The following is a 267,788-nucleotide window of genomic DNA, read 5'->3' as shown; positions in this document are numbered from 1 at the left end:
CATTGCCAGATCTCTCAGTGGTTTCCTTTGCCCAGACTCCCAGGTCAGGGACAGAGTGCTTTGCTGCAGTGTTCCGTGCCTCTGGACCTGCTCCTTGCCCAGCTGGCAAAGGGCCTGCCTTGTCCTCCCGCTTGTTATTCTAGCTTGATTAGTAGCAAACCCCTGGCATCAATCTCAACTGTGAATGACCTAATCAATTTATATAATAGGGAAATGATCAGTTCCCTGAACATAGGCTCGGGTTCTTTGGGGAACCAGTGCCATGATGAATGCTGTTTTTTTGCCCACTGAATCCATATAAGTCACTGGCTTCCAGCTGGCTACCCTCAAAGCTTTTACCTCAGCCCTGAATTGCTGCAACAGCTTCCAAAGAATGGGGGCTTGCTATCACAGATGCGTCCGTGCTTCGGTCTATCCTGCCTGCACCTGCCCATCATTGCCCTGACCGTGTCCATTTGATCTGATCATGTGACTGGTGTCCATAGACGACAGTCTCCAATGGTTCCTTCAAAACTATAAAAATTTAGTCTCAAACACTTGTGGCTGCTATTCAAAGTCCTTGATGATGTGATTCCCAACAAATCATTCTAACCTCACCTTCTACTACTTGCTGCTTATCCCTCAAGTACTCTGTACTCAGCCCAATCACCAGCACTTTGCTTATGCTATGGCCCTGCTGGAGAGTCTTCTTCCTTCTCTTCTTCTCCAGCTCTTCATACATGCAGCTCAACTCAGGTCAGACCTTTTTTCTTCCAGAAAACTTTTTCTTTGTAGGATATTTTGACCCAATCACTTTGACTGCCATCATTTCAGCTGTAGATCATTTGATTCTGAAGGTCCTCAAGAACTTCAGACAAGACACCAGAGCAGGTACAGCCTCTCTGTGTCTCTGCCTGTCTCTGTCTCTCTCTCTGTCTTTCTGTATTTCGTAAAAGAAAACACAATGGCAGGAGTGTTAATCAGGAAAATTAGGTAAGGTCAAGTGCGATCAATTGACGATTCCACTCCTAGGTATATGTCCAAGATAAATGAAAACATACATTCATGCAAAAGCTTGTGTGTGTACGTTCATAGCAGCATTAATCGTAAAAGCCAAAAAGTGGAAACAACCCTTATGTCCATCAACTGATGAACAGTTCAGTACAATGTGGTATAACCGTACAATGAAATATTCAGCAATAAAAAGGAATGAAGTACTGATTCATGCTACAACATGAATGAATCTTGAAAGCATTATCCGAAGTGAAAGAGGCCAGTCACGAAAGATGACATAGTGTATGACTTCATTTGTATGAAATGTCCAGCATAGGAAAATCCATAAAGACATAGTAACTTAGTGGTTGCTTAGGGCTGGGGGGTTAAAGAGGAATGGGAGTGACTGCTAATGAGTGTGAGATTTCTTTTGAGAGTGATAAAAAATATTCTAAAATTGATTGTGATGATTGCACAGCTCTGTGAATATAGTAAAAAGCTTCAAGTTATACATATTAAATGTGTGACTTGTAAAAAAACAAATACAAATGCAACTAATCAAGCAAATCTTTATTGAAAAAAATGGAAACAGAACTTATCCCAAGAAAAATAATTTCTTTAAAATAAAAAAATAGGAAAAATGGGAAACAGTTTAGCACTATGTAATGTCTCTTTGTTTTTGTCTCTTGTACCAACTTCTTATTTAAAGTCTATTTTATCTGATATTAGAATAGCCACTCCATCTTTCGTTTGGTTACTGTTTGCATGGAATATCTTTTCCCATCCCTTCACTTTCAATGTATCTGTGTCTTTGGATGTTAAGTGAGTCTTTGGTAGACAAAACATAGTTGGATCATGAGACTCTGTCTTGCAACTGAACTTAAGAATGCCTGTGATTGTACGCCTGCCTCTTGATATATCTCCAAATAATCAATGAATAGATATATTTATTGAGGACCTACCAGCTACAAAACAGCGTGCTATGAACTCTGTGTGTGTGCGCGTGCGTGTGTGTGTGTGTGTGTGTGTGTGTGTGTGTGTGTGTGTGTGTGATGAGCTCTGCTGTTCCTGCAGAGCTTAATGCCTGGCTGGGGAGACAAGATATGCATATGGGAAGCAGTAAGGACTGTGCTACTGCAGGTAGAGTTAGGGGCTGACTGTGTGGTACTGATCATGGGAGGTCAGAGAAAGGGGTCTGTGATGAGGGCTGCAAGAGTCCAAAGTTTGGGGTAGCAGGCAGTATGCGGGCGGGTTCTGAGGATGGGTAAGGTTCACATGTACTGGAAGAAAGGGAACATCCCAGCCAGGAGAACTGAGCTGGGTGCAAGAAAGTGTAGCAGGAAAGAGCATATTTTGTTCAAGAACGGTGGCAAGCAGAGAGTAGATGTGGGTGAGAAGAAAGGGAAGAGTCTCTGTCTTTTATATTCCATGACCTCATTCTCTGGCCTCTCAGCCTCCCAATATGACGTCAATGCATGTAATAACTGCCACTGTGAAACTCAAAGATGAATGCTTTCCTTCTAGAGTGAGAATCAGGTATCTAATATAGATGGACTTGGGCTTAATGAAGACAATTTTATGGCAAACTTTTAGTTTCCCCATATATACCACCACATGGGGTTAGCTGTGGCTGCAGAGGAAAAGAGGGACAGATGTGGAACATATTGGGTATACTGTCAAGGGCTCTAGTGTTAAAACCTCCTTGGGCTCCAGTTTCCACAACTGTCTTTGCAAAGAATGCACTGTGTCATTTTTGTATCAACATGATTCTTGAGGATTAATGAAGTCGCTGACGCCTGTCTGTTCATAAGGAGCTTGGAAATGAAGCCCAGAATCTTAGGGTGGGGAGTTGTTATGAGGTCGCTGGAGACCACTCCTTGCCTCCTAATTTTCTTGTCCAGAAAGCTGTGGGTTTCTTGTCTAAATGGCTCCATGAGTTCTCTCTCACAATGCCAAATCACTTTTTATCAAGAAGTGATTTTTAAATGTCTATTTCAATTCTTTCTTATTTTAACCTCTGATTTTTTGTTCTGTAGGTAAGGCCATACATGTATTGATTTTGTCCCGAATAGATTTTGATATAGCTTTTTAAAGACTATGTAAGTAATGTGTAAATAACTTAGAATAATTGGAAGATTCAAAAAAGGAAAAAACAAAAATGACTCCAAATTCCATTCCATTATCCAGAGAGAGTTACTATTATCAGTCATTTTAATGACTCTCCTGCCTGCTTGGCTGGCTCTATCTATCTATCTACACATACATATTTAATTTTATTAAAATTATGGCATATGTTACATACCACTTGAAACTTACTCTTTAATTTAACATTATAGGTCATTCAAAAAACATTTCAATTCAAACATATCTGTGGAGCACCTACTATTACAGGTACCTGGATTGATTAATGATCATGGAGCTTACATTACTTTCATGTTTTTTAAAAATGTATATATATATATATATATATAGAGAGAGAGAGAGAGAGAGAGAGAGAGAGAGGGAGTCAATTGTTGGCATAGTGCCCTTCCAAATGAAGATGTAGCTAAATTTCACATTGGCAGGTATTCCTGGATTTTTAAGGTTCCCCCCTCATCCCTTTCCCCTATCTTTTTGCATCATTCTTTAGTTTCCTATTAAAATATCAATAGATGTTTGGATTTGGCTTCTCAGTGAGACTGCTAGTTCCCACTCAAATCCATTCTCCACCTCTTTTTCTGCAACAGAACACCCATTTTATTTGTGGTGTCAATGTGCCCACTTAAAAGACTATATTTTCAAGCCTTCTCTGTAGTTAGGGGAGACTGTGTTTCTAGCAAATATTCTAGTTCTAGCAAAATATTATATGGGACTTTCAGGAAGGCTGAATAAATGAAGATAATTCCATAGGAAAGGGTGCCCTTTTATCCTCCCACTATTTCTCCTTCCTCAGTCATGCATCCTACAATGTGGATGTGATAGCTGGGACTCCAGCTGCCATCTTGTATCACGAGGTGACCTTGAGGAAGGAAGACACATTGTTGTAGAGCAAGATGATGAAATGAGCTTGCATAACAGAGAAATGCCTATCTCTAGTCTTACATGGGAGAGAATTAGCCTTTAGGTATTTAACCCACTTCACTAATTAAATATTCTGAATATTCAAAAGTTCCTGACTGAAATCAGTCTGAGATGAGACTTTAGACCTTCAAATACCGTGAGACAATCAACAGGCCTGACTCCTTCTTCTGCTTCAAATTTTCCCTCTCATCCCCCAATTTCCCCTCTCTCAGGTATCTTATACCTTATGGTCTCATGATGGTTGACTTACCTCTATGTGTGTGTGCGTGTGTGTGTGTTTCCCCTTTATTCCTACGTATTCTTGCAATTGGGGGAGCTGAAATATCAGCAACTTTTCTAATTCAAAAACACTAGGTTACCAGACCCAAAAGCAAAGACAAAGCAGAGGAAGAGGGAACAAGGAGAAAGATGCTTTGGAGTTACCATAGCTAATATCCCATTGTTTGAATGAGTCATAGGTCTAAGAATATTGAACTGATCTTTAGCGATTCGAGCATTTGTTTTAGCTGGGCAACTCTTAAAAAAGAGCGTCGAGCCCAAGAAGAGAGAGGAATGGAAGGCAGCGTTGGAGAGCGGGCAGTTTTTGGAAGCAGTTGTTCTTATAACAAAACCATTGTTCAGATTGTCAACTGGGCTGTGGTTGTGAAACATGTGCAAAGACAAGATTTGTTCATTAGACATCAGTTAAAACTCTTGTGCTGAAGATGGATCAAAGCACAGAGCATCATGCTCACCTTAAACAATTGAGAGGGAAATATGCTGTTTCCCTTGCTAATAGCTCAGTAATGAGCCTTGGTGGGTAGAGATATTGGAGGACGGTGTGGGAGTGGGGGTGATGTCTGGAGGATTGATGGAGGTAGCTGTGTGGATGGGGTGGGAAGAAGAATCTTCGGGACCCCTTTCCAGTATTACATAAGTCAATAGGGCTTCTAGGGGCAGCAGTGCTCCTTGTGGATAGAAGATCTTCTCCACAGATAAACACATGAATGTGATCAGCCTGTCTTCATTCCTCCCTACCCCCTCTTTCCCTCCCTTCTTTCCTTCATTCCTTCCACCTATACAACAAATATTTCTGAACCTCTACTCTGTGCCAGGCACTGTGCTACTAAGGATTCTGACTCATTACAGATTATTTTAGGATGGAGTAGGAAGGAGGGTGGAGTGCCACTGAGGGTAGTTGGAATCATAGATAAGAAAGCTAAGGCCCAGAGGGACAGTCAGAGGCATTCACATCCCACAGTATGTCTGCAATCTCTGTCCACCCAAAACCCCACTGGACTGGCTGGGTGTGAAGTGGAGTGTATTCTGTCTCTGTGTGGTCCTGGAGCCTCCAGCATCGAAGTTCCCTGGAGCTCTTACTGTATATGCAGTGCCCAGGGTCCAACCCAGACCTGCAGAATCCCAAGATCTAGGAATTGGGCCTGGGAACTTGTGTGGGCCACAGACTTCCCAGGTGAGCCTCCTGGACCTTCGAGTTTGTGGAAGTTGGGCTTGGGCCATTGGATCAACTGAAATGGGCCTTACGGGGTCAGAGTCTGGAAATATACTTGGCCATAATTCCTGTGTCATGAGGAAAGGGAAAAGAAATGTAAAGCCTGCTCTAGGGCCAGCTTTGCCACTCACTGGCTAGGTGACCTTGGCTAGTCGCCCTCAGCCTACGGGTAATTATTTGAGGCAGACCCAGCAACAAACATCCCATTCCTTGACGCAGAATCATGACTGTGTCCAGGTAGCCTGGATGCTCAGCTCAGGCACGAAGAGGTGATGTCATTAAAAACCTTTCTTATGAGCAATTCTTGAGAGATACCTCTTCAGAGTTGGAAGACATTCCATTTCTATCCCAGACTTTCCTGCCTTGTTGTCAGGGAGGTTTCTGGAAGCCTAGGAACCCAGAGTCAGTCTTTCCCAGGAGCAGGGTCATGAAAATGTGTCTGTATCATCTCCAGGGCCCCCGAGGATGACGGCCTGAAGCCCCAGGTTTGCAGACCCTTCTGTTCAGCCTATTCAGCAGCTCACGCCCTTGTAGTAGCACAGCTGAGAATTGTCAGGAAGAGAGATGAGGGAGAATGAAAAGGGAGACAAAAGGGACCAGCTCCGGAAAAGTTTGCCAGAAAAGTCCCAGTCTCCCCAGTTTGCTGAGCAGGGAGGAGAGCGCTGAGTGAAAGCACTGTGGTAGATGGATTACAATCTGGGAGGTGCTTTCTCGTTATACGAGCCCTCATTATGTGACATGTAAAAAGCATAATATACTGTAACCTGGGGTAAAAAGCCAGCAATTCGCTGGATTCACTCTGGGAGCTATGGCTGCCCTCAGCATTCCTCATAAGCAGATTTTATGAGGAGAAAAGCCCAGGTTGGGGTGCGGGAAGGCCTACGTGAAAATGCTGGGATTCCAGTGACTCCCTCCTCTCTTCCCAATTCCCCAAAGCAAAACTACATCTCAAAGGGCCTCAGGTTCATGGGAGAGATCCCAGGCTCATTTGCTCCTTTCTTTTCCATTTTCCAGTAAGTATTATGGGGCATCAACTGCACGTCAGGTGTGCTGCCACGTGCCAGCTACAAGAGCCAAAACTGACGTTGTTCCGGCCTTCGCCCAGCTTCAGGCCACCGGGGAGTCACAAATCACAGAGGTAAATGAGAAATTAACAACGTAACAATACTGTGAGTGAAAGCTGCGTGGTTCTGCGAAAATGCGCACAGGGAGATTTGACCAAACAGGGCAGAGATGTGCAGGCCTTGACCAAGAGGAGGGCGTGCGAGTGCCAGGGAGCAGCCACTCAGAGGGAACAGCATGTGCAGAGGCCTCTGGGCAGCTGGGAGGAACTGAGGAAGGGCGCTGCGGGGGTGGGGGTGGGGGTGGGGGGGCGGGCCGGCAGGGCCCCGCCCCTGCAGGGCTCTGGAAGCCCTAGGAGAGTGCCTCAGAGGAAGGGGAAGCCGATGTCCCGTTCTAAGCAGAGGGTGCTGGATTCTTAGTTGGCCTCTGATTCTCCCAGGGTCTCATTGTGGGTCAGGGGAGCCTGGTTTGGAGCCCTTCCTCCCTCCCTCTCACCTGCCACATCTAGGCAGACACCCAACTCCTGTCCATTCCACCTTAGAAATTGCTCCCAAGTGGACCATCCTTCCTGAGTCCGCTGCCACCGCTGTGGTGGGAGTTCTAGCGTTCCTTCGCATGAACTGTTGCTGTCCTCCCAAGTCCTCCACTTGAGAGTCGTCCCTCTGCAATCCCCTCTCCCCAGCGGCTTCCTTCCTAAAACACACACTCGGCCTCTCCCTGGCTTGTGTGCTTCCCAGAGCCTAGAGGAGCAATCCCAGTCTCTTCAGAGCAGCCCTCAAGTCTCTGCTCTTTGTGACCTTACCAACCTGCTACCTTGTCTCCTTACTCTCTGGCGTCCCCCTCCCCTCCCTGTACCCCTGATGCTAGAGCTGCAGTTCAAGGAACTTCTCAGCCTTCCTCAAGCACCCACGTACCATCTCTACACTGTTGCCTCTTCCTGGAATGCCCTTCCTTCTTCTTTACTGGAAACTCCATTTCCTTTGTCAACACAGCAGTAGACATGTCACCTCCTCTGCCAGGACACCATCAACCACCACCCCCAACCCCAGCAGGAAAATTCTACTGCTACAGGTCTTCCTCCCTGGCTAGGGAGGGCACACCTCTCTTGAGGGCAAACACTCATACAGTACTGGCCCACAGTGGATGCTCAAGAAATGATGAAAGGAAGGACCATATATTATATGATTCCATTTATATGAAATGTCCAGAACAGACAAACCATAGGAGATAGAGAATAGGTTACTGATTGCCAGGGGATGGGGGGAGGAGGGAATTGGGAGATATGAGGTTTCTTTTTGGGGTAATGGAAATGTTCTGGAATTAGATAATGGTGATGATTGTACAATATTGTGAATATACTAAAAAAAACGCTGAATTATGCACTTTAAAATGGTTTAAATGGTGAATTTTATGGTCTCTGAATTTTCTCTCAACAAAAAAGTTTGGAAAGGAAGTGAAAAGATAAGTGAGTAATGAAACACTTTTTCTTATGTTCTAATTTCCTTTTATCTCGTATCCTTTCCCTATTCCCTATTCACTTCCCCAATGGCCAATATTTTAATTGACATGAAGAATTTATCCAATCACCAATCATATCTGAATTATAATAAAATACCAATTGGCAGTGTTGGATCAGTGGGGTTTGACTCTTTTGCGATGTGTCTTTTTCTCGTTCATGTAGAAACTTTAAAGGGGGAGAAGCTGCCTGGTCTGTGTCATCTTCAATACATCCATTGCCCACTTTGCTAAAGACCAAACTTGGACTGGTATCAGTGAAACAAGTTATCATCAGGACTGTTCGTAGTTAGACTGTAACCAAAATAACTTTTCAAAGCCCTTCATGCCCATGAGCTCATTGGTTCATCACGAAAATCTTCTGGGGAGGAGTGTCCTTTTGATGGAGAGGGAAATCATGTATCCTTCCTAGCTCGGGAGTGGCCAGAGGTGCTGAGCTGAGCTCTTCTGACCTGTTGGTCATTTCTGCTGCTGAGAGAACGAGAATGTGCTGAACATTTTTCTATGTGTGGGTTGTACTTGTTACTCTCGTACTTGTTATTTAAATTGTACTTGTTACTGTTGAGTAATAGCAGCCTCCCTGGGAACATCAGAAAACACTAGAAGGTATAAGATCAAAGACATCACTGCAGTCACTCCAGCTGAGAAAGACAGCAACAAACCCCAGTTAACGAAGTTGCTTATGTTGACTCCACTGCAAACAATTGAGTCAAATTCCCATCTCCAGCCCCAAGAGACCTGAGACACACCATTAAGTGGAAATTACAGCAAACCTCCTTCACCCCAAGATGTCCCAAACACTCTTGTGATTACAGAATTCTCAGCTGAGAAACTTAAGACCTTACTTAAGATTTACAAAAATGGATTGGGGACCAAGTTAATCTATGAAAACCTTTGTAAATATTTTCCCATGGATTAATAAGGAAATCCTCACTTACATTACAAAAGAGAATTTCAACCATATTGCAGACAAAATATGTGAGTAATTTGTTACAAGCTAACGTTTTCTTGGCACATACTATATATGCCAAGCACTATTCTAAATGGTTTAGATGTATTCATGCATTGAGTCCTCACAACGACCCTGTAAGATAGATGTTCCTGTTGTCCCTGTTTTACAGATGGGGAAATTGAGGCGCAGAGAAGTCAGGTAATTTGCCCACGGTTACACAACTAGCAGATGGCAGAGCTGGAATTTGAACCCAGGCCGCCTGGCTCCAAAGTCTATCCAACAAGTGGAGTCCACAGGGCTGTGTGGTTAGTGGGACAGGCAATAAAAAAACATTTTGGCTGAAACATTCTCAGTGGAGGACACAACACGCAGGAGTAAATCTGCATTTAATAGGATCTCACTGGAGATTAATTTGTGATCGTAAATGCTTTCTGTTGTGCAGTTTGCTTTTTTCCACAAAGAGGGAACAATCCGCCTAGACTATTTTCATGTTTATGAACTGGCAGGTGGGCCAGGTTAAGGGCTTGGGAGCTGATGGGGAACAGAGTGAAGCTAAGTGGGCTGGACAGTGAACGTGGTGAGGTCAGCCTCCTTATCCAGCTCCTAGCCCCTCCATCCTACTGGACACTCTCCTGACTGTATTCTTCATGTGCCTCCTGTCCTTGCCTCCAGGACACTGGATTCCCTCCCATTTCAGAAAGACTGAAAATCACCTCCCTTGTCCTCTAGAGAGAAGTGCCCTGTTTCTTAGGCAGAGATGGTTAATTAAATTTTCAAGTAAGTAGACAGTCGCTTCCTTAGTTCCCTGACGTGGGGTCAGCACTAATTCTTTAAAAAGAACACTGTAGAAACAGCAAATTCTGAATATAAGTTGGATGCTTGCCTGACTTGGGCCCAGACAAAGGGCCTGGTACCCACCTTCTCCTCGCCCCCTCCTTGCTTCCTGAAAAGCTCAGCAACTACAGCGTTCCTTCATCCAAGCACAGGACCTGAGGGCGGACGGGAAATGGGGTCCCTGAGGTGGGTTATTCCCTGCTCCAGAGGATGGAAGCTTTCCAGAGTGAATGCCTGCGGCTGGGTATATTCCTTGGTCAGTCGTCACCAAGTCTACAATGGGAGGTTCTAACAGTGTGTGCTAAACGAGTGCTGGAAAGGAAGATCCTGGCACGGGCCACAGTGGTTGCAGAAGCAGGTCTGTGAAAGGAGGACTTGGATCCTGTGTGAGAGAAATGGCAGCCCCCAGGGAGGGAAGGGTCAGGAAGAAGATAGAGAATTCCTATTAGCTTGTTCTGGTGTAGCTAAGATCGTTAGGTGGTTGAAGAGATGATTCTGGAAAGGTCCACAGGGTCAGTGTGGCTGGGAGAGATACCGGCCATGTTTTCTAATCTGGAATCAGGACACATGGTCTGATCTAAACGTGGCGTCGGGACAGATGACTGAAAATCAGGGCTGTGCCAGGGGACCTGAGGCCCGTAGTCAGGTCCACTTACACAGCAATTATTCCTCTTGTGCCGTGTCCTCCAAAAATGTCTCAGCAAGAGGAGAGAGGGATCAGGAATGAGAGAGACAGGAGAAGCCATGCTCTCTGTGGTCCTAGAGTAGACATCAGTGGTTTCACCACCCAGACTGCCGTTGGAGAACACCTCCTCCCCCTTCACAGTTCTCTGGTCGGGGGGGTGGTGCGTAGGCAGGTCCTGTGAAGCTCACCCCCACCCCTGCCACAGGGACGGGCTGAGACCCAGCCTGGCCAAGCAGCGCACTCCATCCACCTGCTACAACAAGTGAGCAGGCAGATGAGACTTAGACCTGGGACTTTTGGTGGATCCTTCGGGGAAAGCAAAGCTCGCATTCAGTGGGGAACCTTAGCTCTATGGATCACGTCTGAGTGGAGGGTCCGGAAGCCAACACGTGGCCAAGCCTGCCAAGGGGGAAGCCGACTGAGAGATGGAGAGAAAGAGAGACTAAGTCCTGATGAGGTTCTATGAGTGCCTGCCTGGATTTTCTGATTACTCAAGCCCACAAATTGCTTTTTTAAACTTCTTTATGTAACCACTTTAAAATGAACACATCGGTGGTGTTGAGGATGCTCACAATGTGTGCGACCACCGCCTCTGTCTAGTTTCACTTCCAACACCCCAAAATAAAACCCCATACTCATTAAGCAGTTACGCCTCATTCCTCCTCCCCTCAGCCCTAGCAAACACCAATCTACTTTCTGTTTCTGTGGATATACCTACTCATCTAAATGGAATCATACTGGGAGTTCCCTGGCAGTCCAGTGGTTAGGACACGGCGCTTTCACTGCCATGGCCCCGGGTTCAGTCCCTGGTCAGGGAACTAAGATCCCACGAGCCGCAATCTGTGCAGCATGGCAAAAAAAAAAAAAAAAAAAAAGGAATCACACTATGTGTGGCCTTCTGTGCCTGGCTTCTTTCATTTGGAATCGTGTGTTTGAGGTTCATCCACATTATAGCTTGACTCAGTGCTATTCCTTTGTAAGGCTGAACAGTGTTCTGTTGTTTGGATGGACCACATTTTGTTTATCCATTCACCTGTTGAGGGACAGTTGGGTTGTTTCCACCTTTTGGCTGCTGTGAGTAGCTCCACTACAAACATTCAGGTACAAGTATTTGTTTGAACACCTGTTTCTAATTCTTTTGGGTATATGCCTAGGAGTGGAATTGCTGGGTCATATGGTATTCTATGTCTAACTTTTTGAGGAACGGCCAGACTCTGTCTCCACAGCAGCTGAGCACAAATTCCTTTTTTTATTGTCCTGCGTGACTCAAGGAGACCAGCTGGATGCCAAGGCTGTGCCCTTACTGTCCCCAGGGCCTCCAGCAGGATGGTCCTCACTGGTTTGGAATTGTTCCTGGGCTGGTGACTGCAATGGTGCAGTCCAACACCCAGGAATGATCACAGCTAAGGAGCCCCATCCCATTGCCCCTAAGGGCCCTAAGGAGCCGTGTCTCAGAACAGCCTTCCTCTTCCGCTGCTGGGAGAAGCATATCTGGGCGATGTCCCTCAGTCCATCTGTCCATGCTTTCTGCCTGGGCAGCCTCCCCCAGAGCAGTGCTGAGAGGTGGCAAGCTGGTTTGGGCTGAATTTCAGGTTGGGTCAAGGCTATAGGATGGTCTCTCTCTTCACAGACCCAGACCTTTGGGGCTGAGTTGGGCGAGTTAACAGCTGCCCACCCATCATCATGGTGGGAATGCTGGCCTGGGTGACCGTGGAGAGAGCTGAACCCAGGGTGTCAGAGGAGGTCATTGAGAGGACATGACTGCTAGCTGGACCCAGGCATTCAGAGTCTCCTCACTCCCTCCTCTGTCCTTGGAATGTACATTCTGCCCACCGTTCCCACAGTGGGAACTTTTCCAAGGATGCAGCCTTGAGAGAACAATGTGCTATTGAGACTAACTGAACCCAGTTAAAGCCTCTATATAAACTTTTAAGATTTTGGTGGGCAAGTGCAGAGATCTGCTCGTCTTGTGTCTATTGTAAGACAAGCGTCGTATGTAAGTTCCCTTGCTCATTGAACCTGCCACCCACCAATCTGGAGTGGTCCGCCTTTTTCTTTGGTTTCTCCTTGCCCCCAGTTTCGATTTCACCCAGGAAGCTCCCAAGTTCGTGAACCAACACAGAGCCTGGACACTGAGCCTTATCTGCTACCCGCCCACTATGTGACCTTAAGCAAGTCCTTTTCTCTCTCTGGGTCTCAGCCTCTCAAGTGTCAAATGCGCGGGGGTCAATTAAATGATCACACTGACTGTCTTGGGTCTGGGTGACTCCCACCCCACCTTGTTCCCAAGTTTTCTCTCTCTCTCTGAATCTTCATAAAAGTCTAGGATTATTGCTAGGCAGCTGGCCGAAGTCACAGCAATAATCCAGACCTGCTGTTCCGGTGCCTTGTCCCTGCCCTCCATGGGTGCGTATTGGTTTCCTGGAGGACACTTGTTCTTAGCGCCGGTGTTTTCCTGCGGCTGTTACTCTGCAAGCAGCAGTCCCCCTGCAGATGGTTGGTGAGCTGTGCTTCATAACTAGCCCCTGGTGAGGCCGGAACTCCCTGGGGCTGCGTGAGAAGGCAGCTCCCTTCTTAAATGCTGAGCCCAGAGTAGCCAAGTCCAACCTCATCAGCAGTGGCATCTTAAGTGCCCCTTCCCATTCTCTGAGCAGTGTCTAGGGTGTCTCTCTGTCTCTCTCTCTTTCACACATAGACAAACAGCTGTCACGGATCCTGCCCTGCACATACCAAGTCTCCACTTGAGAATGCCTCTCTCTAATATTATTCTAGTTAAATGTTCACTCTGTTTTACAACATGGATAAGTGTACTTGGCACACCAAAAAAACCCAAAAAGCTATAATAGACCTAACTGTTTGTTTCTATTACTATCATAATAGTAATATTATTATTATTGCTTAAATCTTATAAATCCAATAGATACGAATGACAGCTTCCTAATTGTAGTTGCAAGACTATTTTCAACGCCTAAATATTTTTGAGTTTCCGTATAGGAAATCTAATGCTCTTAAACTGGTCTTTTAAATACGACAAGATAGAGGCTAATGCTTGGGCACCCTCTCTCTCTATGGGAGGGGGGCCAGAGTGTGGTCTGAGGGATGTTCTGTTCATATCATGAACCCCTGATTTTTCAAGAGCCAGTAAGTTGTTTTCTTGAAGGATGGGTTTTGTGTGATTCCCGAGGCTTCATTGCCCCATCCCTTGATGTCCTCTCAAGGAGTAGAGGTTACAGAGGCTGTAGATGGGATGAGGGTCCTTGACCACAGGCAGCAGCAAGGGGCCTTGGTAATGAAGGGAGGGGGAAGGTGGGCAAGGCCTTGGTAGAGGTGGCCAGCACTGGGGCTTCTGCTCAGTGCTACTGATGCTGGCAATGGGATGCAGGTGATGGGTGAGGGCTGGGGTTGGCCGGGGGCTGGGGGGGTGACTAAGTGACCCTTAGGCTGTTCCCCACCCTGAGATCCCAGGCTCTGTGAGAAAAGCTCTCTAGAACTGCAGCCCTTGAGGATTTGGTGCCACGTGGCTTCCTCCTGCTCTGGGAGGTGCTCTCAGGCTCCTGTCTCTCAAGCCATCTGCATCTCCCCAGGCAGAGCAGGCGATGTACTCTTCCCCACAGCAGGCAGCCCAGGACAGGCACACTGTTTAAAAATGGACTCGCTCTTGATTGGTTCATTGATTGTGGGTAGCAGTGCCAGGAGTGGACACGTGAGCTGGAGACCCCTTATCCTTTTCCCTCTGGTCCATGGCCCTCTGCCACACATCAGAGCAGGATAGAGGCACAGAGAGGGTGAGGCTGTGTGTGTGTGGTGATGGTGGGGGGATGTTTGGGGACATCCGTCCATCCATCAATCCAATCGGATCAGTGCAGGCTCCTCCCTGGGCCCCTCCCTGCTCTCTGTCCCTCAGGCCACGTATAATACGGACTGGCAGGGCCAGTTGGATCTGTACTAAGGGGAGAGGGCTGGCAGAGCCCATCAGCCCCTTTCTTCTCATTTCTCCAGCGAGCCAGGGGTCTCTGCCCAGTGGAGAGCCCTCCGATCATGCCAACCAGGAGTCTGTGTCGCCATTTTGCCTGGGTGATATAGACAGCTTCCTATGTGGTATGAATTAAGACGTGGAAAAGCCTCCAGTGCCACCTGAAATACATTTCTCTTCTGTGCCTGATCTCCTATCATTAGCAGTTCTCACCTTTGAGTTTTAATGGTTTAACTATTTATGGAAAGGGGAGAATGTTACACTTGAAGACCCCTCTCTTCTGCACTGTATTTCTCCTGTGAGAGAAGGGCCCTGGGGTGACACAAATCCCACTCCCCCACCAGGTCTGGGGCAGGCTGGGGGTGGAGGACCCTCAAGTCGGGTGGGTGTGTAGAAGACCAATGGTCTTAACTTCCCTATTTTACTGTGAGCGTCAGAGCAGTGTTCGAAGGAGTGGACAGGCGGGGGCAAGGGGGAGGCTTGATATGAGTGGCTGCTGTGAATTTCAGTTCAACTCAGTCTGGCTGGCTTACTGAATCAATGTTGGGAAAACACAGCGCTCTCCTGGGAGGAGAGGTGTTTGGTATAAATAGAAGGTATTATCATTGTGAGGCAACTGGGGGATGTCATGTCGCTCAGTGCAGCTCAAGGCAGCTGTGAGAACCCCAGCTGTGGGCCACAGGGCTGCCAGCCATCTGCTCTCATTTGCTTCTCCATAGAGAGAGGGCCCTTCCTCCATTCGGAGCTCACCCTCAGGGTGACCTCAGCAAATCCAGAGCCCTCTCTGAGCCCTTTGCCCCTTCTCTGCTGGGCACATTGAGCCACCTCCATTCTCAGGGGGCATTTGATGGGGTCCTAACCATGCCCATGAACGGACTATAACAAGGGATTACCACTCTCCACTCAAACTCTGAGCAAGCATCGTGCCCTTCCCCACACACCACCGTGCTCTTTATTTTTCTTATTTTTTTTAATCCTCAGGATTCTCTTTAATTTATTTAATTTTTAAATGTTTATATTTTTGGCCGCACCGCATGGCACGTGGGATCTTATTTCCCCAACCAGTGCCCACTGCAGCGGAAGCGCAGAGTCCTGACCATTGGACAGCTAAGGAATTCCCGTGCTCCTTTTTTTTTTTTTTTTAATTAATTTTATTTTTGGCTGCGTTGGGTCTTCATTGCTGCACGTGGGCTTTCTCTAGCTGTGGCGAGCAGGGGCTACTCTTCATTGCGGAGCACAGGTTCTAGGTGCACAGGCTTCAGTAGTTGTGGCTTGAGGGTTCTCGAGCACAGGCTCAGTAGTTGTGGCGCACGGGCTTAGTTGCTCCGCGGCATGTGGGGTGTTCCTGGGCCAAGGCTTGAACCCGTGTCCCCTGCTTTGGCAGGCGGATTCTTAACCACTGCTCCACCACAGAAGCCCCCCTGCTCTTTATTTTTAAGCAGTTTTATTGAGATATAATCTATACACCATACAACTCACCCATTTAAGTGTATAATTCAGTGATTTTCGTTTATTCACAGATATATACAGCCATCACCACAATTTTAGAACATTTTCATCACCCCAAAAAGAAACCCTGTATCCCTTAACTATCGCCCCCCCATCACCCTGTCAACACCCCAAGCAGCAACTCTCCTTCCTATGTCTATAGATTTGCCTAATCTGGACATTTCATATAAATGGAGTCATATAATATGTGGTCTTTTGTGACTGGCTTCTTTTACCTAGCATAATGTTTTCAGGGTTCATCCATGTTGTGGTATGTGGTTCCTTTTTATGGCCAAATAACGTTTCATTGTATGGATATATTATCTTTTGTTTATTAATTCATCAGTTGTTGGACATTTGGGTTGTTTCTACCTTTTGGTTACTAAGTACCTTTTTTGTGTGTGGACATATGTTTTCATTTCTCTTGAGAATATACCTAGAAGTGGAATCGTTAGATCATGTGGTACCTCTGTGTTTAATCGTTTGAGGAAACCCACCTTGTTCTTAACAACAATTGTAAAGCAATTAGTTGATTAGTTGGGGCCCTAGGCAATCATTCAACAAATACTTATTTAGCTCTTTCCATATTCCAAGCACTCTTCTGAAAGTTGGGGAAACAGCAGTATGAACAGAGGTCAGCCAGCTGTGTACCTTTACTGCTGTAAGGACTTTGGCTTTTATTTTAAATAGAATGCAAAGAACTTAAAGGTTTGTTTTTTTCCCTCAAAAGTTTATTGAAGTGTAATTTACAAACACGAAACTGCACACATATGACGTGTACAATTTCATGTCTAACATGTGTATATGTCCATGAAACTATCAACACAAGACTGAACATTGTCCCCCAAAGTTTCCTTGTGCCTCTTTATAATTTCTCCCTCCTGCCCCTCTCTCCCCACCTACTCCCAGGCTACCACTGATCAAACTACAAATTAGCTGCATTTTCTGGAATGAAACAGCTTGTGCTTTTTTAGTGTGGCTTCTTTCACTTGGCATGATTATTTTGAGGTTTATCTATATCGTTGCTTCTATTAGTAGTTCATTCATTTTTATTGCTGAGTAGTAGTCCATTATATGAATACAAAACAATTTGTTTCTCCATTCCCCAGTTAATGGACATTTGGGGTGTTTCCAGTTTGGAGCTATTACAAGTAAGCTGCTATGAACATTTGTGTACAAATCTTTGAATGGGCATATGCTTTGGTTTCTCCAGAGTAAATATCTACGAGTGGAATATTTAACTTACAAGAAACTAACAAACCGTTTTCTAAGTTGACTATAGCACTTTACATTCCCACCAGCACTGTATGAGAGTTCCAGTTGCTCCACATCTTTTCAAACATTTGGTAGGGTCAGTCTTTTTTTTTTTTTTTGCGGTACGCGGGACTCTCACTGCTGTGGCCTCTCCCGTGGCGGAGCACAGGCTCCGGACGCGCAGGCTTAGCGGCCATGGCCCACGGGCCCAGCTGCTCCACGGCATGTGGAATCTTCCCGGACTGGGGCACGAACCCCTGTCCCCTGCATCGGCAGGCGGACTCTCAACCACTGCGCCACCAGGGAAGCCCGGGTCAGTCTTTTTAATTTTAGCCATTCCAATAGGTGTGTACTGGTATCTCATTGTGATTTTGACTTGCATTTCAAAATGACTAGTGTTGTTTGGGCATCTTTTCATGTATTTGCCATCTGTAATCTCTTTGGAGAAGTGTCTGTTCAAATTTTTTGCCAAATTTTAAAAAATGGGTTGCTTATACTCTTATTGAATTTTGAGAGTTCATTATATATACTGGATACAAGTCCTTTATCAGATATACGATTTGCAAATATTTTCTCCCAACCTGTAGCTTATCTTTTCATTCTCTTAACAGTATCTTTCAAATAGCAGAAATTCTTAATTTATTTTTTAAAATAAATTTATTTATTTATTTATTTTTGGCTGCTTTGGGTCTTCATTGCTGCGTGTAGGCTTTCTCTAGTTGTGGCGAGCGGGGGCTACTCTTTGTTGTGGTGCGTGGGCTTCTCATTATGGTAGCTTCTCTTGTTGCAGAGCACGGACTCTGGGCCCATGGGCTTCAGTAGTTGTGGCACATGGGCTCAATAGTTGTGGCTCGCGGGCTCTAGAGCACAGGCTCAGTGTTGTGGCACACGGGCTTAGTTGCTCCGCGGCACATGGGATCTTCCCGGACCAGGGCTCGAACCCGTGTCCCCTGCATTGGCAGGCAGATTTTTAACCGCTGCGCCACCAGGGAAGCCCAGAAATTCTTAATTTTGATGCATCAATTTCTTTCTTTTTTGGTTCATACTTTTAGTGTTACATGAAGAAAACTTTGCCTAACCCAAGGCCACCAAGATTTTCTCCTATTTTCTTTTACAAGTTTTATAATTGGAGGCTTTACCTTTAAGTCTATGATTCACTTTGAATTAGTTTTTATATATGGTGAGAGGTATGAAGTTCATTCCTTTGCATTTGGCTCTCCAGTTGTTCCAGCACCATTTGTTGAAAAGACTTTTCTTTCTCCTCTGTATTACCTTTGCACCTTTGCTGAAAAAACACTTGTCCTTTATACCTGGGTCTATTTCTGGAAATTTCTATTCTGTGCCATGGATCTATTTGTCTATCTTTATGTTCCTCCAGCTTTATTCTTCTTTTTCAAAGTGGTTTTGGTTATTCCATGTAAATTTTAGAATCAGGTTGTTGATTCTACAAAAGAGCCTTTTAGGATTTTGACTGGGACTTCATTGACTTCAGGGAACAATTTGGGGAGAATTGACATCTTAACAATACTAAGTCATATGAGCTGTGACCACATTTGTTCATATCTTTGCTTTCAACAATGTTTTGTAGTATTCAGTGTCCAGTTTTCTGCAGGGTAACTGTTTAACTGTGTTCCCACATATCTTACCATGGATTGGTCACCTACTAGGTGAGCTGCAGGTCTGTAGCAATAGACCTGGGGCCACTTGCTGGGAATATGGAGGTGGTTATGAACATATGGTATCGGCAACTGCCCACTTTCCCTGCCAGGGAGTGCCATATGGCTGCTACTTGGGGATTGACAAGCCTTTCTGGCTACCATCCTGCAGACCTGCAAGACCAACCCAAGTGCCTTGCAGCTTCATGCCCAACCCAAGCCTGGCACCCAAACCCACAGAAGCAGGATTGAGCCTCTCTTGAAGAAAGCCAGCTCCTTCCTCACCCTCAGCTTTGTGCATATCCTTCCTGACCTGGGCTCATCACCTCGGATCTGCGTATGTCCCTTGAATCATTTTCTTGGACACTACTACTCTCTAAGTTTTTCAAGGAAAACACCCACAGATGAGAAATAGGCAGATTGGTGCTATTGATGCCAGAAGCCAAGAAGTAGTGGTGTCAGGTGAGTCTGGAGCCCAGAAGAACTTCTGTGGCTTCTTCCACTGGGCGTTTCCAAGATTGGTCAGTTCCCTCACGCATGCCCCATCCATTTAACCTCCTACTGAGTTAAAGCCAGGCTGGTCTCCTTGCTCATCTCCAAGTTATTTCTGCGTGGGGTGGGATAGATGTATCCTCTTATGTCACTGTAGTCATCATACTGCTTGAGCATCATACTGCTCAGATGTTCTAGAACTATCCATGACTCCTCAGTGCCTTCAGAATAAGGTCCAAACTTCCTAGCCTAGTATTCAAGGAAGCCCAACATCTGGTCTTTCTCCACATGCCCCAGATACTCTGTTCCAGTCACACTGGTCTTCTCACTGGCCTCAGATGCTCCCATCTATAAGCCTTTGCTTATTTATGCCCTGTCCTTGCCCTCCCCACTTACCTGTCCAAATCTCACCTCTCAAATCTCAAGTGGATTGATTCAGATCCCATTTTTCTATGAAATGCTACTAACAATTCCAGGTTTAATTAGGGGTTTTATTTTACAACTTGCTTTCACTTTGAGTAGTTTTATTTAAAATACTTAATTATTAACTAATAATAATTAATAAAAGCTTCCATTTAATGAGAGCCCTGGTATCTATGCCAGATACCACACACACGTCACACACACTTTTTTACATTTTTTGCTTGGTTTATAAATGTTTGTTTTCTTATAAAATTTTTTTCTGGCTTCCCTGGTGGCGCAGTGGTTAAGAATCCGCCTGCTAATGCAGGGGACACGGGTTTGAGCCCTGGTCTGGCAAGATCCCACATGCCGCAGAGCAACTAAGCTCGTGAGTCACAACTACCGAGCCTGTGCTCTAGAGCCCGTGTGCCACAACTACTGAAGCCCCCGCGCCTAGAGCCCATGCCCCGCAACAAGAGAAGCCACCGCATTGAGAAGCCTGTGCACTGCAACGAAGGGTAGCCCCCGCTCGCCGCAGCTAGAGAAAGCCCGAGCATAGCAGTGAAGACCCAACACAGCCAAAAATAAATAAATAGATTAAAAAAAAAATTTTTTTTTTTCAAACTCACACATCAGAAGTCCGGACTCCCAACAACTCTAGTTACAGATGGCGACATGGAGATTGAGAGAGCCTAAGTAATTTGCCCAAGTTCCACAGCAAGTGAGGGTTGTGGGAGAGATTAGAGCCCTGGCCTGTGTCCTTTCCACTCTTGCGCACAGACTCCTGTAGCCCTGGAGGACAGGCAGGCCTGAGAGCCTCATGTTACAGAGGAAGGGGATTGAAGGCCAAGAGTTTTTCCCCTTCAAGCCATGCAGGAAATCAGTGGGGCCTTCCATATTTTAAAAAATGGTGATAAAGTACACATAACATAAAATTTACTATTTTAACCATTTGACAGTGGGCAATTCAGTGGCATTGAGTACACTTCCAAAGTTGTGCAGCCCACATCACCCTTTAGTTGTGACACATTTCATCACCCCGAAGGAAATCCCGTACCTGCTGAGCAGTCACTCTCTCTTACCTCCTGCCCCCAGCCCCTCGTAACTGCTAATCTGCTTTCTGTCTATTTGCCTATTCTGAACATTACATAAAAGTGGAATCATATGATTTGCAGCCTTTCACATCTAGCTTCCTGTTGCTGGGCCCTTTCCTTTAAATGCTGCCATTTGAGACATATTATCTGTGTTGTAGTTTAAAATCATGTGTCGAACAGTTGTATCAAAATGGTATGAGCCCTGACTGGTGGCACACAGCCTGGGGCCCAGGTTTTCTGATCCCGAGTGGCCAGGAAGATGCACACCCCTGCCTGCCCTAGTGCTTTGAGTCTGGCCCACAACCTTTCACTTCCTCTAATTCAGGAAGCCCCGCCTTCTTGCTTTTCTCCCAGACCCCACTCCCACCCCAAACACACAGCGCCTGCCACAGAACTGGGCTGCCTGAGCACACCCAGTGCTAGCTGGGCTGCCTGCAGCTGGCAGAGCGTCTGACCTCCTCTGGCACAAAGGGCCCAGCAGGTGCGGCCAGGGACTGCCTCCACGACCCCAGTCGTGGTCTCTGCTCAGTCTTCTGAGGTCAAGCCATCAGCATTAAGCGTGAGTACCTTTCCCCATGCCCTGTCCTTGTACCCTCTCCGAGGCTGTCAGCCCTGGTCTGGGGTGTGCCCTGTGTATGCAGCTGAAAGCGGCCCCCGCCAGCAGCTTGGATTTTCCTCCTCCTCACTGGTGATTCCTCAACGTGCACACGACAGGCACCGACGACAGAGGCGAAGACTGATTGATTCCAAGTCTGGGGCTGGTGCTGGTACAGACATGGCTAGATGCCCAAGTAAATGACCGCCGAGGTCTTCTGCTGACTCAGCCCTTGGAGGAGCAGGTGATAAACCCTGGGGCCTTCTGGAGAGCTCTGCCTGCCCAGGCGTGATCTTCTCTTTCAGCTTTCCTACCTGGAAAGCAACTCCCAGCCACTCTTACCAATCTATCTGCTCACTAAGCCAGATGACATTTTGTTACAAGGGATTTTCTGCTCTCAAGGGACCTCCCTCATCAAGTCAATTTCCTGTCCCTACCTCTGGCGCCTGAATCCCACAGTAGAGGGTCTTTGGGATGGAGTAAAGTCTCTACCAGAGACTCGGTCTTTACTGCTGCTGGTCTCTGATAGAGGCGGTGCCTGCCAGGGGCCGGCTGCGACAGTGGTGAGATGTAATCTTCATTTACAAATAAAAACGCCGTACTTAATAGGCTGACACAGCTTCCGCCCAAGTTTGCCAGCTTCCTCTTCAACCAGATTGCCCTCCCTAAACCCTTCCTCCATAGACATTCCAGAGCCACCTCCAACCCTTGGTATGAATGAGTTTATTCGGCCTTTCCCTGGGAGGGAGACGGAGATTGCAGGCCTGTTCTAGTTGCTGGGTTTCTGCATCTCAGGCTCTGGGTGCAGGTATGAGGTAAGTTCTTCGCCTGTGTCCCACGTGCCTCCGTGTACCTGGAAGCAGGTATGCGGTGAACAGACGCACTGCTTTTCCCCTCTCTTGGGGAGCTGTAAGACTTTGCTTCGTGTAGTCAGCACTGGTTTGGGTTTAAGGTGGTGTGTGGGTTATGGACCCCAAGCGCTGTATGTGGCCGAGGTCTCCCGTGTCCCAGTCTGTTCTAAAGGTTTTCCTAGGCCTGGATGGACGGGCTGCTAGTGTATCTCCCCTCTTGCTGTCTTACCCCGAGTGTGACCTGACTGAGATTCAACAGTTTCTTTACCGGGCGTTGCATTTGTTTCCAATCGTTAGGCTGTCATAAATGGTGCTCCAGGGATCATCTTTGTGTCTGTTGTTGAAATGGCCTCAAAGGGAGCCCAGGACTTAAATACATTCAAGAGGCGTGGCCCTGCCAGACTGGAAGAGCATGAAAAGAATTCAGAATAGCGTTAGGCAGTCAAGTTCCAATGGAGTTGCAGAAGGAATGGGGGTGGGAGGGAGGCGAGGTGAGGTTTGCAAACTCAGACCAACCTTGATAATTAGGGAGGGTGTCATCCAGGGCGAGGCTGTGAGACCACCCCATCTGGAGGGAGTGGACTGGGAATCGCAAAGTTTAAGCAGAGCTACAATATAATTGGGCTCAAATTATCCCTGTTGTCATGAGAAAAATGTCCTTATGTGTCTATTGCTCCAGATCTCATGCCCCAAGCAAAAATGTGGTGTATGGGTAACTCTGGCCTAGCAAGAAAGTCACCCCAGTTTGCTTAGAATGGTAACCCTGATTCCCTTGAAATGATAAAATTATTGTTCCCTTAGTAAGTTAGAGTTTTTCACCCAGAGGAGGCTTAGAATTAAGTATGAACATGAAAAAGTAAATAAAAATCCTGGTATTGCTAGTTTTTTTATTATTAAATTTAGGAATAATCTATGTATATTTGGTTTTTAAAGTGTTTGTCTGGAGTAACTGATAGATTAGCCCCTTGAGTCCATCTTTCCCTGCCCCTCCCACACAGTGGATTAAAACAATGACAGTCATAATTTTGCTCTCTTCAGTCAGGCAGAATTGGGGACTGCCCAATTTCAAAGGGAAGAGAGATAAAGCGCCACTTCTTCGTGGGGAGTGGCATGATTCTGGAAGGGCCTGTGGGACCGGAAATATTGCTGTGGACCTCCACAGCTACCCAGCTTGTCCGGACAGGCCCTTTGAAGCCCTTTAGGTTTTCAGTGGTCGTTTCCTCAAGGTCCCTTTAGCCTCCACCTGGCACCCAGTCCCAGTGGCCCATTTGGGGGCTTTATTGTGGTAGCATCCTACTTCCAGGTCCCTCAGTCTGTATCAGGTATCTATTGCTGCACAGGAAACCATCCCCAAACGTGGTGCCTTAAAATAACGACAACACTCATTTTTCTCATGACTCTTCAATTTAGGGCAGGACTTGGTGGGAATAGCTCATCTCTTTTTCATTCCGTTCAGCTGAAGCAGCTGGAAGGCTGGGGCCTGGCATCTTCTGGAGGCTTACTCACCCAAATGTCTGGAGATTCAGTCCCAGCTGCAGTTAGGCTGAGACCAACAAATCCATCCATACCTTCCCCACGTGGCCTGGGCTCCTCAAAACATGGTGGCTGAGTTCCAAGGCCACGTGTCTAGAGAGGGAGAGGCAGATGGAAGCAATATTGCCTTTCATAGCCTAGCCTCATGAATCATACAGCGTCACTTTCACCACATTCTGTGTTGAGGTAGTCACAAAGGCCCACCCGATTTCAAAGGGAGGGGGAGTAGACTCCAGCTCTTGGTGGGGCAGCAATAAGGTTCTGGAAGAACATGTAGGACCAGAGATGTTGCTGTGGCCGTTTTGGGAAACTACAATCCGCCCTATTTCTGCAGGAGTCTGTCCTTGGCTATGGGCTATCCCAGGGCATACAAGCTCCCAGGTGCTTTCAGCTGGGAATAGTAGTGACCAAAGGACTGTCTTCTAAGGCAGCCGCTGGTGTAGGCCCATGGAAGTTGGGGAGGAGGTGCACAGGAACGATCAAGGGGAGGTCTAGGAGCTCTGAGAAGCATATCAACAGTGTCTGTTCCAGGAAAATAAAATACTGATAACTCAGCAGTCAAGGTGAATCATATTCCTATTCCTTGTCTCATGCGGTCACAGGCATCTCAGTTTTTCAGGAAACATTAAGTGACAAAGAAAAAAAAATGTGAAGCCAAGGTCAGCTAGAGGCTCATTTACAACCAAGATTGGCCTGACCTGGCATGTCCGTGTCTCAAATCCTTTTGATCTCTGACCACTCAAGGAATGGACCAGTGGCCCTTCCTTAAATCACACTTATTCATCCATGACTTGTTTCGATCCAACGGAGACTGGAAACTAACCGTTTTGCTTTTACACGTGGTCCTGTGTGTATGCAAAATGAAGAAGCCCTTATCCACTGAACATGTTCTTAAATAAGGTCTTGATAATAGCTACCAAAATATATTTATGTTTGTTTGTTTTTTATTTTATTGAAGAATAGTTGTTTTACAATGTTGTGTTAGTGTCTGGTGTACAGCAGAGTGATTCAGTTTTATATATATATGTACATATTCTTTTTCATATTCTTTTCCATTATGGTTTATTACAGGATATTGAATATAGTTCCCTATGCTATACAGCAGGACCTTGTTTTATCTATTTTATACATAGTAATTTGTATTTGCTAATCTCAATCTCCTAATTTATCCCGGCCCCACCCCCTTTCCCATTTGGTAACTATAAGTTTGTTTTCTATGTCTGTCTGTTTCTTTTCATAAATAAGTTCATTTGTGTCGTATTTTAGATTCCACATACAAGTGATATCATATGGTATTTGTCCTTCTCTTTCTGACTTACTTCACTTGGTATGATAATCCCTAGGTCCATCCATGTTGCTGCAAATGGCCTTATTTCAATCTTTTTGATGGTTGAGTAATATTCAATTGTGTATGTATACCACATCTTCTTTATCCTTTCATCTGTCAATGGACGTTTAGGTTGTTTCCATGTCTTGGCTATTGTGAAGAGTGCTGCTGTGGACATAGGGGTGCATGTGTCTTTTCGAATTATAATTTTGTCCGGATATATGCCCAGGAGTGGGATTGCTGGATCATATGGTAGTTTCTATTTTTAGTTTTTTAGGGAACCTCCATACTGTTCTCCATAGTGGCTGCACCAATTTACATTCCCACCAACAGTGTAGGAGGGCTCCCTTTTCTCCACACCCTCTCTAGCGTTTGTTATTTGTGGACTTTTTGGTGATGGCCATTCTGACCAGAGTGAGGTGGTACCTCACTGTAGTTTTGATTTGCATTTCTCTAATGGTTAGCGATGTTGAGCATCTTTTCATTACCAAAATATATTTAAAGATCTTTATCAGGCCGCTAAGACTGTAGTGTTTTGGGTATGGTGAAGTAGCTTCTCCGAGAAAACAACAAGAAAGATCTTTACTCTAAGGATGAGCAAACACGTTCATGGAAAGTGGGCATGAAATAGCTACAGAACATACTTGTCATCTGCTAATGCCAGGAAAACCGTCTAATGTATTTGTTAGGACGGTGTCATGGAGTAGCCTTTTCCTCTCTAAGATAAGGAGGGTTTTTTTGTGTGTTACATCAGACCTAGAAGTTTTTCTCTTACTGTCAAAACATCACAGGCGCTTAGACCCCTCTCACCACCACAGTGTAGCTCTGAGAATGCTCAGAGTAAAGGAGGAAGGTTCACTGAGGGTCCCAGGGGTCCCAGGGAAGCATGGGGCATGTGAGATGCCATTTCCAGACAGAGCAGACATCCTTTGCTCCGTAAAGCAGTCTCTGAAGGAGTCAGCCTGGCTCTAGTTCTGACATTGCGGGGAGAAGAGCCTGCCAAGCTACCTCAGTTGCCTCAAGGCGACTGACTAGACTGGTCTGAAGAGACACCAATTTTGGCAGAAACATTTAGGGATCAGCTGCACCGCTTGCGCTGGGCAGTCCACCAGGCGAGCCATGCCCGCACTCCCTTCCAGAAGGACTGTAGCAGGACAGTGGCACTCACATGACCTCATGTAAACATTCAGTCGTATCTCTAGAGACCATGAGGTCCCAGCTCTCTAAGGCCCCAGGCCTGTGGCTGTGATGTCCAAGGCTAGATTCCGTCTACTTTACTCTTCTAAATCAAGACTCTCTCATTCTGATCCATCTTGGAGTCTTTCATGGAGAAAAGTGTTTTTTTTTGTTTTGTTTTGTTTTGCGGTACACGGGCCTCTCACTGTTGTGGCCTCTCCCGTTGCGGAGCACAGGCTCTGGACGCGCAGGCTCAGCGGCCATGGCTTACGGGCCCAGCCGCTCCGCGGCATATGGGATCTTCCCGGACTGGGGCACGAGCCCGTGTCCCCTGCATCGGCAGGCGGACTCTCAACCCCTGCGCCACCAGGGAAGCCCCCGAGAAAAGTGTCTTCACTCATCTAATCCCAGGCCTCTGTCTCCTTGGAAAAGTAAGGTGCTATCCCCAACCACAAGAGAAAGCCATCGTAAGATCTCAAAACACATGTCTGGGCAGCACTGAAGGAGAAGGATAATTATCAGCTCTGGGGAAATAAATGCAGCAGGCTCTTCCCACGGATTCCGGGATGGTGTTCTGCCCAGACCTCCCTCTTTCCTCTTGCTCTTTGGTGGATGGCATGGGAATGAACAGAGCTGCTCTAGGCTTTGCTGCTGGGACTTTTCCTTCAGCAATGGGAAATGCACCAGATTTGGAGATGGGAGACTTGGAAACTAGCCCCAACTCACCCTTCACTAGCTGTGTACCTGGGGCAGATCCCTTAGCCTCTCTGAGCCTGCTTCCTGCCTAAGCCTGCCTTCCCTTCCTCACAGGGGTGAGGTGGAGGACAGGTGACATGTGTGGGGAAGAGCTTGGGGAGTTCCAGAACTCTCTGTCCTAATATCAACGGTCATAACTGGTACTGACTCAGCACAAGGTTCCCTGTTTCGGGACGTGGCACAAGATCTCTGCAGGACCTGGGAGACACAACAGAGTTGAGTGATCCCTCCTGACCACTGGGGTGCCCTGGAGACAGACATTGCAAGGCCTGACTCCCCCGATGCATCCTTTGAACCTCTCAAACATGCAGCCTCTCAGAGCAGGGCTGTGGAAGGGGACGGATGGTGGATACAGTGACAGGAATGGATTCCTCCTGTAACTGGCCACTGACACAGAACGCAGAAAGTTAGCTTGCAGAATTAATGAAGACCTCAGGGAAAAGCAAGAGTTGGGATGAAATGCCAGCCTCATGCTGAGTTGAGTGTGATCAGTGAACTGGAGTCTGTGGCTGGTTTGAACTGACCACACTCCCTCCTCAGCTGCCCAGAGCTTCCACCTACCATGACGAGCTCTCAGGAAAGGCTTGCTGTCAGTCGCTTCCTCTTTGATGCAAATGGCAGCCGCTTGGCCCTTCTTCAGGTGTCTGCTCTCCTACTGCAGAGTGGGCAGTCTTGGCCCCGGGTTAAGGGCTATCAGCTCCTGACTCGCAGGTTGGAGAGGTTTTTTAGGGGCAGGAGATCTCCCTGGTGTCCCTGAAATTCCTTACTTTCTCTATCTTGGGGTCAGGCTGACCTTGGAGAACCCTGAGATCTGGGCCACGAGATGTCTTGGGGATGATTTTCAACTTTCAAATGAAAGAAGCAGGTCTGGAGAGGATCTGCAGTCTGATCCAGATGGGACGCTTGGGGCTCCTTTGACAACTCCAAGCATCACCGCCCAGCTGGTTTGCTCCGCTGTCTGTAAAAACAGGCACTTTTATTAGAATGGAGCCTCCTCAAGGTCAAAGGCCTTTGGGGAAGGGATACCGGGAGTCCAGACATACCAGGGATGAGTCCAGGGATAGCAGGAGAGCCCCGAGGGAGCGTGATTTCAGGAGCTGGGAAGGAAGTCTCTCCTCCTCACCACCCATTATTAAAAAAAAAAAAAAAGTTGTAATTTGATCCTTGGACTGCAGCTAAAATGCAAAATCCCCTGGGAGGGTTACAGTACTTTAGTTACTGGTAATTTGTCTTCCCCTGTGAATGAGCTCTAGCCCTACTCTTGGAAATCTTTATTGGAGCAAAGCAGGTGGGCCCTGGAGGATACTGAAGGCCCGGAGCTAACAGCTATGGAGTGAGTGCCAGAAGCCAGGCACTGTTAGACACTGAGGTGGTTCTCTCTTGTTGGTCTCACAATAATTAGGCAGGATGGGTCTTATCCCCATTGTATAGATGAGGAAATGGAGGCCCAGCAAGCCATTTGTCTAAGGTCAGTCAGCCACTAGCTGACACAGCTGGCACTGGAAACCAGATCAGTCTGGCCCCGAAGCTGTGAGGGTCTCTCTGCCCCCCACTCCTTCCCCAGCTCAGAGCGGAAGGGTGGGGACCCAGACACCTTAATGCACAACCCCAGGACTTTAAGGAATTGAAGTCCTATTCCAGGCCACCGTGTGCTCTACATGGTGGTTGGTGCTCTGAGTCTAAAGGAAGAAATCCTAGAGCAGTGGTTCTCAAATCTGCACTGGGCGTTAGAGAGCTTGTTGAAACACAGATGGCTGGGCCCCGTCCCCAGAGTTCCTGACTCAGTAGGTCTGGAGTGAAACCTGAGATCTGCAGCTAAAACAATTTCTGGATGCTGGTGATGATGCTGGTCTGGGAACCACGCTTTGCAAACCACTGACCTAGTGTGTGTCTCAGGGAGTTCGTCTCTGGCTGAGGGCAGGATGTGCACTGGTAAACAAGCACAGAGCTTTATTAGATGGGGGTGAGGAGAGACTGCTGTGATAGAGACGCAACAATAAAGCTATGGCTTAAAGAACATAGACGTTTCTCCCTTGGTGACAATCTGCAGTGGATATTGTAGGGCAGCACCCAGATCCCGCCTTCAAGACTGAGGTACCACCTCCCCAGTGCTTGGGGGCTGGGGTGTGGAGTTGTTGAGCTCTCATAGCTGAGTCCATCTCTGAGAATTGCCCTTGGCGAAAGGAGCTGCCTCACCCAAGTTACGGCCCTTGCGCAGGCAGCCTGCGTCCCCAAAAGACTGGTAGATATGGAGAACGAAGGTCCCACCCTTTTGTCTCCATCTGCGACAACTCTGAAGGGCCATCCTAGACCCAGAGCTCCCCGCTGGATCAGCTGAGGACCCTCGTCCAACTTCACTGCAATTCAACTTCTGCTCTTGCGCCTGGCTGGTGCCGTTCCTGAGTGGTGTAGCCTAGTACACCTCTGGGACCGTCTGTTCCAAGTGAGCTGACCTAAGACACAGTCTAAAGAGAGCTTTCCTGGTTGGTGGGTAGCTTGGCCGTGCTCACAGGCCCAGGTTCTCTTCATCTCATTTCTTTGCCATCCCTTTGGCTTTGCCCTTGGCTGAAGCCAGGCTGCAGGTTCCTCTGTGCTCCGATTTGTGGAAATTGGAAACAGAATGTAGAGGAGGCCCAGTTTGCCAATGACACTGGCACGGATGTGGCACACATCACGCACACAAGTTTCTCAAACTCAGTCACGTGGCTGTGCACTCCCGCAGGGAGGCTGGCAAGCAGTGTGAGCTGGCCAACCACTCCAGGCTATAACTCCTACTCTGGAAGAAGAGGAAAAGAGAGGATGGTGGACGTCCAGGGGTCTCCATGGCAACCTCTGAATATGAATTTGTGCGGCCCCAGCTCCATGTGCCACAAAGGTCTGCAGCTGGAATAGCAAACGTGAGCCATTTACTGGGCACAGAGATCCGTAAAGCATTGCTGTTCACAAGGAGGAAAGCCCCCGTGGCTACCTGAGATGCTGCTCACCACGGGTCAGCATAAAAAGCTACACTGTTGATTTTGCCCACTAGCTACAGTGCAGGTGTAACTCTAGGCATTTCTCTGAAAAAGTTTAGCGGGTGTTAAGTGAGATAAAGTGACCTGATAGAGATAACCTTCAATAGGCTCGATAAAAAGACAATCATTCCCAAGCTTCACTTTGTCATTGTTAGCCACAGATAACTTGTAAAATACCTTCCTTTTGATCATGACACACGTGATTGCCTGCTTTTACCTGTCCCCTCCTCGTCCCAGGGTGGGGGACACGGAGGACGGGCTTGACTGTGCTCAGATGAGGAACTGGTTTATTGCCCCTGGATGGGGCACGCTGTCCTCAGTGGTCCCAAGAAGTCTTGTCAATAGACCTGGAGCCCAGGGTGGCATCATGCTGACCCTGCCATTCCCCCCACCGTCCCTTACCCAGCTTAGAGTCCCTGGTCCATCTTATCAAGGCTTTGTTGCAATTACCCTTAACTTCCTTGCCTCCTCCCCCACTCTGTTAAACCCCAGTTCCTCCCCGCTGTGCTGGAGAAGCTGAGAGCTGCTGTAGAAGAGCTTGTATCTGGGCTGCGTGGCCTCTTTCTCTTTATGACCCCAAACCTCACGTGTGCACTGGACACCAGCAGGCCATCGTCACACGGCTTCCTAGGGGAGCCCTGTCCAGCCTGCCCTCACACCCATGTTCCCTCTCTACCTCATCCTTCATGGAGAAAACAAAGCATTAGGGGGAAACTCCTTCACTGACCTGTCCCCAGTCCCCCCACTGCCCACCTGCCCCTCCCTCCTGTCACAACAGAAGACCCGTCCCTGTTCCTATCTGAGGCCAAACCTTAGATAGGAACTTCTTGGTCTGTAAATCCTACCCCCCAAACTCTGGTGTTTCTATCTTCAGCCCTGCCTTCTCCCCGAGATGCAGGGTCCATGTCAAGCGTCTCCACTTGGTGTCCAGTGGGCAGACGAGGGTCTGAAGCGGGAGACACAAAGCCAGAGCAGTCTGACGGCTGCTGGGGTCAGTCACAGAGGACAGTGCCCTCAGAGAAAGAAGACTCACCCTCCCCGCAAGCCTCTTAGAGAAGACATTGCTGAGTTGGGAAGATCAGTGAGGGGAAGAAGCCTTGAGAGGTCGTTGCCACCAGGAGGGAGATTCCGACCTGACCCTCCGGTGTCGGTCGCCGCAGGGTAGCCTGTAGCCTGGAGAGGTTGGGCAAGGGCCTCGTCCAGCTCTGCTCCCAGCAGGCTGTGTCAGCGCTGCCCTGTGGCCTCTGAGATGAGCCACCTCACTGGGGGGCTTTCAGGGCCGGCCTCTTCCTGGGCAGGTGAGGTGGGAGGCCAGGCTTGAGTCCTTGTACTGCTCCGTCTCAGGGCGTGTTGGGGGGATTTGCCGATAGCCTTTGTCCCGGTGCTGCTTCTGGAGAAGGGGACCAGAGTGGTGAGGTGGGAGGCCCCCCACTACCTGCCTGGGGGATCTGGGAGCTCTGGATTCCCAGACTGTCCACAGATGCACCTCATGAGGGAGCTGCCTGGCGTGGGGTGCGGGGACAGGCTGCTTGTTTACCCTGTGCACTGACCCAGCCCCTCTCCAACTCCCCACCCTTTCTAAGCAGCCTGTTCCTTGGCCAGCATCTGGGAGCCAGTTTATTCAGACCCTGAGGTTTGTTTTGTTAAGGATTTTTCAACGTATTAAGAAATGTGCAAAGAGCTTTGTCATCACTTTCCCCTTTCAAATTTGTGTGAGCGACTGGATCGGGAAGTCCCTGCCTGCCTCTTGCCCTAGCAGGCCCCCAGGGGTAGCTGGGTGTCCCAGGGGCAGGAAGTGGGGTCTGAGACCCCTTCAAGCCATTCCTCTGGCCACATATCCTGCCTGGGCTGTAATGAGCTGAGCCAGCAGGAGGGGACCGGGGTGGGGTGGGGGGACCGGGGGGGTGGGGGCGCGGGGACACTTCTCTCTGTTCTGTTTCATCACTCCCTGTTCTACAGGGACTGTTAAGTGTCCAGAAAGCAGAGCCCGGGATTTTGGGGCCCCCTGGCACCCTGGGTGCACTACAGGACACAAGGAGGACTTGAGTCATGACGATCACTGAGAAGGGAAGGCGACGCGTCCGTCTACACCATCTCAGCAGGTCTGTTTTCCACCCCCCGCCTCCAATGTGCCTCTGACACAGGTGCAGGGCACGAGCCAGAGTTCGCTAGGGCCTGTCCTGAGCACTCTTCTCCTGGCTGTGGACAGGATGTTTGACGTTGCTCTGAGCTGGGCTCAGGCACTGAAGAGAGACGCTCATCTCAAGATGGGTTTACAGGTTATGATGGGTTCACTTGTGTCCCCCCAAAATGATACGCTGAAGGCCTAACTCCCAGTACCTCAAAACGTGACCTTATTTGGAAACCTTATTTGCTGACGTGATGAGTTCAGATGAGGTCAGACTGGAGTAGGGTGGACCCCTGACCCAATATGACCTGTGTCCTTATAAGAAGAGGACAGAGCCGCTCGGGCAGAAGACCCTCACGTGACAATGGAGGCAGAGACTGGAGTGATGCACCTGCAAGCCAAGGAATGCCGAGGGCTGCCCGCAAACCCCAGGAGCTAGAAGAGGAAGGAAGCCTTCTCCCCGACAGGTTTCCGAGAGAGCAGGACCCAGGCAGTACCTTGGTTTCAGACTTCTGGACTCCACAGCTGTGAGACAGTGCACCTTGGTTGTTCTCTGCCGCCCAGTTTGTTACAGCAGCCCTAGGAAACAAAGACAGCGGTGAAAGCCACCTCAGTCCAGAGCACACATTTAAAGAGCAGTGACATCGTCTGTGCCCTGCCAGTCTATCGTGCCAGTATGACCCATCCATCAGTCATCCTCCCCAAATCTGTCCCACTCATTGCTCCACTCCCAGAGGCCCTAGATGTGGTGCGATCACAATCAGGGTGAGTGGGTCCTGTGTGACAAGCCCCACTGGGATCTCGGGCAGAGGTCAGGGCTGGGGTCAGGGGCTGGGGTCACGTCTGCTGCAAAGCCTCCTGAGGGGCCACTCCTGGGAAATCTACAAGACACGTTTTCTCCCTGAGTCCAGTGTGGTCCAAATGAATGCCTCAGCCAAACAGAAATTATCACACGTCACGAATCTTCAGAATCAACTGGAGGATGCTCGATGTCCTGAATGTTAAATTTGTGAGTGCTGTAGGTGTGGCAAAGAGTGAGGGGTCCCCGTGCCATTCCAGCACGTGTCCAGTGGCCCTGGGTGTGCAGCCCTGTCTCCTGGGCCGTGTACCATGCGTGGGGACTCTGCTGCGCTTCTCTCACGCTCACCACCAACTCTGAGAAAACTCAGCTCTCCTAAAATGGCACCTGGCCAATCTGAGAAAAAATTCAAGTCTTCAGTAATAACAATAAGCTGCATTTGTTTGCCTCCTAAACTCTGTTCCAGGTACCATCCCATTCCACCTTCACAACAGGCAGATGTGGCCTTTTATCCCCTTGTTGTAGACGAGGACACAGAGACTCAGAGAGGTTGAGGACTTGACCCAAGGTCACACAGCTGGTGATGGGCCAAACTGGAACTTGAGCCCCACTCTGTTTGACTCCAAAGCCCTGACTTTCTCCACTGGGTCCTGATGGGGACTCACTCCACCCTCCTCACAGAACAGCTGCCTACTTTCCAACAGGAGCCTTTTAGAAAACCATAACCCTTAGGAATTTCAGGCACCATGACACACAGCAGTTGGAAAATGTTGGTGCAGCAAGTCCTTCTGGGGCAGCCTTTATGCCTATGAATTCAGAAAAGTCTCGACGCTTAGTCCTGGGTCTATTTTTAGCTCCTTTCACCCTTGCCAGGCATGGCCTGAAGTTCTATTGGCCGCCCTGAGCAGAGCTGCCAGGAAGATTGAACTCTACTTATTAAAATGTTCGTGGCATTTGAGACGAGGAGCTTTTCCCAGTTAATTCTAATCTGTCAGTATTCATTTTTTCCTTTGAAGCCCAAATAGCAACGTATCACCTCCCTAAACAAGGGCCAGCATTGACTTTGAGCCCTTCTTTGGGTTAGAGTCATGGGACGTGTCAGAATCAGGAAGCTGGGGCTTGTGCTCATGTGTGTAGGGGAAAGATCATGGGGTTATATAAATTATATGGCATCTATTCCATGGAAAGCAGTGCAGCTATTAAAATGCCAATGTATTTATTTATCAATATGAAAAGTCATTTGTAATACATTGCAGAGTAAAAAGAAGGAGTTACAAAACTGTGTGTAGCATAACCCATTTTGTATCTAAAAATATATCTACACCCAAAAATTACCAGGAAGGCATATTCTGAAATAGTTATAATTGTTATTTCTGGGTGCTGAGATTATGGATAATTTTCTTTTCTTTTGTCCACTTATCTGTTTTTTCTTCTAATCTCCCCCCACCCCAGTTCAACATGTATATGTTTAAATGTAAACACAACAAATGTACTGATATATGTGGAACCTTAACAGCAAACCTTGTGCCTGAATTTCAGTGGATAATGGTCCCTCTCAAATCAGGTCACAGTAAACTTAGGTTTGAATGAATTTCTATTCAGGCCCATATTCCATTCATTTTTTAACCTAGTTTTCTATTTTGAAAAACTTAAAGCCCACAGAAAAGTTGCAAGAATGGTACAGTCAGCACCCCAAGTCCTTCACCTAGATGGACTGATTGATTGCATTTTCGCCACATTTGCTTTATCTCTGTATGTTGTTATATGCATTTCTAACACCCCAACATCTGACACTGTTTTCTGTGAATGAATGAATGGCTGCAGTAGCAGGAAGGTCAGTCCTCAGTGAGCAAGGTGGCTTGTGCAGCAGGTGCTACCTGAAGTGCAGCTGGTGGCAGAGGAGAACCAGAGGCAGAGTGGCCCCCCAGGCAGAGAGCAGCATGAACAAAGCCTTGGAGGGCGGCAGCATGGAGCTTCTGCAGAGCTGACCGACAGGGAGTGGGATGGCAAGTGGAGGTGAAGCTGAACACATGAGCACTGGTGGGGGAGGACCCAAAAGGTCTCAGCTACCACCCAAAAGTATCAACGTGTAAAGGGAAGGCTTCCCTGGTGGCGCAGTGGTTGAGAGTCCGCCTGCCGATGCAGGGGACGCGGGTTCGTGCCCCGGTCCGGGAGGATCCCACGTGCCCTGGAGCGGCTGGGCCCGTGAGCCATGGCTGCTGAGCCTGCGCGTCCCGAGCCTGTGCTCCGCTACGGGAGAGGCCGCAGCAGTGAGAGGCCCACGTACCGAAAAAAAAAAAAAAAGTGTAAGGGGAGCCCCTGAGGTTTTGTGTATTTTAAAGATTTCTCTGGGAACTTCTCTGGTGGTCCAGTGGTTAAGACTCTGTGCTTCCACTGCAGGTGCACGGGTTCAATCCCTGGTCAGGAAATTAAGATCCCGCATGCTGTGCAGTGTGGCCAAATATTTAAAAAAAGAAAGAAAAGATCTCTCTGCTGCCGTGATGAACATGGACTTGAGAGGTACAGGCAGAGGGAGAACCAATAGCTCTTGAGGTGACTGCCTGGGTTTGGTGAGGCAGGGAGCAATCCAGGACAACTCCAGGGTCTGGTTTGGAACATGTGAGTAGAGACCAGTACTGTCTCTCTAGGTGGGGAGCGCAGAAGGGGGAAAAGCCAGTGGTAAGGGGTAGGGGAGGAGGGGAACTGCTGACTTCAGTTTGGGTACATTGTGGGTGAGTAGCCTGTGGGATATCCAGCTGGAATTGCCCAGCAGGCAACTGACGATAGGTCTTGAGCTCAGGACCAAGGACAGGTCTGGAGATGGAAATTTTGGAATCCTAAGAATCAAATGTGTAGGATGACCACCATCATGGTTGGCCTGGGATGGTCCCTGCTCATGTCTATGCTGTAGCGTATTTATTAATAGCTCCCCCTTTTCCTTGCCTGGTCTGGACAGTAATTTATATGGTCTCCCTGAAATGTTGAGACTGGTTGCTTCCTGTCTTCACCCGATACTCACCACTCCCTGGCTTGGCCTGGCTCTGTGGGTGCTGTCTCCTGTATGTGATTAATTACTAGAGGTCTGTGTCCTCTATCCTTTGTTATTTCCCACCGTGTTTCACATGCTACGTTTCGAGTAGGCGGTGCCTAAGAAATATCTTAGCTCCGTGCTGCCGCCCTCCAAGCCTTTGTTCATGCTGCACTCTGCCTGGGGGGCCGTTCTGCCTCTGGGTCTCCTCTGCTACCAGCTGTGTCTTGTGGTTGAGAGATCCACAGGTCCCCATCTACTGAGGAGAGAGAGGGTGGGAGAGGTTCTGTGGGTTACCTTGCTGGAGGCTGGTGGATTGAGATGCCCCTTTGGTCCAAGCTCCTACTAGGTATGGAATTTAGGAAACATTGGAGAGGTGAGGAAACTCTTAAAACATTCCCACCTTGCTCCTTTCCCTCGCCCCCTGCTTGGGCTACGACAGCTGGAGTGCTGATAATACCTGTCCCCCAGATGCCTCCTCAGAAGCCCCGAGGGCAGCCAGCCCTGAATGAGTCCTTCTGGGGCCCACGTCATGGGCTGATGAGAGCCATGCCCTGGACAAGCCCTGTTCCCTCCATGTGGCCTTTGCTTTAGCCAGACAGCCCCCAAATGTATCCTGAATACTTTTGCCTTTGGGACCAGGAATGCCCTTTTCCCAGGCCCTCATGCCCCCCAGCCCATGTCTAACTGTTAAACTCTACCTACCCGGGACTTCCCTGGTTGTCCAGTGGGTAAGACTTCGTGCTCCCAATGCAGGGGCCCTGGGTTTGATCCCTGGTCAGGGAACTAGATCCTGCATGCATGCCGCAACTAAGAGCCTGCATGCCGCAACTAAGAGTCTGCATGCCGCAACTAAGACCCGGTGTGACAAAAATACATAAATATTTTAAAAATAAAATCAAATCTACCTACCCTTTGGGGCTGACTCACATGTGTCCTGATGCCCCAGGAGACCGTCTTGGATCCGTCCCTGCTGGATGCAATGCTCACTTCGTCTGGAATGTCCCAGTGGCATCCACTGCCTTCCTCGTTGTTTCATCTGGGCTCTTGTCTTACTCCTTGGAAGTCAGGGTGGAGACACTTTTGCATTTTTGTATTTCTCTACAATGCCAAACATGGGACTAATTACTTCATGATGTGTATGGAAAGTGTGTGAGTTCAATCGCTAGGAATTTAGTCTCCAGATAAGAGGGCACCGTTGAAGGTCATGAAGCAGGGAATAGAAGGATGAAAGCAGAATTTACATTTGTTCATTCATTCAACAAGTATTTCTTGACAACCTCTATGTACTAGACATTGTGGTACATAGTGGATTTAAAGAAATAACCCCTAGCTTCAAGGACCTCATTATTTAGATGTGAGAGGGAACAAGACAGATGTAAATAGTTACCAAACAATGCAATAAGTACCATAATAGTGACAAGACAGTGCATAGTGGAGTCGGGAAGTGCTTCACCAAAGAAGTAACATTTAAGCTGGGTCTTGAGGCATGCATAGGAGTTTGCCAGACATCAGGGGAAAGGGTACTGCTGATAGAGGGAATAATAAGGGCAAAGTCACTGAGCCCCAGAAATGATTGTATAGGGGACTGAAAGAAATTCAGTGCAAGGGGTGAGGGGGAAACAAGCATGTCAGGGGAGGCAGGGAGATGGAGCAGGGGAGAAGGAAAGGGGCCTGCACTGAGGCAAAGGGCAGGGTTTTAAAGAGAGGTAAGTTGTGCTAACTGTAGCAGTGAGGAGAGTGGAAGACAGGTAGTTGTGAACACGCAGCTGCTCCCCATTGTTCACCTGGGGCTGCCATGAACTCCTGGTCATGGCTGCTTTACTTTGGATTGTAGGTCCCTACAGGGAGCTGCCTGTCCCATACCCCCGAGTTGCCAGCAGCTGCTACAGATCCCGATCACCTACTCTCCTGGTGAGAGAGACCTCGGCAGGACTGGTGGGCTGAACCCTCCACCAGCAAGGAGGTACGTGTGCCCCTAGGGAGTGGGCAGATGGCAAGGACTGCCCTCCCAGCTGGGCAGCCTCGCTGGGCTGGCAGTGCCCTTTCTAGTGTGCAGGAGATGGCAGAGGCCGGCAGGCCAATGTCCGCCCTCCCGGTGTCCACACTTGGCAACCCCACCTGTCTCCAGCCAACCGTGTCCTTACAGATGAAACTGGCAGAAGGAAGAAGCTGGGCTCCGAACTGGATCCCTGAGTTTTTTTTTAAATCACAACTTTGATGTTTCCTGTTCTGTTGGCTGACGCCAGTAGTCCTTTTTTACTACCTCTTATATGCTTCCTACATACTCTTGGTCATCCTGGGTACAGGACGGTCCCCTCCCCTGACCCCCAGCACGTACCCAGTCCCTGTTCCTCTCTGGTCTGTTTGGAGAGCAGGCTGGCCTTTCTGTCTTGTTGTGAATGTTTACACAAATGGAAAATGTCAGTTTAATCTGTAAAGAAGCTCAGGTGGGAAAGTTCCCAAAGCAAACATCCGAAGGTGCAGTGTGTTTCCCCTGAGGGTGGTCCACGGGGAGAAGCTGTTGTGTCAACTCACAGCCTCACATTTATTCAGCATCCTCTGTGGGCAAGAGCCCCTGCCCTCCTGGAGATTCCAAAATAAATAGACAAATCACAGCCTGTTAAATCCCGAAGTCAATGTCACGGTGCCGTGCGAGCTCTCGGGCAGGCGCGACCGGCCCTGGGCGCAGGCAGAGAAGGTTTCACGGAGGAAGGGCTCACTGTAAACTAGGCTGGGAACCGGGGTGGGAAATGGAGATGCTTCCAAGAGGAGGAGACATGAAGAGTGGTGAGGGCATGTCAGGCTGGAGTAATGGTCTGACCAGAAAGCTGAAAGGAGAGCTCAGGGACATAGGTGGCAGGTCTGGAGGCTGTTGGACAGACTCAGAGAGCCTTGAATGTCTGTCCAGAGAGTTAGGCCCTTCTGTGTGCAGGAGAGGAAGTGAGGCATGTGAGTGGGCACTTACATCTAGTACTAGTCTTCCTGGTGGATATTTCTGCAGCCTGGACCCGTCTGAGTTTTAAAAGATGTTGATGCTTCTTATGTGTCTCACTGGATGAACTCATTTCTAAAATCCCATTAGCTGTAAAATAACCATGTTTCTGAGGTAGGGGAGGATGGTGATGTAGTGAAGGAAAAACTTTTCCTCTACCCTTATAGGTTCAGTGTCCAGAGCCTGTTCATTAAAATGACAACAGACATTAACAGGAAGAAAATGTTTTATTTATGTGCATCATGCGTGCATGTGGAAGTGCTCAGGGCTGAGTAACTCAAAAGGGTGGTTAGGGGGCTTCCCTGGTGGCGCAGTGGTTGAGAATCTGCCTGCCGATGCAGGGGACACGGGTTCGAGCCCTGATCTGGGAAGATCCCACATGCCGCGGAGCAACTGGGTCCGTGAGCCACAACTACTGAGCCTGCGCGGCTGGAGCCTGTGCTCCGCGACAAGAGAGGCCACCATAGTGAGAGGCCCGCGCGCCACGATGAAGAGTGGCCCCCGCTTGCCACAACTAGAGAAAGCCCTCGCACAGAAACGAAGACCCAACACAGCCAAAAATAAATAAATTAAATAATAATAATAATAAAAAAAGGGTGGTTAGAATTGGGGGTTTATATACCTAATTTAGTAGAAGAATGGAAGGGAGAGAAAAGGCTCTCATGGGGAGAACAAATGGGTTTCTTTAGGAAAGACAAATGGGCTTTTTAGGAGAATAAATGGGAGATGAGAGAATCTGTGATAATGTTTGTCTGTACAGGTACGAGTGGACTTTACCTCTTCTTCAGGGCCAGAACTGCCGCAGAGAGAGTTAATAGATTGACAAATTATGGTGAATTTGCTCTTGGTCTCTCTCTTAGAAGCAGACCCATCCCAAAGAGGGAATTCATGGCGGTCCTGATTTCTCAAAATTTCTGCTTTTAGTCAGATAGGGGAAGCTCTGGGAAGGCTTCTTTCTGCATCTGTTGAATCTCAGCTGTCTACAGCTGAAAATAATCGTTATACCAATTCTGGGGTTCTGAGTTACTCCCCATGGTGAAATGGGTAACATGCAGGAATTCCTGGCCAGTCAGAGCTAACTTTCACAACCAGAGGAAACCAGTGACTGAAGATTCATTCTCACTGTGTAGACCACTCGTCTGAATCACTGGGTTCAAAACAATCACAGTTTCAAAACAAAACTGATGCTGGGGAGTGGGGAGACTTTTTTGGGATTGAATGATCCAGATAATTGCAGCGGTGGTGATGCCCTCCCAGCATGCCCTGGGGCGGTGGGAGCACATTAGTCACGGGTTGGGGTGAGGAGAGGCGGTTGAGGAACAGGGAATAAATAAAAGCGGTGAGCAGTCTTGTCTCCAACAGGCCTGCAAGGGCGGGCTGTCGGTTGAGGGTGGCTGCCAGCCTCCCAGGCAGGGAGACATGAATCACACCCTGAGACGCTGACCTGCCAGCACCCGGCGTCTCTAGGAGGAGGAGGGGGGAGGCAGGTGCTGGTGGTTCCAGATGCCAGGCTTGGCCTCTTGCCGTAGCCTTGGGCTTGAGATCCTTGTCATCCCTCATCAGCGGCCTTTGCAAAGCTACGTGACTGACTGGCCTCTGTTCACAGTTCTTCTGCCGCTCTTCATCCTTAAACCATCAGAAGCTCTACTTCTGACCGTCAGAGCTAGAGCCGCCCAGTCATCGTTCTGGTCATAAACAGAGCATTCGTACCTTTGGAGCTGCCCCTTGGGACTATTCTCTCTTTGCGACGGTGGGGGCTGGTTTGTGAAGATGGGAGGGAGGAATGACTTGTGTTACTGTCTTCACAGCAGCTGCTCTTCCCCAAGGTTTCAGTCTGCTCTCATTCCCTTCCCCTGTGTGACCCTTAGCCCATACAGGAGGTCTTCTGGCCAGAGAGGTGGTCTTTTCTAATGTTCTGAGAAGAACATCCAGGCCCTCACCCTGGAAAGGTAGCACCTGAAAAGCTGCTCGTTGCCGGCTGGCATTTCCAGACACCATGTCCTGAAAGAAGGGCCAGGACCGCTCCAGCTGAGGACAGACACGTCCCTCTGGGACCCACTTTCGAGGAGCCGGAGGCCAGAATCAGAGTCTCCTCCTGCCCTTCCCCATCTTCCTGGTACTGAGTACTAGAGTACTAGAGTGCCCCTTTTTATCTCCACTCTGTGTTCTGCCGCCTCCTAGGTCACAACCTCACCCCCGCCCAGCCCCGCCCCCTCTCCCTCACGTAGGTCTGTGCCTACCGCCTGCTCTATGCCTGGCCTCAGGTGGGTCTAGAGCTTAGGGCCAGTGTCACAGGCTTTAGCCTTGCTGGGGGCAGCCCGGGTGGGAGCTGAAGTTGGGAGTCTCCTGGCAACCTCGGCAGAGAAGGGCTGAATCTGAAGTAGCTGAAGGCCAATATTCTGCCCGTGTGAGGGATTTTTATTCCCAGGGGTCCTGCTGGGCCACTAGGGCGGCCTTGTTAGGCGAGCTGAAAGTTCATCTTTTTTTTCACAACTGGATGTTTACAGTGTCTATGTACTTGCCTTTGAAAAATGTCATCATCTAGGTGAGTTTTATTTTATTTTATGTCCGGTCTTCCTTTTTATCTTTTAAGTGGGAAATGGAGAGCATGTGAGGGAGCAATTGAGGGGCTTGCTCCAAACAAGGGACACGAGATCCCTTCCCCCAGTTTGCCCCTGCACGTTCCTTCCACAGCTCCAGAGCAGAGCTTGTATTCCAGCCACAGATGGACCCCTTGACCTTGAACCAGGCAAGGCTGACAGCCCTGTGACAGGTGCGGCTACTGTGAACTAACATGGAGACATCTCAGAGCAGAGACCACCCTCCTTCTCAGAGCAGAGGAGAGCTGGAAGGAGACAGGATGCTTCACATCCACAGCTTCTGGTGTACTAAACACCCAGATCTCCCCTGGGATAGGAAAAAGCCACCGTTTCACTGAGGGTGGGCCACTTGGTGAGCTGCCTCCATTCCAGCCTTGAGATGATAATTGATAATTTGAGATTTTCGCCAGGGTTGGTTGGAGATTCTCGCTATGCAATATGGCAGTCATAGCCATGTGAAGTTATTTAAACCTACATTTACATAAATCAAAGTTTAAAAATCAGTTCCTGTTGCACTAGCCACATTTCAAGTTCTCCATAGCCACACGTAGCTAGTGGCTACCTCATTGCACAGCACAGATACAGAACATTTCCGTCATCACGGAACGCTCTCTTGGAGAGCACTGCAGGTGTCTGGGAGAGATGCTTGACAAAATCGATCAAATCCCTTTTACGTGGACCTGTCCATTCCATCGACGTTGCATCCATGCTTCTTTGACCTTTTGGTGGACCTCCAGAGGCTTCATTCCCACTGTTGACTCCCCTAAGCTTCTTTCTCAATCCAGAGACCTGGCTGCCCTGGCCTTGTGAGGCCTCCGTTCTAGAAAGAGCAGGTAGCATGCCTCTGATACAGGCTGGTGAGGCAACCCCCAGGCATTCCCAGGATCAACTAACGACCTGACGTGTACGGCCCAAATGAATACCACTCTGTGTCTGGCAGTGACAGTTCTCACTAGGCTGTCCTTCTGTCTCACTGCTAGTTAGTAACTGAATGGATGACGAAACCCATCAGACACTCCTACGTCCGAGGATATTATTCCTGGTTCCTCAATGTCACCCCTCCCTTCCCCCAAGCATTGCCATCTCCCCAAATAAAAATGTCTGTTACTATCCTAGGTACAGCCTGCCAAACTCCTGTATTAGAATTACTTGGTGGGAGGGGCTTGTTTAAAATGCAGATTTCTTGGCCCTGCACCAAGGCAATGGAATCAGGATCTCTGCAGGGAGGGGGCGTGGGTACTGAACCTGGGAACCACTGCCAGTGAGGAAGTAGCTCAGGAACCATCCTTGGAGTCCCTGGAAACTAGAAATCAACCCCCTTTGTATTCTGGGGTCTCTGGTACATTGCAGACCACACCACCCCAGGGGCTGAAAGCTGGGTGGTGGGAGCTGCTGGTGGTAGTGGGATGACCAATGTTTCCCACGCCCTCTTGTTTCTCCCCCTGCCCATCCCCCATGCACACACACAGGTGCACACACAGGTGAGTATGCACATGCACAGGCACACTACTCGCCCATAAGGTCTGCTGGGTAACTGACAGACCTTAAGAAAATCCTGTTCCAGGCCCTGCCTGTGAGGCAGGAAGGAGTTCTGGGCCTTCTCTCACAGGCCCTACTGCGTTGGACCCCCAGGAACTGAGCCTTCAGGGCCTGCCTTGGAGAGACCTTCTTTCTTTTCTCTAAATCAGGGTTTCATGACCTTAGCCCTGCCCCACTTTGGTGAACATAAAACTATCTCTGGGATTCTAATGTGCCATTGTGTCCCCTCTTCTTGTCCCTCCAAAATATCCTGTAGTTTGTGTTATAAAAATAAGGTTTCCCCCTTGCTTCCCAAACATAAAATTATATGTACATAACACCTAACAGCATGAAGATATAGCTCATTACTGGTAAGAAAGTCACACCGCTAGAGCAGTTGCTCTAGCATGAGCTTGCTCCAGAATCCCTGTGGGGCTTGTTAAACCCATCGCCAGGCCCCGCCCCCAGAGGCTCGATTCAGGAGGTCTGGGGTGGTGCCCAAGAATTTGCATTGCTAACAAGCTTCCAGGTGATACTGCTGCTGGGTGGTGGAACCACACTTTGAGAAGCGCCGCTCTAGAAAGACTGTCCTCATACTCCCTCCCTTGAGCCCAAGGAAAGGCCAAGCCTTTCTTTAAAACACTAAGATCATCATATGGTCTGGTCTTTCTCTGGTCTCCCTCCGTCTTCAGATTGGAGTGTCTAAAAGACAGATCAACCCTGGTCTCAATAACACTGATGGCCTTTCCCGGGGAGTCTTTGCAGTGTTATTAGACCAAGTCTCTGTCCCTGCAAAGACTCCATCCGCATGGGGTAGCTGTGAAGAAAGGAAAGGAAGTGAGGAATGAAGAACACTTTCTTGCCAAAGTTATACTGAGCACAGGTTTCCAAACACCACATCCAGGAGTCTGGGGTGTGTGTGGTATGGTGTGTGTGTGTGTGTGTGTGTGCGCGCGCGTGCGTGAGTGCACGCGTGCATGTGTGTACACATGTGTGCACACACGTTTATTGTTCCTTATCTATAAGTTGTCGTAACCACAGCAGAAAACTCACATGGTGAATCTAAACGGCACTGGTGGAGAATACAGGCCTCCTGTTCCAGCCAGGACTTGGAACAATTGCTCTGCTTGCGTATTTATTTGGGCCTTGGCATCTCAGCAGTGAAAAAGTTTGTGGAGTAAATGAGGAAAAGATGGAGAACTTTTCTGCTCTGTGTTTATAGGTTTTGGCTTTTCCCGAACAATCCATCTTGGGGTCTCGCTATCAAGCAGGCAAGCAGCCCGCTGATGGTCTTGTTAGGAGTTTTCCACTGTTTACTTTTTGTCCAGGGAAACAAGCTACTTCTCTGCCACTGAGGCTGTCAGGCAGTAACGGAGTGCCTGAGCTCACTCCGTTGTTTATGGGGTTTTCTCTGAATCTCCAGCCCTTTCCCACAGATGGGAAAATCAATGGAAAATCCCTCAGCAACAGCCCTGAGTGGCCCATCTGTCCTCGGCTGTCCCCTAGTCGCTCTTTGTTTAGTGTCTCTCACATTGATCAGCTAGTCTCTTTCCCCTCTGGGCTGCTCAGTCTCACCTGGACATTTACACCCGGTTGAAGGAACTTTGAGAGGAGGCCTTACATGCGTGCCTTCCCAGGAAGGACACAGGGAACTTGGAGGATGTCATCTAGAGGAGGGTCCTCGGGGGACACCACCCCGTCTTCAAATATCCAAGCAGCTACAAGGCAGAAACATCTTGATCTTGCTTCCTGCACTCCAAAGGGAAGTCCCAAGTTGTCAGTCAGGCTCTTTGCTGGGGTTTCCTGTCCCTTGGAGCTTTTCTCTCTCTCCCCCTCCCTCTCTAGGAAATCTCACTTCTTCTTAGAGCTTTAAATGTCATCTGTAGGCTGATGACTCCCCAAAGTATATCCCTGGCCCAGATCACTTTTCGAAAATGTAAACTTATATATTCAACAGCTGACACACATCTCCACTTGATATCTCCCTGACATTTCCAACGTAAAGTGTGCAAAAGCGAACTCTTGATCGGCACCCCTAACCCAAATCTCGTCCTCCCACGGTTCTCCCCGTCTCGGCAAATGGTACCAGCCTCCGCCTAGTTGTCAAGTCAGGGATCTGGGAGTCATTTTTGGCACTTCCTTCTCATTCATACGCCACATCCAGTCCATCACCGAGTTCTGTTTATCCTCCCTCCAAAATGTGCACTGAGCTCCTCTACTTCTCCCACCTTCATTCCTACCACCCTCAGTCAGGCCTCCACTGCCTCTCATAGGGACTGCTACAGGCGTTCCAACTGGTCTTTCCTGCTTTCCCATCGCCTGCCTCTAATCAATCCGCCCTCCCACACAACACCCAGGGAGACATCTGAAAAGTCCACATCAGATCATGGCGTCCCCCAGCTTAAAACACTTCTGTGGCATCCGAGGCAGTTAGAATAAAGCCCTGGCTCCTTCTAAGACCTGCAGGGCCCTGCGTGATCGGGCCCCACCTCCCCGTTCACCTCATCTGGTGCTACCCTCTCCATCACCAGGCACTTGAGCCACGCTGACCTCTTATAGCTCCTCGAATGCACCAGGCTCTTTCCTGATCCCTCTGCTTTGGCTGGCCTTCCCGCAGGGTCTCCCGCTGCACTCCCCTCAATCTTTCAGTTCTCATCTTACACACCACCTTTCCAAAGAAGCCATCTATTTTAGTTATCCATCGCTGCGTAACAAATCGTCCTCAAACCTAGTAGCTTGAAACAACCATCTTCTTATTTCTCACTGTGTGGTGAGGTGTCTCAGGCTTAGTGGGGTGGTCCCTGTGCTGGTCTTGCTTGGGGCTCTCTCTCTCTTTCTCTCTCTCTTTTTATTTTTTTTTTGCATGATGCAATCTTGTTTTTTTTTTGTTTGTTTGTTTTCTTGGTAAAGTCATAACACATTTATGTGCCAATGTGTATGCATATATACATATATATGCATTTATACATGCTTGTATATGATTACGTGTAAGTGGAGAAAAATACAGATGACACACTCTAGGTTGTTCACATATGTTAATGCAGAATAAGGCTAAGTGGGAAAAGACTGTTTTTTTGTTTTAAAGTGGCCACGGTCACACAGCAGCTGGGGCTGAAACATTCAACATGGTTTCATTCACATGTCTGGCGCCTTGGCAGGAACGTCTCAGCGGGCACACTGGGATGGCTGGGCCTCTCTGTATCATCCCAGGGGTTTGCGCTCTCCATATGGTCTTTCCAGGGGAACGACCAGGGTAATTTGGGCCTGGAATGATCCCCCTAAAAGCCTTTATAGAATAGAGAGTGGTGGATATGTATATTTGTTAGTGTGGCTAAATGGTTCCCAGGAATCATGGTGTCATATAGTAGAAAAGAGCAGGACTTTGGAGGCTAAAATTCAAATCCCCCCTCTGATTCTTGCGTATTAATTAAGGCTCTTTTTGTTGCAGCAATGGACACGGATTGTGGCTGGCTTAAGCCAAAAGGGGAATTTGTTGGAAGGATCACACGGCAGGGCTGACAACCACAGCTCAGCTGTAGAAGTCAGTGGCCTTTCTCCAGAGTGCAGCTACTAACTGTCTCGACCTCAGTGATTCCTTATCTTTGTGTCTCTCATTCTTTAATTTCAAGTCTCACGTCTCTCAAGATTCTGTTTGACCCACTGTGGTTTCAGTATCACATTCCTGGTCAATCAATCATCTAGGGCCAGAGGACAGTCACATGGTACAGACAAGGCTGCTGGGGCCCCCTGAGAATGGGGTGCATGTCCAGAGAAGGAAATCAGTGGGAGGCAGTTGGGGACCCTAAGAGGGGTCAGTGATGCTCGGTCAAGTTTCTGGGAAGCCTCGGTTTTCCTCACAAACAAGGTAGGGTAATCTGCTTCTCAAAACAATGTCCCGGAACTTCCTTGGCTGTCCAGTTTATTAAGACACTGTGCTCCCAATGCAGTGGTTGCGGGTTCAACCTCTGGTCAGGGAACTATGATCCCACATGCTGGGGATCATAAAAAAACAAAAAAGAAAAGAAAAAGAAAAAAATTAAAACAGAACAAAACAGGGACTTCCCTGGTGGTCCAGTGGTTAAGAATCCGCCTTCCAATGCAGGGGGCGCAGGTTCGATCCCTGGTTGGGGAACTAAGATCCCACATACCGCGGGACAACTAAGCCCACACCACAACTACTGAGCCCGTGCGCTCGAAAGCCAGTGCGCCACACTCGAGAGAAGTCCGCACGCCATAACGAAGAGTACCACCGTGAAAGACCCTGCATGCCGCAATGAAGATCCCACGTGGCACAACTAAGATCCTATGCAGCCAAAAAAAAGAAAGAAAGATAGAAAGAAAATAAATAATAAAATAAAATAAAGTAAATATTTTTTTAAACAGAGCCTATGCATTCCTAATTGTAATGAATATCGCCCGTATCCTACTCCACGTTGCCCTTACCGATTATAGACACTCCCACCACAGGGAATGGTGTCCCTAAGTCAGTGTTTTATCAAACTTTTTTTTTTTTTTAATAATTCATTTGATGAAAACTGTTCTCTTATGTAGTTTTTTTTTTTTTTAAATACATTTATTCATTTATTTTTGGCTACATTGGGTCCTCATTGCTGCGAACAGGCTTTCTCTGGTTGCAGCGAACCGGGGCTACTCTTCGTTGCGGCGCGCGGGCTTTTCATTGGGGTGGCTTCTCTTGTTGTGGAGCATGGGCTCTAGGCGCGCAGGCTTCAGTAGTTGTGGCATGTGGGCTCAGTAGTTGTGGCTCGTGAGCTCTAGAGCACAGGCTCAGTAGTTGTGGCGCACAGGCTTAGTTGCTCCACGGCATGTGGGATCTTTCCAGACCAGGGCTCTACCCTGTGTCCCCTGCATCGGTAGGCAGATTCTTAACCATTGCGCCACCAGGGAAGTCCCTCTTATGTAGTTTTTTTTGTTTTCGTTTTGTTTGTTTGTTTGTTTTGCGGTACACGGGCCTCTCACTGCTGTGGCCTCTCCCGTTGTGGAGCACAGGCTCTGGATGCGCAGGCCCAGCAGCCATGGCTCATGGGCCCAGCCGCTCCGCGGCATGTGGGATCTTCCCGGACCGGGGCACAAACCCGTGTCCCCTGCATCGGCAGACAGACTTCCAACCACTGCGCCACCAGGGAAACCCCCTCTTATGTAGTTTTAATTTGCATTTCTGTTATCGTGAGTGAGTCTGAACATCTTTCAGAGAGACTCAGAAGCCAGCTGTATTGTCCTTTCCTTGGGTGGTTGGTGCACAATCTTTACGCATGTTTTTATTGGTTACTGTTCTTTTATTATTGTTATTAATTTTTATTTAGGACCTCTACAATGATGGAAATTAGCCCTAAATGAGTAGTAAATATTTTTTCCAACTTGTCACTTGACTTTTTAAAGATGGTTTTCGTATAGTTTTTATTATTATGTAGGCCCATTTATGAGTCTTTTTTAGAGCTTTTTTGGTTTTGCCTTACACCGACAAAGGATTATTCAAAACTCTTTCCCTGTGGTTTCTTCTAGTATGTTTTTAACTTTTAGTTATTTGTACATTTCTATATTAGACACATTTGAAACTTATCCTGATCCAACTTCATTTTTTTCCCCAACTTCATTTATTGAATAATTCCTTTTCCCCCACTGGTTTGAAATGCTGCCTTTGCTGTACACTGAATTTCTCCAAGTACTGGTGTCTATGTGTGGGGTTTCTGTTCTGGCCCATGGGTCTGCTGCAAGCACTCTCTGGAGACACAGCTGGAGAGAGCCCTCTCTTGTTACTCACCTGTGTCTCTGGCCCCTCCTTCTCTGCCTGCTTTTCTGGCTCTTCCTTCTCTCCCCTCCTCTGTTTCATGGCACCCATCCTGTGCTATCCTAGTACATTTTCCCTTCTCTCTGCCAAACAGAACTCATCTAGCTTCACAGCTTTAAGTATCAGCTGTGCATTGATGGTATATGGCGTTATTTCTCTGGCCCGGATCTCTCCTCTAAACTCCAGACCCATGTAGCCAGCTGTCTCCTCAGTCTCCACTTGGAGGCTTCATCTGAATTTCAAACTTAACATTTCTGAATTCAAGGTCCTTATCTTTCCCAGAACCTGCTTCTCCCACAACGTTTCCCACTCAAGAAACAGCAGCTCCATTTTTTCTATAACTCAAGTCAAAAATCTTCAAGTCTTGACTTCTCTCTTCTCTACATCCACTCTATCAAGACCTGTCAACTCCAGAATCCAATCAGCTCCCACCACCTCCAGCACTGCCCATCATCCCTCACCTGAGTTATGGCAATGGCTTCCTCACCAATCTTTCTATGACAGCCCTGATTCCACCCTGCTCTCCAAGACTATTCTCCCTTCAGCAGCCAGAGTGATCCTTTTAAAATGTAGTCGTATCCTGTTCTCTGCTCATAACTTTCCAGTGGCTCCCAAAGTCCCACAGAAGTCTCCGAGATCCACCTAATCTGGCCCCCGGCTACCTCTCAGAACTTTATTCTCTTCTGTGCACCCACCTGCTTGCTGAACTCCAGCCACACTGGTCCCCCTTCTGTTCCTTGACTAAACCAAGAGGACTCCTGTCTCAGGGCCTTACTGTTTCCTCTACTTACAATGCTCTTTCTCCAGCTACACCTGAGGCTCTCTCCTTCACCTCCTCCATGTCTGTACTCAAATGCCACCTTCTTGGAAGGTCTTCCCTGACATCTTTATATAAAACAGAAATCCTACCCTGTACCCTGACTTTCTATTCTCTTACCCTGTACTTACCAACCTTGAAATATTATATACTTGTTTGTGCGTCCATTTATTGTCTATCTACTCTTGCCAACACGAAAGCCCCCGCAAGGGCGGAAACTTATTATTTTCTTTTCTGACCCTCTTTTGCATCTAGAAGGGGCATATACTAAGTACTCCATAGATACTTGTTGACTAAAAGAATGAATGAATGAATCTGTTACGCTCTAGTAGCACATTTTATTTATTGTTGCCTTATAATACCTATTTTTCATTTAATCCAAGATGCCATTGATTGTAAAGTCCACCACTAATTTACGTACGGCTGTCAAACCATAACACAATGCTTTCTTACCACTTAAAACTTTAATTTATACTTATGGAAAGAGCACTTTTAGACTTACATGGACACAGAAGTTTATCATATATCACACTTGGACATATATAAGAAAGAAAATTTATATGAGCGAAATAAACTGACTAAAGTGGTTCTAAAAGGTCTTCACATTCATATTTTGATTCTGACCATTGATGTCCTTGTTTTTCCAACCAATATTGTCCTCTGTGCCTCCAAGAGTCCCACTTTGATGTTGCAGCATTTCTTAAAAGAATACCCCACTACTGTCTCCAGGATTTTCTTCCAAGTCGCTGACAATCTTGGCCAGTGTTTTTGTGTATGGACAGGTGATGACAGTTACCTCCTGACTGTACCTCAATGAGACACCTCAATTTCAGAGATGTTAAATTGCAAAAACAACAACAAACAGAAAGCAGAATCAATGAATTATGGTACTTATCTAGTAGGACTAATTCCCCCACTTCCTCTTCTTGTCCAACTTTTTTTCTAAGTATTCTCATTTTTTCTTTATGAGTAAAGTTAGGAAATCTTATTTATACAAATAAATGACAATATATGACAAATAAATGATAATAGCACAAACAGAACCAGATCTAATAACTTGGTTGATTATTTTATGCATTGGTTGTAAGGGCCGTTTGTATTCGGGTGGAATCAACACATACTGGGTAGTCACTCCCACCCCATGTTCTTGGCAGACACGCCAATTCATCAAGGTTCTATTTTTCATGGATCCCAGAGGAGGCCTTAAAGTCCTTTTCAACAAAGCATTCCAGGCAGCCGTTAGCAGTTGATTAGAGTCTGTACATAGATTAAGTTCCTGTCAAGCCAACAGTCACCCAGGGCATGTGGAGGTGAAAGGGCAAAAAAGTCTAAATCTGTTATCATTTCTTCAACAAGACAAGATATGCATTCTAAATACCACTACCTCTCCTTTGGGAAAAAATGGTGTCCCTGGATGAGTTGAAGGCTATTTAAAGACTTCCGCATTGCACCTCCAGGCTAGCTGAGTTCAGAGCCCCAGATCGGACCACCCTGGAATGGAGTTTTATAAGACTGCCTTGGGCAAATCTGACAGGCCTGCAGCTACGTTTAGTTTTGAAGGGTTCTCTTTTCCCACCCTCAGGTATTGGGCAGTTTCCACCTAGGATCCCTAATTCATACTCAGGAGTCAATCACTGCTAGCCCCGGGGGACCAACACCTTGGTCTAAGTTGTGTTTTTGAATCACCTGGGCATCCTGCTACACTACAGGCTCTGGCTGGGTGGGCCTGGGGTTGGGCTGGGAGGTGCTGGTTAGCTCAGGCTGCCGTAACAGAACACCACAGACTGAGCGGCTCAAACAACAGAAATTTATTTCTTACGGTTCTGGGGGCTGAGGAGTCCAAGTTCAAGGTGCCAGCAGGGTAGGTTTCATTCTGAGGCCCCTTCTCTGTGCTTGTATGCTGCCACCATCTCGCCGTGGTGTGCTCACATGACCCCGTCCTGTGAGCGCAGAGAGGCAGCGCTCTGGTGTCCCTTCTGATAAGGACAATAGTCCTACTGAATCAGGCTCCACCCTTATGTCCTCATTTAACCTTTTGTTTTTGGCCTCACTGCGCTTGGTATGCTAGATCTTAGTTCCCCGACCAGGGTTCGAACCCACGCCCCCTGCAGTGGAAGTGCAGAGTCTTAACCACTGGACCACCAGGGAAGTCCCTGTCCTCGTTTAACCTTAATCACTTCCTTAGAGGTCCCACCTTCAAAGAAAGCCTGAGGATTAGGGCTTCAGCATATGAATTTTAGGGGGACACACTCACTGGGTCCATAGCACTAAGGATCAGAACAGTCAGGGGGAAACGTCCTGCTTTGTCGGCTCACCACGGAAAGCAAGTATGCCCCTGACACCTACACAGGCCTGACCTCAACACCTGAGATCATCAAGCTGAAGGATTTATCAGTGACTAAATCCAGCAATACTGTGTTGCTGGCAGGAAAAAATCCATTGTCTAATTATGAACCTCCACATCCCAGAATTGTGGGGCGAAGCCTTTTTTCAACTCCTTTTAACAGAGCTTCTCTCTGTGGCAATTCCAGCCAATTAAGCCTACTCTGCAGGTCCCAGGCAGAGAGGGCTCTGTGTATGGGCTATATTTAGTGCCCAGGTGGCAGATGGACATCTGCCACGCTGAGCCCAGCAGCGTCAGGATGGCTCCCGGGGCTTGTGTGGCAACACAGAGGCTCCCCATGCCTGTGTTAACCCAGGCCTCCCGCCCAGCCCCGAATGGCTTCAGAAAAGCTGACTTAGGTGGCGCAGTACCTCTTTATGGGCACCATGCCCTGGACCTGCTGGCTTTTTTTTTTTTTTTTTTGGCTGCGTTGGGTCTTTGTTGCTGCGCACGGGCTTTCTCTAGTGGCAGCGAGCGGGGGCTACTCTTTGTTGCGGTGCGTGGGCTTCTCATTGCGGTGGCTTCTCTTGTTGCGGAGCACGGGCTTAGTTGCTCCACTGCATGTGGGATCTTCGAGGACCAGGACTACGAACCCGTGTCCCCTGCATTGGCAGGTGGATTCTTAGCCACTGAGCCACCAGGGAAGTCCCAGGCCTGCTGGCTTTTTAAGGGCCCCTAGAAAATATTTGAAACCTGAGTTTAAAATGCATTGGTTCCAAGACACAGAAGTTTCTAATTTGAAATCAGTAAATGTTAATTAAACACCCAGAAAATGTCAGTGGTTACCTACAGTTCAACACTACTGTCATATAAATGGCTAATAAATAAGTAGCTATATTATTGTATAATGTATTTATATTTGATAATAAGAACAATAAGGATAATTTATTTTAAAAAGCTGAAAAGTATAAAAGTCCTTTCAAATTTTCTAGAGCAAAGAGATATTTAGAATGGGGTATGGGTGCCTTTTAATGTTTGCTATGATGTGGGAGGTCCCCTAAGGTCAGCGGGCCCAGGGCCTGGCCCAGGTGTGTCCTCTAATGACCAAGAGGACCCTGACATTTGGGCAAAGCTGGATTCCCAGCCCACCTGCTGCCATGTTTCTGAGGTTGCTTAGCTTGGCCCAGTTTGATCTGGGCATCACCCAGGCCCCAACACTCTACAGCGAGTTTCTCATGGTGTCATCCAGGAACCACCTGCAACATTTGGGGCACTTGTTAAAATTGCAGTTTCCTGGGCCTCAGGACCTATTGGATCAGATTATCTGAGCAAGGGCCCCAGGAAGCTGTACTTTGAACCAGCTCCCAGGTGATTCTGATATATGGTAAACTATAAGAACCAGAGCTCGATAAGGCCTGCTTCCTGTTTGACAGAGAGCTGAGCAGAGCTGGTGAGAAGCAGGTCTCAGGATATGAGCCAGGACTCTCTGAGGTTCATGGCAGACAACTGGGGCCAGAGCCAGGACCCAGGGAAGAGGTCTAGGACTGGAAGGGACTTCAGGTAAGACCAATAGACTGGGACTTGTGCCCCTTCTGGCTCCTGAATTCTCCCACTTGCCCCAAGCCAGCCTGCAAGGCTCAGGGCTCAGAGCTCAGGCCCTGGCAGGAGCTCTTTGGGGCTGGATCAAAGGGAAAGCTGGGAGGAGGACCGACATGTACTCATTTATTCATTTATTCAGTGTACGTTCATTCATCCAATATTTATGGAGCGCCTGTTCTGTACCAGACACTGGACTAGGCCCTGGCCATACAGCAATGAACAAAACTGGATATTGTTATCCGCCTTGTGGGGCACAGAGATCTGGCCCAGCTGCTGGGCAGATCTAACAGGGCTACTTGGGCCTGGCAAGAGCTGCTGGGAAGTGAAAATGAGATCATGTGCCAGAGGAAGGTGTCCCATTTTATTCCAGGTAGGAAGGGGCTCCAGCCAAGGCAGCCTCTGTGGAATGTCAGCTGAGGGATATTAACCACTCAACCTGTAAGTCTTAACACCTGCCTTTCCCCTTCTTCCATCCACCTCCAGTTCCTATCCATTCTACTTTCAAAATGTCTCTTGCAACTGTCCACTTCTCTTCATTCCCTCTGCCACTGTCCCACCCCAAGCCACTGTCCTCTCCCTCCAGGGTGATGGCAGGGGCCACTGACCATTGTCATTACTCTATTCTTTTTTTTTTAATTTTATTTTTTGATTGATTGATTTTTGGCTGCATTGGGTCTTCGTTGCTGTGTGCGGGCTTTCTCTAGTCGCGGAGAGCGGGGGCTACACTTCGCTGCAGCGCATGGGCTTCTTATTGCTGTAGCTTCTCTTGTTGCGGAGCACGGGTGCACGGACTTCATTAGTTGCAGCACGCAGGCTCAGTAGCTGTGGCTCGCGGGCTCTAGAGCGCAGGCTCAGTAGTTGTGGCGCACGGGCTTAGTTGCTCTGCAGCATGTGGGCTCTTCCCTGACCAGGGATCGAAGCCATGTCCCCTGCATTGGCAGGCGGATTCTTAACCACTGCGCCACCAGGGAAGTCCCGTCATTACACTACTCTTAACCATTTCCAAAACATTATCCTCATAACTTCCTCCCAATGATGTGGATCCCCTGCTTGTAGGCCCTCCGGTGACTGCCCAGTGCACTTAGAATAAAATCCAGGCTACCTAACATGATTCATAGAACTCCCGATGGCTGGCCCCAGGCTTCCTCATCAGCCTTGTCACATGCCGATGTCCCCCTGGCTGTCTCTGCTTCCCACCAAAGTCTTTCGGCTCCGAGGACACTCATACACCTGGAATGCCTTTCCCTGCTTCCTTTCCTGTGGCCTGAGTGATTGCTATTCATCCTTTAAGCTTCTACTTAAACATCACTTCCACAGAGAAGCCTTCCTTGACTACTCCCCACCCTCAGTGTAAATGTGGTCCCCCTGTCCATTTTACCTTTATTTTGTATTCATACCATGTTCATAGTAATTACATATTTTCTTGTGATTATTTAATGACTGAGTCATAAGCTCCTCTAGGTAGAAAGCTGATCTATTTTGCCCCTTTTGGTACACACAGTACCTAGCACATTGGTGCTCAATAAATATTTGTTGAATGAGCGAATGAATGAACAAGTACATCCTCATGCTGTGCTTGTTCCAAAGTGTCCATCTTTGTGGCAAGAGTCATGGGAAATGCAAGGAGGAGGAACAAATCACAGTCCCTGCATTTTAATAGATTTGAGAAGATAGTTCATGAACAAGACATTTATATTCATTATCAGTTACTGAATAACAAATTACCCTAAAACTTAGCAACTTAAAACAATAAACATTTATAATCTCACACCGTTTCAGTAGGTCAGGTATTTGGAAGCAGTTCACTTGGGCGGTTCTGGCTCTGGGTCTCTCATGAGGTTTCAGTCAATGTGTCGGCCAAGGCCACAGTCATCTGAAGGCTTGACTGGGACAGGAAGATCCACTTCCAAGGTGGCTCACTCACGTGCCTGCCATTAGTACTGGTTGTCGCCTAGTAACCTCAGCTCATCACCACATGAACCTTTTCACAGGGCTGCTTAAGCATCCTCCTGACCTTGACATGGCGGTTGAATTCCTCCAGAGTAGGTGATCTAAGAGAGCACAAGCCAGAACACTGTCATTTCTGCCACGTCCTATTGGCTACACAGGTCAGCTCTACTCATGGAAGGAGAAGACTGCACAGGAGTTGAGGATCACTGGGGGCCATTGGAGAGGCCAGCTACCAAGTGCTGAAGTGTGGTCCCCTGCATATAAGTGTGAATTCAGAGAAGGGAACAATCTCTGTGATAATTAGATTTGGTTTGATGAAAGAGGTTGATTCACTCTGTATCCTGAAGAATGATTAGCCACTGGAGAGCCCTCCATGAGTGGAGGGAAGGCAGGCCAGGTGGGAGCACAGCACGAGCAAAGGCACTGAGGCAGGGAATGGGCATCATTGTTAGAGAGTGCTCTGGCTGGAGCAGAGTGTGTGTGTAGTGAAGTAGAGGTAATAAGACAAAGTAGCTGGGTGACATTGAGTTAAAGAGCCTTTGGATGGTTGTAAATAGGGAACACTGTGGAGTGCTGTGATGACTGACTATGCTGACCCAGAGCTTTAGGAAGCATTGCTGAAGGTCAGCATGTAGGACAGCTTGGTCTGGGGAGAGACTAAAGCAGACACAGCCTTGGCCCGGTGAGAACCTGAATTAAGTTATTGGCATTAGGAAAAAAAAAGGAGGCAGAATTTTAAGTATTATTACAAAGAAAGAATCAACGCTACCCAGAAAGCCCAGGAAATGGAGGATGAGGTAAGGAGATGGGTCTGGACCTCAATTTCTCCTTGTACACAATGGGGCTGGGGGTGTGTGTTAGCACTTGCTCCACCCATCTGCCAGGGCTGAGATGAGCATCATGTGATATGATGGATATGAAACTACTTTGATAGGAGAGAGGTTGTAGACACTGAAGGGATTACGATTGTAGGAAAAATTTGCATGGTGAGCAGTGTTTATTTTAGGTCAGAGGGAGGTAAGGTTGGGAAAAGAATAGGGACTATTTGGGGCCATGTCTGTCCAGCAAGCCATCCCTCTATCCTTTCCAGCCTGATGGATCTAAAACCCAACACATCTCTCTTCTCCTCTCTTTGTGCCCCACTGTTCTCCCAGTTACCCATCTGTAGTCTGAGCACTTGACTCCATGGGTCCTGGGGAACCTGCAATCTTCCCCTTTTCCTCTGCCGCACTACAAGCACACAGTAGTGAGGCTCCTGTGCCAGGGGAGTAGCCACTGCTAGTGGCTGAGCAACGTGAGAGGCTGGGTCTTCTGGAGCTGGAAGCTATACCCAAAGTGGTCGGATCAGAGGAGACGCTGACCCAGCCAGCGGACTCTGACCTGCAGTGTCCTAACCTCTGTGTCTAATCTCTCCTGGTCCACTTAGTTCCTTGCCCCCAAAGCAATTTGTGGAGAAAACAAAGCTGTTTCCTCTTTGCTGTGCTTATTGTACACACAGCCCTGTAGTTACTGATCCTTGTTGTATTAGTAATAATGAGTTTCTAGATTTGTATTGCCATTTCCAAGTACTTTCACAAACATCATCACTAAGGGGCATATAACGAAAGATAGAGCTATTGTGTATTAAGTATCCAGCCTCACAAATTATCACCTGGTTACTTTCATTCCGTAGGCCTCAGTCTCCTCATCTGTTAAATGGGATAGCAATAGAACCTATCTCCTCCAGTGACTGGGAGGATTGAATGAGGCTCAGCGCGGTGGCTGGCAGGTCGTGGTGATAGGGCAGAAACCTCACAGGGTGCCTGCAGGCTGGTTGGAGAGACATGTGGGGGAAAAAAAGTCTGCTTTTTTTGGGCTGCCTGGGCTTTTGTTAATAAATTTCCAGCGGGACGTTTCCGCCACTTGCCTTTTTTTAGAGACATGAAGAGAGGAGAATTGAAAACATTTCCTATGTTGAAATGAAAGGCACTATTTAATCTTGTCACCATCTGCCTGCGCTCCAGGCTGGGAGCCCACAGGCCCGGCTCCCTGTTTCCTAGCGACAGGCAGGCACACCTTCCCCATTAGAGAAAAACGCCCACTGCAAGGAATGCTTCTGCCCCAGGGAACTGGGAAAGAGGTGCCCCAGACCAGAAGGGGGCCCAGCCTTCCCTGGACGTTTGTCTTCAAACAGGCCACCCTGTTCTTCTTTCCCAGGGTCACACAGCAGCAGGGCCAGCCCTTAATTTGCAAAGTCCTTGAGGGACCCTTGGTGCCCTGAGCCCCCTCGTCGTCCTCAGCAAAGCTCTAAGGCTGTCTTCATTTCCAAGGGCTGCCGTAACAAAATACCACAAATTGGGTGGCTTACAACAACAGAAATTTACTTCCTCACCGTTCTGGAGGTCAGAAGTCCAAAATGAAGGTGTGGTTAGGGTTGGTCCCTTCCAGAGGCTTCCATGCCTGCCTCTAGGTTCCAGTGGCTCCCGCAAGCCATGACATTTCTTGGCTTGTAGACTCATCACTCTCCTCACGTGGCTTTCCCCCTCTGTCTCTCTGTGTCCTCTCTCTGTCTCTTATAAGGACACTTACCATTGGGTTTAGGGCCCATCCTAATCCAGGATGACCACATCTTTCTATTTTTACCTTAATTACATCTGCAGAGACCCTCTTTTGAAATACGATCACCTCAGAAGATCTGAGGCTCCAGGTGGGCATATCTTTTGGGGGGAACCACTATTCAACCCACTGCAGAAACTGTCAGGTCACCTGGGCTCCTCCTGTCCAGGTGAAAAAGTTTGATAAACTACTGTTAGAACAGTGTGTCGGATGCCCCTTGATCCCACAGCGAAGGGGTGTATATTTTGAAAATGGAGCTTGGGACAAGGCAACACCTAAACCAAAGAGGATGTAGCCCTCTTGGTGACATAACAGGTGTAGGGATTCCCCCAGGGAAATGCCTTCCGAGAAGGTGTCTTCCTGGTGACCCTGCTCAGCACAGGGCAGCAGCCATGCCTGTTCAGCTGTGCACACGGGAGAGGCACACCTGCCCTGTCCTCCAGTTCTCCAAATATCCCCCTCTGATGTTGAAACTGATGGCTGAAAACTGTCCATCTGAAATCCATCCTTTTAGTTCTTTTCCTTTTTAAAAAAACACATGCAACAACAAAAAACTATCACGTGCACTTTTTTTTAAATAGGTAATGCGTTCTCCTAGTTTTAGCTTCCAAAGGAACAAAAGGATATTCTGTGAAGATTCTCCCTCCCACTCCTGTCTCCCAACCACCCGGTTCACCTCTCCAGAAACCACTGATATTTCAGTCTCATGTATTCTCCAGAGATGCATAAATAGAGATTTTCTTTTTCCCTTTACTGCATAAGTGGTAGCTACTACACCCACTTTTGTAACTTGCTCTTTTCACCTTGCAGTACATTCTGGGGATCTCTCCGTAGCAGTCATACAGAGTCATATTTTTTTTTAAGTGGCAGAAGTAGCCACTGTGTGGAAATACCGCAGGGCGCTACCCAGTGCCCTACTGATGGACACAGGGGCTGTTGCCTATGTTTCCTGCTGCTACAAACAGCTGCCGTGAATAACTTTGCATGTGCTTCGTGTCCTACACGGGTGAGAATAAATCTCTAGGGTAAAGCGCTAGGAGTTGCCAGGCTCCCCCTCCCTCTATCACAAACCTTCTGGACTCGCAGGCCCTCCCGAGGGCCTGGCTGGTTTATTTTAAGACGGCAAGTGCTCTGCAGGTGGAAATGTGCCATGAGCTGAAGCTTCGCCTCCAGGCACAGTCCGTGTCGAGGTCCATGGACCCAGGGTGGACGGGAGACGGCAGGCCTGGTCCCGGCTCCAGTGCTGCTCTGTGTGACTTTGGCGAATCATTCACCCTCTCTGGGACAGTGGGTACCTTAATCCCTGTCGCTCCTTCTTTCCCAGTTTTGAGGATGAGATGGGCACATGTGTTCCAGGGCTCACAGCGAGCTGCTCCAACAGCAATCACATCCTATTTATTACTGATAACAGTGGCTGTGAAATAGAGCGAACCCCATTTCACCCCTCCTGCTCGTATATTTCTTTCCAATCTTATGTCCTTGGCTCTCTGGAAAGAAGGATAAAGTTCAGGGAACGTCTTCCATTTTTGAATTACCTGGCCTGCCGGGGCAGTGTGGACCACAGACAGGCGGATCTGGGGGGTCTGGCCCCGCAGACCCCAGGGGCAGAGGAGTGTCGTGTGGGAGTTGCTATGGCCAGGTGAGGGGTGGGTGTCTGGGAGGACTTTCTGCCTCTTGAATACTGACAGCTAACATCTTCCTGGTACTTTACACTTTACAAAGTGCTTTCTCATATGCTTTCTCAGTTAATGTGTGATTCAGCCAAATTCTTAGTAACAGCGGATTTAAGCAGAAAAAGAATCTAGTGAATATTTTGGGTGGGAGCTCACAGAATTGCCTTCAATTTGAAGTATGCAGCTCAGAAGTCAGGTGGGAACCAGGAAAGAGGAGGTGAGGCCCCCATGGCCTCAGACACTAGATGTCACCCAGGCTGGACACAGGCCACCAGAGGCTGAGGTGACCTGTTAGCACACATTGTCACCCCTGTTGCCCAGCTCAGACAGTGTCGTGGGCCCACTGGGAGTGACCTCTGTGCTGCCCTTTCAAGTCACTGCAGGATGAGCGCCCCTTCTGCCCTGGATGCCTGTTGAGTGAACCCCGGGGCAGAGCCTACACCCCGACTACCCTGGAGGTGGAAGTGGGTGGCGTTTGCAACTTCTCCAGTGGAAAGCCAGACGGTCCCATAAAGAGTTACAGAGGGGGATCCTCAGTCCTAAGAGGGGTGGGTCAGATGTAGGGCAGCAGAAGGGCAAGTGTTTATGACTATTTGCACAAAAATCTTGGGGTTTGGGTTACTCTATGCATATCTTACTTATAGAGGGATGCTGGGGGCGGGGTCTTTACCTGAATCGGGGCTACTGGGATCTTTATATCAAAATCTCTGCAGATCTGTCCTGACATCGTAGCTTACTGCTCACAATCAACATCCCGTTAGGGATGCGATCCAGAGAGCCCTTCTAGAACCTTCCTCCCCTAGAGAATTCAGAGGGATCATGGCCCAACCATCACCTTGAGTTTGGACTTCCAGCTTTCAGAACTGTGAGGTATATTTCTGTTGTTTTAAGCTGTGTTTGTAGTGATTTGTTGACAGCCTTAGGAATCTAGATGACGGTTATTTGGTCACCCTAAAAGGTTTCCTGGCCACCGCCTATCTGGGCTCATAGCGTCCCCCCATCCCCCTGCCACTTATGATACCTCTGCCCTCAAGGGCCTGGATCATGCAGCCCTCTCAGGGGCCCCCTCCTGGTTGGGAGGCCCAGACTTCCCCTCTCCCAGCAGAATCTCCTCACTAAGCTGCCACCTCAGGTAGGGGGGCCAGCAGCTGGTCCAGGCGAGACCACCTGGGTCCCTTCCTTTCCCTCTGGGCCCCTGGGTCCCTAGCACCCATGCTAAGAGCGATGTCTGTGGCTGGCACTGCTGCTGGAGAACATAGATCTTGGAAAAAAGGGCCCTTTGTGACTCCTGGGGCACTGCTGTGGCTTCTACGAGCTATGGAAAAAATCGAAGAGCCTGCAAGCCTAGCCTAGAAATGGTCTTCACAGGCTATGGGGCAGGGATCTCCTCCATCCGCTGGCTACTGGAGTTCTGCAGGCTGCGGTGCCCCAGGGGGTCTGCCTGGATGTGGTGCTTGGGGGTTGGCTAGGGAAGGAGGCTCTGAGTGAATCCCGGGGCTCCAGGAGCCAGGACACCTGTGTGACCACTAGCGCATCGCCGAACTTTTCTATGCCTCAGTTGAGCCCTGCAAAATGAGAGCTTTGCCTTTGGTCACCCCTAAGTTCTCTTCCGGCACCAAAGGTCTGTAAGACCAAACCAGGTGCTGGGCTTTGGGGGTGGGGATGGTGTTTGTAGGGGAACAAAATTTGTCACCCCAAAATGTTTCTCTTTGGCATGAGGATCGATTTAGGCTGATTACTTCAAGGCCCAAAAGACCCAGGAAGAACCTTCGACCTTCCCCCTAACTGCCTAAAGAATGCACCTGTTGCAGGAAGGGAGCTGTCCCCATGGATGACTAGGGTATGAACTCGGTGTGTAGACAGGGAGGAACCCAGCAAATCTGTCTGTTAGAATTCCTCTCTGTGTCCTGTTGTCTCTGCAGGGCCCAGCAAACATTTGTTTACCAAACACTTGCTTTTCCTCTTTATGTCAGTTGCCTTCCTCCCCTTTGAGGTTTCAAATCACTACCCCCAACATCCTCTTTTGTCTTTAGCTGAAGATGGTATTTGAGGTGAGGTTTTCAGCAAGTTACTTAGTTCTCCTGGGTCTCTCCCATGTATGCGTCTTATTAAACTTTTGTTGATTTTTCTCCTGTTAATCTGTCTCGTATCAAGTTAATTCTTAGACCAGCCAGAACTTCTAAGGGTAGAGGAAACTGTCTTCCTCCCCAACAGTTTCAAAGGTAAATGAAAATCAGACCTGCCTGGAAGTACGTGCAGTCTAGTGAGGAAAGACAGACAGACAGACACTCGGCAGCAAAAGACGTCCTCACAAGATGACAGGGAGAATAGGGACCCTCTCCAGCATCGGCTGTGCAGCCTAGACCCCAGCCTAGATCAGCAGCCTAGACCCCAGACAAATCACTAGGGACCCTGGAGTAGAGCCCGGGGGGGTCCCAGCGTGCAGCCAGGGTGGAGTACCTCTCCTGGGGAGCAGGGCACTGGAGGACAGGAGACAGACCTCCCAGAGGGTGGGGAAATGGTACCTAAGGGAAGACAGACTTAGCTCCACCTCCTACCTAGGTGTCTGGGCTTTTATGGTATAAATTGGAATAAAGAAGAAGTGAACACTTGAAGAGTGGCTGGATGTGGTTTATGTTGGAAAGGGCAGGAAGTAAGCTGGTTGAGAGCGTGAAGGAGCAGGGCTGAGCCACGGTGGACAGTGTCATCAAGCCATCCTCTCTGGTATTATTATAATCTGCCTTTGGTATCTTATCAGATGACTGTAGTAAAGATTTATACTGTCTTTCAGTTACATTGGATGCCAGACTGAGGATTCCTTCAGTGCTGAGACTGATGTCAAGGTGAGCAGAAGCCAGCTGATCCCGGAGGTTGCAGGTGGGTGGAGCCTGCGTACACGGCAATGTGGGGGGGGGGGCAGGTGGGGAACTGTGGAGTAAAGGCAAAGCGGTGGGCAAGCACTTTGTGTTCAGGGCTGCGAAAGAGCAATGTGGCCCAAGGTGCCAGTTTGTGGTGGTGAGGAGGGGGAGGGGAGGGTGGAGGTTACCTTCTGGAGCTGTTTCAGTGCCAGGCTAAGGGATGTCTACTTGGCTTTTAAGCATGAGGCGACACTGCACGTGGAGGCACATGATGTCATCAGTGTGGCAGAAGGTTCTTCAGGTCTGTGTGCCTCCTTCCCTCTCTCCTTTCATTGCTTCTTTCCACCAAGAATGAAACCGCCCTTCTCCTCAGATGAAACTCAAGCCCAGCCACATCTCAGACTGGGACTTGAACCCAGGGGATGGGACCCAAACCTGCTGTCTCTTTAATTAAAACCGCTCACCTGGTCGGAAACTGCAGAACTCATCTCAGCACTTAATAAAGCTCAGGTTCTTTTGTCTCAGCACAGAAAGTATTCAGCGAGAGGCAAAGCCACAGGCAAGACGCGATTTATTAGTACAGGATGCTTTTGAGAGATCCAAGTGGGCAGGCAAGGGAGTGCCACCCTGAGAACTTAGTGGGCTACAGCTTCATAATCAGAGGAACGTGGGGAGGGGGAGAAGACCACCTTCTTCCTCGTTCTTTTACTCTTCCATCATTAACTCCTCCTACACATCGGGAGGGGGAGTTTTTGACCCTATATGGCCCTGTCATGGTACTATGGAAATGAACGAAAAGGTGGTAACATATATTAAAATATGGTAAATCATCTCAGGTTTCAGTATAATGTTATCTTTTCCTTATATTTTTGTTTTTAGTGCATGCAGAGAAGCATGTCCTAGGAATCATTAACTTACTGACCTCATTGGGCAGGATGTGGGTCTCATTCCACCATTGTTTTGTTTTGGGGCATGTCTCACGCTTCTATTGGCGGTTTTGTTGCTAAGCAAGCCCGCTCGGTTTAGCTGTTGAGCAAGCCTGCTTTCTGGAGTGATCGTTAACTTCCAGGGGACTCCCATACTTTTTTCTCTACTTACAGTCCCTTCGTGGGATTAACTATTTAATCACCTACTTCGTCTCTTTACCCTGTCCCTGTCAGGAACACCTGTGGGAAATCAGTCTTGATGGAGGTTGCAGGAATCACAGTGAGATCCAGCCCCACCTTCTAGGAGCTCGCCTCTGGCTGGGGAGACCAATAGACAAGAAACATCCTTTAATGTGGTGTAGTGGGTGCACAGAACAAGTTGCCTGGGAGCACAGAGGAGCGATCCCCAAACTCAGCCTGGCTTCTCAGAGCTGGGGTCACTTGAACTGAGTCTTAAAGAATGAGTCATTATTCCAGGCAAAGAAAGGAACAGAAAACACATCTGATGTGGGGAATGGTCATTGTTTGGGGTTGGAACTCTGGAGTATGTGTGTGTATGTGGGGAAGAGGAGGGGGGAGGTGAGCCTAGAAATACAGTGCATGACCAGATGGTAAAGGGCCTTGAATGCCCCACAAAGGACTCTACCCTTACCTTAGAGCCCTGGTAAAGGTTAAACACAGACAGACCTTTTCCCTTTTGCCCCTCACCAACTTCCAAGCTCTTTATCTCCGAATAATCAGCTAAGATTAAAACTGTCCCCCTGAAACTAGCTAGACACAGATGAGCATTACCTGTTCAGCTAATTGATACTTCTACTGATTACAAACACAAATCTAACCGTAAATCACCCCACCTTTAACTCATAGTTACAGCTTGTAATCACCTCACTTGTAACGCCTCCCTATCAAAGTCTAAGGCAAACCACTGAGACACTCTGATCTTCGCATCTGGGGAGCGCTAACTTATTGCAATATCCTGGATAAGCTAATCTCCTTACAGGTCCAGTTTTTGTCTTTGACACCATGATACGCTTGCTTTTTCCAACTTCCTATCCCCTAGAAGTGTCTTCTAGGGGATAGGTGAGAAAACTATTCTTTATTCCTATTTTATGCTTGGGGAAAAAAAAGACACTCTAGGATGTTAAAAGCAACTTTCACAAGATCACAAAACAGGAGTGGACCCGAGTCTAGAGTCTGGGTTTCCTGATTCCTGCGACTTCTAAGGCTGATGTCTGCTTCCAGCTCTGAAATCAGAGCCAGCCCAAGCCAGACTGGTGGCTTCTGCTCTTGAGATCAGGGTCTGTCACGCTGTGGCAGGGTCCTCTCCTCATTTGCCATAATCCCAGGACTGGACCATGTGTGGTGATCCTAAAGCCCTGGAGCTAAAAGGGCTCTTGAGAGGTGATGTGGTCCAGGCTCCAGTTTTCAGAATTGGCAACAGACTCGTGAGGTTTAGTGACTTGTCCAAGGTCACACAGCAAAACGGGTCCTCCATAGAGCAGGGGTGAGTGGTGAGAGTGGGGAAGACACTTCAGGAGGAGATGTGACCTCTGACCTTGCAAGTTACCTCCCGGCACCTGCATCAGCAGCTGGGATACACCCTCCTTTGGGCCATGCCTCAACCCATTCCTCCCAACCAGTTGTCAGGGTTTGGAGGGAAGCTTTCCCTCCAGTTTGATAGTTCAGCCCATTCAAATAAGCTGCCTAGCATCTCCCAGCCCCACAACTGCAAAGTGGAGTCTGTACATACACTGACCCCTAAACTAGTTGTTGAGATTTTGAAGGGCCAGAAATGGGTTGTTTCTAGGAAGGGGATCTGTGGTCAGCTGATAAATGGCCCCCAAAGATATCCAAAGATGTCCTCATTCCTGAAATCTGTGAATGTATGACGTTAAGTGGCAGAGGGACCTTGCAGGTGTGATTTAAAGATTTTGAGATGGGGAGATTGTCCTGGATTATCTGAGTGTGCCCTGAACACAATCACAAGTGTGCGTGTAAGAGGAAGGCAGAGGGGGATATGATGATGGAAGAGGTGGAAGAGATGTGATGACAGAACCAAGAGGCCAGAGTAATGCAAGGAAGGGGTCATGAGCCAAGGAGTACAAGTAGCTTCCAGAAGCTGGAAGATGCCAGGAAGCAGATTCTCCCCTTGAGCCTCCAGAAGGAAGCAAACCTGCTGACACCTTCATTTTAGCCCTAAAAGGATCATCTTGGACTTTCAGCCTCCAGGACTGTAAGAGGCTAACCCACCTCCGCCACTGCCTCGCGATTGTAAACTCTGCCCCTCCCCCAAGAATGCAGAGAAAGCCTGGGCAGGGTGACCCCAGTTCACACTTGGGCTCACGCTGTCTTTTCTGTGTCCTGAGACCTCTCCCCAACCAGGCTGGGACTCCTGGAGTGTGGAGTGGCGCAATATATGCTTTGCTAAATAATACTATACCCCACATTTGTAGAGGACGCTACTTTCTCTGTGTACTTTCCCAGGTACAATCTAATTTCTTTTTTTTTTTTTTTGGTTGCATTGGGTCTTGATTGCCGTGCCTGGGCTTTCTCTAGTTGTGGCGAGCGGGGGCTACTCTTTGTTGCGGTGCGCGGGCTTCTCATTGCGGTGGCTTCTCTTGTTGCAGGGCACGGGCTCTAGGCACGCGGGATTCAGTAGTTGTGGCTCGCAGGCTCTAGAGTGCTGGCTCGGTAGTTGTGGCACACGGGCTTAGCTGCTCTGTGGCATGTGAGATCTTCCCGGACCAGGCCTCGAACCCGTGTCCCCTGCATTGGCAGGTGGATTCTAAACCACTGTGCCACCAGGGAAGTCTCCAGTCTAATTTGATTGACACCATTGTCCCAGAAGGTAGGCAGACATCATTGCCACCATTTAGAGACAAGGAAATTGAGATTCACAGAAGCCACGTGGCTTGCGTGGGTCACACGGCCCATAAGGGGCAGGATTCTGCACTGGAACATGAGATTTTTTCTTTCTATCCCACTGTGCTCCCTCATCGGGTTAACAGCTTTTAAAAACAGTATCACCACCCCTTCCAAAAAGAGCCCACTCTCTAATTTTCTTTCCATTTTGAAAGCGCAGGCCCCATTTGCGGACAACCTTGAGCTGGAAATAGCACAGTATCAGAATGATGTATTGGGATGATTTCCTCAGGCTTCAGGGTGGGTTCCTGGGATTCAGGATTCGCATTAACCACTAATCTTGAGCTCGTCCTTCCTGAAAAGGACTCTGGTAAGGATAATTGGTGCACATTCATCACCAAGGCCACTTTTATATAAATGCAGAGCCTGAAGGCCCAGCTCTCACTATTCTGATGAACACTGCTCCTCGCAAAGAAAGAAAAACGGCCTTTGATTAGCTTCTGCCCCAGCTCGGAGAGAGGCCAGTCCAATCAAAAACCACTTCGGCTAAGGGAGAAATGGATGTCACAGAGCAGTGGTCTCTCGATCCCAATTGACTTTTCCTTTTCAATTTCTCTTTCATTTAATAACCTCTTCTTCTGAAATGACTGATGTCACTGTCCTGCATCCAGGGGCTTTCTCAGCTCAAGTATCCAAGGCGTAGAGCAAAGAGCAACTGTCCATCTATCACAAGGCGTGCCGTACCTTCCCACAAAACCTGAATTGAGCACTTCCTGGGTACCCACGGCATGCTTCAAGCCTATCTTGATGCCCAGGGAAGCCAAGACAAGGTCCCTGCCCTCGAGGAACTCACAGGCCTGGGGAAGAAGGGGGAGCGAACACACAAGAAGAAATACAAGAAAAACAAATGTCTGGGCCTCCAGTGCGCTCCATGTGTCAGGCCCCAGGGAAATAGCAGTAAATGGACAGATAAAAATTCTTGCATCCTGGACAGAAGAGAGACATAAGTAAACTATAGAGTCAGTTAGAAGGCAGTGAGCGTCATTGTGGGGGGCTAGGGGGCAGATCAAGCAGTGGGCAGGGTAAGGAAGGGTTGTAATTTTAAAGGGGATGCTTGAGTCAAGGTCAAAGGGAGGTGAGGGAGCAAGCCCTGAAGATACCTGGGGAAGATGTTCTGGGAAAAGGGAATGGAGGAATGGAAGGATCTGAGCCAAGGGCAGGTGTGGAATTTCTGAGAAACAGCAAGTTTAGAAAGTGGGCACTTTCTTGGCCAGGGGTTGTGAGACGGGAAGGGCCCTTTTTAAAAGGAGTTACTCTAGGCAGTATAGGTAAGCCTCTCTGAGCCTCCATTTCAGTTCTCTGTTCAGTTCCAGTGAGGCTGGAAGTTTGCTGGGGGAGGAGCGTGGGAGGTGGTAGGTCACAGAGGTGAGGAGGAGGGGCAAATCACCTGGGGGTCTTAGCAGCCGTTTTGCTCTTCAAGGGACACCAGTGAAAGGTTAGGCGCAGGGGAGAAATGTGATCACATGTTGGTTCTAAAGGGATTACTCTGTATTAAGAATAGTCTGGACTATTCTAAGGGTAGAAGCAGGGGGAGAAGTTAGTATTGATACAATAGAGTTGATAAGTAGATGCGTAATGTTTCTAGTTTCCAAAGTGGCTGTGCATTTTGCATTCCCACCAGCAATGTATGAGAGTTCACTTGTCAACACTTGGTGTTATCAGTCTTTAGTTTTAGCCATTTGAGTGTGTGTATAGTAGTTATCTCGTGATTTTAATTATTTTTCCTGGATGACTAATGACGTTGAGCATCTTTTCATGTGTTTGCAGTAGAGAGTTGCTGGGGGTTTGGAGCAGGGTGGTGGCTGCAGAGATGACGAGAAGGGTCTGAGTCTGGATATAAGAGATCTGGAAAGAGGAGTGGGGTGATGTACTTCAGATGGGAGAGCCAAGCGGCTCTAGAGCTGGCATCCTTCCTGAGTCCTGTAGGAGAAGGAACCACATCCAGACAAATTATATCTCTGCTAGAATTTTTGTCCCCAATATCCCTCTTCCCCTTCTTCTGAAGTGACAGAGCCCTGATTTTGGCTGGGCACATGGCTATCCAGAATGTACTTCCCAGCCTCCCTTGCAGCTAGGAGAGGCCAGGTGACTAAGTTTTGGTCAATAAGATGTGAACAAAGGAGTTGAGGGCAGCTTCCAGAGCCTTCTTTAAAGGACAGCTGGCACGTACTCTTCCCTTAATGTCCTCTCCCTCCGGCCTTTTGCCTTGAACATGAAAAACACTATAGGCGCTACCTTCAAGATGGTAGATTCCAGAACTAAAAGGACCCTGAGCCCTGGGCACCATGGAGTGCTCTGTCAACCCTAGGCCACCACCTACTGACTTCTTGAATGAGAGAGAGGGGAAAATACATTTCTAGTTGGTTTCAACCATCTTTATTTTATTGTTGGTGATGCTCTCCGAGAACCTAATCTAAACTAATATGACAGGCAACCAACAGTGCCTGTTGTCAAGAGCTTCTTGGAGGAAGGGGTACATACACTTAGCCTCCAGATGGGTAGGATTTAGAGAATCAGTGGCCAAGGTGGTGAGCACTCTAGCCTGAGGCAGGATGAGAAGTGAGCCTGGCTTGGGGGTGAGACTACAGAGGAGAATTTGCGCTGTGTTAAATGGCCCCTGCAGAAAGGCTACCCCTGTGTTTAACTTAAATGTATCACGTTGCAGTTTAAACCCCCTTCCCTTATTCACAGGGAATAAGCCTGGCTTCACTGTTGGAAAGCTGAGCCTCTGTGTACCCTTAGACGTGATTAAATGCCACCCTACCTCTCCACGCAGCCAGCCAGCCAGGCTGAGCTCAGTCCTAACCATTTGGTTCTCTAAATACGTTATTTTCATCCCCAAAGTCCAGCTCCCAGACCAGACAGAGTGAGCTGGCCAGGGCAGGAAGCCCATCTCCTCCCTCAGCATCCTCCCGGGCCTGGCCTGCTGGGCTCTCGCTGGTAGAATAGCTCTGTCCTTCTCCAGGCCACCTCCCGGACTCTCCCTGTTACTCTGCACTGGAGGAGCCGGGCACCAAGCACGGGACCCTCTGGCAGCTGAGCCAGGCTGAGTGTGTGGCAGAGCTGCCCGGCGGGGGCCTCCTGTCTTCTCGTTCCTGCCTCCCAGAAGCCTCCCTGATGTCAATTATCTGAGATGCAGGACCACCCACCACCAGAACGCCCAATCCCAGAGCCCAGAGAACATCTTTGTTTCTCAGACACCCAGCTCCTGAGGCCAGATGCTGAGGGTTTTCTGCACCCAGACATGCAAAACAAAAAAGTGTTCTTATTTGCGTGTGGACTCCGTCAGAGCGCTGTGCCGGCATTGCACCGGGAAGAGCGGGACAGCTTTTCTCTCGAGGTCGATCGAGGTGCCTTGGACCCTGGTCAAGGACGCCTGGGTGCTGGTTCTGTTCACTGTGGAGACAGTGGGAGGCAGACAGGGAGGAAGGAAGGAGGCGGAAACGAGAGGCACTGCCCTCCGCCCGGGATCCGTGGGTTCCTGTGATGAGTGTGGTTCCTTTCTTCCACCAAGGATGCCTCTAGAAGGCAAATTGGATTCTTTTCTAATAATCAAAGTTTGATTACTCAGAAGTCAGTCTAGCCTCCTCTCCAAGCTTCTGGTGAGTATGAGATGAGCGAGAGAGTTACACAGATGATACGAGTCCAGCTGAAAATGAAGAAACTGGGGCTTTAGGTAGCAGTACAGCCTCGTCTCAGAGACTTTGAAGCTTTTGCTTGGGCTTTTTGAAATACTGTCAGTAACCCATAACACCCCCTACCCCCATTCCCTCCCTGACTCGTGCTCAGGGTCCAGCTTGAGAACCGTCGCCAAGTCCAAGAAATGCCTCTGGGACGGCAGCTCTTCGAGCAGGTGTTTCAGGGCCTCACTTGGGGGTATCCTAGGGTCCCCCAACCATCTGCAGTGCATCAGGGTGAGTCCTGATCTGGGGCTTCCCATTCCTAGAAATTCCAGCAAAGTTCTTCGTATGCCCAGAGATGCTGATTGCGGGAAAAGTATGTGTATGTGCAGTGGAGGGGGGGGGGAGGAGCTTGGGTTTCTTGAGGAAGCTAATTTTATGACTAATTAAATCTGAGACGATGTGGAGAATCCTAGCACTGATTTGCAACACTCCTCACGATGCTCTTCACACCTTCAGTTTACCCAAAGGGCAGGTTTTTTTTTTTTGCGGTACGCGGGCCTCTCACTGTTGTGGCCTCTCCCGTTGCGGAGCACAGGCTCCGGACGCGCAGGCTCAGTGGCCATGGCTCACGGGCCCAGCCGCTCCGCAGCATGTGGGATCCTCCCGGACCGGGGCACGATCCCATGTCCCCTGCATCAGCAGGTGGACTCTCAACCACTGCGCCACCAGGGAAGCCCCTAAAGGGCTGTTTTTATAGGAGGAGGAGCAAGACAGGCATCTCAAGATTTTCTCCTCCAGTGAGAGGGACTAAGCATGCTTGGGTTTCAAGTCCCTGCCTCTCCCTTACTTACTGTGTGACCTTGGGCACATTACTCAACCTCTCAGAGGCTCATTTCCTTACCTGAAAAACAGTGTTGTTGTGAAAATCAAACGAAAAATTCACATCATGCATTTAATGTCTCTGACGTATAGTAAATGCTCAAGCCACGGTGGCTGTTGCTGCCTTGTTCATTACACATAATATTCTTTGCCTTTATTGCATCCTCCCACCCGCATCTCCTCCTGAGAGGTTGACTTGTGACTCCTGGGTCTGGACAGGAACTTCCTCAACGTGGAGACAGCACCTTCCCCACTGGAGCGGGGGCTCCTGGAGGGCCAAGGGGATGTCCTCTCCTTCCTCTGGGCCACCCATCCCCCTTCCTCCCACTCCAGGCCCAGTGCCAGTCTCAGCTTGATGATGAAAGGTCCAGGAGATGCCACCATTAGAGAAGAAAGAAAATTTGTCTCTTTACCCTTCTGAGTTCTTGGCTAAGACCCTTGTAATAAAAGACAGATTAACCAGAGAGAAACAAACAGAAGTTTATGAACATGTATGCCTCGTGTGTACATGGACGGTACCTAGACCCCCCAAGATGGCTTAGTATTCAGGATTAAATACCACCTTACTAGGGAAAGGGGAGAGGGGATGTAGGCCTCTTAGAGAGAGTAAATTTTTAGGGAAGATGAATGGGCCCCCGGAAGAGTAAATGGGAGGTATGATAATCTGCGACAAAGTTTGTCTGGGTGTGTTGTTAACGTCTAGTTTCCTCTCCTGGGATGGTTGATGAAATTCCCTGGACGGGGATTTATGACAATTGAGTTCTTTCTGGAGGATCTGTCTTTAGGTAGATAAGGGGAGTTCAGAGAAAACCTCTCCCTGCCTTTGCTGGTTTTCAAGCGCCTACAGCTCAAAAATAACCAATATACCAAAACAGCATATTTAAGGTAGCACATTCTGCTGCCCTTCACCACAGTGTCATAAGGATTATTTTGAGCTGAAGACATTTGAGAATTAACTGCTTCTGGAAGAAGCTTTTTTCTGAACTTCCTTTATCTCCCTAAAAGTATAGTCTCCCCAAAGAATCCCACCGTCCTAAATTCCCTCCCCAGGAGTTTCCCAATAGGGAAGACCGACTTATGACTCAAGAAGTCAGCACAGGTCAGCACCTAGATAAGAAGTCACGTAAATAGACGTTGTCATAAAACTATCATATCTCCCATCTATTCTCCTGAGGGCCCATTTACTTTTCATAGAAGTTCGTTTGTTCTCCCAGAAGTGCCCCTATGCCCCTCCCCATCCCCTATTAAGATGGTATGTTAAGCTCCAGATTCTACCTACCTCTTGAGTCACACTTTTCTATGAACTCCCTTAGACCGGTGAGTAAAAATCTGTTTCCTTTTGCTAATCTATCTTTTGTCCATTTAACTTACAGGACCCCAATACTGAACTTAAGAGGGTAGAGGAAGATTTTTTCCTCTCTAACCATGAGGACTCACTGACCTACTGCCCAGTATCTTATCTAAAGGGCATTGTAGCTGTGAGGTTTTCCTCTAGGAATCTTAAGACAGTTGGCGAGTTGAGGAAGGCCAATGCAGTTCCAACTGAGAGAAGTCCCCCGGGGACAGGGCAATGGGTGGCAAGACCTTAGTGAGGGCATCACTTTCCCATTTGGTGCTTGATTTCCTAGACTCAGAAATTCATTGCTTGTTCACACAGAAGTGATCAGTTTCCACAGAAGTTTCACAGTAGCCAAGCCCACAAAGATCAATGGATAAGAGGAGCACAGGGAAAACCCAGTGGTCCCCAGAGGTTCCTTGGTTAGTGTTGGACCATGTTTGATGATCCTAATGGCTGGGATCAGCTGATAGCCCAATAAAAGGCCATGACATTACACAGCCCCAGGGGACGCCATTCCCATAGAGTACGCAAAGGGAGCCCTCCTCCTCCCAAGTTGTGCAATGCCTCCATTCCTGGACCAGTCTAGGAGATGTGTCTGTTACAATTGTGAATTTCTGGGCACCAATTCAGATCTAAGAATTGACCATCTCTGGCATTGGGCCCAGGTTATCTACAGGTTTAATTAAGTCCCCAGGTGATTCTTGTAAGGCTCAGGGAAGTCTAAGGACCTCAGCTGCAGGGACACACTTGCAGGAAACATGCAGCCAGTGATTGCTTTTGCAGTTCACTCTTTACACACAGCCCTTCCGACCTGTGGATTCCTTCTTTTGATACGTTAATTCTTTCAATTAGGGCATTTGGGGGAAACAGGGAGCTATTTGATCTCTATAATACTTTGTATAACTGTTCTGATAAATATTTTATAGTTTAGCTTCAGAGGTCAATTTGATTTAGCTATATCTGGTGAAGACATTCAATTTTTTTTAATCCTTTTAGCTAGAAAGGCTGCCATCGTAAAGTTGCCCTGTGCTCCTCTGTCGGTCACCTCCTGCAGACCCCCACTGCGCCCTGTGCTCAAGCAGACTTAGTGTGGTTGGTGCCCTTTGTTCTGGGTGAAAGGTGTATGCCGGTGTGTTTTGGTTTTTGTCTTTCTTGTTTTGCAAGACAAGAGTTTGTGCCGCCCTGTGCTTAGAGCTCTAAATCTGACTGCTGGTGAGGATGGAGCGAGAGCATATTTGCATAGAGAGTCTGGGGAGGGTAGCTGTATGTCTGGGTTTGGGTTGGACCATTCCGTGTGTGCCCACTATGCTGATGATACATAACAGCGCCCCCTTCCGACTCATTTGCCAGTTTGGACAACAAATTATAAGGACGCCATTGCAGGAGCCTCTTGGGAAGCAAAGGATCAATATTCTGACCCCTTTCTTTTTGAGGATAAGTTTTCCTTAAAAAGTTCTGTGGCCTGGGGTACCCTGACTGAGATCATAAGATGACACGGGAGGTGGGGGGGGGGGGCTTCCCTGGTGGCGCAGTGGTTAAGAATCCGCCTGCCAATGCAGGGGACACAGGTTCGAGCCCTAGTCTGGGAAGATCCCACATGCCGCGGAGCAACTAAGCCCGTGCGCCACAACTACGGAGGCTGTGTCCTAGAGCCTGAGAACCACAACTACTGAGCCCATGTGCCACAACTGCTGAAGCCCGCGCACCTAGAGCCTGTGCTCCACAACAAGAGAAGCCACTGAAATGAGAAGCCTGCACACCTCAACAAAGAGTAGCCCCCGCTCGCCACAACTAGAGAAAGCCTGGGCACAGCAACGAAGACCCAACGCAGCCAAAAATATATATATAAATAGATAGATAGATAGATAAATAAATATTTTAAAAAAGGAAGATGACACGGGGGACCCCAGGGAACTCCTTGGAAGGGAATGGGAAGGCTGCATGCAGGTCCAACGCCGGCGTGGAGCGGACCAGTCTGGGTATTACGTGGCCCTGGGGCTGCAAACCTCTCCCAGTACCCCAGCCCCACTGGCTCTGTGTGCCTGTGTGTCCACCCTACGTGCTTCCACTCATTCGTTCATTCGTTCAGGCATGTTTACTGCACCTGTCCTGTGCCAGGCTCTGATCCCGCTGAGGGACACAGCAATGAAAAATAAATACCTTACCTTATTGGAGACTGTTTTCTAGTGAGAGTCGTAGGACATTTTTTAAAGGAGCAAGTAAAATACTGTGTCATACGGTATTAAGTGTGATCGAGGAAAACGAGTCAGAGTAAAGGGGGGCGAGCAGTTATTTTACATTAAGTGGTCAGGGGAGGCCTAAGGGAAGGGAAGCTGCTGGGAGAGTTCCAGGCAGAAGGCGCAGCAGTGCAGGGGCAGGACAGGCTTCTCCGGTCACAGCGTAGCTGGAGACGGGGGATGCGGGGCGGGGCGGGGCGGGCCTTGTAAGCAGTCGGAGAGGAAGGCAGGAAGGTAATGAAATGCTCCTTTTTATACTGTCAGGGAGGAAAAATATGTTTTTCCTCTATCCTTTGAAGTTTTTGGCTGGAGCCCCTGTAATAAAAGACAGATTGAGAAAAGCATACACATTTATCTAATGTAAGTTCTGCATGACTCAGGAGCCCTTCTTAAGGAAATGAGAAACTGAAGAAGCAGTTAAGCCTGAGTGTTTTAATGCTGGGTTTGGTGAAGAGTACAAAGTCGTGAGAAAACATCATGGGACTGATGGGGTTTAGGACACACTCCCCCGAAATGCGGCACCTTGGCATATTACGTATCTTAACCTCAAGGAGTTTGAGAAATAGCAGAAGCAAGAAGGTCACTCTGACACCCACCCCTTCACCCTTCCTCCCTGAGAACAGCAAAAGGTACATGTGAAAGGTACCCTCCCCGTACCAGCAGGAAGGGAGGCATCCTTATCACCAGAGTCAGGGAATTTAGGGCTTAGAAGGCGATATAAATGAACCTTGTTTCTTCTTCACCATTAACTGCCTCCAATCCAAGCCCTTTGGTCAATTCTTTACAAATGTATTGTTTCCTGTCTAAAAGGTATAAACGCTGTCTGCTCTGGTCACTTCTTTGAGTCTCATATCTTTGTGGGGCTCTCCTACGTACACACCTAATTAACTTTGTTTTTCTCCTGTTAATCTGTCTTTTTGTTATAAGAGGGTCTCAGCCGAGAGCTTAGAAAAGTAGAGGGGAAATTACTGCTCCTCCCTCACAGGACAAAGCAGGTATAAGCTCAGGGTAGTAACTGGGGGAAACTCAACAGGGCTTGTTCATTAGGATTCTTCTGGGTGTCCGTCTGTCTTGGAGATGAAGCTGCTCTTTCCTCTGGGTACAGGGAGGGTACCTCGCAGGAGGGTCTTATGACCTGCTTCAGGAGAGAAGAGTGGGGGAAGGTCAGAGTGAACTTCCTGCATCTGCGATTTTCTCAAATTCCTTCAGCTTAAAATCTTCAATACATATACCAACATGCTGTATTTTGGGGTAGCATGTTCTAAACCCTGTCAGTACTTAGCAGAAGTTTGAAGACAGAAGTAACATAATCTAACATGTTAAGATGTCAAAGTACTTCAAAAGTAGAGAAAAATAGTAAAATAAATTCCCATATGCTATTACCCAGATTCAACAGTAAACAAGATTTTGTCAGTTTCTTTGTCTCTTTCTTTTATTTGCTGAAGTATTTTAAAGGAAATTTCAGACCTCTCATTGTTTTACTCCTACTTACTTCGATGTGCATCTCCAAAAACAAAAAGCTCATTTTCTTATAAAACCACAATGCCATTATTTCACCTGTATCAAAAGTAACGGTGGGGCTTCCCTGGTGGCGCAGTGGTTGAGAGTCCGCCTGCTGATGCAGGGGACACGGGTTCGTGCCCCGGTCCGGGAAGATCCCACGTGCCGCGGAGCGGCTGGGCCCGTGAGCCATGGCCGCGGAGCCTGCGCGTCCAGAGCCTGTTGCTCCGCAACGGGAGAGGCCGCGGCGGTGAGAGGCCCGCGTACCGCAAAAAAACAAACAAAAAACAAACAAACCAAAAAAAAAATAGTTATCACCAAATGCCGGCAAGAATGAGGAGAAAGCAAATTACTGATACATCGCTGGCAGGAATGCAAAATGGTACCAGCACTCTGGGAAACCAGTTCAGCAGTTTCTTATAAAATTAAATATGCAATTACCATACATTGCAGTGTTTGTACTTTATTTCAGAGAAACGAAAACTGACATTCACACTAAAACCTGTACAAACTTTAAAAAATTTATTTCTTTAGTTATTTTATTTTTGGCTGCGTTGGCTCTTTGTTGCTGCGCGCGGGCTTTCTCTAGTTGCGGCGAGCAGGGGCTGCTCTTCGTTGTGGTGTGCAAGCTTCTCATTGCGGTGGCTTCTCTTGTTGCGGAGCACGGGCTCTAGGCGTGTGGCCTCGGTAGTTGTGGCTCGTGGGCTCTAGAGCGCAGGCTCAGTAGTTGTAGCGCATGGGCTTAGTTGCTCCGTGGCATGTAGGATCTTCCTGGACCAGGGATCGAACCCGTGTCCCCTACATTGGCAGGCGGATTCTTAACCACTGCGCCACCAGGGAAACCCTGGTACAAACTTTTATAGCAGCTTTATTTGTAGTAGCGAAAAGCTATAAGCAACTCAGATAACCTTTAAAATGTGAATGTTTAGGGCTTCCCTGGTGGCGCAGTGGTTGAGAGTCCGCCTGCCGATGCAGGGGACACGGGTTCGTGCCCCGGTCCGGGAAGATCCCACATGCCGCGGAGTGGCTGGGCCCGTGAGCCATGGCCGCTGAGCCTGCACGTCCGGAGCCTGTGCTCCACAATGGGAGAGGCCACAAAAGTGAGAGGCCTGCGTACCGCAAAAAAAAAAAAAAAGTGAATGTTTAAACAAACTGATACATCCACAACCGTGGACTAATACTTTGTGATAAAAAGGAACAGACTGGGGCTTCCCTGGTGGCGCAGTGGTTGAGAGTCCGCCTGCCGATGCGGGGGACTACGGGTTCGTGCCCCAGTTCGGGAGGATCCCACGTGCCGTGGAGCGACTGGGCCCATGAGCCATGGCCGCTGGGCCTGCACGGCCGGAGCCTGTGCTCCGCAGCAGTGGGAGGCCTGTGTACCGCAAAAAAAAAAAAGGAACAGACTGTTAATACACATAACAGCTTGGACGAATCTCCAGGGAATGATGCTGGTTGAAAAAAGCCAATCCCTAAGAGCTATATACTATAATTCAGATAACATTCAAAAATGACAAAATTATATAGACAGAGAAGAGATTATTGGTTGCCAGAAGACCAGGGTGTGGATGAGTGTGGGCGTGGCTATAGAAGGGCAACAAGTGAGATCCTTGTGGTGATGGATAGAACTATTCTGCCTCTTGACTGTACCAGTATCAGTATCCTGGGTGTGATATTGTATCAGAGCTTGGCAAGTGTTACCATTGGTGGAAACTGGATAAAGTACACGTGGATATCTCATGGGATCTCTCCATATTACTTATGACTATACATAAAACGATCTCAAGGGCTTCCCTGGTGGCGCAGTGGTTAAGAATCTGCCTGCCAATGCAGGGAACACGGGTTCGTAGGCCTGGTCGGGAAGATCCCACATGCTACGGAGCACCTAACCCCTTGCGCCTAGAGCGTGTGCTCTGCAACAAGAGAAGCCACTGCAGTGAGAAGCCTGCGCACCACAACAAAGAGTAGCCTCCGCTCCCCGCAACTAGAGAAAGCCTGTGTGCAGCAACGAAGACCCAATGCAGCCAAAAATAAATAAATTTATTTAAAATTTTTTTAATGATTTTACAAAAATTATTTTTTAAAAATTACAACCTCTTCTCTGTGTAGGGTCATCAAGACCACCTTGGAACTGTTCTGTGAAGCCACTCCATCGACTCCCTTTGTTATATAAATGTGAAACTTCTGGGCCTCTCAGGCCCTCTTGATTGGCTCCTCTCACCTTTTGTATGCAGAGAAATAGGAGATAATTTGCATAAGGAGCCCCAGGGCATTCTGGTAGGGAAGGTGGTAGTACCCTAACTCCTACTGTCTGATGTGACCATAGACAAAAGTCTACAGACTGCAAGGAACCCCAAGGTCTCCATGAGGGTCAACAGGACCCACAGAGACTGAGGCTTGAAGGCCCTCTGGACCCAGCACACCAGTGCAGTGATGCACTCCAGGAACCATGAAGAGATTCGTTAGGGAGATTCTGTAATGGAGAGAGCCTGACCCGGGAGGCCAGGTGTGGTCCCCTGCAAAGGCCAGCAGAGGTGTGGGCCTGAGTCAGTGGACAAGTTTAGTTCTCTGTTGGTATGGGCAGGCCTGCCTTCAACAGCAATCCCCAAGTAGCATTTGTAATAATTTGAGAGAGAGAGAAGCCTCTAGAGGAAGATAATGGACTTTCCACTGATAAGGGCCAGTGAGAGCTGGGAAGACTAATTCGAAAATCAAAGAGGTATCATTGTATTTGCACCTCGTGCTCATAGAACACATCATGTTTGTTTCAAAAGAGACTGAAATTGGACCTATGAGGGACAGTCTCCGTTTACCACACCCCTGAGTTCAGTATTTCTTGACAAATTGTGATTAATTTTAAACAATCCCAACACAGAAGCCTCTCTTTCCCTCCCTGACCTTCTTCAGGGTGTTGCCTCTGTCCATTATTCTCTCTCCAACTTGCTCAGAACTCCAGGTGGAGTCGATTCAGGAGCAGTCAAGGTTGCAAGCAGGCACGGAATGATCATTCTGGACCAGAATCTGCCATGCCCACCACCCCAAACCATCTAGTTACCTTAGGTCTGTGAGTTCGGGACAGTTAGGGAAGCTCTCATAGACACCAGACAGCTGTGTTCTAGATGAGCGAGGCATATCAGACATGTTTACTCTTTAGGAGACAGAAGCCTACTCCGAATGGTAAGTGCATGGTGGTTCCCTATAAGGAGAGAGCTGTCAATCTCAGGCATCATGGGACTAGAAAGCGTGCAGCCAGGAAATCCTCATGGGGCCCGGAACAGGGAAGGTAGGAACCGTCAGGGAGGGGGAAATATCCCCCTCTGCCCCTCATGAGTTCCTGTGGCTGGACTAATAATAAAATCAACACAAGACAGATTAACAGGAGAAAAAGAAACACATTTTAGTTCATGTGCACAGAGGTCTCATAGAAATAGGACCTAAGAAGTGGCCGAAGCAGGCAGCTTTTATACTTTTTAGACAAAAAAGACAATAACTTTGTAAGGAGTTGACAGGACAAAGAAACGTAGGTTTTGGTGCTTAATTGGTGAAGAATCTAAACAGTTGGGGCTTGGGGTAGTAAATTAAAGTTACAAGGTTTGTTTATCCACGTTGTTGGAAGACAGAGGAAATGAAAGGTGCCCACCGAAATAAGAAGACATCTTGAGACCAAAAAAACGAGGCAGGCAGCACCACATCCTCAGTGGATCAATTTATTATAGGGTAACTTAGAGGGTGGGGTCGGGTGGATGACAGTACAGACACATTCGCAGCTGCACTCCGCACTGCCGAGGGGCCATGGGGACAATTTTATAGTTAAATTAGGGTATGGGGGTACAGGCTTGGAAACAGGACGTGCATTCCTAAGTCAGGATTTATGAATGGGTAACCAACCTCATGAGTACCGGCAATACATCAGCAAAGGTCTTCATTATTGTTTGGGGACAAAAAGAGCATAGAGGCCACATGGTCCTAATCGTTAAACAATATCTATTAACTACAAAGCCCTTGGCACAGATAAGTGATTTACTGTACGGTCCTGAGCAGAGTCAGCAGAAGGACAGGACGAGCCATCCAGGCCCCAGACAGCGTCAGTTGTGCTAACAGACACACAAGGGCTTCTTGGCCCAATATGTCCTTCTACCTTCAGGTGCAGGGACTGCACCTTTCATATGAGAGAGGTATTTCCTACTTCCAGGGAGACAGAGAGGAGGGTTAGTGTTTTTTGTTTTTCCTGCTTTTTTTGGCTGTGTTGGGTCTTCATTGCTGTGTATGGGCTTTCCCTAGTTGTGGCGAGCAGGGGCTACTCCTCATTGTGGTGCGCAGGCTTCTCATTGCAGTGGCTTCTCTTTGTTGCAGAGCACAGGCTCTAGGTGCACGGGCTTCAGTAGTTGTGGCACGTGGGCTCAATAGTTGTGGCTTGTGGGCTCTAGAGCGCAGGCTCAGTAGTTGTAGCACACGGGCTTAGTTGCTACAGTTACAAGTTACAAGTTACAACAGTTACAAGTTCTTCTTGTATCGGCTGTTTCTCAGACAACTTTAATGCAGAATAATCAATATGCCACTGAGGCATATTTTGGGGTGGCCTGCCCTGGGCCCCAACAGAACCAAAGCTTTCCCTGTCATCTCCCAGGGAGCCACGCGGACTGGAAGAGCCTGCACCATCCTCCTGCTCTCAGCTTCCCCATGGTTTCTCGGCCCCTCAGTGACCTCACACTGTACGTGACTTTGACTTAACCATAGACTGTGAAGGGGAAGATTCCAAGGAAGAGGCATGTGCTGGGTGATCACCTTGAACTCTTCCTTCTGCAGTGGGAGCCCTTTATCCACAGGCAGATTCTCTCTCTAGGGCAGGTAATCTGGATCAGGTCCTATGCCTGCTCCAGGCTGGCCATCTCTGATGTGTATTTTGAGGGCATTGGGAAACTCACAGATTTTCCACCTCCCTGCTCCAGAAATACTACTATCAGAGCCTCTTTTGTGTTAAGCCGTCTCCAGGCAAGGCCTCGGTGCTGGGGAGGAGCAGGGATAGAAGACAGGACTCAGGCCCAGCTCCCTAGGTACATATTCCCTGAAGAACTGTAATAAAAGGCAGTTTGTGATAAGTCACAGAAGAGAATCTCACGCTACAAATGTGTTTGTGTAGGGAGGTGAGTTGACAGATGTTCAGGCTGGGGTGAGCGCCATCTGAACTGTAGACTAAGAGCTGTGACCACTGGGCTGGGAAGGTCAGATAAGTCGAGTTCCTGAAAGAAGTTGAACTAGAGCTCGCAGGTCCATGATGGGGCAGACTTGAGTATGCTTAGGAAGAAAGGGGGCCACTGAAGAGGGGAAATAATCCCAAAGGTGTTTGTTTTTGTTTTTGCGGTACGCGGGCCTCCCACTGCTGTGGCCTCTCCCGTTGCGGAGCACAGGCTCCGGACGCGCAGGCTCAGCGGCCATGGCTCATGGGCCCAGCCGCTCCGCGGCATGTGGGATCTTCCCGGACCAGGGCACAAACCCATGTCCTCTGCATTGGCAGGCGGACTCTCAACCACTGCGCCACCAGGGAAGCCCCCCAAAGGTGTTTAAGACCCAGCTTCAAAACTTCGAGTCTTCCCAGGGACTCAAAATAAGATTTAAAGAATTAAAAACAAGATACATTCAAATATAAAATGGACATGTACCAAAGATTTTATTCTTTAATTAATGAGGGAAGAACTAAGATGGTAAGGCTGATTAAAAGAACATTGTAGGGGTCTGGGTGAGTGAGTTAGAGAGAGGAGAGGGAAATAGGTGTAAAAGGGCAAGGTGAGGGATTCTTATGGTGATGGAATTGTTCTGCATCTTGACCATGTCAGCATCAGTATCCTGATTTGTGACAGGGTACTATAGTTTTGCAAGAAGAAGAGAGAAAATTTTTCCTCTCTCCCTCTTAGGTTCAATCCTTGGGGCGTGTGAGTTAAACTCACAAACGACAGATTAGGAAGAAAAAAGACATGTTTATTCATGTATGTATGTGGGAGTTCACAGAAAAATGTGACTCAAAGTGGCAGTTAGAATTTGGGGCTTATGTACCATCTTAATAGGCAAGAGTATGGGGAGAAAGGGTACTGATGGGAAAATAGATGACTTTTAGGAAAGATAAATAGGTCCTCAAGAGAATAGATGGGAGATACGATAGTTTTGTGACAATGTGTGTTTAGGTGATTTCTTATCCTGGTGATATCTGGTGATAGGAACCAATCTTCCCTGGTCATAAAACTTACAGAGGAGGGGATTTATGACCATTGAATTCTTTTGAGGGACTCGGCTTTTAGGCGAATAAGGGGAGTTCAGAGGGAAAAAAAACCTCTTCACAGTGATATTTTCTGGATCCCTTCACAGACATCCTCTTGAACCTGTTTACAGTTAAATATAGTCAGCCCTCTGTATCTGAGTGTTCCACATCCACAGATTCAACAAACCACAGACCAAAATATTTGGAAAAAAAATTCCAGAAAGTTCCAAAAGGCAAGACTCGAATTTGCCACTCACTGGCAGCTATTTCCATAGCATTTACATTGTACTAGGTATTATAAGTAATCTGGAGATGATTTAAAGAATATGGGAGGATATGCGTAAGTTATATGCAAATACTACACCATTTTATATAAAGAAATTGAGCATCTGAGGATTTTCGTATCCTTGGGGGTCCTGGAACCAGTCTCCCACCAATACAGAGGGACGACTGTATCTACACCCAGTATATACACACACACTTGGATTCCCTGTAATTCCAGCCTCCAGGACTGCCCACCTCCTCTCTTTGCCTAGTTATTATACGGCTACCCCTGGCCACCAAGATGTCCAACACTCCCCTCCCACCTCCATTCACCCAACCCCTGGGTTCTCACCCTATTATCTTCACTCACAGGTAACCCTCCTCATTTGAGGTATATCTGGAGGGGGGGGCTGGAGACCAGTAGTCCTTCTCACCAAAGACACCTTGGGTGCTCAAGAAAGAAAAACAAACATTTTCGTCTTCACTTTGTCTCTCAAAAAGAAGGTAACACCAAGCCAGCAAGATATCATGCATTGCTCAGCTTCCACAGGGAAGATTATCTACGCAAAAATCATTCCCTCATTCTGCCCCCTCCCTCCCACCCTCCCCCCTCCACGTTGTTTTCAGGAAAACCCAATGAGCTCTCTGTCTTGCCCCACAGGACCCTGGCATCCTCTTCCCTTCTTCCCAGACTTGCCCATGCACGGTTGACTCTACCAGACATCCATGTCCATGCCGGCCCCTTAGCCTCTGGGGCAGAGCAACAAAGGGCTAGTCTTGAAATCGAAGAGAATCTGTTAGAGATATAATGTGTGCAGTAACCACTGCCTCTATTTTCATTAGAACACTCTTAATCCGGAGTGAGGACGCTATCCCTGTGGACAGCTTTTCTGAATAAGCATACCGTCTCCATCTTGTTTCTGAGATTAAAACTGCCTTTTTATTGGAAAAAGGGTGATTCCAGGAGAGGTTTCTTCCTCCAGCACCACTGATACCCAAAAGGTCCCAGTTACCCCTCATCTGACTCCCTTAGACTTTGGAAGGAGGAGAGGGCTCAAGGGCTGGCCTCCTGCTCGTGAGTCCTGAGCCATGGGACCGGGTTTTGCATACGCAGGGGTACAGCATCCTCCCTAGATTTTGCTCAGGGCCTGGTAAACAGTAGGTACTCACTAAAGAATGAATATTTACATTTAACTGACTTGTGCCCAATCCATTTCTGGATTCTCTTCCCCACTCAAGTCTCTCAGCATCTACCTTCTATGTGGTTCCCCCCAAAATAAACGACCACTGTCTTGTGGAGGGTCTATTACTGGTACAGGGAAACAAGACTATGTTCATTATCTTGATTATGAGGATGGCGAAGGAGAGGAAGAGTTTTCCTCAACCGTTTTAGGGTCCCGGGCAGGGTCTAAACTTTTAACTGACAAAGACCGGAGAAAAGCATACAAATTTATTTAATGTAAGTTTTATGTCACATGCGAGCCTTCCTAAGGAAATGAAGACCTGAAGAAACAGTTCCATCCAAGTGTTTTTATGCTGTCCACTCTTCACCCCTTAGACTTTGGAAGGAGGAGAGGGCTCAAGGGAAGGAAAAGTGGACAGTTGGGGGGGGCGGAATATGATAGGTCACATGGTATGAACTAAGTATAGTAACTGCGGGAAACTTAGCGAGGCCTGTGTGTTAGGATTCTTCTCAGCAACACTTTGTCTTTGGTGATAAGGATGCTCCTTTACTGCAGTATAGGGAGTGCACCCTCACCTGAGTGTTTATGATCTGTTTCAGGGCAGAAGGGTGCTTGCGCTATTTTCTTCAACTCCTTCAGCTTAAAATATCCAACGTGCCAGGGTGTCCTATTTTAGGATAGCATGTCCTGTTCTGTTTTTGTTTTTGTTTTCTCATTCAACTTTGTTTTGATGGGCCTCAAAATTCTGTGACAGATTTTTGGTCAAGTTATTTCCATTAAAAAGTACTGATATTAAAACTAATAACTTAAAACTGCAACACACACCCCCCAGAAAAATGACCCACAAAACATTCTCCTTTCCTTCTGAAGTTTCTAGAAAACACTGTTATCATAACCAGTCTTTTACTATTAAACTTTAATGGCAATTGAGACAAACACTTTTGAGACCTTTCTTCCACCGCTGATTAAGCCTGGGACAGCAGGTTTGGGGATAATATTAATTTAGCCTTCTGAGCTTTCTGGGCAGGCTTGGGGATAGGTTCAGAGGGGGATACATATGAAACTTATCAATTTGAACACTTTAAACAGATGCAGATTATTGTATGTCAGTTTTACCTGAGGAAAGCTCAGGTAAAAAAGGGAGGTTTGTTTTTTTTTTTTTATAAAAAGAAGGGTGTTTGTGGGGGAATTCCCCGGCAGTCCAGTCGTTAGGACTCTGTGCTTCCAGGGGAGCTAAGATCCTGCATGCTGCGTGGGCACAGCCAAAACAAAAGGGCGGGCAGGTTGCGTTCATTAGCCACCCTCACAGGAGCCAACCACTTTGATTATACCCTTTTAAATATTGTTCCTCAACCGCCATTATAGCTTTCTTACCTTTTGGTATTAAATATTTTTACTTTTATGAATATAGTAGACGTTATACATTTTCTCTTTCCATTTTTATTTGACATAATAAAATTTGCCAAATTTACTGAGAAAGTGTAATTTTCTTTTTTTTTTAAATAAATTTATATATTTTTGGCTGCATTGGGTCTTTGTTGCTGCACGCAGGCTTGTTGCGGCGTGCAGGCTTCTCATTGCGGTGGCTTCTCTTGTTGCGGAGCACAGGCTCTAGGTGCGCGGGCTTCAGTAGTTGTGGTGCTCGGGCTCAGTAGTTGTGGCTTATGGGCTCTAGAGCACAGGCTCAGTAGTTGTGGCACACGGGCTTAGTTGCTCCGCAGCATGTGGGATCTTCCCAGACCAGGGATCGAACCCGTGTCCCCTGCATTGGCAGGCAGATTCTTTTATTATTATTATTATTTTTTTTTTTTGCGATACGCGGGCCTCTCACTGTTGTGGCCTCTCCCGTTGCGGAGCACAGGCTCCGGACGCGCAGGCTCAGCGGCCATGGCCCACGGGCCCAGCCGCTCCGCGGCATGTGGGATCTTCCCGGACCGGGGCACGAACCCGCGTCCCCTGCATCAGCAGGCGGACTCTCAACCACTGTGCCACCAGGAAAGCCCCAGCTGAGTGTTTTCAAGAAGCTGCTTTCTAGTCTTCATCTTGAGCTGAAATCTCCAGCCCGACTTTATCCTTCTAAGCTCATACTGGCTTGGACCCCAGTTTAAGGGATTTACTGGCAAAATTCTAGAGAAATGGGATCCCAGAGGCTGGGAATGGGATAAGATTTTGGGAGTTAGTGGGGAAAAGGGTCCAGAAAGGAAGGTGGGATTTGGGGCATTGTAATTCTGTAGAGGTCCAGGCTAAAAGTCCAAGGCTGCTTAATCAAGATCCTTAGGAGGTCAGGGGAAATGTTTTACTGAAGCAGAAGCATGGAGCTTTCAAAGCAACCAGTTGGGCTTAGGGAATTTAAAAGTAAAGCATTTCATTTGTCCTTCCTAGATAACTGAGGCTAGGGAATAAAAAGTCATAGCAGCCCTTCCTCTGCCTTCAAGATTTTGTGGATCCAGGTGGGTGGTACTAATGGTGTAGTCTCCTGGATCAATATTTTATCCCTCTCAGATGGCACAGCTGCAGGTACCTGGGGCCTTCTGAAGACAATGCTTCCATCCATAAGAGTGGCTCACAGTGGGATTTCAGACACTACATCAGGCCAGTGGTACTGATATTACTGGATAGGACAGCGAATAGCCTACCGCTTTTTTTACGCTGTCCAATATTTCAGCCGCTCACCACGTGTCTACTGAGCACGGCTAGTGCTAGCGGCTAGTCCAGAATGAGTGGTGCCCTACATGTAAAACACACCTCAGATTTTAAAGACTTACTGAGAAAAAAAAGCGTGTTAAATAGCTCATCAATGTTTTTATATTGATCACATGTTGAAATGATATTTTAGATATATTGAGTTTAAAATGTTATTAAGAATAAACTCCCTTGCTTCTTTTTACTTTTTAAAAAGTGTCTACCAGGAAATTTAAAAATATACCTGTGGCTTGTGTCACATGTCTACTGGACAGTGCTGACCTACTCTGTCATTCGCCTTCCCACACAATTCCAGAGAGGCGGCAACTCCCTAGGCTGTCATCACTCCCACCTCTCTTGACAGGAGTTTGCTTTTGAATGGCAACTCCTTTCTTCTGGTGCTCATTCATGGGATAGATGTCTCTTATCCCCAGGTAGTAGTTACTCTATTCACGGTCCCTGAAATCAATGAAGTGGGGCCACCGTACAGGACTGGGGAATTAGGAGACTTGCAATTTAGTCCCAGTGTTGCCACTGTTGGGTAGCAGAGTATGCCACCCCAAAATATGCTACTTCGGCATAAAGATTGTTTGAGCTCAAGGCAATTGAGAAGAAGCAGATACAAGAAAAACTCTGCCCTCCCACTGTTTGCCTAAAACCAGGACATAAATCTGTAGAGATGTCCTCCTCTCTTCTCTACTAGGAAGAATGGAAGTTAATCACGGGGGATGACTCTAGACCTTTATCATCCCAGAGGTGGCACCAGAGGAACTGACATGATAAATTTCACTAACTAGCCCTTATCTTCTATTAGTTCCCACATATATTTACCTTCCCCAATTTTGCCATGCCTAGAAATTCAAGAAGTCTTTTTTTCTCTGTCTTGTCACGCCTCTGTAAATTTATTATTCTTTGGTTAAGATGCAACATAAGCCCGGTTCTAGCCACCCCTTTGAGTTACTCATCACTGAGGTTTCTCTCGAGTGATGTGTTAATAAACTGCTCATTTCCTCTTGTGAATCTATCTTTTGTCAGTCTAATTTACAAAGCCACAGCCAATGAACCTACTAAGATGGGTAGAGGAAGAGGAGAATATTTCCTCCCTGACATCACTGACTTCCTGTGGGACCAGGGCAACTCCCTTAACCTCCCTGGACCCTCCCTTCCTCACTTTCTGAATGACACAGCCTGAGTGAGATCAACACAAAAATCCCTTCCAGGGCTTCCCTGGTGGCGCAGTGGTTGAGAGTCCGCCTGCCGATGCAGGGGACGCGGGTTCGTGCCCCGGTCCGGGAAGATCCCACGTGCCGCGGAGCGGCTGGGCCCGTGAGCCATGGCCGCTGAACCTGGGCGTCCGGAGCCTGTGCTCTGCAACGGGAGAGGCCGCAGCAGTGAGAGGCCCGCGTACCGCAAAAATAGAAAAAAAAAAAAAAAATCCCTTCCAGCTCTATCTGCTTGAGGATGTACGAAGATAAAGGGGCTTTTATTATATTGTTATTGTTATTTGGTGACCTTGTAGCTTTTGTTTAGAAAAGCAACCACAGCAGGTGCACCAGGCCTGACTCTCTCGCCCTGGTCCAGAATTGTGACTTCTAAGCTTGCTGCATTTCATCCAGGAGAAGTATTGATAGTTCCTGCCACCGTGTCTTTGTCTACATTATTCCTTCTCTATCAACATTAATTCACCCAGCTTATATTGAGTGCCTCATACGTGCCAGGTACTGGGATACAAAGATGAGGACACTCGGGTCTGCTTGAGCACTCATCTTTCCGTGGGATGTGACCCATCCATCCACAGACAACTGTAATCCAAAGTGGATAATTTAGTGAGTGATCTGCACTTGGGTAATAGGGCAGAGAAACAAAGCATGGGCTCGGGGGTGGGAAAGTTTCCTGGAGGAAGGACCGCCTGTGCTGGGTCTTGTGGGGTAGGTGGGAATCTGCCAGCTGAAGAGATGTGGGAGAAAGAAGGCATTCCAGGCGGTGGTAACAGCTTGAGCAAACACAGAGAAGCAAGGCGCAGCTTGGCGTGGGATGGAATTACAAATCGGCTAGTCGTTGGAGCTTAAAACTCAGTAGTGGGAGAGGAAGCTGGAGAGGTGGGTGGGAGGCTGCACCCCAGGGCTGCACTAAGAATTCCTTAGGGCATCTAGGTCCCTTTCCTCTTCATTTTCTTGGCTTCCTCCCTTCCGTTTTCCTGGTTTAGGAAAGGTGCTAATTCCTCTTTGGAGCCTCTTTTGGACTCCAGCTTCTGTCCTCCTGCCAAATCCCACCCATGCCCCCCTAATGTCATCAGGGGTGATTCACCTGTAGGTTCTGGAATGCTGGCCGCTTCCAAAATGAGCCAGGAAAGGAGTTCTGAGTGGCTGGGAACAGTCCCCTGCTTTGAGATTTGGAGCAGGGGGCATCCTTGCTGTTCTGGTAGCTCCATTCACCGTTGCTTCCTTTGGACTTGTAAGTTATTCTAGCAAACCCCAGCTGCTCTGCAGTGAAATGTTCCAAATAATTAGTATTTTTGCAGGAATTACCTTTTTAAAGTATATGTGCCTTAAAAGATTGGTTACCGTGCAAGTGTTTTTGACTGCCTTTTGTAGCCCACTTTCTCCCCCAGTAGGACCCATGTATAATTTTAGGTAAAAGTAGAAAGGAAGGTATGATTCTATAATCATAGTCTAGTTTTAGCAATACAGCTCCTTCAGAGAATCTCAACCTCTCTGAAGCCCTCCTGGGCGCAAAGAGCTCAGACATTGAATTCCGGCAGGATTTGGGCAGGATCCTCACAGAATCTGGCAGGTGACTGTCTCAGGCCTGAGTCATGTTCCACTGCTTGGAAAAGTGGAGCTGTGGACAGATCTGCTGATGTTGAAAGTGTAAGACAGGTGGGGTGCAACTACCATAATCACTCAGACGTTATTAGTCCACGATTATTCCATTTTCTGTAGCAATTCACCTCCCTTCTGTTTCCTCTCACCTGAGATACTGCTGTGCCGGCTGCCAAGGCCTCAATATGTCCAGAAACCACAAAACCATCAATATTCACAGAAACAGGCTGGTGGTCCCCACCCCCCTTGGTGGTTTCCCATGATGGCAAAGGAAATGACCTGACAGTCATTCTCAATGACCATAGATTGACCTTCAGTTTCCTTGTTATATTATCATTATTATTTCCTTTGCTTAAGAGAAGGGAAAAGGACCTATTATGTACAGTGGGTCCTCAGTATTTGTGGGTTCCACATCCATGGAGTCAACCAACTGGGGACCAAAAATATTCAAGGAAAAAAAATTCCAGAAAGCTCCAAAAAGCAAAACTTGAATTTGCTGTGTGCCAGCAGCCTATTCACTTAACATTTATATTGTATTAGGTATTCTAAGTAATCAAGAGATGATTTAAAGTATAAGGGAGGGTCTGGGTTAAGTCCTGTAGGGGAGGAAAATAACTTTTTCTCTACCCTCCTAGGTTCTGTAGCTAAAGCCCTGGAAATCAAACTGACAAAAGACAATTTAACAAGAGAAAAACAGAGTTTAGTAATGCATGCAGCATGAATATACATGGGAGAAACTCAGTGATGAGTAACTCAAAGGGATGGTTAGAACTTGGTTAGAACTTTGAATTCCCTGGCGGTCCAGTGGTTAGGACTCAGTGCTTTCACTGCTAGGGCCTGGGTTCGATCCCTGGTCAGGGAACTAAGATCCTACAAGCTCCATGGCAGGACCAAAAAGAAAGGAAAAAACAAAAAAGAACTTGGAGCTTATCTGGCATCTTAACAAAGAACAACAAATCTGTAGAGAAGGGATAAGACGAAAGAAAAGGCGTTTAGGCTTTTCAGGGTGGCAAACTGTGGGAAGGTAAATATATCAGAGGAAACTAACAGAAGACGAGTGTATTTTATTTAGTAAGGTTTGGTTTCGTAGATTCCTCTTGATGCCGTGTCTGGCCTGAGTCTAGAGTTGTCTCTGGTGATTGAGTCCAATATGGGTCCTCCTCTTCCTGGCATGGAAGAGGGAGACAACTTTACAAATGAAAATTAATATCCTGCTTTTAGCCCGGTGGGGGAAGGCAGATGGCTTTTTTTTCTGCATCTGCTGCTTTGTAATTGCCTCCAGCACAAAATGATCCTTATGCCAAAGTGGCATGTTTTGGGTGGCGTATTCTGGTCCCCTTCATTGCTGACTCCACCAGCTAAGTGACCTTCATCAGTTTACCCAGCCTCTTGAAGCCTCGGAGAGGCTTATAAAATGTGTTCAATAAGAGAGTATTTTCTTCTTCACAGAGCTGTGATGAGGATTAAATGGAATATAGCACATAAACTCTTTTTTTAATGTGCAAGTATTTATTTTAAGTAGTCCTAATTGAAGGTTCTTATTTTGGGAGAACAGCAAGGCATTTTATTCACTTTTTCCATTCTTTTTTTTTCTTTTTTTATGAAGTATACAGCAAAGTATTCAGTTATGTGTGTGTGTGTGTGTGTGTGTGTGTGTGTATATTCTTTTTCAGATTCTTTTCCATTATAGCTTATCACAAGAACACTCTTTCCATTCTTTAAAGGCTTCCACTGGTTTTGGCAAATTCACAATTTTTTTTGGCTGCGTTGCTCGGCTTAGAGGCTCTTAGTTCCCTGACGAGGGACTGAACCCTGGGCCCTCAGCTGTGGAGTCCTAACCACTGGACCGCCAGGGAATTCCCAGCAAATTCCCATTATCCTCATGACTAAGTTTCAGAGTAATTCCTGGCATGTCAGCAGATTCATCATCAATCCACTTTGTATCTTTCTGTATTATTGAAGCAAATAGCACTCTGCAACTTGCATAAACAGGGCAAAGGTTGAGGAGGCTCTGGCCAGCTTCTTCCAAGTGGTTGGAGCCTTGCATTAGGCCGGTCAAAGTCCAAATATGTGTCCAGTCTCATGGGTTAAAGTCTTATAGGACTGAAGCCACAAAATGCCACTTCAGAAGTGTAATAGTTATCAAAAACCGAAAAGCCACTTGGAAGATATTTTCTGTAGCGCTTCTTCACTTTGCCTTCGCAGAGTGAGATATAAAATCACTGCCATACCTGGCAAAGCTGCATATCCCCACACCATCTGTCAGAGAGGCCTGTCCAGGGGCTTCCCTGGTGGCGCAGTGGTTAAGAATCCGCCTGCCAAGGCAGGAGACACGAGTCCGAGCCCTGGTCTGGAAAGTTCCCACATGCTGCGAAGCAGCTAGGCCTGCGAGCCACAACTACTGAGCCCACGCACCACAACTACTGAAGCCCGCGTGCCTAGAGCGCATGCTTCACAACAAGAGAAGCCACCGCAATGAGAAACCCGCGCACCTCAATGAAGAGTAGCCCCCGCTGGCCACAACTAGAGAAAGCCCATGCACAGCAACAAAGACCCAGCACAACCAAAAATAAAATAAAATAAATACATTTAAAAGAAAAAAAAGCAGCCTGTCCAAAGACAAAATTCCAGCAGTCTCTTGGGTAAAAATCAATCAATTGTTACCTCCACAGCACAGAAGGCATCTTCAGGTCCCTTCTCTTTTAAGAACTTCAGGATGTGTCCTGCATGACTTGTAGGTTTTGTGTGTTCTTATTGACTCTAAAGGAACACCTCATTTCAGAGATAGGAACTGGTTCTAGGAGCTTTACTGTCAAGCCGTAGAAAAATGCTTTACTGGGCTTCCCTGGTGGCACAGTGGTTGAAAGTCCGCCTGCTGATGCAGGGGACGCAGGTTCGTGCCCCGGTCCGGGAAGATCCCACATGCCGCGGAGCGGCTGGGCACGTGAGCCATGGCCGCTGAGCCTGTGCGTCCGGAGCCTGTGCTCCTCAGCGGGAGAGGCCACAGCAGTGAGAGGCCCATGTACCACAAAAAAAAAAAAAGAAAAATGCTTTACAGTAGCCCTTGAGCTATTTAATATATTCTTCAGTGATAATTCCGGTGTTTCCTAGAGATCCAATGCACTGTAAATAAATACTGCATATCTCAGGAGATGGTATCTTTCTGTAAGGGTCACTGGAAAAACTCTTGAAAGTCTTGGGGAGCCTCAGGATGGGAGGTGATCCAATCTGATTGCAAATGCAAAGTAATAGGTCCAAAGAGATCACTGTCTGGCGAGAAGTCTTCTTGCATCAAATGCTGTTACACCAGCATCTAACTTCTACTACTGTGACACAAATGCTGGGCTCTTTGAGATGAGAGCTGTTTTTAGTGTCTGTTCAGAGTGCTGTACTGTTTGCCTCTTTAGGGAGGAAGGCTCACACTGAAGTTTTTACCTTTCAAGGACAGGCATGTCTGGGCCTGGTTGGAAAACAATTGTGTGGGGTGTCTTCACCTCTCACCCTCGGCATCAACCACAGCCTGTCTCCCGTGGCAGCCCCCGAGCCTGTGAACATAAACTCTTAGAACAGAGCCTAACATAGTTTGTTATTCTGAGGGGAAGGATGGTGCAGAAGGTAAGAGCATGGACTTTGGAGCCATGTTGCCTGGCCTTGAATCTCAGCTCTGTCACTGTGTGATGTTGGGTATATTACTTAACCTCTCTGGTCCTCAGTTTCTTCACCTATAAAGTAGAAAGTATACTTCATAGGGTGTTAAGTTATTTTTAAAAATGAATGTATGTAAAGCACTTCAAACGGGACCAGGAGTACAGGACACATTGTGTAAGTTTTAGCCACTCGCGTTATCCTAGGCTCAGGGAAGGGAAAGTAAGCCAGCAGCAGTGACAGGCTGACAGATCTTCTCTGGCTGAAATCAGTGGTTAGGATGAAGCCCCCTGCTGTGAGTCAGGATCCCTAAATGTATTCCCACCCACTGTGCAGGATGACCTTGAGCCGTCCCTCTATCTCCCTGGTCTCGTTTCCCCTTCTGTAAAGTGTGACGGCTGGATGTGGAGGTCTCAGAGGTGCGGCCCTCGCATTCAGCGAGTGAGACAGTAGCAGAGGCATGGACTAAAATGACAAAGCAGACATCCAGGGTGATCTCTTGGAGCACCTGAAAGGTGGACCAGTAAGCAGGAATACTGCTGGCCTGGGGGCAGCCACCCATTCACACTGCAGGGGAAGGTTGGGTGCTCAGGTGTGGGACCTAATTTCTGCTTGGATTGGAAGAAATGAGAAACCGCCTCCTCTCCCATCACCTGCCCACCCCAAACTCCTTGCCAGCATGCAGCAGTGTGGCACCGACCACTTCTTCTTGATCTAACACTCTAGTTTACTGCAGAAGTATAAAATATTCATGCTGAGAAAGGCCTGGGAAGCTTCAGGAAATGCTTCCCAAGGTTTATCTGTGCCAGGGGCTGGAATTCAGGGAGAAAATGAACTGCCTCTCCCTCCTGGGAGCAATGCTGCGAGGAGCAGGACACGGCTCTCGAGAGGACATGATGCCTCCAGAGGGCAGTGATCAGTGGTTCTCCAAAGGAGGGGCTTGGGGAAACCCGACGGAGGGTCACAGAGAGGGGCTGTGGCCCCTGGGAGAGGGGTCTTCTGAGCCCACATATCCATGCTGACCCCGAGGATCCAGGAGATGAGAGGGAGGTCTCGGCTGCCTCCGAAGGGATTAACCTGCCAGCTGACCGAGGAGGAGGCGAGGATTAAGGGTCAGGGCTCACCAGCTTTCTTTGCTGGTGACCCCTTTGGGGACGGGTCTTGAGCCAGGCCTTCCTAGGAGCAACCCTGTGGAATGGAATCTAGTTCATGACTTTTACAACATGCCAAGGACAGGGCCAGGAGCTGGATATAAAACGCAAACGAAAATGCAGCCCCTGCCCTTTCCTCCGTTGAAAACATGGACCCAGACTATTGAAATACAGATTAGCTCAGTGGTGAAAGACAACAAACCACACCAAACTAAAACATGCAGCTAGGGAGGAACATCCACATGGAGGAACGCCAAGCAACTGTTGGAAAACGAGGCACTCCCTCATGTACTCATCTGCAGAGATGTACAAGGACCATGAAGTGGAAAAAGCACTGGACACAACAGTTTGTAGAGCAGTGTCCCATCACGTAAAACCAAAAAAATATGCATGTGGTGTGTGTGTGTGTGTGCGCACATGCACGTACTTGCCTATGCATACAATATTTCTTGGAAAAATACTCAAGAAAATTCAAATGTCTATCTCTGGGATGGCATTAGGCTGGTGAGGGAAGAGGAGAAGTATTACTTTTCACTTGTACCCTTTTTCATTGCTTGGATATTTTAATTATATACATATTATCTTAGTCTGTTTGAGCTGCTATAAGAGAACACCCTAGACTGGATGGCTTATAAACAACAGAAATTTATTTCCCACCATCCTGGAGGCCGGGAAGTCCAAGACAAAGGCACCAGCAGATTTGGCGTCTGCTGAAAGCCTGCTTCCTGGTTCATAAATGACTGTCTTCTCGGTGTGCCTTCACATGGCAGAAGGGGGAAGGCAGCCCCCTGTGATCTCTTTTATTAAGGGCACTAATCCCATTCATGAAGGCTCCACCCTCATGACATAATTACCTCCTAAAGACCTCACCTCCTAATGCCATCACACTGGAGGTTAGGATTTCTACATGGGAATTTTGAGGGGACACATTCAGTCTATAACACATGTATTACTTTAATAATTTAAAAATAGTTTAAAAAGTTAAAGGAATGTAAAATACAATCATAGAAATATACAGAGAGCACATTTTGGGGGTGCAGAAGTGGGATGTAGAGGAAGTACGAAGCTTTAGAAGAATTTTTCTATGAAATTGAAGGGGTTGGGTGAGAGCTTAAGGTGATGTTGAAGAGGTCGGGCAGGCAATGAAGTTTTAAGAAGTCAGGGGAGGGGAGATGGAATAGGTAACCAACCCCATCAAGTAAAAGAATTCTTGAAGGCCCCTAAAGCCACAACTGAATGAGGGCAGCAGATATTTGTAGAAGCATCAATATGCTGGGTTACAGTTAGAGTCATAGGTAAGGACCTGGAATGCTAGGGCTTTTCCCTTTAATCCTTACAACAGCCCTTAGAGATAGGTAGCACTTTTTTTTTTTTTTTTTTTTAACAGATGAGAAAACTGAGGCACAGATAAGTAATTTGCCAGTGGGTGGTAAAACTGAGTACCCCACTCAAATATGACTTCAAAACACGTTGTTAAAAAAAAAAAAAAAAACACGTGCTTTTCCCAAAAAGCTCTACAGAGATGCATTGGAACCCTTCCTCTGGCCATGTATATGCACAAATCCCCAATAAACAGTGACCTAGCCTCTGCTTCACCACCAGCACTACATGTTCAGGCAGAAGTTCTGATGCACAGAGAATTCTTCCTAATATCTCTTCTGACACCTGTGCTGCTGTCCTTTCCTTTCTTGCCTTAATTCTACCTTCCGAAGCAGCTGCCCTTCAGTATGAAAGATACCCATTGTAACCTGCCTGTATCTTCTCCAGAAAAATATCTCTACTTCTTTAAAATTTTGATAATTATTTTATATATTATATATTATTTTAATTTTCAAATGCTTCATCATCCTGGTCTCTCATACACAGTGTTCAACATACAACAAGATACTATTAGACATTCAAAGAAGGAAAATGTGAACCATAATTCAGAGAAAAATCAGTCAATAGAAATAAACCTCGAGGTGACAGAGATGATGGAATTATTAAATGTACAAACCAAGGGTCCAATCAGGAGACAGAAAGCACAGAGTCATTTGAACAGAAAATGTTTCATGTAAAGAATTATTAACTATAACAGGAGAGTAACTATAAAGGAAAAGACGTTGGGTAGCACTCTAAAGAATACCCTGAGGCCGAGGGAGAAGGACCAAGGAAGAAACAACTTAGGAGGGAGATCTCTTCCCAAGAGAGAGATCCAGACCTAATTTCAACCCACTCAACGGTAGAAAAGTTCTCTGGGTTGCCCAGGTCAGAGCTGGTCTACAGTTGGTGGGAAAGTAGAAAACACTTGCTTCTAGGGTAGAAGTGGGCCAAAGTTTGACGGGTGGGGATGCAGAGGGAGTCAAGGCATCAGGAGCCAACTTAGCAGCAGGGCAGTGTGAGGCCTGGGTTGTATGGTGTCCATGTCAAGAGGGCCATGGGAAGCAACCACCTGGGGTACAGGGCTGAGGCTAGTAGGTGGGTGCACAAGGGAGTTGGGGTGCTGGGAGCCAGTTGCCGGTAGGGTGGCCTCAGGCCTGGGATTCATGTTGTCCACATCAGGAAGACTGTAGTGAGGAGTTACTTGGCTGGGGCCAGTCCTGCAAGCTTGCCGAGGAACTGTGTGCTTTGGACATGAGGTTGGCAGACATGCAACAAGAGCAAACAAACAAAAACAGAAGCACTGGAACCAGGAGAAAACTCCCTCCTCCTGCAAAGTCCCTCCAGCTTCCTCTACTGGAGGAATTGATTTTTGACAAAGGATCCAAAGAAATTCAATAAGGAAAGGAAACTTTTTCAACATATTGTACTGAAACAACTTGATAAATATATGGGGGAGAATAAATTTACCACCACACACAAAAATTAATTTGAGCTGGTTTATGGTCCTAAAAAGAAAAGGTTAAAATACGAAGCTTCGGGCTTCCCTGGTGGCGCAGTGGTTGAGAGTCCGCCTGCCGATGCAGGGGACACGGGTTCGTGCCCCGGTCTGGGAAGATCACACATGCCGCGGAGCAGCTGGGCCCGTGAGCCATGGCCGCTGAGCCTGCGCGTCCAGAGCCTGTGCTTCGCAACGGGAGAGGCCACAACAGTGAGAGGCCCGCGTAATGCAAAAAAAAAAAAAAAAAAAAAAAAAAAAAAAATACGAAGCTTCAAGAAGAAAGCATAGGAGGACTTCCCTGGTGGAGCAGTGGTTAAGAATCCACCTGCCAATGCAGGGAACACAGCTTCGAGCCCTGGTCCGGGAAGATCCCACATGCCGCGGAGCAACTAAGCCCGTGCGCCACAACTACTGAGCCCGCATGCCACAACTACTGAAGCCCACGCCCTAGAGCCCATGCTGTGCAACAAGAGAAGCCACTGCAATGGGAAGCCCGCGCACTGCAGCGAAGAGTAACCCCCGCTCGCCCCAACTAGAGAAAGCCCGCGCGCAGCAACAAAGACCCAATGCAGCCAATAAATAAATAAATAAACAAATAAATTTATAAAAGAAAGAAGAAAGCACAGCAGAAACTCTTCATGATCTTGAGCTAGGCAAAGATTTTTTAGACTGGACTCAGAAAGCAATAACCATAAAGATTGATAAATTGGACTTCATCAAAATTTAAAACACCTGTTTATCAGAAGACACCATTAAGAAAATGAAAAGGCGGAACTTCCCTGGTGGTCCAGTGGTTAGTACTCTGAGCTCCCAATGCAGGGAGTGCGGGTTCAATTAATGGTCGAGGAATTAGGACTCCGCGTGCCACACAGCACAGCCAGAAAACAAAAAAAGAAAAGAAAATGAAAAGGCAAGCCATGGGCTAGGATATGTCTAGATCCTACTCTATGTTTGTAACTCATATTCCGCAAAGGATTTGTATCCAGATTATATAAAAATGTACACATCAATTAAAAAACAATAAACAAAAAAAAAAAAAAAAAAAAACAATAAACAGTGAAAGAACTTGAACTAACACTTCACAAAGAGAGATATACAAATGGCCATAAGCACATGAAAAGCTACGTTGCATCACTAATCATCAGAGAAATGCAAATTAAAACCAAATGATGTCTATCATTTCACCACTAGAATGACTAAAACTTAAAAGACTGACAGTAACACTTGTTAGCAAAGATGTAGAGCAACTGGAATTCTCATAACTGCTCATGGGAATGTAAAATGGTATAACCACTTTGGAAAACAGCTTGGAAGTTTCTCATACAGTTAAACATATACCTACTCTATGATCCAACAATTCCACTCCTAGGGATTTACCCAAGATAAATGAAATTTATTTATTTGTTTATTTATTTATTTAGCTGCGCCAGGTCTTAGTTGCGGCACGTGGGATCTTCATTGCCGCATGTGGGATCTTCATTGTGACATGTGGGATCTTTAGTTGCAGCATGTGGGCTCTTAGTTGCAGCATACAGGATCTAGTTCCCTGACCAGGGATTGAACCCAGGCCCCCTGCTTTGGGAGCACGGAGTCTTAACTACTGAACCACCAGGGAAGTCCTTATTTATCCAGATTTGTGACCAAATGTTCATAGCTACTTTATTCCTATGAGCTAAAATCTGGAAACAACCAGCTGTCCTCCAACAGATAAACATTAAAAAAAACAACAACTGTGGCATGTCCATAAAATGGAATATTATTTAACATTAAAAAGGAATAAAATGTTAATTCAAGCGACAACATGGATAAATCTCAAATATTATGTTGAGTAAAAGAAGTTAGAGACAAAAGAGAACATATTGCATGATTCCATTTCTATGAAAGTCTAAAAGAGGCAAAACTAAGCCAGATGATTGAAATCATATCAGTAATTACCTGGAGGGAGTGGTCATAGATTGACCACAAAGAGGCAGGGAATAACTTTCCAGGGTGATAAAGTTCTCTACCTTGATTGGGGTAGTGATGACATGGGACTATGCATTTATCAAAATTCAATGAGTTATATACTTTAAATGCCCATTTCATTTGTAAATTATACCAGAATAAATTTGATTTTATAAAGAGATTTATTGAGCATCTACTAGATGCCAGGTTTGTGGACTGTGAAGAAAGAGTGAACATAAAATAAGTTTTATAGAAAAAAAAAGAATGAACAAAGGGGAAGTAGTTGAAGATATACAAGAAAAGGAATAACAGAGAGGGTCCTTAAGGAGAAAGAGGGAAACTTAGAGCCCAGCTGGCTGTGGTCAGCATGGTGGACACTGAGACACAAGAAGGAGGACAATGGAAGGAAGAACTGGTGAGAAACAAGTGGAAGGACTGTGAGGCCATGCCATTGTCCCAGCTGAGCCTGGGAATCTCAAATCTCTGATCTCCCCAAGGGTAGGATTTCTCCAGCATTGCTGGGTAACCTAGTGGAAGGGGCAGGGAGACGGTACAAATTTGGGGGTGTTTAAGAGCACGTGGCATGGAAGGGGAAAATGATAAGAGTTGGAGGCATTAAGTAGTTGAAATGATACCCAGGGGCTAAGCTGGGAGGGGAAGGAAGTGAAGCCAGGAGGGGAGCAGTTGGAGAAAATTGAAGACTTGAGGGGCAGGTGGAACAGGTAAGAGGGCTAGAGGCAGTAGGTCAGGGTCAGGCTGGGACTGGAGCTGACGATTTCTGGTCTGCTCCTTTCCTACAGAAAAAACACTTAGGATTTCTTTGGCACTCATCATTTCAGTGAATTCCGCACTTTTATTGAAAACCTATTGTATAGTAGTCCAAACTGTCATGAAAAGGAAGGTGTGTGTAGGTTGTCTCCACCTAGTAGAAGACACATTCTCCTGAGGCTGTGTTCCTACAGAGCTCTCTGTCTGCCCACCTCGGTAGCAGCCGCACACTGTATTTTTAAATGGAGAGCGTAAATATCTGTCCAACAGTAAATTCCTCATACCCTTTAGCTAGCAATTTCACTTCTAAGAATTTATTCTTACTGGTGTGCCTGTACACGCAAAGGCTATTTGTTTTAATGCCATTTGTAACGCCATTTGCAACTGTAGGAGGAATAAGGTCACCAGGAGGCTGGTTAGATGAACAAGAGTACTTCCATGTAATGAAATACCATTGCATCCATTACAAGAAAAAGAAAGTTCTTTCAGTATCAATATGAACTGGTTTCAAATATGTATTGTTTAAAGTGAAAAGGAAAATAAGGTACTGAACAGTGCGTATGATGTTTTATCATTTGTGTAAAAATAAAAGCACATGTACATCTAGAAACTGGACACAAGTCACTCCTGGAATAATTCTGCAGCTTAAGGATGGGAGGAGGACTTACTTTTTACTGTACACCCTTTGTTCCTTTATGATTTTGTGGTATTTTACCTTTAGAATTTTGAGCATAAGAGAGAAAGAGAGATTGAGAAATGGAGAGAGAGAGAGAGGGAGAGAGAGGGGGGACAGGGAGAGAAATGAGAATATGAATGAATTACTTGTTAGTGTCTGGAGGACAGAGGGAAAGCTCAACATAAAAATGAAGCCCTAATGATGGACTTTTAGGACTTGACGGCCCAGGGCCCCTCAGTAGTCACTGTGCTGCCGACCTTTCAAGCACCCCCCCAGCTCCAAACAACTGCACTTCAGAGGGCCAGCCTCCGGAAATGGGATCCACCGCTTACCTCTGTACAGACACCTCTCCATTACTAAGCTACCTGGCAACCTCACCTGCCCAGAGCACAGCTAAGAAACAGAACATTTTTTTAAATGTCTCTGAAGTGTCACCATAGATGTCACTAAAGCTCATACATTTTGTTGATCCTCACTTAGAGCCCATTTCCCTTTGTAGGGACCCACTCAGCCCCCCAGAGTTGGCTGAGGGGAAGGCAGAAACATCTGTGTGTATATATATATCTCTCCTCAAAGAAGTGCAGGTCATTTGCCACTTCACATGACTGGATGTCATGAGGGCATCTGGAGTTATCCCACAGCTCAGCCACTGGTGTCTGTAATCAAGGCCCTTGTTTTAGCACAAAGAGATAAATTCTTGTTGGGGTTCTCCGATGGAGAAGACAGACAAGAGCAGTGCATGTCAGGAAGATTTCTACATAAACCTTTTAAAACTCTCTGAGGGTTAAAGGGATAGACTCCATCACCTAGACATCTTGGCTTTTACAGAATGACTCATTCCCCCAAGGTTTCACTTCAGAGCAATGGGAGGGGCAGGGGGAAGGTATGTTCAATGTTTAGAAGATTATAAAATCACAGAATTCAAATAGACAAAGGAAAAGCAGCAGCAGCTTGTCTCCGTGGGGCTCTTGAATGAGCTCATTAGGGGAGGAGTCTGTCCTGCCCAAGAGGCAGAGGGGCTCAAAAACAGGGTCCAAATTCTTGCTCTGCAAAAACCTCTAGATAAACACAGTCACTTAACTCTCTGAGCCTCTGTTTTATCTTCTGTACAATGGGAATAACAATCTCTAAGCTCCCAGTATTACCAAATCATTGTGATGATTTAATTCAACTCAACTCATTTCAACAAGCATCTGTTGAGAATCTACTACATGCTCTGGCTGCTGCTAGGTAAGCCCTGTAGGGAACAGAAAAATGAATAAAACATAGTCTTTAACTTCAAAGAGCTTGTGATCTGGCAGGTCCAAATTAACTAACATATGGTGTGAGATAACAGAAAATATATGTTGGTCTCTGTTCCCCATTTTTGACACAGAGCTCCCGAAACTCTTGTAATTTCCTGAGTGATAGCAGTGAACTGTGTTCTAATGAGGAGACCCTGCTGGGTGGACTCCTACATGGCTCCTGGATGGAAGGACCAAACCATTATTAGAAGCTTGGAATTTTCAGCCCTGCCTCCCATTCTCTTCAGAAGGGGGAAGGGCTGAAAATGGAGTTATTGGTGGATCATTCGGGTGTGATGAAACCTCCATAAAGATCCCAACTGTATGGTATTTGGATCACTTCCGGGTTGGTGAACCCATGCAGATTGGGGAAGAGAGATGAACCTGGAGAGGGCATGGAAGCTCCACATCTTTTCCCTGTATCTTGCATTATTCATCTCTTCCATGTGTCTGTTCCTGAGTTATATTCTTTCATAATAAACCAGTAATCTAGTAAGTAAAATGCTTCTCTGAGTTCTGTAAGCCTCTCTAGCAAATTATTAAACCCAAGGAGAGGGTCGTGGAACCTCTGATTTATAGCCAGTCAGTCAGATGTACAGGTAACAACTGATGTCCGAAGTCCAAGGAGGTGGTCATTGGAACCTCCAATCTATAGCCAGTCGGTCAGTAACACTGGTGATGATCTGGGCATGGGGGTGGGGAGTGAGGGGGGGCAGTCTTGTGGGCCTGTGGGATCTGATGCCATCTCTAGGTAGATAGTGTCAGAATTGAAGTTGAATTGTAGGACATGCAGGTGGTGTCTCAAGAACTGCTTGTTGGTGTGGAAAGACACCCCTCTCCACACATCGAAAATTGGGTCCCGGAACATAATTTACATAGGAAAGTGCTTCAGAAAGGAAACCCTCGTTCACAAAAGAGAAGTGTCAATACTTTTTCTGGAAGCTTGGAGTTTGTGGTGACACTCTTAGTAAAGGAGCAGCATAGCATAAAACCAAGTTTAGCAAACAGAGGCCTGGGGGCAGCACCCTGTCCAAGCTCCACCACCCAAGAATCCATCTTTCTTGTAAACCTTTCCAGGGAAGAGATGCAAGTCCACCCTCCAAACCAAGAGACCACTTGGTCCTGCTGATCTATCCTCTTAAAGCCTCCGGAATCAGCCCCCTGGCAAAACTGGTGTCCTGCTCACAAGTTGTTCCTATGGATAAGGTCTTAGTGGAACACAGCTATGCCCATTCATATTGTCTGTGGCGGCTGCTTCACACTTTTAACAGCAGGACTGAGTAGTTGGTAAGAGACTGTATGGCGCAAAGAGCCAAAACCATTTTCTCTCTGGCCCTTTACAGTGTGGAAATAAACAAGAGTTAGCCACTATCACCTGTGGTTGGCAGAGACATAAAGGCAGGATGGGAAAAGTTTATGGCGGAAAAGGTACAGGCTTCAGGTGTGTCCTGACTGGAGGCTGCTGGCCTGGGGAAGCTGAAGATGAGAGGCTAGAAGCCGGGGGACCTATGTGACTACTTAGAGGCCCATATTGGCTTCCTCTGCTTGGTCCTAAGTTGGAAGCAGGGACAAAAATTAGGGAAACTGTCAGTTATTAATCAAATCCTAGTTGTTTGGGGCCAGTTGTTGCCAGGGTTATTTTTTGGCTCCCTGAGCTGGTGGCTATGACAGATGATGGTCTGACGTCCTGCAAGGCTTAAAGATAGCAAGCTGGCTTCCAGGGCTGGTTACTGTAGATAATGGATTGGTTTCCTGGACTGAATGCTGTAAATTATGTGTCTGGGTCCTATTTTTATACAGGGTCTGTCCATTTGCCATTTGTATATTCAGTCTCTCAACAGAAGTTTGCTTATTCCAGTGGTGATCATTTTGTAATGTACAAAGATATCAAATCACTATGTTGTATACCTGAAACTAATATAATTTTGTAAGTCAATTATGCTTCAATAAAAATAAATATATATTTATATATCTTAAAGTTTGCCTATTCCACTATTTACGGTGAAGTGTTTTTTTATTTTATTTTATTTTTTCATTTTAACATCTTTATTGGCGTATAATTGCTTTACAATGGTATGTTAGTTTCAGCTTCACAACAAAATGAATCAGTTATATATATACATATGTTCCCATATCTCTTCCTGCTTGCGTCTCCCTCCCTCCCACCCTCCCTATCCCACCCCTCCAGGCGGTCACAAAGCACCTAGCTGATCTCCCTGTGCTATGCGGCTGCTTCCCACTAGCTATCTACCTTATGTTTGGTAGTGTATATACGTCCATGCCTCTCTCTCGCTTTTGCTGCCCTTTGTCTCGCTTTGCTGCATTCCATAGGTTTTGGGTCGTTGTGTCTCCATTGTCATTTGTTTGTAGGTATTTTTTGATTTCCTCTTTGATTTCTTCAGTGATCACTTCGTTATAAGTAGTGTATTGTTTAGCCTCCATGTGTTTGTATTTTTTACAGATCTTTTTCTGTAATTGATATCTAGTCTCATAGCGTTGTGATCGGAAAAGATACTGATACAATTTCAGTTTTCTTAAATTTACCAAGGCTTGATTTGTGACCCAAGATATGATCTATCTTTGAGAATGTTCCATGAGCACTTGAGAAAAATATGTATTCTGTTGTTTTTGGATGGAATGTCCTATAAATATCAATTAAGTCCATCTTGTTTAATGTATCATTTAAAGCTTGTGTTTCCTTATTTATTTTCATTTTGGATGATCTGTCCATTGGTGAAAGTGGGGTGTTAAAGTCCCCTATTATCAATGTGTTACTGTCGATTTCCCTTTTTATGGCTGTTAGTATTTGCCTTATGTGTTGAGGTGCTTCTATGTTGGGTGCATAAATATTTACAATTGTTATATCTTCTGCTTGGATCGATCCCTTGATCATTATGTAGTGTCCTTCTTTGTCTCTTCTAATAGTCTTTATTTTAAAGTCTATTTTGTCTGATATGAGAATTGCTACTCCAGCCTTCTTTTGGTTTCCATTTGCATGAAATACCTTTTTCCATCCCCTTACTTTCAGTCTGTATGTGTCTCTAGGTCTGAAGTGGGTCTCTTGTATACAGCAAATATATGCGTCTTGTTTTTGTATCCATTCAGCCAATCTGTGTCTTTTGGTGGGAGCATTTAGTCCATTTACATTTACATTTAAGGTAATTATCGATATGTATGTTCCCATTCCCATTTTCTTAACTGTTTTGGGTTCGTTATTGTAGGTCTTTTCCTTCTTTTGTGTTTCTTGCCTAGAGAAGTTCCTTTAGCAGTTGTTGTAGAGCTGGTTTGGTGGTGCTGAACTCTCTCAGCTTTTGCTTGTCTGTAAAGGTTTTAATTTCTCCATCAAATCTGAATGAGATCCTTGCTGGGTAGAGTAATCTTGGTTGCAGGTTTTTCTCCTTCATCACTTTCAATATGTCCTGCCACTCCCTTCTGGCTTGCAGAGTTTCTGCTGAAAGATCAGCTGTTAACCTTATGGGGATTCCCTTGTGTGTTATTTGTTGTTTCTCCCTTGCTGCTTTTAATATGCTTTCTTTGTATTTTATTTTTGACAGTTTGATTAATATGTGTCTTGGCGTATTTCTCCTTGGGTTTATCCTGTATGGGACTCTCTGTGCTTCCTGGACTTGATTAACTATTTCCTTTCCCATATTAGGGAAGTTTTCAACTATAATCTCTTCAAATATTTTCTCAGTCCCTTTCTTTTTCTCTTCTTCTTCTGGAACCCCTATAATTCGAATGTTGGTGCATTTAATGTTGTCTCAGAGGTCTCTGAGACGGTCCTCAGTTCTTTTCATTCTTTTTTCTTTATTCTGCTCTGCATTAGTTATTTCCACTATTTTATCTTCCAGGTCACTTATCTGTTCTTCTGCCTCAGTTATTCTGCTATTGATCCCATCTAGAGTATTTTTCATTTCATTTATTGTGTTGTTCATCATTGTTTGTTTCATCTTTAGTTCTTCTAGGTCCTTGTTAAATGTTTTTTGCATTTTGTCTATTCGATTTCCAAGATTTTGGATCATCTTTACTATCATTATTCTGAATTCTTTTTCAGGTAGACTGCCTATTTCCTCTTCATTTGTTAGGTCTGGTGGGTTTTTATCTTGCTCCTTCATCTGCTGTGTGTTTTTCTGTCTTTTCATTTTGCTTATCCTACTGTGTTTGGGGTCTCCTTTGTGCAGGCTGAAGGTTCGTAGTTCCTGTTGTTTTTAGTGTCTGTCCCCAGTGGCTAAGGTTGGTTCAGTGGGTTGTGTAGGCTTCCTGGTGGAGGGTACTAGTGCCTGTGTTCTGGTGGATGAGGCTGGATCTTGTCTTTCTGGTGGGCAGGTCCACGTCTGGTGGTGTGTTTTGGGGTGTCTGTAGACTTATTATGATTTTGGGCAGCCTCTCTGCTAATGGGTGGGGTTGTGTTCCTCTCTTGCTAGTTGTTTGGCATAGGGTGTCCAGCACTGTAGCTTGCTGGTCGTTGAGTGAAGCTGGCTGCTGGTGTTGAGATGGAGATCTCTGGGAGATTTTTGCCGTTTGATATTATGTGCAGCTGGGAGGCCTCTTGTGGACCAGTGTCCTGAAGTTGGCTCTCCCACCTCAGAGGCACAGCACTGACTCCTGGCTGCAGCACCAAGAGCCTTTCATCCACAGGGCTCCTTAATTTGGGATGATTCGTTGTCTATTCATGTATTCCACAGATGCAGGGTACATCAAGTTGATTGTGGAGCTTTAATCCGCTGCTTCTGAGGCTGCTGGGAGAGATTTCCCTTTCTCTTCTTTGTTCTCACAGCTCCCAGGGGCTCAGCTTTGGATTTGGCCCCGCCTGTGCGTGTAGGTCGCCGGAGGGCGTCTGTTCTTCGCTCAGACAGGACGGGGTTAAAGGAGCCGCTGATTCGGAGGCTCTGGCTCACTCAGGCTGGGGGTAGGGAGGGTCACGGAGTGTGGGGCGGGCCTGCGCGGCAGAGGCCGGCGTGACGTTGCCAGCCTGAGGCGCGCCGTGCATCCTCCTGGGTGAGTTGTCCCTGGGTCCCGGGACCCTGGCAGTGGCGGGCTGCACAGGCTCCCCGGAAGGGGGGTGTGGATAGTGACCTGTGCTTGCACACAGGCTTCTTGCTGGCGGCAGCAGCGGCCTTAGCGTCTCATGTCTGTCTCTGGGGTCCGCGCTTTTAGCCGCGGCTCGTGCCTGTCTCTGGAGCTCCTTTAAGCAGCGCTCTTAATCCCCTCTCCTCGCGCACCAAGAAATAAAGAGGGAAGAAAAAGTCTCTTGCCTCTTCGGCAGGTCCAGACTTTTCCCGGACTCCCTCCTGGCTAGCTGTGGCGCACTAACCCCCATCAGGCTGTGTTCACGCCGCCAACCCCAGTCCTCTCCCGTCGCTCCGACTGAAGCCGGAGCCTCAGCTCCCAGCCCCGCCCGCCCCGGCGGGTGAGCAGACAAGCCTCTCGGGCTGGTGAGTACCGGTCGGCCCTGATCCTCTGCGCTGGAATCTCCCTGCTTTGCCCTCCGCACCCCGGTGGCTGCGCTCTCCTCCGCGGCTTCGAAGCTCCCCCCCTCCGCCACCCGCAGTCTCCGCCCGCGAAGGGCCTTCGTAGTGTGTGGACACTTTTCCTCCTTCACAGCTCCCTCCCGCTGGTGCTGGACCCGTCCCTATCCTTTTGTCTCTGTTTATTTTTTTCTTTTGCCCTAACCAGGTACGTGGGGGGTTTCTTGCCTTTTGGGAGGTCTTCTGCCAGCGTTCAGTAGGTGTTCTGTAGGAGTTGTTCCACGTGTAGATGTATTTCTGGTGTATCTGTGGGGAGGAAGGTGATCTCCGCGTCTTACTCTTCCGCCATCTTCCCGGAAGTCCCCTAAGGTGAAGTGTTTTAAATGAGTGGGTCCTAGATACTTGGGTAAGTTACTTTAGGTCTCTGTGCCTCAGTTTCCTCATCTATAAATTGGGGATCATGACAGTTCCTGCCTCATAGGGTTTTGGAAAAATTAAGTCCACATAAAATACATCCAGCAGAGTGCCCGATACACAATGCATCTCAATGAATATTATTCACTGTATTATAATCATCCCACGCAACTCCTTTAAGGCAAGGTCTGTGCCTTTTGTCTCAATAGTCCCAGCTTCTATCAGAGGGTTTGACACATAGTAGTTATTCGATAAATATATGATAAGTAAATGAGTGAATCATAAGAAACCAGGGATGGAGGGAATCTTGGCCGCCTGTCTCAGAGAGAGGATAAACTCTTTGATTACTTTATATTTAAAAAGGCCTAAGCTTGGGGACCCCCATTCTCACCCTGAAGCTAAGGGAAACCTGCCCTCTACCCACTCTACCCAGGGAGGCCCAGTGAGGGGGCAGTCTCTAACTCTCGATGGTACTTTGACTTTACTAAATAATTCAGGTGTTTTCTGAATTACCAAAGGCTTTAAACTGCCTCTCTGTCTTTTGGGGAGCCTTCCCACTCCTGCAGTTGGTACTGTGGAAGTGGTATCAGTATTTACAGTCTGACTCAGTAGTTTTCAAGGCTGCCCTGATCCTTCAATTTACTAAGAAACAACAGCCAGGCAAGGTATCTCTTCCCCCTACATCTCTAACCTTGACAGAGCCTGCCCTGCAAGGAAGTGGGGCCTTGGAATCCAGCAGCTGCTGCAGGATCCTCTCCCAACCTCCAGTCCCTCTGCCTGGGAGGAGCACCCTGTCCAAGCTCCACCACCCAAGAATTCATCTTTCTTGTAAACGTTTCCAAGAAAGAGATGCAACTCCACCCTCCAAAACCAAGAGACCACTTGGTCCTGCTGATCTATCCTCCTAAAGCCTCTGGAATCAGTCCCCTCCCCACCAGCCCTTCTGTATTTGCCATGCTTCAGACTCTCATGACTCCTCCCTTGAGCTACAGCAATGTCCTTCTGACTCCAGTCTTCCTCTGCTCCATCCCAGCCCCTCGTCTAGTGAGATGACCCATGTCACATTTCAGTTTGCAGCCCTCCAAAGACTTCCCATCACCTACAGGTTAAAGTCAATACCCTTCAAATGGCATCCATGGCTCTTCCCTGTGCTCTCCTGGCCTGCCTTGTCTCCTACCACTTCCGCCTTGCACTTAACTGCCTAGAGCCGCCGAGCTGTCCAAGGTGGTAGTCACCAGCTTCATGCAGCTCTTTAAATTTTAATTAAAATGGAATCAAATTAAAAATTGAGCTTCTTAGTTGCACTAGCCACATTTCAAGCGTTTAATCACTGGAGGCTGCGAAATGGACAACATAGAGATAGAACGTTTCCATCAACACAGAAAGTTTTACTGGATTCCTCTAGAAAAAGGATCTGTGTTCCTCTGCACACATCATGAGGTTTCACCCTGCCGGGTCTTTGCTCACGCCTCTGCCCAAACACCCACCCTCCCCCCTTTCCACCTGGGTGATTCTTCAAGGCTCCGTTCAGGGGTCATTTCCAAGAAGGCTTATTTGAAGCCCTAAGCTAGGGTGAGTGCTGGGCTTCTGAGTTCTTCATGTTAGCTAATGCTTATCTGACCACTTACCATTTGCTGACACATCTGTCTCCTCCACGAAACTGTGAGTTCCTCCAGGGCAAAAAGCCGTGTCTTCATGGGCCCAGTGTCCCCAGTGCCCGGCATGAAGCAGGTGTCCGTTACTTTTGGCTGAACTCGTATGAACGGAACTCTCAGCAGTGCGTGACCACAGGACAGGATTCAGCTGTGTGTCAGTGAAGACCCTCAGGTAGAAGGAAGTTAGTCAAGAGGAAAGGGGACTTAATGGTTCAGTAATTGGGAAGTTTAGGGGCAGTTCTCACTCCCCACATGACTGGATCCAGGGGCTCAGAGCATGTTATCAGAGCCCTGGCCCCCTTCCCAGCTCTCAGCTCTATTGATTACCCTCTCTAGGCAAGATGACCACCTTGGTTCTAAATATTCCCAATTTTGTAATCTCCAGGAAGAAAGAAGTTCTGTCTCCCAACATCTATCTAGTGGTCTCCAGTAAGATGCTCTTTGGCCTTGCTTGGGTCGTGTGTCTTCCCTGAATGAATCCCAGTGGCCTGGAGTAGTTGCCTGACTATATCACCCTGACTCATGTGTTTGTCCTAGGGTAGGGGTGGGATGGGATACAAGGTCATCATGATTGACAGCTCCCCAGGCCACTTGGAAAAGGAGGAAGTCACCCAAAGGAGCCAGAAGAGTGGGGTTGAGAAATGCTGGGAGACAGGAGGGTCAGATGGCTGGGCCGCTCACTCTGGGAGCTGGACTCCCACTTGCTTTCTGCTTCCTTTTGCACTTTCCCCATGTAGACCAGAGCCTTAGGGGAGTCCAGCCACGCTCAGGTTTCAAGCCACCTAGTAGCAGCCAGCAAAGGGTCTTGAGTTGAGGTTTCTCTGGCCTGGAAATACATAGTTGATGGAGCTTCTAAGGGCACTGGCCATATTCTGGGAAGATCCCTTTGTAGAATTCACCAGCTCTGGTCAGTGCCCCACAAGCTGCTGAAACCTTCCTTTTTTCTCCCCATTAAAACTATTAAGGGATAATTTACATACAGTAAAATTCAGCCTTTGTAGTGTATAGTATTGTGGGTTTTGACTACAGTCATCTACCACAATCAAGATATGGAATAGTTCCATCAGCCACAAAAAAGTCCCTGGGTCCACTTTGTAGTCAACCTTTCCCCCATCCCAGTCCCTGGCAATCACTGATCTGTTTTTCTGTCCCTATAGTTCTGCCTTTTCCCAAATGTCATATAAATGAAAGCATGTAGTATGTAGCCTTGAATCTGGCTTCCTTCACTTAGCATAAGGCAATTGATATTCATCCGTGCTGTTCTGTATATCAGTAGTTCATTCCTTTTTATTGCTGAATTTCATTGTACGAATGCACCACATTTTATTTACCTATGCTCTACTTGAGGGCCATTTGGGTTGTTTCCAGTTTGGGGCAATTATGAATAAAGCTGCTATAAACAGATTTTCATTTCTCTTGGGTAAACACCTAGGAGTGGATTTTCTGGGTTGAATGGTAAATGTTTAATTTTGTACAAAACTGCCAAATTGTTTTCCAAAGAGACTGTATCATTTTGCATTCCTGCTAGCAGTATATGAGCACTCCAGTTGCTTTGCATTTTCACCGGAACTTGGGTTGGTTGGGTTTTTAATTTTAGCCGTTCTAATAGATGTATTCTGTATCTCATTGTGGTTTAAGTATGCATTTCCCTGATCACTAATTAGTTTGAACATTTTTGTATGTGCTTTTTTGCAATCTATGTATCATCTTGGGGAAAGTGTTCAAATATTTCACCCATTTAGTTGAGTTGACTATTTTTATTATTATTGAGTTTTGTGAGTTCTTTATATATTGTAGATTCAGGTCCTTTATGAGATATACGTTTTGCAAACATTCTCTCCCAGTTTGTGGCTTGTCTTTTCATTTTTTCAAGTGTCTTTTGAATAGCAGTTCTTAATTTTGAAGAAACACCAGTTATTACTTTTTTCTTTTATAGGTTATGCTTTTAGTGTCATATCTAAGAAATCTCAGCCTAACCGAAAGCCATAATGTTTTCTCCTAGAAGTTTTATGGTTTAAGTTTTACATTTATGTCTATGATCCATTTGGAGTTCATTTTTTATAAGGTATGGAGTATGGATTGAGGTTCTTTTTTTTGCATATTTAATTATTCCAACACCATTCCTTGAAAAGCCCTTCTCCATTGAATTATCTCTGCATCTTTGCCAAAAATCAACTGACCAAATATGTGAGGATCTATCTCTGGACTCTATTCTTTTCCACTGAAGTCTCTCCTTCCTTCTCCACCACACTGTCTTGACTACTGCAGCTTATAGTAAATCTGGAAATCAGGTAGTGTGAGTTCTCCAACACTGTTCTTTTTCAGAATTGTTTTGGCTAGTCTAGCGCTTTTGCCTGTCCATAAGATTTTAGAATCAGCTTGCTGGCTCCACGTTTCTCTGAGGGGTCCATAGGCTCACAGGGGCTGCCTGGTCAGAATCGATACCACTGTTCATGATTTATCACGAGATGGTTCTAGGACAGGATGATGGTTAGTGGGACCAGACTGCCCGGACACAAATCCTAGCTCCAATTCTTTCTAGAACTTGGGGAAGGTACTTGATATTCCTGTGGTTCAATCTCCTCTTCTGTAGAATGAAGAAAATGGCCATACTTTATTTTATGGGATTTTTGTGAGGATGGCAATAACAGGTGGAAAACAAAACAATACCTGGCACTTAGTAACCCCCTGGTAAGTGTTAGCTATTATTTATCTTATCTGTACTCCTCTCAGTCTTTCCCCTTCTCTCCACACTCCCGCTAACTTCCCACAGCTGCTGAACTACTGATTTTTCTTTCAAGGACGTTTCTCAGGCTTTTAAACCACTTAATAGTCAGCTTATCACATTGCCATTGCCCTCCGAGAAGTTCAATATATCAATGTTTGCTGTTTCACCTTAGCTGTTCGTTCTCATTATGGCATTTATAGAAAATCCGCTTTGTGGACCACATGATTTGGCTGGTAGTGAAAGGCCAGGCTGAGCTCTGCCTACTGTGTCCCTAAGGCTGAAGGCCAAGCACAGTTATGACTCCCACACCTGCCAGCAAGCAAGGCCTGTGCCTCTCCTACTGAACTGGTCCATTCTTCCTCCATCAGCCTGGCATATCCCAGGGGCAGGGACTTGATCTCTCTGGTTCTAGCAGGCTCTCCTCAACAGTGGAATCTAATTCCCCTGTAGGACCGGGAGCTGTGCAAGAGTAAAGTCCCAGGGTCTCTGATCTACCAGGGATCCCCAGAAGTAAGCTTACCTTTCCCAGTGGAAAGGCTGGGGGCTATATCTACTCCAGTGCTGAATAACTTTTTTCTAAATATTCTAATAATTTTTACAGTTATAGTTCTAAAATGGATTGCTTTTTCACTGTCTCTTTAAAGGAAGTCACTGAGTATCAGTTAACTTTTCCTTGATAATTCAAGGCCATAATCACATGCATCAATGGCTACACTGGAACTGTAGCCAAAATTCGGCCTCTGTACGCTGGTATGGAATTGAATTTCAGAGACAGAGTTATGGGTGAAGCGGAAAAGAATAGCTTTATTGCTTTGCCAGCCAAAGGGGTCACAGCAGGCTAATGCCCTCAAAACTCACTTGAAGGGGTAGTGAGAAGTTTTATAGTAATGATTCAAACAGGAGGGTATGATCAGCTCGTGGACATTCTTTTGATTGGTTGGTGGTGAGGTAATTGGGAGTCAGCATCATCAACCTTCTGGTTCAACCGTCTGGGGTCTAGTGCTTGTGAGAAGCGTGCAGTTAACTTCTTCCACCTGGTGGGGGTTTCAGTATCTGCAAAACAGCTCAAAGATACAGTTGTGTATATCCTTTGAGGGGGAACCAGCACCCTGCCCCGAGGCTGCCCTGTTGTTTCTTGACCGCTCCTCCCTTGTCTCTGCATCACCTCCCTTCCCTGATTAGCAAACTGTTCGAACCTGCCCTTTGGAGCTCAGAAGGTCATAGAGGCTGAATGCAGCACATTTCCTACAAACAAGAAAGGGGAGGGAGGGGACACAGAAAGGTTTTGTGGGCTTCCCTGGTGACGCAGTGGTTAAGAATCCACCTGCCAATGCAGGGGATGCGGGTTCAAGCCCTGGTCCAGGAAGATCCCACATGAGGCAGAGCAGCTAAGCCCATGTGCCACAACTACTGAAGCCCGTGCACCTGGAGCCCGTGCTCCACAACAAAAGAAGCCACTGCAACGAGAAACCCGCGCACCGCAACGAAGAGTAGGCCCCTCTCACCACAACTAGAAAAAGCCCGTGCACAGCAACGAAGACCCAATGCAGCCAAAAGTGAAGGAAGGAAGGAAGGAAAGGCTTTTGTGCCCGGGAGCCCCACAGGGTCCTGCTCAGTTTCAGGATGTCATGACTTAGGCCATTTGAGGCGCATAGGCTGTTTCCACCCAGTTCTAATGTCTCTCAGACCTTCCCACAGATTAAGTGCATGGGCTCCCGCCTCGGATGGTGCTTGGCTATTTCAGGGCCCATCCCTTTGGTTGTCTAAACTGAGAAATGAACCTGAACACTAGCAATGTTCCATTAGTAATGACAAAAACAATGAGAAAGAGAAAAGCAGCCGCTGGGAGCTGGGAGCTAGCGGGGCACCTGGAGCTGGGCTGTAGTGTCCTGCTGTTGAATGTGACGGCCCCCACGTGGCATCAACACCCAACAAGACCACTGTGGGAGCCGAGTCAGAACAAGACGATGTTGGGGCCCAGGGCAGGCTGCCCCAAAATGTGCCTCAATGGCATAGTGATTATTTTGAATTAAAGTTACCTAAGAAACAGCTAATGCAACAGAGACACCCTGACCCTCCTCTCTGTCTCCCTGGAAGCAGGACATAAACCTTTCATGTGAAAGGTGCACTCCCTGCATCTGGAGGTAGGAGGACACCCTTATCGCCAGAAACGGGGATTACAAGAAGCCTTATGTAAACACCTTGTTACTTCTTCAGCTCACTACCCCAAGTCCAAATTCTGTTTAGTTCTTCACTAATGAAGCCCAAGTTTCTTTGTCCTGTCAATTCCTCACAAATTTATTTTTTGTCTAAAAAGTATAAAAGCTGCCTTCTTCTGCCACTTCTTAGGTCTCATTTCTTTTTTTTTTTTTTAATAAATTTATTTATTTATTTAATTTATTTTTGGCTGCATTGGGTCTTCGTTGCTGTGAGCAGACTTTCTCTAGTTGCGGCGAGCGGGCTTCTCATTGCAGTGGCTTCTCTTGTTGCAGAGCACGGGCTCTAGGCGCCCGGGCTTCAGTAGTTGTGGCACACAGGCTCAATAGTTGTAGCTCGCAGGCTCTAGAGCACAGGCTCTGTAGTTGTGGCACACGGGCTTCGTTGCTCTGCAGCATGTGGGCTCTTCCTGGACTAGGGCTCGAACCTGTGTCCTCTGCATTGGCAGGCAGATTCTTAACCACTGTGCCACCAGGGAAGCCCTTAGGTCTCATTTCTATGAGACCTCCATGCATGTGAATTAAAATTTGTTTCTTTTCCTCCTGTTAGTCTGTCTTGCATCAATTTTATTATTAGTCCAGAACTCAAGATGGGGAGAAGGGGGAAATTTCCCCTTCCCTGACAACATCATGGACTACTCACCCGTCATCATGACTGAACACAGAACAAACGAGAACATTGTCCAAACCACAAAAGCGACCAAACATCCCTCTTATTTATTTGTCTAATAGGAGTGACGGCTGCTTTCCTACCATTTACAGCTTTAACCTCACTTCATTCCCCTGTCTTCTAGAGAAGAAATATTAAGATTCCCAGCGATAGAATCACCTCCACTTTGTGATACTGCTCAATTCAGAGCAACGCCCTCCTTCTTTGACCTCTCCTCAAAATCACCTGTCACAAGCCCAAATCCTTAATAAGTCCTTAATTCAAAGAGGAGGCTCTCAGTGGAATTAAGGAAGGACAGTAGGGCCGTTGGGAAGTTTTGTGTGTCCCTCAGATCCCAAACCTTTGTAGAAACCTGGTTATGCTTCAAATGTGGGTGAAGAGTTATCCATGAATCTGTTATACGTTTTGGACCAACACAAAAATCCAATTAGGAAAGTGATGTCCCCCTCTTGCCCACCCACCCCTGCCCCACTCCTGACTATCCTGAGAGGGACGGTCTCAGTTCTATTGAATTAAAGAGAAGAAAAAAATTTAACCGCTCAAAAAATTATTGGTAGAACAATGTTTGCCAACAGAGATTGCTTCAATAATGGAGCCCAAAATAGAGTGAACAAATAAAGCTGTCGAGACGTCTGTGGGTTTAGTTTCAGTGAGCATTCCCCACTATTTAGAAGATATAAAAATGATCTTTGCAATGAGCAAGTAGCTTTTTATTTCCGTAGGGAAAGTATTTCTCATCTAAACCATTTCATTTCCTTTATGAAACAGGAAACAAACGTCTCAGTCTTTTGGAAGGTGGTAGCATATTAAAATGCATCTGAGTAGTAATGTGAGGCTATTCGGTCCATCGCAGTTAAAAGTTTGAAATCTGGGCTAATGTTTTAAATGTGAGAAGAGAGAATACATAGTCCAGATAATGTGCTTCATTTCAGTCTTCTGCTCCCAGGGTTAAGAAGGAATTTAGGGCCCTAATTTAATCAGAAGGGAAGCTGGCGTTTCATCTCAAGTTGGAGACGGGAGCGAGTCAGGACCCACGGCAGGGGGCACTGCCCCCCTTCTCCTTCTCTTACGTTCTAAGGAACTCAGTGGATCAGGAAGAAGCCCCAGACCAGAAGCGAAGGGTAATTTTCCATTCGCCTGCAGACTGTATTCCTAGCCGCTGTGCCTCTAGAGTGCCCCGTATCTGCCTACGAGCAGGAGGAAATAATTGTTTTCTCCAACGTGACAGTGTTTTCTTTTTCATTCCTTATTGAGCCGTCATTAAGTTGTGGAATTCTCTGGGGAAATCACTTTAATCTCTTTGGGGGTGGCTTACAAGACCCTGAAGGTGATTCAAGTACATCCAGGCAATATTTCATGACTGAATCAGGGAATGAGCTGTTAGAAAATCTCATTTGGTATTTCACGCAGATGGCCCTCTCTCCAGAGGTGGCCCTCCGCTGAACGGCCTCCTGCCACAGGCTGTTCCCCTCTGGCTGCCTTCTCAACAGCTGCATTCCCCACTTTTGTTCTCCACTGGCTGACCCCTAGCCCCCCCTACTGTCTCAACTGCTGACTGCCTAAGGCTCTGAAAGACCACAGTGGGAGCCGGAGACCCCTTTCAGGAGGTTCTGCAATTAAAGACACAAGAAAAACCTTCAAGAATCAAAGTTACTGGGGCTTCCTTGGTGGCTCAATGGTTAAGAACCTGCCTGCCAACGCAGGCGATGTGGGTTCGAGCCCTCATCCGGGAAGATCCCACGTGCTGCGGAGCAACTATGCCCGTGCGCCACAACTACTGAGCCTGCGCTCTGGAGCCCATGTGCCACAACTACTGAGCCCACGTGCCCCAACTACTGAAGTCCACGTGCCTAGAGCCCGTGCTCCCAACAAGAGAAGCCACCACAATGAGAAGCCTGTGCACCACAACGAAGAGTAGCCCCTGCTCGCCACAACTAGAGAAAGCCCACGTGCAGCAATGAAGACCCAACGCAGCCAAAAATAAAATAAAATACACAAGTTTATTTAAAAAAAGAAAAAAGAATCAAAGTTATAGTGTTGGGATCGTAGGGGAAAAAAAATATCTTTTACTTTCTACCCTTCTTGGTTCTCTGCTGGAGCTCTTGTAACAAAAGACAGATTAACAGGAGAAAGGCATACACATTTATTTAATATAAGTTTTACACGGTGCGGGAGCCCTGGAGCCCTCATAAGGAAATGACCCAAAAAAGCAGAGAGCGTTTTGTTGCTAGGTTTCATGAGGAGTGGGAAATCGTGGAAATATGTGATAGGGTATGAGCTAATGTGTTAAGCTGGGGGAAACTTAGCAAGGCCTGTTCAGATTCCTCCCAGTCATCCCCCCATCTCTGGAGATAAGGATGCTCCTTTCCTCCCAGTACAGTGAGGGCACCTCTCACATGAGGGTTTTATGACCTGCTTCAGGGGAAGGTCAGAGAGTCCTTCCCACAATTGCTCTTTCTCAAATTCCTTCAGCTTAAAATAGTCAATAGGCCAACGCGCCACATTTTGGAGTAGCTTGACCTGAACCGCGTCAGGATTACTGGCAGTGGGGCTGACATTCTGTAGCAGGGGACACTGCTCCAGACATTGGGGCAGTCTTTCTCTCTCTGTCTCTGTCTCTTTGGTTTCTTTTCTCTGCTTCCAATCCTGATGAGCTCACCGTTAACTTCCTGGATACACAAGGCTACCAAACACTTCTTTTAAACTTGCAGGTTTCCCACCCAATCTCCACCTTCCAGAAATTTCTTCTACACAGAAGACATTTACTGAACAGAATTGTTAAAAACGCTAGGCTCCCTGCTACAGATTCTGCCAACAGCCAGACTTGACTGTCTTCAGGACTTTTCCTCCTCTCATCTGTGAAATGGGATAATCATGGACTAGCCTGTGGTCCTTTTAGGACCATTAATTGGAGGGGGTAATGGGAGCCAGGATATTTCCAGAAGGTGGAGAAAAGCTCTTTATAATTTTTTTCTTTGAGGTCCGAGAGTTTAACTGTATACTCCTGGAAATAATTATTATATACTCTGTTTTCTCAAAGCAATATAATGGCATCTCTACCTCATTAACTTGACCCAATCAAGGCTCACAGATCAGGAGAACTGAAAGGGACCTCAAGGACTTTTTAATTCAGGGGTTCTCAACTGTGGCTGCTCTTATAATCACTGAACTTTTTAACAAGTACTGAGCCTCGGCCTCACCCCCAGATCTATTATATCAGACTCTCCGGAGGCAGGGCCAGCGCCGCCTTCTCTTAAAACTCCCAAGGTGACTTCAGCGTCCAGCCAGAATCAAGCAACAATGATTTGGTCCAACAGTCTGTACACAAGGAAAAGACAACGTGGGGAGGTGATGTGAGTCAAACCAAAGTCTCACAGGAATGGGATCATGTGGCTTGTGGGTGCTAAATGGAGGCAAAGGTCACCCAAGGACAAGGAGGATAGAGGATTGCAGGAGAGCATTGCCACCATCGCCATTCAGTCACCCAGTTTTGAACCTGCTGTGTGCCAAACTCTGGACCAAGTACTGGGGTAAAAGGGTATAAGAATGAATCACTCACAGTGCTCTCAAGGAGCAATCTATTTTCTGATGGATTTCCTCCAATAACTGAAGGAAGGGGAGAGTGGGCATTGTGCTCAAAGATATTCATTGCACTGTTATTTACAATAGTAAAAACAGGTGTCCAGTCATAGGAGAATTCTTAAGTAAACACTAGGTTATATCTACCTGGTGCGATATTTTGATGCCTTTAAGCTCAGTTTTCCAAGGAGACTTTAAGATCACAAGGAAGTGTCCTCATTATAAGTGGAAAAAATAAGATATAACCTCATACGTAGGCTATATGCCTATGATTATAGGTTATATGCATAAGTGAAAGGCTAAGAGGAAATGCACCAAAAGTTAACAGGTGCTGGTAACAGGGTGCTTCCTCTTTTTCACTTCTTCCTTTCTTTTCTCTATTTTTTCAATTATTATTATTTTTAAATTTATTTATTTTGGGCTGCGTTGGGTCTTCGTTGCTGCATGCGGGCTTTCTCTAGCTGCGGCGAGCCGGGGGGGGGGATACTCTTCGTTGCGGTACGCGGCTTCTCATTGCATTGGCTTTTCTTGTTGCGGAGCACGGGCTCTAGGCGTGCGGGCTTTGGTTGTTGCGGCTCATGGGCTCTAGAGTGCAGGCTCAGTAGTTGTGGCGCACGGGCTTAGTTGCTCCGCGGCATGTGGGATCTTCCCGGACCAGGGATCGAACCTGTGTCCCCTGCACTGGCAGGCAGATTCTTACCCACTGAGCCACCAGGGAAGCCCTATTTTTCAATTATTTTTAAATGAGCTGGACCAGGGAGTTGGAACTCACTGGGTGAATGGTAGGGGCCATTCCTTGCCTCTGTAATCTTCAGAGTGCCCTGCAGTTTGTATCTCATCCATGCAGGGATCCTCATCTGTGGGCATGGGCTCAGAGAGACCTGCCAGGGGTCTCCCAGTGGGCTAACTGGAAAGTCAGAGATAGAACGCAAGTCTCCTGCTCTGTAGTCTGGACCTCGGTGGAACTGCACAGTCTGAACACGTGGGCAGGCCTGAGGGGTAGAAGAGAGGCTGTGACGAAGGGAGTGCCCATTCTGAGGGGATGGGCCTGTTCCTGGAGTTTCCTGGGGCTCGCTCCCCATTCCCCTCACTCTCCCACACAGGAACGAAGGCCTGTGGGCAGCAGACCCTACAACCAGATCATGCAGGAAAGGCACCTGTGGGACACTGGCTCCTTGGAATGATCAACAAAACGGTCCTTCAGACCAGTTGTTCTCATCATGGTGAGGCAAACCAGTCCTAGGAGCATCTTGGAGGAGGAACAGCAAAGGCTGGTTGAAGGTGGGTATTTTAATGCCGAGACTTGATTAGAATTGAGTGAGGGGACTTCCCTGGTGGCTCAGTGGTTAAGGATCTGCCTGCCAGTGCGGGGCACACGGGTTTGAGCCCTGGTCTGGGAAGATCCCACATGCCGTGGAGCAACCAAGCCCGTGCGCCGCAACTACTGAGCCTGCGCTCTAGAGCCCGTGAGCCACAACTACTGAAGCCCATGCACCATAACTACTGAAGCCCACCCGCCTAGAGCCTGTGCTCCGCAACAACAGAAGCCACTGCAATGAGAAGCCCGTGCACCGCAATGAAGAGCAGCCCCCGCTCGCCGCAACTAGAGAAAGCCTGCGTGCAGCAACGAAAACCCAACACAGCCAAAAATAAATAAATTTAATAAATTAAAAAAAAAAGAATTGAGTGAGGATTGTACTATAATAGTTTAGGATTGACGGATGTATGACCAGGCCACCCAAGATGGCTGTTCTCTTGCTCTCTGCACATCCCTTGTTCGACCAGTGCCTGCTTCAACTACATCCTACTCACCTGACAGACCTTCCCTCTTAATCACAGAGCCTAATCAGTAAATGCCCATGTACTGGTCCCTGGCCCCAGCTAGTGATTGTTCTAATCTTTAGCTCAGAACTCTCTCCACTATGATAGTGTATCAAAGGAGCCTTGAGTGGCAGGGCCCTCTGCTGGTTTCCCTGGCAACCGATGAGCTAACCTGATGTCATCAATTCCCCCTATAACTGGTAACCTCCCTCTCCCCCCGGGGAGCAGAGACTGCCACCATGTCCTGCCCGCCTACACGGTGGGGTGTGGCTCTAGGACCTTGCTTCGGACGTGTAAGCTCCCCCATCCATGAAACCACTGAATCGGGGTCACTGACTCCAGGCTCTTTCTTCAGTCTCCAGGCTGCGCAAGTACAGAGCTTGCAGGCCTGCGGGGTGCAGCCCAACAATGGACGCAGCAAGGCAAAGGTTTGGAGACAAAGATTTTTAAGACTCTTGGCGAGTAAACTGTCTTTTGATGTTTTTGAACTGTTAAAAGATAAAGTAAGGCCTATTAAAAATTTAAGAACTTATTTGAGCAAAATTGATTCCAATTACGCAGCACCAAGGCAGAGTGGTTAGAAGCAAGCACTCCGTGGATGGGAGCTGGAGGTGAACTTTTTTTTAAAAATTTTTTAACATCTTTATTGGAGTATAATTGCTTTACAATGGTGTGTTAGTTTCTGCTTTATAACAAAGTGAATCAGTTATACATATACATATGTTCCCATATCTCTTCCCTCTGGCGTCTCCCTCCCTCCCACCCTCCCTATCCCACCCCTCCAGGCGGTCACAAAGCACCGAGCTGATCTTCCTGTGCTATGCGGCTGCTTCCCACTAGCTATCTACCTTACGTTGGGTAGTGTATATATGTCCATGCCTCTCTCTCGTTTTGTCACAGCTTACCCTTCCCCCTCCCCATATCCTCAAGTCCATTCTCTAGTAGGTCTGTGTCTTTACTCCTGTCTTACCCCTAGGTTCTTCATGACATTTTTTTCCCTTAAATTCCATATATATGTGTTAGCATACGGTATTTGTCTCTCTCTTTCTGACTTACTTCACTTCGTATGACAGACTCTAGGTCTATCCACCTCACTACAAATAACTCAGTTTCGTTTCTTTTTATGGCTGAGTAATATTCCATTGTATATATGTGCCACATCTTCTTTATCCATTCATCCGATGATGGACACTTAGGTTGTTTCCATCTCCGGGCTATTGTAAATAGAGCTGCAGTGAACATTGTGGTACGTGACTCTTTTTGAATTTTGGTTTTCTCAGGGTATATGCCCAGTAGTGGGATTGCTGGGTCATATGGTAGTTCTATTTGTAGTTTTTTAAGGAACCTCCATACTGTTCTCCATAGTGGCTGTACCAATTCACATTCCCACCAGCAGTGCAAGAGTGTTCCCTTTTCTCCACACCCTCTCCAGCATTTATTGTTTCTAGATTTTTTGATGATGGCCATTCTGACTGGTGTGAGATGATATCTCATTGTAGTTTTGATTTGCATTTCTCTAATGATTAGTGATGTTGAGCATTCTTTCATGTGTTTGTTGGCAGTCTGTATATCTTCTTTGGAGAAATGTCTATTTAGGTCTTCTGCCCATTTTTGGATTGGGTTGTTTGTTTTTTTGTTATTGAGCTGCATGACCTGCTTGTATATTTTGGAGATTAATCCTTTGTCAGTTGCTTCATTTGCAAATATCTTCTCCCATTCTGAGGGTTGTCTTTTGGTGTTGTTTATGGTTTCCTTTGCTGTGCAGAAGTTTTTAAGTTCCATTAGGTCCCATTTGTTTATTTTTGTTTTTATTTCCATTTCTCTAGGAGGTGGGTCAGAAAGGATCTTGCTGTGATTTATGTCATAGAATGTCCTGCCTATGTTTTCCTCTAAGAGTTTGATAGTTTCTGGCCTTACATTTAGGTCTTTAATCCATTTTGAGCTTATTTTTGTGTATGGTGTCAGGGAGTGATCTAATCTCATACTTTTACATGTACCTGTCCAGGAGGTGAACTTTTACAGAGAAAAAAAAAGGAAGCAAAGTAAGGAGTTTACTTATTGGCTTAAAGCCTAGTTAGCTGTGATTGGTTGTCCTTAGGTTTCGGTTTGTAACCGTGAGGCATTTGCAGGCTTAGATTTTGGTTTGCTTGTGTAGAACACCCCCAGCATTAGAGCCGCTTCAGCCTAAGGGTCTCCTTGTCTAATTAATTTAACAGTATTGAAGAACTGAACAGTTTGATGTTCATTTAAGTCAAAGATTCTCAACCTTGGCACTTTGGACATTTGGGGCTGAATCATTCTTTGTGGTTGTCCTGTGCGTTGCAGGATATTTAACAGTATCCCTGCCTCTACCCACTAGATGCCAGTAGCCTTCCCTACACAGTTGTGAAAACCAAAAATGTCTCCATGCATTGCCAAATGTATGGGGGGGGGGGCGTTTAAATGTAAACAGGTCTTTCAGGAAGTTCCTGGAATGAACAACAGAGTTATCTGTGACTTGTGTATCTTTGGCAAGTTTCCTATAGTGGTGTTGTAGGGTTGATAAAGACAGTGGAAGAGCTCATGGAGTTAATGTAGTAGACTGTAAGGGGTGGGAGGGTAGATGGTCTCCATTCTCACCCTTAGCCTCCAGCCTCGCCTCTCCTGCCTCTTGCAGTCTCCTGTTGATAGTCAACTTTTAGCTAGAAGATATGACATCTCTGAAGTAAAAAATCAGTAGCTTCTGAGGAATGAAAAGAAAACCTGCTAAGGTTTATTGAGCTCTTACCTGAACACGATAGACTTCATGTAACCCCATGAAGTATCGTTACCCATTTTATAGATAAGGAAATCGAGGCTCAGAAAAGCAGAGAATTGCTCCTATCACTCAGTGAACGATGAGGTTGGAATCTGAATGCAAGGGTCTGTCTCCATGCTAGGATGCCAAATCTAGCAATACTATTGTGTGGGACATATTTTTACTCAAAAAGTATTCGTTGTTTATCTGAAATTCAAATTTAATTACGCATCGGTAACTCTACTTCAGTAACGCTTCTCTGACCCCATGGGACCAATGCAAGGGGTGTTGGGTGCTGACCACTAAACTGTCGCAGGGGGGACAGACCCAGGAACCCTGGGAGCATTGGCGAGAGAGGAGGTGGGGTGTAAAGCCCGGCCCGCCGGTCTCTGCTTTGAGAGCCTAGTGAGGAGTGACCCCTGGTGGCCACGCGGCGCCCTGCAGCCACAGGCAGTCCGGCCCCTGCGCGGAGCATAGGGCTTCGGGGGCAGACATCAGTTCTTAGTTCTGACCTGCCCCGAGAGCTGACATCCACCCAGGGACTGTGGGGAAGGAAGCCAGGCCCAGAGCCACCTAGGAGCTTTTTCAAACCATTCAGCTGGACTGGAAGTTCATTCCCACGCTGGGTCAACCACTCTGTCGCCCCCAGGTGGCTGATCTGCAAAAAGCAGGTCCTTAAGCACCTGATACTTCAAGGACCAAAGGAAGTGGTACCGAACCAAAGTTGGGTCTGCTTCCCGACGCGCAGCAAAGCCAAGCTCCTGACAGCGGGCTGCGGGGAAGAAAAGTGCAGCACTTACTGTAAAGCTATACGATAGTGCGGGACAGCTAGCGCTCAAAAAGCCTGAACTCCCGGAAGGGTTTCAGGAAAGCATTTTTAAAGGCCAGGTGAGGGAGGCGGGGCTCTCAGGGTGTGTGCAGCTCCTGCACGATTCTCTGATTGGTTGATGGTGAGGTGACTGGGCGGTGTCGTAGGGGTTAATCCTGTGTTATCAATCCTTAGGCTCCAGTAGGCCTGGGGACTATGTGCTCGTGGTCATCAGGTAGTTACCGTCTTCCATTTGATGAGGGTTTTCACATTATAAAACAACTCAGGAAATGTGCATCGGATACAATTAACTAGGCACTTCTGAGAGGAGCTAAAGCAGAGAACAGGGGGGAGGGGTCTGTCCCGGGAAGGCCCCCTAGGGTCCTGCTCAGCTTCCGGACTGCTGAGATTTGTGTCCCCCTACCCACTGCTGCCCACAGGGCCTCCTGGGCCCTCTGCCCACTCCAACGTCTGGGGGGGTCACATGCAAACTGAGGGCGGCACTGGAAGGGAGGTCATTATTTAAACTAACTTCAGGAGTCCATTTCTAGAGTGGAGTCCCACAAATTGCCTTTGTGTAAATCTGCTCGTGAGTAGAAGCCTTTGTTGTTTAAAGGCTCCACGTGGCCGCCTGGGGACTCTTTCCTTCCCCAGATGTTTGCTGTGCCCTAACCTGTGCCAGGATATATCAAGTGCTGAAGGTTAAAAACATGATCCACGTGGGGCCCTGCTTTCTCTGGCTGTTGAGGCAACAGGCCTGGACTTAGTCACATAGCTCAGAGAGCGCCACCTGCCCGAGGCCCTAAGGAAATCCCCCTGCTGCCCTTTCCTCTGAGAATCCTTGGGGAGGTGGAGGGGATGTCTCCCCAGGGCCCCTCCTCCGTATAGACCCAACTGACCTTTCACACTCTTTTTATGTGTCTTTGGCCCCTAGTGTTACCCAATGAATAGGGTGATTCGGTCCCGCTGCTCGCCACTTTCAAAATCAATTACAAACTCACAAACGGTAGAAGAAAATGTGCCTTTAATCAGAATGCCGGCAACCTGGGGAGACAGTGGACTCAGCGTCCCCTAAAAACCACCTCCAAAGACTCTGCTCGGCCCTGAAAGTTTTAAAAGGAAGGATAGGAGTCATCTCAGTCGATCACTGAGACAGGGTCAGAGTCGGCGGCGTCCACCACTGTGTGCAGGCTTGTCGACTCCTCGTGAGCACCCTCCGGATGTAATCTTGTTCATAGTTCGGTCACACAGTTTGTTCGGAAGATTACTGAACAAGAAGCTAGGGAACAGATCTGGTCATCTGTTAATTACTTATTCTTCATTTCTACTTCTGTGATCTACGGAAAGAACTGACAAATTAGGCAAAGTATTGTGTGATTAAAAGATCTGAAAGACGTGGTTGGGCCAGAGATGAGTAGAGCATGGGGATGCCTGGGTTAAAAGTTAGTTACAATATAGCTTTGCTAAAGTGACAGGAAAAGGGGCTTCTCGCTGAGAGCAGTTTCCTGTAAAGAGTTGCTTACACTGAGGCCTCACTGAGTTTGGAAGAGGACTCAGAAGGGCACAGGTGAGATTGCAGCCCTGGTTGACACCTTGACTTCCGACGGGTGAGATCCTGCCCAGGGGACACAGCTATCCTGTACCCAGACTCCTCACAAAAACCGTGAGATAATACATTGGTATTATTTTGACCTGCTAAGGGTGCGGTAATGTTACACAGCAACAGGAAACTAATATACGCAGTATCTACAGGCTTCATCCTAGCCCTGGGTGCCTCCATTCTGGAACATTCCCACTAACCCCCGGCTTCCTTCATAACCAGGAAGCACAGCTAACTGAACCCACAGAAAGGCCCCCACATTGGATGTGCTGAAAGGGAGGTCCCTTTGAAACTGTACTTCTCCTCGGATGGAACTTGAACCCAGCCACACCGCAGACAGGGACTTGAACCCACGGGATGGGATGTGAACTCATTGTCTTTTTTTTTTTATCAATTTATTTATTGTTTTATTTTTGGCTGCGTTAGGTCTTCGTTGCTGCGCGCGGGCTTTCTCTAGTTGCGGCGAGCGGGTGCTACTCTTCGTTGTGGTGCACAGGCTTCTCATTGCAGTGGCTTCTCGTTGCGGAGCACGGGCTCTAGGCGCATAGGCTTCAGTAGTTGTGGCTTGCGGGCTCTAGGGCGCAGGCTCAGTAGTTGTGGAGCCCAGGCTTAGTTGCTCTGTGGCATGTGGGATCTTCCCGGACCAGGACTCGAACCCGTGTCCCCTGCACTGGCAGGCGGATTCTTAACCACTGCGCCCCCAGGGAAGCGCCCATCGTCTTGTCAATTAAAATCACTCACCTGGTCTGAAACCATAGAACTCATCTCAGAACTTAGTGAAGCTCAGGTTCTTTTGTCTTGGTGCAGAAAGAATTCAGTGAGAGGCAGAGCGTCGGGCAAGAAGTGATTTATTAGTATAGGACGCTTGTGCGAGATACAGGTGGGCAGGCAAGGGAGTGCTGCCCTGAAAGCTAGGTAGGCCACATTTTTATAGTCAAAGGAAAAGTGGGGAGGGGAGAAGACCACCTTCTTCCTCATTCTTGAGTAGACATCAAACTTCCATCATGGGCTTCCCTGGTGGTGGCAGACATCAAACTTCCATCATCAGTTCCTCCTCCACATCAGGCGGGAGAGGTTTTTTGTCCCTACATGGTCAAACTGGGACTTTCATAGCGCTATGGAAATGGGCAAAACGCAGGAACATATACTAACGTATGGTAAATCATCTCAGGTTTCAGTATAACGTCACCTTTCCCTATGTTTTTATTTTTAGTGTGCACAGAGGAGCATGTCCTGGGAATCATTAACTTACAGACCTCACTGGGCAGGATGCAGGTCTCATTCCACCATCATTTTATTGTTTTGGGGCGTGTCTCATGCTTCTGCTGCACAGTTTTGTTGCTAGGCAAGCCAACTGGGTTTTGTTGTTAAGCAAGCCTGCTTTCTTGAGTGATCATTAACTTACAGGGGTCCCCCATACCTTTTTTTACTATTATGATCCCCTAGTAGGATTAACTATTTAATCACCTACTTTGTTCCTTCACTCTGTCCCTATCACCTTAAGTCCAAAGAAATCTGCCGTATCTCCTGCCCTGCTCTAGTGTCTAAACTTCACTAATACTCATCTAGCCAACAAATATTTGAGTGCTATATCAGTTACATTGTCACAATAATGCTGCATTACACAAAAACATAGTGAGCTAAAATAATCATTGTTGCTCATGAGTCTGTAGGTTGGCTTTTTGGTTTTTGGGGTCTCAGGTGGCTTGATTAAGAGTCTACAGTCAGCTGTGGGTCAGGTAGGTGGCTCTCCTGATCTCAGCTGGCTCCGTGGCACATCTGAGGGTCAGCTGGCTATGAATGGCCTCAGCTAGGCTGACGCAGATCTTCTCTACTTCTTCTCACATCCCTTCAGCAGAATAGCAGGGAGTGTTCTCTTGGCAATGGCAGGACCCAAAAAAGAACAAGCCCAGTTGTGCAGGAGGGCAAGTGGAACTGCACGTGTGCTTTTCAGGCCTCTGCTTACAGTCACGTTTGCTAACATCTCATCGGCCAAAGCCACACAGTGAGCCCAGAGACAAAGTGGGAGGGGCCTACAAAAATACAGGAAGAAAGAAGGACGTTAATGCAATCAGCTTGCCACAAGGGCCAAATATAAACACACATTGTTCTGGGTGTTCACTGTACAGTGGTGAACAAGCTTTTAGAGCTTGGGGTACAGTGGAGAAGAAAAGCAATAAATAAATAGAAAGTGTGACTTGTGCTTTGGATGAGAATAGTCAGTAGGACCTACTTTATATTACTGAAGATCTGAAGGGTGAGAAGGAGCCAGCGATGGAAAGGCCAGCCAATGTAGAAGCTCCGAGATGGGTGGCTGAAGTATAGTGAGCAAGGAAAGTGATGGCATAGAATAAGATCGGAGGGAGTTCCCTGGTGGCACAGTGGTTAAGAATCCACCTGCCAATGCAGGGGACACGGGTTCGAGCCCTGGTCCGGGAAGATCCCACATGCCGCGGAGCAACTAAGCCCGTGCACCACAACTACTGAGCCTGCACTCTGGAGCCTGCAAGCCACAATTAATGAGCCCGTGTGCCACAACTACTGAAGCCCACCCGCCTAGAGCCCATGCTCCGCAATAAGAGAAGCCATCACAACAAGAAGCCCGCGCACCACAACGAAGAGTAGCCCCTGCTTGCAGCAACTAGAAAAAGCCCGCGTGCGGCAATGAGGACCCAACACAGCCATAAATTAATTAATTAATTAAAAAAAAGATTGGAGAAGTGACAGGACCAGGGATATGGAGTTTGGATTGTAATCTAAGGGTGATGGGAACTCACTGGAAAGTTCTAATGGGGGAAGGTGACATGATGTGATTTGTGCTTTTTTTTTTTCTGGCCACACCGCGCAGCATGCGGAATCTTTTTTTTTTTTTTTTTTTACTATTTATTTATTTGTTTATTTGGCTGCGGCGGATCTCAGTTGTGGCATGCAGGATCTTTAGTTGCAGCATGAAAACTCTTACTTGAGGCATGTGGGATCTAGCTCCTTGACCAGGGATCGAACCTGGGCCCCCTGCATTGGGAGCGTGGAGTCTTAGCCACTGGGCCACCAGGGAAGTCCCAGCATGCGGAATCTTAGTTTCCAACTAGGGATCGAACCCTCACCCACTGAGGTGGAAGTGCAGAGTCTTAACCACTGGACCGCCAGGGAAGTCCTGACTTGTGTTTTTAAAAGGTCTCTCTGGCTATTGCATGGAGAATGAACGAATGTTAGGGAGATAAGAGCAAAAGCAGGAAGACAAGTTAGCAGGAGGTGTAGGGGTTCAGAATGAACCCCGCCACCCCCAACATGTGTCAGTTTTGCATGAGGATTATTTTGAGCTAAAGGCAATTGAGACCCTGCGGGTTCAAGAGAAAATACTGCCCCTCCCTTAACTACCTAGAAGCATTTAAATTTGGGATTTTTCCCAGAAAATGAGTTATTCCCAGAGATAAATTTTATCTAAGTGGCCCCATCTATATGGCAAGACAAACGTCTAATTACCAAACACTTACTCTGTTTATCATCCTGTGAATGACCCTTCTGTCCTTGGAAGCCCGTATCCCATTCCTTAGCTCAGGATGGAATACAGACCTCATTTTACGTTTCTTGTATGTGGGGTTCCCGTACATATAAAATTAAGTCTGATTTTTTCCTTTTAATCTGTCTCATGTCGATTTAATTCTTAGACAAGCCAGAAGAACGTAGAAGGGTAGGGGAAAGTTTTCTTCGTTCTTGACAGAGGATACTAAGAGTAGTAGAGAGATGGGAGGGGACGGTTTGTGCTGTGTTTGGAGTAGAGCTGGCAGAAGTTGCTGAGGCTTTTGGATGTGGAGAGGAGGAGGTATCAGGGTTTCTTTTTTTTAATTAATTTATTTTTGGCTGCGTTGGGTCTTTGTTGCTGCACGCGGGTTTTCTCTAGTTGTGGCGAGCGGGGGCTACTCTTTGTTGAGGTGTGCGGGCTTCTCATTGCGGTAGCTCCTCTTGTTGCGGAGCATGGGCTCTAGGAGCGCAGGCTTCAGTAGTTGAGGCACGCGGGCTCAGTAGTTGTGGCTCGTGGGCTCTAGAGCGCAGGCTCAGTAGTTGTGGTGCACCGGCTTAGTTGCTCCGTGGCATGTGGGATCTTCCCGGACCAGGGCTTGAACCCGTGTCCCCTACATTGGCAGGTGGATTCTTAACCACTGTGCCACCAGGGAAGCCCCTATCAGGGTTTCCGACTTGAGCAACTGAGTGAACAGAGAGGCGCCACTTGCTAAGATGGAGAATAGGCAGAGAACAGGTTGGAAGGAGGGATCAGGAGTTCAGCTTTCAATATGTTAATTATGAGATGCCCGTGAGACAACCAGGCAGTTGGATATATGGGGCTAGATCTCCAGAAGGAAGTCTTTTGAGGTTGGGTCCTGCAAAGGAGGAAACTGATTGGTTGGGCAGAATTCACGACTTAATGGATTGGTGGGTCCTAGACGCAGGGGTGCTGAAAGAGTCTTAATGAGCCAGCTGTTAGTCTCGATAAGTCATCTACTTTGTTTACAATCTTATCTTTCAGGAGCAGATATTTCCTGGAACAAGCAGCAAAATTATTTTTGCTTGGTCCTAGTATTGTTTAACACAGGGACAGGAAAATATGTTCATTTCAGTTTTAATCAGAAAATTGTCCTCAGGCAAGTGCCTTAAAATAATAATAAAAATAATAATAATAACTACTGGGACTTCCCTGGTGGCACAGTGGTTAAGAATCCTCCTGCCAATGCAGGGGACACGGGTTTGAGCCCTGGTTTGGGAAGATCCCACATGCCACGGAGCAACTAAGCCCGTGCGCCACAACTACTGAGCCTGCACTCTAGAGCCCATGAGACACAACTACTGAGCCCGCATGCCACAACTACTGAAGCCCCCATGCCTAGAGCCCGTGCTCCACAACAAGAGAAGCCACCGCAATGAGAAGACCACGCGCCACAATGAAGAGTAGCCCCCCCGCTCGCCGCAGCTAGAGAAAGCCCGCGCGTAGCAACGAAGACCCAACACAGCCAAAAATAAAAATTAATTAATTAAAATAATAATAATAACTACTATACAGTGCTTACTCTGCTGGCGAGTTCTGAGCACTTTATGGGTATTAATTCATTTAATTCTGACAACAACACAGTAAGAGTACTGTTATTTGCCCCATGTTATAGATGTGCCTATTTTAAACAAAGGTTTATTAACCTGTCTGATGTCACATGGCTGATAAGTGGTAAATCTGGATCCCAGGGTCCAAACTCTTATGAGTTTGGCTGATTAACTTCAGTTTCTCCATATAAACAGTGAGAGGTCAGCCTAGATAAGAGCTCGGTGGGGAGGGGTGGGGAGATGTTAAAAGAAGAATCATTCACGACACTTGTTAAAGATGATAAGGCAGGGACTTCCCTGGTGGTCCAGTGGGTAAGACTCCGTGCTCCCAATGCAGGCGGCCTGGGTTCGATCCCTGGTTGGGGCACTAGATTCCACACGCATGCTGCAACTAAGAAGTCAGCATGCCTCAACTGAAAGATCCCACATGCCACAATGGAAGAGCCTGCGTGCCGCAGCTAAGACCCAGTGCAGACAAAATAAATGAATTAAAAAAAGAAAAGATGATAAGGCAGACTTCACTCAAGAGGGACCTTTACAATGGGGTTTTGTAGTAGGGAAGAGAGATAGTGTTCAGCTCAGAGTATAATAAGGAAAAGTGACAATTTATAGCCAAGGAGCAAGACAGCAGGTCAGGTGATAGAAAAATACTAAGAGGTAGGGTAATTCTTTGTTAAACTGACCTAACAGCATTTTTACTGAAGGCAGGCCAGGGTGAAAAGATATCAAAGGTCAGACCAACAGTGAGGGATTTTCAGTAAACTGACTCAGCAGGAATCTTGCTAAAACTGGACAATGCAGAGATGAACACGAAGCCCAAAAATCAGGGCCTAGTTGAGAAGAGAGTTCAGAGGAACCTGACTTCAGGGTTTGGTCAAGCAGAGAATCAGAAGGAAACACTTGTCCTCTACCATCTTACATTAAGTAAATGGGGCCTGAAAATTAAACTGCCTGAAGACTGAGTAGCAAGAGAAAAACAGAGTTTATTTATGCATGCACTCCCATACACCATGGGAGTGTTCAGTGAGTAAAAGGGGTGGTTAGGATTTGAGGCTTATATATTGTTGAAAAACAAAATTCAACTGAATAAATTGAAAGATCTTATTGGCTTTACTCAATGATTCATGAATCGGGCAGCACCCCATCGTGGGGACTCAGAGCACGCTGCCCTCAAATATGCCAAAGTGATTATTTTGAATTACAGTTACTTTAAAAATAGCCTGTACAAGAAGGACACTCTGACTTTCCCCTCTGTCTCCCTGAAAACAGGAAATAAATCTCCCATGTAAAAGGTACCCTCCCTGTACCAGGAGGTAGAGAGACATCCTGATCACCAGAGATAGGGAATTTAGGGCCAAGAAGCCTGTGTATGTCTGTTAGCATAATTGATGCTATTTTGGGCCCATAAAACAAAGACAGTTGCTTTTAATTATCCAAATAACTGGTCTGCCACCTAAGAGATATCAAATTTTGATTTACCCAACTACATTTTCTTTAATTTTCTTTTTTATATCAGTGAGAAGGTTTCCAAATAAACTGGAAATCGAGCTGTATGTTCTAGAACTCTAGAGTTCAATTTATCATGCCTTCAAAATTTGTGCAAGGCATTCAACAAAAGTCTTCTTTCTGAATGCGCGAGTCAAACCTAGACCACCCTAGGGGCAGAAAAACCCCTCCATTATTGCTTTTATTAGCCCCTGAGTATTAGCCCCCAGTTTTTATTTCATATTGTGTAGAGGCTCAGGTAAACTTATTGGTTTCCTTTAATATTAATTTAATTAATATGGCCTTAGGGGCAGATTTCTATGCCCTGTCTTATAATACCAGGCAGGGGAAGCACTCCCTAGTGAGACATAATGTCTGTCTCACAATATAATCAAGCAAAAGAGATGTAACCGTCTTACACAAAGCCCATTCAAATACACTAATTTTTTTAAATAAACTTTTGTCTCAATTCTATCAACTATGATACCTTTAAGTTCAGCTTCCATTAGGATCCCATCACCAAATCTTGGTCTTACAAAGAGTCCCAGAAACTTTCCTTTTATCCCCCGACCACTTTATCTATTTTTGTATTAAAGGCTTTGGGGTCCCCAGTGAGGGGTAGAACCAAGGGACTCGGGTCCTTTTCTCAATCTTTTTTTTTTTTTTTTTTTTTTTTTCCTTTTCTCAATCTTTAACTCGATTAATTAACCTAACTGTAGCCCCAAGCACTTGCTTGCTAGGTATCTCACTGTAATTTTCTTTCAGCCTTTAACTTATTTTTCCAAACTGGGGTAAATAGAGCAGACTCATTTGGGACCCTTTAACGCTGGGGGGAGAGTAGAGGGTCCCTTTGGCCCTACCAACCTTAGGTAGTTTTGTATCAAAATTTTTTTAAATCCTATCAACATCCATTTTATTTATCCCATTTTTCTTTTGAATTTTATTTTATTTTTTTATACAGCAGGTTCTCATTAGTTATCCATTTTATACATATTAGTGTACATATGTCAATCCCAATCTCCCAGTTCGTCCCACCACCACCTCCACCCCTCCACCACTTTTCCCCCTTGGTGTCCATACGTTTGTTCTCTACATCTGTGTCTCTATTTCTGCCCTGCAAACCGGTTCTTCTGTACCATTTTTTTGTTTTTTAATTCTAGTTTTATTGTATTGTGAGATGTTTGTTTGTTTTTGGCTGTGTTGGGTCTTTGTTGCTGTGCGTGGGCTTTCTCTAGTTGCGGCGAGTGGGGGCTACTCTTCGTTGCGGTGTGTGGGCTTTTCATCGGAGTGGCTTCTCTTGTTGCGGAGCACAGGCTCTGGGCGTGCGGGCTTCAGTAGTTGTGGCTCGTGAGTTCTAGAGCCCGGGCTCAGTTGTGGCACACGGGCTTAGTTGCTCCGCGGCATGTGGGATTTTCCCGGACCAAGGCTTGAACCCGTGTCCCCTGCATTGGAGGCGGATTCTTATCCACTGCACCACCAGGGAAGCCCTGCAAGTTTTAAATTAATGAGTGGGTTTCCCAATGGGACTGCTGCACCGTGTGCAGAATCTGTCTCCACCACTCCCATAAGTTTCTGAGCTGCTTAAGAAAGCCATAACCAGCTAAGAGGAGCCTTGTCTCTTTTCTTCACAACAAAGCTGTCATGTGGTAGCTTCACTTTATCCTGACAAATTCTGTGAAGGTGCTGAATTAAGGAAAGACATCAGGTCAGCCTCCTACCTAATCAGCCAGTCCAAGCCTCCTCAGTATCTTTCAGCTGAGCAAAATCATTCCAGTGTTTTACAGCTGGGGGTAACTGCAGTGTCTTTCAACTAAGCAAATAATAGGTAACTCTTCTATTTAAAAAAATTTTTTTAAACATTTTTAATTGAAGTATAGTTGATTTACAATCTTGTGTTAATTTCAGCTATACAGCAAAGTGATTCAGATTATATATATATATATATATATATTCTTTTTCATTATGGTTTCTCATAGGATACTGAATATAGTTCTCTGTGTTATACAGTAGGACCTTGTTGTTGATCCATTCCATATATAATATATAATAGCTTACAACTGCTAACCCCAAACTCCCATTCCATCCCTCCCCCAATCCCCCCAACTCTGGCAACCACAAGTCTACTGTCTTTGTTTCTGAGTCTGTTTCTGTTCCGTAGGTAGGTTCATTTGTGTCATATTTTAGATTCCACATATAAGTGATATCATATGGTATTTGTCTTTCTCTTTCTGACTTACTTCACTTGGTATGATAATCTCTAGTTGCATCCATGTTGCTGCAAGTGGCATTATTCCATCCTTTTTATGACTGAGTAGTATTCCACTGTATATATGTACCACATCTTCTTTATCCATTCATCTGTTGATGGACGTTTAGGTTGTTTCCATGTCTTGGTTATGGTGAATAGTGCTGCTATGAACACAGGGGTACATATATCTTTTCGGATTAGAGTTTTGTCTGGAGTGGGATTGCTGGATCATATGGTAATTCTATTTTTAGTTTTCCGAGGAGCTTCCATACTGTTTTCCACAGTGGCTGCACCAACTTACATTCCCAACAACAGTGTAGAAGGATTCCCTTTTCTCCACATCCTCTCCAGCCTTTGTTATTTGTAGACTTTTTAATGATGGCCATTCTGACTGGTGTGAGGTAGTACCTCATTGTAGTTTTGATTTGCATTTCTCTAATAATTAGTGATGTTGAGCATCTTTTTGTGTGCCTAATGGCCATTTGTATTTCTTCTTTGGAGGAATGTCTATTTAGGTCTTCTGCCCATTTTTCGATTGGGTTGTTTGATTTTTGTTGTTGAGTTGTATGAGCTGTTTGTATATTTTGGAAATGAAGCCTTTGTGGGTTGCCTCGTTTGCAAACATGTTCTCCCATTCTGTAGGTTGTCTTTTAGTTTTGTTTATGGTTTCCTTTGCTGTGCAAAAGCTTATAAGTTTGATTAGGTCCCATTTGTTTATTTTTGTTTTCATTTCTATCGCCTTGGGAGACTGACCTAAGAAAACATTGGTACAATTTATGTATAGGTACCTCTTGAACCTAAGTTCAAGAATGACCTACTCCTCATAGTGAGGAGTTTAACAACCTCTGAATAAACTCAGGATCTTCAACCAGGAGTGGGAGATCAGGTATCAGGGGAGATTCACCCAAATTAATCTGGACTCACTGAGGAGGTGAACAGGCCCAAGGGGTCCTGCTGGTACCAAGGCTCCAAAGTTGAGGCAAAGGAGAGAAGTCTGCTCTGGGTCCCTGAATTGTTGCCAACACTGTCAACTTGAAAAAAGCGTACAACATTAAGGGCTCTGAGTTGAGTTTATCCAGCATCTTACTAAGGACTATAGCCCAGGAGAAAGCCGCTCAGATAGCTCTGAGAAACTGTTCTGAAGAGGTAACGGTGGAGCCAGGACATATATAAACGTTTTTTTCTTTTTTGGGGGCTGGGAAAAAGTGTAGTCAAGCATAAAAAGATTACTGCTAATCACAAAGAACAGACATCTCAAGTTAATGGTTTTAGTGCTTTCCTATGTATGGGAAGATGCAAGAATCTGGGGTAACTGACATTTTTCCTTAGATATGTATATTAACTATCTAGGGGCTTGTATATCTAAAGCACAGAATGCTTCTTGTTTTCTCCATCCTGGATTCCCTCAGGCACATGGTTGGTGGGCAACGGCAGTGGCTAATGGCTTCATCCTTGTAGAACTGGAATGGCAGGAAACATCTTTTTCTTTACAGTATTAAGTCTTGGTTTGCTGACGTCAGGGAGGAAGAATTTTTCCTTCTAGGTTCTCTGGCTATCTAAGAACTCAACTGACATGAGACAGATTAACAGGAGAAAATCAAACAAGTTTAATAACATGTATGCATGGGACAGACCCAGGAAAACTGAGTAACTTACAATGGCTGAAACCACCATGTTCAGCTAATGCCAAAAGAGGATGTTGGGGTAGTGGTTTGGGACTTCAGAGGGGAGGAAGGCAATTCACATGGAGATGGAAAGGCAAATGTTTGGTAAATAAATGTTTGCTGGGCCCTGCAGAGAAAACAGGACACAGAGTGGACTCTAATCTCTAGGCCCTGCGGATTTTCCCCGACCAAACCTAGCCCATAGTCTTTGCAGATATCTCTGGTGACAGCTCTATTCCAGGGACAGGCCCTCTATCTAAAAAATTTTTAGGCAGTTAGGGGGAAGGTCAAATTTTCTTCCTGAGTCTTTTGGACCTTGATTGTTTTCAGCTTGAAATAATCCACATGCCAAAGAGACATTTGGGGGTGGTAAGTTTTGTCCCCTACACTGATGTGGGGCTTAGCACAAGTGACTCCATTTTTTTTTTTTTTTTTTTTTTTGGCCACACCTCATGGCTTGTGGGATCCTAGTTCCCCAACCAGGGATTGAACACGGACCTTCGGCAGTGAAAGCGATGAGTCCCAACCACTGAAGTACCAGGGAATTCCTGTGACTCCATTTTGAGCTGGTTGTTTCTTTTTTAACAATATCTAACTTAGTAGGTGAAGGGAAGAAAAGTATACCACCCTAAAATGTATCTCTCTGGCATATTGATTATTTTAGGCTGATTATTTATAAGAAACAGCAGACAGAGGAAAAGCTCTGAAAACTGAGTAGAAGTTATCATTTTGTAAGAAACATTTACATTTATAAGGGAAATCTATATTTGTGATGGTGTCTCCCTCCCTCTACCATGAAGAGGAGGATGACCAAACCTCTAGAAACTGTTAACAATGAAGAAGGCATATACTTAAACCTGCATAACAACCTTACCCTGTTTACTGTGCTTTGCCTGATAACCTTCCATAATTGATCTCCCTGCCCGCCACCATCTTCTTTTGTATTTAGCCGAAGATGTATTTAAGGTGATGGCTTTGTCCCTTTCAGAGACTTAGTTTAAACGAAGTATACATGTTATTAAAGGAAGTATACAGGATATATAGTATAAAGTATACTTTATATAAAGTATATAGTATATATACTTTATACTTTATATATAAAGATATAAAGTATAAAGGAAGTATACATGTTATTAAACTTTTGTTTTTCTCTTCTTAATCTGTTTTATATCAATTTAGTTACTAGACCAGCCAAAGAACGTAGAAGAGTAGAAGGGAAACCCACCCCTACATAGGGAAAAGGCAGGGATAGGAAAGGCTCCTATGAGAAAACCAGATTTCTTTTGGAAAGACAAATGGGTTTTTAGGAGAGCAAAAGAGAGATAAGAAAGTCTGTGATAATGTTCGTTTATGTAGATACTCCTGGTCTGTCTTCAGGGCCATAAAATTTCCCAGGAGAGGGGATTTATGGTAGTCCTCGTTTCTCAGAAGTTCCTGCTTTTAGTAGATGAGAGACACTCTGAGATGGCTTTTGTCTGCATTTATTGAATCTCAAATGTCTTCAGCTTAAAATAATCTTTACACCACGTTTCGGGGTCTGGGTGGGTCCCAACAGGGCTTAGCCAGTTCAATCACTGTTTGGCTCACCATGAAATGGCAAATGACAACCTGAGATGTGTCTCAGGACCAAATACATGCCACAGCTGTTGGGGCCAAGACCGTGTATCTCAGATTGGGACTTGAACCCAGGTGGCCGGGACTCAAACCCAGCCAAAACCCAGTCTTCCAACTGAGATCACACACCTGATTTTAGGACTTAATGAAGCTCAGGTTCTTAATGTCTCATCAAAGAAAGAATTCAGTGAGAGACCAAGTGATAGGCAAGAAGTGGATTTATTTAGAGAGAAACACACTCCACAGACTGAGTGTAGGGCCATCTCAGAAGGTGAGAAAGGCACCAGGGTCTGGGGGTTGTCAGTTTTTATAGTGGTGGGTAATTTCATAGGCTAATGAGAGGGAGGGGTGTTCCAGCTATTTCGAAAGAAGGGGCGGGGATCTCCAGGAATTGGGCTACTACCTGCTTTCTGACCCTTACTCGCCTTAGAATTGTCATGGAGCCTGTGGGTGTGTCATTTAGCTTGCTGATGTGATACAATTAGTGTATACTGAGGCTCTAAGTTCTAGTGGAAGTCGACTTGTCCACCATTTTGGACCTATTTGGTTCTAATCCGTTTATGTCATGACCTCGGGCTATGTAATCCTTTCAAAGGTTGTGCCCTGCCCCCTCCCCTCCTGTTTCAGGGCCACAGCTCTCAAATCACAGCTTTATATCTGGGAACTTAAGAGGCCATTCTTTGAAACTAAAGCTACCTGATTAGGGGATGGTGTGTTCAGAGGAGGGACTTGGCTGGGCAGGTACTTCAACTGAGCTGGCAAAGGCTTTTTGTGTTACCGAACTCAGGTCCACCTGCTCACCACCTGAAAATCAACACTCAAGAGGCAAGTATTGGTAGAAACTGAAAGTGTTGCTTTTAATCAGAAAGCTGACATTCTGGAGAGAAGGTGGACTTGCATCCCAAATCCAGCTCCAAAGATTCTGCTCAGCCCTGAAAGTTTTTAAAGGGAAAAGGGGAAGTAATCTCAGTTAATCAGGGAAATAGGGGCTCAGACTCATTTCCATCTTCCACTGCAAGCAGGCTTGTCGACTCCTAGTCATCTTTCTTTAGATGCTATCTCGTTTACACAGTTTGTGAGATTACTGAAGGGGAACTTAAGGAAGAGATCTGGTCATTGGTTAATTACTTATTCCTCATTTCTATTTCTTCGATCTATGGAAAGAACCAACAGTTTAGGCAAGGTATTGTGTGATCAAAAGATTTGAAAGGTGTGCTTGGGCCAGAGGTGAGTAGAGCATGGGGATGCCTGGTTTAAGGTTAGTTATAATACAGCTCTGCTAAAGTGACAGGACAAAAGAGGTCTCCTGTAAAGAGCTCTCTCCTGCCAAGAGCTGCTTACAAATCCCCACTTGTCAGAACATCATTCCACTTCTATGGGATTAGGGGTGAAGATCCATCTTCCATAATTTCTTCATGCTGACGTAGGGTACTGTATTCTCAGGATGGAAGATGTCAACTTGGGACGGTAGCGTCTCTTTGCTGACAATTTCAGTTGCCCGCTTACATATACGGGCAGAGCAAGCTATAATTATTTTGATGTCCACCACAAAGATATAGATTATTATGAGCAATAGTGTTAATTCCATTCTCTTAAGGCCAGTTCTTGGAATTGTGCGTGCCATAGATTCAGTACTGCTCCAGACGGAGCAGCTTATGTCATGGCTATAGTCTGGTCATCATGCAGTTAGCTTTTCCCTCTGGTGGCAGTTACAGTATTTGTAAAACAACTCAGGAATGTGCATCAGACACTGAACGATGCTGTGACTTTAATGTCCTGATCATTAGCTGCTTGAGCCTGCTCCTTGGTGACTCAGGGAGGCCTGGGAGACTTCAGCTTCTCTACGAACAAGAGGCAGGGGACACGGAGGGGCTTTGTACGTGGCGGGGCAGGGGGCACAGGGCTCTGCTCGGCTCCGTTTGTGTTGGGATTAGCGAAGGAAAAGTGAGCAAGAGCTTTGCAGGGGGCAGAGACAGCATGTGAAAAGGAAGGGACTTATAGGGCACAGATTACATTCTTGGTAACTGTCTTCATCTCATTCCATTCTCCCAATACCCCTGTGAGGTAGATATTAGTCCACCCCATTTATCCGATTGGGAGATCAAGGCTCCAGTGCAAATAATTTACCCAGGCTGCCACCGTTTGTGTGTGAGGTCTCTGGGATTGAGAGCAGGTCTGTATGGCTTCAGGGGAGAAGATGAGGCCAGCACAGAGAAGGCAGAGGGTAGGAATGGCAGTCAGCTGGGAAGGGAGGCTGGGGCCAGACTTGAGAGATCAGAAGCTGAAACCACATTCAGTGCAAAAGGGTTGCTCTAGTCATTAGAAAAGTATCTGGCAATTCTACCTAGGACGGCTCTGGGAATCAGAGAAATGCCTGGGCTAGTCCTCCCCCTTGGTGGTCTGAGATAACAGGGAAGCTTCCAAGAAAGAGGAATGGTGGGATGGGGGCGGGGAGAGTGCTCCAGGCTGTGTGCAAGGCCTCTGGCCTGTCGCCCCCTCTCTCCAGGTGGTCTAGGCCCCATCCTCCCCAAGCCAGTCACTCAGCCTCCACCATACCTCAGGGCCGTAGGCAATGCACTGACACCTTTGATTTCAGTCCCCTTGCTGCCCGAAAGGCAGGATGCAGCTATTGTCTCCTTCTACCTGGCCACCACCAAGTTCCCCTCCTCCTCATTTCCAAGACTGAGAAAGCAAAAATTAGCAATGAGAAGGAATGAGAAGTTAAAAATGTGCCCTGCCATTCATCCAGCTGGGATAACAAAGATAAAGCCAGTTGCAAAGTTGAACAGGAAACACTATTTCTCTCAAGGACAAGCTGCAGTGGCAGAAGGACTCCTGCTTTCTTACTCACTGAGAAGTCTTTGTCCTCTAAAATCAGAGACCGTCAGAAACTCTGCTGTTTGAAATTTTGTCAGCAGGAATGAAACACCCCATTCTCGCCTGCACGTTCTAACTCACTCTGACACAGAAAAGCGGCTTCTATTTACAACCCAGGTGCACCGCATTAGATAAGGGATTTTTTTTTTGGACACACCATGCCACATCTGTCTTAACTTTGTAGTTTCCACCTTTTAGTCTAGGTTTGACTTTACACCCTGCTTTGCTTTGAGCCTATCCAAACATGGCTTCAGGTAAATTTCTCCTAAACTCCACCCTCCCCCAAAGCACATAATTGTAGGTTTTCTTTTGTTTCCTTTGTTTGGTCCCTCCTATGCTACGGAGTCTCCTTCTGTGCAGCTGGCCAAAAAAACCTGACTTTGTCAGACTATAGGCTTGTCCCTGGTGATCAAGGGCTGATTGGGCTAGGACAGGACCTCACAAAACACTCCCTTCCTTTTCCAGATTTGACTTTATCTCCCAAGGCCTAAGACAAAGGCAAGGGCTGTTTGGTCAGCCTGATCCTGAGATGGGCGGAGCGGGAACACAGAGCACTGCATTCTTCTGGAAAATGTTCAGAGCTTTCTTTATGTAACTGTGTCCCATTAATTGGTGTGCAGGCACTGGACTGAGGGCTTTACAAAGCCATTCCACTCAATCCTCACCACAACCCGACGAAGTAGGTCCTGTTATCATCATTCCCAATTTACAGGTGAAGAAACTGAAGCAAGGAGAGAAGTTAAGTAAATTGCCCAACAAAGTCATACAGTCAGTAAGCAGTTCAGCTGGGATTTGAACACAGGAAGTTTGAATGCAGAACCCTTAACCACTAGGCCGGAGGTTCATAAAACTAAACCCTGGTGCTTTTAATATCTCATTACCTTCTGAACCAAGCCTCCTAGGCCAAAGGAAATACTTAACAGTTCCATGTATTAAGTTTTATGCCCATACAACTTTTTTTCTTTCTTTCTTTCTTTCTTTCTTTTTGGCTGCATTGGGTCTTCGTTGCTGCGCGCAGCTTTCTCTAGTTGCGGCGAGCGGGGGCTGCTCTTCGTTGCGGTGTGCAGGTTCCTCAATGCAGTGTATGCCTATACAAATTAATAAGCATTTATGTCCTAATAATTTAGTAGCTGTTTGGGGAAAAAATACAGATAAATTAAAAGGAAAAATTATATATATATATATATATATATTTTTTTTTTTTTTTGCGGTGCGCGACCCTCTCACTGTTGTGGCCTCTCCCGTTGCGGAGCACAGGCTCCGGACGCGCAGGCTCAGCGGCCATGGCTCACGGGCCCAGCGGCTCCGGGACATGTGGGATCTTCCCGGACCGGGGCACGAACCCGTGTCCCCTGCGTCGGCAGGCGGACTCTCAACCACTGCGCCACCAGGGAAGCCCCCTATTTCATTCTTAAATAACCTATACATAGTATTGAAATGTGTGTGCTGGTTGGGCACTGTACAACTTCTCAAACTTTAAAATCAGATTTGGATACCACCACACTCATTCTACATGGTACTCGCTTTTTACCACAGAAAACACCAAAAACTCAGTGTCACAAAGATATGTTGTGGGGACCTACTCAGAATACCAGAGTTTGTATAAAGATTATTTTAAGCTGAAGACATTTGAGATTCACCAGATGCAGAAAGAAGACTTCTTGGAGTTTACTTTGACTAAAAGAAGCAACTTCTGAGAAATGAGTCTGCCATTAATCCTCTCTCCAGGGGGAATTCCCTGGTGGTACAGTGGTTAGGACTCTGCATCCACTGCAGGGGGCATAGGTTTGATTCCTGGTCGATCCCACATGCTGTGGGGTGGGGTGGGGTGGGGTGGGGTGGGGTGGGGCGGGACGGGGCGGGGGTGGGGTGGGGGGGTGGGACGGGAGAGAAAATCCTCTCTCCAGGGGAGTTTCACGGCCGTGAAGAAGACAGAAAAAGAACTGGTACCTGCAAAATCTATTACCACAAACTTTCTTGTCTTCTAAAAACCCATTTGTCTTTCCTAAATAAACCGATTTGTCCTCACTATAGAAGTCGTTTCTTCCCCCACTCTTTCCCCCAGTAAGTTAGATGTATAAGCTCCCAGTTCTAACCCACCCCTTTGAGTTACTCATGGAGCATGTCTGCATGTATTCGCATTGCATGCAAAAGTAAACTCTTTCTTTTGCTAATCTCTTTTGTCAGCTTAATTTGCAGACACCCAAAACTGAACCTAAGAGGGTAGAGGAAATGCTGTTTTTTTCTTCCCCAACGATATCATTAAAAGAAATGTAGCATGAGTTCGTGTTGAAACTGCGAACTAACTGCAGTTAGCAGTACAATGCCTGACAGGTGTTGTTGAATTTCCCTTGAAACTTAAAAATACCTCATGGTGCCCCTGTGAATTTGCTCTCATTCCCTGGGGTGCCTTGGTGTCCAGTTTGGGAACCATGGTACTAGCCTAAATTCCTATCAAAGTGATCTAACATAATCTATGAGCCCACTGGGACTGGCATATAGTAACTGCTTGTGTTTTCAGCAGTGTCAGGGAGGAAGATATTTTCCTCTACCCTTCTAAATTCTGGCTGGTCTAAGAATTAAGTTGATGTGAGTAAGATTAACAGGAGATAATCCAATAAAAGTAACATGTATACATGGAAGAGGCCCAGGAAAACTGAGTAACTCATCAAAATGGCAGAAATTCTCACCTTAAATACCATGTTCAGCTAAAGACAAAAGAGGATGTTGGGGGGTAGTGTTTTGGGACCTCAAAGGGGAGGAAGGCAATGCAAGTGGAGATGGAAAAGCAAATGTTTGGTAAATAAATGTTTGCTAGTCCATGCAGAGGGTGGGACAGAGTGGACTCTGATCTCTAGGCCCTGCTGAGTTTCCCCCACTACACCTAGCCTATATTCTTTGCAGACATCTATGGTAATAGCTCTATTCCAGGAATAGGCCCTTTATCTAAATTCTTTTAGGCAGTTAAGGGGGAGGTAACAAGGAAAATTTTCCAAGTCTTCTGTTTCTTAAAAGTAATCAGGCTAAATTAATCCTCATGTCAAAGAGACACATTTTGGGGTGGAAATTTAGCTCCCCTACAGCAATCTCCATACATCTCTGGATGTATCGGTCTGGTCCACAGCTATATCTATTGTACCAACATCAGTGCCTGGCACAAAGTAAAAATGCAGTTGAAGGAAGTGTCACATGAGTGGGGAGCACAGGTGCAGAGCACACATGGTTAACTCTTGAGGGGTATTTCACCCTCCCCTATTCATGAGTCATCGCAGGGTGAATGTGTCCAGAATTTTGGATATAAATACCACGGATTCCTGCTCTTCTGGTTCTTTTTCCCCCTAGACTTTATGCTTCCTATTTCCACACTCTTGCTTCTGTAGAGAACAATATAGCTCAATTAGGTTGCTGTTTATTAAATACAGTTTATTCTCAATCTAGCAGTCCGTGTCAGATCAGGTCATTTGTCTACTCAAGACCTGCAGTGGCTCCCCAGCTCACTCAGAGTCAAAGCCAAAAGTCCCATAAGGCCTTGGATCATCTGCCCTTGCCTTTCTTCCCTGACCACACATCCTACCGCTCTCCCACCCCACCCCAGTTCATCCTCCTCCAACCATTCGGGCCACCTTGCTATTCCCAAACTCAAGGTGTTTGCTTTTCACTTAGAGGCTGTTGACCTCTGCCTGGAAGGCTCTGCTCTCAGACATGTGGAAATAGTTAAGACCACCCAAATGAGAACAAGCAAAGGCTGTTTACTCAGAGCTTGCTACAGCAAGGGAATCAGCCATCATTATTTGCATTTGGCAGTGAGTTGACAGGCATTGCTACAAGGGCTGTTGTTTGGCTCCCTGGACTGGTTGCTGCAGCTACAGTTGACTTCCTGAGCTCGTTGCTGCAGATTGAAGCCAAATCACAACTTCTGCAGCAACCAGTCCAGAAGACAAAGACCTCTGCAGCAACTGCCCCAGAACTGTCAGGACTTGGTTGATAGCTGGTCAGCTTCTCTCTTTTTTAAAAATTTTTTGGCTGTGTTGCTCTTCGTTGCTGTGTGCGGGCTTTCGCTAGTTGTGGCGAGCGGGGGCTACTCTGTTGTGGTGCATGGGCTTCTCACTGCGGTGGCTTCTCTTGTTGTGGAGCACGGGCTCTAGGCGTGCGGGCTTCAGTAGTTGTGGCATATGGACTCAGTAGTTGTGGCACCCGGGCTTAGTTGCTCCGTGGCATGTGGGATCTTCCTGGACAAGGGCTCGAACCCGTGTCCCCTGCATTGGCAGGCAGATTCTTAACTACTGTGCCATCAGGGAAGTCCCCAGCTTCTCTCTTTTTTTAATCCCCACTTCCAACTCAGGACCAATCAGAGGAAGCTAAGTATGCTTCCCCAAACCAATCACAGAGGATGCTCTACTTCTAGTTAGCCCACCTCCAGCTACCCCACGGCCAATCACAGCACACCTGATGCCTCTGCTTTTTCACTTTGAAGCTTTCCTACTCCTCTGTCTGCCTTTAAGTCTCTGCCAGACACAAGTGGTGGTAGCAAACTCTGAACAAGTATCTTGTTCTGTTTGTTCCGAGTTGGGTGTTCTTCACACACAGTATGTGCCTTCTGCATGGAGAAGGTTGGGTGACTTTACCTACCGAGGGATTGTGTGTTTGATGATTCTCAGATGTGTGACTTCTTACTCGTTTTACCTGTTTGTGGGAAGCATCTAACGGGCCTCCAAAATTTGGCCCAAAGTTATTATTGTTCTCATTAATGATGAGGAAACAAGTTGAGAGAAGTAAAATTGCTGTTACCTGCCTGGTGAGTTAGGTCAGAGGCCAGGTCTTGAGTTACCCCAAGCACTGGCTCTTAACCTCTGTCTTATAACTGGCTCATTCCCCCTGAGCCTACATTTCCTCTCTGTAAAACAAGAATAATAACATCATATTAAGTTGAATCAAATGAAACAGAATTTTTGTACTTTGAAAAAGTTTGAATACGGAATTCCCTGGTGGTCCAGTGGTTAGGACTCCACGCTCTTACTGTTGAGGGCTCTGGTTCAATCCCTGGTGGGGGAACTAAGATCCCACAAGCCGTGTGGCATGACCAAAAAAAAAAAAAAGAGGTTGAATATCGGCAATTTTATACAGTTCAACCTAATATAATGTTGTGAGGATGAAATAAAACGATGTTAAACTGAAGGCAATATAACATTTCTATTAGTAACACAGGACTCCAGAAACACTTCCCAGGATTTAAATTCCTACTCCACCCTTTTCTGGCTGTTCGGTCATGGGCCATCTGACCCATCTGTGCCTCAGTTTCTTCAGCCATAAAAAGGAGATATAAGACAGGTCAACAATGCCTTACTTGCAATTCTGAAATCCAAAAAGCTTTGAAAAACAAGTTTTGTGCAAACTCATTTGGTAGCAAATTTTGACCTGAGCTGACCCGAGGCTATTTATAGTCTATATTTATCCCACTTAGTGTGAAAAAGCATATGTTCTGCTGAAGGAATATTACGTTTGATTTTAGGGTGTTGCCCCAGACTCTCTGAGGGTGTCATGTATTATACTCATGTAGGGAAGGGTATTATTTCAAATACTGCTTCTGAAACAAAGCTGATTTTATTACATGCCTAGCACAGGAGAACGGTGTGGCAGAACACAGCCTCCTGAACAAAGCAAAGAGCTGATCTTTATATGTTCGCACCAAAGCACAGCTGTTGCTGATTGGGGCTGGTTTCTGGGATTCTGGATTCCATACTTACTTATTCACAGTTTGGGATTAGGGCCAAAGAGCTGTCAGTCTTCCAACGTCTTTCTTCAATTTGGAGAATAGGAACTTTTTATTCACACCTTGTGACTTTTCTAAAATATAAAAAATCCTGCATTCTGAGACACACCTGGCCCAAGAAGTTCAGATAAGGAACAGTGGACCTGAAGTACTGATACTTACCTCACAGGTGATTGCGAGGATTTAATGAGTTAATCTATGTGAAATGACTGGATTGCTTCCCGGCAGAGGAAAGCTGTGTGGCTGGCAATTTGTTTTTTAAATCATAAACTCATACTGGGCCAAAAACTTAGCGTTCAGTTGTAAAGTATTTATCAAGTGCCTACTATGTGCAACGCTTTGAGAATACAAAGCGAACAGAAGACTTGATCTGCTGCTGATTTAAGTCTGGATCCTTTTTTTCTTTTCCGGTTCCTTGGGGTAAGCGTTCTAACAGCGGGATTGTTCATGCAGGCTCTGGAAGGCGTTTCTCCGCCAGGGCTTCTTTCTGTGGCCGTTCGGTTTACCCCTTGCACTGCGGCCACTCAGGCTTACGCGGTGCACGCACTCGGCACACACCTGCCCCTGTGTGATCGCACCCCCGCGACCGCCAGATTCCCTTCCAAAGAGGAACGCCTTCCCGAGGGGGTCAGCCCCGCAGCAGCGCCCAGCTTCGCTCGGGCCGAGGTGTTCCAGTCCTAAGCAGCCCCGGGCCATTCATGCCGCGGGTAGAGGAGGCTGGAGGCGCCACGGGCAGCTACCCCGCGCGGCGTGCTGGCCCCTCCCCTCCCCACGTCTCCTGGCGCCCGAGGGGGCGGGGCCGGACGCGCGCCGCCCGGGACTCCGCCCGCGAACGGCCTGCCGATTGGCCGATGGGGCCAGTGTTCCTCCGGCAGAGCGCGCCTCCCCCCCGATTTCCCGCCAGCAGGCCCCTCGCGGTACTTGCCGTGCCTCTAGTGGCTCGGTCCGACACAGCGGCTGGGCCTCGGCGACCGTGGCCATGTCGCGACAAAGCACGCTGTACAGCTTCTTCCCCAAGTCTCCAGCCCTGAATAATGCCAGCAAAGACCCGGTCAGGGCCTCAAGTGAAAGCGCCGCCGCCGCTGCCACCGGGGCCTCTCCCCCTTCCCCAGGCGGGGATGCGGCCTGGAGCGACGCCGGGCCTGGGCCGGGGCCCCTGGCGGGCTCCACTTCGCGGGCCGAGGCGAGGAACCTCAACGGAGGCCTGCGGAAGTCGGCAGCCCCTGCGGTCCCCGCCAGGTAGCGGGGTGTCGGGACGCAGGGAGGTCGCCTCAGGGGCCTGGGGGGGTGCGCGGCCAGGCCCTGGGCTCGGAGGAGGTGGTGCAGTGGGGGGAGGCGCAGGGAGCCCAGGGAAGGGAGGCTCGCCTCGGGGGGGTGGCGCTGGGGTGCTCGGCCAGCGCCTGGGCTCGGAGGAGGTGGGGTTGCATATTTGGCTTGAAAGAGCGCAGGGAGCCTTGAGGGTGTAGCTTGTAAACAGGGTAGGAGGAAATCGGCTGTGTACGAAGGGTTGGAGGGGAAGGGAGGACGCGCTTAGTTCGGGGGTAGAGGCGGTCCGTCAGGTGGGGGAGGAGGAGTGGAAGGTGCTCGGGGCAGGGAGGAGAAATGAGAGACGGGAGCGCTAAGGGTGCGGCGGGAAGAGAAAAGAGCTTGCCTGCTCGGCGTGGGGTGCGCTCCCTGGGCGAGGGAGGGGCTGGTGCCTACCCGGGGCGGGGGAGGGGTGGCGGGAAGGAGGAATGCCCGCCGGGGGAATGCCCGCCGGCCACCTGCAGGTTGTGGGGCGCGGCGTACTGCGAGTGGGACTCCCGGAGGACGTTTCTCCTTCACAGCTGGGACGGTGAATTACCGGTCCAGTAGTCGTTGGAGGAATACGCTCGATGTTTGGCTGAGCGCCTCGGACTCGAAGCCTCTGGCGGGGTGGGTGGGCGGGCCCTCGGCCTGGGTATGGGGGTTGGGGGTGGACGACGAGTTTAGAGCGCGAGGGGTGTGTCCACTCGTAGACGGAGGCGTCTGATTGGTGATAGTAAGGATTGCAGGGGCGGGGGAGCAGCAAGTGCAGGGATCCAGTTGGCTCATCCTGTAGGTAGACAGCATATGCCCCCAAACAGATCAAAGTTTAGGAACAGTGTTGATTTTGACACCTGGAAGTATTGTGCCAGTTGAAAATAATGTTAGTTTAAGGAACAGTGCATCTTTTTTTTGGCCGCCCCCCTCCCCCAGGCTTTTGGGATCTCAGTCCCCGACCAGGGATTGAACCCCGGCCCCAGCAGTGACAGCCAGGAATCCTAACCACTAGACCACCAGGGAACTCCCTGATATAGTGCATCTTTTGCTGGCGATTTCAGGGCAGGTTGGGGCTGTGTAATTTTTCCGGAATTGAGAGTGAGCCTCCAAAGGCCTTGCTCTGACTCTGGGCGGGGACGTAGGGACGCGATTATAGGGAAGCCTGCCCAGAGGTGTCTTCCTCGCCTTCTCGGCAGTTCAGCGCTGTTCCAGGGCTTGGCTGGCCTTTGTTGGAGCAGCGGGCGACATTTTGAAAAGCTCACATTTACTGTATCCCAGGTATTGTATTAGGCATAGTGTGTAATGGTAGCCATTTGAAAGGATGAAGAAATAGTGGTACAGAAAAATAAAGAACGCATTCAGGATAAGAAACTTGAGTAGTTGATTTACAATGTCCTGCGTTTTAGGTGTTATACAGATTTTTCAAAGTCTACGTGGAATTACAGTGTTATTCTCCTTTAAGCGACCCTCTCAAGCAGTTTATGTAGTTGTGTGAAGAGTAGCAGGATATGCCACCCCAGAATGTGCCTCTGGCATAGAGGTTATTTTGAACTGATAATTTTTGAGAAACTGGGGGACACTGGAGAAGCTCTGAGAGCTATAGAAGTTACTCTTCTGTAAGGGAAATTTACATTTAAAAAGGAAATCTCCATTTGTAAGGATGTCTCCCTCTCTGTACTAGGAAGAGAAGAGTGACTCTAAATCATCCGAAACTTATTAAATGGAGAAGGCACTGACTGAAATCTGCATAACAACCATACCCTTGTTTTTTGTTCTTTTCCTGGTAACCTCCCTTATCTGTCCCCGTCACCCCACCTTTCTTTTGTCTTTATAAAGCTGCAGATGATGTTTTAAGATGGTGACTCGGGCCATCTCTAGGAGTTAGTCAGTTTTCCTTAGTATCTCCCACGTTTATGGGGAGGTATACATGTTAATAAACTTTTGTCTGTCTTTTTCTTGTTAATCTTTTTTTTTTTTTTTTTTTTTTTTTTTTTTTGCGGTATGCGGGCCTCTCACCGCCGCGGCCTCTCGCGTTGCACGGGCCCAGCCGCTCAGCGGCATGTGGGATCCTCCCGGACCGGGGCACGAACCCGCGTCCCCTGCATCGGCAGGCGGACTCTTAACCAGTGCGCCACCAGGGAAGCCTCTTGTTAATCTTTTATTACAGGGGCTCTTAGCCAAGAACTCAGAAGGGTAAAGGGGAAAATATTTTTCCTTCCCTACATGTGCATCCTCTGTAACAGACTATTTTTCATGGTGAGAGATGCACAATGTGTTAATAATGTTTACTTAAACATGAATTTGATTCTTCCTGCATCCATTCTAAACGGATGGAAGTATTTATTGTATGGTTGTGCTTTATGTGTTGTATAGCATATGCTCTTTGTTTTTTTGAGGTCTGAATTTAGGAGACTTGTAAAAGCATAACATTGTTTACACTTGACCACCTACTATGGGGACTACTTCCAAAGTATTCAGGAAAGATGGGCATTTGATACTAGGCTTCTAAAGAAACTCTCCATTCAGTATATAGATTTGGCTTTCTTTTTTTTCTTAATTTTTGAATTTTACCTTATTTTTGTATACATAGATTTGGCTTTTATTCAACAAATGTTAACGTATCTACTCTGGCAGGCACAGTATTGGGCATTGTAGATCCTGGATATAACAGTGAATGGGACAAGCAAAAAGGCAATTCTAGAGCAGGAGCAGAGTTGGTGAGCTCCGTGTGCTTTGGGGGGAGGATGGGGTATGTGTGGGTCCGGGTAGGCTTTCAGCTCTCTAGGCTGAGACCAGAGGACAAGACAAGAAGAAGTTAGCCAGGTTACTGTGGAGGTGAGGGAGTTTTAGAAGCTGGTGCAGGAAGAGGAAGGTCCTGCAAATTGAGAATGAAGAGGAGGCAGGAGCCTTAGGTATGCAGAGATCCAGTCACCAACAGGCTAATGGGCTACAAAGACATTTGGACTTTTTATGAGGGTCATTGAACTCTTTAAAAGAAGTTGAGCATCTTTTAATGGTTATTTGTCATTTAGTTTTCTCTTGTGCTCCAGTGTTAAAGTGTTTTGCCTGGTTTTTTTTTCCCCTTAGTTACTTTGTCAGTCAGGTGTGATGCAAAAGTATTTTTCCACTTTTGTTGATGAGAGAAATGAAGGAGTGGAGGTGACATCAGTTTCAATAAATGGCTACAGGATGTATGTTTATGCACTCTAGGCCTGCTTCTCAATACTTTATTTCTTCTGTAGTTTATTAAGACCATAATTGAAAGAGCTGTGAGCAAGGCTTCTGACAACTAAATCTGGGTTTTTTAAGCAAGTCTTAGCTAGTTTATTTTTCACAGTCTCATTTCAGTGATAATTATCTGTTGATTATGAGAAATGAGGGCAGTAAAAAATTTTAAGTGTATGCCTTGTACTCATTTATAGGAGTGGTGTGTCAGACATTGACAAGTTTTTTTTTCCCTAAGAGCCTTTAGTTAAAGGTAACTATCTGCCCTAGTTGTAGGTGCCTTTCCTGAGAATTTTCATACAATTAAATCTATAGTAATACATTTTCCAAATAATATCACACCTAATATAATATTATTGTAAGAAAAGTATTCAAGCTTTTAAAAAAGTATCATTGTGGACTCAGTTTCACAGACCTAATTTGATTTAATCGATACAATTAAAACTGGTATTTAAAAAGATGCTGAACTTATACTTTGGTCAGTGGGAGCCTCTTTTAAGCTGAATTTTATGATTTTTTTAAATTATTATTATTTTATTATTATTTTTTGCGGTATGCGGGCCTCTCACTGTTGTGGCCTCTCCCGTTGCGGAGCACAGGCTCCGGACGCGCAGGCTGAGCGGCCATGGCTCACGGGCCCAGCCGCTCCGCGGTATGTGGGATCTTCCCCGACCGGGGCACGAACCCGTGTCCCCTGCATTGGCAGGCAGACTCTCAACCACTGTGCCACCAGGGAAGCCCTTTTATGACTTTTTAACATTGCCCTCAGAACTTTTAAAAAATTTTTGGTTGTGTTGGGTCTTGTTGCTGCACGCGGGCTTTCTCTAGTTGCGGAGAGCAGGGGCTACTCTTTGTTCTGTTGCGCGGGCTTCTTATTGCGGTGGCTTCTCTTGTTGCAGAGCACGGGCTCTAGGCGGGTGGGCTTCAGTAGTTGTGGCGCACGGGCTCAGTGGTTGTGTCTCATGGGCTCTAGAGTGCAGGCTCAGTAGTTGCGGCGCATGGGCTTAGGTGCTCCGTGGCATGTGGGATTCCTCCCGGACCAGGGCTCAAACCCGTGTCCCCAGCATCGGCAGGCGGATTCTTAACCACTGCGCCACCAGGGAAGTCCCTGCCCTCAGAACTTTTGAAAACATCTTTTCATTCTGATGAGGATGGTCAATGTCCCTGCTTCTTAAGCTGCTCTCCGAAGAACTCTGGTTTCTTTTAGTATTTTATGTAGACTTCCTTTCTAATAATATTTAGGAAACAGTTTCCGAGGCCAGTTTGGATGATAATTTATTTAGGAAATAGTTTCAGAGGCCAGTTTGGATGATAATTTATATGGTCACTGTAGACCTAATGCGTAAGTGATGGGTGCCATAGTTATGCAAGCTGAAAGAAAGCAAGCCAGGTATGTGGGCAGAGGTACAGGTGGGCAGGTATGATGGGAGCCTTTGTTATTAATTGCTCTGATTACTTCTCTTTTCTCATTAGCTGTTTGAGGGTAGGGGAATTCTGCTCTAATGGTCCACCTTAAGAGGTAGATACAGACACTGATCGTTTGATTTCTAAAGTTGGCTTGAGAGCATGTTTCATGTTTGTGAAACTTGTATTTACATACACAAGTTTTTGTTAGACATACCCAGTCTATCTTTTATTGTTTATAGGAGCAAATTCTAGCAGTACATTGCTATCTACTGATTCTTTTTTAAAAAGTAGATAGCCAAAAATTTTGCCTACAAATTTGGGGCACAACTAGTAATCGACACCAAGGTGTAATGGGCTGAAGAGGGAGCAAAAATAATGTGATTTTTAAAGCAAAAGCTTAAAGATCTGTTCACTGTATATTTAGCTTAAGTCATTTCTTATTTTTAATTGTATGAAGGCTTTTACACTTGTTTTTCTGAGCTGTCACCTTTTCCTCTTACTTTTTTTTGGTTTTTTTGCGGTATGCGGACCTCTTACTGCTGTGGCCTCTCCCGTTGCGGGGCACAGGCTCCGGACGCGCAGGCCCAGCGGCCATGGCTCACGGGCCCAGCCGCTTCGCGGCCTGTGGGATCTTCCCAGACCGGGGCACGAACCCACATCCCCTGCATCGGCAGGCAGACGCTCAACCACTGCGCCACCAGGGAAGCCCTCCTCTTACCTTTTTAAAACTGTCTTTAAAATCCCAAGAATATCAAACATTTGAGATATATTATCATTTTAATTTTTAAATTTATTTTTAATAACTTTATTTTTGGCTGCGTTGGGTCTTTGTTGCTGCATGCAGGCTTTCTCTAGTTCCAGAGAGCGGTGGCTTCTCTTGTTGTGGAGCACAGGCTCTAGGTGTGCGGCTCAGTAGTTGTGGTGCACGGGCTTAATTGCTCCGCCGCAGGTGGGATCTTCCTGGACCAGGGCTTGAACCCGTGTCCCGTGCATTGACAGGCGGATTCTTAAACCGCTGCGCCGCCAGGGAAGTCCCAGCTTGTGGTTTTCTGATACCAGTGTGTGATAGACTTTGTGGTTAAGTGGCTACCTGCCTAAGTTAAGGGAAAGCCTGCTTGACAGTTCCACACGGAGATAAGGGTCTTTGTATCCTGTTAATTAATGGATATGTTAGGAAGGATGAAGCACTTAAGGTAAGAAGTCTGAATGGTGCAGACACAGCTCCCTGTTTGAAGATGAGCCTTGTGGTGTTTGACAGCAATAATTATAAAGTTGTGCTGGTTGCTATAGATTTCTAAGTTGAAAGAAGAATGTACCTTAAAGGCCCTTGATATAAGCACCAGCTGAAGCCATGCTCCTGTTCTGGTTTCTTTTCTAACTGTCCAGCATAGGGATTTCCATATTCACATTTTTTTGAAGAAAGAAATACTTTAATTTTATGATTGGGCCTGATTTTATAAGGTGGCCTCAATTGATGATTCAAAAATGTCTAAAATATTCTTTTTGTAATGTGCTTATTTTACATTTGTAGTTATTCAGCGAAAACCTGTAAGCGGTCTTAGAAAATCTTGGTATATAGTACTTGAGCAGGGTTTATCAGTTGTTGTCCCTCTCCATCACTGAGGGACTCTTGTAGTCTGTCACTGGACACTGCTACCCTTCTCCCTCTCCTTTCCCCTCCTCTCCCTTTCTCAGGAAACCTTTAGGGCTAAATCAGCTTTTGTGAAGATTGAATCTCCTGTTGATTCTGTAGGCATTATGTACTCAACTATTTTGGGTACATTAGGCACTTATCTCTTAAGTTTTTCCATAAAGCTAGATTTTTAGGGTGAGGGTGGGGGTAGTAGTGAGTGTGCTATAGGCAGCTTTTGGAGTATTTGGAATACATTGGAGCAAAGTCGATAATATTGAATATAAGCAGCAAATTTACACAGTCGGTATGTTTGGTATTAATACTTTGGGTCAGATCCTGTTCCTATGTAGACCATATTTGTAGTACAGGTGTTACTCATTATAATTTGGATCACAAGTACAATGAGTTTATGTCTTTTTCCTGCTATCAGTAGTCTATCAGAATTCTGCCACAGTTTTTAAACCTTGAATAATTCTGAGATAGTCTCTAACCTTGTTTCTCTTTTTTTTTTAACCTTGTTTCTCTTAATAAACATTGTGATATTTGCTTATGTTTTTAAAAATAACTTGAAAATGTTTTTTAAAAAATCATTAATTCTAGAATTTCTGTTCCTGTATATTAATGCCAGAAAATTTCAAAGGAGTCTTAAAGATACCTTCCTTAAAATTGCTTCTTTGTAGGTAATTGCCTTTAATGTAGCTTAACAAAATATTAACCAAATTATGTATTTTCTTTTGGCAACAGTTCTTGTGACTTCTCACCAGGTGATTTGGTTTGGGCCAAGATGGAGGGTTACCCTTGGTGGCCTTGCCTGGTTTACAACCACCCTTTTGATGGAACATTCATCCGTGAGAAAGGAAAGTCTGCCCGAGTTCATGTACAGTTTTTTGATGACAGCCCAACGAGGGGCTGGGTTAGCAGAAGGCTATTAAAGCCATATACAGGTAAAAGATTCACTCTGCAGATTGTGTATGTTTGTGAGAGAGAGAGCATGCACGCACACATGAGTCTGAGTGTTAGTGTCTCCCATACAGTGGAATTAAGCATATTTTACTCGAATAAATTGCAGGAGTGGTGTGGTGAAAGCTTCTAGCATGGGAAAAGGATAAGATGCAGCTGGTCTTAAGCTGCATTTCCGTCCTTCTGAGTGAGTTATAGCAATATCATATCATTAAAGGAAAAATGATTTCATGATTGGATCTCGTGATTTGGACCAAAATGCCATACTCAGACATGAAAAGAGTAAATTAAAGTGTTCCCATCTTAAAGGTTCCAAAAGAAAATAAATGCAGCCAAGATGCACAGAATATAGATCAGTGACATTCTTTAGGACAGATGGAGATGCATGCTACCTGGCCTTCAAAATCCTCACCTTATGAGCACATCTGCATTGAGGTTCACATCAGAAATCAGATTTCTGGAACCTTAACTTTCTCTTCCTAGGCCCGGCCTTATTTATCACAGACATCAGCAGTCCTGCATTTATAGCTTCACTTGGGCTGGGTGCACCCTATCAGTCTCTTGGATTGTACAGTGCATGTACAGTATGACTGCAGGATGCAGTGCCTGAACAGTCCAGCATGTACAGGTTTTTCTCCACTATCTTCAGACTCTCCTGGCTAGGACATTGTTGAACTCAGTGTTTTGGAATCAGAACAATGTTCATTTTCCCAGAAACCTCTGGGAATCATGCCTTTTGGTCATAGTACTCTTCATCCTGCAGGGCAGGGACGGCACACTGAAGAAAGTTAAGTCCACACAGAAATCTGACATGCAGGATGGAAAGAAAATAAGGGAATTTGGTTCAGTCTTCTCCACTAATTTGCTGTATAATCTTATTTTCTGATTCTGTTTGCATATATATAAAATGAGAGAGAGTTGGACCAGATGATAAGTGAGGTCTTTTTCCAGGACTAATTTTGAGATTCTAAACAAAGCTTTGGCAAAAAAGGACTTTAAAAAGAGATCAAAAAAGTTTACATTTATGTTGTAATTATTTTATAAGACAACCCATGTGCATACTGCCCTCTGCCCTTTAAATATCCAGATCATTGCAATACATGCATGTGAATAAATCAGCAAAGAGGCATGCGTGAAAAAAAGTAGGCCTTCTTTGGGGGGCATGGTCTTAGAGCTGTAGTTTGCATCAGAGGTTTCGGGGAATGACGATGACACCAGATAGGTGTGTGGGTGGGGTAAGTACAGCTGCAGCAGGTACTTTGGGAAAAGTTCAGAGCTGCTCTTAATGATTTTGATTGTTGCAGTTTGTAGTTTTGGTGCAGCTCTTTAGAGAATTGAGAAATTGCAGCTTTGTTTTAGTCAGCTTATGAACGTTGCTAATTCCATGGAAATTTAGGATGTCCCATCAGTTTTAGTATATAGAAAGAAGGGTGTAATATAACGTTTGGATCTGTTAGACAAATTCAGGTTCATTTTCCAACTATAGGTATATTCAGGTAGAAGAAGAGAAAAAGACATTCCTAGTTATGCCTCTTGGAAAAGAACTAAAACAATTCTGTATTATTGGTCTTGTGGATAGAAATTTTGCTCAGTGGATGGAAATGTCATTTAATACTATAGCTCTTTGAAATGAAATGAATAAAGGAAAAGTTTTACTTTAAAGTACAGCAAGACATTTTGATGCTACTGTTTTGAAAAAATTTAACATTACAAGTCTGAACTGGGTTACTGTCCCAAAATGTAGGATTTTTTTTTTTTTTAAACATCTTATCTAACTGCCTTGGGAACAAACTTATTTTTAATATCATTGCTTCATTTAAGTGACAGTGTAGTTTTTGCCTTCCTTAAGTAATGTTTTTTTAAAAAGGGTCTCAAACCCCCTTTAGATCTCATGCCTCACCTGAAGAGGAGGTGTGCCTAGGTGTTTCGGGTCACAGTCCCAGGTCATTATAGAAGAGAGACTAAGTGGTCCTGGGTGACCAACAGTTAAGGCAGCTTAAATGAGGTAAAATAGGTAATTTCAGTTTCACTGGTAGTTTTTCCCTGAAAATTCCTTCCTTGTAGGCTTTATTGATCTATCTGTATCAATCAGAAATAATGGGAGATTAAAAATTATACTTGATTGTTGTCACTCTTGTTCCTTAGGGCAAGTGCTATACATTGAGCCAAATATCCAGCCAACAGTTCCTATTTGTAAATAAATATATATATGTTTTTTAGGTTCGAAGTCAAAGGAAGCCCAGAAAGGGGGTCATTTCTACAGTTCAAAGCCTGAAATTCTCAGAGCAATGCAACGTGCAGATGAAGCCTTGAATAAAGACAAGATTAAGAGGCTTGAATTGGCAGTGTGTGATGAGCCCTCAGAACCAGAGGAGGAAGAAGAGACGGAGGTGGGACAGTGCTAACAGGCGGTTGTTACTTCTGTTAGGAGAGTGATGAAAAAGGGTCAGGGGCATATTAGAGTGGTATTTTCCATGTATCTATTTAGTACTCAAACATGCATACTTCTATACATTCCTGGACTGTAGGTCATGTTATATTATTTAGAATCTCAGCAGCCTAGCACCTCTTTTTACTTAAGTTCTCAAGCCTGCTAGAAAGACACATGCTGTAAAAGGCAGGACCATTTTGGTAACCAGTATAGAGAGCTTAGGGACAGTAAGGACATGGTGATAAAATTGGTCCTGGTGTCTGGTAATAAGCTGCTGTATGAGGGTGTGGAAATTAATATCCAGTTTTATGCTCTAATACTTTTTGTTGTATTTTGGATTGGTAAGAATAGAGGTTGAGTAACCTTGAAATACAACCTTGGTTTCAAATATTAATGGTCACTATTTGAGTGAATTAAATCTTGTTAAGGAAACGAACAAATAATTGGTATATTTAAAACAAACACAGTCATCATTCTCTAATTTAGTAAATTAATGCCGTGTGCTTAAAAAGATTCATCTATAAGTTTGATTTTGTTTTATTCTATTCTAGATGAGATAGGCAATAAGTAAGTTAATATAATGAGTATTTTAAGAGAAATGAAAGAAGAGTTTCTAATCTTATTTTTGAGGTTGAAACCAGAGATCATAACGTTACTCAGATGTTTAGACCTGGATGGTGACTACAGAAATCATTTAGCCTCATACTGCTTTACGTATGAGGGAGGCCCATGATAATATGTGAATGTGCCTTGCCCAAGAAGGTACAGCTGGTTTGTGGAAAGCAAGGACTAGAACTAGGTTGATTTACTGCTTTTTTATACTAAAGAATTTATAAAATGGTAAACTTCATAACATGTCCAAATATAAGAGGAGAGGTGACCCTGGAAGAAAGATAACAGAAGAAGCCTGAAAGTTTTTTCCACAGCTATGACTGTTAATGAGGACATCGTCTAGGGTATTTGTGCTGTGTGGTCATCCTAAGGACTTCATCAGTATTGAATAGGATAGAACTCTCATGACAGAATCACTTAATCCTGTATTGTGATACTTGTTTTAATGTTAGGTGAAACTGAAATTGATATCCCTTGAGAAAGAAAATAGTTTATTTCTGGAGGTGGGTTCTTCTCTTGATAGATGAAGTTGCAGCATATTGAGAGATTCCACAGCAATATTGTCATTTTCCAAATTTTACTTTGTTTTAAAATACTCTTCTTTGCCTTCCAGGCAGGTGCCACTTACGCATCAGATAAGAGTGAAGAAGAAAATGAAATTGAGAGTGAAGAGGAAGTGAGGCCAAAGGTGCAAGGATCTAGGCGAAGTAGCCGCCAGATAAAAAAGCGAAGGGTCATATCAGACTCTGAGAGTGACATTGGTGGCTCTGATGTGGAATTTAAGCCAGATGCTAAGGAGGAAGGAAGCAGTGATGAAATAAGCAGTGGAGTAGGGGATAGTGACAGTGAAGGCCTGGACAGCCCTGTTAAAGTTGCTCCAAAGAGGAAGAGAATGATAACTGGTAATGGCTCCCTCAAAAGGAAAAGTTCAAGGAAGGAAATGCCCTCGGCCACCAAACGAGCAACTGGCATTTCATCAGAAACCAAGAATACTTTGAGTGCTTTCTCTGCCCCTCAAAATTCGGAATCCCAAGCCCACGTTAGTGGAGGATGTGATGACAGTAGTCGCCCTACCATCTGGTATCATGAAACTTTAGAGTGGCTTAAGGAGGAGAAGAGAAGAGATAAGCACAGGAGGCGACCTGATCACCCTGATTTTGATGCATCCACACTCTATGTGCCTGAGGATTTCCTTAATTCCTGTACTCCTGGGATGAGAAAGTGGTGGCAGATTAAGTCTCAGAACTTTGATCTTGTCATATTTTATAAGGTGGGGAAGTTTTATGAGCTATACCACATGGATGCTCTTACTGGAGTCAGTGAACTAGGGCTGGTATTCATGAAAGGCAACTGGGCCCATTCTGGTTTCCCTGAAATTGCATTTGGCCGATATTCAGATTCCCTGGTCCAGAAGGGCTATAAAGTAGCACGGGTGGAACAGACCGAGACCCCGGAAATGATGGAGGCACGATGCCGAAAGATGGCACATATATCTAAGTATGACAGAGTGGTGAGGAGGGAGATCTGTAGGGTCATTACCAAGGGTACACAGACCTACAGTGTGCTGGAAGGTGACCCCTCAGAGAACTACAGTAAATACCTTCTTAGCCTCAAAGAAAAAGAAGAAGATTCTTCTGGCCACGCTCGAGTGTATGGAGTATGTTTTGTTGATACCTCGCTAGGGAAGTTCTTCATAGGTCAGTTTTCAGATGATCGCCATTGTTCCAGGTTTAGGACGTTAGTGGCACACTATCCTCCAGTACAAGTCTTGTTTGAGAAAGGAAATCTCTCAGTGGAAACTAAGATGATTCTCAAGGGTTCATTGTCCTCTTCTCTCCAGGAAGGTCTGATACCAGGTTCCCAGTTTTGGGATGCAGCCAAAACTTTGAGAACTCTCCTTGAAGAAGGATATTTTACGGACAAGTTAAATGAGGACAGTGGGGTGATGTTACCCCAGGTGCTTAAAGGTATGACCTCAGAGTCTGATTCTGTTGGGTTGACACCGGGAGAGAAGAGTGAATTGGCCCTCTCTGCTCTTGGTGGTTGTGTCTTCTACCTCAAAAAATGCCTTATTGATCAGGAGCTTCTATCAATGGCTAATTTTGAAGAATATATTCCCTTGGATTCTGACACGGTCCGTGCTACCGGACCTGGTGCTGTCTTTGCTAAAGCCAGTCAACGAATGGTGCTAGATGCTGTGACATTAAACAACTTGGAGATTTTTCTGAATGGAACAAATGGTTCTACTGAAGGGACCCTGTTAGACAAGATTGATACTTGCTATACTCCCTTCGGTAAGCGGCTCCTAAAGCAATGGCTTTGTGCCCCACTCTGTAACCCTTATGTTATCAGTGATCGTCTAGATGCCATAGAAGACCTAATGGTTGTGCCTGACAAAATCTCTGAGGTTGTAGACCTTCTAAAGAAGCTTCCAGACCTTGAGAGGCTCCTGAGTAAAATTCATAATGTTGGCTCTCCCCTGAAGAGCCAGAACCACCCAGATAGCAGGGCTATAATGTATGAAGAAACCACATACAGCAAAAAAAAGATTATTGATTTTCTTTCTGCTCTGGAAGGATTCAAAGTACTATGTAAAATTATAGGGGTTATGGAGGAAGTCATTGATGACTTTAAGTCTAAAATCCTTAAGCAGGTCCTTACTCTGCAGGCAAAAAATCCTGAAGGCCGCTTTCCTGATTTGACTTTAGAACTAAACCGATGGGATACAGCCTTTGACCATGAAAAGGCTCGAAAGACTGGACTGATTACTCCCAAGGCAGGATTTGACTCTGATTATGATCAAGCTCTTGCTGACATAAGAGAAAATGAACAGAGCCTCCTGGAATACTTGGAGAAACAGCGTAGTAGAATTGGCTGTAGGACCATAGTCTACTGGGGAATTGGTAGGAATCGTTACCAGTTGGAAATTCCCGAGAATTTCATCACCCGTAATTTGCCAGAAGAATATGAGTTGAAATCTACCAAGAAGGGCTGTAAACGATACTGGACCAAAACAATTGAGAAAAAGTTGGCTAATCTGATAAATGCTGAAGAACGGAGAGATGTATCATTAAAGGACTGCATGCGGCGACTGTTCTATAACTTTGATAAAAATTACAAGGACTGGCAGGCTGCTGTGGAGTGCATCGCAGTGTTGGGTAAGGTTTTCAAGAGGCTTGTTCCTAAAGCTTTGGTTAGTAACGTCCTGTGTTCCAACTGTATATTAAGATTGGAAAGTCCATTGCAAAGTCCTCATTGACTCGTATCCCTAAACTCAAGGGACACGTATATATTTTAATCAAATTTCAGTTGAATTTGTAGTATTCGATAAATGCTGTTCTTTAAGCTATTTTTTGTCACACTAATTTAAAGCTATCCCTTGACCTATCACTCAGTTTTTGTTTTTATATATATATATATATATATATATATACAGATATAGATATATATATATATACACCCTTGCATTCTTTTTTGTATTTCAGTGAATCTCTTTACATGAACGTTTCAAAAGATTTTAATCCTCCCTTTTTCTTTTAGCCCAAGTTGTCACACTTGCTTTTCTACAGTTGATTTCTAAGAGCCCTGATTTATGTATTTGTAATTTGGTAACCTTTTCAGCTTCATAAGTAATTTCCTTTTTCTTTAAATTTCATGGCCAAGTCATTTGGAGCCTTTGCTTGTTTTACAGTTTTGGGTTTTTTTCTGTTGTAAAAATGCAGCAACCATAGTTTACCCAAATTCGTACAAAATTATTTTAGTCTGAAAACAACTGTCCAGAATAAAATGGCATCCTATTCTGTTTTTGAGTGTGTATATCCATCATGGTTTTTGAGTGTGCCACATTACTTAAGCCAATACAGTTTTAAACAATTTGGTAGGTAATGTAAAATCATCCCTCAGCTCAGGTGTTCAAAATTGGTCAATATATTTTCCTCTTAAGATTTTGCTTATTGTCAGAATATTCTGCTTCTAAGAAGTGTTATAGCTCCATGGTTATATCAAGGAGCGACCACTACAGCATCTCTCTGTTGTATCTTAGCTTTCCTTTGGCATACCTCTGGTTTAGATATTAGAGGACTTAAAATCTACTTTGAGGGGATATTTTCTTGGGCTTGAAATTGGAAGTTAATTCTCATTTCAGTACAAGTGCTATAAGACATGTAAAACATTTAGGCTGATGACTTATTTTTGTGCAGTTAAAACAATGTCACTAGAGTGCTTACTTTTAGAAAAAAAGCTGCCATGTCTAAAGGGCAAGTAGAGCATGCCACCTTCACTAAAAACACATTTCTGGAAGACTTATAGAAGTTGGGCCTTTGTGCTTATCAAGAAACCTCAAAAATAATGACGCTTCACTTTTGACCTCTCTTTAACAGATGTCTTACTGTGCCTGGCTAACTACAGTCGAGGGGGTGATGGTCCTATGTGTCGTCCAGTAATTCTGTTGCCAGGAGAAGATACTCCTCCCTTTCTAGACCTTAAAGGATCACGCCACCCCTGCATTACGAAGACTTTTTTTGGTGATGACTTTATTCCAAATGACATTCTAATAGGCTGTGAGGAAGAGGAAGAAAATGGCAAAGCTTACTGTGTGCTTGTTACTGGACCGAATATGGGGGGCAAGTCTACGCTCATGAGACAGGTAAACTTGAAGTTTTGTTACACCAAATTATTTGTAACACTTAAAGAGTGAATATGGTACATATTTAGGCCACCGTTTCCCAAGGAGCATATGATAGAATTCAGTCATTGACTTATTAGGAAGCAAAGGGAAACTCCTTGAGTCATGAAACTAAGAACTGTATTCTTATTGGTCAAATATTTGCCTGATGTTAAGGGAAGTATATTAAGAAGGTGAAGGTGGTTTCAGGCCATGAGTTTTTTTATGAACTCTTTGATTGAATCCATTTCCTGTGAAGGCAGAGGTATTCATAATGAATGAAAATTATACAAATGTTTTATGTTTGTTCTTAAATTAGGTTCATTTCTAGGAACCCTTATACAAGAACCATTGCACTTGTTCATACAGGAAAGTGATTCATGACCTCTAGTTAACTGTTGGGAACTGCTTTTAGGGAAAACAATAAATATATTTTTCTGACCTTCTGCCAGGGGTTAGCTAGCTACTGAGCTAAATATGATTTAGATTTTAAAGGGTTGTAGAAAAAGAACGATGTGTAACAGACATTGGGCCCTTGACAGAAAATGTTTGCTGACCCCCTAACTCTACTGCACTGTATTATATTTCTGTACAAATTTGCTAACTAGAGAGGAGCAATAGTGTAGTAAGGTGGTTTTCAACCTCCTTTTCATTTTTAAATCAAAAATCATCTAGAGAGCACAACAAAAAAGTACCTGGGAGTTGGGGTGTGTTCATCCTCTGAAACTGATTGTTTGGTCTGGAATTGGTTCTGGGCATCAGTAGTTTTAGGTTGAGAATCACCAGTGTAGTTGGTTAGCATATAGGTGCTGAGGTTTCAAATAAAGCCAGTTAGACCCTAAGCCTCATGCCTTCCTAAGCCTCACTTTTCCTACTTAGGTTTGTGAAGAATTTTTTTAGAGTGCCTGACTACTCCTAGTTAATAAAGATTTATTAGGGCTTATTATCTCTGTCTTCTGGATATACATAGAGATATCTCTATCTGTTCTCTAACACCAGTCATAAAAGACCTTTTTCTCCCTCATTCACAGGCCGGCCTACTGGTTGTAATGGCCCAGATGGGTTGTTATGTACCAGCTGAAGTGTGTAGGCTCACACCAATCGATAGAGTGTTTACTAGACTTGGTGCCTCAGACAGAATAATGTCAGGTGAGTTTTTTTCCCTACCTAAGGCGCTGTTATTTGACAGTTCATTTCTATATTTTAGGTGTTAAACACATCTACCTTTAAATAGGATGCTTTATTTAGTTTTTTCTGGTGTTACGCAAGGCAGAATGCTTTCAGACATTTGAAAGCATTATGCAATTTTTAACATACTAGAAGTAATCTCTTAGTATCATGGTAGTTCATAATAGATTCAAAGGATATGAACCTAAAAGATGAATCTACTGTTACAACAGGATTCTTAAAATGATCACCTATTTGTGATTTTTTTTTTTAGGTGAAAGTACATTTTTTGTTGAATTGAGTGAAACTGCCAGTATACTTAAACATGCAACAGCACATTCTCTGGTGCTTGTGGATGAATTAGGTAAGATACTAAAATTTCCAAAACATTAGTACAAAGAATTATTTTTCTGGAAAATGGTCTGAAGGACACATCTCTTAAAGACTATGAATACACTCACCTTCGTCCATAGACCCCACAGTTGGCCCTAAGGTGGCAATTTTACAGGGATAATGAGAATATTTATTGGATAATGAGGCTATTTAAAGAGAACTAAAAGGAAGTTTCTGAAGCGCAGTGGTACTCGAGTAGTATTCCTGAACTCCAAGCAGACCTACTTAGCTAGAGAGGGCCTGTTTACAGAATGCTTTTGGATATACTAAACTGATCTTTAGTACATTTTTTTCTATTCCTTTGTGAGGCATGTCCCTTCGAATATAATATGGCAGATTGTGTAACACATAGTTCATGTATATTTTATTTTCATAGGAAGAGGTACTGCAACATTTGATGGGACAGCAATAGCAAATGCAGTTGTTAAAGAACTTGCTGAGAATATAAAGTGTCGTACATTGTTTTCTACCCACTACCATTCACTGGTTGAAGACTATTCTCAAAATGTTGCAGTGCGCCTAGGACACATGGTATGTACAAGTTGTTTATTCAAAAGTTATGTTTTTGAATGGGTACTTCCATTGCCAGCATGTAATTTTTCTTTTTTAGGCATGCATGGTAGAAAATGAATGTGAAGATCCCAGCCAGGAGACTATTACCTTCCTGTATAAATTCATTAAAGGAGCCTGTCCTAAAAGCTATGGCTTTAATGCAGCAAGGCTTGCTAATCTTCCAGAGGAGGTTATTCAAAAGGGACATAGAAAAGCAAGAGAATTTGAGAAGATGACTCAGTCACTGCGATTATTTCGGTAATTATAACTGGGTATAATTTTACCATGTAGTTGATTAACAAAACAGTAAAAGGAATGGATGATGCACTGTGAAAAAATGTAAACTAAAACTTTTTTTTAAATTTATTTTAAGGGAAGTTTGTCTGGCTAGTGAAAGCTCGACTGTAGATGCTGAAGCTGTCCGTAAGTTGCTGACTTTGATTGAGGAATTATAGACTACATTGGAAGCTTTGAGTTCACTTTTGACAAAGGTGGTAAATTCAGACAACATTATGATCTAATAAACTTTATTTTTTAAAAATGACCATTTTTCCATTTTCTTTCTAGGAAATTAAACCCTTTTAATTCTTACCTACCTTCTACATAATGGTTATTGAATACTCCACAATATATTAAGTCTAGATGTTATGGTACATGCATACACTTTCAGGCTGTTTATACCCACTGTCACCAATACACATAAATGGGGTGGGGGGGAGCTATGAAACTGTATAGGGCTGTATATATACTTGTCTCAGCTTAATGCGGGAAATTCTTTTAATTTCCAGCAATTTGTCTAAACTGTTCAAAAAAAACTATGAACAGAGTTCAAATACAGGACTGTTTTGAAGAGACTTTCTAAAGTGTACTTTTAAAACATAGTAGTTTTTACCTTTCACAAAACTGAGTTACAAGAATACTTTTGTTTTACAGTGCATCCCTTCCTAGGAAGTCTCATTAAAACACTCACTTTGTCTAGGGGTGATTTTGAATGCTGCACAGGGAAGGGAAGGAAATATAGTCTTAACTTTTCTTAAAGGATACCAGAAACATTGCTGGATATAATTTAAGATTAGTGTTTTCTCTTTCATAGAAAGAACGTACATACTGGGACATGAGTACAGTTACAGCAAGTCTAGGTGTGCTAACAAAACAGGGCACATTCAAGTACAATAAGATTTTGCTTGAAATTAAAAACAAACTACATGAGATTAAAGCATTAAAATCATATTTCTCAATCTGAATACATGTTAAAAAAAAAATCAAAAGAAATGCAGAAGTGCTAGCTCACATTTTTACCATATTACAAAAGCAATTGGTACCCACGTCCGTAAAGGCAGCAACAAAGCTGCTTGTCTATTGAAGAGTACTACTGCAAATTGGACTGCATTCAATGCTAGTTGTAAAAACACCAGCTTTTTTCAGAAGTTGGTATCTGTACAAAATTGCAGCTTATTTTCTTCACTTCTGTCCCTTCAAAAGTCTTTACACAGTAATGCTAAAACACCCAGCTTTGAGATCCTGAGTCAATATATTGCCACTTTCTTTTTGGTAGCTTGAGCTTCATAGTGTCAACTGACCTTGTGTATCCATTTTTAATACAGTCTCTTCCTGTAGCATGGGCAAATATTTTAAATCTTCTTCCAAAAAAAAAATGTTTTAAGTTATGATGTTAGAATGGCAGGACTTTTTCTTTAGGGAAGGAATTCAGTTGTGCTGCAATGTATTAGATTCTATAGGTGGAGCAGAGTCATATAGTGTATCTGTATCATGTGTAGGCTCACCAGCTAATGTACAAGGATTAGACAGTGTTCCAGCACCACAGTCACAGAAAAACCTAAAGCAAAATGAAAACCCAAAGATTAGGAAAGTGAGGGGAGGAAAATAATCGGGTAATACAGCAAGCAAGTGTGCTACATACATACCTATCATGTCTAATAAATTCTACATCATGTCCCTGATGGCACTTCTTAATGCAGTTCACACATATGGCATTTCGATCTGTGGTGTTACAAGTGTGACATCTAAAAAGCAAAAGCTTACATTATTTTCCTTGATCATGTTATTCAAAATACTGCAATTTGTTTGTCTATTACCCTATGGCCTTTGGCTTATAAAAGAGGCCCCCAATTTTTGTGGCTCTTATCTAGGGACTTTAATGGAATAAGTGAATTTCCTATTTTGTGTCTTCTGAGGAAAACAATTAAGTTCCTATCAAGTCTTCACTGAATCAGTATGGGGGAGGGGAAGTCAAAACCCACTCATGGTGGCTGGGATATAAGGAACACTTAATGACAGCTTTACCTTGAAACTCCTAGGAAAGCAGTATGTTTCACATTTTCAGTGGTATCAGTAGTTACTGCAGTATTACATTTTCCCATATTTTACGGTCTCAAACAGGATCCTCAAAGTAGATTGATCACATAACTCAATGTGGACAATTAATAAAATTTTCAGTTATATTTTTCCATTAGCAAAAACCCAATTTACTTTCTTAGCTCATACATTTAAGGGAAAGCTAAACATGTGAGTTCTTGTCAGTTTAGAAAAGTACATCTTACTCTCCCATTTCAAGACTCACAAATAATTTAGAAATATACCTGTAGAAATCATGCATGGGGTAGCTGGTGTAACTTGATATTTTATATAAACATTGGCCTCTACTAACAGCCTTTTCTATGGCGTCTTGATTGTTCATTATTTTGTTATCTGTAATAAAAAAAATAAATTCTAGAGTATAAAGGCTTAAGATAACAAATTACAGGATTATTTTAATAGTTTTTAAGAACTTTAAAAGAGGCTAACCAATGAAGTAAAAAAGTCAGCTAAGAATAGAAATGAATTTTCCTTGTACAAGATACTCCAACTATTTAGGACAAGGTGAAACAAAACTCTTTCAAAATAGTTCTCTTGAATTGCTGGTTAACTACTATACAGTGACAGAAGGTATTAAGTTACTGAATAACAATGGCTTCTATCATCTTTTCATGGCATATTTAGTGCATTATAGGCAGAACACAGACTCCAACATACCTTTCATTGTCACATTAACACCAGATGCTAAAAATAAGCCTCCAAACCGGTTGTTAAAAATCTGATTGCCTTCTAGTGTTGCAGTTGCATGATTTGTAATTTCAATACCTGAAGCAAAATTTACAAACAGCATATGCATCACTTTATATATAGTTTCTTAAAAGAAACCTGAAATATAGCAAATATAGTGAACTACTTCTTTTACATAAAAAGTATATTAACTGTTAACATCGAAAGAAATAAATGCAAATGTTTATTTGAATTGTTTATAGTAACATTCAATTCACTTTCCACTGTTGATAATCCTCTGTCCCTGCTAAAGGAATGATAGAGATGGTTTGTAATTTACTTTTATTAATAATGACATTTTAAAATTTCTTTGCAAACTAAGAAGAAGATAGGGCCCAGAAATATGTGTAGGTAGGAGCTAGATGGTTATTTGGAATTATTAAGAGAAATCCTCTTCAGTGGCAAAAAGTTGAAATATATGCATGATACTTGGACTTCACTTACCAAGATCTTTAAAAAAACATTCTGTTTGGCCATTTGTGAGGCCAGAGGGCTTGCATTTATCTGAATTTATTTCTAATGGTAGTACTAGCCTGTTATTTACTCTATGCAATTGATGATTCATAACTACTACTGAACTACAAGAGCAATATTATAAAGTTGGCTTAGAGTGGAAGAATCCAAAACTTGGATTAGGTGCTCTTATAAGCAATTGTTAACAGGCATTCAGCCAACTTCTGCAGCATACTTTTGCACACCTTAGTTATTAAGCAAAAGAGATAATATACCAAGAATCAATTTTATGTACAGAAAACAAGCTACAGGTAACAAAGGAAAATACAAACCTGCAGCAAATCCATCAAATATTCTGTTTTTCCTCAAGACTGGATGACTATTAGTGCTGATGAGAACACCTGCTTGAGCATTCCTGAAAATATCATTTTCTTCAAGGAGACCTATAATAAAATATTTCCCCAGATTAAGGCTAATGCGTATAGCAAATTTTACTAGCCTTTTTGGTGGTATTTAGGTTTTCTTTTAGTTTCTTATTAACTGGATTGTGAAATTCATAGGACTAATTTTTCAACTGAAAAGAAATTTTATTAGTAATTCATAGATATTTAAAGTAGAATTTAACCAAAAATTGCTAAAATTGGCTGGTAACCATTCTAACCAAGAAACTGAAGTTCCATGGTTGCAAGGACCATTTCTAGCTTATGAATCAATCCCTAGTGCCCTGGCACAAAGCTGATTCTTACTGAACACTGCTGAATTAAAATTAATTCCTTTGAAAAATTTTAGAACCTTTGCACTCTCCATGTTTTAGTTCAAGCCCTGATTCTTTCTGGCCCCTATCAGCATTCCTTGATCCATTTCTTTCACTCCAACCTCTCTTCTGCTGTTGTGTTTCCCACCACTCTATCATATCCCTTATCTGTATAAACTATCAGAATAAAGTTTAAAATTAATTTGCTATTTACAAAAAACTCGGGGACTTCCCTGGTGGCACAGTGGTTAAGAATCTGCCTGCCAACGCAGGGGACACAGGTTCCATCCCTGGTCCAGGAAGATCCCACATGCCACAGAGCAACTAAGCCAGAGGGCCACAACTACAGAGCCTGCGCTCTAGAGCCTGTGCGCCACAACTACTGAGCCCGTGTGCTGCAACTACTGAAGCCCGCACGCCTAAAGCCGGCGCTCCACAACGAGAGAAGCCACTGCGATAAGAAGCCCATGCACCGCAACAAAGAGTAGCCCCCGCTCGCCGCAACCAGAGAAAGCCCCGCGCGCAGCAATGGAAGACCCAACACAGCCTGCATGCATGTATGCATGCATAAATAAATTTATAAAAAAAAAAAAATTCCCCCAACCTGCTCCTCTGTCTCACTATATTACCTACACTCTGAATATGCTATACATTTTTATCCCTAATGCCTTTGGTTTATATTATTTCCTCTTTCTGCAATGTCCTGTACTCTTTCTTAATGATACTTCCTCTGGGAGGTTTTCAGTTTTCCTCCATCAAATTAATTATTAATTCTCTGCTGGCAGGATAACATAATGATTAAGAGGGCTGAGGAATGAGACTTCATGCCTTCAAATACTGACTTCACCACTTCCAAACTCTGAATGGGAAAATTACTTACCTTCTCTTTGTCTCAATTTCCTTATCTGTAAAATGGGCATAATAGCACCTACCACATAGGGATGTTGAGGGTTAAATTAGTTAACACATGTAAAAGTACACAGTACTAAATAAGTATTAGTTAATATTACTCCTATAAAATCTACTTATGTATAGTGAATCATATTTAGTTGTGTTCCAGTGTTTCTCTGCTCCCTGAAGACATGAAATATGTTTTTATTTCTGTACATATTTGATCCATCTGTAGTAGTTCACAGTATTGACCTCTAAATTCCCTTTCCCCTAGAAAACACTATTCCAAGACCCTGCCTCTAATCTTTTTTTTTTTTTAATATTTATTTACTTATTTGGCTGCACCAGGTCTTGGTTGCGGCAGGCAGGGTCCTTAGTTATGGCATGTGAACTCTTAGTTGCGTCATGCATGTGGGATCTAGTTCCCTGACCAGGGAGCGAACCCAGGCCCCCTGCGTTGGGAGCACAGAGTCTTAACCACTGCGCCACCAGGGAAGTCCCCCTGCCTCTAATCTTGCATATGTCCACTATAACCTCCTCAAATGCTATTGCCAAGATGTAGTCCAAACTGTACCGCATATATACAAAGCCTTTTCATTATACTGTATACATAAACAAAGCTTTTTGCGATTTGGGCGTTGCCCCCTTTTCCGGCCTCGACTTTCAGTATCTCTTGCCTTACTAAACCACTTTGTTTCCTTTAGACTTTTGCTTACAATGTGCCACTCTATTAGACTATAAACTTTCTGGATGTAGTACTGTTTTATTCACCATTTTATTTTTAGCATCTGTATCACAGTGTTTGCTACAGTGATGTTCAATTAGTAAGTATGTACATAACAAATGAAAGAATGAAGTAACTATACTTTCTACACTTGGAATGGTCTTCAACCCCCTACCCCCCAACTTACCAGTAAATACTCATTTTTCAAGACACAGCTCAAGATTTTACTCCAGAACCCTTCCCAACACCTTACAAATAAAACCAACCATTCTGTACTGTGTTTCCTCATTATATCTTACAAAGAATCCTATCAGAGATAATGTCACTTACTGAATTGCTAGATTATAAACTCCTTGAGAGTCTATGTCATTAATGGAATCATCATTGTTTGGTGGTAGTAGTAAATTCTGTTGATTAAATCTTGGTATATTAGAGTAATGACTAGCTAACCTTCTATACAAGATATGTATAATGCTAGGTTACTGATGTTTCAGGAATGGTGATAATTTGCATTTGACAGTCTCTCCCAGTCTCTCTTTATGAACAAATTATGCCTTTGCAAGGGGCAGGGACTGTGAACTTTTGCCTCAATGTAAAGTGATTTGACCTTTATGGATACCAAACTGAGCACATATTGGCTTAATTCCATTCTCCAACGAAGACAGTTGTGAACAGGTACAAAGCAATCCTTATTTACTACAGACATTTATATATATTCGCAGACCAATTAATATTCCACACCTAGTTCTATAACTTGACTTTGAAGTTTATTATAATCATATCACTATTCTGAATAATAAAAGGTCCAGAGAGAGGGTGTAAACAAATTCTGCTACCTTAAAAAAACCTCGCTAACAAGTGGCACACTCAAGGTGGCTTGAAGGAAAAGGAAAATTCTGTAAACATCTCTCTCCTTTAACTCTAGGCACTAACCCCCTAAACCATCTTGAGACTTGATAAGGAAAAAGACTGTGATTCCCTCATTTATAACACATTAAATGGCAATGTCATTGATCATTAAAGATATGGAAGAATAATGGAAAACTGGGTTTTTTACTAATGCAAAATTAACAACAATACCTCGACCCCCATTAAATATACAGATGCCACCATCTCTTCCATCATGGATTTTATTTCTTCTTAGTGTAGGATTACTATCTGTCTTAATCCAGACTCCAGCCATTGCATTGTCAAATATTTCATTGTCTTCTATACAACCTAGACCTATAAATGCAAAAATTTAGGTTTTGTTATTTAGAAAGTATATTTCTAAAGACTAATAGCACCAAGAAAAAAACATTAAAAGATTAAACATACCAGAATTATAAACTAGAATTCCACCATTTTGTCCTCCCCAGATTTTGTTGCGTCTAATTTTGGGGTTGCTTCCAGTCCTATGGATAGAATAGAAAATAATGCCATTTCAATTGCTTCTACTCCCACATACCATGTTAGATAACAGTAGGAAAACCCACATTAAACATAGTAAGAATTAGCTAAATAATTAAGCATCACCTTCAAGATGCTCTGAGAAGTCTGTCAGTAAAGAAACTGGTTTAATTTTGCTTAATTCTATTTACCACAGAACACACTTAGCTATAGATTATGTTATTACTACAGAGTCTCCTAATATGTAAACTAAACTGAGGAGGTTAGATTAAGTAACTTTTATTATTATATGCTCCCCTCATATATAAAATAAAGGACTGAATTATATGATCAGGAGTACGACAGTTCCAAACCAAAAACTGTTAATATACAAGAAAGAGGGGTGTAAGAACTATTACTTTTGCGGAAATAGCATAAAAATAGAAGCTCCCATTTAATAAGCCAGGTACAGCATGTCAGGTGCCATTGGCTGCTGTCCTCAGCCAGTCTAAGAAAAGTTATATTCTGACAATTTAAGCCATGCTTAATTGCTTAGCTTTAACTCTTACTGTTTTTCCTAGACACCTGACTACTATACTGGGGTACGCCATGCCTACCTCACATACAACTCCCTCCCCAAAGAAAGCCAAATATGAAAACATTTACCTTATCTGAACCCCTGAATACATATGATTATAGATATCATTGTCCTCTAGTACTCCATGTCCATTGTCATAAAAATAAACACCAACCTAAAATTAAAAAAATAATTTTTCAAATTAAAAAAAGTGTTTACAAAACAATATATTTCCCGAGAGTCTAACATAATCTTACCTGCTTGCCACTGTGTATCCTGTTTCTTCTCAGTACTGGAGTGCTGCCAGTTGTCACCCAGACCCCAGCCAGAGTATTACTGTAGACTTCATTCTCTTCTATTACGCCTTGTCCTTTCTCATGCTAAATAAAAGTTACATTGATTTACAATATGTATCTTGTGTAAACCAAGTAGTTTATAGTGTATTCCCTCTTTTAAGACGGTTGTGACCAAAAAAATCTCAATTTTTGTTTTTTAATCTGAATAAGGAGATAAATGGATAACATTCTTTCACATAGCCTCTACCTAAGTTTAAGCTCTCAGAGTTTTTATACTGTTCTTTATGTGGTTTTGCACTTTTAAATCTTAGAGTAGTAGCATTCAATTTTGTTTAACAAAAGAACTTATTTTATTCTAAGATATATAACAAACTGAAGATCCCTCACTAGGAAGTTAATAGTTATTTTAACTTATCACTGGCGAAATCACTCCAAAACAAGGTTCAAGTTACTAAAAATTTTTTTTAGAAGATTTAAGACATGAATATTTCTAGAACTGTGAATAAAAATTAGTCACACCTGGCATTACACAAGGACCTTTCTGAAACTCCTTTACGTTTTCTTACTTGAGTGACAGTTTCAGATACCATGATGACAGGAGACATAGGACTAATACATAGGTTTTTAAACTTTGCAAGATGCTTACATTATGTTTCAATATAAATTCAAATGTTTGGCTTTTTCAGAAGATAAAAATATTCAACTCTAGTATTATTAATACTCAGTGATATTATGATTTTACTTAATACTTCTGGAAAATTTCAGAGACTCTTATGGTAGTCACATTGGCAAAATCCCAGTGTAACAAATATAACTCAGACTGCCAAGCAGTTGTTGTTATGAGTTCAGCCCATATTGCCAATTATAATTAGAAGCTTTTAAGTCATTCACACACTGGCAGACAGAAAAAGTTGAATATGGCCTACCTAAAGGTAGACATAATTCTGCCCTCACCCCCTTTTCTACCCTGATTTTGATGAATGAGATTCTAGAACTGTATTCATTAACTTACCACATAAATTCCACCATGCTGGCCGTCATGAATTTTGTTATGTCGAACAATTGGACAACTGTTTGTCCTAATCTGAATTCCTGCTAATGCATTGCCTATTTAAAAATAAAAGTTACAATATCAACATATGGAGCCTAATGGAACACAGTAAGAGCACAGTTCTGTGAAATATGTCATATTCAGAAAGATACTTATGATCCATGAGCATTCCAAGACAAAACTAAAGGAACTAGGAGTGTAAAGAAGATGCAGAAGGACTGTAGGCAGTATAGGTATAGTGGTTAAGACCAAAGACTCTAGAGCCAGGCTGTTAAGTAACTTTGAATAAGCTGCTTAACCTCTTGGTGCCTTTGTTTTCCTGATCAGTAAGTGGGGATATTTAATAGTGTCTACTTCACAGGGTTGATGTAAATATTACATGACTTAATTCAGGAAAGGTGCTCAAAAAAGTGCCTGGCACTGATTAAGCTTTATGTAAGTATTATCCAGTAAGTGTTAGCAGAAGAGGAAGCCCAGGAACATTTCAGTGTCTAGCACATAGATACCTAATAATTGTTTCCTGAATTAATACCTCAGAAGTTTTAATGAGGAATAAGGGTTTTCCCTTTCTAATTAGTACCGAAGTGTATTAAACTGTCACAGAAATAATTTATTAACTGTTAAACAATGGAGTGAATGTAAGAGAATTATAGATACTCTGTGAGACTAGGGTCTTAAGTTTTATTTTTATCCCTGTTATGTAGAATACTGCTTAGTACTTAGAAGGTACTCAGTAAATGTTTGTTAAGTGAATAAATGTCACAGAATAATCTTTATTGAGAATTTAAAGAAACCGGATCAGTTCTCCTACTCAGAACATTTCCAAGCGGTCCTTTTGCTAATGTCAGGAACACAGGCCAAGCTCTAAAATTTTATAGAAAACGACATGCTTACCATAAATGTCATTTCCTTCAATAAGGCCTCGTCCATCACCAAAGATGTAAACTCCACCTTGATTTCCATTAAATATAGAATTGCCCCTATAATTATGTGGAAAAAAACCCAAAACACAAAAAAGCATCTATTCAGAAAACTTGCTTGTTTTATACAATAATCGTAAGGCCACTGATGTTTATGTGACCTTAGAAAATTATTTAACTTCTATGGGCCTCAGTTTCTTAATCTATGAAATGAGGGAGTAGGTGATTTCCCTTCCAGTTCTTTCTAAGACTTAAATCTTTGGAAAAGCCACCTAGTATTTGAGACGAAATAGCATTCTTAAAAATTCACCTCGGGCTTCCCTGATGGTGCAGTGGTTGAGAATCTGCCTGCCAATGCAGGGGACACAGGTTTGAGCCCTGGTCTGGGAAGATCCCACATGCCGCGGAGCAACTAGGCCTGTGAGCCACAACTACTGAGCCTGCACGTCTGGAGCCTGTGCTCCGCAACAAGAGAGGCCGCGATAGTGAGAGGCCCGCGCACCGCGATGAAGAGTGGCCCCGGCTTGCTGCAACTAGAGAAAGCCCTCGCACAGAAACGAAGACCCAACACAGCCAAAAATAAAAATAAATTTAAAAAAAGATTCCACATCTTCCCCCAATGTTGGCAAAAAAAAAAAAAAAAAAAAAAACAACTCGAAAGAGCTAATCCAGGGAGTTCCCTGGTGGTCCAGTGGTTAGGACTCCACGCTTCCACTGCAGGGGGTCTGGATCCGATCCCTGGTCAGGGAACTAGGATCCCACAAGCTGCGCGGTCAAAAAAACAAAACAAAAACAACAACAAAAAACCCCAAACCTATTAAGATTAAAAAAAAAAAGCTAATCCATTTAAAAGAACTTTTCTTAGCTCATCTATAAACATTTGCTGAATAGTAATTAAGATGGCAATCACATAATCAACTTTTATAAAGCTAGTGGAAAAAAATGTGACAAAAATAATTCATGGTCTTTGATTAAATTATAATAGCTCTGTTCTACAGTCTTAGCCAATGCCTTCAAGACTGGATCTGTTTGTTTCCTTACTGTGGCCAGAGGAAGTGGTAGGAACTATTAAAGAAAGGTGACAGCTTGAAGTTTTGACTCTCTGTTATTCTTGGTCTAAGTATCTTTGAGATAATTAATTTCCTGGGTTATTCTATCTGCTGACTCTCAGGGGGAAAAAAAAAAGGTCATTCAGATTTCAAGGGAAGATCACAGCCCTATTTACTCATCTATAATGCAGTCTGATGAATTTAAAATAAAAATCACAGCATTTTCAATTTTTCATAAGAAGTATCTTACATGGCTTACATCATGAATAAAAAACAAACAGAACACCTCAAAATAAATGCAATAGCTATGCTCATTCAGATGCACAGACTTTTACTAGGAAAATCTATTTTATAGTAGTCAGGTGTCTAGGAAAAACAGAGTTAAAGCTAAGTACCTTAACTTTTCTTATAGCATGAAACATAAAGTGAAAACATAATTTCCATCCATAATTATATATAAATACCTTATTGTTGGGTCACTATTTGAGGTAATCCATACACCTGCAAAGTTGTTTGCATAGATTTTATTTTCAATGAACTGTCCTCTTCCTTTTTCATGAACATATATTCCTCCAGTCTGCCCATGATGAATTTCACATCGAACCACTGTGGGGTTAGCATAAGCTTTTACTTCAAAGCCTGCTATCCTGTTTCTGTGTATGTTGCAACTTTCAAAGTAACCCTGGAAAATAGAGAAATTAAACCTGTAGGTAAAGCTACTTTCCAAAAAGAAATGACATTAAAAAGTCTTTTTAATGTATACCTCAAAATTATCAGAAATGTTCAAGAGTTAAGAATGAAACAGATAGATATATACTAAATTTCAAATGATACATATTTTAAATGTTTTAGTAAAACAGAGAACTATAAATTCTCTAATTAATGTGAGTATATTCAAACCCAGGAAAGAAAAATAGGGGAAGATTTATTCGATAAATGGACGTAAATACCATTACCAGTAAGAATATATATCCTTCAACAAAAAGTTTATTTAAGTACTAAAGAAAATAAACTCTCATAGCCTTAAAAATGCCCCAAGAAATCAACTTCTAAAAAGTTGACCCAAGGACATAATCAGAGACTACAGAAAAAGACACACAAAATAATGTTCATCTTAGCCCAATAGGGAACTAGCTCAATAAAATGTTGTGAAGGCTTATGTTCATGTTACACATACTATCATGTTAAATGAAAAGAACAGTATATACTTCAAGATAGACTACATTCAGTATGATGTCAATTGTATTTGAAGAAAAACAACTTGAAGGATGAAACAAGAATATGAGCGTGATTAAATGAGTAGTGGTATTATGGATGCTTATGGTATCCTTTATACTTCTCTAAACTTCTTAAATTTTCTATAACAGATAAATTTACTTATTTTCTAGTGAGGATAAACGTTACTGTAATACTGATATCCTAAATTCTAAGACTCAATCAGACTGAAGGTTAGAGGAAAAAATGAGATAGTTATAAGATGGCACTTCTAAAAGCCATTTCATCCTCCTCGTCTATCTCCCTTCAAAAAGTGAATGTGTTCTCTCTTTAAATTCCCTTTAGCAGTAAGTATTTTCTTATGCTACTTCCAGGTACTGCCTTATACTGTATTTGCCATATCCATTTTTACCTGATCATAAGCTCCTGAAGAGAAAGGACTACACTAACTTCTGGAGCATCTATATAAAACTTTACACATTGTAAGCACTCAAAGTAGGGCTTTTTGCCAAATTCAGTATTAAAACAGGATGTAATTCTGAGTATTCTAATACACTACATAATTAACTCTTTAAGAAAATGGTCCTCTGAGAATAACATTTAGAAGTAGTTTTCAGGTTTCATTTTCCACAAATAAAGTACAAATCACTTATAACTTACCTGTTAACATATAGGTTATAATCTTATTCTTTTAAAAAAAATTGGGGGATTGCATCAAAAATGGCTTCTTAAAATATAAAAGAAGTTTTTTCTTCTTTGATTTTATACCACATAAAAATGGATGGACACCACGTGTATGTATATAGACTACTATGGCAAAACTGAGCATCAAAGAAAGAAAAACAAATTCTAAAAGAGGCTAGGTTGAAAGCGCTTAATGTCAGACTGGAACAATTCAACATTTCTGGTATTTTCATCATTGAGAAGAGAGTGCAACTTGTCTCTCTCTGCCAGGAGTTGCATGACATGTCTGAATGGTAAACTTGGGAAAGAATAAACTGAGTATGCTCAATTCAGCTTCACCCTTTTCCTCATGGAAATGAGCTGCCCTTAGGGAACATGCCTTCTGTTACTACCCCATGAATACCGCCTGTGAAATAAGCCTATTTCATTTTGGGATTCAGTTAAACAGGCTTATTTGGTTCTCATTCTATGTTGTATCTTCCGATTTAACCTCTAAGAGTAATGAAGTTGATATTTCAGCCTCTTCATGCTACTTCATGGCTTTGATTTTTTTTTAAGAAATCCAGTTGGGATTTTTTTTTTTAATTACTTTATTTTATTTATTTATTTTTGGCTGTGTTCGATCTTCACTGCTACACACGGGCTTTCTCTAGTTGTGGCGAGCAGGGGCTACTCTTCATTGCGGTGTGCGGGCTTCTCACTGTCATGGCTTCTCTTGTTGCAGAGCACAGGCTCTAGGCTCATGGGCTTCAGCAGTTGTGGTACACAGGCTCAGTAGTTGTGGCTCGTGGGCTCTAGAGCACAGGCTCAGTAGTTGTGGCACACAGGCTTAGTTGCTCCACGGCGTGTGGGATCTTCCTGGCCCAGGGCTCGAACCCGTGTCCCCTGCATTGGCAGGCCGATTCTTAACCACTGCGCCACAGGGAAGTCCCTTTGATTTCTTAATTTGTTCAGAATGCGGCAGGAAAAGGTATGCTATTTACTGAGCTTCCATGAAGACTGCAGTAACAGGTAGTGTCATGTCCTGGCTATACTAGTTCAACATATAGTACTGCAAGTATACTTTGCTACAGTATACGTACTAAAAAATTTTCAAATGCATGGATGCTCTTTCTCTGTTTTCTTTCTTTTTTTTCTTTTTTGGCCACACTGCACGGCTTGCAGGATCTTAGTTCCCTGACCAGGGACTGAACCCTCGCCCTCAGCAGTGAAAGCGCAGAGTCCTTACCACTGGACCACCAGGGAATGCCCTCTCTGTTTTCTTTAGGTTTCAATTTTGCACACCTAGGAGAGTCAAATAGATCCACAAGTTTACTAAGGCAAACAGCAGTCCCCCTCTCTTCATTTTCCCTTGTCCAGAGGCCCCCATTATAAAATCTGCTCTAATCTGAACTGGTTGCTATGGTCATAGTCACATGGTCATTTTACCATACTGTAATTTAGATTAGAGGTTAAAAATATCCCCTAGTTCCATCAGAGATGGGAGTTTTAATCTGTAGTTTTTGTTTTAAGGTAATTTTCAAGAAAAGAAAGTAGCCAAATTTTTTCGAAAAGAAAAAAAATTTTTTCCTTCATGCTCTTAAAACCAGAAGCCTCTTACATTGCTACAATGGTGATTTTATTACATTCAGAAAGGGAACAACTGATTGACTTATAGTTTTATAATATCAGAAGAAAACCTATCTATTATGGATTAAAGGATTCAGTTAATGTAATTTTGCTTTAAAGCACATTTAATGAAGTGCACCTGTTTTGTTAAGAAATGCCTTTAGTGCAAAATGGTCTAATAATACAGGACTGTTAACTAGAAAACAGAACTCTACTTTGCCTCTTAAGATGCAAACCACAAAAGCTCCAACACAAATATAGAACTCCAAAGGCACAGACATTCTACCGGACTACCCCATATTATAAAATGATTTATTTCCCTACCAGAAGATACCAGATTGCTAAGAGCTTCTTCTATATTTTAAAATAAGAGGTTGTTAACTTTTCAGCCCAAGCATTTCTAAATCTCTGCCATATACATTACAATAAGTCCTTGAAAATTATCATTCTCTCAAGTTACAAACTTAACACTGATATAAAAATAAAAGGTGAGATTAAGTATTTTTTCATTAAAATTTTTTGAAGAGAAATAATCTTTATTAAATAAATATTAAAAATATTTATTAAATATAAATAGGGTGAAAGGCATTCAAGAGTTTCTCTTAAAACTCTCCAAATAAAACAAAAAAAAGAATGAAAAGTAAAGAGAAAAAAATATGCTACCTTCATTGAAATAAATGTCTACAACTCCAAACTATAATCAATCAAACACTTGCCAAATACTGTGATATCTGGATAAGGAAGAATAAGGTGCTGAGAGCAAATGTTACCGTACACCTTTAAGCAACGTGTTTCCCCAAGTAACTGTTCTTTTTTCTTTTTTAAATAAATTTATTTTATTTATTTATTTTTGGCTGCATTGGATCTTCGTTGCTACGCATGGGCTTTTCTCTAGCTGTGGAGAGCAGGGGCTACACTTCGTTGCGGTGCACAAGCTCTAGGCGCACGCGCTTCAGTAGTTGTGGCTCGTGGGCTCTAGAGCGCAGGCTCAGTAGTTGTGGCACACGGGCTTAGTTGCTCTGCGGCATGTGGGATCTTCCTAGACCAGGACTCGAACCCGTGTCCCTTGCATTGGCAGGCAGATTCCTTTTTTTTTTTAACATCTTTATTGGAGTATAATTGCTTTACAATGGTGTGTTAGTTTCTGCTTTATAACAAAGTGAATCAGTTATACATATACATATGTCCCCATATCTCTTCCCTCTTACGTCTCCCTCCCTCCTTGGCAGGCAGATTCTTAACGGCTGCGTCACCAGGGAAGCCCGCAAGTAACTGTTCTAATAAGCAAGCCTAGCCAATGATCTTTTACTAAAGTAGTGAGATCTAGTGTTCCGAACAGAACACAGGAGAGGAAGGAAATACTCTCATAGTAATATTTTCATAAAAATAATTTAGGCACACGAAGTAAATCTGAAGAAGAAACACACTAATGTGAAATTTCTATCACCTAAAACTTGTATTTCCTATCTAAGGGGGACTATCCGAAGTGAAATGAAAGGAGAGGAAAACCATATTTCTACAGAGTCTGTCAACTGTCAATCTATCATGAGTTAAACTCATAAACTTAGAATAAATGTCTCAAAAATTTTATAGCAATTTGGCACTGCTATGATATTTTAATTTTACTTTATGAAAATAACACTCTGTAATAGATTGAACATTAAACAACAAAAAACAAAGAATTGGGGAACTGTAAACACTGATAGAAAAATTACTTTTAGCAGTGAGACTGGCATTGTTATGTAAAAGAAAAAGAAGGAATCCCATCTTTTAAAGAAAGCCATATATGCTGAAATATTTACAGATGAAATGATGATGTCTGGGATTTGCTTCAAGATAATTCAGAGTAAAGAAGAAAATAAGCAATGTATGAGGAGGTACAGATGAAACAAAACTGACCATGAGCTGAAAGTTTTTGAACGTGGAGGACGGATATACATGGGAATTCATTATACTATTGTCTCTAATTTTATATATGCTAGAAGGATTCCATAAAACAAAAATACATTAAAGAAATCAGAGATGAAAACCACATTGGAAACAAAACAGAAAAGAGACAAAACTATGTAGACATAGTAAGAGACACAGATTTGAGGAAATCACACAAAATTTAAAGGAAAAGAACAAAGCAATACAGAGCAATGTAAGTAATAGAGAAAATAGCCAAGTTTCTAAAGAAAGGAACATATGGACAGAAAAACAGTAAAAATTAAAACAACACAACATTAACAACAACATATGGATACTGAAGTAGAAAAGCAAATCCCACCAGAAAGAAAAAAAACAACCCAGAATGATCTCAGACTTCTGTCACACTCAATTCTAGAAATATAAAAATGACTACACAATTCTGAGGGCAAGAAAGTATAATAAAAAACTGTATACTCAGCCAAGTTAAAAGGTAAACGGTAGGCATTCTCAAGGGGCAAGAATTCAAGCTACAATACCCATAAGGCTTTCTTTTAAAAATAAAATCAAAACAGCTAGATGACAAAATGGCCATACCAAGAATGAGCCAAAATTTTAAAATTCAGGAATGGAAAAACTGTGATAAAAGGACTGAAGGTAAATAAATATAAATATAGACCAATAACTGTAGGAATGTAAATGTTATAAAGCTTTACAAAAGAAAAATAAGAATAAAAATGATGGAGTAGAAATGGGTTGAAATATAAAGTATTTTCATCAGTTTTCAAAGGGGGAGTTCATACTGTATTCAAAGTTTAAACATGCAGTTAACAATGACAAAGTCTAGTCATACCCTTTAAAATTCTAGGTTTGTCTTTTATACTGGGCATGTAATATTTTAACAAAAACATTAATTTCTTTAAAATAAAAAAGTAAAAATTCTTTCATGATTCATTCTTGCCAATACAGGAGTTTAAATTCTAAGTAGGTCATAGACAAGGAAAAGGAAAGACAATTTCAGAGAACAATAAATATAAATATATATAAAGATAGAGAACAGTACAGAAACTAGTTTAAATGTTTATTCTGATGTCCTCTGAAATTCTATAGAAAACAAAGTCAAACTTTAAAAGGTTAACCTTAGTGATGTCATCCTACCAATCATGGGCAGCTGACACAAAGAATACTTGGAATGAAAGAACATTCTACCAAAGGATTTTAAAGGATTGTATCACAATACTAAAAACAGATGAGAGAGGCCCAAGATATACTTTTTTCCCATCCTTCCTTTATAAATCTATAATACCTTACAAATCTCTTCATCAATCCTTAATATCTATCTATCTATCTATAGGACTGGCTAAGATTTGCTTTTTAAAAAAGTTATAAAATTTATAAACCTAAATCTATAAAAAGTAAACTGTATTGGGGGGGTGAAGAGTAAATTATTATAATGAATTTTAGTAACTGACCATCAGCATTAGGTCTTTTAAAAATGTGGAAATTTACTCAGGTTAAAGTTATTTTGGTACCTCAAATCATTTGTGAATGAGACCAGAGGCATGCATAAATATGATACTTGAATTGTAGGTAACTCTGGGACAAAGTCTGAAGGCAACACAGGCAAAGAAATATTAGTATAGTATAGTTCCATTACAAAAATACGAGCTCCATTTAGAATTCCACTTAATTATTATTTTTTAATAAATTTATTTATTTTATTTTTGGCTGCATTGGGTCTTCATTGCTGTGCGCGGGCTTTCTCTAGTTGTGGTGAGCAGGGGCTACTCTTCTTTGCGGTGTGCGGGCTTCTCATTGCAGTGGCTTCTCTTGTTTCAGAGCACGGGCTCTAGGCACATGCGCTTCAGTAATTGTGGCACACAGGCTCTAGAGTGCAGGCTCAGTAGTTGTGGCGCACAGGCTTAGTTGCTTTGCAGCATGTGGGATCTTCCCGACCAGGGCTCGAACCCGTGTCCCCTTCATTAGCAGGCGGATTCTTAACCACTGTGCCACCAGGGAAGCCCCCACTTAAGAATTATTGCCAGAACTTCTCTGGTGGTCCAGTGGTTAAGACTCTGTGCTCCCAACGCAGGGGGCACAGGTTCAATTCCTGGTTGGGGAACTAAGATCCTGCATGCCGCACAACGTGACCAAAAAATAAATAAATTAAAAAAAAAATTTTTAAAAAGAATTACTGCCAATGTGGGCGGCACTCAAAGGGGCGGGGAGGCAAATTCTCAAGACTCCTATGTTTTGATAACCTCCATACCTTTGCCCAGACTCCCCAATTCCCAAACTCCCCTCTTCCCCACTCCTTGGAAAAAAGAGCTACAATTTGCAAAAAAAATGTCAATTTTTAAATTCTAACTGGAGAAGGGCAAGTGGTCATCTCCACTGTGTTTTCTTATCTACAGGCCCAAACTATAGCCTGAGTTTTAAGTGAACTGTTTTTCTCAGGTTACGGTTACCCCAGGAATATAATAAGCTGGACGGTCTGAAATTATTTATAACTAATCAGAACTTGATAAAAGGGTACTCCTCATGGTCTAGTTCAGTTTTAAAAAAAAGAGCTCTGCATTAGGGTTTTAGACACAAAAAATGGAAATACAAAATTTCCTTCGCTGACAATTTGTAGATGTCAATTCAACGTTCCAAAGTTGCGTGATTAATATCATATAATAGCAATAAAACTTCACCATACCCTTGTTTGTCACCACGTCAAACCTCCTCTCCTAGCTCTGACTTCGTAATAAAAAATGTTGCCAATGCTATACTAGGACTTGAAAATTACTTCAACAAAAATTAGACATTAGGGAATTCCCTGGCGGTCCAGTGGTTAGGACACTGTGCTCTCACTGCCGAGGGCCCGGGTTCAGTCCTTAGTGGGGTAACTGAGATCCCACAAGCTGTGCAGAGCGGCAAAAAAATAAAAATTATAATTAAATGAAAAGAATACCTGAGTAGGCACCCAAGAACATTACTTTTGGCCTAAGAGAGCTCAAAAAGTCATGTCTCTATAAAATTGTGTAAAATGACATAGTAGTAACTAAAACATAATATCATCCATATAAAGATGCCTAACTGCATAAGAATTTTAGAACTGATGTATTATCATCACTGTATTTCTTATTAAAGTTCTACCAGTTAAAAAAAATTTAAGAGGAATGAAATGAAGTCAAACTAATGATGAAACTATTGTCTCTCCAAGTGTAGTCTACAACCTGCATTAAACTCACTTATGGTGCTTATTAAAAAACGCATATCCTGGGCCCCGTCCTTAAAAATTCTGATTTATTGTATCTGGGTGATTTTTATGCACAGTTACATTTGAGAACTACTGGATTAGACCTTACTCCCCTCAAAGATCACATCAGTTCCCTAAGGACTCCATCTTCCGTACATATATATAATGTTAGATTCAAGAATTTATAGAATTCATACTGCATACTGACTTTAGAACATAATGCTGAAATCTTTTAAGCCTACACTTTTCAATTCAGCATTTTGGTGATGATAAAATGCTGACACCTATTTGAAATTTTAACTGATATGACGTCAATTTTTCTATTAAGAATAAATGTTCTTACCATGCCATGATCAAATGTGAACACACCAACGTCACGTCCATGATGAATATGATTCCGTCTAATAATTGGGTTTCCATGATTTTTAACCCAAATCCCAGCTAAAGCATTATTGGAGATTTCATTATCTTCGTATATTCCCTACAACAATTAACCAGAAATAAACATCAGTAGAGCTAAAAAAAGAAAAAAGAAAAAAACCCACAAAATTAAAAAATACCTGTGCATGGTCTGTTATATAAAGTCCAACATTTTCACAGTCACTGATGTTACAGTGCTTGATAGTGGGACATGCTCCTTGACCACTAACACATACTGCAGAGCCAACTGTAAGACAAATAATTTATTTAAAAACCTACTGGGCAACACAGTGACTCATTTTATAATAAGACGTAACGGGAACACTAACCTGTACATGTACTTCGGATGATACAGTGATCAATAATAGGGCTACAATTTACTGTAATCTCTAAGCAGTGGTGTGCATTGTGGTGTTGAGCAGATTTGTCATCAGGGTTAAACTGAAAAGTAGAAATTTTTTTGAAATAAACAACCACTGCCTTAATGATTTCCACATACATACTTAAAAATTTAAAAATGCCTTACCCTTATTGTCATATATCCAACATAAGCATCCTCGGAACCTTCCATAAAAACGAAGGTTGAATCTCTAGTGTTTTCAATTATAACTTTGTCTGCTACTTTTCCAGGTGCTACGAAGAAAATATTTTAAAGTATATTACCTTTATCAGACAGATAGAATGGACATTTAAAAATTACTTTTTTAATCAGTAAAAATACTCTGCCATAAAACTAATAATTCAGTACTGCCCTTTTTACGGCTTTTAAATTGGGTACATTTTTTGGAGAGGGAACTTTTAAAGAACATTAATATTGAGTAGATAGGACTAATATTCATTTTATCAGATAGATAACTATGTTTCATTGGCCTTCATAAGGCAGTCATACTTAACATGGACATTATCTGAGTACCATTATACACAAATCCATGTATAGTAATACTTCTATTAAGATTCAACTACAAATAGTATTTAATATCAAATGCAATGGCATATTAAAAAGTGGGTTTCTTGTGGAAACCAAATCACAACCAGCAGCACCAGAAAACGAGGCTCAGGGAGAAGAAAGAAAGGGATGATGAGCAGGGAGAGAAAGAGAGAAACTTCTTTATTTAAACTTATTTCCAATACTGGCCTTGATTTGGAAAGTAATGGAAATCAGTAGGCAAAATTTTTCTATACTTTCTCCTACTTTTCTTTGAGGTGGAAATGGGGGAGGGAAGAAAGAGCAGTAAATGCAAATTTCATTAACTAGTAACAATTAACTAGTTATCTTAAAATGGTCTCGTACTACAGTATCCTTAAAAAAATCAGATATACCATAAATCTTCAAATAACTGATCAGTGCTCAACAACTACTACATTTATTCTTAGAAACCTGACCATAAAAACAGCTTTGAAACAGTACAGAAAGTATTTTAAAAGTACATTTGTTTCATTAAAAATACAGCAATAAAAACATTATCCTCTGTATTTTCAAATAAAAGATAAAATTAACCAATATTTTTCTCTAATGATCAACTAAAGCAGCTGGACAAAGTACTGACATCAAGAAATATACACATCCCCCCAAAAAGAAATAGGTACATTTATAATTTCTGAACTCTAAAGTTTTCATTTCCATCATATAAAATATACATGATATTTCCTATTTTTTTCTACAATTAAGATATTATCATGGTTCATCTGGATTTTAAGTAACTAGCATTTTAAAAACCCATCATGTAAATAAAATATTAAAATTCTAATGACAATGCATTTACACGTACCTGCACCAATCATAGTGATTGGAGATTCAATATATATCCATTCATCAGTATATATTCCAGAATGAACGAAGATAAGTCCATCAAAATGAGCTTCTTGTACTCCACCAAGAGCATCTTCAATTGTATCGTAATACTAAAAAAAAAAAAGAAAAAAGTCAGTATAGAACTGTAAGATCATCATTTTAAATATTAGAAAAAGACAAATCAAACATACCAACATATTTTCTCTTCCTTTGTATCTTGCAGGGTTACTGTAGAAATGTTCAGCAAATCCTGGCTTTACATGCGCACCTTTATACTAAAACATCAAAAAAAACAAAAAAACAAATACTGACTACTAACATAAACACTACAGTCTAAATTAATTTAGTACTATATGAATTTCTCATTAATTATCAAAAACAATTATCAGTCCAACAAATTTTCTGTTGCATACTGCAATGTAAAATCTAGAACAGTTTATGACTCAGTAATATCCAGTAAATAGGACATGGTTTTTCAACCTCAGCACTACTGATATTTTGGAACAGATAATTCTTTGTTGTGAGGGCTATCCTCTGTAGGATGTTTAGTAGCATCCCTGGACTCTAACCACCATGTATCAGTAGCAGTCTCTTCTCCAGCTGTGACAACCAAAAATGTCTCCAGACAATGCCAAACATCCCCTGTGGAGCAAAATCACCCTTAGCTGGGAACCATTCGTAAAGGACCATGTGAAAATTAAGCTAAATGTGAAACTTTAAATAACTACTCAACGGTAATAATTTAAATGTAAGTTCAAACAGATCCAGAGAAAGTATAACTGCTCTTAGGCTACTGATACTTACTGCTACTGTTTAAATGATTAATAAATATGTCAGTAGTGAAAAGAATTGTTGACTTTTTTGTTGGTTGATAAATGTCCACTGACTTGAAACCTATTCTGTTTTTTTTTTTTTTGCGGTGCCATGAGTCTTCTGGGATCTTAGTTCCCTGACCAGGGACTGAACCCAGGCCCTCAGTAGTGAAAGCGTGGAGTCCTAACCACTGGACTGCCAGGGAATTCCCTTGAAACCTATTCTTGAGTTTAAATTTTTAAAAAGGAACTTTTATTTAAAATATATAATATAAATCAGTGTTTTCCATTTATACTTCATACCAACTGCTGGAAACTCTCTTTCCAAGGATTTGGATGTTCATATTCTTCTGGATTAATCTGGTAGAATTTGCCAGGTTCAGGATGCATCATAGGGCGGGTATATTCAAATACTTCCATGTATAATCGTTTCCTGAAGGGGGAAAGGAATGAAGATTTCTTCATAAAATGTCCTTTAAACAACTATAAAAATTATTTGAGGCCTCAAAAACTTCTAGGAATATGAAAAAGCAGAATTGTAAATGTAAAAATAAAATTTTTGTCTAAAACAATGTAACTGCATATAAAACACAGTCCATCCAAAAGAATAAGTGTCAATTCTTTAAAATCTGACTGTTTAGTCAGGCGAAAATAAAAGCCACTCTTACTGTAAAAGCCACATACAGTTTCAATTTTCTTCTTTTTTTTTTTTTTTTTTTGCGGTACGCGGGCCTCTCACTGTTGTGGCCTCTCCCGTTGTGCAGCACAAGCTCCGGACGCGCAGGCTCAGCGGCCATGGCTCACGGGCCCAGCTGCTCCGCGGCATGTGCGATCCTCCCGGACCGGGGCCCAAACCCGTGTCCCCTGCATCAGCAGGCGGACTCTCAACCACTGCGCCACCAGGGAAGCCCCAGTTTCAATTTAAAAGGATTATTTTAAATAATGATGAAAAATAATGATGCTGCTTCATTTATGTCCTATCAAGAACCATCAAATCTTAGAAATGGAGTGATAATAACTATTATAACTTCTTGTACAAAGCAAAATGTTTCTTCTTCTGCTCTTCGTTCTTTTTCCTTTCTAACACAAACATAATTTTTTCTTAAATTTAAGGTGTACCTTATTTTTAGCATCATAGAAGTAATACATGTAAGCTGTTGTAAAATACAGAAAAGTATAATGATAACCTAAACAGTTTACTGTATTTCCTTACAGTCTTTTTCACTTATAACAGTTGTGACTGTAACACATAAAATTCTGTATTCTGCTTTTTACTTTTTATAACATAGCATATTCCTATGTTATTAAAAACTGTAAAAATCACTGTTAATGACTATATCACAACCCTCTAAGTAGACATTACATTGTTTACTTTTAGTCCCATCCCTTATTGCTAGACTTTTCCATTATTTCTAATTTCCCCCCACTGTTAACTATGCTATTATGAAAAATTTGTAAATAGGGTAAACAAATTTTCAGAAGTGGAATTGCTGGGTCAAAGGGCATGCTTTTCTCTTTTTTTTTGGCTGCATTGGGTCTTTGTTGCTGTGTGCGAGCTTTCTCTAGTTGCAGTGAGTGGGGGCTACTCTTTGTTGCAGTGCACGGGTTTCTCATTGCAGTGGCTTCTCTTGCTGCAGAGCACCGGCTCTAGGCGCGTGGGCTTCAGTAGTTGTGGCTCGCGGCTCTAGAGCACAGGCTCAGTAATTGTGGCACACGGGCTTAGCTGCTCTGCGGCATGTGGGATCTTGCTGGACCAGGGATCGAACCTGTGTCTTCTGAATTGGCAGGCGGATTCTTAACCACTGCGCCACTAGGCAAGTACCAGGGTATGCCTATTTTATGGTTCAAAAATACAAATGTCCAAACTATTTTCCAAAAGTGATATACAAAATCTACAGTCTTACCTAACTATCAGATTTAATTAATTAGCTGTTTTAAATCAGACTTCATACTCTTTCTAAAAAGCAATGGAATGAAAAACTTTTCCCATAATCACTGTTGCTTTTAACTGACAAGTAGCAGAAAAAGTACTTATTTTATTGTTTTAAAAACACTGCTGGGCTTCCCTGGTGGCGCAGTGGTTAAGAATCCGCCTGTCAATGCAGGGGACACGGGTTTGAGCCCTCGTCCGGGGAGATCCCACATGCTGCGGAACAACTAAGCCCGTGTGCCACAACTACTGGGCCTGCACTCTAGAGCCCGCGAGCCACAACTACTGAAGCTGGTGAACCTAGAGCCCGTGTTCCGCAACAAGAGAAGCCACCACAATGAGAAGCCTGCACATCACAACAAAGAGCAGCCCCTGCTCGCTGCAACTAGAGAAAGCCTGCACGCAGCAACGAAGACCCAACGCAGCCAAAATAAATAAATAAATTTATAAAAAATATATTACAAAAAACACTGCCTGGACTGACAGCCAACATTTGTGATAAATAGTTAACTTGGAATTTATAAGCATTCTAATTTTCTTCTGACTATTTAATTGTAACCATCAACTCACACTCCAAATTTCCTACCATCTACAGCATTTTGGGCAACAAGTAATATATCTCAAGATAATAAGAAATAAATTTTCACTTACCACAAAATTGGATCATTAGCAAGCTCACTGAAGCGTTTACACACACAAGCTGCTCTACAAAGATCCTGTTCCAGCAAGTAAGAGAAGATTTTTAGAACCACTTCATCTGGCAGTTTCTCCTGAAGATACTGTTCAGCAGGTGCTGCTATAAAGAGATTAACAAACAGAATATAAACAATCTATCATGCTAGCAAAGACTTTCTCATTATTTAAAGAGCACAATTTCCATTTTGTCTAATGAACAGCTTTTATTTTTTGACAATCATTTTATAAGCATTTGCTTTCATAGACGACACACATTTATTTTCTTTTATCTTGACAGTATTCTTTCTTTTAGCTAGCTAGTATGCACCATTTCAAAAACTGGCTACACTAAATATACAAAAAGGATTTTTATACAATTACAATCAGAGATGGAGAAGGTGACGGTTCTCATGTTTATTCTGTAATAATCACTTTCTCAATCTCAAATGTACCAATAAACTACATTTAAGTTGATATTTTTTGGTATCAAAAAATAAAAATTATTTGACCCTATTTCTTAGCTTTCCATAGGAAATACCTGATAGATCTTGAGATTTTCCAGAGACTCTGGCACGTTTTGCGCGATGACCAAAGAAGTTTTCTGTGGTTGAAGTTGAAGCACCCTTTAAAAACAAAATGAAAACTAAGCAAATATTTTTACCATAATCATTACATCTAAAAAATGACTGACGGTCCCCTTTCTGTTTGTTTCCTAACAATTCCTTCATTACACACACAAAAAAAGCAGTTACACTGAATTTACCTCCATACTGCTCTTTGTAGGACACGCTGTTCTTTTTGGCAAAAGAGTTTTCCTACGAAGTTGGTATGGACTATTTTGTGCACCAGGACCCGATTCTTCTGCAACCATATCTGCAGGTACATCATCATCTGTTATAAACAAAAACAATATGAAAAATGATACCCATTTTTAAGAAAAAGCTCTATGAATTCAGTAACTTTTTAAAAACTTTATACATTTTTTTGGGGGGAGATACAGTTTTTATACAAAATTCCAGGCAACTAGATAACCATCTGAGAAGTGCTGGATTTCTACTTTATTTCTTACTTCAAAATAAATTCCACAATTGACCATATGCTTAAATACAATATAAATAAATAAAAATCACTAGGAGAAAACAAAATTATTTTTTATAATGTTAAAGTGGAAAAGCTCTTTCAAGGTATGACACAAAATTGGAAGGCATTTAAAAAAAAGGTGAGGAGGATGTTCACTTGATGAGTGAGTGCATGGTTAGAGTCCAAGTGGGGTGAGAAAGGTGTCAAAAGAGAGGGATAGTTCAGTATAGGGTATCAGATACCAAGTAGGATAAAAAGGGCATCCATGCAGAGAGTGGTCTGGCATACAGTGTTGGAGCTCAAGAGGGGTTAAGAAGGAAGTCCATGTGGGGGAAGGTGGCCTGGAATGGAGAGTCAGAGCCAGAGAAGGGAGAGAAGGGCATTGCACAGGAGAGGGGATGGTGGAACCGGAAGCTTGGTAACAAACAACAGAGGGACTGATCAAATGGAAGCCAGGCTTCTGAAAGAGAAGAGAGTTAAAATATTAAAAAAGAGAAAGCTAGAGTAAATCTTACAGTGTTAGACTGGAATTATCAATGTGAACTCATTGTTTTTAAAAGATAGATATAGAAATAGGTATAGTTACAGATGTTTGAAAATGTGTGGATTATACATGCGTATATTCCCTAGCTCTGTTCACTGACAAAGCCTGGAAGCAATGCCACTCCAACAGCAATGAGCATGACTAGCATTTGGATCTTTGCTTCTGAATACTTCTCTATAAAAGGAGTAAGGGCTCCTTGGAGAAATGGCTGATTCTAGGCTGAGGGAAATACAGAATGAGCCTGGAGTATCTTGTGGCAGAAACAAGAAAGTGCTCAGTAATGAGGACATGTCAAAAGAACACTGAAGTCAGCCTGAATGGCCACCCACTAGCAAAATTATGCTGAAGTACCAAAACTCATGACAGTAAAGGGATTATAACCCACTGAATGGACAGCAACCTATAAATTCATCCTACTATAAATGAATAAATGGAAAGTTTGATAAGGAGATGTTTAAAGTACCTCCCCCACAAAATACTGATTAAATAGAAAGGGAAAAACCATTAACAGTAGAGATGCCAATCAGATGCTGTCTTAATTAAGGGATCAAAGTGAACATCATCATTCATAGGACAAACTGAAACCGTGTGTCACCTGATAGCATACAAGATCACAGAATCACTTCTATGATATTCCTGACAAAGATGCATAACCTAAATCTAATTATGAGGAAACATTAGAACAAATTCTTGTTCTAATTTGTTTTGAATAATCTTCAAACTGTCAGTTATGAAAGTCAAGGAAAGCCTGAGGAACTGTTCCAGATTGAAGGATACTGAAAAGAAATGTCAACTCAACGCAACATGTGGTTCTGAACTGGATCCTTTTGCTAAAAAGGTTATTAAGACAACAGTGAAATAATTCATTCAATTAGTGAAACTTGAATGGGGGTCTAAAGACAGTAACGTGTCAATGTTAACTCTCTGATTTTAATAGGTGTAGTATGGTCATTTAAGGGAATATCTTTGTTTGTAGGAAATGCCCACTGAAGTATTAGGAGGTGACAGGACAAAGGCTGGGAACTTATTCTTGAAGGGTTCAGGGAGAAAAAAAAACACACACTTCTTTGTACTGTACTTCTCAACTCTTTCTTAAGTTTGGATTGTTAAAAATGAACTAATAAATTTGAGTAGTATTTTAACATTTAAAAATTCTGCTTGGAAAATGAAAATCATAAACATAGTCAAAAGAAGCAACACAATTAGGAAAAAATATTTGCAACACATGTCACGAAAGGGTAATTTCCTTATTATATATGAGTGCTACAAATCAATATGGAAAAGGCTAACAATTCAATAGAAAATTGGACCAAGGACACGAACAGACAATTCATAATTTAGGAAATACAAATGAAATACTAATAAAAACTATAATGAGATTTTTTTTATCAAAGCAGATTATCAAAGATCAAAAAGTCTGATCACAGGACTTCCCTGGTGGTGCAGTGGTTAAGAATCTGCCTGCCAATGCAGGGGACATGGGTTCGGGCCCTGGTCCGGAAAGATCCCACATGCCTTGGAGCAACTAAGCCCGTGCGCCACAACTACTGAGCCTGCGTGCCACAACTACTGAAGCCCGCGCACCTAGAGCCCATGCTCCCACAACAAGAGAAGCCACTGCAATGAGAAGCCCGCACACCATAACGAAGAGCAGCCCCGCTCGCTGCAACTAGAGAGAGCCCGCATGTAGCAACAAAGACCCAATGCAGCCAAAAATAAAGAAACAAATTTATATACATAAAAAAGTTTGATCATATACTAGTATTATATATCAAAGGATAGTATGAGGCAAAAAAACAGTTCTTAATTGCTTTAAGGAGAGCAATTTGACAATAGCTATTATTACTTAACAATTCCATTTCTGGGAATTGATTCTGCAGCTATATTCACACACATGGGCAAAGTAGTAAGTACCAGGATATTCACTGCAGTACTGTTTATAATACTGCTGGGTAACAATCAAAATGTTCATCAGTAAGTGTTTGTTAAAAAAACTATGGTATAGCTGTACTATCGATGTGGCCATTACAAAATATAAAGCAGTTCTATACAGAACAGATAAGGAACTATTTCCAATATACAGGAAGTATAAAACCCAAAATATACAGAACAATGTGTTTAGTATATGTGTGTGTTTCAAGGCAATACATATACATATGCTTATACATGCATATATTTACTAAAATATAAACTCCATGATGGAAGAGAGCCAACTTGAAGAAGCTCCCACTAGCCAAAGATGGGACAATTTGAGCATCAGTAAGGATAACTGAAAAGAACCAAAAGCAATATATTTAAATCTGTGAGTTTATGACACTTAAAAAAAAGGGGGGAAAAGGTTACTTTGAAAGATGCTAGTGAAAAGCAACTCATCGTTTTGAAAACTGCTATACAACAGGAAATAACAAAACATTTACTCTTCCTCTCTTATATAAACTAAACTACCAGGTAACTATTAGATGAGGGGAAGCTTCTTTACAGAAACATTCCAGCAATAAATGAAGAAGAAATAATAAAATTAGAAAAAATTAAAATCTGCAATCTCTAAAGAGTTAATGGATATAACCACTGAGTATCAATAGTTCTAATATCACAAAAAGAAAAACCACCAGATATTATATATGATGAAAGAACACACCACCACCTACAAAATTTTGCCAAAACCATCAAATCTCAAATTGATCAAACCTGTTAAAAATTCTAGAAGATTAAACTATACCAGTTTCTTTGACAAATTATGTGGGAAAAAATGGGGGAAAAATAAGCAAGACTAAAGCATACTGTTTAAAAATGTACACTACAGTATTAAAATTACAAAGAAAAAAGCCAGAAAATGATTATCATAAAAATGCTTTTTGTGGGGAAGGAATGGGGCACATAAAAGGCTTCTGCAGTGGCTGGTAAAGTTCTACTTCTTGATCTATTGGTATTACAATACCAACCTTAACAATAATTCAATAAACTATATATTTATGTGAGCTTCTCTATCTGGCTATATTTTCTGATAATAAAGGTGTTTTTAAAAGATGGGAGGTTTTAACAGTGTATTTAAAAACAGAGGTTTTGTCCCAACCCCAGACCTTGGACAGATAAACTTTTAAAAATCAATCAATAAATCAATTTTTTGGCCATACCCTGCATCATGCCGGATCTTAGTTCCCAACCAGGGATAGAACCCACGCTCCCTGCAGTGGAAGCTTGGAGTCTTAACCACTGGACTGCCAGGGAAGTCCTAGGCAGATAAACATTTTTACACCTAAATACTCTCACTAGTAAAGATGGTAATGCTATCTTACAATTCACTGGGATGCTGAAAGTGTTTAAATAGAATAACATGTGCAAAACACTCAGCAGTATGCCTGGCTCACACTGTGTTCAATAAATGTTTTAACTATTATTATTCCATTTAAATATTATTCAAATGAAACCTGGAAAACCTAGTAAGTTTTCTATGTACTATGCTGTAGTCAGAAAATATAGCCGGTGTTACATGCTTGGGTATTTGTGAGTCATCCCACTGTAGTTTAATATGTGGTTAATTTCTACGTTTCATGTGTGATTGAAAGGAACATCTACATTCTATTTTTTGAGAGTAAAGTTTAAACACATCTAAAATATCAAGTTTGTTAACTGTACTGATCAAATATTCTATGCCTTTACTTTTGTTGGAGGGTGGTGGTAGCAGTGGTCTGATTTATCTGTCAGCTTCTGAAGGAAATGTGCTAAAATTTCCCACTACCTGTAAGTAGTCCATTTTTAGTATGTAAAATTTTGCTTTATATACTTTGACGTAATATTACTTGGACATAAAGGTTCAAGATTATTATATCTTCCTAGTGAATTATTCCTTTCCATCATTATGCAATGGCTCTCTTTATCCTTAATAATACTTTTGCCTTTAAAATCTGTTTTTGCCTGATAATATTTTTCTAAGAGCTTTTTGTTTTGTTTTGTATCAGCCTAGCATTTTGCCAATCTTGTATTTTCAACTTTTTAATTTTGGGTCATTATATTTTAGATTTAGTTCTTCTTAACCATTTATTGCTATATTTCTTTCCTTTTCAGCCAAGCAAGAATATCTAATATGCTATTTAATCCATCTAAAGCCAAATTCCAAGATTATATTTTTAATTTCTGAATGTAATTTGATTTTCTTTTTCGAGTCTGTTTCTTTTTCATATTGGCCTGTTACTTCATCATGCTTCATTTCTTTTATCCTTTTAATCATTTCATACACACTTATTTTATATTCTCATTTAGATTGTTCTATCATTGGTCACTTTAAAAAAATCTATGTACAATTAGGAAAGCTCTTTCAGGTTCTAGGCTGCATGACTGGGTCTCAGAGCTAGCTCTATTTTGAAAAGGCCCAATCTCCATTCTCCACTAAAATTCCACCCCAGACTTCTTAGGACATATATCCAGGACCAAAAGGGGCCTGTACTATTTTATACAGCAGCACCAGTTCCCACTTAAGGTTTTGATTTGATTTCTTTCATACCTGGCACCTGGGAATTTCCTTCTTTTCTTCCTCAGAGTTTAGCTATGCATTTACAGTTTTGCGTTACATTTCTATATGTTTGCAGTGTGTATGCACATGCGGGTGATACTTCTATCATCTTGGTTTATCATGCAGCTAGTAGTCAGTCAGTTTCTACAACACTCAAAAGAACATGCTCAAACTTTTCATCCTATACAGCCCTCTCTCTAATCCCACTCCTGTTTAAAACCTATACATCTCACTATTACAGATACCCACCCAGACACCACCATCTTTCCTTTTCACCATCAACACAGCAAATAGTAAGGACTGAAAAGTAAGGAATGCAGAGGTAATAACAGGAAAGAGAAGGTGCTTGTTAATTCAGGTGCAAGCTGAAGTTCACACCAAATAAATACATGAAGCTACATGATTTGAATCATGTAATGCCACAGTAACCTCAACTTCTTATTCAGAACACTGTCCTGTTCTAAAGCACTCAAAGCTCAGTTCTAAAGTAACTGTATTAAACTCTTGTGCTGAGATAAAGAATCTGTGCTAAATTCTATACAGCTCTCATAATAAATTACCACTGACTGTTCTGAAAATTACATACAGTGCCAGAAGGTATTTTTACAAAGGGGTCATTCTGAAAAGATCATCTGGCTACTATTTTAAATAAGAAGCAAAAGGAGAAAGCTTAGAAGAAACAAAAACCCAAAACACACACACAAAAAACAATCTCTAGGCACTAGTGTTCTCTTCATCTTTTTTTTTTTTTTTTTTTTGAGGTATGCGGGCCTCTCACTGTTGTGGCCTCTCCTGTTGCGGAGCACAGGATCCGGACGCGCAGGCTCAGCGGCCATGGCTCACGGGCCTAGCCGCTCCGCGGCATGTGGGATCTTCCCGGACCGGGGCACAAACCCGTGTCCCCTGCATTGGCAGGCGGACTCTCAACCACTGCGCCACCAGGGAAGCCCTCTCTTCATCTTTTGAACTCCTATAGTACTGTATATACACCATATATTCTTTACCTTATTACAGCTGCCTTATCTGTTTTTTACTTTTTTGGCATACACCGTTATTTTCCTAACAAAATTTAAGCTCTGAGGGCAAGGTCCCTATTTTATATTTTTCCTCCATGTTCAGCTTAGTGCCCAATAACGGCTGAATAGATGTTGATTCTTATCCATCAAGAACTCTTTAATTTTACTCAATTCAAGGAGTTTTTCCCAGAAACCATCACTAGTGGTAGACTAAGATGACCTTACATACTACTTTACAGAAAATAAAAAGCCAGACAGGAACTGCTCACTTCTTCCTACCTCCAACTCTGCAAACTCATTTACATGCATATCCATTATTTTTTGTTCCCTCCTGAAATTATGATAGATTTGGCACATATGAAGCGAACAAAAAAATGTTAAATAAATTATACAATAACTAAAGTAAAGATCTATGATAGCTGCCAAACTGTGTCCAATCGGGAACCAAGAAATCATGAAGGACTGGTTATGGTATTGTTCTAACAACAAAGTCTAAAAACAAGACCTCAAAATAATATTTTGTTAAAAATTTTTTAACTTTATAGCCTTTACTTTTACATCTAACATTGGAATACCAGTATTCAAATGTCAAATTGTAATCTAAGACTAATAAAAAATAAATCTCAATACCAAAAATGTTCAATTTCAACCATAACTAACAGAAAATGTAGTTTTCAATTAGAAAAACAATTAGAAAAAAAGTTCTTAACCAGAGATGCCCAATAGAAACAGCATGTGATCCAATTTTCTAGTAGCTATATTAAAAAAAAAAAATCAGTGAAATTAATTTTAATATAAATTTAACCCACTTATCTAAAATTTATTATCTCAACATGTAATCAATATAAAATTATGAGATATTTTACACTCTCTTTTTTCATACTAAAGCTCTGTATTTTTAATACTTACAGTATGCCTCAAATTCAGATAAGCCATACTTCAAGTGCTCAATAGCCCCATGTGGCTAGTGGGTACCCTAATTGGATAGTACACACACATACATACACAGTTTTATTAAATTCTTATCAGTTCTCTTAAAGGATAAATAGTATCATGCAGTTTAAAGGGATGTTATACCCACATATATACATAATGTCAAAATTTATTTTATAATTTTTAGATTTTACTACAAATCCTATATAAATATACTAGAGTCTTCACTATCAATAGGAACCACAGGGATAAAGGCTTCTGGAGAATAAGCATACTTATTTAACTAAAAAATAATCTTTGAAATCTTTGATATTAAATAGTACTGAAAATTTATATTAAGATGCACTTCAACAAAAGATGAGACTTAAGTCTATACACCTTAAGCAGAATACCTTAATTTTTACATAGCCTTTTAACTATCTCAAAGATGTACAAAAAATTATACTATTGATTGGCTGGGGTTTAAAGTCTATACACTTTAGGTTTAAAGACTAACCTAAAGATAAAGGGTAGTTTATGGAATTTAATGTCTAGAAGTTTTCCCCCCCACAAATCTATATGAGTTCCACATTACTTACCCATAGCCACAGATCAGATTGGAAACTTAGGCAAATCTGTGCTAGTAACTGTGTGTTTAGAAACAGCTCCCAGTCTCACAGTGTAAAGAACCACACTTGACAACTGTTTCTAACACAGTTGGGAACTACCACAGCTTTTTTCCAACTACTAAAAAAATCCATGAATAAACTGAAATCAAGAAAAAAATTTATCTTAAATGCATTTTAATTTAAATATTTTACTTAAAACTTAAATATTTTACTTTAAAAACTTAAATATTTTAAGGGAGGGAGCCCAGAAGTAAAGCTATTATAAAAAACTGCTTTTTAAAAGTCTGACTTGAGATAATCAGATATTTATAATTGTATTTTATATACTGTTAAAAACTCTAAAAAATTTAACTATTCAGGATACTGCTCTATACTTCCATTAACATATTCAGTTATTATTTATACACATACATACATACATACACACGCACATAATTCTACTGAATTTTCACCACAACATGAACTATAGGGATTATCTAAGACTGGTCAAAGAAAATATATTTGACCACTGAATAATAGTCTTTAGAAGCCATCTTTGATATTATAAAGAACTACTGAAAACTCAAACAAGTCTTCATTTCAACAGAAAAAATTTAGACCACTCTTCATTCCAAGCTGACATAAAGGATGTTCAACAAATATTTGCTGGTGGCACAGTGGTTAAGAATCTGGCTGCCAATGCAGGGAACACGGGTTCAATCCCTGATCTGGGAAGATCCACATGCCACAGAGCAACTAAGCAACTGAGCCCACATGCCGCAACTACTGAAGCCCATGCTCTGCAACAGAGCAGCCCCTGTTCGCCACAAGTAGAGAAAGCCTGCATGCAACGAAGACCCAACGCAGCCAAAAAAAAAAAAGAATAAATGAATGAATGTGCCGTGCACTACGTGAGGTACTGGTAAAACAGAGCAACCAAACAGAATATTGTACTTACCCTCCAAGAGCTTAGACGAGACATAAATAACTAAGCAGGCAATAATAATACAGTATGTCATACGCTGTAAAAAGGATAAGCAGAAGGTACTATGGGAACACACAAGAATATCTAATCCAATCTTTGTTAGGGTATGATGCTGGGATATTAGTGAAGGTTTCTTGAAGAAGGTCCAAGGTGAGATGATAACTACTGGGAGTTAGTTAAGCAGAAGGAATAGTGAAGACCTGAAGGTGCTCACCTCCAGAAGTCTCAAAGAACTGCACGTTGGTCCATACAGCTGTATCACATAGCAGGGTCCAGATCACGAAGGGTGCTACTAACACTTTAAAGAATTTAGATTTTATCTTGAAGGCCAAGGATAGCCACTAAAGGGCTTTAAATATAGAACAGTGACATGTTCTGATTTGTGTTTTAGGGAGATTACCGGAACAATGTATAGATAGATAATTGGATGACACTGGTGGCAAGAGGCCAATTAGGATACTATGGAGTAATACAATGGAGAGATGAACATAGCTTGAACTATGGTAATAAAAATGAAAGAACTGAATAGATCTGTGATATATTCACAAGGTAAATTTGCAAAACTTGGTGAATGAATGGATATGGGTGGGGTGGAGGAGAGGATGGTGCCAAGAATAATATTGATTTGGGCAATCCAATGGATGGTGGTGCCATGTACTAATAAGGAAGGAACATTTGTAGGTAAGACAGGGATGTGGAGGGAAAAAAAAAGGTTTGGATTTTTCTTTTTAATGAGAAAGTTTTCTCTTTTGTTTTGTTTTGCTGCGTTGGGTCTTTGTTGCTGCGCGCAGGCTTTCTCTAGTTGTGGCGAGCACGGGCTATTCTTCGTTCCTGTGTGTGGGTTTCTCTTTGCAGCGGCTTCTCTTGTTGCAGAGCAGGGGCTCTAGGTGTGTGGGCTTCAGTAGTTGCAGCACGTGGGCTCAGCAGTTGTGGCTCATGGGCTCTAGAGCGCAGGCTCAGTAGTTGTGGTGCATGGGCTTAGTTGCTCTGCCGCATGCGGGATCTTCCCGGACCAGGGCTTGAACCCGTGTCCCCTGCATTGGCAGGCAGATTCTTAACCACTGTGCCACCAGGGAAGTCCCCAGGTTTGGACTTTGAGTTTTGAGGAAGCTGTGGGACATTCACGTGGAGACTCTCAACAAAACTAAATATATTGATCTCAGGCTCCAGTGAGTGATTTGGGTTGGAGATAAAAAATTAGAGAATTTTGCCACTCTGAAAATATACTCTGGTAGGAGTGAGACTCAGAAAGTGTACATTAGCTGTCGTTATTTATATATGGTACAATACTGGTGTTTCATGGCAGATGTGTCATCCAACTCTTGAGAATTAGCCATATGATGTAAGTGGATAGTTAGCAATGTCAAAATTATCATTACTGTATATATAAAAATGTATCTGTGGGTCCTGAATTGACAAGAATTCATACTATAGCTTGATAAAAAATAAAAGAATATCAACTGACAACTACTAATTCAAGGATTAATATCCTTTGGGAGTAGCTTAGCTTTATTTTCATTCTTTCCTGTTACATATCACATTCTGTTCTCCTAAGACATTTTCTCCCACTGCTTTCAGGGAAAGGAGTATTGAATAGCCTCCCTCGCAAATGGAACATTTTAAAACTCTTTCTTCTATTCTCGTATCTTACCTCCAGTTTTGCATTTTCAATATTTCCTAAAGTGACAAAATTCATAAAACACAATCATTCTTTTCTATTTTATCAAACAATAAAAACTATTTTAAAGTAACTTTCATAAATTTTAAGTATTTTTAAAGTTCAATGGAAAATTGAAAATCTGCCATTGAGGGACTTGATCTAGTAGGGAAGCTAGACATGTAAACAAATAACTGAAGCAACGTAATTCAAAAGTATCATTACATCCAAAGTAGAAGCTGATATGACAAGAATATCAAGTGCATCATTAATTCAAGATCAGAATGACCATGGTCCCAAATCAATAATTAAGACAAACCTAATTAAGGCTAACATAAGATTCATATAAGTCATTAATTAAAAGCTATTAATTTTCATCTATTTGCTAGTCACTATGAATATAAAAATCTGCCATTGAGGGACTTGATCTAGTAGGGAAGCTAGACATGTAAACAAATAACTGAAGCAATATAATAAGTGCCATACTAAAAGCACTCAAGGTGTTAGTAAAGTATAAAATAGGACACACAAATCACCACATGCATGCACACAGCTTAAAAGGAAACAATTTAGCCTGTCCCTAGTTTTATTTTCACATGAAATTTACACAATTTTAGAAATGCCTTGTATTAGTTTAGTTTTATAGAAAAGTAGTAGTGAAAGCCAGGAGAGTAAAGTATGAAGGTCAAAATGAGAATAAGGCTATTATATTCTTACAAGCATTAAATGCTTAACCTTTGTTGTAAATTCACACAACTACTTAAATGAAAGAAGGAAAATGGACCGAGAGACTAAGCATCATCAGTTCTCTTTCTTTCACAGTTCCATTGTTAGACCACAATTCTGAGACTGCATGATTTCTAGCAATATTTTACAGATCAAAAGATCAGATGACAGGGAAGATATTATTAGTGGTCATCTGAGGTCCACAAGGTTCAGTGAAATGCTGAAGGTTAGAAAGCTAGTAAGTGGTAGCAAAATAATTTTTAGCTCAGTGGACTCCAAGTACAATGTTTTTACTTGTTTTCACAAAATGTAACTTGGATGTCTCAAAAAAGCTTATTATATAATCAATACAGATGATGATGATAATGATAGTAAATGGAATAATAATAGTACTATTACAAACTAGCGTACCCAACACTGAAAACTTCCATGTGCAGGCACTATTATTTCAAGTTTTCTATATGAATTAACTAACTGAATCCTTATATCAACTCTTTGAGGAACATATAATTCCTATTTTACAGATGAAAAAACTAGGCACAGAGAGGTTAAACATCTTGCCCAAGGCCACAAAATATTAAGAAGCAGAGGCAGAATGTGAACTCAGCCTAGCTCCAGAGCCCCATACTCTTTACCACTGTGCTATCTAAATACACATTAGTCATGAGAAATACTATTGGATACACTTATCACTAGGAGTGCATTAGCATATAAAAGAATACTATAAATGGAACATATACTTTTGGAAATGTTAAAGAATTTTAAAAAATGAAATCATAATTTTTCATGTCTTATTTTATTTGAAGTGTTAATGAGTTGACTTTATATAAAAATACCACAACATATACATCAGACCCTTTATTTTCATAATGAGTATCTCCTTAGATCTTTTTGTATTGTAAATGTCAATAACATTTTGATATTTTATTTTACATGTTAGACGGCATAGCACAATGTTTACGAATACAGGCTCTGGAAAGACTGTTTAGCTCTTTGTTAGAATACTGGCTTAGTGGTTGTGCAATCTTGGACAAGTTCCTTAACCTGTTTGATTTTCAGTGCATCTATAAAATGGAGATAATGGTGCGTACCTCATAAAATTTTTGTGAAGATTAATACTTAACACAGTCCCTGGCAGAGATAACATTCCAATGTTAGCTATTAAAATAATTGAGATGGGATGCTGAAAGTTAGCAAGATGCACTCCAAATATATTTCAGGGCTCCCCTGGTGGCGCAGTGGTTGAGAATCCGCCTGCCGATGCAGGGGACACGGGTTCGTGCCCCGGTCCGGGAAGATCCCACATGCCGCGGAGGGGCTGGGCCCATGAGACATGGCCGCTGAGGTTGTGCGTCCGGAGCCTGTGCTCCGCAACAGGAGAGGCTACAGCAGTGAGAGGCCCGTGTACCACAAAAAAAAAAAAAAAAAAAAAAAAAAAAAAATATATATATATATATATATATATATTTCAAATTCTAGCTAGAGGCCTTTATTATATTATCCAACTCAATCTTCAAAAAAACCTTTAAAATGTAGAAATAATGATTCTTAACACAAAATATTTCTCACGATGAGTGATTAGAATAGTTCTTGACTAGCTGAAAACACAAGGTGAAATCCACAAATGCCAAGGCTGACCACTGATAAAAATGAATACTGATCATTTCATTTTAGGAGGCTATAATATTATTCCAATGATTCTGCCACAAATTTAAAGTATGTGTCACAATTTTTTCCCTAATTATAAAAATGTTCACAATTGCCAAGATATGGAAGCAACCTAAGTGTCTGACAGATAAATGGATAAAGAAGATATTGTACACACACACACACACACACACACACACACACACACACACACACAAATGGAATACTACTCAGCCATAAAAAAGAATGAAATCTTGCCATTTGTAACAACATGGATGGACTTTGAGGGTATTATGCTAAGTGAAATGAGTCAGACAGAGGAAGAAAAATACTGTATGATATCACATATATGTGGAATCTAAAAAATAAAACAAACTAGTGAATATAATAAAAAAGAAACAGACTTAGATACAGAGAAGTAATGGTTACCAGTGGGGAGAGGGAAGGGGGGAGGGGCAAGATAAGGGTGAGGGTTTAAGAGGTATAAACTACTATGTATAAAATAAGCTACAAGGATATACAGTACAACACAGGGAATATAGCCAATATTTTATAATAACTATAAATGGACTATAACCTTTAAAAATTGTGAATCACTATGTTGTACACCTGAAACTTATGTAACATTGTACATCAACTATATCCTAATTTTTAAAAAGTTCACTTAGAAAACGTGAATAAAGAAAAACACAAAAGGAAAAAGTTACTAAAATCTCATCACCCAGTTTATTACCATTAATATTTCAGAATATTCAAGTTATTTTTCTCTATACAAATTACATAACTGAAACACTGTATGCACTGTTTGTATTTTGCTTTTTTATTTTCATTATATCATGAGCATATATCATGAACATATAGTTCATGATACAGGTCACAAAATTTCTTTCTGAAACATGTTTTCCAACGGCTACGGAATAAAAATGTTCCATAATTTATGTAATCAACCCCTTGTTAAATTTATTTAACCAGTCCCCTCTTATTTAAAGTTTCCTTTTTTTTTCTTGGTCATATTTGTGAACTGCTTTAATCATGACAACAATTTACCCTTTCAGGACTGATGATTTTTGACAAAGCTTTATGTCATTCAGAGTCAAACAAGATGACTTACCAAGCTAGGAAGTAATAATAGCTATTAGTTAAATAATAAATAAATAGACTTTTACTAAAGTACCTATTATGAAGCAGGCACGTCATCAACAAACATTATTTCATCATTACTACTATCCTATAAGGTTGATACTACTATTCCCATTTTAGAAATGTGGAAACTGAGGTTTAGAGAGAGTAACTTTCTAGCAGTCAAAAAGTCAGTGTTAGGGCTGGGATTTGATTCAGGAACCCAGTCTTAACTTCTGTTCCATACTACCTTCCTAACAACAACAACAAAATCAATAATACAACCAACAATACCAGCCCAACAACAACAAAGTGCAGCTAACATTTTATCAACATGCCAGGCACTGTGACCACTGTTTTACATACATTATTCTCTATATTCCTATAAAAGAGACCTACTGATTATGAGTCCAACTTGTCTATTTTGTCCTCAGAATATGTTTGTATGCCCAGTTGACCCTGGAACACATGGAGTTAGGGGCACTGATCCTCCTTGCAAGGTTGAAAATCTACCTGTAACTTACAGTCGGCCCTCCACATTGGCAGTTCCTGATCTGTGGATTCAACCAACCACAAATCATGTAGTACTGTAGTATTTACTATTAAAAAAAAACCACGTATAAATGTACACATGCAGTTCAAACCTGTTTAAGGGTCAACTGTATGTTTTTATCTTCATGCCTTTATTCACGTGGTCTTCTTGCTTACAATATCCATCTCTTTTGTTTCTACTTACATAAGGTTATAGTTCAGTGTTCTGTCAAGTCCCTCATTCTCTATAAAGCCTTTCCAACTTTCCCATCTCAGACTGCTTTCTGATTGCAACTAATAAAAAGTCAGTCAAGTATAGAGTATTAGAAAGAAAACTCTACTTAGTTGTATGAGTTTGGACAAGCCAATTAACCTCTCTCTATATACCTCAATTCTTTGCCTGCAAAATGAAAAGGGATGGACTAGACCAGCAGTCCTCAAACTTCAGCATCAGAATCATGTGGTGGTCTTGTTAAAACAAGCTCTTGTTGAGCTGTGCCCCCAGTGTTTCTGAATCAGACAGAGGGGAGGGGGATTTAGAATTTACACTGCTAACAAGTTCCCAGGGATACTACTGCTGGGAAAGGGATGACACTTTGAGAACTACTGGGACCAAACAAAGTCAAGTCCTTGAATGCCAAGGTAAAGGGTTCAGTCTTTATTCTGTTAAGAAAACATGGAAAATTTTAAATGTGTTGTAGCATTTATAAAAACTTTTGTTAAGAGGTGGCTAAAGCAGCAATAGGGCACAATAAAGACTCCTTCAACAATGGCAACAAATCAGAAAGCCCCGGATTAGGGTGGTGGTGGTAAGAATAGGAAAAAAAAAAACCCAAAAAAGCCTCAAAACATATGGCTCAGTCGCTCTTCCCTGCTAATGTTTTTGCCATTATCCACTGGAAAGCTACATGTATACATACTACTATTATCTATAAAACACAACATGAAATCAGGAATCACTTTCTGGCATAGCAAAGTCACTATAATGTAATTGTTAGGGATCTAATGTTCAAGTTACTTTCTAAGTATATTTCAATTCCAAACTTTAAAAAATAAAAACCTAGGGGAAAATGACAGTATAGGTAGACTCATTTTATCTCCAAGACTCCGTAACATTATGAGTAGGGAAATAAAAAGATATAAACCCTTACAACAAAGAGAACAGGATAAAGCCATCAATACACGAGATTTCAATGGATTTCTAGAAGACACAAAAATAAAGGAATGTTGACTAGTGAAGCAAAGTAGAGGAAGCTACTGCCTAGTAAAGCATGTTAGAGGCTACAAGGAGGGAACTGTCAAGTTCTCTCAAAACCTCAGAGAAGCTTTGAACTCTGAAAATTCAAGTACAAAACAAAGGACAACAGTGATATGTGGATCTGAAAAACAATGGCATTCACTGCAGATCAGTAAAAGTCAAAGTCTCATCAAACTACCAAATAAGAGTGAAGGTAGAATAAAGAAATTTCCAGACATGCAGAGACTTACAAAGTTTTTCTCCTGTACAGGAACTTACTTGAGGACATATTTCAACTGAAGCAGGGAGTAAACCCAGAAAGGGGAAAACTTGGGATGTAGTAATTAATGAGGTCATCACAGAAAAGCAGCAAAGGGAAGATAGTCTAAGGTAAAGGGTGTGAAGAAGGCCCAAAGAAACTAAGTATAGATTGGTCCAGGGCTCAAAAGAGCTATAGGAATGAAATTTCCTGGAAAAGGGGGAAATTAATAGGTTAGATAGTAGGGAGCTTAGAAAAAATTGAGGACGTGATAAAGGCAATAGGTGAAATATAGAAAAGAATCCATCAGAACAGTTAGGCATGATTTCTTTTGGTGGCCCAAGAATATATCAGGTAGTAGAGAAAGAAACAGAATCTAGCATATGCTTGGCTCGACAGAGAAAATATCCCCGTAAGTATAATAAGATGAACACTTGTTATTTTTCAACTTCTAGAATCAACCTACATACAAATCAATAATATTCCATTCACAATATGATGTTATCAACCTTGATAATGAAAATGTAGAGCCATTAATATTCTCATCTTACAAAGGAGTCTACAGATACTGTCCATAGTTAAGGAAAAATAAAATTAAACTTTAAGTATGTTGTTTAAAGTTATATTGGGATGAGGTGGGTGGAGGGAATGCTGTAAGTAAACCATCATAGCAGAAATCAACAAGCAATGTTTAAATTTGATAGAGACAAAGCAGGATAAGCTTTGAGCAGCCAAAATAAACCTCATGTTATTTATGCACAGAAATTCATCCAATTACTCAAAGTTCACTGCTCAGGATCCATCTATTTTTACTCTGCACACAATTCTCTTAATTAAGGCATCAGATTTCCAAGTCTTCATACCTAATTGTGCAGGCCGAACTGTTATTTAAAGACTACAAAATCAGTATATAAATTGTCCCAGTCAACAACGAACATGCCACTTGTTTGGAGAGAAAAGACATACATGGCAATTAATGAGCAAAACAGTGTGTGTGTGCGTGTGTCGCTGTACCAGAGCACCACCATATCACACGAGACAATTAGAGACTATGAATATAAAATAAGATGTTATCTCTGGGGAATTCCCTGGCAGTTCAGTGGTTAGGACTCCGTGCTTCCACTGCAGGGGTCCAGGGTACAAGCCCTGGTTGGGGAACGAAGATCCCGCAAGCCGCGCGGCGGGGGAAAAAAATGTTACCTCTGTAGAGCAAATAATTTACATAAAAGAAAAGCAATAAAAATAACAATAAATGTAGTTCAAAATCATAGGGGAAGATTTCACAGAATGAACAGAGGTTAGGCTTGAGGATAAGATACGGGCAGGCAATGAAACATAAAAAACAAGGTGTTCAGAAAGGAAAAAGGATACTAAAAACACAAGCAAAGATAGGAGTCCAGTGAACCTGTGTTACTCAGGAGCTTTCACGGCAAGACAGGGAGCTGAGAGAAGGAAATCTTGAGGAATGCAGAGGCATTGAATAAAAATGCAAGTGGCAGAGGTAAGAGGATGGAAATATTTTTAAGACAAGCCTATTTCTTACCACCAAAATTACGAGCTGGAAATATAGGAATCATAAGGCAGCTCTAGCAGATTAAAAAAAACCACTCCATTATTTTTGTGCTTTATATGGATAAATATAGAAAAAACATATTCGAATCCACCTACAAGTTTTACTGAAGTAGATGAAATATCACACTAATGAACAGCAGATGGCGCCAAAATATTATTTTTTCCACAACTGCCTTCCCTGGGTCACATAAACGATTAACTGAAATTAAAAACTCTTCATACCAGAACTGAAGAGTTACAAAAAAAAAAAAAGACAAATTATCCAGGTTTTCATGTGGTATACTAACAGATTGATAATAACAATATCCTGGAGTGTGAATACATACAGAAAAACAAGGTTGCACCAAATGCAAAAAACTTCATCAGTTGTAAACACTTGCTTTTACTAAAAATTTAACTATACTTCTTACAAAGGAGTTACTAGTCCAGAAAAAGTACTGATATCTACAAAACCAAAGGGATTCAGAGCAACATTTTCATAATAAACCTTTAATTAATGGCACTAACGGAACTGATCAGCAATATGGGTAATTTAAAGCTACCCTTCACAGAAATGTATTTCCTTTCTGATTCTAAGATGTGTAAGGGGGAACATTACCACAATAAAATATACCCACCGATCTCAAGATCACCCGGAGTTCAAAGTATTAAAATGTAGACAAAAAAATAAATGGGTAGGTGGGACTCCCCTGGTGGCATAGTGATGAAGAATCCACCTGCCAATGCAGGGAACATGGGTTTGATCCCTGGTCCTGGAAGATTCCACATGCCTCGGAGCAACTAAGCCTGTGTGCCACAACTACTGAGTCTGCGCTCTAGAGCCTGCGAGCCACAACTACTGAGCCCATGTGCCACAACTACTGAAGCCCCTGCGCCTAGAGCCCGTGCTCTGCAACAAGAGAAGCCACCGCAATGAGAAGACCGCACACTGCAATGAAGAGTAGCCCCCCCTCGCTGCAACTAGAGAAAGCCTACACACAGCAACGAAGACCCGATGCAACCAAAAAATAAATATAAATAAATAAATGGGGGATTTGGGGAACAATTGTGTCAACATCAGTGGTTCACTTTTATGATGCATGGGTTATGTTAAGACAAAACTAGTTTGCCCTGATTGGGGTGGGGAGAGAGGGAGGAAAACTTGGCAAGACTTTAATAGGTGCTGGATGACTTACCCAGAGAAAAACAGTACATTTTCACAAGCTATATGAATATATAGCTTTCAACCCTTATCCTTAACAATTATTTTACCCTGGAGCCTTAACCAAGGCTAACCAAAACTTTAGGCTCTTCAGCAGAAATCAAGAAGATAAGTTAAACCAAACTGTCCTTTTGTTCCATTGGAAAAAGGAAAAGTATCTTTTTTCCTCCCCTCCCCCTTTTCTTTGCGGTACGCGGGCCACTCACTGTTGTGGCCTCTCCCGTTGCGGAGCACAGGCTCTGGACGCGCAGGATCAGCGGCCATGGCTCACAGGCCCAGCCGCTCCGGCGCGCGGCCTGTGGGATCCCGGATCGGGGCACGAACCCGTGTCCCCTGCATCGGCAGGCGGACTCTCAACCACTGCGCCACCAGGGAAGCCCTCCCTATTATTTTTTGAACTGGGAAGTACAGCAGTGCTCAAACTTAGTTGTGCACTGAGTCATCCGCAAACCTTGTAAAAACATATATGTTTTTACTTCTTATGAAGTGGACATTGTAACTGACTTTATAATATCCACTCCACCACATATGAACATGGCTATTTATGGTAATTCCATACTCCTCAAGGGTGAGCAGGCCTGAGCTAATATGGCCTAGTGAGACATAAGAAGCAGCTTGCTTTTTTTTTTAAAATTAATTAATTAATTTTTGGCTGTGCTGGGTCTTGGTTGCTGCTCATGGGCTTTCTCTAGTAGTGGCGAGCAGGGGCTACTCTTTGTTGCGGTGCGTGGGTTTCTCACTGCAGTGGCTGCTCTTGTTGCGGAGCACGGGCTCTAGGTGCAGGGGCTTCAGTAGTTGTAGCACACGGGCTCAGTAGTTGTGGCTCGCGGGCTCTACAGTGCAGGCTCAGTAGTTGTGGCACACGGGCTTAGTTGCTCCGTGGCATGTGGGATCTTCCCGGACCAGGGATCGAACCCATGTCCCCTGCATTGGCAGGCGGATTCTTAACCACTGCGCCACCAGGGAAGTCCCGCAGCTTGCTGTTTTGACTTCTGGGTAAGAGAGGTCCTTCTCTCTTTTCTCCTAGTAGATACTAAGAAGGATAAATGTTGCATTATTATTGTAGGCAGCCATCCTACGTCCTTGAGGGGAACTAACTTGAGACAAAACATCTTGTCATGCAGGATAAGTTTTCTTGTAAGTTTTCATGTAAGCCAGTTTGAGTCAGATTTAAGTTACTCACATCTAAAAGCATCTTGAATTTTGAATAAGCTCCACTGTTCATGATAAACAACGAGGGTTGAAAGCCACCGGGCTAGAAAAGTAATAATCTGAAATTCAAAAGGAATTTAACAAACCAGACTGATTTGAAGAACTGGGAAGAAAAGGGGAAAATGAGAATCAAAACCCAATATATGGGGCAACTTCTTCATAGTAAAAATGTATGTGCAAATCTCAAAATATGCACATATGTATGATTTTTTCTTTGGATCATCCTTTAACAGTGATTATCATAGCACCAAGCATACCAATGCTGTTCAATAACTGTAACAAATATAAAATAATTAGTTCAGCATTTACATTAGCTTTACAATGTTATCCCCTTTGCCTTCAAACATGTTTCAATATAGAAAACCAAAACACCACTGTTAAATTAGCTCAGTATGAAACTTGAGCAATATGAAACATTTAAAATGTCTCAAGTTTAAAATGCTGTAGATATGTTGACACCATAGGAAAGCCAATGAGCTAATTATTAAATGATAATTTTATTCACACATTTTTGTCAAGAACAATCACTACATAGTTGATTTTATAGACAGTGTTCTGCTCTAAGGCTAATAGAGAACAAAATTAAAGAAAATATACTTTAATTTCCACAAATGTTCTTAAATAGCTCATTTGCATGGCTCTGAAATAATCCAGTTACAGAAAACTTAAGTGAAGCCTATAATCAAATCTTATGGGTATTAGTTTAATAAAATTGTTCAAAACTAAAGGTCTATGAACAGCTCCTACTTTATGAAGTACCTAAGTAAAAGTTATAACGTTATTTCCAAAGTTTCACACAATTTTCTTTATATCTAGTATTTTGGGATTGTGGTACAAAAATGTTCAAAGATATTGGCTGACTTTGAGAAATATAGCATCTTCTACGAGAACATAAAGATAAACCTAAAGCTGGATTTATGATTTTGCTTGCTGTTTTGAACAAATGGTAACCAATTTATACACTAGCATATTTGTTGGAATTTTTCATTTATTTAAATTTAGAAGTTGGTAATTTGGTCATGTTTACAAAGGCATGTGACTGTGCTGATCTTCAGTTTATAAGACCACTACCACAACTAAGATGGCTAAACAAAATCCATCTTAAATAAATGTTCCTATTCACTAAATTCAAAAATATTTCTTACGTACTAGTACTACCTCATGAGAAACGACATAAAGATAGTTAGACGGAGATAGAAAGTACCTTTGAACTCCTCATAATCAAAGACAGTGACAGCATATATATTAAATAAGTACCTGGATTTTAATAAATCGTTTATGTAATATATAAGCAATAGGGTCTTCTGTCAAGATTAAAAAAAATCTTATAAAAGGTTAGGTGAATCACTCATATTCACTAGGGAAATGACATGCATATCAATTAGGTGTTTTGACCCACAAGTAGTGGAAGTGAAAAGTAAAAGAGGCAAAGCCTCAAAATTTAATTCTACTTTTTAGATCCCCAAATGAATCTACATATATTATTAATCATACTCTATTTGCTACATGAGACAAGAATGCTCTTTTCTCACTTATTTTGTCAACATTTTAAAGTAAAATATTAAGCTAACACTTTCAGACTTTTCTTCTATATGTACAAACAAAACACTGCATACTGTTTATTTTAACCTATTCAGAGTACAGTTTTTCTAACCTGTAAATGAACACAAGAATTAATACAGTTTTCTATTGTATAAATTAATAAACCACAGTGTACGGTACATAATAAATGTTCAGTAAATACCTATGAGTAAACAATGACACAAAACTGATTACAATTGTGACAGAAATTTCTGTTACTCCAAATCTGTTCACCTCTTCTGTGACAGACCCTAGATTTTTAGTTGAGCAGATGACCATCTAGAATACAGCCCACATTTCTCAGCCACCCTTACTGTTGAGCTGACCATCTGACTAGGTTTTGGCCAATGGGATATAAGCATAAGTAGCTTGTATGACTTCTGGGACAGATTCTAAAGGAAAGAAAGAGGGCCCTTCTTTACCCTTTCTGCTTCCTGCTAGGCAGACTGTTGGAACATGAGCAGATATTTTGAACTATAAAGTAACATGTTTATGGATAATGGAATAATAAAATAGGAGCCTAATGTCATGGTGGAGCCTTCATACTGACCTTACATGCTTATCTAGACTTTTACCACATCAGAGAAGAATAAACTTCTATCTTTTTAAACAACTATTGCTTTGGGCTTCCTGTCATTCTGACAAATCTAATTTTAATTAATAATCACACAAAGTAAAAACATTCTCTACATTTGTACAAGAATTTTAAATACATTTAAGACATAGGTGGAAACAACATGGCCTATTAGAATCAAAAGAACTTGTTCAAATCCCAGCTCTGCAATTTAGCGATACGATCTTGGGCAGATTACTTCGCTCCACTAAGCCTGTCTCCACAACTGTAAAATGACAGAAAAATATCTACTTCTTAGAATTATTGTGAGGATTAAATATAATGAAGAAGGGGGAAAATGAGGAAGCAAGAGGAAAACAAATGTCAGCAAAGAGAGCTAAGAAAAATATAAGCTGGGAAAGGGAACTCAAAAGGGTATTTTAAAACTTAAAAATAATGTACAAAGTGGGTTATTCAAACATGTTCTTTATTCCATCTTTTATAACATACATCTATAAAATAAGGGTGTTGTATTACATTATATCTAAGGGTTCTTCCAGCTCTAAAATTATATCACAAAATTATGTGTTATGTCACAAATATCTGTAATTATCTAGCAAGGTTGTTTAAAAACTTTCAGCTCCATGCTACTTTTTTTTTTTTTTTTTTTTTTGCGGTACACGGGCCTGTCACTGCTGTGGCCTCTCCCGCTGTGGAGCACAGGCTCCAGACGCGCAGGCTCAGCGGCCATGGCTCACAGGCCTAGCATGTGGGATCTTCCTGGACCGGGGCACAAACACGTGTCCCCTGCATTAGCAGGCGGACTCTCAACCACTGCGCCACCAGGGAAGCCCCTCCATGCTACTGTTGAGATAACACACACACACACACACACAAACACACACCCATTGATGGCAAGCAGGATTCTCTATGATAAACCTTGATGATCATCTTCTGATTATTTTTATGTACATAACACTGTGCTGACTCTGCAAAATGTTCCATGATCTCTGACATATCTCTTGTGTGTACTCTGAGTTGCAATTTCTAAGAATTCAAGCCTTTGATGACACAACTTACAAATAAAAATCACCCTAGAGACTAAAAACAATCTTCTAATAGTTGCAGCTTACAGATTTTGCTTAACATAGCTGCCTTTAATTAACTGCTTTAACTGATTAATTACATCATTCTTTCTTCACTTTATTGGTACAGTGTTGTATCAGACAGGCTTGCTTAAAAGCTGCAGTAATGAACTCCAAAAATCTCTAGCTTAAAACAACAAAGATTTATTTCTCACTCACTTTACATGTCTATCACTGGTTGGTGAAGAACTCTGCTCTGTATAACTGTTCTCCTCTAGACTTATGGAGCACCCACTCCCTGAAACATTGCTAGTAGCAGGAGCAGCAGCAGAAGGAAAGAGCTCTGGAAGGTCTCATACTGGCAATTAAATGATTGGCCTGGAAGTGACACACTCACTTCCATTCACAACTCTTTGGCTAGAACTGTTCACACGGCCCAATGACAGAGGGGTCAGAAAGTGCCAGATGGCGCAGAGCCAAAAATATTTAGTAAGGAGTATAAATGACTACCCCAAATGCTCAGGCTAATGACACAGAAAGAGGTTAAACAAATGTTTTCTAGTGATACAGATTTGAAAAATTATTAATTTTAATAGTCATATAATCACTTAACAAAACTAAAACCTTAATGAACCCCAGAGAATTCACCAACATTCTTCCTATAGAAACTACCAGACTCCAGGGGAATCAACATCAAATGCTTTGAGTAAGTCAATAAAGAATGGAGGTACATTACATATCTACACATCTGTACCTATACAGGCAGTTATAGATATATACAAACACATATTCTCCTGAAGACAGTACAGTTCAGGGAAAGAGAGACATCAATGCTTGCCCAAATTCAAGGCTTTTAAAAAGGCCATTTAATTTATCCCAATTAGTGTTAGTTTCCCATGCCACTTAGAAAAAACAAAATTTTTAAAAAGACTGCCCATATGAGTCGATAAGTTACCAACGGTTATATATTTAATTTTTTATATACAGCAGGTTCTTATTAGTTACCCATTTTATACACATTAGTGTATATATGTCAATCCCAATCTCCCAATTCATCACACCACCACCCGCCCCCCGCCACTTGACCCCCTGGGTGTCCATACGTTTGTTCTCTATATCTGTGTCTCTATTTCTGCCCTGCAAACTGGTTCATCTGTACCATTTTTCTAGGCTCCACATATATACATTAACACACAATATTTGTTTTTCTCTTTCTGACTTACTTCACACCGTATGACAGTCTCTAGGTCCATCAACATCTCTACAAATGACCCAATTTCGTTCCTTTTTATGGCTGAGTAGTATTCCATTGTATATATGTACCACATCTTCTTTACCCATTTGTCTGTCGATGGGCATTTAGGTTGCTTCCATAACCTGGCTATTATAAATAGTGCTGCAATGAACATTGGCGTGCATGTGTCTTTTTGAATTATGGTTTTCTCTGGGAATATGCCCAGTAGTGGGACTGCTGGGTCGTATGGTAAATCTATTTTTAGTTTTTAAGGAACCTCATACTGTTCTCCACAGTGGCTGTATCAATTTACCTTCCCACCAACAGTGCAAGAGGGTTCCCTTTTCTCCACACCCTCTCCAGCATTCCTTGTTTGTAGATTTTCTGATGATGCCCATTCTAACTGGTGTGAGGTGATACTTCCTTGTACTTTTGATTTGCATTTCTCTAATAATTAGTGATGTTGAGCAGCTTTCCATGTACCTCGTGGCCATTTGTATGTCTTCTTTGGAGAAATGTCTATTTAGGTCTTCTGCCCGTTTGTTTTTATAATATTGAGCTGCATAAGCTGTTTTGGAGATTAATCCTTTGTCCATTGATTCGTTTGCAAATATTTTCTCCCATTCTGAGGGATGTCTTTTCGTCTTATTGTTTCCTTTGCTGTGCAAAAGCTTTTAAGTTTCATTAGGTCCCATTTGTTTATTTTTGTTTTTACTTCCATTACTCTAAGAGGTGAATCAAAAGAGATCTTGCTGTGATTTATGTCAAAGAGTGTTCCTCCTATGTTTTCCTCTAAGAGTTTTATAGTGTCCAGTCTTACATTTAGGTCTCTAATCCATTTTGAGTTTATTTTTGTGTATGGTGTTAGGGAGTGTTCTAATTTCATTCTTTTACATGCTGGGTCCAGTTTTGCCAGCACCACTTATTGAAGAGAATGTTTTTTCTCCATTGTTTCCTTTACCTCCTTCTCCTTGCCTCCTTTGTCATAGATTAGTTGACCATAGGTGCGTGGGTTTATCTCTGGGCTTTCTAACCTGTCACATTGATCTATATTTCTGTTTTTGTGCCAGTACCATATTGTCTTGATTACTGTAGCTTTGTAGTATAGTCTGAAGTCAGGGAGTCTGATTCCTCCAGCTCCGTTTCTTTCCCTCAAGACTGCTTTGGCTATTCGGGGTCTTTTGTGTCTCCATACAAATTTTAAGATTTTTTGTTCTAGTTCTGTAAAAAAATGCCAGTGGTAATTTGATAGGGATTGCACTGAATCTGTAGATTGCTTTGGGTAGTATAGTCATTTTCACAATATTGATTCTTCCGATCCAAGAACATGGTATATCTCTCCATCTGTTGGTATCATCTTTAATTTCTTTCATCAGTGTCTTATAGTTTTCTGCATACAGGTGTTTTGTCTCCTTAGGTAGGTTTATTCCTAGGTATCTTATTCTTTTTGTTGCAACGGTAAGTAGGAGTGTTTCCGTAATTTCTCTTTCAGATTTTTCATCATTAGTGTATAGGAATGCAAGAGGTTTCTGGGCATTAATTTTGTATCCTGCAACTTTACCAAATTCATTGATTAGCTCTAGTAGTTTTCTGATGGCATCTTTAGGATTCTCGATGTATACTATCATGTCATCTGCAAACAGTGACAGTTTTACTTCTTCTTTTCCAATCTGGATTCCTTTTATTTCTTTTTCTTCTCTGATTGCCGTGGCTAGGAATTCCAAAACTATGCTGAATAACAGTGGTGAGAGAACATCCTTGTCTTGTTCCTGATCTTAGAGGAAATGCTTTCAGTTTTTCACCACTGAGAATGATGTTTGCTGTGGGTTTGTTGTATATGGCCTTTATTACGTTGAGGTAGTTTCCCTCTATGCCCACTTTCTGGAGAGTTTTTATCATAAATGGGTGTTGAATTTTGTCAAAAGCTTTTTCTGCATCTATTGAGATGATCATATGGTTTTTCTTCTTCAATTTGTTATTATGGTGTATCACATTGATTGATCTGTGTATACTGAAGAATCCTTGCATCCCTGGGATAAATCCCACCTGATGATGGTATATGATCCTTTTAATGTGTTGTTGGATTCTGATTGCTAGTATTTTGTTGAGGATTTTTGCATCTATATTCATCAGTGATACTGGTCTGTAATGTTCTTTTTTTGTAGTATCTTTGTCTGGTTTTGGTATCAGGGTGATGGTGGCCTCATAGAGTGAGTTTGGGAGTATTCCTTCCTCTGCAATATATTGCAAGAGTTTGAGGAGGATAGGTGTTAGCTCTTCTCTAAATGTTTGATACAATTCACCTGTGAAGCCATCTGGTCCTGGAGTTCTGTTTGCTGGAAGATTTTTCATCAGAGTTTCAATTTCATTACTTTTGATTGGTCTGTTCATATTTTCTATTCTTCCTGGTTCAGTCTTGGAAGGTTATACCTTTCTAAGAATTTGTCCATTTCTTCCAGGTTGTCAATTTTATTGGCATAGAGTTGCTTGTAGTTGTCTCTTAGGATGCTCTGTATTTCTGCGGTGTCTGTTGTAACTTCTTTTTCATTTCTAATTTTATTGATTTGAGTACTCTCCCTCTTTTTCCTGATGAGTCTGGCTAATGGTTTATCAATTTTGTTTATCTTCTCAGAGAACTAGCTTTTAGTTTTACTGATCTTTGCTATTGTTTTCTTTGTTTCAATTTCATTTATTTCTGCTCTGATCTTTATGATTTCTTTCCTTCTACTAATTTTGGGTTTTGTTTGTTCTTCTTTACCTAGTTCCTTTAGGTTTAAGGTTAGATTGTTTATTTGAGATTTTTCTTTTTTCTTGAGGTAGGCTTGTATTGCTATAAACTTCCGTCTTAGAACGTTTTTTGCTGCATTTCATAGGTTTTGGATCATGTTGTTTTCATTGTAATTTGTGTCTAGGTATCTTCTGATGTTCTCTTTGATTTCTTCAGTGATCTCTTGGTTATTCAGTAATGTATTGTTTAGCCTCCATGTGTTTGCGTTTTTTACGTTTTTTTCCCTGTAACTGATTTCTAATCTCATAGCATTGTGACCAGAAAAGATGTGTGATATGATTTCAGTTTTCTTAAATTTACTGAGGCTTGATTTGTGACTCAAGATGTGATCTATCCTGGAGAATGTTCCATGTGCACTTGAGAAGAAAGTGTAATCTGCTGTTGTTGTATGGGATATCCTATAAATAACAATTAAGTCTATCTCGTCTACTGTGTCATTTAAAGCTTGTTTGTCCTTATTAATTTACTGTTTGGATGATCTGTCCATTGGTGTAAGTGAGGTGTTAAAGTCCCCCACTATTATTGTGTTACTGTCGATTTCCTCTTTTATAGCTGTTAGCAGTTGCCTTATGTATTGAGGTGCTATGTTGGGTGCATATGTATTTATAATTGTTATATCTTCTTCTTGGATTGATCCCTTGATCATTATGTAGTGTCCTTCCTTGTCTCTTGTAACATTCTTTATTTTAAAGTCTATTTTATCTGATATGAGTGTGGCTACTCCAGCTTTCTTTTGATTTCCATTTGCATGGAATATCTTTTTCCATCCCCTCACTTTCAGTCTGTTTGTGTCCGTAGGTCTGAAGTGGATCTCTTGTAGACAGCATATATATGGGTCTTGTTTTTGTATCCATTCAGTGAGCCTGTGTCTTTTGGTTGGAGCATTTAATCCATTCACGTTTAAGGTAATTATCGATATATATGTTCCTATTATCATTTTCTTAATTGTTATGGGTTTGTTTTTGTAGGTCCTTTTCTTCTCTTGTGTTTCCCACTTAGAGAAGTTCCTTTAGCATTTGGTGTAGAGCTGGTATGGTGGTGCTGAATTCTCTTCGCTTTTGCTTGTCTGTAAAGCTTTTGATTTCTCTGTGGAATCTGAATGAGATCCTTGCTGGGTAGAGTCTTGGGGATAGGTTCTTCCCTTTCATCACTTTAGATATATCGTGTCACTCCCTTCTGGCTTGTAGAGTCTCTGCTGAGAAATCAGCTGTTAACCTTATGGGCATTCCCTTGTATGTTATTTGATGTCTTTCCCTTGTTGCTTTCAGTAATTTTTCTTTGTCTTTAATTTTTGTCAATTTGATTACTATGTGTCTCGGTGTGTTTCCCCTTGGGTTTATCCTGTATGGGACTCTCTGCACTTCCTGGACTTGGGAGGCTATTTCCTTTCCCATGTTAGGGAAGTTTTCTACTATAATCTCTTCAAATATTTTCTCGGGTCCTTTTTCTCTCTCTTCTCTTTCTGGGACCCCTGTAATGTGAATATAGTTGCATTTAATGTTGTCCCATAGGTCTCTTAGGCTGTCTTCATTTCTTTTCATTCTTTTTTCTTTATTGTTCTGAGGCAATGAATTCCACCATTCTGTCTTCCAGGTTCCTTATCCGTTCTTCTGTCTCAGTTATTCTACTATTGATTTCTTCTAGTGTATTTTTCATTTCAGTTATTGTATTGTTCATCTCTGTTTGTTTCTTCTTTAATTCCTCTAGGTGTTCGTTCTTTAATTCTTCTAGGTCTTTGTGAAACATTTCTTGCATCTTCTCGATCTTTGCCTTCCAAGGTCCTGGATCATCTTCACTATCATCATTCTGAATTCTTTTCCTGGAAATTTGCCTATCTCCACTTCATTTAGCTGTTTTTCTGAGGTTTTATCTTGTTCCTTCATCTGGTACATAGCCCTCTGCCTTTTCATCTTATCTTTCTCTGTATGTGTTCCACAGACTGCAGGACTGTAGTTCTTCTTGCTTCTGCTGTCTGCCCTCTGCAAGGGTTATATATTTAAATGCCTATAAAGGTTGGAAGTAAAGAAGGGAGTGAAATGAAACACTAAGAAATGGTGGGGCATACAGCGAACTGTGGAGAGTTTATGGCTCATGCAATCCTTACCAAGTGTTAAAACCCTGGCCAACTGTTGCCATATTGGAATTCAAGCCAGTGATATCAGGTGATCTGAAACGTTGAAGGAACCAGAGAATCAAGATTATGTGGAATTTCACATTTAAAATGTTGGAAACCAACTGAATTTATTTTTTAGGAACACTGTTTAGAACAAATAAGACATTCCATTGACCAGATAAGTCTGCTGGCTGCAAATCTGAAACCTCTAGGGTAGGGTGAAGTGAAAATTTTTTTGTGCACACATCTTTCTGCAAGTTGCCCAATTCCTGAGTGTTGTCTTAGGCATCTTAAAAAAAAAAAAAAAAAACCCTTATTTTATGGGGGTGAGGAAAGAATCTTCAGGTAAACTAGGAGTCTGACAGAACAGGCCTAAAACACATTTTACAATTCTGCTTTTTAAGTTATTTAAAATATATAAATATAAAAATTACCTTAGGAAGCACTTTTAGCAGAAGTTCCTAGTTAAAGCAGTATTTTAATGAAGTCAAGGCAGGAGAGTTTAGTCCTTTTCTAGGGCTTAAACAAAGGGATCCAAAAGGCATATCCAAGAAGATCTCCCAAAATCCACTTAAATAGTTAAGATTTTTCTAAAATAACTGTTGTTCTTCATATACAGTGTTATCCATAAACAAGATGAAAAGACAACCCTCAGAATGGGAGAAAATATTTGTAAATGAAGCAACTGACAAAGGATTAATCTCCAAAATATACAAGCATCTCATGCAGCTCAATATCAAAAAAACAAAGAACCCAATCCCAAAATGGGCAGAAAACCTAAATAGACACTTCTCTGGAAAAGATATACAGATTGCCAACAAACACATGAAAGAATGCTCAACATCACTAATCAATAGAGAAATGCAAATCAAAACTACAATGAGGTATCACCTCACACTGGTCAGAATGGCCATCATCAAAAGATCTGCAAACAATAAATGCTGGAGAGGGTGTGGAGAAAGGGAACCCTCTTGCACTGTTGGTGGGCATGTAAATTGATACAGCCACTATGGAGAACAATATGGAGGTTCCTCAAAAAACTAAAAATAGAACTACTATATAATCCAGCAATCCCACTATTGGGCATATACCCTGAGAAAACCATAATTCAAAAAGAGTCATGCACCACAATGTTCACTGCAGCTCTATTTACAATAGCCAGGACATAGAAGCAACCTAAGTGTCCACTGATAGATGAATGGATAAAGAAGATGTGGCACATATATACAATGGAATATTACTCAGCCATAAAAAGAAACGAAATTGAGTTATTTGTAGTGAGGTGGATGGACCTAGAGACTGTCATACAGAGTGAAGTAAGTCAAAAAGAGAAAAACAAATACCATATGCTAACACATATATATGGAATCTAAAAAAAAAAACATAAAATGTTTCTGAAGAATCTAGGGGAAGGACAGGAATAAAGACACAGACACAGAGAATGGACTTGGGGACACGGGGAGGGGGAAGGGTAAGCTGGGACAAACAGAGAGTGGCATGGACATATATACACTACCAAATGTAAAATAGATAGCTAGTGGGAAGCAGCCGCATAGCACAGGAAGATCAGCTCGGTGCTTTGTGTCCACCTAAAAGGGTGGGATAGGGAGGGTGGGAGGGAGACTCAAGAGGGAGGGGATATGGGGATATATGTATATGTATAGCTGATTCACTTTGTTATAAAGCAGAAACTAACACACCATTGTAAAGCAATTATACTCCAATAAAGATGTTAAAAAAAAAAAAACCCCAAAAACAAAGTGCTATACTATGGAACCCTAATACGCCTTACGGTTGTTTTGGGAGTATATAAAAAATTTTAATAAAGCTACAGATATTCACCTAATGACTTATAGGGATGCATCTGTGAGATTATCTGGGACTAAAAATAGGTCTTTTTGTGAAATTAATTTATATGGCTTTTGCTGTATTTAGCACTGTGTTCAAATTAAACTTAACTCCCAGGTGTATGCTTATGACAACTTTAAAACTATGCTGAAAACACTGTGCTACAGTATTTAATTAATAAACTAGGGAAACAGCTTTTTTTTCCCTTTAATCCTTCCATGAGAAATAAGTAAAATTGTTCTATGCAAAAAAGAAATTACATATATGGGCAGTCTTTGAATGCCAAGTTTTTAACTAAGAAACACAACTCCCATGTCTTTATATCATTCCCTAGACAGGAATTTCAAACTCTGAAACTTCAACTGATAAAGACAGAGTTATCTGCTTTATCTGCTGGCCAATAAGTCATTTTCAGCAGTTGTCACAATATCTTCTGTACAGGAGTATTTACTTATCTGATTATTTTATTTTTACTATTTTTTTTTGATTATTTTAGAGTAGAGGTCTTCAAACTGTGCTGAGGGAAATGTATTAAAGCAGAACAGAGATGAAAAGAAAGAGACTGAGGGTTTATATTTAATGTGTGGATGAATATTATTAAAAATTATCACTCTCTGCCCCCTTTACCTGATATCTTGTTTCTTCATAGCATTTACCATATCATCTAATATCATTTGTCTTACACTAGACTTTAAGTTCCACTGAAACAGGACTCTTGGTTTGTACATTGCTACAAACCATTCACAATGCGCCTAGTTTCTGGCAGATGCTCAATATCTGCTCAATGAATATATTAAATATTTTTTTCTCCTTTAATTTGTTAGAAGTGACAGGTTACACTAAAAGGTTTTCTGTAAATAAACAAAGTTTGCATTTCTGGGATTAACCCCACTTGACTGTGATATATTCTTTTGTTAATGTAAATTGAGTTTAACTTGCTAATGTCTTAAGATTTTTGCATCCCTGCTCATAAGATTAAGTTACATCATTCCTTGTACTGTCATAAGTTGCTTTAGGTATCAAAATAGTTTTATATTATTTAACTAATGTACATAGTACAGATAGATGCTCATGAAATGATCACCCTAATAAGTTTAGTGAACACCCATCATCTCATGTAGGTACAAAAATAAAATTAAAAAAATGTTTTCCTTGTGTTGAAAACTCTCAGGATTTACTCTCTTAACAACTTTCATATATAAGGTACAGCAATATTCATCAAATTAATCATGTTATACATTGCATCCCTAATACTTATTTGCCTTGTAACTGGAAGTTTGTACCTTTTGACCACATTCATACAATTCCCCATTCCCCCAATCCCTGCCTCTTATAACCATAAATCTCATCTCTTTTTCTTGAAGTTTGCTTGTTTTAAGTATCACTGACCTACAACACTATGTTAGCTTCTGCTACACAGCATAGTGATTTGATATTTCTGTACATAACAAAATGATCACGACGATTACTCTAGTTACCATCTGTCACCATAGAAAGATATTATTATTGACTAAGGATCCTTAAAATTCTTATCTTATCTGTGATTATATTCCTTTCTGTCTTAATATTGCTTATTTGTACCTTTTTCCCTTAATTCCTCTTGTTAGAAATTTGTTTATTGGTCCATATATTGATCTCATTATTTGCCTTTTCATTAATTTCTACTTTATATTCAGTCTTTAAAAAATCAGTATTTTTAAGCTAATGAACATCCATTCACCACACTAGCTGCAACCTACAAGTTCTGATGTGGTGTTTCTGTGTCAGAGTTTCAAATATTTTGTAATTTCATATGTGATATTCTCTTATCTCATAAGCTATCTATATTGTTTTCAAATGTAATTTTTAAAACTCACTGTTGCTGTTCAAAAGTTGTTTAAATATAATTTTTAAACTCATTATTCTTGTTAATTTCTCAATTAAACTGAGGTCCAAGAATATGCCCTATAACACTGACTTCATGAAATCTGATGAAATTTCCATTGTGACTTATACAAATTTTACTTTTGTAACTTGAAATTTGTGTACTGAAAAATAATTCATATGCTCTACTAGTGTGTCTATGTTTATATATGTATACAGGGTTCTGTAACTTTTAAATCAAGCTTGTCAATTGTATTGTTTAATCTTCTATATCCTAAGTTTGTGAGGTATGGTTATAACTGTAGACTTGTCCATTTTTCTGTACTTTTAGGCTTTATATTTTTCTTCATACATTTCAAGGGTATTACTTTATTCTACTCCGTATCTGATTGACAGTGTGCCTAAGTAATGAATTCTAAGGTAGAAATCATTTTTCCTCATAAATGTGAAGACATGATGCTCAGATGTCTTTCAGGTTTGTTTTTGAGAAGTTCAGTGATATTCTGACTGAAGATCATTGGTATGTGAGTCTCCTCCCCTCTCCAGAAGCTTTTAGGTTTTTCTCTTTATCTTTGGATGTCCTGTAATTTCATCATGATATTCCACAATGTGGGCCTTTTATCACTCACTGTCATGAATGCTTGATGAACCCTTCCAATCTGCAAATTCATGTTCTTTATTTTCGAGAAAATTTCTTGAAATATGTTTGAATTACCTCCTCTCAATTTTATGTTTCTGAAACTTCTAGTATTTGAGAGTTAAGCCTCCCAGACTGATAATTCTCTTCTTTTCTTACCCATCTTCCATATTATTGATCTTCTGATTCTAGTTTCTGGGAGACTTCGACTTTAACAATTTTATTTGTATATCTTAAGTTCTATTTGTATTTATTTTACCCTCATTTTCCATTTTCATTCCCCTCCTTACACTAACGCAACTATTCTAAAACGTTTAATATGACTATTGCCAAACACGGATTACATGGTGTGATAAGAGACCATTTTTTCCTCTTTTTAATTTTTTAAATTATTTTTTTAAAATTTCTGAATTGAAGTATAGTTGACTTACAATGCTGTGTTAATTTCTGGTGTACAGAAAAGTGATTCAGTTATACATACATACATACGTACATGTTCTTTTCCATTATGGTTTATTACAGGATACTGAATATAGTTCCCTGTGCTATACAGTAGGACCTTGTTGTTTACCTACTTTATATATAGTAGTTTGTATCTGTTAATCCCAAACTCCTAATTTATCCACCCCCATTGCCTTTCCCCTTTGGGAAACCATAAATTTGTTTTTTATGTCTGTAAGTCTGTTTCAGTTTTGTCAATATTAAGTTCATTTGTGTCATAGATTTCACATATAAGTGATAACATATAGTATTTGTCCTTCTCTGACTTACTTCACTTAGTATGATAACCTCTAGGTGTATCCATGTTGCAAATGACATTATTTCATTCCTTTTTTATGGCTGAGTAGTATTCCACTGTGTATATATGCCACATCTTCTTTACCCATTCATCTGTTGATGCACATGCAGGTTGTTTCCAAGTCTTGGTTACTGTAAACAGTGCTTCTATGAACACTGGGGCACATATATCTTTTAGAATTGGAGTGTTCTCCAGATACAGGCCCAGGAGTAGGATTGCTGGATCATATGGTAGTTTCTATTTTTAGTTTTTTAGGGACCCTCCATACTGTTCTCCATAGTGGCTGCACCAATTTACATTCCCACCAATAGTGTAGGAGGGTTCCCTTTTCTCCACACCCTCTCCAGCTTTTGTTATTTGTAGACTTTTTAATGATGGCCATTTTGACTGGTGTGAGATAATACCTCATTGTAGTTTTGATTTGCATTTCTCTAATAATTAGCGATGTTGAGCATCTTTTCACGTGCCTGTTGGCCATCTGTACATCTTCTTTGGAGAAATGTCTGTTTAGGTCTTCTGCCCATTTTTTGATTGGGTTGTTTGTTTTTTTGTTATTGAATTGTATGAGCTGTTTGTATATTTTGGAAATTAAGCCCTTGCTGGCTGCAATGTTTGCAAGCATTTTCTCCCAGTCTGTAGGATGTCTTTTCGTTTCGTTTATGGTTTCCTCTGCTGTGCAAAAGCTTCTAAGTTTGATTAGGTCCCGTTTATTTTTGCTTTTATTTTTATTGCCTTGGGAGACTGACCTAAGAAAACATTGGTACAATTTATGTTGGAGAATGTTTTGCCTATGATCTCTTCTAGGAGTTTTATGGTGTCATGCCTTTTTTAAAAATAAATTAATTAATTTATGGCTGCATTGGGTCTTCACTGCTGCACACAGGCATTTCTCTAGTTGTGGCGAGCACGGGCTACTCTTCGTCGCGGTGCTCAGGCTTCTCTTGTTGTGGAGTACAGGCTCTAGGCGTGTGGGCTTCAGTAGCTGTGGCACGCGGGCTCAGTAGTTATGGGTTGTGGGCTCCAGAGTGCAGGCTCAGTAGTTGTGGCGCACGGGCTTAGTTGCTCTGTGGCGTGCGGGATCCTCCTGGACCAGGGATCAAACCCATGTTCCCTGCACTGGCAGATGGATTCTTAACCACTGTGCCACCTGGGAAGTCCCTATGGTGTCATGTCTTATATTTAAGTTTTTAAGCCATTTTGAGTTTATTTTCATGTATGATGTGAGGGAGTGTTCTAACTTCACTGACTTACATGCAGCTGTCCAGCTTTCCCAACACCACTTGCTGAAGGTGACAAGGGATCCTGACCACTTTTCTCTTTCACAAGATATCACACTGGCCCATTACATTGGTGATATTACACTGATTGCACCTGGTGAGTAAGAAGTAGCAACTACTCTAGACTTACTGATAAGACATTACGTACCAGGAAGTGGGAACTAATCCAACAAAAATTCAGGGAACTTTTTCAGTGAAATTTCTATAGGTCCAGTGATGTGGGGCATGTTGAGATATGCCCAAGGTGAAAGATAAGTTGTTGCATCTGGCCCATCCCACAATTAAAAAAAAAGAAAAACAAAAAAGCCCAATGCCTAGTAACACAACACCTTTGGATTCTGGCAGTAACATATTCCTCATTTGGGTGTGTTACTCTGGTCCATTTACTGAGTGACCCCCAAACCTGCTAATTTTGAGTGGGGTCCAGAAAATAGATGGCTCTGCAATAGATCCAAGATGCCGGGTAAGCTGCTCTGATGCAAACCATATGAACCAGCAGATGCAATGGTGCTTGAAATGCCAGTGGCAGGCAAGGATGCTGTTTGGAACTTTTGGCAGGCCCCTATGTAAGAACTGCAGCACAGGCCCTTAGGTATTTGGAGTGAAGCCCCACCATCCTCTGCACCTAAGTATTCTCCTTTAAGAAACAGCTCTTGGCCCACTACTGGGCCTCAGTAGAGACTAAATGCTTAACCATGGGCCATCAGGTTACCATGCGACCTGAGGAGCTGCTCATCATGAACTGGGCATTATCTGACCCACAAAGCCATAAAGTTGGGCATGCATGGCAGCACTCCATCATCAAATGGAAGCTGTACATAGGAGATGGTGCCAAGCAGGTCCTGAAGGCATAAGTAAGCATCCAATATATGGTGCAATTTCTTCTGTAACCAGGACTCAACAGATCTAGGAATCACGGGGTGGAAATGGAAGCAGCGTCACTATTACCCCCAGTGACCCACTAGGAAAATTTTTGCTTCCTGTCCCCATGACCTTATTATGCTCCTTACTGACCTAGAGGTCTTAGTTCCAAAGGAAGGAATGCTTCCCCAGGGAGACATAACAATGATTCCACTGAACTGGAAGTTAAAACTGCCACCTAGACATTTTGTACTCTTCACACTTCTGAACCAACAAGCCAAGAAGGGAGTTACTATGCTGCTGAAATGATTAGACCAAGGAGAAACTGGACTGCTACTCCACAATGGAGGTAAAGAAGAGTATGTCTGGAATATTAGAGATCCCAGGAGCATCACTTAGTATTACTATGCCCTGTCATTAACATCAATAGAAAACAACAATAACCCAATTCAGGCAGGATTACAAATAGCCCAGACCCTTCAGGAATGCAGGTTTTGGGTTACCACACCAGGTAAAGAACGACGACCAGCTGAGTTTCTTGCTGAAGGCAAATGTAATACGAAATGGGTAGTGCACAAAAGTAGTGCACTTTTTTTTTTTTTGTGGTACGCGGGCCTCTCACTGTTATGGCCTCTCCCGTTGTGGAGCACAGGCTCTGGACGCCAGGCTCAGCGGCCATGGCTCACGGGCCCAGCCGCTCCGCGGCATGTGGGATCTTTCCCGACCGGGGCACGAACCCGTGTCCCCTGCATTGGCAGGCAGACTCTCAACCACTGTGCCACCAGGGAAGCCCAAAAGTAGTGCACTTTTGACCATATGACCAGTTACAGAAATGAGGACTCTAACTGTCCTGAGTATTTCTTCCTTATTTTGTTATGAATATTTTGTGTGTGTATAAAGTAAACACCTTTGTTTTTCTTCCCTCTCTTATCCCTTCATCATTCAACAAAAAATATACTGACTTTATGTTACAGTATATAAAGTATATATACAAATAACATCACAGTATTTAAATTATGAGAAATCAGGGAGAAGAGTAAACGTCATCCAAAAAATTTGTATACTCCTCTGGGGAAAGGATTAGTGTGTTTTTCGTTGCACGCAGGATAGTTGTATCATGTCAGGTAGTAGTATGACCTCGTAATTGTCTTTATTTGGAGACTCAGTATGGTTTAAGGAGATGTCTACAGGTGTCAGTTTGACAAGAGGGGGACTTGCGATGGTTAATTCTAAGTATTAACTTGGAGGGTGTTTTGGACAAGATCAACATTAAATCAGCTAACTGTGTAAGCAGAATGCCCTCCATAATGTTGGTGGGACTCTTCCAATCAACTGAACGTTTGATTAGAACAAAAAGAACAGCCTCACCAAGCAAGAGGGAATTCTCCAGCATACTATCTTTGGACTTCATCTACACCATCTGGTCCCCTGAGTCTGGCTGCTGGCCTTCATACTGAAACTGTACCATCAGCTCTCCTTGATCTCCACCCTGCCAGACGACACTGCAGACTTTGACTTCCCAGACTCCATAATCATGTAGGCCAAGCCTCTAAAATCTCTGAATCTCTCTTCCAGTGTGTGTGTGTGTGTGTGTGTGTGTGTGTGTGTGTGTGTGTGTGTGTGTGTGTGTGTGTGTGTGTGTGTGTGTGTGTGTGTGTGTGTGTGTGTGTGTGTGTATCTCCACTGGTTTTCTCTGCAGAACCCTCATGAATACACACAGATTTTTCATTTACATAAATGTTTTTGTTACTACCTCCTCGTTCTGTTTCTTACATTTTCCACTATTTTTTTTTAATTTAATTTATTTATTTTTGGCTGTGTTGGGTCTTCGTTGCTGCACATGGGCTTTTTCTAGTTGTGGCAAGTGGGGGATACTCTTCATTATGGTGCACGGGCTTCAGTAGTTGTGGCTCATGGGCTCTAGGGCGCAGGCTCAGTAGTTGTGGCACAAGGGCTTAGTTGCTCCATAGCATGCAGGATCTTCCCGGACCAGGGATAGAACCCATGTCTCCTGCATTGGCAGGCAGATTCTTTACCACTGCACCACCAGGGAAGTCCCTGTACTTCTTTTTAAAGAAAAAACTATTTTTTTTCTCCTTTAAACTTATCTATCTATCTATCTATCTATCTATCTATCTATCTATCTATCTATCTATTTTGCTGCGTCGGGTCTCAGTTGAGGCACATGAGATCTTTGTTGTGGCATGGGGGATCTTTAGTTGATCCATGCAGGATCTTTAGTTGTGGCATGCAGGATTTTTAGTTGCGGCATACAAACTCTTAGTTGCAGTATGTGGAATCTAGTTCCCTGACCAGGGATGGAACCAGGGCCCCCTCCACTGGGAGTGCAGTGTTTTAGCCACTGGAACAGCAGGGAAGTTCCTCCAACTATGTATTATGTGCATGTGTACAACTAATCAATTGCTTCTGATTGCTGTATAAAATGTGTGTATGGGTTGACCTGTGTCCCTTAAAGATATGCTAAAGTTCAAACCTCTGGTACCTGTAAATGTGACCTGATTTGGAAATAGAGTCTTTGTAGATGTAATCAAGTCAAGATGAGGTCAACAGGGTGGGCCCAACTCCAATATGACCGATGTCCTTATAAGAAGAGGAAAACACCATGTAAAAACATATAGGGAGATACTCAAAAACTCAAAATGGATCAAAGACCTAAATGTAAGGCCAGACACTACAAAACTCTTAGAGGAAAACGCAGGAAGAACACTCTTTGACATAAATCACATCTTTTTGGATCCATCTCCTATAGTAATGAAAATAAAAACAAAAATAAACAAATGGGATCTATTAAACTTAAAAGCTTCTGCACAGCAAAGGAAACCATAAACAAAAGGAAAAAACCCACAGAATGGGAGAAAATATTTGCAAACGAAGCAACTGAGAAGGGATTAATTCTCCAAAATATACAAACAGCTCATGAAGCTCTATGTCAAAAAAATAAACAACCCCATCAAAAAGTGGGCAGAAGATATAAATAGACATGGTCTAAAAGCACATGAAAAGATGCTCAACATCACTAATTACCAGAGAAATGCAAAGCAAAACTACAATGAGGTATCACCTCACACTGGTCAGAACGGCTATCATCAAAAAGTCTACAAACAATAAATTCTGGAGATGGTGTGGAGAAAAGGGAACCCTCCTACACTGTTTGTGAGAACGTAAATTGGTATAACCACTATGGAGAACAGTATGGAAGTTCCTTAAAAAACTAAAAATAGAACTACCATATGGTCCAGCAATCCCACTCCTGGGCAAATATCCAGAGAAAACCATAATCCGAAAAGATACATGCACCCCCAATGTTCACTGCAGCACTATTTATGATAGCCAAGACATGGAAGCAACCTAAGTGTCCAACGACAGAGAAATGGATAAAGATGTGGTACATACAATGGAATATTACTCAGACATAAAAAATAATGAAATAATGCCATTTGCAGCAACATGGATAGACCTAGAGATTATCATACTAAGTGAAGTAAGTCAGAGAAAAACAAATATCATATGATATTACTCTCATGTGGATTCTAACTTTAAAAAGATACAAATGAACTTATTTACAAAACAGAAACAGACTTACAGATATTGAAAACAAACTTAAGGTTACCAAAGGGAAACATGGGGGTGGAGTGAGAGATAAATCAGAAGCTTGCGACGAACACACACACACACAGACACACAGACACACACACACACACACACACACACACACACACACACTACTATATGTAAGACAGATAACCAACAAGGACCTACTGTATAGCACAAGGAATTCTACTCAATATTTTGTGATAACCTATATTAGAAAAGAATCTAAAAAGAAAGAATATGTGTATAACTGAATCACTTTGCTATACACCTGGAACTAACACAACATTGTAAATTAACTATACTCCAATACACACACATACAAAACCCGACATACAGGGAGAATGCCATGTGACAATGGAGGCAAAGATTGGAGTGACATACCTGTAAGACAAAGGGTGCCAAGGATAAACAGCCACTACCATAATCTAGCAATGGGTAAGGAGGATTCTACCCAGAGTCATGGAGAGAGCATAATCCTGCTCACATCTTGATTTGGGAATTCTAACCTCCAGAACTGTAAGAAAATAAATTTATTTTAAGCCACCTGGTTTATAGTACTTGGTACTTGGTTATGGCAGTCCAAGGAAACTAATACAATGTGCATTCACAAATTTCATCTATCTACATTCAGATGGTAAATGGGATACCTAGATTGCCTCTAACTTCCTGCTGCTGCTACAAATAATACTGCAATGAACATCCGTGTACATATCCCCTAGGAAACTCTTACAAAAGTCTACACTCCTATTAACACACTTGGCATTATCCAGTGTAGTAATTTTAGAAAGTCCACAAATGTCTCCCTTCATAAGTGGAGCCTTATTGCTCTCCCCCTAAGTATTGGCTGGACTTAGTGACTTGCCTCTAATGAATAGAAAAGTGATAGTATGCAATTTGGGAGAAGAGATCATAAAAGGTATAGTGGCTTCCTGTCTGCTCCCTCTTAGATCACTTGCTCTGGGGGAAGCCAGATGCCATATATCTTAGCTCAGGCTTATATAACAAAATACTATAAACTGAGTGGCTTATCAACAAAAGAAATTTATTTCTTACAGTTCTGTAGGCTGGAAGTCCAAGATCATAATGTCAGCATAGTTGTGTTCCAGTGAGGACCTTCTTCTGGGTTGCAGATGGCTGACTTCTCTTTGTATTCTTACATGGTGGAAAAAAGAGTGAGCAAACTCTCTGGCCTCTTCCTCTAATCCCAATCATGAGGGCTCCACTCTTGTGAGCTAATCATCTCCCAAAGGCCCCACCACCAAATACCATCACATTGGGGATTAGATTTCAACATATAAGCTTCCAACATATAAACTGGGGGATGGGGGGCGGGAACACAACACTCAGTCCATAACACCATGTCATTAGGAGCAAGCAGTCTTATGGATCCACTCAAGCAGCCCTGTGGCTAGGCCCATGCAGTAGAGAACTAAGACCTTCTGCCAACAACCAGCAAGAAACTGAGTCTTTCTGCCAACAGCTGTGTGAATGAACCATCCTGGAAGCAAATATTCCAGCCCCAGTCAAGCCTTCAAATGACTGTGCCCTGGGCTGACAGCTTGACTGCAACCTCATGAGAGATGCTGAGCTAGAACCATCCAGCTACAATGCTACCAGATTCCTGATCCTTGGCATCTGTGAGATAATGTTTATTGTTTTAAGATGCTAAATTTGGGGGATAAACTGTTATGAGGAAATAGATAACTAATGCATTCAGTTTTCTAGTTTTGTCCAAATTAATAGGTATAAAGTGACAGCTCATTTGCTTTAATTTACACTTTCTGACAAGTAACTTTGAGCACCTCTTTATAGTCTTATTAGCTTTGGGGTTCCTCCTATAAATTGCCTCTTTAGAAACTGTATGTATTTTTATATTAGGGTGGTTGTCTTTTTCCTTCTGATTTTTAGGAGTTCCTTGCATTTTCTAGATGTTAGATCCCTTGTTAGTTTTACATTTTACAAATATCTTCTCTCATCCTATCATGATGTCCCTTCAATATACAGAACTCTTTAATCCTGATGTAAACAAATTCATTCCACTTTTTGATTTATAAACTGGGGGACGGGGGGCGGGAATGCGCTTTTAAGTTTTGTATACAAAGTCCTTCCCCATTCCTATGTTACAAACAAAACCTGTCATCATTTCCTTCTATTACTTTAGAGTTATATCTTTCACATTTCATATCTGCTCATATTTTAAATTTAGAGCTCATTTTTGCTCTATGATGCTCCTTATTTATAACCTCTAGTTCTGGTTTCACAAAAAGAATAGCTTCTTTTAGCCTTCTGAAGCTGTAACTGTCTTTCAAGTTTTCTTCCTCCCAGTACCACTGCTGCTTCTTCCAAGTCACTTGTTTCCATCTTTCTGCTTTGGCTTCCATCTTTCATGTTACAGGTTCTCCTCAACTGTCTGGTAAATCTCCAGCTGTCCATTCATATATTAGAGCTAAGGCATTAAATGCTGTTTAGAAATTCTGTGTGGGGTTATGACTGGTGAGTTTAGTGTAGAGCAGTTGTTCTCAGAGTGTGGTCTAGGAATTCTTGGGAGTCATCAAACAATGACTTTCAAGGAGTCTTAAGGTCAAAACTATCTTCATTATTAATACTGAGACATTATATGCCTTTTCCACTCTTATTTTCTCACAAGTACACAGTGTTTTGCAGAGGCTACATACATGACATGGAATATCACATCTGGTCAAATGCAGAAGCCAATATTAAAATCCAGCCGATTTTTTATTAAGCTGGACATCAGACTTGCAAAAAAGTGAAACAATGCTACATTATGATTTTTGTTTTGGAAAATAGTTATTTTTCATACACGTATATGATGTTAACATATAATGGGTTTATCATTTTTTAAAGGAATATCTAAAAATTTTGTTTAAATTTATAATATAGTAAATAGCTATAACCCACATTTTAAAAAGTTCTTAGGGAGCCCTCAAACCAAAATATTTGAGAACCACTGCTTCAGAGTAATAAAGTAGGAACATAAGTTTCAGTGTCAGTACTGGTCAAGTCTATAATTTTAGACAGGATAGTTTTCCAAGAGAGTACCCTTCTAATCTCTTCCCTGAAGGGCATAAATCTACAAATCAAGGAGTCAAAGAGCGTTACAGCACTGAGATTTTCAACTTTGCATACGCAGACTTACCACTTAATCACCATTTTAGGTTTGATGGACTCACTTTCACCTGTATCTGGTATATTTTCTCCCATTAACAGCTTTTTGCCTTGATGATAAAGAGGCATATATCTAATTATACAGGATGCATGAAGGGAGGTGAAGTCTAACTGCACTTTTTAAGGCCTTAAAACCAGCACTGAGTACTCTGGGTTTCAAGCCTTGTCCTATACTCAGCCTTCACAGATACCATTGCTGCTAATTCCTGAGTCTTTGGGAAGGGGTGGGTGTTGGCATGATTTGGCTTGTCTCTTATAGCTTCCATTCCTGCAGACTTACTTTCAACTTCAGTGGGTATACTAGGTTGGGTACACACCCATTCATTTATTTTTCAGTTTCCAAAATGTTAATTTCTTTTGTCTCTTTTCCCCTTTTCTGTTTTTGCAGGTTTATGTCTTTTAAAAATTATTTTGCTGTAACATCACGATGCTCTGAGAGGAAACAAAGATAATCCATGGGTTCAATTCACCACATTTCCACCCTACCTGTAATCTACGTTCCTTGGCTTTGAATCTATCTCTTGTATGTAGCAGTTTACTTGATTGGTTTTTAAACACATATTAACACTTAAACACATACATTCCATCCATTAACTGTAATTAACTATATTTCTACTTTTTCTGGTTATCATATTTATTCTTTTTCTTTACTTCGCACCTTCCCCTTTCCGCCTTTTCTCACACTTTAACCTTCAGTATACCATTTCAACCTGGGTACAATGGACTCCTTTAAAAAAATTTTTTTAAGGCCATTTCACAACTAATTCACAGGAGAATTAATGGATAATGAAAAGTAACTTTATTAGAAATTTTAATAAGAATTTAAACATCACAAGACTCTTTGCTCTAAGTAATTTTTTACACACAAACATAAGAGATGAAAGAACACTACCACAGGACCTTTTTTTTTTAGCAAAAGGGAATGGTTCATGTTTGTGCTGCAAAATATTCCTATTGAATGACTAACTGGAAGAGAATACCCTATTTCGTTTTGTCCTTAGACATACACCGTGCATTCATCAGAAATATATATTGTGTGTCGGGTTCCCTGGTGGCCTCGTGCTTAGGATTATGGGCTTTCACTGCCGTGGCCCAGGTTCAATCCCTGGTGAGGGAACTGAGATCCTGCAAGCTGCATGCCGTGGCCAAAAAAAAAGAACTATATTGTGTTTTCATCAATTCTTGAGTTTGAAATAATTTGAAATATATTTTCATATAGGATATGATCATCTCAAGTCTCATAATCTGAGATTTCATGTACATGATCAATTTCACTAACACATATGATCAACTTCACTATCGTAGTAGAGTTCAGAGAAGTGATATCCAACAGAACTTTCTGCAATGATGAAAACGTTTTATATCTCTGCAGTCCAATATGGTAGCCATAGTGAAATGAGGCTAACAGTTACATTCTCTCTACATAACCACTTCATGATTAGTGTAACTGAGAAACTAAATTTTAAATTCTATTAATTTTAGTATAAATATGGTAGCCATGTGGCAAGTGGCTACCATATTGGACAACTCAGGTCTAGAGTGCTATTTCTCTTTCTGCACTGATCTTTTTTTGGGGGGAGGGGGGTGGGGGAAGCATGCTTGTGCGATCTTAGTTCCCCGACCAGGGATTGAACCTGGACCCTTAGCATTGAGAGCACGGAGTCCTAACCACTGGACTGCCAGGAAATTCCCTGCACTTATCTTTTGATCTGTATGTCTCCCATCTTCTTTTATACCTTTCTGAAGGAGGATGCAATTCTTGAGCAATGTAATTTAAAAAACCCTGAAAAGTGACTATTTCACTATTGCATCTTCTATTCAGGACATTCCACCATCCTTGCTTTATTATTGTTTTAGTCTATTTTAGCACAGTAGGAAATAATTAATGGTAATGATGAAATCCTAGAATTAAGTAGCAAAATATTTCAAGATACAGGAACAGTAAGATAACCTGACATCCCATAATGTACCTTAGATTTATACAAAGGGTCTGATGGACCCATATGGTAACTGCAAGACAGAATGATATTTTAAAAAACAAGTAAAACTTCTCTGTTCTTTGGAAGATCTTGAAGAAAGAATAAAAGTCATAAAATACCAACCATGATAAGTAGTTAGAACTGCTCAAAAAAGAAAATAAAAAACTAAAATTAGGCCACCTAATCCTGATGGTATACTGAAGGTTAAGCTTTCTTCATTCTCTTATTTTTCCGCTGGCCTGGAAGCCATGGATTTTATTTCTTTTCTTTTCATGGGTACTCCTAAGTTAAAAAAGAAATAAAAGGAGCAGCAGCAGCAAACATGTATTAAGTGCTTATATGTACTAAGTAGTGTTCTAATGGCTTTATATGTATTTCACTTAACCCTCCCTGCAACATTATGAGGAAGTATAACTGTCATTTTCACTTACAGATGAGAAAATTTAGGCACAGGAACATGAAGTAACCTTAATATCATACAGCCAGTGAAGGATAAGCTAGAATTTCATCCGGGTAGTCTGGCTGCAGAGCCACAAAAATAGCTATTTATTTTTGTAAGATGCCCTAAAGTTTGTCGGTATCTCTGTACTCACTTCTTGTGAACAAGATAAGAATAGTAGCATTCTTGACTCAATGTAATCCCCTTTCTTCCAACTTTCTTGTTATTGTCTAGTATTTTGGTCCTACTTTTTAAAATATTATACATATTTACAATCAATACTCAACTTGATTAACATATTTTACCAATTCTTTGCTCACACATATTCTTTTATTCAATTCCTCCCTCTAGTGTACTATTCTTCCTGCTCAACTACATCCTTCAGTTCTTGCATCAAGTTTTCATAAGTGATGAACTCTTAGGGGTCTCATTCTCGCTGATACTTTAGATGGGTACAGAAGTCAAGATTAACAGTTATATTCCCTGTACATTTTGAGGAAAAAGTATCCCAAAAGTATCATTTTCTTCTGGAAATTATTGTTCTGATAAATATACCATTAGTATGACTGATATTTTGGTACAGGTACTCTGGCTTTTTTCATCATTTTAAAGAACTCCTTATTTTTTATGTTCTGCAATTTCACTATTGAGCATTTAGAAGTAAATTTTTTAGAGTATTTATCCTGCTAAGCCATTGTTAATTAATGTACACTTTCAATATGGAAACTTAGGTTTTACTTCAATTCTAAAAACTGTCTCATTAAATATTGTTTCTCTACTACTTTATCTAATCTCTCCTAAAATTTCTTTTGGACAGATGTTTAAATATTTCTATCAATCCTCTTAATTTTTTTTTTTTTGCGGTATGCGGGGCTCTCACTGTTGTGGCCTCTCCCGTTGTGGAGCACAGGCTCCGGACACGCAGGCTCAGCGGCCATGGCTCAGCTGCTCCGCGGCACGTGGATCCTCCCGGACCAGGGCACGAACCCGCGTCCCCTGCGTTGGCAGGCGGACTCTCAACCACTGCACCACCAGGGAAGCCCACTCCTCCTAATTTAAAAAAATTTTTCATTTTGCTACCTTCTGGGTGAATTCTTACGTTCCAAGATTATGTGATTATGTTCCAAAGCACTAACCACTTTATTGATTGTATTCAGTATAATACATCTTATCTACTGAGTTTAGTTAAATGATTTCTATAGCGTTCTCTTTTTATATCTGTTAATTGGTACGTATTTAATTTTGGTTTTCTTTTATGGGTATTACTCATTCCTTTATCTCCCTGATGACCTTAAATATATTTAGTTATTTTAAGACTGTTCTTCACAGACTAAGGATTTACTTGAAAGACAAAATCAACTATTCCCCTACTCCAGCACAAAAGGAAACATACTATAAACACTGTACTATGATTTTCTTTTTTCCCACTAAGCAAACAAATCTTGAAGATAATTCTCTATCAGTATACAAAGAGTACTTTCTTTTCTTTTTAGTAAAGATGTTGACCTGTTTTGTTTTTTTTTAGGGTTAGCTTTTCTTGTGTGTTTTTGAATTTTTGTTTGCAGGTTTATCACAAGTCAAAGTTGCACGTGTGTGTAGTAGTGGTGGGGGGGTGTGGGATATGTTTATGTGCTTACCTCACCTTAACAGCTTTTCATTTGCCGCCACCTCTCACTCAAGCTTCCCACCCCAGAATGAGGTTTGTAACTGCTACAGATGGCTCTTCCTGGAGATGCAGTCACTACATCATGGGCAGGCTAGCTCAGATCTTATCTAGGAGGTTTCATTGTTTCCTTCCACCACTGTGGATGTGCAATTTACATAAGCCCTACCCCTCAGCAGTGTTCACACAGCCCTTTTCAACTCTTTCTTGACTCAGCCCCCTAGTTTCTTGAGTAGTGAACAAACAAGTACTGTACCTCCCTTATCCAATCTGTCCACCAGTATAGTTTTGGTCTCTATCCTGAAAAAAATGAACTTTCAGAGCATCAGCCTGCTTCTAAATCAGATTCAGGTAGACCCACATATTTAGTCCCTACTTAACACATTTTTAAAATTCTTTTAAGTCCAAAGAGGTTAATTTTTATTTTGTTATTAAGCACCAATATATTTTCATTCTGAGAGGCAGTGCCTAACTGAATTCCACAGGGGGTATCTCAATTGTATCCTCAATAGCCATGTATGAGAAAGCACCATGAATATATTATCCAACTTTTAGGTTTTTGCCTAATAGGCGAACAATGTCATTTTCCTTTGATTTGGATTTCTCTTACTTTGAGGTTAACAACTTCTCATATGCTTACAAGCTATTTGCATTTAATTTTCTGTCAATTATCTATTCACATCTTTGCCCACTTTTTATGAGGTTGCAGGAGCTTTTAAAATTGAGTTTGCAGGCTTCCCTGGTGGTCCAGTGGTTAAGAATCCGCCTGCCAATGCAGGGGACACGGGTTCGAGCCCTTGTCCAGGAAGATCCCACATGCCACGGAGCAACTAAGCCCGTGCACCACAACTACTGAGTCTGTGCTCTAGAGCCCGCGAACCACAACTACTGAAGCCCGTGTGCCTACAGCCCGTTCTCAGCAACAAGGGAAGCCACCGCAATGAGAAGCCCGCACACCGCAATGAAGAGTAGCCCCTGCTCGACACAACTAGAGAAAGCCCACGCAGCAACTAAGACCCAACACAGCCAAAAATAAATTAATTAATTAAAAAAAATTGAGTTTGCAGGGTTTATATATAAGACCACCCTTTGTGATATGAATTGCAGATAAGTTTTGCTAGTTATTAATCTGTATTCTGATTGTCATATTATGTTTTTTGGCATTCAGAGTGTTTTTAAAATTGTGGTAAAGAAGACACACAACTTAAAACTTAACATCTTAATCATTTTTTAAGTGTACAGTATAATTGTGTTAACCATATGGATCTTGTTGTGCAACGGATCTCTAGAACTTTTTCATCTTGCAATACTGAAACTCTATAACCACTGAACAACTCCTCCCTTCCCGCTCCCCTTAGCCCCCATTCTGGCAACCACCATTCTGAATTTGACTAGATTAAGATACCTCATATAAGTAGACTTATGCAGTATTTGTGACTGGTTTATTTCATCTAGCATAATCTCCTCAAGGTTTATCCATGTTGTAGCATATGACAGGATTTCCTTTTTTTTTTTTTAAGGCTGAACAGTATTTCATTGTATGTATATATCACATTTTTCTTTATCCATTCAGAGACTGCTTTTTTAATGCAGTAAAAATTATCCATTATTTTATGAATTCTGGATTCAATTTAAAGTCTTCCCCACACCAAAATTATAAAAAGACTTCTTTAATCTTTTCTTCTATTACTTTCATGGCTTTATTTTTCATTGATCCATTTGGTATATGTGTGAAATACAGATCCAAGTTCTTTCATATGACTATCCAGCTGTCCCCAGTTAACTGAACAGTTTATCTTTCCCACAGATTTGAGATGTCACCTTTATGATATTCTTACCTGGACTTCCTATTCTGTTCCACTGATCCATGTGTGTTTGTTGGCTGGTACTGTGCCTGTTTTGTGTATTTTACCTTTATATCTTAATTTCTGGAAAGGTGAGTTCTCCCTCAGTTCTCTTTTTCAGCTCTCCTGGCTATTCTTGCTTATTTTTCCTTGCTAACTTTGGAATCAGCACGTCTAGTTTAAAAAATTAATTTATAAATTACCTCAGTGGGAATTGTTACTATGTTATTCTTCCTATCCAGAAAACATGTCTTTTTATTTGTTCAAGGTTTGTTTTGTGTCTTTCAATTAAATATTTCCTACTACTGACATGTTTCCACTTTTCCTCATATTTTCTATAATTTCTGCTTAACCTAGGTTGCTATTTTAGTTGATATACAGATATTTACAACTATTAAACTTTCACTGCACTGTTTAAGAATTCATACTCTTTACCTATTGCTTTTTAGTATGAACTCCACCTTGTATATTAAGATCATGACGCCCCTAAATTCCTTTCAGTTTGTCATCTTTTATTTTTTAAATTAATTTTTATCGGAGTATAGTTGCTTTACAATGTTGTGTTAGTTTCTACTGTACAGCAAAATGAATCAGCCATACATATATGTATATCCCCTCCCTTTTGGACTTCCTTCCCATTCAGGTCACGACAGTGCATTAAGTAGAATTTCCTGTGCTATACAGTATGTTCTCATTAGTTATCCATTTTATACTCAATAGTGTATCTGTGTCAATCCCAATCTCCCAATTCCTCCCACACCCCATCCCCCTTGGTATCCATACATTTCTTCTCTACGTCTGTGTCTCTATTTCTGCTTTGCAAATAGGATCATCTATACCATTTTTCTAGATTTCACATACATGCGTTAATATACAATATTTGTTTTTCTCTTTCTGACTTACTTCACTCTGTATGACAGTCTCTAGGTCCAACCACACCCCTACAAATGACCCAATTTCATTCCTTTTTATGGCTGAGTGATATGCCATTGTATATATGTACCACATCTTCTTTACCCATTCCTCTGTTGATGGACATTTATGTTGCTTCCACATCCTGTCTATTGTAAATGGTGCTGCTACGAACACTGGGGTGCATGTAACTTTTTTTTTTTAAATAAAGGGAATTTTAAAAAATTAACTAACGAATTTTATTTTTGGCTGCACTGGGTCTTTGTTACCGCACAGGCTTCCTCTAGTTGCAGCGAGCGGGGGCTACTCTTTGTTGCAGTGCTTGGGCTTCTCACTGTGGTGGCTTCTCTTGTTGCGGAGCACGGGCTCTAGGTGTGTGGGCTTCAGTAGTTGTGGTACACGGGCTCAGTAGTTGAAGTTCGTGGGCTTTACAGCACAGGCTCAGTAGTTGTGGCACATGGGCTTAGTTGCCCTGCGGCATGTGAGATCTTCCTGGACCAGGGCTCAAACCCGTGTCCCCTGCACTGGCAGGCGGATTCTTAACCACTGTGCCACCAGGGAAGTCCCTGCATGTATCTTTTTTTCTTTTAATTTTGTTTATTTATTTATTTTTGGCTGTGTTGGGTCTTCGTTTCTGTGCGAGGGCTTTCTCTAGTTGCGGCAAGTGGGGGCCACTCTTCATGGCGGTGCACAGGCCTCTCACTATCGTGGCCTCTCTTGTTGTGGAGCACAGGCTCCAGACGCGCAGGCTCAGTAGTTGTGGCTCACGGGCCTAGTTGCTCCGCGGCATGTGGGATCTTCACAGACCAGGGCTCGAACCCGTGTCCCCTGCACTGGCAGGCAGAGTCTCAACCACTGTGCCACCAGGGAAGTCCCTGCATGTATCTTTTTGAATTATGGTTTTCTCTGGGTATATGCCCAGTAGTGGGATTGCTGGGTCATACAGTAGTTCTATTTTTAGTTTTTTAAGGAACCTCCATCTTTTAAAATGTTAACCTTCACAATCATTTTCTTGTAAGTATATACTTTGTATAAGCTACAGAATTCATTTTGCCTCAAATCCAATCGGAAAATCTTCTTTTTAAGGTGAGTTAAGCCTATTTATATTTTTTTTATATAAAAGATACGCTTGGTTTTAGTACTGCCATGTTTTGTTACATGTGTGGCTGTATATGAATATCCTTTCAACAGAAGATGTTTTCTTTTTGATAGGTTTGTAGTTCTTTCAATATTTAGTAAGGTTTTATTTTTGTTCTAAGGGTTAACTTTCATATTATGACTTAGAATTCCACTAGATTTTTATATTTTTAAGGTAATACCTATTAGTCCCTTAATAAGAACAATGTTAAACATGTTTCCTCTTCCTCCCCTTACCTAATTCAATCTACAGTATTATCTTTAGCATTTCCTTTGAAGTGTTAAACATGTTTATACTTCTACTTGATTTATGTTCTTTAAATACTGTTTTGACTACCACTAATTACAATGAGGTAATCTATAAACTTCCTTCTCTCAAATTTTATTAGTTTTTATCATTTCTACATCATCAAGGTATATAACATTATGATCTGTCATCATAATCTCCACACTTGTTTTAGGCTTTAGGGTTATTTTATATATATATATATATATATATATATATATATATATATATATATATATTTTTTTTTTCCCCCCAATGGTTACAACCAATCCTTTCCTCAGATGTCTCTCAGCTGGCTGAAGTTTATACTTTAACAGTTTCCTCAAGAAGGGCTCATGTATATACAGTATTCGCTGAGTTCTGTTTATACCTTTCACACTTGATGAATGGCATAACTGGATATGAAATCTTTGGCTCTCACTCTGCTTCCTTATCTTGTAAACGTTGCTCTACCATCTTCTGGTATTGAATGTTGTACAGAAATCTGAGGCCAGCCTAACATCAAACCCTTGTAAAGAACTTTGTAGGGGGGATGAGGAGGGTAGTTGGCTGTCCAAAGGAATCTTTGTTTATCTTTATGACCATTCTGGTCAGTTTTCCCTGGCACAGGTGCCCTTTCAATAGGTACATTTCAGTTCAGCTACGTTTTAACTGTACGTATAAAAATTTGTTCTATTGCACTGTTTTGGTTTTCTTACATAGGAGTTTTAATTTTAAGTGTGTTGGATCTATTGTCTTTTCTGTCATTTTCTGAAAATTTATCTCACATTTAATCACCTCCTGTTGCCTTCCTTGTCTTTCTTCCCTGAGTTCCTGCATTTCTTATTTGTGTTCTTTTTATTGTAGAAGAACTTTTAAACGTTTTTCCAACTCTAGATATAAGTATGGTTAAATGGTGGGCCACAATTTTCATGTGGCAATATTTTTGTAGCAATATTTTTCTAATCAGGGTCCTTTGTTCTTTGGAAGTTCTGCTGCCATGTCAGCCTCTTTTGTATTTGTCATCAAAAAATAAATTGGATTTTTCCTTAACCAGCTGTTTACATAGCTTCCAGGAATAAGGGTGGGGAGAGGGGGTGTGGAGTGAAGGACAGACGTCACAGTCCAAAGACTCTCTCCTCCTTTGATGCTAGAGAGAATAGGGAGAAAAATTGGTTCCTGTACATACTGCTCTGTGTAAATGTAGCTCTACCTTTTCTTCTTTTCTGAATCAAACCAGGTATTTCTGTCACCAACCCTGTCATCACAAACAAGAGATTTAGCTTTTGAACTTCAAGGTGAACCCTTAACTTCAATAAATATATTTAAGCTCGCACCTTCTGCTCCTTCTCAAGATACTTTTGATAGCCTTTAAACATAATTTGGAGTCTACATTTTATATCTTTCAGTTCACTGAAAATGAAAGTCGAAGTATTTTTCTTATTTTCTCCTTATTCTTTTTTTTTTGGCAGTACGCCAGCCTCTCAATGTTGTGGCCTCTCCCGTTGTGGAGCACAGGCTCCAGACGCGCAGGCTCAGCGGCCATGGCTCACGGGCCCAGCCACTCCACGGCATGTGGAATCTTCCCGGACCGGGGCACGAACCCACGTCCCCTGAATCAGCAGGTGGACTCTCAACCACTGCGCCACCAGGGAAGCCCTCTCCTTCTTATTCTTAATTTTTATGACTTCTAGAGGGGAAAGATGTAGAATTATGCAGCTATAATCATGCCAGAAGTCTGACTATTAACTATGTGTGCATGTTTAATCTATCACTGTTGTCTTTGGAAAGGTGGGGAATCTCAATGCTGGAACTCATAGGGCCGATCCTGATGATTTCTCCTTACAGTGTAACTTCTAATGGAAAAAAATTAGAAGGAACCTGCCTGTCTAACAGTAGAGGAATGATCAAATAAATTCAAGTATACATAAAATACAGCATGCAGCCATTAAAGAATATATACATACATGCATACATATTTATAGCGGGAAAATGATACGCTGAATAATAAGGGAAAATACAAAATTATATACAGTATTATTCCAATGAAAATATATAATGCTACATGTATTTCTATGTATTATATTTATAGCAAATGAAAAGAAATGTGTAAGTTTTTTCTCTAGTCTGTTTCATTGTTGCTAATTTTCAATTTCTCATTATGCTTGTCTGAATTTTCAAAGTTTTCTTGGGAAATGCATAATTGATTAGTCATTACTCCCTGCTTTCTAAAAGCAGGTAACTGCAGTGCAATTAGTGATCATTTTCATGTAACAAATATTTCCTAGAAATATGTGTTTTTAAAAAGTGATACATGGGAGGGGCTTCCCTGGTGGCACAGTAGTTAAGAATCCGCCTGCCGATTCAGGGGACACGGGTTCGAGCCCGGTCTGGGAAGATCCCACATGCTGCGGAGAAACTAAGCCTGTGAGCTACAACTACTGAGCCTGCGCTCTAGAGCCTGCGAGCCACAACTACTGAAGCCTGCACACCTAGAGCCCGTGCTCTGCAACAAGAGAAGCCACCGCAGTGAGAAGCCTGCTCTCTGCAACTGGAGAAAGCCTGCTTGCAGTAAGAAAGACCCAACACAGCCAAAAATAAAATAAGTAAATTTATATATTAAAAAAAGTGATACATGGGAGATAATGATTACTGATAATAGCATAATATAGTAATTCAAACTTTATTCAGGCTGTTTAATCAGAAAGTCATGGATTCTACTTGGAATAAAGTGATCAATAACTGATGGCTATTAATATTATAACTACTAAATAGTAATTATAATGATTATTATTATAAAAATTCCTTATGTTGTTTTCCCATGGATATCAAGATAGCTAACTGCTACTTAAGTGCTTTCAAAAACATTTTCTTCTTGTTATGCTTAATATATAAATTCTACATAATTTCTATTGTGTATTACAAGTCCTTTCACTGATATTAGATATCTATTAATAAGGAAAATACATTCTGGTGAGTTTTCAGAAACTTTGTTGCCAAACAGTATTATAAACAAAACATTCAGGGCATGGAACAAGATAAAATGAGCTTACTACATAAAATATTATCAAATCTTTACCAATAATCCTTCACACATTAAGCATAAATGGCCCTACCAACAATTGTAAATGACAGCAAGCACCTGACATTGGGATATAAGTAACTACCAAGAAGGCATGGGGGTAAAAAGGAAGTGATCAAATACATAAGTCAAACAACCACTGAGTTCAAAATTTTCTAACAGTGTGTGTGTACGTGTATGTATACATACAGGTTAGCAATGTGTATGGTTCATTCAAGAACAGTATGTAGATGAGTCTGTCAAGAGATCATAGAAAAATAGGCAGCCAAAGTGTTAAAGACTGAATTCTGGGCTATAGGATTTAGATTAACCCACAGGTGGTAGAGTAAAGCCTTGAAGACAGTAGAGTGACTAACTCCACTTTAATTTCCTTATTGGAAAAGAAACACCAACATAAAGTAAACTGAGAGATGAACAGAGTATGAGGACAGAGTAAAAAATCTCTGTCCCGGTAACTCTTCCAAGCCCTTTGTCCAGCCCATTTCCTCTTACTAAGAATGTTATTTTTTCCCTTTCCTCTGTGACATACTTGTTCTTCATGATCTAGTTAAAGTATCCACTTTCTCTGAGAAGTCTTTCCAAACCATTTTAACCGTCAGACTAGTTTCCTTTACGGTGGGATTACTTTTTTAAAACAAATTCGGTACCAGGAACTAGCAAAGTGTTGCAGGTCTATTATATTTCAACAAACAAACAAACTCATAGAAAAAGAGATCAGATTTGTGGTTATTAGAGGTGAGGGGGTCGGGAAGGGGGAACTGGATGAAGGTGGTCAAAAGATACAAACTTATAGGTACCAGCGATGTAACATTCAACATGATAAATATAATTAACACTGCTGTATGTTATATATCAAAGTTAAAGTAAATCCTAAGGGTTCTCATCACAAGGAAAAACTTTTTTTTTCTATTTCTTTAATTTTGTAACTATATGAGATGACAGATGTTCACTGAACTTACCGTGGTAATCATTCCATGGTGTATATAAGTCAAATCATTATGCTATACACCTTAAATGTATATAGTGCTGCATGTCAATTATATCTCAATAAAACTGGAAGAAAAATGCAAATATTCTTTTGACTCAGTAACTCACTTTTATGAAACTACTGAAATTGTGACATAAACATATAAAGACATTTGTACAACACTGAAATCCTATAATAGCAAAAAAAGTACCTAAATGTTAATCAATAGAGGTACATTTAATATAAATTGTGGTACATTCACATAACGGACTATTCAACTAAAAAAGAATGAGGTAACTTTTTATATTGTTATTAAAAAAAAAAAGCTCAAGATATATTTAAGTAAAAAGAAAAATTTACAAATTAACACATACAGTGTGGTTTCTTTTTAATGAAAAAAGTATGTGGGGCTCCCCTGGTGGCACAGTGGTTGAGAATCTGCCTGCCAATGCAGGGGTTCCGGGTTCCAGCCCTGGTCCGGGAAGATCCCACATGCCGTGGAGCAAGTAAGCCTGTGCGCCACAACTACTGAGCCTGTGCTCTGGAGCCCGTGAACCACAACTACTGAGCCCATGTGCCACAACTACTGAAGCCCGCGCCTAGAGCCCATGCTCCGCAACAAGAGAAACCACTGCAATGAGAAGCCCGCGTAACGCAACAAAGAGTAGCCCCCGCTTGCCGCAGAGAAAACCTGCACACAGTAACAAAGGCCCAATGCAGCCAAATAAATAAATAAATCTATTTTTTAAAAAAAGTATGTGTATTTATATACACATGCATTAAACAAACTCAAAAGTAAACACAAACACACACAAACACAATTAACAGTTACCTCTGGTGAGTAGGATAGAGGAAGAGAAAAGAACTGACTTCTTTAAGTTTCATATACTTCTGTATTCATTAATTCATTTAGCAACCGTTTAAAAATTTCTAGAGTGCCAGGCACTCATGATTTATACCACTCACTTGGCACACATTAAATGTCTTTTGAGAGAATATTTCATATTTCCGTTTATCCACTGAGCCATAAACATCTTGAAGGCAAGCTCTTACTTTCCCACAGCAACAACCATAACCATGAATGTTTAGAGATGCACACATACATGTAAAAATATTTTTAAAAAGAAATGAACAGGTTGTCAAATTCATGACAGTGGTTATTTCTGAGAAGGGTCAGAGTGCGGAGGGGAATGGGATGGCAGATAGTTTTTAAAAGAGGATTCAGCTTAATAAGTTATATTTTATCTCTAAATTTTTTTTCATAAAGACTCATATATATTAATTGTTTGTATGTTGGATAGGTGTAAATTTTTTTCTTCCAGTCTTTCATTTGCCTTAACTTTGTTTTTTCACCTTTCTTGCATAGATCTTTCAATTTATTTTGCATAGTCAATTTCCTGATGTTTCTTTAATGACTTTTGGATTTTTTTTGGCCTTGCTTAGGAAAAAGAGTACTTTCTTCTCAGATTTTTAAAAAACACTGAGCTCTTACTAGGAGAACATTATCCTAAGTGAAATAAGCCTGTTACAGAAGGACAAATACTATATGATTCCACTTATATGAAGTACCTAAAATAGTCAAACTCACAGAAGCAGAGAGTAGAATCGTGGCTGCCAAGGGCTAGGGGGAAGGGGAAATGAAGAGTTGCTATTCAATGCGTATAGAGTTTCAGTTATGAAAGATAAATAAGTTCTCGAGATCTGATGTACAACATCTTGCCTATAGTTAACAATACTGTATTGTACGCTTAAAAATTTGTTAGAAGAGTAGATCTCACGCTACATGTTTTTACTACCAAAAAATTTTTTTAATCAAAAATTTTCAGCTCCTTAATCATTTGGAATGTATTTCTTGTTATTGTACAAAGTAGGAAATTAACTGAATGTTTTTCCAAATGAATAATCAATGGTCTCAATACAATTTAGTGAATAGTAAATCACTTCCTTATTGACTGAAATACCACCAGTATCATAAATGGACACTTGAATTCGTAGTGAAAAAAAAAAAAAAGCTTTACCTCTTCAAAAGCATTAACCAGTTTTTACACGTCTGAAATCAGTTACACTGGGAATCAACATATTAATCTATTGTCAAATATGGTTTACCTTACACTGAATAATATCAATATTTATTCCAACCAGTCACAGCCAAAACAAAACAACAACAAAAAAATTAAGTCAACCAATAAAAAACAAGCTAAAATCTTACTTGCATATTCTTTTTAAGTTACTAAGAGAAGTATTCTAAAAAAAATTAATTTTGTTTAGTTCAACTAAGGAATTACAGAGAAGTTTATCAGATCAACAGGTTTAACAAATCACTAAACTGAAAAATGAACAAAATGATAATGAAACTCCAGAAAAAGAACAGATAACACCGGGACTTCCCTGGTGGTGCAGCGGTTAAGAATCCACCTGCCAATGCAGTGGACACAGGTTCGAGCCCTGGTATTGGAAGGTCCCACATGCCGCAGAGCAACTAAGCCCATGCGCCACAACTACTGAGCCCGTGTGCCACAACTACTGAGCCCATGTGCCACAACTGCTGAAGCCTGCACCCTAGAGTCTGTGCTCCACAAGAAGAAAAGCCACCACAATGAGAAGCCTGCCCACCACAAAAAAAGAGTAGCCCCTGCTCACCACAACTAGAGAAAGCCCACACGCAGCATCAAAGACCCAACGCAGCCAAAACATATATAAATAATAAATCTATATTAAAAAAACAGATAACACCATCATCATTGATTGGGAGTAAGGAAACCTGTGTTCTAATTCTAACCTGAGCAAGTGAATAAACCTCAAGAATTGGCACTATGGTTCTATTTCCAACATTCTATAATTTCTAATTTACTATCTCTAAGATAATTTAAATATCTAATAATAATAGCTACCACCAAAGAAAAGTACATAGTCTTTAGTGAGATGTTATTTCCACCAGTATAGATCATCAATCTAATTTAAATTCATTTTCTCTAGCCATCTTCTGAAAATATAGAAAAATAACTGAGGAACATTTTTCTTTTAAGACTTATTTTCAACCATGTGAAAGTAATTCTTTTTTTTTTTAACTGAAGTATAGTTGATTTACAATGTTGTGCTCGTTTCTGGTGTACAGCAAAGTGATTCAGTTATACATATATATATTCTTTTTCATATTCTTTTCTATTATGGTTTATAACAGGATATTGAATATAGTTCCCTGTGCTCTACAGTAGGACCTTGCTGTTTGTGTATTTTATATATAGTAGTTTGTATCTGCTAAACCTAAACTCCTTATTTATCCCTCCCCACCGTCTTTCCCCTTTGGTACCCATAAAATTGTCTTCTATGTCTGTGAGTCTGTTTCTGTTTTGTAAATAAGCTCATTTGTGTCATACTTCAGATTCCACATATAAGTGATAATATAGGATATTTATCTTTCTCTCTTACTTCACTTAGTATGATAATCTCTAGGTCCATCCATGTTGCTGCAAATGACATTATTTCATTCTTTTTTGTCTGAATAGTATTCCATTGTGTATACATGCCACATCTTCTTTATTTGTTCATCTGCTGATGGGCATTTAGGTGGCTTCCAAGTCTTAGCTATTGAGAATAGTGCTGCTATGAACATTGGGGTGCATGTATCTTTTCCAATTAGAGTTTTCTCTGGATATATGCCCATAAGTGGGATTACTGAATCATATGGCAACTCTATTTTTAGTTTTTTAAGGAACTTCCATACTGTTTTCCACAGCGGCTGCACCAATTTACATTCCCACCAACAGTGTAGGAAGGTTCCCTTTTCTCCACATCCTCTCCAGCTTTTGTTATTTGTAGACTTTTAAATGATGGCCATTCTGACCGGTGTGAAGTGGTACTTCATTGTAGTTCTGATTTGTATTTCTCTAATAATTAGTGATGTTGAGCACCTTTTCAAGTGCTTGTTGGCCATCTGTATGTCTTCTTTGGAGAAATGCCTATTTAGGTCTTCTCCCCATTTTCTGACTGGCTTGTTTTTTTTTTGTTATTGAGTTTTATGAGCTGTTTGTGTATTTTGGAAATTAAGCCCTGTGGGTCATTTGCAAATATTTTCTCCCAGTCTGTAGGCTGTCTTTTCGTTTTATGGTTTCTTTGGCTGTGCAAAAGCTTCTAAGTTTGATTAGGTCCCATTTATTTATTTTTGCTTTTATTTCTATCACCTTGGGAGACTGACCTAAGAAAACACTGGTACAATTTATGTCAGAGAATGTTTGCCTATGTCCTCTTCTAGGCGTTTTATGGCATCATGCCTTATATTTAAGTCTTTAAGCCATTTTGAGTTTATTTTTGTGCATGATATGAGGGAGTGTTCTAACTTCACTGATTTACATGCAGCTGTCCAGTTTTCCCAACATCACTTTCTGAACAGACTGTCTTTTCTCCATTGTATATTCTTGCCCCCTTTGTTTAAGATTGACTGTAGGTATGTGGATTTATTTCTGGGCTCTCGTTTCTGTTCCACTGATCCATATGTCTGTTTTTGTGCCAATACCACTCTGTTTTGATTACTGTAACTTTGTAGTATTGTCTGATGTCTGGGAGAGTTATGCCTCCAGCTTTGTTCTTTTTCCTCAGGATTGCTTTGGCAATTCTGGGTCCCTTTACAGTTCCCTATAAATTTTAGGATTATTTGTTCTAGTTCTGTGAAAAAGGTCATGGGTAATTTGATAAGGATCACATTAAATCTGTAGACTGCTTTGGGAAGTAGGGCCATTTTAACAAAATTGATTCTTCCAAATGTAGAGTATGAGATATCTTTCCATTTCTTTGAATCATTTTCAATTCCTTTATCAATGTTACATAGTTCTCAGCATAGTTTTTCACCTCCTTGATCAGGTTTATTCCTAATTTTTTTTTGATGCAATTTTAAAAGTGACTGTTTTTTTACTTTCCCTGAAAGTTCTTAATTTGCCCTTTAGCTTATTACTCTTTAGAATAACACTTAAGTTTTTCTAATAGACATATCGTTTTTTCAACCATTCCAACATCACTACGACACAACTTCCTGTGTTTACATGCACACACACACTTTAGGATGATTCATTCAACTACAGGCCAAATCACTTTCTGCTATAGCTACTTCTGGCTCAACATTTCTAAGCTACTGCTCATTTTTTGGTTATTTCTACAAAGATTAAAGCATGTTTGTTCATTTTTTCTTAACAGACTATTCAAAGTAATTTGATTTCTATTTTTGGTTTTTCAAGTACTCAACCTCATCACATTTAAAACAATTATCAATGAAGTTAATATGCTTGGTCATTTAAATCAGTGATTATGTGAACAAATTTGAGTCCAGGAAAGGAAGGTGAAGGGAAAAAGAAACAACCATTTAGTAAATATCTATTTGCAACTGTCTAGCACTATTTTTACAAGTTGTAGCTTCCATATAATACAACTTAAAGTTCCCCCAACTGTCACAACATCAGTATGACTGCGTCATAAAAGAATAAAGTGTTTTATTTAAACCTGGCTCTGTTGTTCCTGTTCCCTCTTCAGCTACCAAGTCACTACTTCAGAAAAACACTTTAAATATATCTGTAATCATAAAACTATGATTCTTCATAATCATAAAATCATTATGTAATCATAAAACTATGATTCTTCATAAAACTATGTTGATCACTATCTAGAATCTACATTTAATGACTGATTTGCCCTAAACCATATTAATAGCCCCTACTTAAAAAAAAAAAAAGCCAAACAGTTCACCTCATTCAATGAAAGTTTTAGTGTATTTTGTAAGAGGAAAATGCTTGTTTTCTCCTGGTTTGGGTTTATAAAGATAATCAGAAGACTAGTCAGGTGAGTGTGAGATAAGTTAATTCCCAATCTAATTACTAAAGTTAACTTCAAAGGCCCCTATTTTTTGAAAGACATTGCCAGGTTCTTATTTATTCCCAAACACATTAGATCCCACAGTCCAAAACTTCTTAGAATATAGTATCTTAGAAGGGGAGGAATGTGGCTTTTTAAAAAACTGATAACGATGAAACAATTTCCCTTAGCAATCCCTGTTTGAACTTAATAAACTGATAGCCATAAATTTCTTCAGAGCTAACACCAGTTTTATGAAAAAAAAATAGTCCCCCTGTATAAAATTATCAAATAGACATGAATCCACACCACCAGGGTACAGAGGAAGTAGCCATCTGTTGTGAACAATAATAAATCTTTTTTCCCCTAACTATGCAGTTCATTTGCACACTTAATTTCCATCTTCCATCATTCAGCCAGGCATGTAATTAAAATATTATTTGTATGTATTTACTACCATAATCTACAGTCAGAAACTTATCCTGGGAAGACAGTATCACTGGCTCAAAGTTCCAAATATCAAATTTTGTTTTTAATTCTGAATTCCTGATCATCAGTTATCCTCATTTCCTATATATGATATTAGCCAATTACTATCCTAAAGTTATAATAAATATAAAACCCCAAAATGTCCATAAATTAATAAGTACTTAAAACACACTTACAGCATTGAAAAATGTAGAGTTTTAAGCTTTTATTCATATCTAAAATGACCCACGTGGGGACTATGTCATCAAACCAAGCAGAATGAGTTCACATCACAATCAGAACTATTAAATTCTTTAAAATAAATACAAACCTCCCTCCTTCCAGATTCCATATACAGTCTTCGAAAAACAAAGAATTATAGAAAGAATTAAAAAAGTCATCTCACCTCCACCATCCTAAGACACTACTGTTAACATTTTACCAAAAAATTTTAGACACTTCACAATATCAAGAGTGCCTATTCCCAGTTTCACTGTGTGTATGTGTGTGTTATCAAAGTATGTCTATGATTGGTATGTAAACTTTACAAACCCTGGACAAGCTCACTACATCCAGATCTCCCAGCTCAGTTTTTCAGCTTTAAAGATTTCAGCTAAGAGGTTCTCAAACCAAGTAATTCAGAAGTAGAGAACAGGTTCCCCATGAGATGTGGCAATAGAGATACTAAGACAGAATCAGAAAAATCTATGAAGGCATCCTGAGAGTTACGACTACTAGGTATGTGGGATTACAGATGCTATGAAGAACCCGAAAGTGTTGTATTATTTCTGCAGTTGAGCTTAAATTCTAGCAACATAATGTAACTTTAACCTACTCTCAGTTTCTGCATATACGGGCGAAACAATGAATGTAATGAAGAAGGGCAAATACTATGAAAACAAGATGAATGACCCCAACTCTGTGGGTAATTTCCTTCACTAGGCACGTGCTTCTTTCTCAGTTACGTAGAAACGCTATAACTTGGCTTAATGTTTAAGCTGCAACAACTTTCTAAGTGTGGCACAAAGGTAATTCAACCAATGATTAAAGGGTAAAACATAAACCGAAGAGTAGGGAGTCATAACAAAACTTCATCTTAATAGCATTTAACTGAAAACTCTCTAAGAGAGTATGGTCTCAGCAAACAGTCTAAAGATAAGGTTACAAATGAAACTCCAGATACATACACCTACACACACACACACATATTCATTCTTAAAAAAATATGTACCAGAAGACAATGAAAATAATACCAACACGCTTATTTCAAGTCATCTTGATCTCAGATGTTATTTATATTCAGTCTCTAGCTCAACTTTAAGTTCCATCAAAGCAAGAAATATATCTGTATAGTAATACCCAAATTCAGACCTCACTTATTTATACTGGTAACTCAAATGATACAGAAAGAGTTTCAGACCATCTCAGAAGTCAGCTTATTTAAAATCTTCTAATTTAGAAATGAGATTAAGAAACAACTGCAGAAAAAAGAATAAGCCACTTTGAAAAAGCTCAGGCTCCTTATCCCTCCCAAACTTAACAAGCAACATTTACTGACTATGGCTATGGTTAAAAATAATAATTAAAAAAATGTAAAGGAAGGTGACAGTCTTCTCCACACTGCTTGTTGTAGACAAGAAAGAACAACTGTTAGTACTAACACTGGACTGTTAAGTGCTGAAAGAACAGACATGAAATAATGAAATCTTACTCCTTTGGTATCTGAGGCTACTGTATCATCAGTTTCAAGCAAGTAGTTCTTTAAGAACAGAGCCCATCTGTCAATCTCAGGGAATACTTGTATCATAGGGTATACAAGCTTATAAATCACTAGCACTTCAGCACAATCTTTCACTTCAGGAAGAACTTATCGATGATGCTGGCAGAGGCACTTTTACACCTTCCTATATGAAAGGAACGAAGAGATGTAGACAAGGACTAAAAAAACAACTCTGAGAGCAAAATGTGCCCCAATTTTTCTGTGAAAGTTTTATAATTTATAAATAAGCTGAATGTAAGATAACAAAGGATAATCAATATATGCAGAAAAACAAGAAATAAAATGAAACTGACCAAACAATAGCAAAATATTTTCACAGGAGTTAAAAGGATAAGTTTAAAAAAGTAGTAAGAAACAGGGTTCCAAACAAAAAAGGACAAACAAAATTATGGCAGTAGCAAAAAGAAACAACAGTTTTTGGACTTAAGACTCAGAATTACATATTAAGGTCCACAGTAGTTTTAAAAATCCCTGAATATAAAAAAGATTTCCCCTCTCCTCAAAATAACCCAACCTATGATCTCTGGGGAAAATTAAAGCATATTAAGTTGATGGGTAAACTGCCTAATACCGGACTGTTAAAGGATACATAAGTGGAATTATCAAAAAATTTAAGAAAAACACTAATATTTGAAATAAAATAGTTTCCACAACATAATTATAAGAGGCCATATTCATATCTGTCTTAAAGCTGTTTTATCTTCCATTTCTTGCGAAGTAAATGGAAGTTTTGCCCTTGGAAAAGATAAATATGGCATATGTTGAGGTATAAAACTTAAAGGGAACGTGTATATGTGCTCATGAAGATAAATATAAAATGCTCATAGCAGCACTATTCCTGACAGCCAAATACAGAAACAACTCTATATCCATCAGTTGTAGAATGGATAAATTGCAGTTTATTCATACAATGTAATCTTATTCAGCAACAAGAATGAACTATTGCTACAAGCAACAACATGGATGAAACTGACATACAAATATTAAGCAAAATAAGTCAAACAATCAGGAATACATACTAGATGATTATATTTATTTTTTTTGTATGTTATTTTTTTTTTTATTATTATTATTTTGCAGTACACGGGCCTCTCACTGTTGTGGCCTCTCCCGTTGCGGAGCACAGGCTCCGGACACGCAGGCCCAGCGGCCATGGCTCACGGGCCCAGCCGCTCCGTGGCATGTGGGATCTTCCCAGACCAGAGCACGAACCCGTGTTCCCTGCATCAGCAGGCGGACTCTCAACCACTGTGCCACCAGGGAAGCCCTTATTATTATTTTTTTAAACATCTTTATTGGAGTATAACTGCTTTACAGTGGTGTGTTAGTTTCTGCTTTATAACAAAATGAATCAGCTATACATACACATATATTAGATGATTACATTTAAAGTTCAAAAACAGGTAAAACTAATTCAAGCAGTTAGAAAGATAAGGTTGGGGGTAGTGAGTGGGAAGGCACTGGTGGGGGTGGGGGATACTTCTGGGATGCTGGTAGTTTATTTCTTGATCTAGGTATTACTGATTACACAGATATGTTCACTTTGTGAAAAGTCATCAAGCTGTACATCAGTGATTTGTGTGCACTTGTATACATTCACCAAAACCTTAAGTTGGAAAAAACCAATAGGGTCTTCCCTGGTGGTCCAGTGGTAAAGAATCCGCCATACAATGCAGGGGATGTGGGTTCGATCCCTGGTCAGGGAACTAAGAGCCCACGTGCCCTGGGGCAACTAAGCCTGCGCACCACAACTACTGAGCTTACATGCCTCAACTAGAGAGCCTGCATGCCGAAAACTACAGAGCCCGTGCACCCTGAAGCCCAGGCGCAACAACTAGAGAGAGAAAACCCACATGCCACAACTAGAGAGAGAAGCCCGCGTTCTGCAACTAAAGGTCTCATGTGCCTCAAAGAAGATCCCCCATGCCGCGACTAAGACCCAATGTAGCCAAAAATAAATAAATAAATAAATCTTAAAATAAACTAATAAAAGTTATTTCTACAATTTAAATAACTATATGTAGTTATATATATAGTACATACACATATAGATATATAAAGTTACATATAGACGGTTTCTAATCAAATGACCATTGTTAATGTAAATGACCCATACATACTGTCACTTGTACCTGCTCAAATTCTTTCTCTTTTCTCCAAACCATCAACTCAAAATTACTCTTTTGGGGGGAAGAAAAAGTGAAACTTTAGACAAATTTTAGGTTCAGAAGTAGTCGATTAGGAAAAATAAATATGTAAGGTAAGTGATTCTCACAAAAATCTTCCACTCTCCCCCTCCTCTGATGAGCTCATTTTGCCTCTGAGGGAGCACTCCTACCCAAAAAGTCTTTCTCCAAATTGCTTATTTCTCCTACTTTACTGAGCTTAAAATATGAAAATTTGACCAAATAATCAGTTTCTTAAAATGCAAATATATTTCAAAGGATTACAAAGATATCAGTCATTCGCACACAACTGTGAATAGCTGTGTCTACGTTTTTAAATTGAGGCATAGTTGATGTACAGTATTATACAAGTTTCAGGTGTACAACAGTGATTCAAAGTTCTGTGTCTACTTTTAACAAATAACTGTAAATAAGAAATTTCTTCTATATAATTCCACAATTTCTTTTATAATACAATTGGTTTGCCAAAAATACTAGATTTCAAAATATAGTGTCTTCACCCATCTCCATTTATTTTAAACAAGTCTTGTTTGATCTTCTCTGCCATGATACAAACTTGAGTGACTCCTACTTACCATTGTTGAATTCTACTCACTTCTAATTATCCTTAAAGCCTGTTATTTTTTTCTTTTTTCAAAAAAGTAGATCAATTACTAATGACATATATATACACACCAACCCTCAAAACTATAGCAGGTGACTATGCCTTTCCTTTTCCCCACTCCCTTCCTCCTAAGCGTTAGGAGTCTCATAAAGCCATGTGTTCTTACGCATACATATGTATATATGTATACACATATATACACATATTATATATATATTTATATACTATGGATGCAAGATACAAAATCAATACTTGAGTGCAAAAAGAATTCTCATATCTAAATCCAAGTAGAGTCAGCAAACCAGTAAAGGCTAAACTCATGCAAGTCAGTTATCAACACATGGTACTAAAGAAACCAATGCCAAAGGGTGAATCCACATAGTAGCCAGTTAATTCCACACAAACTTGCAGCAATCAAAGATTCTGACACAACCCAACTCAACCATATGAGTGCTGAGTGTACACTACGGGAAAACTGTGAAACTAAGATTATCACTGTTACCAGAAAAATAATTTTAAAGCACAGTTTCTTACTCCATTTCTATCAGTAGAAATATTTCTAAGCTTTGAGAAAAGAGAAAAGTAGGCTCTCTTCACAAAAAAGATGAATGGCACCTCATCTCTAATGATATGTGAAAGTATACATTAATGTTTTTTGGATTTTTTTTGGGTTTTTTTGGCCACACCACACAGTATGCGGAACTTTCCGGACCAGGGATCGAACCCGTGCCCCCTGCCCTGGAAGCACAGAGTCTTAACCACTGGACCACCAGGGAAGTCCCATTAATGCTTTTTAAGGTTTAGCCACCAGTTGAGGGAATGTTTTCTCCTTTTTTGAACACAGTCATACAATTTTCCATCTGTTACAAGGGCAGAACACTTGACAACTAGATTTTTAAAAATTGGGAGAATAAACAACTTAAATGATTTGCATTTGCTTTTAACTACGCTATCTTATTTGGGGTGTTTTAAAATAAAAAAATACACAGCGCATTCATTTTCAAAGTAAAGTAAATATTTTCAATATTTGCCTTCAATTACAATAAATTATGTAAAGGAAGTCACTTAGTTTCATTTTTCTATTTTCTAAGGATTAAGTTTAAGCACATTTTTTGTGTTAACCAAACTTATATAAAAACCCAAAGCTATGCATGTAAAGACACCAAGCTATGGTAAGAAAAGGATATTTAGTCTACAAACCTGTCAAAATTCATACTGAAGTCTAATTTAACTCACATTTTTTTCCTTCCTGAAACAGTCCAGTCTATAACTATGAACTAAAAAATGACTTAACACCCTTTATTCATAACTTATGAGTAATTCAAGGGAAATCTACCCTTCTTTGCACAATGAGTGCTTAGTGATCTCATCAACAAACTGGAAAAACATGTGAGCCAATCAGTGCAATCTCATCTGGAGACAAATCTACATGAGGTAAAATTATGATCAGAAAGCTACTCAGAAAACATGAAACCAAATGATTTAACAATCATTGGCATCGGACTACTGTATCTGCCTCCGACAGAAAAGATGGGATAAGACAGGGGACTGATGTGCTGCAAGGGCTAGGTTATTCCTTTCTGTAAAAGTGATGGAGATATTCTGCCAAATGTATTTCAGTATCTTCCCCTGTTTATGGAAAGACCAGGTGATATAAATCAATTTCGAAATTCTTCTCCGCTACTTACCAAGCGTATTCACTGCTACGTTAACAGCCATTGTAGAGAATTGCTAAGAGGGACAGTATATAAGAAAAGTGTCTGGCACAGACTCTAGTATGTAAGAAGAAACAGAGTCACTGTTTATTATTATTCCAAATACCCATTTCTTCCATTTTCTTATTCTTTTTTCAAAGAATATTTCAATTCATTAGATATAAGATTAGTGATTTATAATTGCAAATCAGTTTCTCTGAGATTATACCACATCACCCAGACTGCATTTTGGGATATGACGGAAACTCTTTAGCGACTCATACGCATTTTATCTCTTAGGTTTAGTTTTATAAATGGCTGCTTCAATTCCTTACTATTATTTTTAATATTTAAAAGAGCTGCCATTTATTGAGCATCTACCATATGCTAGGTACTTTACTATCTCTTATCTTTACAATTACTGCTAAGACAAGTGTTACTGTCCCTATTTTAAAGATAATAAAGCAAGGCTCAGAGAGGTTACATTGTTTGCCCCATGTCAAACAGCTCACTACTGGTATAGCTAGGATTAGAACCCACATCTAGCTAGCTCTAACTCTGAGCTCTAGCCATCATACTACCCCCAACTATCTCATCCCTTATATTTTGCTTCTTTATAATTTTATTTTCAGAGGGTAACAACTGCCACTTGGGGGTACCTTGCTTACAACCTCACATATTAAACAGAGTTCTCTGGAAGACAAGAATGTAATTTAAATGACTGATAAATTTGAGAAATGGAAGGTCTAAAACAGAGTACCCTTCAGAGACCAATGGGACAACATAGATACAAAATAAGGGTAACTTGTTAGGAATAAAAGAGGGAACAATAAGAGACCTCAAGTTGAAATAACTCATTACTATAGACTGTTTATTTTCAAAATTAAAACAAATAGAAGAAAAAGACTGATAAAATACTCACTAGCCTTGAATTCTGCCAAACTTAAGTTCAAGGGTCCTCACTAACTGGGTCTTTGTTGCCTTACCTGGTAGGTCTCCAAGCTGGTTGGCCTTTCCTCAGGTTTGCCAGAATTTCCAGTAATGAAAGAGACAAACAGTATAGGGACAACCCTTAGGCCTTATCAGCAGAACTCTAACAACAGTATTGTCACTATCCCATTTCTATTCCTCAAATAATTTCTAAGTGTTGAGAAACAGGCCACACACACACATGCACACACACATACAGACACAGTTGAGTGGCATCTCTCTTCTAAGGCCATGTAAATATTTTGAAGGTTTAGCCACAAGATGGGAGAGCAGTGACCCACAGTACATAATTCCTAAAAGAGGAAAAATCAGGTTCCTTGTCCAGAACTCTTCTATCTATAAAGGTTGCAGAAGTTCCTCATTCTGTATGCAGTAGGAAGAACCCGAAGGTAAAATAATGGGCTAAAACCCCACAGAAAAGTATAATTAGCACGCATGAATAGAACACTAAGGAGTTTCCTGACTGTTGCATATAATAAATATGTAGCTACATCAGAAATATTTTATGTAATACTATACATACTGAACTACTTCAAAAGTTCACTTAAAAAAAAAAAAAAGACTATAATTCCAGGATAACAGCTGAGATTTTAATCCCACAAATATGGGATTAAAGAGACTGATTACATTTTTACTCTATATAATTATTTCAGACTAGAAGTTAATAGCAAAATCCATTAATATATTGTATTCATTGCATTTCTTGAACTATAAATGATCACAGTTAAAATTTCAGCACTTCAATCTTATGAATTTCCCAATAACTAGAAAATTACACTTATTTTCCAAAACTTCCATATCAAGATTTTCAGAAGTCAAATTCCATCTTTTATTAAAACATAATAAATGAGAAATTAATAGCAGACATAATAATCAATCAATAGACTGATGCCAGGTAGGAGAATTTGGTAGCTGAAGGCAGGTTTAGGAAAGGGACTTTTGAATTTTAAATCACGTGCATTTAATACCTATTCAAAGTAATCAATTTTAACAACTAGAAACTGAAAATGCTCAGAATACATAGCACTTCTGCAGACTTGTAAGCTTTCCTCATACATACTGCTAAAAAAAGACTACCAAATAGATTTCAAGATAAATTCAGCAGAACAAGTTACAAAAACTAAATCCTTTTAGGATTTTAAAAGAAAACGAATATATAAAATCCAACCCCACACTACTTTCAGTTTCACTGAATCTGCAATATATTATCAAAGGGTCCCTATGTGGAACACAAATTATTTTCTACCAGCTTAAAGTGGTATGTGAAATCCTAAACTCAGGATTTTAAATTAACAGCCTAAAAATGCTCATGATTTGTATTCCTTCTTTAGACAGTGGACCATTTCGGGTAAAATGAATGAAGAAAGCATTCCATGAAACACGGAGGCTGATTATTTCTCAATGTGGGGTGTAAGAAAATCTCCCCCAAGCAAGGCTTTGAAAAGTCCTCATAAGATTTCGCTCCATAAGGCTGTTTCTTTCTTCTTTAAACATTGGCCATTTACAAACATTCAAATACAAAGGAGGTGTCAAGGAAGTTTTTAGACTAATTAACATGAGGGCAAAGAAGCAACTAAAAACCAGTTCTGACAGAATTTTTGCTTGAAAAAATACACTATCCTATAACTTTTATTACTATAAAAGCCTTAAGTCCACCCTTTACATGAAATAAGTGATTCTTTTATATAGATTGAAATAACTTAAGTTGCCTTGAAACAGTCTCACTTCAATTCCCTACTTGGAAAGCTGTCTGATGCACTATTATGTAACTCTATCTAAGACTCTAATGCAAGAGTTACATATCCATTAAAAGTTAGTAAAAAGTAAAACATGCACACGCACAACATTAGCTGTAGTTCCTTCATTACCTTGTCAAAATTATGAAACCCAGCATATTTTCAAACAAACAAAAAACCTTTCCTATTTAAACCAGAAATAGTGACACTTTGCATACTCCATAAAACTGTTAAAATGAAAAGCATTCTTCTTGGCTACTAGCTTCTGATCATTATGAGAACTGTACATTTAAAATATAATCAAAATGCCAATTTTCAAAGAATGACATATGTTTTACATAAAACTAGCAAAATCTTTTTTATTTTACTCTTTTAATTCATCTTAATGTTTCATTCATTTTGAGGCCATTTATTTGCCCTCCAAAAGACCCACAGCATTTTCCCTGAAGGCTAATCAGCAAGTTCTTTCCCCCTCTGTGCCAACATAGAATCTCCAAAACAGTTCCTACCAGCAGCAGCAAAGTAACAACCCTACAGTGAATATGATTTACCATTTGGTTGGGCACATACTGAAATTCTGATTCATGAACATCTTAGTCAGTTTATGGATATCAAAGAAAAGAAAAATGACACTCCAGCATGTGACTGCCAACTACCAAGTCACTTTACTTCAAAAGGAAATAGACTTTAGAAGCTAATAATTTCAAACAAATGAAGAAAAGTGACCAAGATATAAGGACCTCAACTAAGTTTGAAAATACACACAAATCGTGAAAAGGAGATTCAGAATTAACATTTAAAACTACACAATGAGACTAAGTTTGGCTGAAAGGATCTGATCCACTGTTAACGTAAATTAACAAATCAGTACATCTTGGAAAAGCTTACTTCTAGCAATAGAATCCGTATTATGATTTCAATCCAGTGTCACTGTTTTCTCAAAAAATAGTCAACTCTATTACATATAGTACCAATTCTGGAAGGAGACTTGAATATTATTTGAATGGAACACAGGAGAACCCTGATATGCAAATGTAAAAGGAAATGTTGAAACTACAAATATTTTTAATTTACAAAAAAATTATAAATGTATCCCAGAATCATTAAAACACATTACCAATAATGTTGCACAAGACCTCTAACTGGCTTGAAACATCACATTCTTTCAAGCAACATATAGAAAACTGCTTTCACAAGGACTATCTGTAGCAGTGACTAGTGAAAACCCTTTAAACTATTTTTTCAGATTATCATCTCCCTCTTTTATTTGTTAAGTATTTTGATCAAGAACAATAAAACAATTTTTAAGGAAAGAATGTATAATTTTAAAAAAGCATTTAATCTTAATTCCCTTAATCAAAGGAGGTGTGACAACCAACGCACATAAAATTAACCTTAATCCGCCAACGAAAACACGCAAAATGTCTCCTAACAATTCTCCTCCTCCTTAAAACAACCGTATACATAAATACGGTACTGACCTCCACCCCCACTGAGAGCAGCTAATAAAGAGAATAGTTGCATTTGGAGACCAAGGTGCAACACCCCACCTCCTGAACCTCCCCAAATAACCACATCTTCAAAGTAGAACTGAACATTATTTTTGCTAAAGCAAGAATCCAACCCTCCGGAGCCTCAGCCCTTAGACAATGGTGGTTACCAGACAGAGCTGCACAGTTGAGTCCAAATGACACATTTCACTAGGCCTTGGACACAACACACACACACATACACACACAGATATGCACACACACTCTCTCTCCCGAGGGGCCAGTTCTAAGGAAGGGGCGTTCAAATCCCACTGGGAGATGGAGGAGTAACACAGTGGCCTGGGGGTACGCCGGGGCGGGGGTACAGGCGAGAGGGGTGTAGATAGAGCGGAAGGGTAACTGCACTGCACACGAGGGAGGGGACTGGAAATGGCCGATGGATTCTACATTTACTTAAAAGTCTTGCTTTAACGGGTCCTTCCCCGGGGTTCTGTAACTAAAGCCAAACTGCGCAGCAAACATCGTGGGGTTGGGAGAAGAGAAGCTGCTCCCCCTACCCCGTGACTTAGGGAGGGGGGCGGGGGGAAACAAGTTCCCCGGCCAACACCACCGACCACTCCGAGTCCCCCTCTCCCCTCCTCCACAGGAAGGGGGAGGCTAACAGAGAAAAGGGGGAAAAACAAGTTCCCCAGCCAGCCCCAACCACCCGATCACTCCCAGCCGCTCCCCCCACCTCCTATTAGAAACGGGAGACCAAACCGTGGAAGACTGCCGAGAAGGGGGAAATCCCACCCTTCGCTCTTCCCCCACCCACCAAGACTCCTGCGGGGTCCGTGAGCGAGCCGAGAAGCCAGAAGGATGGGTGGGGGGAGAGGGTGCCAAGCCCCCGAAAGCAAACAAAGCGCGGCCTGAGCTAGAGCCCGGGCGAGTCGGGAAGCCGCGGCTTTTCCTGCCGGCCGGGGCCCAAGCCGGGCTGACACTGCGGCACCGGGGGACCCGCCTCCGCTCAACCTCCGTCTCCCACCCCCGGGCGCACAGGCCGCCCCCGCCCCGGCTTCCCTTCCCGCGGGTCCCGGTCAGCCGGGCGTCCGACCCGGCGGGCGGCGGGGAGGGAGCGCGGCCTTACCCCGCTCGCCGGCGTTGTTCCGCTCCTGGGGCAGCGGCGGAGGCGGCGGTGGCGGCGGCGGAGGCTGCTGCTGCTGCTGCTGTTGCTGCGGCGGCGGCGGAGGCTGCTGCTGCGGCGGCTGCTGCTGGGGCGGCTGCGGCGGCGGCTGCTGCGGGGGTTGCTGCTGCTGCTGCTGTTGCTGCACCGGGCGCGGCCGCGACACTCGCCTGGGTCTCCGGTTGGCGGCTCGGACGGAGTTCATTTGCCGGGCTGAGGTGGCGGCGTCGGCGGAGGGACACACACACGCACACGCACCGCGAGCTCCGGGGCAGGAGAAGGGGGTGGGGAGAGGGGGGAGGAAGGAAAAGGGGTGAGAGGAAGGGGAGATGGTAAGGGCGGAGGAGCGAGCGAGACCCCGAGTCAAGAGAAAGGCCCGCGGAGACAGACAGAGACCGAGCGAGGCCCGGCGGGCGGGCCTGACGCACGGGGAAGGCCGAGGCCGCCGGGCGGGGCGGCGGCGAGGGACGGAGACAGAAAGACGGGCAGAGCGAGAGAAAGAAAGAAAGGGCGTCCGCCCGCCTGGGGATCCCGAGGCGAAGCGCGGCGTCGGCGGCTGAGGAGACAGACCCCGGTCCCGCCGACTCCCGAGCGGCGTCTCCGGCGGCGGGGGGAGTGGGCGGGCGGGTGAGGAAGGGAGAAGGAGGAGAAGAGAGGGAGAGAAGGGAGGGAGGGAGCAGGGGGCGCCCGGCTCTTTTTTTTTTTTTCCTCTTCCTCCCCCCCACACCCCCTGAAAGAGATTTCTGAGAGGAATTTTTTCTCTCTTTCTTCGGCCTCTTCTCTCTCCTCCCCCCCTTCTCTCCTCGGCGAAGGGGAAATGAGTGTGAAGGGAGGAGATAGGGGGAAAAAGAGGCGTCGTCGTAACTCCTCCTTAAAGGAGCCTTTCCTTCTCCTCCTCAGCCCCGTCGCCGCTGCTTCTGCTGCTGCTCCGTGGCAGGAGGAGCCATTGACACCGCCGGAGCCGCCACTCGCCCAGTCGGTCCCTCCCCGCCGCGGGGCTGGCTAGGGGCGCGGGGGAGGGCCGCGGGGCGTCGGGGGAGGGGCGAATGGGCGGGGAAGTCGAGGGGCGGGGATTCCGGCAAAGCAGCCAATGGAAGGCGCTTATACAATCTTCGGGCCAATGGGGCCTCTGCTCTTATCGCCAAGTCCCTTCCTTCAACGCCCTGTTTCCTCTCTCGGGTTTCCTCCCTCCCCAGCCAAGGAGGGGGGAAGGAGGAGAGGGGGAGTGTGGTGGGGCGGGTGATAATGGGGAGGTATCAGGGCATATAATAGAGCGGGGGTTGGGTGAAGAGAGCGCTAGTGCGTAGCGACGATTCTGGGAGAGGAGGTGCTCGGAGGAAAGGGCGGGGGCTGCTGATGTAATGGGGAGAAGTGATTAATCCTTCGGTTCGCCGTTTCAACCTCGGCCCCCCCCGCCCCCCGCTCGATTTTTTAAAGCGGAAAAAAGTAGAGCGAGGTAGCCAATCTTTGTAACTTGGGTTTTTTGTGGTAGGTAGGTCCAAAGTCTGAGCTGTAGGGAGCGCTAGAGATTCTGTGCCCTTTAGTCAAGCTGAGGGTATTTGCAAACCTTGGAGATCCACTTTACCGAGCTTGGAGCTTGGTAACCGAAGTTTGGAGTCGGTTCCTAATCGTAGTCTAAGAGGAGTCACCTAAATCTTGAAAACGTTTTGGTCAATAGGCAATAGACCTTTGGTCAATTTACTTTGGAGACGTGGTCTGTATAATGTTTGGGGAAATAATATGTGAGAAAAGGAGAGAAGTAAATGTGTTGAGGTTGTGTTTAGTTTTCTTTTTTCTTTTTTTTTTTAGATCTCACAAACTCAGAAAAAGAAGAAACCCCAAGGGGAATTACCTTTTGTATCTGTATCTGGTCCCCTCAGCATAATCTCTCCCCAAGGAAAACGTGTTTTTATTCCCTAGCTGCTGTTGAGATGACTGAAAAAGTATCCTTTCTTAATTCTCTCCGCTCTCTTTTGTTTATCACTTTATGGAAATGATAAAACCGGCAGTTTAATGATTCTCTGATTTTCGACCTTTGGGTGATTTCTTTCTCGTTTGAGTTTGATCAGTTGCTGTCTTAGGTTTGAGATGGATGGCTAAGTGGTTACAAAGTACAATAAGGGAAGTAAGGGTGAGGGGGGAAAGTGTGTATTTTGGGAGTGGGGAGAGGGGCAGGGAGAGCCAGTATTATTGTGTAGGGTATTTGAGTTCCGGGTTTGATATGTGCCTCTAGGCAAAATACTTTACCTTTCTAGGTATCAGGGTCCCCTCACCTTTTAATAAGAATTTACTTTGGATTACGCAATCCTGTTTTCAATTTTTTTTAATTCTGTAATTTTGAGATGAGCTCTCTTTGGTCCTGAAAATGGAGAAACTTAGATCTAAGTTTCCTTCTCAAGAAAAAGTTTGAGGAGGGAGACTTAGAAAACAACTGAAGAACTGCAGATTTTTATGGTTGTTAGCAAGGTGCAAATGGGTAAAATTTAGATTTGTTTCAAATAACTGTAGGGGAGGAAAGGAAAATTACATGCTATCATACATATTATAAGTGGATCCATAATTCTGATTTTTTTCTAAAAATTTACTTTTTTTCCAGAAAGAATTTAGTAGTTCCTTATGTGTATCCATTGCTATGTAAGGTGCTATGGGAGATAGCAAAAAGCAAAATAAAATGCAAAATTTGGGGCTTGTTTGTATTTTGGTATGGCAGAGTTGATTTAGTTAATTCAGATGTACAAAGAAAACATAGCTTATTTTCTGTAATTTTTATCCGTCTTGAGTCCCCACATTATCTGTTTTCTTTTATAGGTAGATGCTGAATCTTACAGATTTTATTTCCCCACCTCCCTCCCATTCCAAGATATATATGGGAGTCGAGGGATGCTGTATAAGGTATACATAGATGGAGTGTCTTTCACGTCTTCGGCATCCTAGATTTCTAAGTTTATTACGACAGTTCTCAGGCATGTGGCAGTAGGATGCCTTATTTTAACAAAACCAGTATATTATGATAATTTTCTGATAGGTGGAAGTAAAGTGTCAGGATAAAGGGAGTGCCTTTTTCTAATTCACACAGTAACTAGTGGGCTGGTAGAAGCCTGAGCGATGGGAAAGCTGACATGACCTCAGGGAAAGGCCCTGGGCCATGCATGCCAGTCCTTGTGTTTTCCTTTGGTATGGAGTGTCTGG

At 42.7% G+C, this 267,788-nt stretch overlaps 2 protein-coding genes and 1 pseudogene across 5 annotated transcripts; 1 reads left to right on the top strand and 2 right to left on the bottom strand.

Annotated features, from left to right (window-relative positions):
- Positions 1 to 91,037: 91,037 nt before the first annotated feature.
- LOC117199497 (archaemetzincin-2-like) lies at positions 91,038 to 93,706 on the bottom strand (annotated as a pseudogene).
- A 53,583-nt stretch (positions 93,707 to 147,289) lies between these two features.
- MSH6 (mutS homolog 6) lies at positions 147,290 to 165,178 on the top strand. 4 transcript variants are annotated; one of them, XM_004264973.4, is made up of 10 exons: positions 147,290 to 147,549; positions 154,601 to 154,800; positions 157,037 to 157,206; positions 158,473 to 161,017; positions 162,239 to 162,504; positions 163,554 to 163,671; positions 163,964 to 164,053; positions 164,459 to 164,613; positions 164,693 to 164,892; positions 165,008 to 165,178. In XM_004264973.4, the coding sequence occupies exons 1-10, from the start codon at positions 147,290 to 147,292 to the stop codon at positions 165,087 to 165,089; spliced, it is 4,086 nt and encodes a 1,361-aa protein (XP_004265021.1). In that variant the 3' UTR covers positions 165,090 to 165,178. The 4 variants fall into 4 exon arrangements, with proteins under 4 accessions (XP_004265021.1, XP_033275010.1, XP_049552205.1 ...); XM_049696247.1 differs by having other exon boundaries at positions 147,345 to 147,538; XM_033419119.2 differs by lacking the exon at positions 163,964 to 164,053.
- Positions 165,145 to 265,574, bottom strand: FBXO11 (F-box protein 11). The gene is made up of 23 exons (XM_004264972.4): positions 264,564 to 265,574; positions 190,871 to 190,998; positions 190,646 to 190,730; positions 190,084 to 190,228; positions 187,806 to 187,935; positions 186,882 to 186,965; positions 186,668 to 186,800; positions 185,425 to 185,531; positions 185,228 to 185,339; positions 185,039 to 185,145; positions 184,822 to 184,959; positions 176,284 to 176,501; positions 174,745 to 174,830; positions 173,812 to 173,906; positions 172,761 to 172,883; positions 172,593 to 172,678; positions 171,876 to 171,952; positions 171,639 to 171,782; positions 168,522 to 168,632; positions 167,668 to 167,775; positions 167,235 to 167,343; positions 166,560 to 166,658; positions 165,145 to 166,471 (listed from the first exon to the last, which is right to left on the bottom strand). The coding sequence occupies exons 1-23, from the start codon at positions 264,802 to 264,804 to the stop codon at positions 166,342 to 166,344; spliced, it is 2,796 nt and encodes a 931-aa protein (XP_004265020.1). The 5' UTR covers positions 264,805 to 265,574; the 3' UTR covers positions 165,145 to 166,341.
- Positions 265,575 to 267,788: the final 2,214 nt, after the last annotated feature.

Source organism: Orcinus orca, chromosome 13 (genome assembly GCF_937001465.1).
Source record: "Orcinus orca chromosome 13, mOrcOrc1.1, whole genome shotgun sequence".
NCBI classification, from domain to species: Eukaryota; Metazoa; Chordata; class Mammalia; order Artiodactyla; family Delphinidae; genus Orcinus; species Orcinus orca.
Note: the sequence above shows the minus strand (reverse complement) of the source record. Positions and strands in the feature narration are given on the sequence as shown.

Coding starts and splice junctions, on each gene's coding strand:
- MSH6 (XM_004264973.4), top strand. CDS start 147,290: ATGTCGCGACAAAGCACGCTGTACAGCTTCTTCCCCAAGTCTCCAGCC. Junction 147,550..154,600: donor GCCCCTGCGGTCCCCGCCAG/GTAGCGGGGTGT, acceptor TTTTGGCAACAG/TTCTTGTGACTTCTCACCAG. Junction 164,614..164,692: donor CAGTGCGCCTAGGACACATG/GTATGTACAAGT, acceptor TTTCTTTTTTAG/GCATGCATGGTAGAAAATGA.
- FBXO11 (XM_004264972.4), bottom strand. CDS start 264,804: ATGAACTCCGTCCGAGCCGCCAACCGGAGACCCAGGCGAGTGTCGCGG. Junction 190,229..190,645: donor AAAATCTCAAGATCTATCAG/GTATTTCCTATG, acceptor ATCTCTTTATAG/CAGCACCTGCTGAACAGTAT. Junction 167,776..168,521: donor ATTTGATGGATTTGCTGCAG/GTTTGTATTTTC, acceptor ATTTTGCTTCAG/GTATTGAAATTACAAATCAT.